The 288,358-nt window shown below is 41.5% G+C and overlaps 3 protein-coding genes across 4 annotated transcripts; 1 reads left to right on the top strand and 2 right to left on the bottom strand.

The window, feature by feature from the left end:
- Positions 1–17,605: 17,605 nt before the first annotated feature.
- ID2 (inhibitor of DNA binding 2) lies at positions 17,606–19,232 on the top strand (the record flags this gene model as incomplete). Its single annotated transcript, XM_079720984.1, has 3 exons — positions 17,606–17,953; positions 18,289–18,352; positions 19,125–19,232. The coding sequence occupies 2 exons, from the start codon at positions 17,606–17,608 to the stop codon at positions 18,343–18,345; spliced, it is 405 nt and encodes a 134-aa protein (XP_079577110.1). The 3' UTR covers positions 18,346–18,352; positions 19,125–19,232.
- A 26,894-nt stretch (positions 19,233–46,126) lies between these two features.
- Positions 46,127–142,378, bottom strand: KIDINS220 (kinase D interacting substrate 220; the record flags this gene model as incomplete). The annotated part of the gene is made up of 32 exons (XM_079720697.1): positions 142,289–142,378; positions 136,033–136,161; positions 129,921–130,019; positions 128,788–128,886; positions 121,133–121,231; positions 119,770–119,871; positions 117,164–117,262; positions 115,248–115,445; positions 113,445–113,543; positions 111,359–111,457; positions 109,971–110,069; positions 107,109–107,286; positions 104,017–104,181; positions 102,121–102,300; positions 101,168–101,333; positions 99,129–99,280; positions 98,677–98,966; positions 97,711–97,851; positions 96,747–96,990; positions 96,493–96,581; positions 94,870–95,014; positions 94,017–94,179; positions 68,737–68,915; positions 67,425–67,651; positions 65,216–65,329; positions 64,408–64,464; positions 60,089–60,124; positions 58,613–58,645; positions 54,121–54,249; positions 52,077–52,175; positions 50,297–50,527; positions 46,127–47,389 (listed from the first exon to the last, which is right to left on the bottom strand). Exons 2-32 carry the CDS (start codon positions 136,138–136,140, stop codon positions 46,127–46,129), a joined length of 5,382 nt encoding a protein of 1,793 aa, XP_079576823.1. The 5' UTR covers positions 136,141–136,161; positions 142,289–142,378.
- A 21,806-nt stretch (positions 142,379–164,184) lies between these two features.
- Positions 164,185–271,010, bottom strand: MBOAT2 (membrane bound glycerophospholipid O-acyltransferase 2; the record flags this gene model as incomplete). 2 transcript variants are annotated; one of them, XM_079721091.1, is made up of 13 exons in its annotated part: positions 164,185–164,410; positions 166,790–166,941; positions 169,522–169,654; positions 170,980–171,044; positions 173,691–173,794; positions 174,167–174,359; positions 178,387–178,570; positions 183,858–183,912; positions 185,149–185,204; positions 194,628–194,723; positions 227,130–227,207; positions 231,325–231,470; positions 270,936–271,010. In XM_079721091.1, 13 exons carry the CDS (start codon positions 271,008–271,010, stop codon positions 164,185–164,187), a joined length of 1,563 nt encoding a protein of 520 aa, XP_079577217.1. The 2 variants fall into 2 exon arrangements, with proteins under 2 accessions (XP_079577217.1, XP_079577218.1); XM_079721092.1 differs by lacking the exon at positions 194,628–194,723.
- Positions 271,011–288,358: the final 17,348 nt, after the last annotated feature.

Genomic DNA, 288,358 nt, shown 5'->3' with positions numbered 1-288,358 from the left:
TCTCGGTGGGGGGCACAAACATCCAGTCCATAGTGGGGCGGGCGGAGGTGAGAAATCAGAGCTGGCATTGACTTCAGTTTCCAAAGGGTTTCACGTGGGAAAAAAACAGTTCTGTTGAAGAAAAAGTGGGACATCTCTGAGAAGTCCCGTGCTATCTTCCCTATACTCTGGTAAACAGCAGGGCACCTCTAACTACAATTTTCTTTCCAGAAGCGAACAGAAAGGAGGTACTGTCAGTTAAAAATTAAACAACAAAACGAAACTCAGACCATGTGAGTGTCACGCTTTTTTAAAAAGCAATCAATTACTGGTTTGCTCTTGATCCCGACAGGATCACAAAGACACTTGGTAGCATTCCCTGACGGTCAAAATCCATTCGTGAATGGCTACGCAGCCTGTGCCTCGCTGTGGATGTCCCGTACTTCCGGGTCGGCCCTGTATTCTTCAGTTCTTCTCCTCCCTGGGCTTCTTGCTCAGCAAACAGTTTTCAGTGCAGACATGCGGGCCTTCTCATTGCTCCTTTCCCACCGATTTGGGGGCAACTGGAGACACTGATCTCTTGTTTTAACATAAGAATCAGTGAATGGACTTTGATGCAGAGAATTTGTCTTTTTTTTTCAATTGAAGTATACTTGATTTACAGTGTTGTGTTAGTTTCAGGTGCACAACAGAGTGATTCAGTTATACGATATGTATGTATGTGTGTATATATATGGATGTAGATATATACATATGTATGTATGTGTAGTGTACATTCTTTTTCAGATTCTTTTCCCTTGTACGTTATTACAAAATGTTGAGTGTAGTTCCCTGTGCTATACGGTAGGTCCTTGTTGGTTACCTATTTTCTATGTAGTAGTGGGTACCTGTTCATCTCACACTCCTGATTGATCCCTCCCCGCTTTCCCCTTAGAGAAGTTTTCATTGCAGCCAACGTTTCAAATGCATCTGAATCCATCCCTTCTCATGGCCTGTGCCACGCACTGTGGTAGGTATTGGGGTACAGGGGTGCAAAGGATGAACCAGGCCCTGCTCCCGGGGAGCTCATGCTCTGAGAACATTACAAGGGCATTAGGTGCCGTTCAAAGAACCAGAGCAGGTCGGCAGGAGAGGGGCTGCCTGCCTGAAAGTCACCTGACCCGTCTGACCAGGGCTTAACCCTGAGCCCAGGGCTGAGCCTTCAATGCCGCCCCCTTAGGACGAGCTGGACATCCGGCAAAACCTCTCCAGGCCAACCTCGGGCTCTCATCTCTTGGTCTCAGAAACTTCAAATATTCAACACAGAGTCAAGACATTAAAAGAAAACACACGCACACACACACAAAAACCCCTCTTCCAGTCTTCAAGCTCCACTTTATGACCTAAAAAGCAAAATCTTTCTAAAGCATAACAAGCTACTTCAGATGAAGAAAACAACGGGCTCTAAAAGGCGAGGAATCCAGTGTATGTTCTCTGTCACGTGAGCACCAAATACCGAGAAACCATCCCGGGATGAGGAGGCCGGCCCAAACCAGCTGCTTCAAAGAGGCTGTTCTGTAGCCGAAGGCTTAACACAATGACCCTAGAAATGCCGAGGGGTAACAGTCCGAGAGCTCGCACTGGCTTTCCAAGGAGGGATGCCAGAAGGTCCCTCTTGGCAGGATTCACAGCATCAAAATCCCATTTGTAGAGAATGCCAAGTGTCAGCGGCTACGATGGCCTTTTTAAAGAGCTGTGCTTTCACGCCACTAAGAAAGAAAAAGGAACGAAAAGAAGCTAAAGATTGACTAAGCTTAAAAATCTGGAATAAAGCGTACCTTCCCCCCCAGTAAATAAAGCTGATACCGCAATGGTGGCAGTTGCATCAAACCATTTGTGCTGCTTCCTTCGTGGCCGGCTGTTTTCTTTTTCAAGCCAGGAGGGGGCACTGCCATCGGACCCCTCGCCACACGGAAACTCAGGTGTTGCTGCTTCTCCCTCCCCCGCCCACCTTCAGGGCGACAGCTCTGCACTTGGGCCCCAGGGGGAAGATGCTTTCTCAGCTTGTCCTCTGCATCCTTGATCCCATCTCTCCAGTTTGGGTGTGAGGAAATCTGGGCCTTTTTCCTTTTCCCTGGTGTGTTTCCTTTACAATGATTTTGCTAAGCAGTGTGAATGTTTACCATATGCTGGCCGTGTGGCAGGATATTTTGGCTCCCCTAAAAAGCCAGGTTGCTGAGTCACGCTGAGTCACTTGCCCCGAGAAATCCCCGGAGGGAGGGCATCCAGAACAGCTGGGGCAAACACGGGGCCCTGGCTGGCCCTCCTCAGAGGGACGGGGGCGTGGACGGCGGAGCGGAAGGAGTCAGGCCAAGACTCCACAAGCAGCTGAAGCACCGTGGCTCTCACCAAACAGCAAAGGCCTGTAAATGTTGAATTTCTAGAACTTTGCCTACAGAGGAGAATAGCTGAGATGGAGCCAGAGCAATGAGCAGGACTAAAGACACTTGTAGACAGAAATAGTATTAAATAAAAGACTGAAAAGCAGAACTTGATCACTAGCAAAACACAAAAAGATTGCTTACATTTGTTTTTGTTTTTTTTTTAATTTGTCCTCTCCAATATTGTGCGGTGGACATTCAAAAGTCAATGAACTAATTGATTTCGACTCTGAATAATTGTGTTTTTAAATGGAACATGGGTCAATTTGGGTGGTTATTTCCTACAATTCCTTCAATGTCCCCAAAAGTCAGACCCTTCATGGGATGATACAATGGCCACTTCTAATCACCTTATGGCCATAAGAATCATCTTATCTAAAATGCAGGTTCCGTAGTCATCTTTCCACCTCTGCTAAGAAGCTGGGGGTCCCAGGAGTATATCGTAAAACATGATCCCAGGATTGCCCAGGAATCTTGTGAAAAAATGTAAAGGGCTCAGCCCTATTCCTCACCCTACCCTCAAATTCTTATGGGATAGGTAAAGGTGGGGTCTATAAACCCATATATTCCAGAAACCTCCAGATCATTCCAGTTGGGTTTTCCCTGGCTCTGCTTATAAGAACAAAACAGCAAAGCCCCACCACTGCCTAGATGACCCTCAATTTCTGAGCAGACATGAAAATGTTGCCTGTGGGTTTTTGTTACTCTCTTCCACCTGAGAAAAACTTTCCTCACTATTTCTCCCATACTTGGCTGAAAGATGCAGATACAGTGTGTCCATCATCCCTGTCTTTACTCCCTAATCCTGGCACTCAGTGGCTCTGCGACCTTAGACTTGTTACTTAGCCTCTCTAAGTCTCAGCTTCTGACTCAGGCTAAAATAGAGCCCCTAAAGCTCCTCTTGGGTTGTTGTTGGGATCAGGTACACACCCTTGTGCAGGCTTAACGAGTACCCGGCCTTCTCCTCCTTTACTGTACTCAGGTTCCAGCCATGTGAGCAGGGAGACTGCTTTCTTCAAGTCTCTGATCCAATGTCATCTTCTCCATGCAGCCTACCAGGACCACCCGATTCAAAACCATTACTCTGTACCCTGGCTGCTGGCACTGCTCATTTCCATCCCTGCTTTATTGCCAGCCTTCACCATCTTGTAATAACCTCTGTGATTTACTCACCAATTTCGTTTCTTTGTTTCTCCCCTCTAGAATGTAGCATCCTGGTAGTCAGAATTTTCGTCTGTTTTGTTCACTGATGATTTCTAATTTCCTAGAAGAGTGCCTGGTACACAGTAGGTGTTCAGTAAATACTGGACGGACGGATGGATGGATGGTTGGATGGAAGGGTGGATGGGTGGGTGGAAGGGTACCTGCCTTTGAGCTCTATGTCATCTGTGCCACCATTCACACTGGCTGCATGTCTGAGCTTGGAAAACCTGTCTCCTTTTCCAGCTGAGGTAAGATATGATTACTCACAAGCCAGCGACTTCCCTCTTTAAAACCAGCTTTGTTGTTTTACTACTGACATGTTTTTGCCAGATCTGTTTGCATGCTCCGTAACTCATGTAAACGTTAATAAAGAAAACTATGAAAACAGCTTCCTACATGTTTCCTGTTCCAGGCATAATCACGTGAAAATGCAGTGTGCCGTGCGTGTAATGGAGTAGCCCCCTTTACTGGGCTTCCAAATGACAATCCCTCCCGGGGAAGACACCAATCCTAGATTTTTACATCTCCCCTTCCAAGCCCAGTCTGTTCTGCACTTTCCCTGCATCACACACTTCCGGCCATGGCCTCGGTACTGGGGCCCAAGGCAGGCTCACTCCAAGGGCTCGGGCGCTCCCCACGGGGTATGCGGCTCTGAGGACCCCCGTCCCCCAGGGACGTTCCATCGTCAGCATCAGTCCTTCAAACCCCGCTGACAGTGGTGCGGGCTTTTGTTCCTATCGGCAATCATCAGCCCATAAGGGGACCCTAAGGCACGGTGAGGATGTTGAAGAATATTTTATTTCGAAATGTTATGTTTCGAACTCTTATAAAATACCCATTGTCAATGTTTCCTTTTTTAAAGCAAGCCTTTCTCCGGAAGATAATTAAATGGATTTGATACACTTTCAGAAAGCCTTAGGAAGTAGCTCAGGACAGAGATGAGACTTTGACGTCAGACAGGCCAGTGTCCAGATTCTGGCTCCCGCCTCCTGGCTGTTTTGACAGGATGGGTGACAGGGCAGTCTCCGGGCAGCTGAGGCAGGAGAGCGCTGCGGCCCAACCCGGAGGGTCTTGCAGGGTTTAAGGAGACCAGACCGTGAAAGGGCTTGTGCCAGGCTTGTGCTGGAGTGAGGGGGGCTGCGAGATGCCCCCCGCCACGCGGGCACGAGGGCCTGGAGTGTGGGAGTCCCAGCCCCGCAATTCCCAGGCTCTGCGGTCTCAGCCAGGGGACCTCCACCCCCTGCCCGCGCCCGGCCCGGCCCGGCGTCTGTGACGTGGGACTCACGGCCGCACCGCGGTGCCCAGCACATCCCAGGCCTGCTTCCACACACACAGGCCTGCTCCCTCCCCGTCCACAGGCACTCCCCTCCCCGTGGGACAGAGACTGGACGGGCGCCTTGGGGTTCAGGCCTGACCCCACCTGACACCTGGCCCTGCAGCCCGGCTCACCTCTGCACTCGTTGCTTCCTCTGCAAAACAGGAAGGACGGTGCCTGCCCTGCTGGTCAAGGTGAGAGTCAGAGAGGGCAGTGCTGTTAAGTCCGCCCTGTGATTCACATGCTAGGAGTCACTCTGCAAAGATGCTATTTTAAAGTCAAAAGCGGGAGAGCTCACACACCTGTGCTCCTGGCTCCTTGCAGAGCCCCGGGATGGTGGGGCAGGGGGGCTGTCACTGGCGCTGGCTGCAGGCCTTGCTGCGCAGAGTCACCAGCGGCTCTGGTTCCCTGCAAGTTCTGACTCAGTGGGTCTGGACCGGAGGCCGGCTCTGCCCCGCTGGCAGCACCCGGGCTGCGGCTCTCACGCCACACTCTGAGAAGTAAGGGTCGGAGTTGAAATGCTCCGTCCCAGCCCTCCACGTGATGCGAGCCTCTTCATGCAGGTGCAGGAGGCAGCGGGGCTCACGGTGACTCACCGAGGGCAGCGGCGACCAGGGAGAGATGCCCGCGGAGCAAAAGGAAGTGAAGGGCGAACGTGCAGCTCCCCTCAAGGCCAAGGGCTCCGGCTCAGGCGTGGTGGGTGGCGGGAGCCCGCAGCTGCCGCCTCCTTGGCCTCTCTGCGCCCCGCCAGCCCCTCTTCTGAACACAACGACGACGGCAGCAGCCACAGAACCTAAACACTTTCTTGTAAGCGTTTTGCTCTTCTGGGTTTCTTCCTCTCTGGGGAAGCGGGACTCAGGACTTCAAAGCAGGACTTCAGAACTGGAACTGCACCAGCACACTCCTGACCCCTGTCTCAGGACCAGGAACGGCGTCGTGGGAAGACAGACCTCGGCTTTCTAGCAGCTGCCAAGAGCCACAGCCTGGGGGCTCCCAGCCCCCTTCCCGGTACTCAAGCTTCGAGTCCTCACACCAGCAGGGTCTTCCTCAGGGAAAACGGTATCCCAGGGGTCTCTGGAAGTCAAATCAGAAAGACAATGGATAAAGAGCCTCCCCCCAACCAGAAAGCCTGATGGCTCCACACTCAAAATCATGACATGTAAAGAAAAATGCTAAAATCACCTTAAAATCTTGATACTGAGAAGTGAGGAGATGTTTCTAAGATGCGGTTTCTGGAACGTCCAGAGGCACCAGGTGCTCTTACGCCCTCACCAGGGGAGCTGAGGGGTCCACAGGTGGCCACTTCTTCCCCCGCTCAGCTTTCCCATCCTCTCCAGGGCCCGGAGCCAGTCAGGCCATTTATCCTACTTGGTTTGGGTTCATCACACATGGGTATAAATCCTATACCTTAGGGGAAAGTCAGTAGGGAGTCTGATTGGTTAAAAATAGACCCACGCTATATACCTGAGTATATACGAGACACCACGATGTCAAATAAAACCATGCATTTTTTAAAAAATTAAGGCATTTTTGTTGGACGTGGAGATAACGTTTATTTTGTGCACTATAAATCATTTGTTGTTGTAAAACTTTCAGGAAGAAAAAAGCTGAAGTAAGTTACCCGTGATTACAACTGCAATGCATGTGTAAGATTATACTTCGAAACTCTGATTCACCAATCATCCCCCCGCCATCTGTAATCTCTCTTTTGGTGGCCATTTAGTCATCAGTGTAACAAACTACATCAAAGTTTAGCGGCTCCAGACCATAGTTTCTTCTCACAATCTTATTACTTGGATTCAAAGGCTCTCAGGTGAATGTGGTCAGTTAGTGGTTGGAGTGAGGTCACCTTAAGGCCTTTCTAGGCTGGACATCCAAGTTGTCTCCTTAACTCACAGTCAAGTGCTTAACTGGGATGACTAGAGGCCTGGGGCTGGCCCCTCCCTCCCATAGCTCTTTCTGTGTGGCCTCTTCATGCAGTGAGCTTGCACTTCCTCATCACAGCATGGTGGAATCCAAGAGGCCTGGATTTCTTCCATGGTGATTGTAAGAGAAAAGCCAAGAAACCAAAATGGAAACTAAAAGGCTTCTTCGACCGTAACCTGGGAAATCACACAGCACCACGTCCACTGCAATCTGTTGGGTTCATGGGGCCTGCCCAGGTCCAGTCTGGGAAGGATGACATGCAGCATGAATTCTGGGAAGTATGGTTCATCAGGGGGCATCTTTTGAGAGTGACCTCAAAAGCTACCAGAAACCTGTAGGCCAAGGTGAAGGGCAAGATACATAAATTTCAGGGCCCCCCCCATTCAAAAAGCAGAAAATAGGGTTCTTCCTTTCTTCCACAGTCTCTCTCTCTACCTGTCATGGTGTTTTTTTAATTTGTGATTTAAAGGCATACGCTCTTGGTCACGAGGATACTTAGGCAAATAAAGACACAGGTGCCCAGAGCCCTGGTCTTCAACTCAGCATGCGGGGTGTGCTCACCCACTCTGACCTTTCCTGCCCCCAGTCCGAGGCCCTCATGGGGGACAGAAGAGCAGTGGTGGATCAGGAAGGGGCAGGAAGCAGGTGGAAGAACCCAGGGAAGCATGGATGTGGGACCACATATGGTCCAGGCTGCCAGCCTCCAGTACGTGCTCACTGTCCCAACAGATGTCACTCACAAAACACAACTGAAAGATTAAAATTATTAAGAATCTCGGGGACTTCCCTGGTGGCACAGTGGTTAAGAATCCACCTGCCAATGCAGGGGACACGGGTTTGAGCCCTGGTCTGGGAAGATCCCACGTGACGCAGAGCAACTAAGCCCGTGCGCCACAACTACTGAGCCTGCGTGCCACAACTGCTAAAGCCCCCATGCCTAAAGCCCGTGCTCTGCAACAAGAGAAGCCACCGCAATGAGAAGCCCATGCACCGCAGTGAAGAGTAGCCCCCGCTCACTGCAACTAGAGAAAGCCCACACGCAGCAACGAAGACCCAATGCAGCCAAAAATACATAAATAAATTTATTTAAAAAAAAAAAGAATCTCAGGATAACACCTGCAGAGCATTAAACCCCAAGCATGGGGTCCCTCTGAGCTAGATGTCCAGGTGACATGCCCACGGAGCTGGACCTGCCAAGGAGTAATGACAGAGGAGGAGCAGGCAGTAGCACTGGCTGTACGAGTAAGACCCCTGTGGTGGGAAGGGGAAAGATCCCTCTAGCTCCCCTAGCTAGCCAGGACGCAAACGGTGCTAGTGGAATGAATTGGACTCAGTCTAAAAGAATTCTAAGCAACCCTTGCAGCCAAGGGTGAGGACAATACTGGTCTAGGCCACGGATTCTACAACCATCAGGCTTAATGATGCCTCTACACACCTGCTGTCAGGGCCAGGCTGGGCCTGATAAAACAACAGTTAAATTGTATTTTTAAAATCCATGACTTGATGAAATAAGGTACATGGAAAAGTACTTTGCGAATGCAAACAATACAGAAATGTGAACAGTTTTCTTTAAACAGATACCACTCCCCCGTGTTTCCTATTTTTTTATGATCAACATATAGGAACTTCTAGCTCCAGATAAGGTGGAGTAGACGTACTTCTCCCTGTTCCTCCTGCCAAGGAGAGCTAAGAACTCTAGACACCAGCCGGGAAGCAGTCATCAGCCGACTCTGAGAGGTGGAGAGAAGAGCAGGCTGGCTGGTGACTGTGGAGCCCAAGGAAGGACATGGTGGTGTTTTCCCTGGGTTTCCTTTGTGCCTCTTATATCCTGGACCAGGTGCTGGGGAAGCAGGCACCCAGAAACACCAATGGACACCGACAAGAGAGAAAACAAGAAAAGCCTGCGCTCTCAAGCAACGGACCAGGAACGATGCAGCCTGGCAAGACAGAAAATGTCTAGACAATAACTATACTACTCTAAAAAAGCACCACAGATACAACTGGGGCACCAACTCCAGCCCCATCAGCAAAGGCCAAGTGGAGAGCCTACATTTCCACCCTCACCCTGCTGTCATGAGGCACCCCCATCTCAGCCTCCCTCTACAATAGGGTGGTGTTACAGATGGTGGGGTTGGGAGCAGAGGCAGCTGCCCTGCTAGTCAGCAATGAGCCCCCTCAACAGTGTTAAGAGAGATCACGTGCGAGCCTGGACTTTCACCCTCACCCAGCAGTAACCTGGCACTGTTTCCGCTCCCCACAGGGTGGTCTCAGAGCAGGCTGAGTGAAAAGCTGGGGCGTTCACTCCCTTCCAGAGGTAAGAGGTCTTCAGCCCCCAGAGTGTAGGTACAGGAGGAGGCATCTCTTCCCCTGCAGCCAGGGTAGTGTCAGCAGAGACCTGCTCTAACAGAAGGTGTAAGTAAGATCCAGAGTCTCATAACACCCAAAAAGTCTAGGGTTCAAGCAAAAATCAGTCTTCATACCAAGAACCAGGAAAAGCTCAACTTGAATGAGAAAAGACCACAGTTGCCAACACTGAGTTGACGTGATGCTGGCATTAACTAATAAGGGTTTTACAACAGCCGTCAAAGTCTTTCAAGAAGCAATTATGAATATGCACCAAAAAAGGAAAAAAATTGGAAATTTCAGTAAAGATGTGGAAGATACAGAGAAGAACCAAATGGAAATTCTAGAACTAAAAAATACAGTAGCCAAAGCAAAAAATGCTCTGGATGGGTTCAAAAGCAAAATGGAGAGGACAGAGCCAAGAATCACTGAACTTGAAGATAGAAAAATAGGAATTACCCAATTTGAACAACAGAGAGAGAGAGAGTAGACAAAAGAAAAAAACAAAAAAACAAAAAAAAAAATGGACATGGCCTCATAGACCTGTGAGACTATAGCAAAAAGATCTAACATTGTTGTCATCAGGGCCCCAGAAGGAGAGAAAGAGGGAGGGGTTGAAAAAGTATGTGAAGAAATAATGGCTGAAATTTTTCCTAATTTGGCAAAAGACTTAAACCTACAGAGTCAAGAAGCTGAGAGACCCTCAAACTGGAAAAAGAAAGAAAGCCATGCCACGATACATCATGGACAAATTTCTGAAAACCAAAGATAAAAAGAGCAAGGAGAAATAACACCTTATCTACAGAGGAAAAAGCAACTTGAAGAACAGCAGATTTCTCATCAGAAACCATGGAAGCCAGAAGGAAGTGGCACAACATGTCAAATGCTGAAAGAACTCTACCCCAGAAGTCTAGATCCAGCAAAAACGTTCTCCAGGAATCGAGAGGATTACAAGACCTTCTCAGATGTAGGAAAACTAAGACAGCTGGTCACCAGCAGACCTACCCTTAAAGAATGTCTAAAGGATGCCCTTGAAAAAGAAAGGAAATGACAAAAGAAAGAATACTGGAACATCAGGAAGGAAGAACGAACACGGGAGAAGGTAAAAGTGCGGGTAAATATAATAAATTTCCCTTGCCCTCTTGGGTTTTCTAAAAACAAATGTATGGGTCCTCAAGAGGTCTAAGATGGCTCATTCTCACCCGTAGGCAAACCGCACCAACTGCAGAATTGATTTAAGAGGCCAGTTGCTTACCTGAAGCTTCTCAGAGTGTGGTGCCTGCACCACCTGCATCAGTGTCTCCTCAGGCTGTTTCCTGGGCTACTCACCAAACCCAATTAATCAGAATTTCTTGAGATGGGCTGCAGGACTCTGCTTGTAAAGGTGATTGTTACATACACTAAGGTGTAAAGTCCTCAGGTCTGAGTTGAACTTTTGTTAATAAAGAATCAGGCTCAGTCACTCAGTGTTAACTTCTGAGGAAGGTGAGAACAAAGTGTTTTATAAATTCCCTGCAAGACTGGAACAAATTTTAAGGTAAAAAAGTAATCAATATCCCACCTGGGGTCAAGGTCACACACCTCTGGATCATCACAGGGTACTGTTCTAGGGAGTGTGGGCTCACAGACGGATCTGTTATTCTTCTGTGCTTCAGTTTCTTCCTCTGCAAAACGGGGACAGCATCTGCCTTTCCTAACTGGTGGGGTCAAGTTGAAGAGTAAAACAAGTGAGCTATGATGGGCTTGTAAATGACTATTCTTACCCAATGTGAATGATTAACCTCCCCTTCTTTATCTTTTTTTAAATTTTTTAAATTAAATTTGATTTCATCTGTGGTTTTCACCTTTCATTATTTTTTAAAATTTATTTACTTTCATTTTTGGCTGCATTGGGTCTTTGTTGCTGCGCACGGGCTTTCTCTAGTTGCAGCTACTCTTTGTTGCGGTGCGCGGGCTTCTTATTGTGGTGGCTTCTCTTGTTGCAGAGCACGGGGCTCTAGGCACACAGGCTTCAGTAGATGCGCCACACAGGTTCAGTAGCTGTGGCTCGCGGGCTCAGTAGTTGAGCTAGCTCAGTTACTCCGCAGCATGGGGGATCTTCCCGGACCAGGGCTCGAACCCATGTCCCCTGCATTGGTAGGCGGATTCTTAACCACTGCGCCACCAGGGAAGTCGCAACCTCCCCTTCGTTAAAGAGGGCCATCACGTTGCCCTTTTTTCTTTGAAATATGATGTCTCTATGCTCTTCACAAAGACTCCGGGAAAGGCAGAGACGGTTAAGATAAAATGTACCACTTAATCCAACCGGCCTTTCCTCCAGGGTCCAGCTGATGGGCAGCCCCAGCACTGAAACATATGAGGGCCCTGGCATCCGCGGCGCTGGGAAGACGGCTTGATCCTGGCTGAGCTGAGGATGGGTGCCCAGGGACTGCTCCAGCCCCAGCAGGTCCCCCCTGCTGGCTGGGTCCCCGGCACTCACCTCCCTGAAAACGCAGCCCTAGGTCCTGTCACCTCCCGCAGACAGGGGTAGCAGTGACATGTGACAGGCATCAAGGGGCTTGCAGGACCCTTGTGCTGTTTCCAGCTGGGGAGAAGGGATATTGTAAATTGTCATTTTTAGGCAAGTGGGAGGGTAGACTCTGGGAGTGAAAGCCTCAAAGACGTGGGGATGGTGAGGGTGCGGGCGTGGAGAGAAGTGTGTTACTACTTGAAAAACAAATTCTCTCCACCAGCCGACTTGAGCGGGCAGTGATCAGAAGTACCCGTACTGGCGCCTCCTGGGTGCCAGCAGTGCCCCATCGGCGGCCTCTCGGGTCGGGAAAGGGCAGTGGCCGAAGCACCGCGGGCGCAGGACGCGTGTCCGCCGAGCGCGCCCCGGCCCCGGCCTGAGCCCCTGACCTGTCTGCGGGACAGGGCGGCGGGGCGCGGCGAGGCGGCAGCCGGGGCCGGGCGCGCACGCGGTGCGGGGCGGGCGGGTTCCTCCCCTCTGAAGTCATGGACTTGGCGCTCGGCATCGCGGCCGGCGCGCAAATGTGGCTTCGGCCAAAAAGGGGAAAGAAGGGAAAAAAAAGCGCACAATGTGTTTCTTGTTAGGGACTCGCCAGCCGGGCCTCGAGTTTTACTTTTGGTGCCGCATTATAATATTGAGATGCAGCTTGATTCCGGACAAGCCCGCCCTCGTCGCTGGCCAGAGAGGGCTGCTGCGGATTCCCACGGACGCCGGTGGGCAGCGCCCGCGGCCCGGGCGCCGCGTCCCCTGCGGGGGGAGCACGGTGGGCGGAGGCCCGGGGTCCCCGCGGTGACCCGGGCTCCCCGCGGGGGCCGGACCCCGCGACGCGCGCCCCGGGGCGGCGCAGACTCGGCGACGCCAGCCCCGCGCCCGCCAGCTCGCGGGCGGCCCGGGATTGTTTTGCAAGACCTTATCTCTCGCTCAAGTTAATTTTCTTTTTTAATTTGGTGACCGGAACAAAAGCCACAGGAAAATCCTTTGTGAAAGCTAAACGCGCCCACAAATCGGGGCACTTCACAGCATTTGTAACTAAATATTTGCCGTGCTGGTAGTTAAATCGGCCCCTCTGCCAAACTTCCCAAACTTTGCTTTCTTTGAACGGGGCTGAAAGGTGATCTCCCTACAAGGAGATCAGACGGTTGAAAGCAATTGGCTTTAGAAAGGCGTTTTTCCTGGTGCTCTTGAGATCTCTGGGCAAACAGGACCGCGCGCGAATCCTAGAAGGAATTAGGGCCAGGATGGGGACGGCGGCGGCGCGGGGGAGGAACGACTGCTAAGCCATTGTAGTAGCTGAAGCGCTTTGTTAGTGCAATTTATTAGCTGTGTGCGACAAGAACGAGAAGAGGTTAGGCAGGTCTTCAAAACTACCCGAAGGGAGAAAAATAAACATCCCCTTGTTTGCTTTTTGTGGTTTTGCTCATTTTCTTCCCCTCGCTTTGCCCCCCATCTAAGGCTGTTTTAAACCCAAATTCGGTTATCTGGTTTCAGGGTAAGAGCTCCCTCTTGCCAAGGTATTAAATAAACAAGTAAAGCAAAAACTTGAATCCTTATGTAATCCAGATGCTGTTTCCTCGAAAACCACAACAAACTCCGCTAAACCAGATAACAGGATCGGGAACAGCAGTGGCCCACCCCCGCGGTGTCGGGGCCAGCAGAGGACATCCACGTTCAGGAGCTCCTCTCCAGGACAGACGATAAATAATTCCTGCTAGCACTCTAAACTGCAGATGCGCACCCTTGAGGGATCCGGATGCCATAAACTGTCCGGGAATGTTGGCATCTGGTTCTTAAACTGGAACTTTCCCTAGAGATAAAGCCGGGACCGAGGAGGCGTCTGCGTCCGCGGGCTGACTTGGAACTTTCTGGCCTCTTGATGTTCTCTGCTGAAAACGCAGCATTGGGAAGGGGCTAAGCCTGCCCGTCTTTGTAGTGGTAATGAGGGCGCAGACGCGGGTCCGCTGCGCTCAGAGGCTGGGAGCCGCGGAACCAGGCTGCACATCCTCCCGCCTCCCGGGGGGCGGGGTGGGGGGCTGTTCTGGAAAAATCTGAGGGTTTTTAGCGCAACCTCCGAGGGTTCCGAGGAGGAAGGCAGGGGACAGTAGGGGTGCGGGGGTGAGGGGTCCTTCAAAGGTATTTTGGGGAGTCCAGCATCAAAGTCATCCCCGTGAGGATCCAAAGGAGCAAATAAATCTCGACATCCACTAAGACAGGCACCTTCTCCCCATCCGCCCTAACCCTCGCGCCAGCCCCACCCTGAACGCCTCGGTTGCAAAAACAAATAAAATAAAGCAAAACCTTTTTTTTGCTTTGGCAACCTCTAAGCCACATTACGCCTCCTTCTGCACAAGGAAGATTTCTTTCTTCTCCCTCTCCCGGCTTTTTTTTTTTGTCTTCTCTCCCCAACCCCCCTTTTCTTTTCTTCTCGGTCGTCCTTCCTTCCCCCAAATCGCTCGAAACTTAAGACGTGCAGCGGCTGCAGGTGCTCGCGGGCCGGGCGGCCCGACCGGGGCGAGCCTGGGACGGCCGGGCCTCGCAGGCATTGATCAGCTGGGCGCGCGCGCTGAGTGACGGCGCGGTTGCCATGGCAGCCGCCTGAGCGGCGCCGCGAGGACAAGGCTGCAGGGCGGCGTGAATGGGCGGCGTCACGCGCCTGGCGCCAGAGAGTCTGCTCCGGGGCTCCGGCTCCGGCCCCGCCGCGGCCTGGCCCTCGCGCTGCCGCCGCCGCCGCCGCTGCCAATTCATCACCTGTCAGGGATCACTCGGGGGGTCACGGGCGGAATGGACACAGCTGTGAGAACAAAACCGGGGGAAAGAAAGGCGAGCGCTCCCAATCGTGCCAGATGTGCAGGGAGGACCTTGAGACCGCCCCCCCCGGCCCCCCGCAGGCTCCTCCCGCCCCCAGTTGCATCACGCGGGGATTGCAAAGGCGGCCCAGCCGGCCCGGTGCGCCCGGCCCGGAGCTGCTTCTGATCACAGCGAGGGCCTGGAGGCGCTGGGAGCCGGCGGCCGAGCCCGGGGTGGAGACCGAGGGAGTGAGCCCTGGAACCAGGTTAGGGGTACTTCCAGGGCAGGCGTGTGGCTTTAAGTGGGTGTGTGTGTAGGGGGGGGAATTGCATCTCCACCCACACACACACCGGAAGCCATTCACACCTTCCCACCAGCCACAGATCCAGCAAATCCAGGGCCCTTTCTGCAGCTTTAAGAGTCCTCAAATGCAAACCCACTGAGACACCAATTGACAGATTTTTCAATGCCTTGTAACCCACCCCGAAAATGCTCCAACACCGTTTTCCCGATGAAAGCCTAATTTTAAAGGTAATTTTGTATTGGGTTTGCTGAGATAGACATATTAGTAACTCAAGCCTTTTTTTTTTAATCATTGACTTATACAGCCTCATAATCCCCTTAAAATGATCTTTAAATGAATGCAGAACTGGGTAGCGTGCCAATCGAATCGAATTCAACACAATCAGGCTGACTGGACTCTGACATGGCCGCTAAAGAAAGAAACACCAGAAAACTTTAACCATATTTAGCCATTTTACTGCATCAGGGTACAAAAATGATCATGGGAGAAGGCAGTGCCTCGATCAGCTTTGCAAGTGTGTAAAGTAATCCTGCACAACGCACATTAGGAACCAGCCCAGAGCCTGACTGTAGGGATAATGAGGCTGGCACGGATGTTAACATACGGTGTCCTTGGAAAAAGCTAGGAACGCGTCAGTATCTCAGAGCTGCAATGTCCAAGAATCACAAGTAATAATTTGAGAATCCCAAAGATGTTTGTTTACGTTGGCTATTATTGTAAAATAGTCAAAGTATAACATCATGAACCAAAATAGTGTCAAAACAAAATCTGTTCCACTGTGGCACGTATGTGACAGAAACACATGCACACAAAGTACATCAAAAGGCTCGAACTGTCGGGGACTCGGGTATGAAATCATTTCCAGACTTAATATCAGAGAAGAGGTTGTTAATGGAATACTGTCAGGAACAGAGTCGCAGGCAGCCTTTACCCGGCCAGGTCCTGAGCAGATTTCTCTGCTGGTCAGGAAACCACCATCTCTGTCCTCCAAACTGAAGTGGCTGGATTTTCTGAAAGTGACATCCACCCTAGCGCCACCAACTCTCCCTCCCTAAAGAGAAGCCGTGGGGCAGGCACATGGCTGCAACTGGTGTCCGAGACCAGACCAGCTGGCTCACCGGCAAGGAATTAATCATTCACTGAAGGAGAAAATACTGTATCCGCATTATTAAGCTTTGCTTTTTCTCCAGTTCTGCCCTCTTCCTCTTTCTTAAATGCAGAGGAGGTGGATGGAGATTGAGACAAAAAAGTAAACTTACCAATATAATCTTATCTCAGATTTTCTAGCATATTCCAGAGAAATATGATTTTCAAAACACACAACTAATTTACTGTAGTCTTCAGTTAAGCTAGAATTATGTGTGAATTTACTGAAAAGGATTGGAGTAAATAACTGCAACCTTTTTTTTTTTTATTTAGACCGCAGGAATGAGGTCTTAAAATACGTCTAGAAAAAAAGGGGGCGGGGGAGACACAAACTGAAGCTGCCTCCAGTCCTAGTGCTGAAAAGATTCCCAACCTGGTACCTGACGGATTTTTTTTCTTAAATAGTGTGAAGATATCGACCAATGGCTGGGGCCACCTACCTATACAAAAATTTAAAAATACAGCAGGCGCTGGAATGTGACACAAGAAATCACGATTTGTGCATAATTAATCACCTTACTTTGCCACCTACATTGCAGGACACAGGTCAGCAGCCTCTCAAGGGCAGCGTATGTAAATACAGCTTCAGTATACAAGTTTTCCTAATGATTTCCGATTACTAGGATCATTATAATAGCCTTCCCAGTTCAAGAAAAGGAACCCAGAGTCTTGCCTCTCAGAGCTCCTTAGCGATCAGCATGGTTTCCAATAAGTACTCATTTTACAGAGTTTACAATAATGCCTCCTGCGTTACTCCGGGTTGCACGATCCCACACTAAACCTGTCGCTGAATGCGCGCGTGGGTGTTTTTGGTTTTGTTTTTTTACAAAGCTTTTCCTTATCTTAAGAGACCGAACTCACTCTACAAAAGTCACTTGTCGACGGCAAACTTATTTGCGTTTTCACTTTCTTCAGAAATGCTTTCTATCTTGACATTCCGTGAGGCGCAGGGAATGGTGGTGACTTTCCCTCTGCTGTGCAGACCTAGCCTGTGTCGCTGTGATTTTAGGGATGCTGAGAGCTCCGAGGTGTAGAGGCTTCGTCGGTGGACACCTTAAGGGGAGGGTCCTGCCTAGCCATTGGGAGTAGAATTAAGATGCACATTAAGATTCCCGGGGTCTCCGTCTCCCCCTCCCCCACCCTGTCCGCGACCGCCTTCTCCCTGTTCTCCGCTCCTCTCCTCCGCTGTCCTCCCCCTCCCTTGTGCTCCCCTGTGCTCCCCTGAGCTCCCCTGCGCTCCCCTGCGCTCCCCTCCGCTCCCCTCCGGCCCGGCGCTTACTGTACTCTATTTACCACCCGAGCTGGGCTCGCGCCCGCCCCGCGCTCGCGCCCGCCCCGCCCACCCCGCGGGGATTGGCTGCGAACGCGGAAGGACCGAGCGCTCGCCTCGCGCCTGCGCCCGCCAATGAGGGAGCCCGCCAGGCCTGATGGACACGCTGCCTTCCACCAATGGGGACGCAGGGAAGCCGGATCGTGTTGCCCCGGCGAGCCCTAATAAAAGCCGCCGGGCCGGGCTCTCAGCTTCATTCTGAGCCGAGCCCGGTGCCGAGGGCAGGTAGCTCCGCAGACGGCGGCGGCGGCGACGGCGGCGGCGGCGGCGGCGGCGGCGGCGGCGGCGGACTGAGCTCCGGGGCAGCCCGCTCCCTCCTCCCGGTCTCTCCTTCCCCGCGATCAGCATGAAAGCCTTCAGTCCAGTGAGGTCCGTTAGGAAAAACAGCCTTTCGGACCACAGTCTGGGCATCTCCCGGAGCAAAACCCCGGTGGACGACCCGATGAGCCTGCTGTATAACATGAACGACTGCTACTCCAAGCTCAAGGAGCTGGTGCCCAGCATCCCCCAGAACAAGAAGGTGAGCAAGATGGAAATCCTGCAGCACGTCATCGACTACATCTTGGACCTGCAGATCGCCCTGGACTCGCACCCCACTATTGTCAGCCTGCACCACCAGCGACCCGGGCAGAGCCAGGCGTCCAGGACGCCGCTGACCACCCTAAACACGGACATCAGCATCCTGTCCTTTCAGGTAAGACCTGCTCCCAATGCCCCGCTCGCTGCCGCGCACCCCCAGCGATGCCCGGGCTGCCCCTGGCAGAGCCATTGTCCAGACGGGCGGCCGTAGTCGGTGACTTACAGAGGAGCTAATAACTTTATTATTATTATTTACAAATATGGTGTAGATTGAGTCGTGCGTGAAATTCCTGGTAAGTTCTGACCTGTTAATGCATCTGTCTTTGAGTCTGAACGTAGCATTAACGTATTTAATGGAACTTGCTGTTTTAAAAAAAAAAAGCTGTTTTAAAAAAGGCCCTTTCTCCTTAAGATTGTCTAACGCTGTGCCTCTTATCTCCTTTCTCGCAGGCTTCTGAATTCCCTTCTGAGTTAATGTCAAATGACAGCAAAGCGCTCTGTGGCTGAATAAATGGTGAGTGTTCGCTTGTGCCTCGCGTTGAACTGGCGCTTGGAGTGTGTGTGCGCGCGCGCGCGTGTGTACTTGCGTATCTGTAAAATTTTTGGCTTGGTAAATGAATGTGTACTTCGTTGTATTACACGTAGTACATTGTTTACACGTACTCTAGACATGAAGGGGCCTCTAGCTCCTGTTACTCAAAATCCCACGACATTTTCCTTAAAAAAAAAAAAATGATGCCAGTAACTTACTCTGAAGGTGGTGGAGACAAATGTGTACTGGCTTCTGTGGGCATGTAACACACTCCGGCTGTTTTCTGCTATCGCTCTGGTGCTATGAGGTACTAACCTCCATATAATTAATCTTATCGCCGCAAATTCCATAGGGATCCTCCTTCCCAAAAACTGCAGCCCTCTGGGATTCAGCTAACCCGAGCATTACTGCCCTGTGCCTCAGACCCTGTGATGTGGGATTCCGACTTCCCTATCTGTTAACGAAAGGGCTGTTTTCAATCAAATAATTGTTACAAGAAGCAGACTGGCGCCTGTGAGCACTGCCGTTGGAGATCCAAATGAGAGATGGCGTTGGGAAGCTTTTCCCCCGAGTCTCTGCTATTATAATGTTGAATTTGCGCTGTCCAGGCCGAGTGTGTGTGTTGCATCTGGACGCCGGGGTTTGCCCAGCGTTTGAGTGTTTGGTTAAGTGTTCAGACTGCGGCTTCCTCCTGGCACCAGTCTGCCGCCTCTGCCCTTAGGTTAAAATCTCCTAACACCTCCTTCTCTCCCAGTCTTTTGCAGGCGCTGACTTTTTGTTTCCTTTGCACAATAACAACAACAACTCCACAGGCTCTTTTAAGGCGCTGAACTCACTTTTCAACCCTTTCCCAAGGAGGCCAACAAGTCAAAGGGACCTTTTTTAAAAATGGAAGGAAAACTAACAATGATCAACTTCCCCAGGGTGTTTTCTGACATGGACTGTGATATTAGTTATTTATGAAAAAGACTTTTAAATGCCCTTTCTGCAGTTGGAAGGTTTTCTTTATATACTATTCCCACCATGGGGAGCGAAAACGTTAAAATCACAAGGAATTGCCCAATTTAAGCAGACTTTGCCTTTTTTCAAAGGTGGAGCGTGAATACCAGAAGGATCCAGTATTCAGTTACTTAAATGAAGTCTTTCGGTCAGAAATTACCTTTTTGACGCAAGCCTACTGAATGCTGTGTATATATTTATATATAAATATATATATATTGAGTGAAGCCTTGTGAACTCTTTAATTAGAGTTTTCTTGTACAGTGGCAGAAATGTATATTTCTGCATACAAAGTGTAATGATGTACTTATTCATGCTAAACTTTTTATAAAAGTTTAGTTGTAAACTTAACCCTTTTATACAAAATAAATCAAGTGTGTTTATTGAATGGTGATTGCCTGCTTTATTTCAGAGGACCAGTGCTTTGATTTTTATTATGCTATGTTATATAACTGAACCCAAATAAATACAAGTTCAAATTTATGTAGACTGTATAAGATTATAATAAACATGTCTGAAGTCAATACCTGAATCTGAATGATTTTTAAGATTCTCTTTCTGTCTCTATCGCGCCATTTTATTTAACCCCTTCTCCTTCATCCCGTCTATCGCCCCCTGAGTGTTGGAAACCTGTGTGCTGAGAAATGCCTTATCGGATGTGTGGTCAGGGCTATCGCTTAGGGGCAAAGGGCCGTTGCTGCTTTTTAGGAGAGCTGACAGGGGCTGGGAAGTCTATAAACCCAGAAGTTTCTCTTAGTCTGTCAAGGAAAAATTAGTTCTCTGCTTTGGGGTTGGGTTTCAAACCAAGGAATTGCTGTGGTGGTGACTCCTGAGAGGTAGACCATTCAAATAAATGTGGACTCTGGAGGCCTACCTGTCTGTAGATGTCAAGACACTTCTGGAGTAAATGAAACTGCTGTGAATCAGAAGACAAAAGGCGCCATAGAATTCAGAACATGATTTTAAGATTTAGAGGAAGGGCAAAAAAAAACCCCTCAGTGCCCCTCTCTCTTTGTGACCCTTTGCCCTGGGAATTCCGCTGTAACCGGCCCTGAGCGCCAGCCTCTGCGCGCTGCCCCTGGGCCGAGAAGGACGGGGCCCACGTTCCAAGGCAGGTGGCTATTAAACCACCCTTCACCCTTGACTGCGCCGCCGGACTGCCCAGGCGAGGACACAGAGCGGAGTATCCGCCGGCTGTTCCACCGCAGCCCTCACGTGGCAACCTTTGGACCCGGCTTTAAAATATATAGTTAGTATAGATACGTGTTTAAAATTCATATGGGTACATATATTTATATTCTCAAATTGGAAGACACTTCCGCAGGGGTGTGAGGGGAGGGGTCAGGTTCTGGAAGCCCGGTCCGGGAGGACTGGGGCAGGAGAAGGAAGCTGGAGAACAGGCGGGCGAGGAGAGGTTCTCACCTGTGGCCACTTTCTCAGGCCCAGCCGAGCAGGTGCTGGGTGGCGCCACCGAGTCTGACCTGGCGGCTGCGGTGTTTCCGGCCCTGACACCGAATCCATCACCAGTGAGCGGTGAGCGCCGGGTAGGGGTGGAGGATGGGGGAGAGGCAGCCTGGGGATCTCAGCTCGAACCCTGCCACGTTCCCGCATCCTCGGCAGCGGTCCCCGGCCCTGGAGCCTCCTTCCTCCTGGGCTGGGGCCCTGCAGCCGGCCAGGGCAGCTCTGGACATCACCCGCGCCCTGCCCGTCATCCCCGTCCTGGACATCATCCTAGTCCGCAGGTGGGCCCGTCCTTTGATCCGGGCAGAGTACCAGGGCCGTCGTTGTTGTTGATAATCATACCCCAGGGAAGCGGGCTCTGGCTGTGGCACCTGGGGCAGCCGGTCACCCGACCCACGCCTCCCTTCAGGCCTGTCGCCTGACGTCCGTCCACCTGTCGTCAGCCCCCTCCGGCGCCCTGCACGACAGGCCACCCTGCGTGGGGATGGAGCCGGGTGGGGCAAGGGCGGAAGGAGGGAAGACAGGTCGCTGCCCAGCCCCGTCCTTTCCTCTGGGCGGGGAGGCGGGGGGACTGCGCAGACGCCAGCCCCGGGTCGCCCCCAGCCTCGGTGACCCTCGCGTGGTCGGCTCAGATGGCGAGGGGATCTGACCCCGGCGGAGGGTCTCGTGCACGGGCTCCCTGGCTTTGCGGGGGAAGCTGTGTGGCCGGGGAGGGGCCTTTCGACAGCTGCACTGTCACTGGGAGCGGGGGACCGTTTGCAAGTTTTGGACGACGACCTAGATAGAGTAGCAGCAGCGTCAAGGGAAAGAGGCACCCTTCGGAGGGGACTTTTCGCGGCGGAGCCCGGGCGGCCCTTCGGGGTCCGGCCGGTGGAGGCCGAGCGCCACCTGCTGGCCGGCGCGAGGAAGGCAGTTCGCGAGCGGGGTCTAAGGGGCCCGGGGCTTGGGGGCTTGGAACCCGAGTTAATCAGCTGGAGAGTTAAGGGAGAAATCACCGGGGAGACACAAGCTTTTGAAAATGAATGATGATGTCATGAAAGCCTATTTCTCTAGCATGTGTACAGTCGTTTCCACATGGGACTCTTATTTCATCTTTACTACTTCATAACTTGGATACGATCCCCTTTTGCAAACTAGTATCTACCACCAACTCTGCAGTAGGTGCTGTCCTGGATTTTAATAAAAGTATCAGACATGATCCCGGGCCTCAAAGAGATTATAACCAGATTGTGGAGAAAAAAGAAGTGTGAAGTCCAATGAAAGCCAGAACGTTTTCCCATCTCTTTCCTTAAGTTTTTGTTTAATTTTATTGTTTCTGAATTGTTTAATAACCTTAGCCAGGACCTCCAATGTTATGTTAAAGAAATAGGGGTGAGTGAGAGTGGGCATCCTTGTCTTATTCCAGACCTTAATGAGAACAGGTCAAACTCTGTCTGCTATGTGTGACCTGGCTCTAGGATTTCGCTGTAATATATGGTCTTTATCAGTTTTAGGAAGAACCCTTCAATTGTTACAGGGTTTTTTTGAGAATTTTAAATCATAATTTGGGGGTGATTTTGGTAAAATAGTTTTACTGTATTTATTGATATAATTTCTCTAATGTATGACACTAATTTTTCTGATGGTAACTACCTTTACATTTCTGCACTAAATCCTACCTGAACATGATGTATTATTACTTTTTATAGACACTGTTGGGTTCTGTTAGGCAATATTTTACTTGGAATTTTTGAGAATGAACTCGAGCTGTGGTATCTTATGCAGTCCTTACCTAATTTTGGAATCAAGGTCACTCTGAACTCAGACAATAAATGTGCGGGTCAGATTGCATTTACTTTTAGTCCTCAAAGCCATGCATAAATCCTCAGAGCTGGGCAGACACGTGGTCTCTCCATCCTACAGAAACTGGACTCAGATATGTGACCTGAGTGAACAGGGCACACAGCAGTCAGTGGACAGAGCAACTCAGCCCAGTGTTTTACTGGATTGGAGAAGGGGCTTCTGAATTTAATAGGAAATAGCATTCTCGTTAATAAAAAGCTGTACCGTGGAGCTTTTTAAAAAAAATTCAAGGATCATTATTTATGGGACTCGCTCTCCACAGTGTGGGCACACAGCTCCAGGACCACCCAAATAGTCAAATAGCCTGACTCACCGCCCACCCTTCCCTTTCTGTCGCTCTCTGCTGGTGGAGAAGCGCCTCCAGGCTCTGAGTGTCCTTCTGGAGATGGTTCTGACAAGGCTTTGAATGTCCTTCTATTTCATCATAAAGATAATTTGGGACAGAGGCAGCAAGATCTGCTGAGAAGCTTAGCAGCAGGTGTTGTGTTCAGTGCCAACTTCTGACATAGGCACTCTGAGGGGTACCAGCCTGAGGTCACAAGAACGTCAGGGAACCCTGCAGAGGACATGTGGAGCGAGCTGATTCAGAGTGAGGGGCGTGCACACATTTGTGGCCGTCCTGGGTGAGGGTGCCAGGCTCAGCAAGTTAGGGACATGGGCCCAATAGGAATGGAAAACCAGGTTTTGAACCAAGTGAAGCAGGACATTGCAACCGAGACCACCATGCAGAACCCTTGAAGGCCTGCAATCTCAGCTAAGGTATAGACTAAAATAAAATATTACTCACTAGCCCAGGAAGATCGTAAGAAAGTCTGTCTGTCAGCCTGAGCTCAGGCGGGGAAAGAAATATCTCCCTTGAAAATTCATAGCTGTAGATCTGCCCTCATGGGGAATGGGGGTTCAAATATATACTACCCAGTTAGTTTCAGATATTCTAATGCTGATAAATTAACATAAAAATGGGTCCTGGCTGTTGATGCTTCTGGGGTGTTTGGCAGTAGCAAATACAGAACTTCCCTGGAGAGAAAAACCCTCCATACCGACCGCACAAAATCCTCATATTTAATGGCTTGCTGAAAGTAAGTTTACAATTAAAAAAATTTTTAAACCACTGGAAAACAATTTACCATGTGAGAAAGAATCAGTAGATAGAATGAAGAGAAAGATTAGGAACAAGAGAACTATAAAGGATGAAAGTGACTAAAATGATTAAAGAAATCAAAGAACTAATTGAAGACATAAGACAATCCCAAGATATAGTTATTGAAATTGAAAACAATGCAAAAGTTAAAACCCAGATGAAAAACCACTGGAGCATTTCTATACACTAACAATGAACAATCTGAAAAGGTAATTAAGAAAACAATTCCATTTACAATAACATCAAAAAAGAATAAATACTTAGGAATTAACATAACCAAGGAGGCAAAAGACTAGTACAATTAAAAGTATAAAACATTGCTGAAGAAATTAAAGAAGACATTAAGAAATGGAAAGATATCCCATGCTCATGAATTGGAGAACTTAATATTGTTAAAATGACAATACCACCTAAAGCAATCTACAGATTTGAGGCAATCCCTGACAAATCACAATGGTGTTTTTTGCAGAAAAAGAAAAATCCATCCTAAAATTCATATGGAATCTTAAGGGACCCTTAAGCTAAAACAATCTTGAGAAAGAAGAACAGAGTTGGAGCACTTACAGTTCCTGATTTCAAAACTTACTATAAAGCTCCAGTCATCAAAACAGTGTGGTATTGGCATGAGCACAGGCATAATGATCAGTGGAATAGGCTAGAGAACCCAGAAATAAACTCTCACATATGTGGTCAAATGATCAACAAGGATGCCAAGACCATTCAATAGGGAAAGGACAGGCTTTACAACAGACGGTGCTGGGGAAATTGGATAGCCACATGCAAAAGAACGAAGTTGGACCCCTACCTAACACCATATACAAAAATTAACTCAAAATGCACTAAAGACGATAAACATAAGAGCTAAAACTCTAAAACTCTTAGAAGAAAACATATGGCATAAGCGTCACGAAACTGGATGTAGCAATGATTTCTTGGACATGACACCAAAGGCACAGGCAAAAATAAAATAAAATAAAAATAGACAGGGCTTCCCTGGTGGCGCAGTTGTTGAGAATCTGCCTGCTAATGCAGGGGACATGGGTTCGAGCCCTGGTCTGGGAGGATCCCACATGCCACGGAGCAACTGGGCCCGTGAGCCACAACTACTGAGCCTGCGCATCTGGAGCCTGTGCTCCGCAACGAGAGGCCGCGATAGTGAGAGGCCCGCGCACTGCGATGAAGAGTGGCCCCCACTTGCCACAACTAGAGAAAGCCCTCGCACAGAAACGAAGACCCAACACAGAAAAAATAAATTAATTAATTTAAAAAATAAAATAAAAATAGACAAATTGGACTTCATGAAAATTTAAAACTGTGTATCAACGGAGGCTGTCAACGGAGTGAAAAAGCAACCTATGGAATGGGAGAAAATATTTGCAAGTCATATATCCGCTAAGGGATTAATATCCAAAATATATAAAAGGGATTAATATCCAAAATATATAAAAGGCTCCGAGCTAAAACTCAACAACAGCAAAAACAGCCCAATTCAAAAATGGGCAAAGGACTTGGATAGACATTTGTCCAAAGAAAATATATGAATAGCCAATAAACCTTGAAAAGATGATCAATATCACTAATCATTAGGGAAATGCAAATCAGAATCACAGCGAGCTATCACTTCACATCCATTAGGATGGCTGCTATCAAAAGAAAAATGCACCAAACCCATCCCTGCCCCCCCAAAAAGAGCAAGTATTGGGGAAGATGTAGAGAAGTTGGAATTCTTATGCACTGTTGGTGAGAATATAAATGATACAGCTGCTGTGAAAAACAGTATGGCAGCTCCTCCAAAACTAAACAGTAGAATTACCGTACGTTCCGGCAATTCCACTTCTGGGTATACACCCAAAAAAATTGAAGCAAGGTCTCAAAAGAGATATTGCATGCCTGTATTCATAGCAGCATTATTTACAATAGCTAAAATGTGGAAGCAACCCACGTGTCCATCAACAGATGAATAGAAGGCAAAATGTGGTCTATACATACAAAGGAATGTTATTCAGCCTTAAGAAGGAAGAAAATTCTGACACATGCTACAACATGGGTGAATCTTGAGGACATCATGCTAAGTGAAATAAGTCAGTCACAGAAAGACAAATGCTGTATGATTACATTTACATGCGGTACTTAGAGTAGTCAAAATCATAGAGACAGAAAGTAAGGAGGGTGGGTGCCAGGGGCTTGGGGGAGGGGAAAAGAGGGAGTTATTGTTTAATGGGTATAAAATTTCCATTTTGCAAGATGAAAAGCGTTCTGAAGTGGATGGTGGTGATGGCTGCACAACAATATGAATGTACTTAGCACCACTGAACTATACACTTCAACATAGTTAAGATGGTAAATTTTATGTTATGTGGGAGATAGATCTGAGGAAATATCCCAGAACATAGCACAAAGAGATAAAGATATCACAAAAAGATCTGAGGACATATCCCAGAACATAGCACAAAGAGATAAAGATATCACAAATATGAAATCAAGGCCAGAGACACAGAGGATAGAATGAGAAGATCCAACACAGGACAGACTTTACTGAGGGTCGTGGCAATGGAGGGGAGTGAGCAAGCAACTTGAACTTGAACATTAGACATGTCTAAATAGTAGACAAGCCTTTAGTCAAGCTGGCAGGCAACACATATATCCGTCCTAAAACTTGAGAAGAAAAAGTTCAACAACACAAGACAAGGAGTTCACAGATGAAGTAACAGAGTGACCTGTAAGAAGATAGTCAACTTCATTCATAATAAGTGCACATGGATACGACATGAGATATCAGTTCTCACCTAGCAGATGGACAAAAGTCCAAAAGTGGCCACGTACTGTGTTGACAAATCCTGTACATTGTTGATAATAAAGTGGTACAACCCCTGTGCAGAGGAATTGGATGATATCTAGCAAAATTATATATGCATTTACACTTTGACCCTGCCATCCCACTCCTAGGAATCTATCCCAAAATCACAATGCAAAAGTATGAAATAATAGATGCTCCAAGTTAATAGATTTGGCATTATTTTTTTTTTAATTTTAGTTAGTTAGTTAGTTAGTTAGTTGTGCTGGGTCTTAGTTGCGGCATGTGGGCTCCTTGGTTGTGGCATGTGAACTCTTAGTTGCAGCATGCATACCCTGGGTCCAGTATGCAGATTTCCAAACACTCCCCTCCCTGGGACGCCAGCACAGCCAGCAGGACCCTGGGAACCCTCCCCTGCACCAGTGAGCAGCATCCCCTCCTAAAGGTTTCTGGGTCTTAACCATTCCAACAATTCCAGCCTTTCTCCCCGTGCCCTCAGCCCAGGGAGGGACATGCTTCCGGCAGTCACTACCTCCCTTGCTACCTCCTTAGAGTTCTTTTTTTGCTTTTTCGGTTACCTAGTTAACACTTGACACTGAGTTGACAATTGTATTCTCTCTATGGAAGTTCCTGCCTGGACTCTGGCTGGTCCACTGGGCCCAACCCCTCAACCTCCCTGTACAATGTGGAGCCCGTACTGCTCAGAGGAGAAACTCCAACGGCTCACCAACTCTTGGTTCGAAAGGGTACATGCACCCCGATGTTCACTGCAGTGCTGTTTACAATAGCCAAGACGTGGAAGCAACGTAAGTGTCCATCGACAGATGAAGGGATAAAGAAGACGTGAGATATATATATATATATATATATATATACACACACACACACACACACACACACATACACACAATAGAATATTATTCAGCCATAAAAAAATGAAATAATGCCATTTTCTGCAACATGGATAGACCTAGAGATGATCATACTAAGTGAAGTAAGCCAGACAAATATCATATGATATCAATTATATGTGGAATCTTAAAAAATGATACAAATGAACTTATTAACAAAACAGAAACAGACTCATAGACTTAGAGAACGAACGTATGGTTACCGCGGGGGAAGGATGGGGGGGAGGGATAGATTGGGAGTTTGAGATTCACATGTACACACTACTATATGTAAAATAGATAACCAACAAGGACCTACTGTATAGCACAGGGAACTCTACTCAATATTCTGTAATAACATAAATGGGAAAAGAATTTGAAAAAGAATAAATACATGTATATGTATAACTGAATCACTTTGCTGTACACCTGAAACTAACACAACATTGTTAATCAACTATGCTCCAATATGAAATAAAAATTTAAAAATAAATTAATAAACAGCAAAAAATAAATAAAATAGAATTTTAGTGATATATTTGTCCTATATTGCTGCATAAGTAAACACCCCAAAACTTAGCAGCTTAAGACAGCAAGTGTTTCTTACCTTGTACGGTTTCTGAGGGTCAGGAATCAGGAGTGGCTTTGTTCAGTGGCTCTGGACCAAGACTCTTGACTCAAGGCTGGCAGCGCTGGAGAATCAGCTTCCAGACTCCCTTGTGTGGTTGCCTCTGTTCCTCACCGGCTTTTGGCCAGAGACCCTGGGGCCTCTCCGTAGGGCTGCTCACAACAGGGCAGCTGGCTCCCCCCAGGGCGAGGCAGGGAGAGAATGTCCAAGACAGAAGCTGCAGCCTTGACTCACCAAATCTCGGAAGTGACAGACCACCTTCGGTCACACAGACCAACCCGGGTACAAAGAGGGGGGACCACCAGGGTGTGGGTGTGAACAGCAGAAGGTGGGGTCCCTAGGGCCATCTTGGAGGTTGGCTACAAGTTCTTTTTATTAAGAATGTTGGCTGAGGGGGTGGGGTAGGATCAGGGCCAGCCTGGGGGTCCTGATTCCTTTGCTGCCGCTGACAGTGGAGAGAACGCACAGTCTGGGCAGGAGCTGGAATCCAGAGGTCCCAAAAGGAGGAAATGGCCAACTTCCTACCACAGGCACCATTTTAGAAGTTCTTTGGAAACATTTGGTGGAAATGGCAGTGATAATTTTGGCCGTGTGACTCCTCCAGTCTATCTTGCTGTGTCACTAAAACTCTCAATTTAGGAACTATGCTGGCATTTCCTCCAGCTGATAAGATGTCTAGATGTCAATGGACTACATGTGTATTTTTTAGTTGCAGCCAATACATTTTAAACTTATTAACAAGGCCACAATTAACTTGGTTTTTTGAACTCGAAAAAAGAGTATATTAAGTAACCACACATTGTAGAGCATCATAACTCATTGGATCATTTTACTTTTTCCAAATATTATTCCCACCTGATTCAATACCTGGCTATAAGCAGAACCTTAAAGTGAGGTAAATAATATTTTCACTTCTACAACGGGAGGGATAATTTTGGCATATCTAAAAGACTAGATAGATAGATAGATAGATAGATAGATAGATAGATAGAGATAGGAAACCATACCATTAAATATTTTGGACTTGAGATGATTATTCTATTGATAAATGGAATGGCAAGGTATAACAGCCAAGGATAAAATTCAGTTCTTCCTTCCCCCTGCCCAGCTATCATATGTATTTTAATTACTGGAAACATAGTATACACAATTGCTAGTGTTCTTCAAACTCACCACTGAAAGTGACACCCTTCAAGTCCAAGTGATCGGTTGAAGTAGATAAAAGGACAAGGACCAAAGTTCTGGAAATGATGAAAATGGCCCTTGGGCCATTTCCACGCCTTTATACACAGGAAGGGGGTAGCTTTTGTGTGGCATCTAGATAAAGACAAGGGACCTGAATTCTAAGTCTTATGTTGATATGCAATCTAAAAATAATATATATTGATTCTTATACACTTCAACATTTTCTGTGTGAGGCCTTTACATTCTTAGTTATAGGCAAGAGCCCAAGTTTTCTGAGATTCCATAGCCAAATCATCAGTGAAATAGGAGGAAAAAAAGAGAAAAAAACCAACTCTTACTGGAAGCCATATGCAAGAGAGAGATAGTGACAATGTCTGAAAAGAAAGCCATTTCTATTTTTTACATCTTTTTCACTACAGTAAGGGTGTAAATTTTAACTGACATTTCCCAATGAAGAAAATCATTCTGGGGGGGAAAAGTGGGGGCAATTACACACCAAAAGTATGTTGAAGGCTTCAATGTTAAGGGAAAATATCTACTTGATTTCAAATATTTTCAACCAAGACATTTTCTTGCCCCAGACTAATCCTCACAGGCGCTGCATGGAACACAGAGCTTCTGGGCAGCCCATGGGAGAAGATGAGGCTGCAAGCATTCGACCCTTGGTGCTGGCACCCCCCAGCCCCAGGAGGTGCGGGCAAGCACGTGCACTAACTAGGTCTCAGTCTCACTAGAAGCAAAACGAGCGATCCTTTAAAGCTCCGTCATGCTCCCTGTAATTCTCCTGCCCTGGGAGATGAGCGGCTCCCTAAAATCAGGCTGGACGCATCCAGCGTGTGAAAGAGCTATTTTTCCATCAGTTTTTCGGCCGTGATGGAATCATAGGAGAGGATTTGTCTTCCTTATACCTGTGGTGATCCGTGACAGTCTGTATTTTCCAAAACTGACTGCAAAAACACTTCTGGACCCACGTGCTCTTCTAGAACTTTGTCACTCCTGCAACAAGAGGTGGAGTCTGTCTCCTGGCCCTGAACCTGGGCTGGACTTTGTGAATGCAATGGCAGAGGAGCTCTGTGAATTCCAGGGCTAGGTCATAAGAGGTGATATAACTTCTGCCTGATACCCTCTCTCTCTCAGTCTCAGGACATTCACCCTGGGTATGTAGCTGCCATTTTGTGAGGAAGCCCAAGCTGCAGAGAGAGAACCTGTGTAGGGGTTGCACCTACAGCTGCCACCCCAGCTGACACCATGTCACCCATCAGACCTGTGAGCAAGAAAGCCTTTGAGAGGCCTCCAGCCCTGCCTCCATCTGACCACAACTGCATGGGAGACCCTAAGTAGGAACACCTGGCTGAGCTAGTCAATCCCAGGACTGTGATAAAAATATTTATTAAAAAAAAAAAAATATATATATATATATATAATATATAATTGTTATGGTTTTTGCCAATCAGTTTGAGGTGATTCCTTACATAGCAATTGATAACACGAACATGATCTGAAGAGGTAAAATATCACACAGTTTAAGAATTATAATCTCCAAATTTTTTTTGGTATAACCTCCTTAAAAGATTTTGAAAAACCATCTATGTGCTCACACAGTTTTTAGTTGTCACTTAAATTTTTGTTATAAGTTTGCAAAATAAATTTTCACACAAATTCATTGCACTATTCTCTTAAGTGTGTCTCCTGGAGTATCGGTGCAATTTGATAGCTGTGATTAACCATATTTAAAATACAAGAACCATTTCTTCTTTAGAAGTCAAAAATTTCAGTTTCTTTTTCTCCCCGAATTAGTATTTCTATCTACTTTTCCCACAAAATTTTGTTCTAATGTAATATATGTTTGCATTTAAAAATCATTTATTACTCTATTATGCCTTTCTGCAAAAGAACATATATATATGCACATATATATATTGAAATTATAAACATTTTTGTTTCCAGTTATCACAAATCCTTCTTCATGTTTAAATCCTTTTAACATTTTTATAAACATTAAGCTAATATTTTACAGGAAATACATTTCTTAATGATATTTTCAATTATTTTAAGTATCCATGGATGAATGTTACTTTTGTATAGAACGAGCCAGAGTTCAGCATGAATTTTAATCCTGGTATTTTTGTTTGAATAGATTTAACTGCCAAGAAACCTCACTCACACAAAGAAGTAGATGGAATTGGAAGCTGTTTTGATAGAAAAACGTCATTGATTCTTTCAACTTCTTCCAAGTTATATGCTAGAAACTATGTAGCAATTCATTATCAAACTTTATTTTTAGTATTCTACCCCATGACAACTCGACTACATCTAGCTTCCATTTTATTGGCAGCAAAGAACTGGGAATCACTGGGCTTGAACATTTTCCCAAAGATGTTCCAGGGAACAAAAGGAGGAGGGGGTTTAGATGGCCTTGGAAGACTTTCAGCCAACCTTCCATTTTTCATCCCACTTTCACCTCTGCCTCTAGGGGGCATCCCTGGGCTCCCAGAGCCTTTCAGGGCGTTTGAGGGCCCCACACATCACGTCTCTTCTCTTTAGGGGCCCGTTGGCAGGCACCCAGGATAAAGATTGTTTCTCTGATAAGTCTCCTCACCTCCCTGGCCTTTCTGGATTACAATATTTGTTGAAACTTCTCCCCTGCTGTCATCTTCCTTCCTGAGCTCTTTGACCTTACAGGTTGATACGTCAGGATGGAGAAGAAAGTGATGCATGTGTTCATTCTCCCATTCCTGACTTGTAGTGAAGTAACTAGTAAACAGAAAGCGTGGGTACTCAGACTTAACCAAATGAGTGTCTTCGCTCTGAAGACCAGCCTCAGGTGGCTCTCCTCCTCTGGAATCATTTAAACAGGAACCCCATCTTTTTTTTAATGTGCTCAATGGTGGATTTGCTTTATTGATATTTCCAGAAGTCCTTTGGAGGAAAGGCCTTAATTAAGCAAGGCCCTTTACAGGATGGAATACTGTCCTACACATTGCTTGGTTAGGATTTGGGGTGGGATATATTTGGAAGAGATTGCACATCATTTTCTCTTCTTGGAGTTTCAAAATATACATTGAAAGCTCCAAGAAATTGTGTAACAAAAAAACCTAGAGACTGTCATACAGAATGAAGTAAGTCAGAAAAACAAATATCATATATTAACGCATATATGTGGAATCTAGAAAAATGGTACAGATGAACCCGTTTGCAAGGCAGAAATAGAGACACAGATGTAGAGAACAAACATATGGACACCAAGGGGGGAAAGCAGGGTGGAGGTGTGGGGGGGGATGAATTGGGAGATTGGGATTGACATGTAGACACTAATATGTATAAAATGGATAACTAATAAGAACCTGCTGTACAAAATTAAATTAAATTTTTTTAAAAAAACGATTTGATTGGACTTTCTAAACTTATTGGACCAAAAATCCAGTTTTTCGTGTAATACCTGCCAACATCCTCACCTAACCAGCCTTCCACAAACATCCCAAGGGAAAGGCTGAACTAAGTGATACATCTGGTAATCGATTTTGGCCAGAAACTGTTTCTCAGAAAGCCCCCTTTCAACTGGATCCTGGGTGTGGTGAGGCCACAGGCCCTGTGCGACCCTCTGCTTTGTGAGTATCCTATGGACCGTCAGCACGTGTGTGTGACAAGCTGGATTGACTCTTGACCTCTGGGTTTGAACGTTCCACAGACGGCAGAGGGACAAAGCAACGGGCCTTTTATTTGTGACTTTGACACGTGCGCTTTTGGGGATATTGGGAATGTTGTAATTTTCCAGTGCAAACTTTGACACTTTGTTTCTGGGTCACAGAGAAAACACCACCTTTCATCACCAATTACTGTTTTCCTCAAATCCATGCTATTTTTGTCCAGTTTCCTTTGAAAGACCAGAAGAAATGCTAAGCCTTTGATTTCTCCACTTGTCATTCGAATTCATGGTACATATTTTAAAGTCTCACCTTGGGGCTTCCCTGGTGGCACAGTGGTTGCGAGTCCGCCTGCCGATGCAGGGGACACGGGTTCGTGCCCCGGTCCGGGAAGATCCCACATGCCGCGGAGCGGCTGGGCCCGTGAGCCATGGCCGCTGAGCCTGCGCGTCCGGAGCCTGTGCTCCGCAACGGGAGAGGCCACAACAGTGAGAGGCCCGCATACCGCAAAAAATAAATAAATAAATAAAGGAAAAATAAAGTCTTACCTTGTGTTCAAGCTGTCCTTCAGAATACGTGACTGGCTCCCCGAAGTTACTTCTTTCCCCAGCCCTTGTCACACTGCTGTAGTCACAGCTCTTACCTTTTTCATGATCGTGTAAGTGACTGACACTTACTTGGATAGTCATCAATATCTTCTATACATTGTTTAATTTTCAAGGCCACACTCTCACGTGTGATGTCATTTCATTCCAATCAAATCGCTCTTTATCTATTTAAATTTTACATGAAAATCTGACTTCACATAATCTTTGATAGTCTTTGCTCCAAATAATGGTAATTCCTTTTAAGCCAGGGCATAATAATACATTCTTCTATTTTTTTCAAGGCTGCTAGAACAAGATTACTTTAGACAACGTTGAGATTAATGCTGCTGCAAGTCAAAACAAGTTGCAACATGCTGGAAAACACTCTGAGTCCCATTTTTAATTTACAAATTAAGGGTGTTAAGACTTGAATCTTTTAAGGTCTCTTTGGAGAGCTTTATACTTCTGTATGTTGCTAAAGCTCAAGACTCTTGGGCTTCCATAAGTTAGGCAATAACATTCTTAATCGCTTATCATTCATTAGATTTTTCTAAAATTCTCGAGATTCAATTATCTTTCAACTTATTGCAGCTCTTTCAGTAATAAATTCCGTTAACTTGCTAACCACCAAGTTCAAGTTTGACCTTTGGCCCAGTGCCTTGCATACGGCGGTACGGCGGTGGCTGCAGGCACGAAGGTACAAGTGGACGCTCCCTTGGGTTGTGATAAGCTTTAAAGGGTACCCCAGACAGTTATACTTCAATAGAAGATATTGTGCCAAGAAAGTGTAGCACGTGAGGAAGAAAAGAGCACGCACCTGAGCATGGGACGAAGTGGGGACAGACTCACAAAAATAAGGACCATCTGTGAATTTCGTTTCCTGAAGATCCTTGCAGTAGTCAGGAAAAACGAGGTAAGCGGACAACTTTAGCTTAGAGATCAATTTGCACAGGAATAACTTGGGACCGTACTTTGAAGGGCCTTGAATGTCCATCCAAGATTACTAGAATTGGATACTTTGAATGACAGGGGGGTCAGCGCCACTAATGAGCCAGAGGTGAACTCTGCGTTTCGGAGGCTCCACTGGCATTCGTGGGCAGGAATGAAGGGGGGAGAGGGGAGAGGCAGGTGACGGTGGTGGCTAGATTCAAGGTGGAGGGACCCTAAGGGGACGGTCTGGAGAGACGCTACAGAGGGGAGCTGAGAGCCTGGTGACTGATGGGCCGAGGGGCTGAGAGAGAGGGCAGAAGCGGAGGTTGACTCAGCTTCTGAGCCTGAGTAACGGAGATAATTATGGTGCCAGTGACAAGGAGGCGACCACAGCGGGAGAGCTGGTCTGGGGGACAGCTTTGAGCTCTGTTTTAGACAAGCTGTATGTGAGGCGACGGCCGACATCTGGGTGGGAACGTTCAGCTGGCGCCGGAGGAGAGGGCGGTCGGAATCTAGGGCTTGCTGGGCACGTGCACGTTCCCCCCATCACACCCATCAGGGTGGCAGGGCCTCCATCACAGCTGTTTCCTCCTTGCATCATCCCAAAATAAAAGGTCCCGATTTTAGTCTGTTTCCAAATGACAGTCTCTTGTGTTCACTCACTCCCAGCTCCCGATACCTTGGTTACAGTTTCACGATTGCTGCAGCAGTCCAGACACAGAGGTACCCCTGGGGAGGTTTAGAGATATGATAAACCAAAAGAGTCTTTTCTTTCTGCAGTTTTCTTCTGATCGCAGAAACACGTGTCTTTAAAAATAACTCAAATCCAGAAATTTGTACTAAAAACTCCAAACCCTTACACATGTACAACAGGAGACATGTAACGCATATTCATACAAACCTTGCAATAAAAATTGGAAACAACCCAGTATCCAATAAGGTAAATAGATACGTTATACATGTTTATATAATAGAATACTATTCTGCAGTGAAAAGTAATGAATGGCAACTATGTACATCACAAGGGATAAACCTCACAGATAGCGTTTAATGAAAGAAGCAAGTCAAGGATAAACACTAACAGTATGATTTTATTGATATGAGCTCAAAATCAGGTAAAATTGTTCAAGGATACATACATATATAAGTGGTAAAAACATAAAGGTAAGCAAAGAAATGATTATCACAAAGGCAAGAGAGTAGTATTTGAGGGGCACTTCCAGAAGAGACACACACGAGAGACTTCTAAGGTGAGGTCATGGGGGTGGAGCCCCCAGGGATTAATGCCCTGATAAAAGTCTCGGGAGAGCTCACTTCCTACCCTACCCCTGCTCTCGGCCACACCACGACACAAGGAGCAGTCAGCGGTCTGTAACGTGGAAGCGGATTCTCACCAGAACCCGGCCGTGCTGGCACCCTAATCTTGGACTTCCAACTCCAGAACAATGAGACACAAATTTCTGTTATTTATAAGCCTATGGTAAGTCTATGTTTGTTTGTTACAGAGGCCTGAGCTAAGACAAAGATAAAATGAAGCTAAAAGTGGGGTGAAAGCAAACCATCCTATGTAGCACCAAAATATTTGTAATAATACAACCACTTTATAATTTCCTCATCTGTAAACTTGAGGGGCTGGACTAAATGACCAGAAAGATTTCTTCTCACTCTATGTGCTCATGTTCATCCCTTCAATACCACCTAAATGGCTGCAAACTGAGTTCACATACATCATTGGAGGGGCAAAAAGGCATAGCTGGGGATACATTAACTCAGTGTTAGACCTGGCTTCAAATTTCTGCTCTAACCCAAAATGGCTGTGAGCCACTGGGCAAGGTTTTTCACTTCTCTCAGCTTTAGTTCCCCACTTGTAAGACAGGAAAAGTATCTGCTTCTCAATATTATTGCAAAGATTAGGGAGCTAGTGACTAACATAAAACAGGTAGTGGGGAAGTAGTACCCATTATCAAGGGAGGAAGCCCTCTTTCCTCCATCACATACTTTTTTTTTTTTTTTTTTTTTTTGTGGTACACGGGCCTCTCCCTGTTGTGGCCTCTCCTGTTGTGGAGCACAGGCTCCAGACGTGCAGGCTCAGCGGCCATGGCTCACGGGCCCAGCCGCTCCGTGGCATGTGGGATCTTCCTGGACCGGGGCATGAACCCGTGTCCCCTGCATCGGCAGGCGGACTCTCAACCACTGCGCCACCAGGGAAGCCCCGTCACATACTTTTAATAGATGAAGAAACTAGAGCCGACAAGTACATGGCCATCGGATAGACAGCAGAGCCAGGCCGTCCATAACTCCAGCCTTGTGACTCACTTCTGTGTTCTTTCACCTGTGACGTATTGACCAACCGACCCACCATTTCAGTGATGGGTCAAATCAGCTATCTGGCAAGGTCACATTTAAATACACACATGCACGGGCACACGTGCACACACACACCCCTTCCCCAGCACCAGTTTAAACATGCTGCGATGGTTATGTTTATACCAAATGGACAGAGTTCAGTTTAGGAGATCTGAGTAGTGAGGACAGCAGAGCCAGACAGAGGGTTCGTTTCAAGATACACAAGGATTTAAATAAAGGCCCAGATGGCCTGCAGATCTGGACTCCTTTACTGCCTGGCACTGCGGCTGCAGGGCTCACGGGGAGAGGACGGAAGGAGATAGAGCTTCCGTGGGAAAACCCAGGACACATCCAGAGCCTGAAGACTCAGATGTGTTTAATCCTCTGCACTAACATTGTCTACAACAATGGAACACGGAAAACAGAAGCACCACAGACCCATGTAGGACAGGGTGATGGGTGTACTGGTGGAAATGAAGTCAGCACCGTGGTGGAAAAATCATCAGATTTGGAGTCAGAAAACCAGGGTTGGTGTCTTTGTTCTGTTTACTAGCTGAGTGACCTTGGGGGTGGGAGGGAAAGAGGTCTCTCAAACTCCCAAATCTTCAGTTTTCTCAAAATTAAGATAATGGCAATAATACCAATAGTTTAGGGAACAGCTACAAAAACCTAATGCATTGTTGTCATGTAAAAGTTAAACGTCTGCATCTCAGTTTCCTTATCTGTAAACTAGGGACAATGATAGCACTTACTTTATAGGCTTGTTAGGATTTAATAAGTTAATCCATGTGAAGTGCTTATAACAGTGTCTGGCTCAAGTAAGCACGCAAATTATTAGGCAGATGATTATATTAAACTAAACTGTCACCTACCACCATCTCGATCCACTGTCTATCCACTATTCCAGATGTGTCTATTGGTTTCTTGCCTTTAGTGACTAGTTGTCATTATGAAAGACAAAGAGTTCCATTTTGCCTCTTTTCTTTTCTTTTCTTCTTAGGAGACAGTGACCAGAATCATTAAAAACAAACAAACAAACAAAAAAACCAAAAAACCTCTACTGCAATAATGATTTTTTAAATAGACATATATTACTTATCTATTAACATTATTAAGCATTAATACTATTTAATAATAGAATATAACAAAAAATACATATAGTGGTATTTAAGATTGTAATCTAACACAGAATACTGACAATAGAATAGACATATAGAAGGGCAAGTGTTTGTATACGAAAGCCATATAACAATAAGACTGCAAGTAAAAAATATATATCCAACACTATGTACAAACTTTAATGTAATGGTCTAATTCATGAATAATAATGGGATAAAGGATGTTAAACACGAAAAGTAGATTTTTAACCAAAAAATGAACATCATTCCAAAATAACTAGTAGGAACAAAGATGTTTGATGTTTAAAAAAATGATTTTTCTCTATAAATACAGTTTACATGGATATAGATTTTTAAAAAGACTTTTATCTTTCTTAAAGCCCAAACCCTGGTTTAAAACAAGTAAGACAATGGTGATGGTACAGCAAATAAAGCTATAATTAAAGTGCATCTTGGAAAACAATGTAAGAATTGACTTTCGCTAAAGTCCCCAATTAGCTAAAGAACAATGAAGATAACTGTAATATAAAGAGAGGGCATTTTGGAACCCCACTGCCTGGGCTTGAATCATGGCTCTGCCACTTAGTAGCTGTGTGACCATGGGAGATTACCTAATCTGTCTGTCTCTCAGTTTCTCATTTGTAAATTGAGGATAGTAGTAATTAAGTCATGACGTTGTTGTGAAGATTAATTTAACTAATTTAGTTAATACATGTAGAGATCTTGGGAAAATGTCAGGCACATTATGTGTTCAATAAATGTAAACTTTTAAATTATAACAAATGCATAACGATACTTTAAATATCCCAAATGAATATAGAATAATAACTGATAAAACAAATATTCAACACAAAATGTTGAATTTGGGGGGTCAATTGAACATAAATCATCACGAGTCCATTACTATTGCTAAAGATCACAACTCAACGTGACCATGGCATATATAATATTAAAGTAGTATCACGTTTCATCAATCCAAGCAAGACTCCATCAACTGCAGGATCTGTCGTTACTTTAGGAAACATTGAGGGGAAAATGCTGCCGTTGATGCTGTGGCTTATATTTCAGAAAAATCAAAGTGTGAAAAATGTGCACCTTGGAATTGATGAAATACCAGTCGGAAAAAAACTGGAAAGTGGTCAACAGCGTAAGACTGCAGACGGGTTTGTTTAAAAACAAAATGGTAGGCATTTTAGACATAGTCTAAAATTAGACACAGTCTAATTTTCCCGTTGCCTTCTAAGGGTGGGAGCTGTATTTCCTGGACAGGAGTGGCCCCTAACATAAGTTTAGCTTCTCTTCAACTACCAGTTCCTGCACTGGGGGCAGGAGCCTCCCAGGGACCACGTCCTGCCCCTTCTGCCAGGTACGAGGAGGAGGAACCCAGAGCCCCTGCGTTGCTCTAGGAGGCAGAAAGCTGAAAGAGTTGGTGGTGACGGAAGGTCTCTACTTACCACCAGATCCCAAGAGTCAGGGAGTCTGGGTGGCCTGAGTCTTTGGATTACAAAAAGGGTTCTAGAGAAGTTGTGAAACTTTATTTTCCCCATTCCCAACCTTGCTTAATTCTTCCTGCAACCTGCTCCATATTAGAAATTTGCGAAGTTTCTGGGGATGTAAAGAAAGAACTGGCTGCTTGAAAACTACCTTACCCTAAAACCCTAAAATCCTAAAACTCTGCCAGGTTAGGTGTTATTTTAACAGACTTCCCTACCAGAATGAAAAGCAAAATTTTAAAGAGATGTCTTCAAAAAACACTGCTACTACAGTTGAACACAAGATGAGTCGCAGTGTTGAGTCTGCCATGGATCATCCATGTCAAGTACCTAAGTGGCCAGATACCTATGAACTACAAAAATGTTTGCTCTTCCTCCAGGGCATGCAGTTCACCGAATTCCCCAGCCTCCCTCGCCCCTCAGCACGACCAGGGGGCTTAGGAAGGCCGATGGAATGGGCAGACACCACTTCCCATGCATGGTCCTCCACCCTCTCTCCTCCCCTGCATATCGACAGAACACAGAAGATGGGGCAGTGGACTCTGAAGCCTTGGAGGCTGGTGGAGCCACAGAATGAAGGAATCTGGGTCCCTGAATCTTTGCCAACTTAGGTAACACTGAACTGTTACAGGAACAAGAAGTAAACTTCAAATGTGTTAAGTCAACGAGATTTTGAGGTTGTTGTTACAGTGTTTAGTCTACCTTAATAAAGAAATTTTCAATGAACCCACAATGGCCCACTCACGTATAAAAGTCAGTATAGAATCCCAGTATAACACATGAATTCTAGTTCAAGTTTATCAGAGTGGTCAACCTCAGATAAGGAATGAGAGACAGCAATGAGAGCTGGTCAATGAAAATAATAACTAACTAAAAAAAAAAAGGTTGAAAAGCTGAGCTAGAGAAAGGGTAAACCTACATATCAGATTTGGGGGGATGGTCCTGATGTTAAATATCCTCACTATAATGTTTTATCCCAATTTGGGCTCAGAGAAAACATGCTCACCATAGCTAAGTTATACCTAAAAATATTTTCAATATTCTTAAGTTAAATGCAGGATTGAACCATTTTAATTTGATTCTATAACTATATTAATTTATAAGATGGGCATCTCCACAAAGGACTAAACAAAGGGCTTAAGGCACACAGGCGGTTTTAAAATACATCCATGTAGAACAGATAGCCTAGCACTTTAAAATGACAGCACTTAGCAAGATGGGCTGTGGATACTCTTCCCTGAGAGTTTTTAACAAAGCATGGTATTATGTCCTGAAAGATTCCCAGAGTCATAAGCTGAAAAGCTTATAGGGCCAGACAGGTAGCAGGTGGGTATAAAGTGATAGGGAAGGACGGGGCCTGTAAGGAATTACAGACACACACACAGTATGAAGGCATTCAAATTCAGCATTTTTACAATGTGTGGGCAGGCTCTCCTAGTTTAGGTATACCTTATTCACTCATCAAGTACTGACTGAATGTCCACTGGCTATCTGAAATCCAGGATTTGGCCTTCCTTGAGGTTTCTTTCCCATCCTAATGCTCTGAAGAATGTTTTATGGTAAAATGGATGAACACATGACAACCAATACAAAACTTAAGACACAAAAAGAGAGAAAAGAACCCAGGTAGAAGATAGAGGGAAAAAAACACAAAGAACTCAAAAAGCAAATAAATTCTTTAAAAATAAAAAGTTAAATTCACATTAAGTATAACAATATACAGTCTACAAATTCTCAGAAACACAGCTAAAAAGTGCAAGTGTCAGGAACTATGGTAACTTGAAAATAACAATCTAAATTTTTATTAGACATTTGATCAAGAAGATGCTATAAGATATGAAATGTCAGGTTATGTAGAGTTTGTTTACATGCATTTTGCTATACATTTGGGCTTCTATCTAAAATTTTATAAAAGGAACACTTCATTAAAACGAATTCAAATTTTACAACTACTTGGAACAAAGAAAACTGGCCGAGGTGAACGAGTCTCTCTTCTCCAATCGACTGGACAGCAGGCTTACTGAGTGGTAGACAGAATCTTCATTACCCCCTTGTGTCTGGTGAGGAAGCCAGCAACTGGGAGAAGGTAACCGAATTGTGAGGAGGAATGGTCTATGGGCAGAGTACTGAGGAGGAATGGTCTACGGGCAGGGTACTGAGGAGGAATGGTCTACGGGCAGGGTCCTGAGGAGGAATGGTCTACGGGCAGGGGGTACTAAGATCTAGAGCCCTTCTTGCCTTGAAAGGAAATGAGGTAAGTAAGTATGAAATATGTTAAAATTAGAAAATGATAGTGGGTAATCAAGACAATCTTAATTATTTCAAACAACTCAATTTGAATAATATGGAGCATGTAGTTCTATACTCTTTTTTAAAGTAAAGTTTTATTTATTCAAGTTCTAATAATTGTTTGATAGATTGTTTTGTGTTTTGTTAAATCCCGGCAAAACTAAGGGCTCGTAATATCTATCACTGGTGTAAATAACCCTACACCAAGCACATTAACCCCAGGAGATTAAGGACCTAAGCATACTCCTTGTAGACAGATGACTGCTGATCATCCTGTATAGGCACTGTCAGAATATTCTGTGGACTTTAAAACAGTCACACTGCCTTTCTTGTATAGTATTATTGTAATTCACATTTTTGGCCAATTTTGGTTGGTCCTCACTCCAGTTAGGTCAAATCACTGGCATTTTTATTGACGTTTAAGGAATCATCCTACTAATAGTCTGGAAATAATTGCTCTTCCTTCTTGACTGACCCTTTTATTCTCACAAATTCTTTGTTTTCTTAATGCCTCACTGTAACTGGAAACTCAGGATAAAGCTCACCACATAGCCAGCCAGGCCTATTCAAAGAGTTTTCTGCTCCAAGTGCTGGGAAACCCCTTTAGGAAACCTCTCACCCACAGACCTGGGCACAGCAGACTTGGTGTTAACCAAGGTGGTGCTTTACCAGTAATTTTACTTAAAAAGCTTTGACCATGTAGATGACAGTGGTTGATTTCTAGCAACTGTTTTAGATATTTCTTACTTAACTCTATTTCTTAAAGTGGTGAGAAGGTAAATTCTCTAATTGGTGAGAACTGTTTCAACGGCGGCTTAAAACTAATTACTTTGAAAACTAAATGTTTACATACCTTAGCTTAAACCGGGTCCCTCTGAAGATCTAGCTATCTCAAGGGCAGCATTTTCTTCCTAGGCATGAAAGGGTTTAAAATATGTAAGGTTTTCAATTCTCTTTCTAGTTACTCAGTCTCAACCAAGGATTCTCAACCTTTCTCAAGTGATGAGCCATTGAAAGACCATCCAAGGGCAGGATCTCCGTTATAGATCCATTTCTTTCTATTTTTCAATGCATCTGCATAATTACAGTCTCTGTTCCGAATTCTGAGGTAGGGAAGGGCAAGGAGCACCACAACCTGGAACTTACGAATGCAGGCGTTCCAGACAGCCCGCCCAGGCCGGTCCAGCCCCACCCCTGCCCCAAGCAACAAAGGCTCCCGGGCTGTCCGGCTGCGTCTTCCCTTCTGCCACGTGCCAGCACGGTTCCAGAAGGGCAGGCGGCGAAGGAGCCTAGAGGTTCAGTGTCAAGTGTTTGTCAAAGAAGTTAATTTCATTGCTCCTTCCCTTTTACCTGCTTCTTCCCTCAATGTCACTCGTCCGTAGAGGGCACAGTGCCCTCTGGTTCTCTTTTCCTGGTAGTTACGCTGATTTACTCAAGGGTTAGCCAGGAATTCAGGGATTTTTAAGCTCTAAATAGGCTGAGAATTCCTGGTACGGCCAAAATCTATGTAGTTTTAAAACCTTTTAAATTTAGTATTTTAGCCAGAAGGATAAAGGATGTAACTTCATTCAAAAGTATTTTCTAATGGTTAGTATTTGTAAGAAAAAAAATCATGATTACAAGTATATTTCACTCAGAACTATAACATGCAAGTGATCCAAAGAGTCCTCAATTTAAGATTAAGAATTTTATCAAGTAAGTTTCTAAAATTATTTGGCTAGGCAATTAAAATTATTCTGACTGCTATAGAAAACTCAAATAAATAAAAATATAAGACAAAAACAAGTTTTCCTGTTAATATTGAAAATGTTGGTTATTATGAATTTTACATTTCTCCAAATTTGAGAGCTGATCCTTAAACGCTCAGCATCCTGAAAGTTATATCAACTGAGAGAGAGCAACAGCTTCTTTTCTAGTCTCTCCTACTGAAAGGCTGTCCTCCTAGGTACCACTCCACACGTCCACGGTGAATGGATCTGGCTTAACGTTATGGTACATGAACAGAGCTATCGGTGGCTTAAAGTAAAGGCAAAACGGTTTATAAAACATGGCAAGACTCTGAGGCAGAATCTAAGGGACTAGCAAATTTAAGCACCACTTCTCTTTTCTATCATTTGTCACCCAGCTTAAAACAGAGTTTTGCATATGTGAGAGTTAGGCTGAGCTACGGATTATAAATAGATACAGATACACATGCACATAGACACACAGAATCAAAGGGATGATGGTGTGACTCAATAACCCATCTGGTTTGTCAATTTCTAAAACACTATGAAAAAGCAAACTTTTCCAGAATGTTCATACAACAATTAAATTGATACCCTCCCAGGATCTGGAAAACCTACTTCTTGTAGTTACAGAAATGCACGGTACAGAGCTGTGACGTGGGCACTAATGCTTCACAAAGGCACCATTCAGGCCCTGAGCCACGCTCTCCCGGAAAGACTAGAGACAGCAGCTCAGAACACTCCTGCCAGCTGCACGACTGCTACCTGCATCTGAACATCTTTAATGAACTTTAGACCTCTGACAAAACAAACACACAAATTACTTTTTTATTTTTAATTGAACTGTGAATCATCGCCACTACAGTGAATAAAAATTCATGACTCAGAATAGCATGCAACTTTTTTTTATTGTTTTCTAAATCTATCTGTACACTTAATACTCTGGTATTAACTTTACAAACAGAATAAAGAATACACTACAGTGATATTAAGCTGCACCTACTCACCTGAAAAGGAACAAAGTATCGCCCCCGAAATAATTACTAATTACACAATACTGCAGACTAATAAACACTGTAAGTACTAAAATGTTAACATTTCAACATACAATGTCAACAACATCCTGCCTTCTTTTTTAACTGGTTAAAACATTTGTTCAGGTCATGCAAAATAAACACTATATGAAAATGTTAGATTACACTCAAACATCAAGGCAATGAAACCCAAAAGAGCAACTTTTTAATGCAACGACTGGTCAAGTAGATAAACTATTCAGCATATTAAAAATCCAGTAAGTGAAAAACATCAAAAATGTAAACACTAAATTTAGGGAACTGCTCCTCTATGATCTCACCACCTACAATTTTATCTGTGACTGAAGATATACTACCAAAATTGTTCTACATAAGTAAGCTATGTTAAAATGACCAAAAAAATGTCAATGCATGATGCCAGGGTAAATTTCTAGTCCACACAATACTTAAATGTGATCATTCTCTTAACTCTGCTAACAGTAAACGAAAAGTCACACCCAGATTTATCTTCTTTTTACTCTTGTTACATGTCTTTAAACTTTTGTCTACAAGTATTCCTTATGATCCTCCCCAAGAATTAACATGCTGATTTAGGAATAGATGAAGCAGATAAGCCCTGCCCTGGTATAGAAGGCGATGATTTCGTTTTCCCTAACTGAATATTTCCTTGTCACTTGTCAGCGGTCACTGACCTTGCTGCTGTAGTTATGTCCTCAGTCTCCCATTCCATAAAGATTTTTAGTGCCTATTATTATCCATGTCTCCCTGATTCTCCCAGAGAAAGAATTCATTTTTTTCCTCTTATCGCTCGGCTCACTAAGGAAAGCTGAGCACACAATTTAAAGGAGCTACAGAGTAGACCAGGGCGGGTTCTCGGGCAGGTGGATGGTGCTTGAAGCCAGGTCTGGGACCTGGAGAGAAGAGCATCCAGGTCATAGGAAGGTGATCGGCCCCTCTCCACGGGCCACTCTCCTAGCAGCTCACAATGACCCAGTTACTGGGGCTCTACTTTGGGCACTGTTGACTCACATTCTTACCAATTTTTAAAGCCCTCTTTACATTTTCTACTTAAAATTTAAAAACTCTTTGATAAGCAATTTGTCTATTATACAGAACATCGGTTTGCAACTTACAGAGCATTAACCTTTAGTCTCTAGGCTATTCCATAAGCTGTAAGTTCTTATGTTTCACCCCTTAAGAGCAAAATGTGCTTCTGGTTCATTTAACATGTCTTCCCTCAAATATTTAATGAATGAATGTTCTACGAAAGGGGTCTCTAGCTTTTAATTTTTGTTGGCGAATTAAGCCCTTTATATTTAATAAACTATTTCTGACCTATCTTTATACTCAGATCTTGTCTTGCAGCTATATGCCAACGAAAGGTGCAATAACAATATTGGGTTTTTAAGCTTCTAAGTACAAAGACAACGGGGGCTGACAGATGAAGCAGGCTATCTTATACTTCCCTCTGTTGTATAGTGTATGTCTCTTTTACCAAAGACCTTCTCATCCGTTAATTATTTGTGAGTGAAATGTACAGGTGATGTGCGTGGATGGAGTCACCATAAAACTCAGGTCAGTCTTGTCACAGAGATTATAGTAACACTATTCTACTTTTGCTTGTTTTTCTTAAAGTTGCTTGTTTTTCTTAAAGAATGCTTTCTCTTTCTTCTCCAAAGCCTGCACTATCCGAAGAGGCTACTGCGTGCAGCTCTGAAGAATCTTTTGAGAGCCTCATATAACTTGAACGCTGGCTTCTCTTATGCGTCATGCTTTTTAGATTTTCATTCTGAATGGCAGTTGAGTGGGAACTGGAACCAGACCTCAGAATGACTTGGGGCATCTCCCTAAGCCCCTCCATTTCATCAGAATTCTGGTTGGCTCTATTAGCTGGAGCACTGTTGTTGTTCAGAGTCACAGTGCTGGGTGTGCGATTCAGATTGTAGGCTTTGTGGCACGCTGGCCAGTTTTCTTCAGGGCTGCTGGCTATCAAGCTGCATTCGGAAGGGCTTTTCTTGTCTTCTGAACAAATGGACATCCGAGCTACAAGCGGGTCTTGCAGGCCACTCAGGCTATGTGGTATTCCCCGTTTTCCACTGTGGCTGTCATCTTCGAGCTCTATGAGATTTGCCTTTTCAAGCTGGGAGTCGTCAGCTGCTTCGTTGTGAAGGGAGTGATTGGGAGAGCTCTCACTGGATCTCACTCCCGAGTCAGATGAGTCCTTTTTGTCAAGGAGGGCGTCTGATAAATACTCTTTTGCCTTAATGAAGGTTCTAATAGGCTCCGCGCTGTGTTCTGGAGACTTCAACACTCTCTCTACTTTCCCTTCAGCTTTTTTGTCTCTGTCTTCTTTGAGCAGTGGAGTATTGTCTGATTCTTCTGTCCCAGACTCATCTTCATCACTTGGAAGTTTCTGATAGCGCAGCCCACCTCCCTTCAGCTTCAAATCTGTCTGGAAAAGACCTGACCTTTCTGAGGACTTCTTGCTTGGGAGAAGCTTGCTGCCTGCCTGATCAGATTTTTCATCTTCTTCAGTGATAGGATCCAGGGGTGAGGCATCGTTAGTGGAAACTCCTGATGAGGAATAATCTATAACATCGCCCCTCTTCATTAAAAATGACTTCCTTCCATCATCTGGCTTTGGTTCACTATCCCTCCCTTTCTCCGGTTCTAGATTAGAGTGAATGGAGCCCCCGGATGAACTCTGACCCATATAATATGTGCTGTGTGGGGAAGACCTGCCACTCATTGTTGTGGAACCCGCGCCCCCTTCTAACTGAGACATCTGGGCAATATATTCTCGATAGGCATCTCTATACTCAGCCTGCACCTTATCAGTAAGCTTTGAAATTTCAATACTGGAATCCTGGGAAGTGAGACTCGATAGACTTGGGGTTCTGCGAGTTTGTGACTGTGAAGAAAAAAAAATAATAATAATTTAAGAATTCAAATAAACCCAAAAAAAGGCACAATAAATATCAGCTTAGGAAATTATATATATATATATATATATATATATATATATATATATATATATATGGACAATAAGAATTTTTAAAGTCCTTAAAATACCAAATTCTTTTAGAAGAATTCTGCATAACACAGTTTAACAAAAGCTGTGAACTTATGAATAATTTTACTGTTATTAGAAAGCTTTATACAAATTGTAATAAAATTAGTTTATTGTTAATATTTAAAAGTATTTAAGGTTATATTCACAAATAACCTTAGGACTTGTTTTTATCATTTCAAACTTTTAAACTTATCTACGGCAAAAGTCACCTTCGTTGATAAAATATAAAAGTTCCCCTTAGAAAAGAGAAAGAAGATGAGAGTTAAGATATATCTCAAAAACAAAATACTCAAGTCTTTAAATGTATGTTAAATAGAACCTTTCTCAACTTGCACGACATGAAGTTTCTGTCAAATTCCAATTCAGAGAAGAAAAATGTACTCAAAATGCAAAAAAGAAGAGAAAAAAAACATTTTAAAAGGAAAAGTATAAAGTGCAATGGAGGGCTTCCCTGGTGGTGCAGTGGTTGAGAGTCCGCCTGCCGATGCAGGGGATGTGGGTTCGTGCCCCAGTCCGGGAAGATCCCACATGCCGCGGAGCGGCTGGGCCCGTGAGCCATGGCCGCTGAGCCTGTGCGTCCGGAGCCTGTGCTCCGCAACGGGAGAGGCCACAACAGTGAGAGGTCCGCGTACCGCAAAAAAAAATAAATTAATTAGTTAAAAAAATAAAGTGCAATGGAAAAGATAAAAAGATAAATACAGGATCCAAATGAACAAAAATGGAAGCCTTGAGGGTCAACATTCAGGTCCAAGTAAACAGAAATAAAATATTTTTAAAAGTTTGATTTCCAATGAAGTTTTGGGATGAGAATTGCTTTAGACCCCAGAAAAGGTTAATAACATGAGGAATAAAAAGTAAAGATTAGGGCTTCCCTGGTGGCACAGTGGTTGAGAGTCCGCCTGCTGATGCAGGGGACACGGGTTCGTGCCCGGGTCCGGGAAGATCCCACATGCCGCGGAGCGGCTGGGCCCGTGAGCCATGGACGCTAAGCCTGCGTGTCCGGAGCCTGTGCTCCGCAACGGGAGAGGCCACAACAGTGAGAGGCCCACGTACCGCAAAAAAAAAAAAAAAAAAAGTAAAGATTAGGAAAAAGAGGAAGGAAATGGAAGAAAAAGAATCAAGGAAGTTTAAGAAAGGGCAAGAGCAAAGGTTGAAATGAAGCAGAAATAAGGCAGAGACTTTCTGCCACCAGGAGAAAATGACCCAGTTCCCTGAGAAGGTTCCCTGAGATCCAGTTCAGGACAGTGCTGCCCTCACTCTCAAATGCAGTATGTGGACCCCTTCTCAGGGGATCCACGAGGTCTAAACTATTTTCCTAAGAATATGAAGATGACCTTTGCCTTTCCACTCACTCTCATTCTCACAATAGTGTACAGTGGAGTCTCCAGAGGTTGGTTCATGTGTGACCTCCCAGGAGATTCAATGCAGAAGCAGATATGGGAATCTAGCTGTCTTCTACAAAGCCAGGCATTAAAGAGATTTGTAACACAATATCATTTTCAGTAAATATGTTTTGTTTTGGAAAACAGTCATTTTTCATAAAAATGTTATTTATGTTAACATATAGTTGGTTTAAGGTTCTCAGTTTTTATTTCTAATATAGTAAATACTGACAGATAAAACTTACATAAACAAAGGCTCTTTGGGGGTCTTCAAGAATTTTTAAGAGTGTAAAAGGATTCTGAGATTTAAAAAAAGTTTGAGAACTCCTGCATTGATAGGAAGGTTGTGAGACTTTCCAGGTCACGGTGGTAAATACCAAGTATGGAAAAGCAGAGGATGAGGATTTCTTAAGAAATGTTAAAAGGAATGCCAGGGAAAAGAAAGGAATTACTGTTGTTGAAACAGTGAGATAAAAGGGTCAAGTGCGGACTTATCGTAAAATAAGGAAATTTTTATCTTAGTTATTAACACACAATAAAATGGCTTCTCAACTTAAAGAAATAAGATTGATAGTACGTAGAAAAAGATAATAACAACCAAAAAATAATTTTACTACCAAATCAAACACAACACCCTTCAAAATGGTAGACCTAACAGGTACTCCTTTCTCTAAATACGGCTCCCTTTCAGTAGAGAGTTCTTGGTAGCTACTTACTATTTTTCCTCCCTTGCTTGTCTTTTCTCTGTTCTGTACCCTGCTCTAGGTTTTTTCCTAGTTTATTTTTCTTCTTGTCCAGCCCTTACTCCTTCTCATGTTCTGTCACTTTTGTTTTTATTCCTGATCCTCGCCTCTCTTCCCTCTTCTAAGAACATCCAAAGAAAGAACTCAGCCATATCGAACATCAGATAATAAAAAGAAAACGAATATCCACGAACAGTGTGCAACATACGTACTGAAAAACCAGGTTGTGGTGCTCAAAGGGATTACATGGCAGGTTATCCAATAAAGATGTGTTTTAGCCAATGATTACTGAATTTAACAAGGAAACAGCAAGTGAAAGATGAACTCAGCTAACCACCTAAGTAGGCCAGTTCCTGTTCACCCTCGACGCCATGACTCTATTTTACTATTTTCTCAATTCGTATCAATTTCTGAAATCACGTTATTTTCTTTTTGTTCTACTGACTGTCCTCTCCAGAAGAACACAGCTCCTGGAGAACAGGGACTCCTCCCTTCATCCTCTTCATTCAGGGACTCATTAAAGATTTTCTGAATGACTATATAAATGCACCGACATAATCTCGGAGAATTAAACACCACCCTCTTTGTCAGTAATATGAAAAATGGCATTTAATAAATACCTGCCAACTTAGGTTACTGTGACGTGGAGCCCCTTCATCCAGGCCGAGTGTGTTCAGCTCTTCGAAGCTGAAGTTCAGCGTGTAGGGGGTCTGACTGGAGAGCTCGGTGTGAGGCAACTCATGTGACGCGCGGTGCGCAGATTCACCGTGAGGAACTGAGCTGCTGTTTTCACTCAGTAAACGTGGGTCCTCAGGGACCACCTGGTTTTCTGCATTTCTCATTTCTAGTACCTTAAGAGAGAGGAAAAAAAAAAAGTCATCAGTATCCGCACTGACAAATCACATTTTAGAAGCTTTAGAAATTATCTTAAAAATTAAACATGAAGTTACTCTAATGGAAATGAGAAAGCATACTTTCTGTAAGTGAATTTCAAATACATTTGTTCTTATCTGCTTTTCTATATTAATAATACAATTGACCCTTGAACAACACAGGTTTGAACTGTGCAGATCTGCTTCCACACAGATATTTTTCACTAGTGAAGACGGCAATATTTTCTACATGGTCCAGGGTTAGGTTGAATCTGCAGATGCGGAGGAAACTTGGATACGGAGGGCTGACTCTGTTGTCAGTGGATTAATCTCCGAGTTGTTCAAGGATCATCCGTACTAAAAGAAGTACAGTTGGCCCTCAGAATCTAGTGGTTTAGCACCCGCAGAATCAACCAATCACAGATTGAAAATATTCGGAAAAAAAAATTCCAGAAAGTTCCAAAAATCAACACTTGAATTTGCCACACACTGGCAACTATTTACACAGCATTTACATTGTATGAGACATCATAAGTAATCTAGAGGTGATTTAAAGTATACAGGAGGATGTGTGTAATATGCAAATATTACTATGCCATTTTATATACAGGACTTAAGCATCTGAAGATTTTGGTACCCACAGGAGTCCTGGAACCACCCACCCACAGATACCAACAGATAACTGTAATGACAACAACCATCACATATATGCTATACTCTAATTTGACCACTGTGTTACTACTTTAATTTAAAATTTAACTTAAGAACAAGACAAAATGCAACTGGAGTGTGTCAAAGAGAACCAGAGCTGGACAGTAGCTAAAGCAGTAAAAACAGATTTTAACCAGGAACTATCGCAATGGGGAAAAACGGACCTCAGGATAGAACTGGGCTCAGTTCCAAAAGCAGCGCAGACACGTGGGCATTTACAGCCCAGGAACGAGGCGGGGGTGAGTGGGTGGAAAGTTGCTAAGAGGAAGCATCAGGGGTAAGGGGTGGGGGTGGGATTCTGGTTGAACTGACCTGACAGGATACCTTCTGGAGGCAGGCCTGGGGTCTAGGACCTCACGGGGAGCGGAGGAGGGGTGGAGGATGAGGAGTGTAATCGCATAGCGAGGGTGATCAGACACTGAGGGTGGGGTTCTTTCTCAACTGACTGAACAGGATTCTTCCTACAACGGGGCAATGCAGGCCCAACGAGGACAGACACCAAGGTCGAGGCCTACAGGCTCCGGGAAGCCTGACTGAGTGAGGCCAAGGAGAGTGTCCTGGTCAATGAAAGCGTGGAGGATTGGCAGGTGGCCTCTCTCCCAGATTTCCAAGTGAAATGCCCAAAAGGCAAATGTTGCTAAGTGCTGCTGTGTATATTCTACAAACAGGATATAAAAGAGTTGTACACATAAGTGTGAAATGTAATTTTTACATGTTTTTTTAAAAATATAGGAAAATATCAGTTTAGACCAGTACTTACTGGCACTTGTTTTATAAAATGTTGTAAATAATTCTACAAATACTAAAAATATCTTACTGTGCTCCTAAAAAGATGCCAGTCTCCAAAATTCATATTCATTTCCTTCTTCAGTTCATCAATGTTACACTGAGCTAACACACGGCCATTTATGTTTGCCTGAATAAAAACAAACACAAATACAAAGATAAACAAAATGTGAGAGATTCTGAACTTCTAGTGATTAAAAAGTACATTTATATTAGAGACCAGAAAATATTGACCTAAAGAAGGTTATCGCCCCATGTAATAATTAATAAACAAGTAGAATCTGAATAACATAAGCCACTCCATACTCTTCCAAGTGTCTTAGGCGCTCAAGTAAAATAAATCATTCTTCAGGGACCAACCCAAGAGCTAACCCTCCAACTATTTCCAAAACTACCTATTCTGCCATAAGCAATAACAAAACTGTTAGCTTTTTCCCTCTGATCATAAAACATGAACACGAAGGCAAGCTGCTGGGAGGGGACAAAGACATCTGTCAGCATGTTGGTCACTGATGAACTTCTAAATGAAGCGAAGCACTGACAAACTTGTTTGTCAACTATACTAGATAACTTCAGCCACCAAGAATGTCCACCCACAAATTTCCCAGTCTATTAAATTCACAGAAAATGATCTTGTCACTCTTGGGTCTCCGTAATTCTAGTCCCTCCAAGTAAGAAATGATAGAATTTTCTTTATTAATAACAGGTAGCTTACTTCTTTTACAAAAATACAAAACCTGACTTTACTAACTGTGGTAAAATTATGGAATACCTGGGTTTAAAACCAACAGAATGCTCAGTTTCCAAGTTAATTCTGAAGAAAAGAATGTACAGGGCAAGCCTACGGCAGACGTCCTGCTGTGGAAAGGCAAGGAGATTAGCAGCACTTAAGAAACCAGTTGCTGCGATGGGCTTCAAACAGCCAAGGCCTGAGAGTAAAGAGCTGAGTGGGGAGAGAACCACTGTCCTGCGGGAAATCAAATCCCCACAAAGGGTTCACGTGGAGACCTCCCTCTTCCCTGATGCTCGTCAAGCTGCCTTGAGGACAGTCAGGTTTGTACCTTGGAAAGGCAGTGCTCAACACTTTCGCATATGCGGATTAACACTAACTAGATCGGTGAGAAAACTAACATTATCCGAACCTTTCTGACCAAACACAGTTTAAGATCAGTGAAATGGTATATGTGCTCATAATTCTTTTAAAACCTTATTAGATGCCAGGCTTTAAAGTATGTAAATATTACAGGCTTGTTGTTCATGTTCTCCTTCACTGTATCTCTGATAGAAAAAGTATAACTTAGTGGAAGTATCTGTTAAAATGGGGACTGGGTTAGCCTTGTAGATGGGAAGCCTCCTCAAAATCCGAGGTTCGTGGTAGTTATCGGAATTGCAAGAAAAGATCTCGGAAGAAATAAACTTCCTCAAATGCATTAGCCTTGCAAACCCAAACCTCTGAGGTATTATCAAACAGGACATGATCAGAAGTCCTCTAAGACATGAAAGTGAGAATTGGAGGAAAATGAAGCAAGTACGGTTTACTTGGATAATTATTAAGTCACAAATAAATATTATAATTAAAGAAAATGTAACATAAAAGGCCTTCAAATATCCTATGTTGCATATTGGAAATATAAGTTATTGTTAATCTTAACGTGAAATCCTTTAGAGCTTTGTACTTCTCATCAAAGCATTTTTGACTTATATCAGATTTTTTTTTTTTTTTGGCCATGCCACGTGGCTTGTGGGACATTAGTTCCCTGACCAGGGATAGAACCCAGGCAGTGAAAGCACCACGGCCTAACCACTGGACCGCCAGGGAACTCCCCCTTATATTAGATCATTTTACAGGAACGTTGTCATACAACACTTTATTTTCTTTTATCCATCTCTAAACTAAGGGATAAAGGGGCAATTTTAGGATACAAATAGTAAGAAACCTGTTTCCACCTAGAGCTTTCCCATTTCCACAGAGAACTCGTCTTTGAGAAGCTAAATACAAAGCGCTCGCCGTGCACAAGGCCCGCCGCTGGCGCCCTCAGCCCTGTCTCGAGTCAGCGGGGAAACGTGCTGGTCACCTTCTTGATGGTCGCACAGTACTGAGGCAGCATGCTCTGCTCCAGCCCTTCTACTTGCTTCAGTTTCTCACAAACCGCATCCACATTCATTGAATTCAGGGATACTGTTCCTGAGGCTGGGCCTGATCCCTAGATAAGTTGTGGAAAAAACATGTATGAATAGCATTTAATGTCAGATATACGCAGTCATGTGACAGAGGAACTTGTGAAGTTACACTGTAAGTACTCTGATTAACAATATATTTTCAAACTAAAGTAAAGACAGCGAATGTGTGCCGTATGGGGAAATGCCATTAGGGAACAGATTTAGCTACCGTTACACCTTAAGAAGTATCTTTTATTATAGCAGATACAGCCTGATCAAAACCACTTTTCTAAGAAGACAGAACATTCCACGAGCCAAGCCGAGGCCAAATGCAAGAGAGCCTAACTTCAAACCTCAAGAGAGAAGGGTGTAGCCCTTAATAACAGAAGGACAGGGGGTTAAAAAAAGAAAAGGAATGGGGGGAATTACTGATGCCTATATTACAAAATACAAAAAGTAAATCTATGAAATTATTTTAAAAGTGCCTATACCAAACAGCTTTAAATGTCTTTACAGACTACCTTAACAGTCTACGACTATTAACTATCTGAAGTTTTCAGATCGTGACCATATTTTATACCCAAGGGATCTAAAACTTCCCCTTAAGAATCTATACAATAATCATGTAAATATGAAACAACAGTATTACTTCTTAACACATGTGGAAGTAAATATGATCCATTAAAATTTGGTCTCATTTAGTCCGCCTGCCGATGCAGGGGACACGGATTCGTGCCCCAGTCCGGGAAGATCCCACATGCCGCGGAGCGGCTAGGCTCATGAGCCACGGCCACTGAGCCTGCGCGTCCGGAGCCTGTGCTCCGCAACGGGAGAGGCCACAACAGTGAGAGGCCCGCATACCGCAAAAAAAAAAATTTGGTCTCATTTAAAAGGAAAGTCAAAATAATAAATCTAGTATTTACTTAGAAGAAAAATATTTTCCGAAAATGGTGACATACTAAAGAAGTATTTGCCTGTGGCCAACTGTATATGAAGCTCCTCAATTACAGATGTGGACATTGGCTTACAGAGAGGTAAGTTCTGGCTTCGAAGTCACAGAATAAATAGCTAGTTAGTGGCAGATTTGGATGGGAACCCTAACTTATCAGGTCTTATAACTTCCTATTTTCTTTGTTGCAACTGTCTATTTTTAAAGATTTTATAGAAACTATAAGCAAAATAAAGAGAAGACAAACCAACTAGTATAGAGGAAAACGCTCCAAATGACCTGTCTTGTTTACCAGTCAATCTAGTCTTAAAATAAATACAATTTATCCTATCCTCAAGTATGTGTAAATTTATATTTTCTACTGCCTCTTTTATCATTACCAAGGTAGACTATGACAGCCAAAAATGCCTGTTAGCTACTTGTTAAACATGATTTGTAACATGAAAGTGTAACATAATACTCCATTATGAACTGATAAATATACACACATAGTATATAAACAAAATATACCTATATTACATATAAATATAAATACAGCTAGGAGATGAGACCATATTGAACAGTGAGGCAGTAATTTTATGAGAGGGAGTCTTAGCAAGTTTACAAGTGTAAGACAGTCCCATAAAAATTTGTAAATTAATGCCTTGGAATATACTGCACAAAACACATTTATTTATAGTTTGTTTTCAATTAAATATAAATTTAAAACATGCCATATATTATATGGTCTGAGGTTCAATTACTTCAAAAATACTAACAGCAAAACACTAGTACTTCCAGAATTTAGTTTTCATATTTTTATACAAAGTTCTATTTTCTGCCTGGATGAGTATAGCCAATCAATATTCAAAGTGTTAATTATCCAGTATCTACTATGGAAACTTAAACTGCTTTCTATGAATTTTTAATAACCATATTTGTTTTGTTTTTCTTTCTTTCTTTTAAACAGGTTTATTTGAGATATAATTCACATACAATTCTCCCATTAAAAGTGTACAATTCAATGACTTTTAGTATATTCACACAGCTGTGAAACCATCACCACAATCAACTTCAGGACATTTTCGTATCCCTAAAAAGAAATCCTGTACCATTAGCAGTCATTCTTTATCCCTTCCAACACCTAGTCCCAATCCCCTAGCAACCACTAATCTACTGTCTCTGTGGATTTGCCTATTTTGGACATTTCATATAAATGGAACCATACAATATGTGACCTTTTATTACTAGCTTCTTTCACTTAGTATGTTTTCAAGGTTCATCCATGTTATAGCATGGATCAGTACTTCATTCTTTTTTATTGCTGAACAATATTTATCTTTTAAATGATCTTTAATACTGTCTTTCAAATGTTTTTATTCCTCAACCTAGCTCTTCCTTCTGGGTACATTTACACTTGTTTACATTTTCTTGATTAGAAAAATCACAAACAGTCTGATCACCAAAATAAATAATGATTATACTGGATTATAATTCATAGAATAAAATATCCATGAATCCATACTGATATAAATAAAAAGTTGAATAAGTAAATAAATGAGGAGGAAGAGACAGCTTTTACTTATAGAATTCCAATTAATAAATGCAGAAGAGGGAACAGAAAATTACCATCAGGAAAACACCACAAGAGTGGCTGTACACAAGATGCACTGGTGGACATTAAAGGTAATGGGCAAAAGTATAAGGAGAAACAGGATATTTGCAGAGTTTTAGAGTACCTCCCCCTAAATATTTACTCACTACAAAGGGAAAAATAAAACTTCACAGTGTTGAAGTCTGGCAGATGCCACCTTAACCACACAACTGAGGTTATTAGCATGACCAGTGGGAAGATTTAGGCCCTCACAGATGCTCAAATATGATGCACTGAGAAGGACACAGCATCACTTCTGTGGGTCTCTTGCTAAAGATGTATAATCTTCTAATCATTAGGAAACAGCAAACAAACCCAAATAGAAGGACCGTCTACAAAATACCTGATCAGTTCTCTTCAGAAGTTTTAAGGTCATAAGAGACAAGGAAAGACTGAGGAATTGTCACAGATTAGGGAACTCTAAGGAGAAATAACAAAATACAACTGGATTGAATCCTGGACCAGAAAAATGACATTAGTGGAAAAACTGGTAAGGTTCAAATAAAGTCTGTATTAAGAGTATTGTACAAATTTTCACTTCTGCTCTTGAGAAATATACTACAGTTAGGAAAGATGCTAACATTAAGGGAATGTTATTTTTGTACCTTTGAAGTCTAAAATTATTTTAAAGTGAAAAAAAATGTTTTTAATCACAAAAAAACTCTATTTCTGATTGTGCTAAAAAAGGCAAGTATAACAGACATGGAACAGATTAACTCTGTCTGCATGGCGGGGGAGGGATGTAAAATGTTGAAGAGTATCTTAAAGGAATCTGAGAATTCAGCAATGGAGACACATTAATAAAGATACTACCCTTTTCCTTTAAAACAAAAAACTCCACATTCTTTTACTTTCATGATCCTTCAAAACTTTTACATTTTATCACTTGAAAACATATTTTGTCCCTCATTGGGAATTATGTAGAAAATATATATTATCTCTGAATGGCTTTGAGAAGCTATAAGAAAAGACACAATGGATATCCCTATAATTCCATCAAAGCTATAGTCTGACTATTCATTATTTGTGAGTTGGGTTTTCTCAAGAAAAGGGGTAAATTATCAATAAATTACAATACTTTACAATATGCTTCTTTGAATAAAAGAGAAATAGTGATTACTTGCCAGGTCTTTTCTAAAATAATCATATATAATAAAATTATTTTGAAACCAAATGAATCTTAGTAGCCAAAATAATGATCTTTAGATGGAACTCTTATAAAAAGGAGAAAGAGTATAAAAGTGATAAGGGAAAAGCATATTCAGTAACTCAATATGTAAATTCTTAATAGGAAACAAATTACATTACTTTGGCAATACAAAGAATGGTAATACTTTAAAGCTTATCATGCATTCTTACTTCAAATTTAATTGTTACAAGTCAAGAAAAGATCACTTCAGTATACATCACAATTTATTAAAAATTTTTTTTTCTAATACAGAAGATTGAAAGCAGAAGATGTTAGTTTGTTTAAACTGTTAAATATAAACTTCAAAATACATACAAATCAGAATTCCTCCGGGTCAAAGTAAAGCTAACAACAAGACAGATTTAAATTACTTTGATATAACTATATGATTTTATATTATAAGTAGATTAAAGTTACACTCTGAAACATTACCATCTTTGGTAAATTTATTAAACAAGCTTAGAATTGATTAGCCAGAAATGAGAGCCATGCAAGGCTGAAAGCAGCTATTAAAATAAACCCAAGGCACCAAAATGAGCACAGATTTATAAACAGCCCAGCATGAAGCTGCCAATGATTGCTTCTAATAGTCTAAAACAAGAAAAGTGAGTAAGATTTCACTGAAAGTTTCTGTACCTGTCTCTGTTTGTTAAACCCAGAGTCACACGGCTTTAAGGAAGGAATAAAACAGAATGAAGGACACAAGCTTAAAGTAAAACATCAAATACACATATGTAATAAAAACAGGCAGCACTTTTGTCACTCCTCTTACTTTCCCATGACTTTGAACACACCACCTCTACAGCAACACAAAGCAAGGAACACTCGCATACACACACACACAGTAGTTTCATGTCATTAACATGTGCTTGGTAATTTTAAAATTGTACTCTCAAATTTTATATTCTTTCTCTTAAAAGAATAAATCATGGGCCATACATTCAACAAGAAAACCAAGTAAATAAAATTTGCTACAAAAAGTCAATATTCCTACTATGTACACGTTTAAAATTAATTTTTAAATATTCTGATAAAAAACTGCCACTATTAATTGCAGGCCAATTTAATAATAAGGTTTAAATACTTGGAATTCACATGCTCACTTCATAAAATAAAATATTATCTAGCCACACTATAGTTAACATTCAGAGATATACTTTTCAAATTTGGGGTTTGTTTCACTGGGCATGTGGCACGTAATAGATGCACTAAAATACCATTTGAAAAGAAAGGCCCTAAGAGCCTTGCAGCTCAAGAAATCGTAAATATAACAGTGAAAACTATTTGCATACTGTGAGTAACGTAACTATTTTACTGATGTAGTTCTTTAAAACTCTAATTCAAAGCAGACACACTGCTACTAATTATTCTTCTGTACAAATTAGGTTGGTGGTAAACATTCTTAAAATAGTTAAAATAATCTATAGATAATTGACAATATTGAGTCAAAGTTAATTTACAATGTTTTTCTTTTACTATGTCATTATCTGGAGTACCTTATGGGAACCTTGTTTTCTAGTTTACATATCAACGGTATTATAAGTAGGTTTTTTAGAAAGTTACTATGTATATCTGTGGAGACTTGAACTGCATGAGAAATTTTGGGTTGGCCAAAAAGTTCATAACATCTTATGGAAAAACCCGAACGAACATTTTGGCCAACCCAGTAATAATTAAGTCAAAGTTGACAGATGAGGTTTAACACCACATATAAAGGGCAATCTTTAAAAAAACAAGTTCAGGACACGATTTTGTTATTTTTTAACTTTTAACTGTACTCTAGGATTTCAATGATATCCTTACTGCAGTATCCCACTTCTTCGATAATATCTCAATCAATTTAGTTGCAGTTTATTGTTTAGGAAAAAAGCTTTCTTGAGCTGAAGTCTGGCACAAAGACTGAAGCTGGAAGTGAATATAATTTTTCACTACATTACTAGAGAAAAAATATGTTAAAACTTTTCCAAATTGAAACAGATCAATAAAAAAGTGCACTACTAAAATGCTTTAGAAAGTGTGAGTGAACCTCCTGAGAAAAGGTGCTGACTGCTGGCAAAGAGCACCCGCCCTAAGCCTGCATCTAAATGAAACCTGAAACGCACCCTGCCTTACCCACGGCATCTTTAGCTTTCTCATCCAAGTCTGCTCCTGAGCGATGAGAGACAGCTTGATTTGGACATATATTTGTTTAACACGTTATGAGTTCTAAACCAGTGGTGGAAATAAAAATGATCTACAGTTGAGTCCCATCTTTTTTTCCCTTTTAACTTGGTCACTCCACCAATTGGATCCGGTTTAATGAAAACCAAGACCTTCATTTTTAAGACTTTTATTAATTCAGTAAATTTCATCAATCTCTAAAAGTAAAAGTAACAGCACACTGTAAGGCAGGATACTGTTATTAACACTGCCTCTGCAACTCTGAAGTTCTCCGCAATTAAACGTTGTGCCAATTATTTTCATGACTTTTCAGTGAGGTAGCTGATCCAAATGAAGCTATCTAAAGGTATCTAGTAACCCCTGCGGCATAGGAGGTCGGGAAAGAATGACTTGGTAGCAACACTGATCGTTCCCGCCTGGCAGCCTCAAACCCATCCGCTCCAAGAAGGCAGGATTTCCATCAGTTTAGTTCACTGCCACATCCCAGTGTAACAGTGAACCAGTGGATGATCAAACAGGCATCTGAAGGACTCAATGCTAAATAATTCAAGGAAGGATAAAAGGATAAAGAAATGCTCTATCACTCCTTCCTTCGAAAAAATGCTTTTCAAGGAAACACAGTTACCACCATGAGCAACATAACCTAAATAAAAACAGACTGAATACAACACTCATAGGAACAACTCTTTGAAAGACCACAACAAAATGCCACTGAGGGGACCTGGCTCGAGGCAGGCGCTCCTTGGTGGGTCCTTCCCTTCATGGTCACAGAATGATCTGAATGCCACTACTTCCTAGTGGGACCTGGACTGAAAGAAGGTAAAGGCACCAAGTAAAATTCTCCTGGGAAGCTTTCGAAACTGTAAAATATTTGGAGCATTCAGATAAGCTGGAAATCCTCCTAAATTCTAGGAAAACAAACTGATTCTAGGGAAATCAAACCACCTTTTGGGCCAGAGAAGCATCAACAGATAAAAGGCTGAGTTAATCTACACTGACTGGAGTGTTTATACACTACTCCCACCACTGAGAAAAGGTTACTTAACACAAAACGGTTTTCGTTTCTGAGTCTTTTTAAAGCTCCATGGAATTTGGTCTTTGGGACAGTAGTAATAATAATGATTATTAAGTACTTAAAGTATGCGAAGCCTGAGTAATCCTTAAAGCAGACCTGTGAGGTAGGTCTCCTTTTTCCAGATGAGGAAGTTGAGTATCAGAGAGGTTAAGTAATTTCTCCGAGGCAAAGAGCTAATCACCAGGGCCTATTTAACTTCAATGACCAAGTACCTGACCAAGTCATGCTTAGTATTAACAGGGGCAAAGAGGGCAGCATGGTGATGAGGAACGGTCCATGGAAACAGCCACACGGATTCCAGTTCTGCACCTGGCGCTCCCCTCCTGTGAGCCTCAGGTAAGTCTGCACCGTGGTACTGGACTAGACCATGGGTCCTAGCGTTCTCTGAGGATCCCTCAGAGGGAAGGCAAGTCCCAGGTGGGGGGCCAGAGTTCTTTTTTCACTGGTTTTGTAAACTAGAATTCTCATTAAGATTTCATTTCTAAAAAAGGCTTCTCTGCTTTGAAAGTTTGAAAAACACTAGTCCTTTCTAGCTCTAATATCCTGGGGATCATATCCTGGGCCCAAAGTTAATATATTTTTTTCAGTTTTACAAGATTTGGCATATATTTTCTCTATTATAAAATCACAGTGGAAAAAAGCCAGCGCAGAGGCTTGTATTTTATGTCTTCGCCTTAGTGAGACACTCGGACATCTCTATAATTTATCTGTTAAGTCCTTGGCTGGTCTTCACAAGTCACAATCATTACAATGTTCCTTAATGTGAGAAAACTCAACTATTTTCATAAGGTTCTGCTTTATGAAGGTTTATGAGAAATTCCTTGAGGTAAAAAAAAGATGGGACCACCTATATTGAAAAGTCCACAGAGAGCTGGTTAACTCTCTATGATCTGGTTTTCTGGTGTTTTTTCTTTTTTTAAACTCATTATTCTGTGTCCATAATGACAAGACGATTTGTCCAAAAATGTTCGCGTAGCTCCTGACTTATCTATAAGCAGCTCTTATCATCAAGTGTTGCATACAGGAGACAGATGAATGAGCAGAGATGAGCTCACCTGCAGTCTTCTTATCTCAGAAATCATATCGTTTTCTACTACAGTACTGGAAAACTACAGGAGCCATGAAGGGCTAAAAAAACTTTTGTATTATATTAACTACTTCTTCGTTGGTTCAGCTATAAAAATCCCATACAGTGTTCTCATGTATAGATACTTCTCCACATTTCCACCGCTGTTTTTAACACGGCTTTGAACTAAGTGTCTACTTGAACTAGTCTACTTCTAAATAAATTTTACATGCTATTGTCATTGTTAATTTCTTAAAAGCAAAGAAGGCTTGGGAAGCAACTACTATTCACTAAGCAGATTACAAAACTACCTTTTAATATTAAAAAAACAGCAAATAGTATGGTTATTTTACTAAACAAAGGCACTAATATATTCAGAGCATTTTTACTCTTCGTTATTGCGCTTGCATAAACACTTCTTAAGAATTGCATTATTTCCCCTTCCCCAAAGACTCATTTTAAAATGTGCCTAATGCTCCTTCACTGGTCCCTTAAATTACAGACACCTTTTACTCACAAGTGTTTGTCCTTAAGCATGGGAACAGCTACTACTTCAGCATGTCTCTGTCATTAAGACCATCGAATTCTTCACAGGATCTAACTTTGATCAAAAGTTTGCGGAGGAATTTTAGCTTAGAGAATTGCATTGCATGCATGAAACTATGTATTAAAGGCTCTCCGACTAAACTAAAAGTCATTCTTGCATATAGTGGCAATGATCCATGGATTAAATATTCACCCAACACCCAAATAGAATTACTATGGTTTATTGTGTCTATCATTCGTGGATAATTGAAGTCTCTCAAACACTTCAGCTAAAATGTTAATGACTTAAAAAGAATCATCAGCTCCTCAATGAAAACACCAAAATGGTTCTCTTCCTATCTCACTAATATTAACTCAAAGAAAATTAAAGTTAAAAAAAACTACTGCCTATTCAAATGCATGTTTTAAGTTAAAAATTATGCATAAATTCAGGATGCAATATTTCACCAGAGTAATTCTAACTGCTATGCTACATTTCTTTAGATTAAATTGATCATGTTTACATGGGCATAACATTCTGCAAATAAATCAACAGAACTTAAGATACAAACTGGGTTCTTAAATTCCACACTGACTGAATGAATGAAGATTTTATGGCTCATCACATTAAATGTATTTCTTATTAAGTACAAAGCCTTGAATAATAAATAAACAAAGAGACTTCCTACAAACGTTGTTTTTTTAAAGATACCCATCCTAAAGTGTTGGAGGAAAATTTTTTTTAAATAATTCCCTTTGCATGCTGTACTAGCTCTGTTTATCTGGAAATTTTATTTTAATAAATACAGTTGACCCTTGAACAACACAGGTTTGAACTGTGCAGGTCCACTTATACGCAGATTTTTTTCAATGGTAAATACAACAGTTCTACACGACCTGCGGTTGGTTGAATCTGGAGGTGCAGAACCACGGATAAGGGGGAACTACTTCCGCAAGAGGGCTGACTATAAGTTACAGTCTCTATTTTAGACTGCTAGGATTTTAGGCTGGTAGGAGGCTTGGTGCTCCTAACCCCTGCATTGTTTAAGGATCAACTGTATACAGATAAAGAAAAGTAGCACTGTAGTAGTACTGAATTTACACTAAGCATGGGCACCTAGATTAAGCACAAGCCACTAAGGATCCATTCCTGGTCTATACCATCTAGCTCATAATGTCTTTTTTCAGTCTCAAGGTTGATTGGAGATATTTTCAAACCTATTCTACATGTGTGGTACCAACTGCAGGCCTCAGAAAAACAGGCAAGTGTGAGAATAAAGCCCAACATTAAGGAACACCATCAAATGAATGCTCCTGACGGCTGCTGGAAAAACCCCTTCCTTATTGGACGACAAAAAAAAAAAACAAAAACCATCCCATGTCATTGAAAAAGGGGAAAAGCAGGAGGAAATGAAGGGTAAAGTTAAACATTAGCTTTTTAATTAATCCGTGAACTATAATTATTAGTATTCAGCTACTCTACACCAGCTGCCCATCACACTGCAGATGCACAGTTAGTGAACTGCTGTCATGATTAAGACAGTCGTTTCTGCTGCAGAAGCGGGAGATGCTCGCGTTCCACACCACAAGACTACACTCCATTACCCTCGAGGAGCCTGTGGGTGAAGAAAGCCCCTCAGCAGCATCCTCCTTGATAACCTCCTAACAACACAAAACAAGAGTGTGGGTAAAAGGTGAAGGGGTGAGCCAAACAAGGATGATGAATGAACATGATGCTAAAATAATATATAACACTGACACCTGGACGTGATTAGATTTTTTTCCTTCAATCATAATATTTTAAAATTTAAGTAACAGTTTAAGTTCTATAGCTTTTGCCTCCTAATTTAAAAAATACATTAACAGGGAATTTCTTTTTTTTTAAATTGTTAACGCACATTTATCATCAGGAACACCTAAAATTTTAGGCACAAATGTATTTTGTTTCGGATTAGAGTTAATAGTATATTTGAATACTCCCCTGATTCTATTTAATTTCTGCTATTCAATCAAAATGTTCTTTCAATACGTCCTCTAATTTTTATACCATAGGGCTAGCATATATATAGATAGATAGACACAGATACCATATATGTATGTCCTTTAAAAAGAAATCAGAAATTAGAAGATGTAAAGGTTTAGTTTTAAAAGTTTGATAACAAACATTATTGGCCAGAAACTCTGGTTGTAAACAACTCATCATTTACTTCCTGACGCTGCAAGTCACTTTCCTTTCATAGATATTTACCAGAAATGAAAACAAAATACACTTTGTGTTAGTAACAGCTTATGTTTCTTAAAACTACTTATAAAATAAGTTGCACTTTTACTACAGAAAGGAAATAAGCAAACTTCTAATGCTGACTATGTTTCATGTTAGAGTTATACTTTAGTTATGCTTTTTTATACTTACTAGGCCATTGCTCTGATCTCTGGGCAAATTCGTTTTTACTGATGGACGTGAGATGAGATGTTGGGAGCCGCCAGGGTAGTACCTTGGCGTGTAAAGGTAAGGGGCAAAGAATGGCTATGGAGAAAACACGTAACAAAACAATTACCGAAATCAAAGCAAAATGAGATGTAGCAAATGAAACTAACCAATAAAATACAACTCCAAGTTTTTAATGCAAGTGACAAAACAAAAGAAAAAATGCCTCACTCATATTCTATAAGATACCAAGCCCAAACTTTAGACATATTATTTAAATTTTTATATTGTTGATTTAATAAAGCTTTTTAAAAAGCAACTAAAGTTTTGTACCTTACAACTTGACACCAGAGTTTCTCTTTACATTTAACATTTTTATGGGTTACCATGTGTCAGGTTCTAAGTGATTTACAAATATTAACTCACACTCTCATAAAAAAAAAAAAAGCAAAATAGAATCTCAATAGAATACTATTCTTTACCAAAAAAAGATTAGCCTTAAGTAAGACCAAAGAAAGTCTGAATTATATGAGAACCTCCTAAACATGGATTCCAGGAATATTGTTACTCTAGGTTCCTAGAGTTTACTTTATATTCTATATCCTGGACTTTACTCTGTCTCCTAAATAAGCAAGCATATTTTTTAAACGGGGAATTCATTGTTTAGAGGAGATCTATAACTATACCATTTATTTGTATCCAGCTTCATATAAACAGGAGCTATCAGATTATATGGGTTAAAAATAAAGATTAAAACATATTAACTTTCATTACACTGATGTAACATCTTCCCTTACCTTTTTCACTCCTGCCATTTTAAGAAAATTGTTCTGCTTTTAACTTTCAGACTAAAAACCTCAAATAACTAGAGCAAAAAATAACTAGATCTAAAAACATGAGAAATTTTTAAATGTTTTAAAAATAATAAAACGATATTAAAGCATCACATCATTGTTATTCATGTGAAATTAGTGAACACAAGGTCTCCACCTAGATGGTATGGTAATTTAATATTAAAAAAAAAAATTCTTGGTCTCAAAACTTCAACTGTCATCTAATTATCAATTGAACCATTTTATGAAAAATTATAGCAGCTTTTAAGACTGGCAAATAAAAACCTGCATTTCACACTGCCTACCACTCAGTTAAAGTTTACAAGGATAAAATACATTATAAAATGCTATTATTCCACCTTTTTCTCCTTATTTGAGTAAAAGAATGGAATAACACTCACAGGACCTCTATAAATGGTACACCTAATAACTTACATGGCTGGCAATTCTCAAAAACTGGAAAATTTAAATTTTAGAATTCCTGCTTTGCCACATTTATTCAAATTTCTCTATCTTCCTAGCTTATATGAAATTTATTTAGGCATGCACTTGGCTTCTATGAATAATAGCCCCTGTATTTTCTCAAATTAGACTAAAGAGGGAGACAACAAAAGTAAAGAAACTGCAAGGGATCTTAGAGTACAGTTCCAGAAAGTATAATACTAGAGCAGATGCTCCATTTTCCTATAGGAAATATTAGTGTTTAAGACCATTAAAATGAGGATAGCTTGGACCTACTAAACTTGATAGGGTCTGAATACTGCTGATAATTAATTGTGCTCTCATCTTTTGAAGTAGAAAATTATCATACTTATACTATGCAAATAATTATACATGACTGAAGATAACTTGAAATAAAACTCTAGAAACTGGCTATTATTTGGCAACAGCACCTGAGTCCTACCAGCAGTATTTCCCATTATTATCTCACATTTAAAAGCTGTAACACATATTAAATATAGGTTTACTGAACTACTATAAAAATTATCATTGTTTTAAACGCCAATATAAATTATTATACAAGATACAACAAATGGAATATTTGTTTATAAACAAATAGAAAAACAGATCCCTTTGAAGCATAGGATAGTCTCTGCTGACCCCATAGAGTTCACTTTCTTATTAAGATAATAAATAAAAGCAAAAAGCATCTCTAATATTCAGACTCAATTGAGATCTAGAACCGTTAAAATTCAAAATTCTTCTAATTTTTAAAAAATCATACTGCATTCAAACTTAACACTTTTTGTCTTTAAAGCTAAAGTACAGTTTTAAAATAATAACAGACTCCATTAGCAGAAAACTTCTAATACTTCCCTGGAAGAAATTCTTAAAATTTAAGATTCCTAGCACTTGCTTACCCTGTTGTAGAACGGATGCTGGGGTCCCGTCATACCACTGTAATAGCTGCTATGAGGCTGTGGTGACACAACCCCTCCTCCAAACGGGGCACTGAAGGAGGTGGAAGAAGAGCAGGCCGACGCAGGCTGACTGTAGCCCGACGGTGGTCTAGGGGTAGCTTCGTGCAGAGGTAGCGGGGGATACGCAAGTCCTCCAATATTAATCTGGTCTCTTGCAGCACGAACATCTAAAAGATTAAACAACACCCCAGAAGGCAAAAGAAAATAGAACATCACTATTTAGTCCAATTACCATTTCCTCCTTTAGGTACCACATAGAAACATGACTGTATCGCTCTTGCCAAGGATTTCAACTGGTTACAGAAGTAGACAGGAAATTTTGAATACTCCATAGACATTTTAGCAAGAGAAACTCAACTACTTTGCATAAAAGCTTTTTTTCACCATTTGAAAAGTCACCAACATCTGGATCCTTCTCCTCAGTTACCAGAACTATACATTTTTTTCTGACTTTTCAAGGTATTTGTGCTATTCTAACAGTTCTTGTGACTCATAAAGTCTTGTTAATTATTAATAATTCAAACTTGTGTAGTAAATATAACGTTAGCTAAGATTGTGGGTTTGCAAACTATATGTCTCATCCACCTCTGAACAATAACAATAAACAATTCCATAGTCACAAAATACCCCTCTGACAACAGCCTTGTAACAGGTATCTAAACAAAGAATGTTGGAGTATAAGGCTCTCTCTTCATAATTCCTGGAAAATGCAAAGGTGGGTCAGGAGCACCTGCAATCATACAAAAGATAGTATGTTTCAACAAAGGTTCTGTGTGTGTTCATGTGCATACAGTGGTGCCTCAAGAACTTAAATTTTTCCAAAATCCTCATGTCACTGTCCTCAAGTTCTAGTCCATAGATTTAAGCTAAAATTTTACAAGTGATATAGATTTTCTTACCCCTCTGGATAGAGATCCCTATTAAAGACAGAAGACTGGTGACAGAAAAATTACAATGGACTGACATCTTAAAGTGGTGATTATACTGTTAAAAGGAACCTGATTCCAAAGAAGTTTCAGCTGTGTAGGCTGGGAAACATAAAAAGGTCAATTTAACAAACAGCATTTTCCTAGCATTCCCAAAAGATATCAGACTGCCAATCTGCAGTTTCATTAATTCTCCTGTGTAGCGCTTGGTTCAATATTTCTTGGTGTTTCATGGAGCGCAGGAGAAACTTACACAGCTAAGTCAGAAACAGGAAAAGCCTTCAGTGCTGCAGAGAGGAAAAAGTAAATTTATTACTAACACCCACCTGCAATTATTTCCCGTAGTTTGGGGTCTAGATTTACAGTGCATGGCAAAAAGGTTTTTACATCTCGAGCCACAAGAACTGGGGTCCTTGAAGACAAAAACACTTCAAAATTTCTTATATCTCCATCTATTTCCAGGAGTGGCTCAACATCTTTAGTTGTTGGAATATTCTTTGATATTCTTCAAATAAGAAACAAACAAAAATGGTCATTAATGTCACTATTAGGCAAATTCTGCATGTAACTTAAAATTTGTTATTTATATAAATAACACATTATACACTTTACTCTCATAATTTTTTTAACGAAAAGAAAAAGGAACAAAACAAGCGGTATAGTTACAAAATTACTAAGGTAACAAGTGTGAGGTCAGAATTACATTGCCCTAATGAAAGGCAGGATTTGGGCTAGGAAAACAGAGAAAGGAAAGTAACATATTCTAGGTATGTCACATGTTAATGATTACCTCTCAGTGAAGACTAAATGAGTTACCATTTTACACATGTGGACAGTAGCCTCAGACAAATTAAACAGTCTGCCTAAGTCACACAACTAAGAGAATCTGACTGGCTCTAAAATCCATGCTTATTATAAAATACCATGGTTCTTGCCTTTGCAAAGAAAAGAAGAAATAAAGAATAATTTCTAAATAAATTACATGAACTAGAAAAAAGCACAGATTTTTCCTTTTTTAAAAAAGGTTTTATTTTCTATTATAAAAGTAATCTGTGCTTACTATATAAGCATATATATAAGGGAAAGAAATACAGAAAAACAGAAAGGGGAAAAAAACCACATCATTTTACCAACCAGACACGATAACTACCAATTACAGTGTCACTTAGCCTATTTTTCATTATGCATAACTTTTAACCTAGTTGAATTTATATATGTAAATACTTTTGTATCAGGCAGAGGTCTTAAATGTAAAAACAAGCGACATTCATTTAAAAATACTTAGCAAACACTTCTATGTTGAACTATACGAAACTGCCATTTTTATAGGTCAAAATGGTCAAATACTGACAATTCCATAGGGTTCAACCTACTACATGCCAGGCCATGTGCCAATCTGAGGCAGTAAGTAAAAATACATCACAGGGAGATAAAGGAATGGAAAATATGAAGGAGCTTAAAAGACAAGGAAGTAGGTGACAAATCTGGATATAACCCTAACGTCCACTAACAAGGAAAAGATAAATAACTTGTGGTATAGCCATATAATGGAATACTACTTAACAACAGAAAGGAATGGACTTATTTATATATGCAACATAGATAAACCTCATAGTAAATTATGTTGAGTGAAAGAATATAGCAAATGAAGAATACATAGTTGTATATTTTTTCATTTATATAAACTAGAAAATGTAAACCAACCTATAGTGACAGAAAAAGGATAAAGGTTCCCTGTGAAGTCAGCGATGTGGGGAAGAGAAATGACAGGGAGAGACTTCAAAGGAATGGGAGGGGACTTTACGAAGCGATATGTCTGCTCTCCTGACGGTGGCAACCATTTGGTGGGGATGCATGTTGTGTGTGTCTATATATTTAAACTTCAGGAATTGTACAATTGAAATATGGCAGGTTATTGTATGTCAATTATATCTTATAAAGCTGTTTTAGAATCACTGTAAATCTGAAGATGTCTTCAAAACACTCAATTCCCAATTAGTCAAGAATATTAACTGTGAGATTATACTGAGTCTAGTTTCAGAGAAGCAGTAAGATGTTCATGCCCTTCAAAAAAGTGAAATGGAATCTTACTCTAATACTAGTTATAGTTGCGTTATTTCTCTGGGACTAGCACTTTACTACTCAGGCCCGCTACTTGGCTAGTAGCCATTTATTAAAAGCCAACTAAAAGAAAATCCAGAGAACAAAATTAGCAAACAAGAAAAGAATAGGGTGCTGGTGAGAAAATAAGGATAGCAATTTTGTCTTAATGAATTTCAGGAAGTCCCTTTTATGGACTCATGCACACGTGCACAAAACAAAAAGCCCTCTGAAATGGGATTACTTCTTAATAAATTAAACTGGCTTTCAAACTGATTATTAAATATATTTAAAATGAAATGGAAAACTTGAAGAATGGTTTCACAGAATAATCTGCAGAAGTGGCCGAAATATCAGAGCTTAAACAGTTAAAAAGGTAGTTCATCTATTTCAGGAGTTTAACATAAAATACTAAGCAGAGAAGCTAGAAAGATTTAGATAAAAACACACAGCTGACAAGTCACATGAAACAAATTAACTGAATTTTAATGCCAGCTCTGCTTGAGCTTGAATGTGAACAGTGTTCTCAATACGATGAACAATACTGCTGTTCACAAGCCAACAGTCTGCTGCTGGTTTCCAGATTGAAGTCTCTATTCTAACCTTTTGAGCTCAATACATTAAACTCTTCTACTGAAAGAGATATTTATGTAAATGATAATCTTTTGGCAGTAGGCCACCAAAATCATATGTGCCTTTATTTTTCAGATATTTGTCCAAAGGTTAGTATTTAAAGAATTTAAGCAACTTCACTTTTCAATTAAGAGTGAATTTAAATTTCCAGTATTATGAATCATGTGAATTAAAGTTGCCAGCAGTTAAATGGCCCACAGAAGGCATTATAAAACCTCAGGCATCAGTGATCTCCCAGTAAGTTTAAATGCAATCTCCTTCTATGCTACCAATCTAGCAGTACTTGTTAATGCCAACATCAATGTAAGTTAAAAGCATTTTGATTATAAATGACAGTGGTTTATAGAAAGTCCATATTAATTCCTTGGCAGAAATTACATAAGCCATTCATATCACTTCCATTCAAAATAAGGTTTTAAATTACATAGAAAAAATTCCATTTTAAATCAAAATATAAATAGGTCCTAAGAGCATAATTTATGAAGAAGGCAGATTTACCTTACTTTGTCTAAAAGTAGCTGCCTAATAATGTCATTATTTAATCGTAAAAGCTGAAAAATTAAGATAAATTTTCTTTAAAAATTTAAAAAGGGAAAACTTTTAACTGCCTCAGAATTGAATTACTTTGAAACAATTTAACTTCCAGTAGACTCTCAAATACTTTCTATCGGTGAGTGTCCATTTGTTAAATACTCTCTATGCACAGAACACTTGGAGATTCTGGAAGATAGATGGAACACACAGAAAACAGCCACTCAGCATTGTAGCCAAAGGGTCAGAAACAAAAGATAAAATGAAATCCATTGTTAAGTCCATTACTGTCTGCAGACAAAAACCCTAGACAACTTTGGAGCTAACCACACTCTCCCCTTCCGTCTTAACCAGGTTAATTCCTACTCATCCTTTGTCTCTCAGTTCAGCTCCCCCTCTTCAGGGAAGTCTTCCATGAAACCACATTGCACTCCTCTATTACAAACCCTCATAATAGCACATATGCTTTCTTACATACACATATCACAATTAGAATGTTACATTATTCAGTAGTGGAATTATTTTATTAATGTCTATCTCCCCCCACCAGACGGTAAATTCCATTAAAGCGAAGAACAAGTTTGGTTTTGTTCACCACTGTATCTCCAGTGCTTAGCGCAGAATGCTGTTATATGACTTTTGCGTAATAAATATTTGTAGAGTGAACAAACTACACAAAAAAGTATTGTTCCCAAAGAACTCTAGTCTTTTAAAATAACTTTCACTTTAATTACCCTTTCTGATATTGAAAAAAAACCTTGTGCTTGGGAAAGAGTACATTGATCCATTTCAGTTAATTTTTGTACATGGTGTGAAATAAGGGTCCAACTTTATTCTTTTTCAAGATTGTTTCGGCTATTTGGATCTCTTGCAATTTCATATGAATTTGAGGATCAGGTTTCTGTTTCTGCAAAAAAAGGCTACTGGAATTTAGAAAGGGATTGCACTGAATCTGTAGATCCTTTGGGTAATACCGACAATATTCAGTCTTCCTATCCATGAACATAGGATATCTTTCCATTTATTTAGAACTTCTTTAATTTACCAGTGTTTTGTAGTTTTCAGCGTACAATTCTTTACCTCATTGGTTACATTTATTCCTGGATATTTTATTCTTTTAGGCACTATAGTAAATAGAAGTGCTTTCTTAATTTCCTTTCAGATTGTTCACTGGAGGTGTATAAAACTCAAGTGATTTTTGTGTTGATCTGTACCCTGAAACGATGAGTTTATCAGCACTAGTAGCTTTCTTGTGAAATTCTTTGGGATTTTCTATATACAGCATCATGTAATTTGCGATTAAAGATAGTTTCATTTCCTCATTTCCAAATGGATCCACTTATTTCTGTTTCTTGCCTAACTGTACTAGCTAGAACTTCCAGTATAATGTTGAAGAGCAGTGGTGAAAGCAGGTGACTTAGTCAACTCAGACTGCTATAACAGAATACCATAGACTGGTGGCTTAAACAACATTTATTTCTCACAGCTCTTAAGAGTCTGAAAGTCTGCAATCAGGGTGCCAGCATGGTCAGGTTCTGATGAGAACCCTCTCTCTGATCTGCAGTTAGCTCTCTGATTCTTTTTATAAGGACACCAATCCCATCATAAGGACTCAGCCCTCATGACCTCACTTAAACCTACTTCCCTCCCAAAGGTTCCACCTCTGAGTACCATCACATTGAGGGGTAGGTTTTCAACATATGAATTTTGCAGGGGACACATTCAGCCCATAGCAGCAGGCATCCTTATCTTGTTCCTGTCTTTAGGGGGGAAGTCTGCAATCTTTCACCATCGAGAATGTTAGCAGTGCGTTTTTCCATAAATGCCCTTTACCACGTTAAGTAAATTCCCTTCTACTCCTAGCTTTCTAACAGTTTTTTAATCACGAAAGGGTGTTGCATTTTGTCAGATGCCTTTTGTGTATCCATTGAGTAGTCTGCAATCCTTTTTATTTTTGTAAGGTGGGTGGTAACATCCATATTTTCTGATTTTAGTTAATTCTGTCTTTTATTTCTTCTGTCAATCTAGTGAAAGGTTTGTCAATTTTGTTGATCTTTGCAAAGAGCTTTGGTTTCATCAATTCTCACTACTGTCATTTTATTCTCTATTTATTTCCTATCTAATCGTTATTATTTCCTTCCTTTTGCTCGATTTGAAATTTGTAAAATTTGCTCCACTTTTTCTAGTTTCTCAAGGTTAAAGTTAGGCTATTAATACAAGATTTTTCTCCCTTTTAAATATAAGTATTTATAGCTATAAATTTTCCTGTGTGCTGCCTTTGCTGCATCCCATAAGTTTTAATCACCTCTAAAAAGTACCTTGAGGGAATTCTCTGGTGGCCCAGTGGTTAAGACTCTGTGCTTTCACTGCTAAGGGCATGGGTTCAATTACTGGTCAGGGGAACTAAGATCTACATGGCGCAGCCAAAAAAAGAAAAAAGTACCTTGAAAATGATTCCATGAGTCACCTTTCATATTGTGTTGGAGAGAACGTTAGCATAGGGGGTCAGAAAAATAGACACTTTCCTTGCTATAGCTGAAGTAACAGAATTACTTTATTACTTCTGTTACTAAAGTAATTAAAAGCTAAAACTCTCCATATGCAGAAGGCTGTGCTGAGTGCAAAGCAACATTCAATGGAGCAAAGAACTTGTTGCAGAGAAAACAAAGAGGCGTCTCCATGTGGTGGTCAGAGCTGATTTTCAAGACAACAGTGCGCACAGTGTCAGGTTTGCTCACTCTTTAAAGTCACAAAAGTAATGTTGCATTTTATAGGCATCCTATTCAGTAAGCACACTAGGAAACAACAAACAAAGCACTTGTACATGTGGCACACTGGGTATGTAATCATGCCAACCTTCAGGCTTGCTCGCTTGTTTCTGATGTCTGATATTTGATATGTGTGACTTGTATGCTCAAGGGTGATCTAATTAGGGTTGGTAGCTACTGCAAACCATAAAAATACTTGTCCAGGTTGCCACAGGGATCACTGGCAGAGCTAAACAATGTTACTCTTTTACTTACTAGAAGAGCTTACTCTACATTTTTAAAAAACTATTTCCCATTGAGGGTGTTCATTTCCAAGGAGATCTATTTGGCAAAAACATGAGGGCCCAAGATTACTTTTTTTTACACTAATGAGGAAACATGTAGGCCTGTAATTTAATGGATAAAAGAGTGTTCAATATGCAAACTCAGTAGACTACCATTAGACACACAATTTGCATATCTGCAGCTGGGCTTCAGCTGAGCTTCACCTGGGTAGCACAAAGTGTAACTTTGGTGGTAGAAGTAATAGGAGGAAAATTTTATGACCACAAAAATCTCATTCTTGTTAAAAAAAAAAAAAAAAAAAGGCGCTGAATCATTTTGACACAAAGGCATTTACACTCAAAGAGAAATGAGGTTGTTCAACTGACTAGGAAACAAATGTAGTATAATCAAAGTCTGAGGGAGACAAAAATCCCCCTCTGAGGCTGTTATATAAACTTACTGCGTATTTTACATGTTAGGTGCTTCCCATTAAATTCAGTTTTAATAAAGGCAGTGATTTCTAGGAATACAATGCCTGCATGAAATGCAACTTGGCTGTATTCTCAAACAAAAAGCAGAGTGTTTACTGCAATGACTTTCCTTAGATCCAGACTTGATGATCTCAGATTCCTTAGAATAAGGCTGTAATGTTTGACAATTAAAATTAAAAGCCATGAGACTTTTTTAAGGCATAAAAATGTATTTAAAGGCTGGGTCACTTGTTAACTGTGTGTGATCTGGGACAAGTCATTTAACTCTCTAGACCCCAGCTTCCTTATTTCAAAGGGGCTGAGGTAGATTTCTAAAACCCTATCTATGGCCCTCCAGATGCTTCCCGTGCCCCTGCCATGTGGGGAGATGCTCTTTCTCTCAAAGTGATGAACGAAAGCTCTGGCCTACGCACAGATGTCCCTTCCATGTCCGAGCTCCCTTGATTCGCGGTGTAAACACGAGACACGTAAGCATAATTTTACTGGCTGCAAGACTGTACTTTTGGTAACTGCAGGGATGAGAAAGGATCAACAGGGAAGGTAAGACACAAAAGCCCAGAGAAGTAACAAAGAAAGTATCCGCTGAGGCTCAACCGTGATACTGGTAAGGCACTGCCTTCATTCATGTGTATTATGTAAAATGCTCTGAGTGAGGTAGCCCTTTCTTATATAAAATCTAATAGAAAAGATATTTAAATATTGTCAAGAACTGAAAGGGAAAATTTTTTTAAAAAGCAGTATTTGCTGAATACCTACTGCTTGCCATTCTTTGAGCCAGATGTTTTATCTAGTTTATCTAATTTCCCAACGCTCCATGAGGTGTTATTTCAGTTTTTAAAATGAGGCACCTGAGGCTCAGAGAGGTTAAGCACCTGGCTGACGTGGCCTGGCGGTAAGGGGCAGAGCTGGAGCCTGTGTCGGCCAGATTCACAACCCTGTACCCTGCTCCCTGCGCTGGTTCAAACCGAGCACCACAGACATGGCTCACGATGCTTAAATTAATGATTTACCTGTTTTTAACTCCTTAAAATATAATAAAATAGAATGCTGTTACACATTAAATTTTAACACATTGAAGAAGACCAACATATAAGCCTGTGTTAGCAAGTTATCCTGGTTTTTTGTTTCAATTTTTTGCAGACTTGGAAATAAAGTTTCTCCTCCATCTTCATGTATATATTCAAATTCCTTCATTGTTTTAAAATCCAGACCAGCACTTTTCCGTTAACAAAGTTATGCAAGCAAGTACACTACTCCACCCTACATGCCTGAGCACAGAGTGCCAAAGCTAGTTAGAAAATCTCAGTAATAATAATTCCTGACATGACCCGGGTGACAGGACCTAGTCAGAGAAGCAGCACCCAACACTTTGACTATTAAAAAAAAAATGTGAGCAACTGTAAAATTATATTAGTGATTCACCTAAGAAACAAAATCCCCAATTAAACTTTCAAGTTTCTGAATCAGATTAATCGAAAATATCCCACCATTGCAAAGCAAGTTTAAAAGTTGGTTAACATTTGCAACGACTCATGATTTAGAATTTTCTTGATATTACATTACCAAAACTAAGTATAGAAACAAACAGATGTTTGATCCAGCATAGGACTGCAACAATCATCCACACGTTTTAATTTTAATATTCTTCAGAACAGCTCATTTTCCTAACTGAATTTAACAGGAAATGTTATAATTTGAATCAATTAATTTATATTCATTCTGCTTTATTTATTGGATTTCTACATAAGATTGAATTTGCAACAAGGTTTCCAACAGGGGGGAAAAAGCCTGAAAAACCATGTACTATAGCATGATGCCTACCCCATTATTCCCATGCAGGTGATCAGATGATAGCAATTCAGATGACAAAACAGTCATTTCAAGCTAAGGTAACAGAGAAAACTTCAGTAAAGAGGTTAAGAGAGGCAAAACATTTCACAACAGACAATATGAAAATAGTTCTCTCTCATTAAAAAAGCAAAGCCCTAGTTTTATATCAGGAGTTTATATGATGATATGAAATTTTAAAATATTCTGACAAAAGTAAATAAGATCCAATTTTCATAGCTGTTTAAAGAACACTAATAACATCGTGAGGTGCTAGCAAGCAATAACAGATGTTCATGTTATCGCTGCCTTTAAGAAATCTTAAGAAGTGTTACACTAATCATATGCAGGGCACAAATGTTTTGCAGTAAAATTCTGAATAACAATCAGGGAATGGAGGTTCTGAACTCAGAGTCTGCCTATAAATATGCCCAAGATTAAAGCAAAACTTTTATTATATGAGTTATCTTAAACGTTTAACGTTGAATCAGCATGGAACCCAAGATCTACCATGTTTAGGATTTAGTATTTTAATATATAAACATAAATTTGTAAGCAGATCAATTTAAAAAAACTCCTTGTTCTTCATATCCCTTTGCCCAACAGTAACTTTAAAAGAATTTTGGTCTTATAGTAGGGGACTTTAACACCCCACTTTCACCAATGGACAGATCATCCAAAATGAAAATAAATAAGTAAACACAAGCTTTAAATGATACATTAAACAAGATGGACTTAATTGATATTTATAGGATATTCCATCCAAAAACAACAGAATACACATTTTTCTCAAGTGCTCATGGAACATTCTCCAGGATAGATCATATCTTGGGTCACAAATCAAGCCTTGGTAAATTTAAGAAAATTGAAATTGTATCAAGTATCTTTTCCAACCACAATGCTATGAGACTAGACATCAATTACAGGAAAAGATCTGTAAAAAATACAAACACATGGAGGCTAAACAATACACTACTCAATAACGAAGTGATCACTGGAGAAATCAAAGAGGAAATAAAAAAATACCTAGAAACAAATGACAATGGAGACACGACGACCCAAAACCTATGGGATGCAGCAAAAGCAGTTCTAAGGGGGAAGTTTATAGCAATACAATCCCACCTTAAGAAACAGGAAACATCTCGAGTAAACAACCTGACCCTGCACCTAAAGCAATTAGAGAAAGAAGAACAAAAAACCCCCAAAGTTAGCAGAAGGAAAGAAATCATAAAGATCAGATCAGAAATAAATGAAAAAGAAATGAAGGAAACGATAGCAAAGATCAATAAAAGTAAAAGCTGGTTCTTTGAGAAGATAAACAAAATTGACAAACCATTAGCCAGACTCATCAAGAAAAAAAGGGAGAAGACTCAAATCAACAGAATTAGAACTGAAAAAGGAGAAGTAACAACAGACACTGCAGAAATACAAAAGATCATGAGAGATTACTACAAGCAATTCTATGCCAATAAAATGGACAACCTGGAAGAAATGGACAAATTCTTAGAAATGCACAACCTGCCAAGACTGAATCAGGAAGAAATAGAAAATATGAATAGGCCAATCACAAGCACTGAAATTGAAACTGTGATTAAAAATCTTCCTACAAACAAAAGCCCAGGACCAGATGGCTTCACAGGCGAATTCTATCAAACATTTAGAGAAGAGCTAACACCCATCCTTCTCAAACTCTTCCAAACAATTTCAGAGGAAGGAACACTCCCAAACTCATTCTACGAGGCCACCATCACCTTGATACCAAAACCAGGCAAGGATGTCACAAAGAAAGAAAACTACAGGCCAATATCACTGATGAACATAGATGCAAAAATCCTCAACAAAATACTAGCAAACAGAATCCAACAGCACATTAAAAGGATCATACACCATGATCAAGTGGGGTTTATTCCAGGAATGCAAGGATTCTTCAATATACGCAAATCAATCAATGTGATACACCATATTAACAAACTGAAGGAGAAAAACCATATGATCATCTCAATAGATGCAGAGAAAGCTTTTGACAAAATTCAACACCCATTTATGATAAAAACCCTGCAGAAAGTAGGCATAGAGGGAACTTTCCTCAACATAATAAAGGCCATATATGACAAACCCACAGCTAATATTGTCCTCAATGGTGAAAAACTGAAACCATTTCCACTAAGATCAGGAACAAGACAAGGCCGCTCACTCTCACCACTCTTATTCAACCTAGTTTTGGAAGTTTTAGCCACAGCAATCAGAGAAGAAAAGGAAATAAAAGGAATCCAAATTGGAAAAGAAGAAGTAAAGCTGTCACTGTTTGCAGATGACATGATACTATACATAGAGAATCCTAAAGATGCTACCAGAAAACTACTAGAGCTTATCAATGAATTTGGTAAAGTAGCAGGATACAAAATTAATGCACAGAAATCTCTGGCATTCCTGTACACTAATGATGAAAAATCTGAAAATGAAATCAAGAAAACACTCTCATTTACCATTGCAACAAAAAGAATAAAATATCTAGGAATAAACCTACCTAAGGAGACAAAAGATCTGTATGCAGAAAATTATAAGACACTGATGAAAGAAATTAAAGAGGATACAAATAGATGGAGAGATATACCATGCTCCTGGATTGGAAGAATCAATATTGTCAAAATGACTCTACTACCCAAAGCAATCTACAGATTCAATGCAATCCCTATCAAACTACCACTGGCATTTTTCACAGAACTAGAACAAAAAATTTCAAAATTTGTTTGGAAAAACAAAAGACCCCGAATAGCCAAAGCAATCTTGAGAACGAAAAACGGAGCTGGAGGAATCAGGCTCCCTGACTTCAGACTATACTACAAAGCTACAGTAATCAAGACAGTGTGGTACTGGCACAAAAACAGAAAGATAGATCAATGGAACAGGATAGAAAGCCCAGAGATAAACCCACACACATATGGTCAACTTATCTTTGATAAAGGAGGCAGGAATGTACAGTGGAGAAAGGACAGCCTCTTCAATAAGTGGTGTTGGGAAAACTGGACAGGGACATGTAAAAGTATGAGATTAGATCATTCCCTAACACCATACACAAAAATAAGCTCAAAATGGATTAAAGACCTAAATGTAAGGCCAGAAACTATCAAACTCTTAGAGGAAAACATAGGCAGAACACTCTATGACATAAATCACAGCAAGATCCTTTTGGACCCACCTCCTAGAGAAATGGAACTAAAAACAAAGATAAACAAATGGGACCTAATGAAACTTCAAAGCTTTTGCACAGCAAAGGAAACCATAAACAAGACCAAAAGACAACCCTCAGAATGGGAGAAAATATTTGCAAATGAAGCAACTGACAAAGGATTAATCTCCAAAATTTATAAGCAGCTCATGCAGCTCAATAGCAAAAAAACAAACAACCCAATCCAAAAATGGGCAGAAGACTTAAATAGGCATTTCTCCAAAGAAGATATACAGACTGCCAACAAACACATGAAAGAATGCTCAACATCATTAATCATTAGAGAAATGCAAATCAAAACTACAATGAGATATCATCTCACACCAGTCAGAATGGCCATCATCAAGAAATCTAGAAACAATAAATGCTGGAGAGGGTGTGGAGAAAAGGGAACACTCTTGCACTGCTGGTGGGAATGTGAATTGGTACAGCCACTATGGAGAACAGTATGGAGGTTCCTTAAAAAACTAAAAATAGAACTACCATATGACCCAGCAATCCCACTACTAGGCATATACCCTGAGAAAACCATAATTCAAAAAGAGACATGTACCAAAATGTTCATTGCAGCTCTATTCACAATAGCCCGGAGCTGGAAACAACCTAAGTGTCCATCATCGGATGAATGGATAAAGAAGATGTGGCACATATATACAATGGAATATTACTCAGCCATAAAAAGAAACGAAACTGAGCTATTTATAATGAGGTGGATAGACCTAGAGTCTGTCATACAGAGTGAAGTAAGTCAGAAAGAGAAAGACAAATACCGTATGCTAACACATATATATGGAATTTAAAAAAAAAAAATGTCATGAAGAACCTAGGGGTAAAACGGGAATAAAGACACAGACCTACTTGAGAATGGACTTGAGGATATGGGGAGGGGGAAGGGTAAGCTGTGACAAAGGGAAAGAGAGGCATGGACATATATACACTACCAAACGTAAGGTAGATAGATAGTGGGAAGCAGCCGCAGAGCACAGGGAGATCAGCTCGGTGCTTTGTGACCGCCTGGAGGGGTGGGAGGGGGAGGGTGGGAGGGAGGGAGATGCATGAGGGAAGGGATGTGGGAACAGACGTATATGTATGACTGATTCACTTTGTTATAAAGCAGAAACTAATAAAAAAAAATGTAAAAAAAAAAAAAAGAATTTTGGGAGAAAAAAGTACTACACTAAACTTAATAAAAACTATACCATACAATCAGATAACCATTCGTTTATGATCATGATTCTCAGTGCTTACAAAAGTCCTGTGCAGCCATTCTTTAAATAACAGGAATTAAAGTTGAACCTTAGACAGTTTAAAATGTTCATTAAATTCAGTGTTTTTCTTGTTCTTCTGCCATGGAAAAGGGAAAGCAAAACGCATTCACTCTTATTTCTTGGCCGATCGTGCTAACAATGTTTCTGGTGAAATACTACCCCCTCGTGGACTTTTTGGACATTGCAAACAGAGGTCATGTGCCTCGTGGTTTTACATAAGCATCTCACCACTACCTTAGCACTTCAATTAGATGGCATGTTTATTATACATTACTTTTGCTTATTCTCAAATTTTGAAGAGTCTTAAAAGTATTTTGATTTGAAATTCTGAAATCACAAACCTCTGTTGAAAAAAAATAATTTCAGGGAAAATACTGATCTCTACCTGATCTCTAATGGTATATTTAATTTTTTGGACAAATTTGAATCCTTCAATAATCATATTTGTTTTTTAATGTAAATATGCATAATATTCTTACTGTATTATAAAATAAACTATAAACCTACATAGGTAATGATATTTTTTATTTTACATATTGAAACATATTTTAGAAAAACTGGTTTTTTAATACTGTTTTCAAATAGTCTTCTTAGTTAATATATTTTAGTTTTTCATGTTAAAGTTAGAAACACACAACTTTGAAACATTTAAAATTCCTTCTTTGGGCTTCCCTAGTGGCTCAGTGGTTAAGAATCTGCCTGCCAATGCAGGGGACACAGGTTCGAGCCCTGGTCTGGGAACATCCCATATGATGTGGAGCAACTAAACTGGTGCGCTACAACTACTGAGCTTGCGCTCTAGAGCCTGTGAGCCACAATTACTGAAGCCTGTGCTCCCAGAGCCCGTGCTCCACAACAAGAGAAGCCACCACAATGAGAAGCCCGCGCACCGCAACAACGAGTAGTCCCCACTCACAGCAGTAAAGAAAGGCCATGCGCAGCAACGAAGACCCAACGCAGCCAAAAATAAATAAATTAATTAATTTTTTAAAAATTCCTTCTTTGTTCTGTATTAGTATAAAATACTGAAAATGGCATTATGAGTTTAAATGAGAAAATATTTTAAAAATCAATTTTACCCTATTGAAAACAAAAGAAAAGCTATTGAAAACGCTATCAAGAAAAAAAACAGACACTTAGCGTACATAAAAATGGTATAAAGGCTTAAACACACAGATGTACCAGCTGTTTAAGTGCTAAATATCACAACTGATTTTTTTTTTTTCAGTTTTCCGTACAAAACCTACTGCAGTTAGTAGACACAATCGGAACTGAATGAAGCACTGATTTGGGGTTTTACATAAGTTGGTAAGAAGTTTGCATTTTTTTAATGGAAAAGATAAATTCCATCCTTCCCTAAAAAAATGTGTATTTGCTATAACATTCCCACTGATACACAATAAATGATTCTAAACATTCACTTGAAAATGAATAAATTCTATCTGGAAATAATAAAATTAGTTTAGTTCTGCATTTCTAATATCTCAGACCCACTGCCTAGCTCTGTAGTCACAGACAGCCTCCTGGCTTCCAGAAATGGGGCTGGGGAAGCTCCAACAGTTACGGCCGTGTGACCTTAGGTAATTCCCACTCTCTCTGCCTCCCAGAGTTACGAGTATTAAATGAAATAATCTAGGCAAATCCAATGTGTGGCATATATTGAGTGCTCAAGCAATACTAGTTACTGCTTTTATTAGCATGTGCCGGCACGTAATAAACTCTATAAACATTCTATAAACTCTATAAACAATGAATGAACACAATCAAAATGTTTAGCATAACAAAAACGGAGTCCAGCTAAGTCAAAGGGCCTTTTTAAACAATACTGACAACAGCCTGTAAACAGAAACTAAAGTGGGAGGAACCTGTCTAAAAGTGTGCCCATAGGAAGCAGCTCCAAATCGGGGCATTCATAAAACCATTACAAATGTAAGAAACCTTCCAAATGCAGCTGAACTCACTGTTACAGGGAAATGCCTATGAAAACATTGCTTTGATTTTACTACCACCTGACAAAAGGCAGAATCTACTACGTGTCAGCTGAAATAGGTAGTCACCATTCAACCTTTGTGCTCTGAGAACGTTCTATGTGCCTTGCCCAGGGATCTACTGGTATTAACGACAAAGGAAAATGTTTACCCACGTTTAGAACCAAAGAAGGACACGTCTGTATGGACAGTTATTTTTTTCAAGATAAAATGTGGCTTCTCATTTACCACCTTCCCCAAATCCATGCCTTCCTCAATGCAAATGTCATCATCATATTTCTTTATTCTTTCAGAAATACCCACTACTGCCTACTCTATGCCAAGAATGTCTAGAAACAAGGAATTCAGAAAGGTTTAAGGAAGTTACATTTCGTGGAGTTAAGAGTCTAGTTCAGGAAACAAATATTAAAGAAACAGCAATGCAAATATTTACAAAAGGTAACTATGGGAAGTATCATGAAGTAACATACCAGTCTATAATGAACACGTCTAATAAAATCTTGGAGACTGGGATATGCCTGGATACAAAAGGCTTCCCGAGGTAGTGACATGTAAGGTGAGACCAGAATAAGCTGGGAGAGGGGAGGCTGGGCCAGAGAGAAATACAGGTGGAAAGGTACAAGGCAAGAGGAAGAAGGCATGAGAAGGGGCTGGAAATCCATGCTAAGATTGTTTGGAGCTCCAGATAAACCTGATTCCTGTATTTAGAATTTTGACCAACTATTTCTCATTATCCTTAGAACACAATTTGATACTGAAATGAGCACCATTTCCATCTTACACTACTCATACAGCAAATTCAATACTACTCTACAAGCAAGGCGCTCTGTACACCTATCAGTTCTCAATGCAACGGGAAGCACCTTTCACTTTCAAGCAGGGGTTTAGATGTGAGGGGTAGCGAGGCAGGACAGGACATGCAGTTGGCAATTCCAAAGGAAAGAGGCAGGTGAACACACTGACCCAAAGAGTAGGCTTCCAAATCCATCGTTTTATTAGAAAATAAAGAATAAAATGATCTTAAGAAACATGAAACTATTACAGCAGGAGAAACAGGCAGGGAAGTCATATAAATTCTTGCAGATGTTTAGAGGAACTAATGAGTTTTCTATCAGAACACTGCAACCAGACTAGAGATGATGTTATTCATTTCTCAGCTTTCTCATATTCATGGGAGTGCCACCATGGACCATTCTCTACCACTCATCTCATCTTTACTGTGTGACTGCCACCTACTTTCTCCACAACTTTCCATTTACCCTAATTTTTCTACCCAGTTTCACTGTTATCTTCTTCCCAGCACGGATTCTGAAAATACACTCCCTCAGGTCAACAGGGTTCCCTAAGTCTGTTCCAAGTTACACTGATATGACCAAATAACAGGCACCTTAGAGCATTCCGGGTATGTGTACAATTTTTTCAAGACCTTGCAGTGGATCTCCATTTTACTCAGAGTAAAAGCCAAAGTCCTTACAATGGTCCTCCTAAAAGCTGTCGGTGACTCGCACTCCCTGACCTCCCTGACCTCATCTCCCCCGCTTCCCCCTACAGAATTTCCTCCAGCCACACCAGACCCCTTGTTGTTGCTGTTCCCCAAACATCCCAGGCACTCTCTGGCCCTAGGCCCTTTGTCCAAACTGTTCCCTCTGCCTAGAAATGCGTTCCCTAGATACCTACTTGGCTAATTCTCTCTCTCCTCCTTCAAGTCTCTGGTCAATATTTCTCTCCTCAAGGAGGCCTACCCTGAGCCTCTTGAGCAGTGTGGACCCTGCACCACTCCTCCTCCCCCTAACTCTGCTTTTTATTTTTTCCATAGCACTTGTCACCTTTTAACATGCTGTAGAGGTGTGTGTTACAGAGACTGTTTACCACTCATACCTCCCTGATAGAGTAATAAGCTCCTCAGCTTAGGGATCTGTGTCTGCATTGGTCATGGACATATCCAGGCTCCTACAATGGTGCCTGGTCCATAATCGGTGCTCAATAACTATTTTCTGAATAAATGAATGAATTCTAAGCTTTCTCCCATTAATTTCTCTCATACCTTTGGATGTTGCTACGACTCTGGTAGCAACAATAAAACAAAGAAGTAGCAAAATATATAAATAGATAAACTCAAGAAACAGTCAAACGTGTCTAGTTTTCATGCTTCATTTTTTTTCTCTGAACAACAAAAGTAGGCATGATTTGCAGGTACATCGAAGTAAACTAAAACATCCTGCCCTTCACCTTTATTTATCTTTGGGAAACTGAATTTTTCAATCAATTTCCACAAAGACAATGAATAAAAATAAACAATGCATAATAAGAAATGCATGTTTAACTGTCAACATTACATCTGTTTATGGCATCTTTGTTCATGGTTTGAAGACTCAATCTTCACATTAAACCTGGCAAATATACTGTTATTTACTTTATCCAGTTAAAATATGATTTCTATTTTAGATTATATTTTATTTTTTTCAGCACAAACCTGTTTAGTTTCCTTTCCTATATGGAGAATTATTTCATGATTTTGCAAAGAATTCAATCAGGTTTTTTTTTTTTAAAGATAAAGATATTGATAAAGTATTGAACCCCTGAATAAAGTATTTACATTATATATACATTAAGGGCAAGAGTGTTTTGGGGGGAAAAATGGAAATAATAACTATACACAAGACAGTAATCTAATAATGGTGGAATGATGACAACACCAACACCTACAGAGAAGACACATCGTATCAAGAAGATAGAATTTCATTAAGATTCTCAACTATATATAAAAAACACTAAAAGAGCATACATAAAACAGTATTGGGAATAAATATTTATAGTATCTCAAAATCTAAATTAAGAAAAAATCATCAGTACAAAGAATGTACTTTGTGCTACAAAGGAGATAAGACTTCTTCGCAAATCTAAACTAAATACTGTCCAACTTTTTTATGCTATTCAAATTCATAACTTAAGTCCACATGCAAAAGAAACAAGCCTGCGCATAATCTGAGCCACATAATGGGGTAGGGAGGGGTACCAGTAATCACCCAGAACTTCAAGGAAAGAGGAAGGCGGTTAGTGAGAGCTAAACAGAGGCATGAGATAACTAGAAGTGATAAAACTAAGCTTATGAAAACTTCGGCTGAATATCAGGAAGGAATATCAGACGATATGATGTTTTATTATGAAAAACATCCTAAGTACAGAAATACTGCTACTTGAATAATTTAAAGATACTGAATTTAGGATAAATGTTACAAACTAGATGTCTGTAGTGTCTAGTCAGCAAGTAGTAGATATTTCCGCAAAAAGAAAATGGCTTTGATTCTGAGGTTCTCTCAAAACTTATTAAATTGTTTTTAAAAAATCAAAATAAAGGCCCAAAACAAAGTATTGTTTGGTAAGGCATTATCCTTATCACAAAACTAATTCTGACCACATCATCCTAAGTAAAAGCCTGGCTGAGAAGTGTCAAAACAGAAATTTGAAACATTATCTTCATGAAAACTATTTAAATTGATCTTTTAAAAACCTCTATCATTGCTTAAAATGCTTACTGAAAAATATCAGAAATAAAGTTTTATACTAAAATATCTCAATGGTGTCTAAAACTCTGTAATAAAAGTAGACAGAAAATCTTTATCTACAGTTTTTATTTTACTCCCTTTCTTCTTACTAAATGTATGTTAACAAAAAAAGCCCTCAAATGATCTAGACAAAAGCTTTTAGCTCAACACATAATTGCCAGAAAATTACAATAATTGTACCAATTAAAATAATCTTGAATGAACAGTATGTCATCTTAATGTTCCAATGGTTTACAGAGGGATCTACTTAATTAGCTGAAATTGCTTTCCAGTGTTAGTATCAAATGTCATTTGTTAAAAGTTGAACAATTTAGAAAATAATTTAACAAAGCAATTTTACCAAACACCAAGAACCAACATTTTCTTTTTCAGCTGAATAAATCAAGCAGATGTGTCATCAAATTGCTATAAAAATAAATGAGGCTTTTTATGGATTAAAAAAATTTTACTACTAGTGTTAAAAATACTATTTTCTGATTGTTTTCACCAAATCAGATTTCTTTAATAAAATAAATGAATATCAATTATATACTGCTGTTTTTTGTCTGTTGTAAATAACACTTTTTATTATTCAAATGACAAGCAATAGCATCAGAGAACTCAACTATGGTTAACTAGAAACAGTCATCTAAGTTATTCTAACATATTCCAATATATGATTTTTCAATGTTGATCAAATTGGCTTCCTATAGTTTTTCATTAAGAAATCATCTTAAATTACTTTGTCAATTCCTTAATGAATTCTCAGATTCTTACTACATTGTCTTTTTTCTCTTCCTTAGACTAGCTACAAAGCAGTCTTTGTAAGTATTTGCAGGCATATAGGACACAATTATTTCTTTAAAAAAAAAAAGGCATCTCAAAGTCACCCTGAATCCAACCCATTCATGGGTGGCAGGCCCACCAAGAGGTGAAGTCCAAAATAAGAGATTAACTTAATGGCAAAACAAAGTTCCCATTACCTCATTATACCTCCAATATATACCAGTCTATATTTATTTGAACAAAATAAAATATTCCCCCTATAAAAATTTACTCCAAGCTATTTTTATTATATGATTAAAAATACCCCCCCAAAAGCATTTCTTTGACAACTGTTCTACTGATATATTAATGAACAGGGTGAAAAATTACTATTATCTTTAAACTACAGGTGATACATTCTCTTTTGTAAGATATATATTAATTAATTAAAAATATAAATTTTTGAAAGTTTCCTTGAATATTAGGAAGTCATATAAGCTTGAGGCTCAAATGCTGGAAATTAGGGTGAAAGTTTTAAAAGGTCAAGTAATTGCCTATTAGCAAATAACAGCAGTTTTAGCCTGAAAAGTTTTCTATCATCCAGAAGGCAATGTTTTAGCCTGATATTGATAAAAACCTGTTAATTGGCTGTTTGAGCCATCGCATTTTTACTTTCCTCCAGTTGTTTCAAATATGTACGTTTTACCTTCAATCAGAACATAAGTTCCTCAACACTTGAGTATTTAGGGACAAAAGATATGTTGTATGTAATACACCCTCTAATGGCCTAAGGAAAAAAAAAGGGTGTGTGTGTGGGGCAAGTAGTGGTGTTTTGGGGAGATTCATGCTGTAGTATTTAGGTGTGAAATACACTTTTGGGTGGTTTGGCAAAAGGAAAGTGTATGTATGTGTGTGTAGATATGTGTGTAAGTTGCTCGAGGGCCTAAGATGCTTTGTATAGTTGTCTCTCTGTGTACCCCACGTGCTCAGCCAGCCCCTGGAATGCATGAAAGCACAAAGGACAACAATCTAAAGCCCTGACCCATAGTAAAAACTCACACTAAATACACAGTAAATGAAGAAAATTAACTAGAATGGATAAACAAAAATCAAGGGAAGCCATGAGGTCTCACACCTACTCATCTTGGTTTCTTTAAGAAAAGAGACAAGATTTCAGGAAGGCATGTTTTATTCAAATGATAATATCTAAAATGAGACTGAAATACTCTTCATCCTTTTTATATCTTTTGTCTTCCAACAACCATCCCAGCAAAAACGTAACTAGAAAACTACAAAACCATGACTTTCTAATTTAAACTACTGCCAATGATAAGTTAAAAGCTCACTTTCATAAAAACATGCTCAATATTTTCTATATAGTTTGACAACATGCAGAAGAAATAAGATAAATTTTCTGCAAAGAAATTAGACACTGTGCATTTAAAAAAATTTTTTAAACTATATATGATTTTTCACCTGAATAGTTCATTAACCCAAGAGTTTCAGATTCTAATCATACTTGACCTCATTGATGGACTGTCCATCTTACTTCCTACAGGATCAGAACTGGCTAACTTGGCTTCTTGGCATTTGTGGATTGCAGGTCTTAAAATACTAATGAACACTGCACCGTCTGCATCCACTTGCTCCATGCCTTTTAGAGGTACCAGCTGATTCTAACATTAGAATCAATCAATAAAGTGTGGTTTGTGATTCATCCTGCCACCATGAAACAAAATGGTAGTTTTTTTTTAAAGGTTTCAATAGAGCTATGTATATATACATAATGATTTTCAATTACACGTGGCATGTGTGTAAAGGTTACTAAAACCACATAAGTGCACTAAGGAATACAGTTCTTGGATTCATTTAATGTAAACTGTGTCCTTAAGTAAAATTCTTAACAAAGCAACAAATATTTACTGAACAATCACTATGGAGAAAAGGAATGGGAAGAGGAAACTTTCTTAATAAGAACCAGGTCCTTCATGTTTGTATCCCTCCTCTCTTTTTATTTGCTCAAATCAAAGCATTTATCGTCCTATATTTTAATTATTTACTGTGCTTTTCCACTGCGTTAAAATGTCTTTTTAAGTCAAAGAAAAGGTGAAAGAACAGGACAACCAACTCCCAAACACGCCTCACCTAGATTCACAAACTGTCAACATCATGTCGCGATACACCTGCTATCTCCCTCCTCCCCATATATATGTACATGTATACACATCCACATAATATATACACAGGTATACTTACAGACATATGCGTATCTACACACACATACACTTTCCTTTTGCCAAACCATCTGAAAGTGTATTTCACACTTCAATACTTCAGCATGAGCCTCCCCCAAATACCCTTACCATGCCTAAGGAAATTAACATTAATTCAAAAATTCTTCCTCCCCAATTGCCCACAAAATGCCCTTCAGTGCCCTGCTTTTCTTCTGATACAGATCCCTATCACAGCTCACACACTGCATTTTGGCTGTGGGAGCTATCTCTTCAGTCTCCCCCAGTCACCAATATGGAATTCAAGCCAGTTGTCTTGTAGAATGTTCCACATTCCGGATTCATCTGGCTGCTTCCTCAGAATTAGAATCATAGTACAACACGGCTGGCAACTATACCAGAAAGGTGATGTGGTACCTTCTACCGCATTTTATCTAGTGGCATATGATGCTATGCACCCCATTAATGATGCCAGGCTTGACTATTTGATTAAAAATGTGGTGACAGGGCTTCCCTGGTGGCGCAGTGGTTGGGAGTCCGCCTGCCGATGCAGGGGACACGGGTTCGTGCCCTGGTCTGGGAAGATCCCACATGCCGTGGAGCGGCTGGGCCCGTGAGCCATGGCCGCTGAGCCTGCGCGTCCAGAGCCCGTGCTCCACAACAGGAGAGGCCACAACACTGAGAGGCCCGCATATAGCAAAAAAAAAAAAAAAAAAAAAATGTGGTGACAGCCAGATCTCGCCACTGCAAGCACGTGTCTTCGTTGTGATTATATGCAACCTGGGGGTGATATTTTGAGACCATGTGCACCTCCTGTGCTCCCCAACAACCTTCCTCCAGTGGTTTCTGCAACCACCGATGATCCTTGCTTGGATCAATTATCATACTGGGGATTTTAAAAAACGATAATTTTTCTATTTCATTCATTCCTTCTACACTTATCTCATTCTCCTAAAACAAAGAATTATTCCTTTTTCCTCTCTTCTAAGTATTACTATGGACTCACTGGATTTCTTTTGTTGATATGTTATAATCCATTACCATCATTTTTCTTTGTGATTCTCAAATGGGCCCAAGTTTGAAAGGTGCTCCTTCAAGCTAAGTCCTGTGCCCTTCTGTGCAGACCTCACTGTCTTTGAACATTTCCTTCCTTGATTTCTGGCACAACAATGCAGGCTCCCCGAGCTTTCCCTGCCTTAGACCTGGAATTAGCCATTTCTCCAAGGAGTCCCAATCAGAAACCAAGATCTAGGCACCAGACGTGCTCACAATTTGGGGGTATTTTTGCTCCCTTTTGGTGGGCAAAACTAGAGGAAACCTCATTTTAAATTATGAGTTAATATTTAATATCTCCAAATCCAGTCTACTACCATAGTGCTCCTCCTAATTTCTTCCATTCAATATTTGTATATCCCTTCGCCCATAGGGAAAACACCGGCTTCCAAAAATACCTATTAATTCATTTTTTACTCTATCCTATGATACATTCAAAAGGATTTCAGGAGTATAATACCAATACTATTATCAGCAACAAACCTACTAAGCTCAAGATTTCTTTGCAGTTAATTTTGTCTTCAGTATATTATACTAGGAATAAAGAATCAGAGAACTGAGTTCAAAGGTGTTTGAATTAATTTTTTTCTGTGTGGTTGTATTTTCAATTTCATGTACCATTAGGATCATTTCTTTCTGTTTGTATTCAATATTAGGGTTTGCTTTTCCCATCCTTTTTGTTTCTCGATTATGATATGAAAGGCAAACTACATAAAAATGTACATTCAGAGACATCTCATTCCCCATCTAAGCATGCTCTTTAGGTAAACATTTTTATTAGTTTCTGGCTTACCCTTCCCATGGGTTTGTTTTATATTTTCATAAAAAATAATATATACCTACATATGTATATACAGATGTTCTTATTCCCCATTCTTTCTTATACAAACAGAAACATGTTATATACTCTTCTGCACTTTACATTTTTCACTTACTAATATATCCTGAAAATTCCTCCATATCAAATCATAGTTTTTTCTCATTTTCTACAGCTACAAGGTACTCTATTATGGTAGCTGTGCCATAATTTATCCAACCAATGTTCCTATAAATGTGCATTTAAATTATGCTGCTACAGATAAGGTCACAGTAAACAACCCTGTATAACCAGTTTTATAACTGTGGAGGTGTGTGTTTAAATTTCTACACGTGAGATGATAGGATCAAAAAGTAAACATCTATTTACCTGGTCGCCGTGGTACCTCCAGCATCAGGAGCAGGGCCCCCAGGTAGCAGACACTTAGTAGATTGTTTTCGAGTGAACTCAATTATGAATTTTTTTGAGAGCTTTAAAAACTCTTTATTTTCACATCTCTCCTGCTTCTATTTCCTGAGGACACAGACCTTCTTTCACCGATTACTCACCCTCTTCACAGAACATGCAGAGGGCCCGGTGCTGGGAACCCTAAGCACACGGTCCTTAACATGTGAGCAACTGATCAATGTTCCTGGACTCCTGAGACACAATAAACTTCTAAGCATTATATTCAATTAAAGGAAGGTGAAGAGACTGACTTGAGTCCTATGTGTATCAAACCAAAAACTGTGCTCATCTAGCGAACACTCATTATTATACAGCACCTATGCTATGATGCAAACGTTTATTCATGAAATAATATTTTACTGCACAACCAAGGGAAAAACCAGTCATGTATCTTATAATAAGAAGATGATTTCTAAAACATCAAAGAGCAGATGCAATCAGTGACAGTGCTCCACAGGCCCATGGTAGTTGTGTGTCGCTGCCATCTACGAGAGCACCTACTTGACACAGCTCACAGAATTCAATCTGTTTAATTTAGCACAAATTAAACAGCAAAACCTACAAGAGCTCAAGTGTGTAGACTAATACTACAACCAGCCTCTATATTCTAAAATCAGTTATTCACCTAGAAAATATTAGATAAAATATGTACATGAAAAATGGGGATTGGAAAATAATGAAAACCACGTGCTGACAATACTCTAAGAAAAATTACTTGGAATCTTAAAAGTTTTAATGTATAAACTCTACACTGAATGGTTCGTTAGATTTACTATTTCATTTACATGTTCAAAATAATAGTTTCAATTATACCAAGTTTTATACAATTGTATAGTTCCTTTGTATTGTATTTTTTCTAAGAGGTATTTTTATTTGGAGTTGTAATTGAAAACTTTGAAGGTATTAAGTATTCTGGTAAACAAAAGGGATTATAATTTTATTTGTTCATTTGACAAGAAAGTCAAACTCTTAAAACTTGACATGCTTGATATTTCACTGAGCATTAACTGTATGGCTTTCCAGAAAAAAGTAATCAATTTCTTTACCAGAAGTAGATTTAAAAAGTACTTCAAATGACTGACTATAAAAGAAAAATAGTTCTTTTTATTGTTTTATAGAACAATTTATTGTTCTGTAAAAGAACAATAAATTGTTCATATATTTTATAAATCCTTTATTGTTTAATGCAAAGAATGTTTTCCAGCCAGTATTCACAGTTCCCCAAATCCTCCAGATATAAAGCTGTGAATATACCGGCACTAATGATTTGGAAAATGTAACCTCCTTAATATTCTATAAAGACACTTAGAATAAAAAATAAAATAGAAATAAATAATAATGTTTTAAGGTTTGCATTTTGTATATATAAATAACAGAGCTAACAGGACTATGAAACATTTTTCATCATATAGGTTACATTGAGAAAGAAAGAATAGAGACAAATACAGCTGTAAATTTTACATAATGGGATATATACCTGTGCTAATACAACTCCAAATTATAACGGAATTAATGAGAATGATTAGTTGAACCCAGAACTCTACATTTTATACATTTTGTATTCATTTTGCTTTATATGCATTAACTTTCTTCTGAAAAGTCAACTCAGTCTAAGATAAATTTAAATATAAAGAGGTCAGATAAAGTACCTTTCATAGATGGTTTTTAATGTCATTTGATCTGGAATGCCTTCAGTCTCTTCCAAATACAATATGAGCCATGAAGTTCGGTATGGCCACTGCTCAGTAAGGTTGATCCAGCTAGCAAGCCTGTCCCAGTTGAAACTTATCTGATTGGCTCTCAGTAATCGCCCTTTAAGGAATACAAAAAATGTTTTATAAAATTGTGCTAAATGAAATAAGCCAGTCACAGAAAGACAAATATGGTATGATTCCAACTATATGAGGTATTTAGAGTAGCCAAAATCATAGAGACAAAGTATAATGGTGGCTGCCAGGGGCTGGGGGGAGAGGAGCAGGAGGATGAGTACAGAGTTTCAGTTTTACAAGATGAAGAGTGACGGAGATGGATGGTGGTGACGGCTACACAACTATGTGAACTGTACCCTTAAAAATGGTTAAGGTGATAAATTTTTATGTGTATTTCATTTAACACAACAAAAAAAGAAAAAATATATATCATTTGAAAACAGAAAGAGCAGCATGTAAAATCTGAATTTCAACATTTTAAATTATAAATTAATTTTACTCAGTTATACAAATTAGCATAAAATTATGTTTATACAAAGAGAAAAATTAAAGCTGAGATGAAATTTAAAAATTTTTAAATCATTGAGTTTTAAAATAACAATAGACAACTGGTAGTTGATTTTCACTGTCAAAGCTAATATGGGTTTTATTAGACACACTTAATGCAAATAAAACTGGTATTCAGCAGTGTAAACATATAAACCCAGTACATCCTTTTGTTTCTGAAATTGAATTGCTTTGTTAATGTTAAACCTTATTATCTACCATACAACAGTAAGAAAACAAAATTCACCTGTCACAGAAACAATATTAAGTAATCTTCTCATGGTCTGAGGACTTATGTCACTGAACCAGTCCTCTGTAACCAGCAGTTTTGTAAGATCAAAGGACATCTGCCGAGTAATCGTGCGCTGCATCTGTCTTCTTCGGTAAGTATCCTGAAACAGTGAACCCATACTTCGAGCCTGAGAACTTAAGGCTTTTTGAGAAGTTAATATATGTTTATGTCAACAATAAAAACAATCCAAAATTTTAGTCAAAGAGGAAGACTATATAGTAATAAAAAGTATTATTATTACTTCCTGAGGCAGAATATTTACAGAACAGTTATAAAGTAGTATTAGCAGCAACTGCATCAAATGCTATGGTTTAGCTTCAGATGTATTTTGATTTATAGTTGTACAGAGAAAGCTCGATGCCTTGAAGATCATAAATAAGCAGAATTGTGTAAGGAAAATTCGACTCAAACTCTTACAGGAGCTCAGTATTTATAGGAACCCTGAAATAATAAAGCAAATGACCCCTCGTCTAGATTTAAGGATTCAGCATCTTGATTTTTAGGTTATTTTTAAACGTGTGACACAGCTGCTCTAACTATCCTCACATCTGCATAAGAATTAAAGGCTCCCTCCTGGGTGGGGTGGGGAACCCCATCTAATCTGAGGAGGAACAGGCACAACAGAGGTGCGTTCTCACCTAAGGTCATGAGACAGGGGAGTGTGGATACAATTACAGGGAACCCAGGAATCCAGACTCACAGGAGAGAAAGTCAAAACTGAAAATCACACCCTGCTCTTAAGTTAGAGTTGCCAACTGTCATTCATAATATTATTTTCACATCCATACTTGTACATGGTAGAGGCATAAAGTCAAAATATCACTGAAGACACATTTTTTAAAATGTAAAATGTCCCAACTTAATGTTAGCAAACTCGGGGGGAAAATAAATGGCGCTAATGCTAGCCCAACCTAGCCATCCTTAAGCAGCACTATCACCATAACGTACCTGCAAGTGGACATCTTCCTGCCTTGTAATACTCCCTTATTCTTTACAAAAGAAGGCTCCTAAAGATAGGGTAGGACAGGGAAACTACCGTGTTCCAGGAGAAAACCAAGGGACTGGGAAGGGCACAAAATCACTATGTGGGGGAGAAAAAAAAAGAGTACACATCTCACAAACATCGGGGAAGGAGGAAGGCCAACAGGAAAACAAAGCAAGGAATTGTTCTCACACTACGCGCCTCTCTCTCCCTTACAGCTATGGTGACATGGGTCCCTGGAATGAACCCAACTTGACCTGGAATGAACCCAGTGGTTCTCTAACCCTCGATGAAATCATCTGGGGAGCTTTAAAATCTCACTCTCAGAGGTTCTGATTCAATTGGTCTGGAGTCTGGAGTGGCACCTGGGCTGAGAGCAGGCTGGGAGAGGACAGGCACTCCTAAATAATTTACAGTTATTATGGCTCTAGGTTCAGACATTCCTTGAAAAACCACCTGAAGCTGAAAGGAAATCCAATGATAAAATTTACTTGGTGAGCTCAATGCAGTATTTATAAAATATTACGTGGCATCACCTTGGTTTTATTTAAATAATAGCAATACAAACAAATGGCTCAAAACATAAGGTAACTTACCCGTCTATTAAGGGCCGTCTTACTACCAAGTTTTGTCATCTCTCCAAGGCTGTTTTGTGAAACTCTCCTGTCAGCATCTTCCTGCAACCCTTAAAGAATTTATCAAGAAAGCACCATTGTATTAAAACCCTGTTGTATGTGATATTTAAAGAGTAGTGAAATATGAACAATATTTTTCAAGGTAAAAGGAGATGCACCATAAAAAACTATAGAACTACTTCAAACCCAAAGTACCTGAGGAACTTGATCTTTACCTGTATTATCTGAGCATGGAATATCTCCATTAGTTGTTGAAGTTACAAGAAATTTTCTTGCACTGCTTAGTCCACGACTATTGAGGAAAACAGGTAGATGAACTATGTTGCGCATATAGTCATGTCCATTGATGTTTGAGTCACGAAGCACGCTGTTGAGGTTCTGGTTAATTGCCTTTATAATAATATGTGGATCACTTGCAAAAATAGCAATGAATGGGCCTTTTGAAAACAGAACTCGGACCTGTGGTAGAAGAAATGTATAGTTATGATAAGATAAAAATTTTAAATTATCCAAAGTAATAAAACACCTCTTCAAAATCTGTGTTGTCCTTTGGTGACTATATTTTTAAAATAACATTTCCTTTTCATTCAAGTATTATTCTATATGAAAACAAATTTTACCAAAGTCGCAATCTGGTTTGTCACCATCTGACAATTTTTCAACATTTGACAGTGATAAAATCTCCAAAGAAAACAATTAATCCTGTCGTATTTCGAGACACTTATGGTCTACATAAGAGGTAAGATCAACACACAAGAAATATTCATGAATATATATGACGTACTAGCCACACTGGTCTCCGACCACAGTTACATACTGCTGTTTATAACGTACCTTACAGAGAGCCACTGACGTGCCCTACTTTAACAGAACTCTACAAATTCTGTGGTTTCCCTACCCTTAACTCTATTCTAACCATAACTATCTGCAAAGAAAAGCTGGAGTCACACTATGGACTTTAGAGACCCTCTATTCACTTTTTTCCTCACACTGCCGTTAAGCTAGAATTGTTTAAATCTGCTTGTGATGAAACTTTTACTCTTGCTATGTTTCTGCATAAAATATGGTTGTTTTTACAAAAGTAGTAGTATTCAAACTCCACTTGAGATATTCATGAAGCGATTCCTCTCAGCTGCCACATGTGTGACAATGACAAGTATCAAGTTGGTTCAGACATACGGTGTCCAGCATCTGGAGCACTTTGTCCTGCTCACAGGCATCCAGCCCATCAATGATAACCACCAGCCTTGTCTGATTCTGAGTGAAGCTGTCAATAGTTTTTGCCATCCTGGCCATCAATTCCACTTCACACTTAAGAACCTGTGCAAAAGAAAGGATACAAAGCACTGGAATCTGAGAAAGTTAAGCACATTTCTTAGAAAGCCGGACAGAAAGTCAGCTAAAGGAAGAAAAGGAACCCAAAGTCCTCACTGTCAGCTGTGGTTCCACTTAAAACTGCAGCGAGTGCTTCACCTAAATTAGAGCATTTATTACAATAAGGTAGACGCTGTCACATCCATTTTAAAAGGACAAACTTGGTTGAGTGACTTACTTGCTGAGATCACATGCTCTGAATGTCAGAAGACATATTTGAATGCAAATCCAAATAATCTAAATACCACACTACATTTGACTCCCTGATGGCATGTGACCTTGATCAAAGTAAGGGGCTGCAGATAATTGTATAAAGCCCTTTTTTGCTCTAAAAGTATGTTCCTATCTTATATGTTTTGGTGGTTCAATCTGCTTACTCTACCAGGCTCTAGAGTAACCTGTGTTATTAGGTAGTAATTACCAACTGTGGAATAATCTGCAACCTTCTGAGTATCTTATAAAAGTCTGTTTTATAAAAATACATTATTTTTGTAACTTTTCCCACTTCACGTATGTATTTTCATAGGAAAAATCTAGAGTAAAACTAAAAACAAATGCAACGCTTTAACACTTAGCGAATACACTCCCTAAAGCCCCATGGTCATGGGGAGCATATTCACATTAGGATTATTTTCTGCACGGCTTGTGGGATCTTAGTTCCCCCCGACCAGGGATTGAACTCCGGCCCTCGGCAGTGAAAGCACGAAGTCCTAACTACTGGACCACCAGGAAACTCCCAGGATTATTTTCTAAGAAGCAGTGAGTGCTTACTTTCATGAATCCTTCACTTTTCAATTTGTGCAGTTTGGAGGCAGCATTATGGAGGCGTTTCCTTTGAGAATTCAGGAGAGAGTCCAGCACCTGCCACCATGTACGACAATTCAGCACAAAGGCCAATCCCACTATCGATGCAACTGATATGAGGACGGCATTCACTGTCAGATGCTTTGGGTCAACTCTGAATATAGCCAGAAGAGTAATTCCAGCAATAATGCAGCCAAAGATAAAAAGGAAGATGACAAAAGACGGGAGACAACACGTTTTTTTCCATTTATTTTTACCTGTAATACAACAAATGGTTTTAACATGTCAAGCATCCAGAAAATCTCAATCATTACGGTGACAGCATATGACAAATCTGATGTTCAACTCATGTTTTCATGCATTTCATCTATCCCATCCTCAAGCCCTACATACACACAAAGAAGAGAAGGAGGTCCTACCCTGCGTATCTTCAGTCTTGAATACTCGGAAAAGCCTGGTTGCCAAAAAGCCAAACTCTCTTTCACAAGCATCCGAGAGGGTGGCAATCATTTCAGCCATTGATGTTTCTCCACCTACACTGGACAACCTATTATAATCTGTAAACAAAAACCTTGGGGAAAGGGGAAAGAAAATGTTACTCAGCTATCTAAAGAAACGATTTCAACATATGTTATCTCTATCATTTAGCCTGTATTTCTTCATGTCTCTTTCAAAATGTTGTTTTTAAAATTCTAAGGAGGGAAAACAACTTGTAATTAGGTATCTTCCATTTCTAACGTCTTATATGCTTTTCTCAGGAAAAGGCAACAACAAAAGTTAAATGTGGTAGACTTATATGAAGTAATTCTGACTAAAGGCAGAAAGGGAAAAAGATTATAACAGCTTAGCCAAGGAATGAGACATCTCAACAGATCTCATGATACAACGATTAAAATGATGAAAAGGTGACACCCTAGGGCTTCCCTGGTGGCGCAGTGGTTGAGAGTCCGCCTGCCGATGCAGGGGACACGGGTTCGTGCCGCAGTCTGGGAGGATCCCACATGCTGCGGAGCGGCTGGGCCCGTGAGCCGTGGCCGCTAAGCCTGCGCATCCGGAGCCTGTGCTCCGCAACGGGAGAGGCCACAACAGTGAGAGGCCCGCGTACCGCAAAAAAAAAAGGTGACACCCCATATCAGCCAAAAAATGCTGCACAAAGAAAGTTTTCTAAGCACCAACTGAAGAGATTAAAACCTTGAGAAAATATTATAGTAATTAAGAATTGAATGCCATTTAAAAACTCAAGCTTTAGAATGTTTTATTTATAGCTTAAACATCTACCAGGGATTTAGAAAGAAGCTATAAAATATTCATTTCACAGTTGTTCTGCAAAGTAGCTGAATTATTTGTATTTTGAGTCTCTGAATGGATATTATTTCTGCATTAGTTCCTTTCCTCCCTTCTACCCCTAAACTAAACTCTCATCTCAATCCTGTAGATAGGCACTGCTTTCAAAATACAATCTAGGATCACATTGTACTATGTATATGCGAGCTATTTTAATTGTTCTCATTTTTAAAAAAAATACCATCTCATTAATTTAAAGTGTTTCTATTTTATGTAAAAATATCTTCTCCAATTCTTTTATTACACTTTGCATGTTTTCTTTTTACACTTTTCATTTTAACTTCTCATTTTAAATCCTTTTTTTAATACTCCTATATGCCAATTACTTGTAAGCTTTTATTTTTATCTTTCTCTCTTATATTATAGTTTTGATGTCTTATCTGGTTTGGCCTATTTACTTTCAGCATAACTTAAACATATTTTATCTTATAATAATTTTTAAATTCTTAATCTTTTAGTGCATATTTAACTAATTATTACTAATTATTTTACTAATTTCTATCAAATTCCTTTTGCTTTCAGTTCTCTAAACTTTTTTTTAATTTCATTTTACTTTCCTCTGGAGCCCTCTAGCTTTCCTTTACCCTTTGACTTACATGTTTCCCATCTTTTCTGAACTGTTTTCTCATACATTTCCTATTTGATATTAAAAATAATTTTAGAGGAGTGGGTAAATATATTTCCACAGGTGAGGAAAAAGCAGCTCGGAGCACAAGCTGAGTTGCCGAAGTTACACCCTGATGTAAAGAGATGCCAAGACTCCTTTCACTCTTTTCAAATAGACCAGCACTCTTTTCAAATTTGTCCAAAGGATGATAACAGGTGTCATAAGGGGGGAACATGGGTTTATGCTCAAATAAAATTTGGTAAATCAAAGTTAAATTGATTTCTTTATGAAAAGGTGTCTCTGATCCTTTAATGTACAAGAGGGAGCTATAATATGAAGTGTTTCCCACACAGATTTGACCAGGGAGTATTTGTTTGCTTTATTTCTCACATTAAAAAGTTTAAGGGACCAATGTTTTTTTGGAATATACACTGAGAAATGATGCATTATAAACTTTTACTTGCTTCATCTTATTAAAAGTTACTTCTGACAAGGGGACCAACTCACCTCACAGGTAAAGCTTTAGTGGTTTGCTCTGGCAATTCAGGCGGATTCACAAACATCAATTTGAGGAGGAGCTCCAAATACCCAATATGTCTTGCCAATCTAGTACTGAGGACCCAGGCCCAATTCCAATTCTCTCCTTCCCTTCGTCCACCAAAGTAAACGACAACTGAAATTCACGGTTTAAAACAAAATTATCCAGAACAATCATTAGTCAAGCAGCCTCTTTTCTCCAAACAGTCAAGTATCAAGTAGTAACGGGTAGACTTACATAATTTTCATGGTCCCATTCCATTTCCTAACTACTCCTCAAAGAATTCCTCAATTAATTAACCTCCCCCAACATACATCAGCTATGTGAAAAATGGAAAGTAAGCTGACTAAAATATGACATAAGAAACACAATCAGAAAGATAATGCCTTAAACAGAAACATAACCCTTAGTTCAGATTCAAACGTAAAAGACTGGTTTTATCACTACTTGCAAATGCTGAGGTTACCAGTAGTTCCTCCAAAGGTAAATCTATTTCCTTTCTTGCAACTGAAGACACTCCCAAGAACAGGGATTATATATATTTATTACTTTGCTTTTAGATAAAATAAAAATTACAGTCATGGTCAAAATGATCAAGAGCACGTCATGACAGCTATAAAAACTTATTTTCAAAAATGATTTAAATATAAATAATTAATTAACATATAAAGGGGAAAGTATAATAAATTAAAGTTCTGCTTCAATATTAACAAATAATGCACTAGTTTTTAAAGCTGTACCAGCCAGGCTGGGGACAATGTTCCTCTAGGCCAACTTACAAAATAGCAAAAAATCAATTTTCTCACCTAATTATGAAAACCTCTTACAGACTTTAGGAGAAAGATATAGATACAATTTTAAGTAAAACAATGAGTTTTGACATTCTCTACATTTTTGAAAAAGACAAAAGGCAAAGACTTACTAAAAAATATATATAAGAGAGCCAAGAAGCTCAGTGACACCGCTATTCCAAGATTTGGGTCAATCGTAAAAGCAAACAGTAAACCAAGCCCTCCACAAAGGAGCAGGGTCAGAAACACTATAAGCCATGAAAACTGAAAAAGAGGTTCAATCTGTTGTCCTGCAAAGGTTTTCATTTCATCTGAAAGAGACATTAATATGAAAACATTATTTCTGTTTTATTTAAGAAATACAACTTCAAACATTTTGAAAATTTCACATTTTCAATATAAACACTTACTGAGCATTTACCAAGTCCCTAGATAGAATGCTGCTACTTAACCATTTTAACCAATGTTCTCTTCTGATAAGAATCTCATTCCCTAGGGGTACCTCTACCCTTGACCCTTGACCTACCCACTCTCTTGCTTCCTACTGAAAATGCACAAAATCCTCTTTCATATATTCCCATCTGTCAAGATTTTGTTGATATTTATTCTTGTGGTTTGTATCACACAATCAACAAGGTACTGTTTCCAGATATAAAACTAAAAACTATTACTCTATTATGTGTCTTCAAACTATTATACCTAGCTAGCACCACCATTCCTCTCCGCTCCTCCTCACCCCTTCTCCCTCCAATTACATTTGAGGATCATTGCTCTTAAAGGTGTGTGCTCAGTCCAGATGAGCGCTAAACAAGGCATTCTTACTACAAAACTTAGCAAGAATTTTACGGGCAATACTGACACCTGTCCTTGAAGAACGAGTGAGATTTTGCCAAACAAAAGGAGTGGGGCTTAGCTGGGGGAGGTGGGGGACCTGTCCAGGAAGCTCCTAGTAGAGGAGGCCACTCAGGAAGGGTCTAGTGGGCTCGCGGGGGCGCAGAGAGCCCCTACGCCTACAGCCCTGAGCACACACAGGGGGCAGTCCCGGCAGGGGTGCTCACGCAAACTGACAGTCTGTGAAGGGCCTGGGTAGGACGGTTATAAACTGCACTCGCAGGGAATGTGCTACGAAGCGGTTTTAAGTATGCTATAACACAGCTGGATCTCTGTTTTAGAAAGAGAACTCAAATAACGGTGTGGAGGATCAACCACATACCCATACATAAAACTCTATTCTACCATACAACCCAGCAATCCCACTACTGGGCACATACCCTCAGAAAACCATAATTCAAGAAGAGTCATGTACCAAAATGTTCACTGCAGCTCTATTTACAATAGCCAGGACACGGAAGCAACCTAAGTGTCCATCAACAGATGAATGGATAAAGAAGATGTGGCACATATATACAATGGAATATTACTCAGCCATAGAAACGAAATTGAGTTATTTGTAGTGAGGTGGGTGGACCTAGACTCTGTAATACAGAGTGAAGTAAGTCAGAAAGAGAAAAACAAATACCGTATGCTAACACATATATATGGAATCTAAGAAAGAAAAAAAAAAAGGTCATGAAGAACCTAGGGGCAAGACGGGAATAAAGACACAGACCTACTAGAGAATGGACTTGAGGATATGGGGAGGGGTAAGGGTAAGCTGGGACGAAGTGAGAGAGTGGCATGGACATATATACACTACCAAACATAAAACAGATAGCTAGCGGGAAGCAGCCACATAGCACAGGGAGATCAGCTTGGTGCTTTGTGACCACCTAGAGGAGTGGGATAGGGACGGTGGGAGGGAGGGAGATGCAAGAGGGAAGAGATATGTATATGTATAACTGATATGTATACGTATAACATATGTATAACTGATTCACTTTGTTATAAAGCACAAACTAACACACCATTGTAAAGCAATTATACTCCAATAAAGATGTTTTAAAAAAACAAACTCTATTCTTCTTTACTTAAAAAAAAAATACACAAGAGAAAACTTTGTTATATATGCAGACTTTTTACAAACATACCTTCTAGTTTCTTGAGCAAGAAGGATTTCCCACTTCCCCACTGTGCATACAGCCCCACACAAATGGGCGGCTGCATGGTAGGTTCACTGAGAATATCTGCCAGGGCACTGCTATACAAATCATAACCAAGCATGTCACCATCTGTTTCCGTAGGAGACAAGTGTCCTGTAATTATAAACACATCATATCCTTGCATTAAAGACATTACTATTAAAAATGAGCATCAATTTTCATTTATTAATTGTTTACTTAATTGAGGAAAAACACTTATTTTAAATGGTTAGACCTGTGTAAAAATAGGTTCAGAGGTGCTTAAGTTAATACCATATTTCATAGAACTTAAGATACCTACTAATTATAAGATGCATCATTATTATGTACGACTAAGAAAGAAAAAGTGCTGCCAAGTATGACACGATGCTTTCTTACCCATCAATTATAAGACATATTCCAACTTCAGGGATGCTAAAATGTGGAGTAAAGTACATTTTAGAATTGATAAGATGATTAAAACAGTAACTAGTTCTTCAGAATCATTTTAATATGTATAATACCTATATAAAGGCTATGTTAGTGAAAATCATAATAGATAACCAGAGAAAAAGAGACATTCTATGGTTCCAGGCAGAAAGGTTCAATGACTTAAAAAGAGCAATTCTCCCCCAAATTAATCTACCACTTGAAGGCAATTCCAATAATAATATTCCACGAGAGTATTTTGAAAAGCTGAAAAGCAAGAAGAACATGTAAAAATAGCTAGGAAGAATAATTTAAAGACTACCAAAAAGTAGCTGTCTTTGGAGAAGAATCAAAATACATTCTAAAGCTACAATAATTACAACATCACAGAACTCACACAGGATATTGACATGTGGCATTTCAAATCAGTGGGGAAAGGATGAATTAGTAAGTGGTGTTGGGAGAAGCAAGCCATCCATTTTTTTAAATAAAATTAAAACTCTGCATCTCATATTTTAACAAAAATAAGTTTCTGAAACATTAAAAAATTAAATGTAAAGAGTAAAACTATAAAAGCACTAGAAGAAAATATAAGAGAAAAAACTATAAAAATCTTTGTGTGGAAAAGCCCTTTCTTTCTCAATATAATACTAAAGCCAGAACTGCAGGAAAAGACCAACAAGTAAACTACAAATTTATATAACTTTTGGATGGGGAATTAAAAAAACCCCATCACCATAAACAAAGAATAAGCACGGGAGAGAGATACAATATATAGGCTGGATCCAGGATCAATATCCTTAAAGACACAAAAATCAATTTTTAAATAATTTTAAAAACTCAAGAAAAAAGACAGCAAAGGATACAAAGAGGAAAATAGCAAAAATGCAAATAGCCTATGAACATATTAAAAGATCTCAATCTCACTAATAATTTTACAATGCAAATTAAAATGAAATGCTTTCTTATTGATCTAATTAGAAAGCTTAAGAAAGCTGGAAATATCCAGTTTTAGCAAGGTTGCAGGAAACTGCACTATCGTACACGGTCTAAGGAAGGAGAAATTGTTACAACCATTTTGGAAAGTCTATCAAAACTGAACATCCACTGACTTGCCAACTCTACTTCTGGGAGTTTATTCCAAGAAAATAATCCTAAAAATAAGAGTTAACGGATATACATACAAAAAAGATGTTCACTTCAGCACTAGCTTTTAACAGCAAAACAAGCCAAATATTCATCAATAAAGAACTGAATGTACTATTAGAACTTAGAATGAAAGATTATGCAACAATTAAAATATGGTATAGTTCATTATTTAAAACTTTTATATTATAGTATCTCAAGTTTTTTAAGGCTATATACATAGTATAAAACATTTTTAGAAATATAAAGAAAATCTTGGCCAGTCATTCAAACAATTACAAATTAGGAGATACAGGACAATGGGAAATTTGCACTTTCTACTGTATTCGTGTTTTAATCCTTAAAAGTTAATGTGTGATTATCAACAGAAAAAAATATATATATATATTTTTTTGCTGTATGTGGGCCTCTGTTGTGGCCTCTCCCGTTGTGGAGCACAGGCTCCAGAGGCACAGGCTCAGTGGCCATGGCTCACGGGCCCAGCCACTCCGCGGCATGTGGGATCTTCCCGGACTGGGGCTCGAACCCATGTCCCCTGCATCGGCAGGCAGACTCTCAACAACCGCGCCACCAGGGAAGCCCAGAAAAAAAATATTTTAAAATACAACTCATAATGTTGAACAGAATCATACTTGCTTATGCAAGTAAACAGCTAAACTGGAAGGTGGCAGGATTCTACTATCTCCTGTTGGTTTCTGGGACTAACATGTCTCTTTTTTAACTCTAGTAGAAAACTGTTCCGTATTTCAAAAGACCACATGTGAATGATTACATTCTCATGTGTGTCCTTTACAAGCAAAAACTATTTTAGTACAACATTCAAGGCATTATGTGCTAGATGTTATGGAGGAATACAAGATAAGAGGAAAGAATCCCTGCCCTGAATAACTTGGAATCTGGAAGGGAGAAAATTCTAAAAGAAATAAGGGAGAAAATTTTAAAAGAAACAAAATAAAAGGCCATATGTAATAAGTATTAAAAAAGGAAATATAAACACAAATGCTTAATTATTCAAATGAGACAAAAATTGTATCCGGTTAGGCAGATCAGTTAAAACGTCACTGAGAACGAGAAAACTGACTCCAGCCTTGGAGAGAGACGATTTTAACAGGAACATTCATGGGGATGGAGAGGACACAGCACAAGCAAAGGCAGAGAGCCACACTCTGAAAACAGTGCATTTTGATAGAAGCACAAAGTATACCTGAGAGAATAACAGGGGGGAGAGAGTTTTAGAAAAGCAGGCTAGATTTCTAGAAGTCTTAAAAGCTGATTGTTGACTCTGAATGTACTTAATGTGAATGCTACAATATAATGCAAAACAGCTTTAGACAGGGAAAAGTTATTTTTCTACAGTAAAGTAATAACTTTCTTAACTTTGATAATCTTCAGTTAAGTGAGAAATGCAGAACTGCTGGAAGTCTCTTAATTTTTTCATAGACATTCATTTCTTAAAAGCCCAGTTAGGTACAAAACCCAATACTTACTGGCTCCAAATATCTGAGTTAAAATACTTTTCTGATGGCTACAGTCAATGTTGTAGGGAGTCTCGCCTGCTTTGTTGGGCCTATAAAGTAACCGTCCATCTTTGGGATTTCTTAAAAGAAGTTCTGCCAGTTTCCGACTCCTCCCACGAATAGCAATATGCAAAGGAGTGTCTCCTTTCTGTAAAACAGTGGCAGGAAACTTGAACTTTCACATTTCTTACATACAGTATATTACAGAGTAACAATTTTCATGTTTCTATAAAATAACAGAAAATCCGAACTTTTCATATTTTTCATATAGAATGTATAAATAATATGAATTTTTATCTCCGTATCCTCCCCACAATTTCTTTCTCTAGTTCCTTCCCTAGCTTTTCTCAGGTATTATTTCTCCCACAGCCTTCTAGAACCAAAGAGGACAAGCAACAGGCTTTTTCCTTGTGGCTCCTCCCAGGCCCTGGATCCACCTCCATCACAGGTTAGTAACCATCTATCATCCAGATACTTACTGTCCACAGGTGTCAACCACCTTCCTCAACTAATTTATATTCTATTTATCAACGTGGTCTCCATTTGTCTAGAAAGCTTCCCAATCCGTGCTGATATTCCAATAGCACGGGCGACCTCGTCCTTCCCCACGCCCTCTGTCACCATTATGTTAGTTCCCTACATTCTCTTCCTCGGAGTCCTCTATGTTGAATCCACCCTTCTCTGGCTACTACAACTTCTTCCGTTCTCCTCAGCTTTCATGGCTCCCTAACATCAACCTGCCTTCTTCCCTTATTAGAATCTCCATCATATTAGTATTCGCATCCAACACTAAGGAAAGAAAACTAATATGTAAAAAAAAAACAAATTCAGTCCGCAAGGTGTTCTCCACGTTTTACTTCAAACATCTCTCTTAAAGACAATGACCCACAAGTTGACAAATGAAATTCTCAGTTCTCACCCACTCACTTCCTGTGGCTTCTATAGCACAACCTGATCGTGATTTTGAATCTCCTCTTCTGCCTCAGGTCCACTTCTTCCTTTTCTAGATTCCCTTCCTACATTCTAAATATGGCACAATAGCTACATATTGAGCTCACTATATAGTAAGGCACTGAGCTGGATACTTTGGGGGATATGGAGATGAGAGACAAAACAGTCCATGGCCTTAACTAAGTTACAATGTAACAGGAGGAGATTGGATAAACACGCACAATCATAAAACAAACTAGAATGTGACACACGCTGTAAGGAAAGTTTGACCTCAGCTTTCATCTTTCTTCCAAACTGATGATCTCAGTCACTCCCATGCAGCTCTCATCTCTTGGTAACTAACTGTGAAATTCCTATCACCAGCCTTGATTTCTTGCCCAAATTCAAGCCCTATCGGTCACGGCCTCCTGAACGTCTCAGCCTTCAAACTAAACACATCTAAACTGAATTTCATCATCTTATTTCTCCACCTGAACTCCATTTCTTATCCCCAAACATGTGAGAAGGAAGAAATATCATCAGTGGCATTTCAGCCAGACACAAAATTTCTGAAAATGCAGAGAAGACATCAACACACTCTGCCTGTTTATGCTAAAGATAAACAGAGATTGGTGATGGGCCAGGTAAAAATAACATTAATCTTTATTCTTAAATTTTTATTTATGTAATCCTTTATGAAGAGCCAGGTTCAAGACTTTTACAAGTTTGTATTCCAAATCTGAGCAGGACAGCACCTTATCCATCCTTTGTAAGTATGTGTGAATAAATGCACATTCACTCCAAGAACATCCCAGGTATCATGTGTGCTTCTCAGCAAGTATGTGCTGACTCAAGACAAAGCACACACAACAGGGTCCGAGACAGGGAACCTTAAAGGGCACGTAGTCCAGTGGTTCCCTTTTGCAAATTAGGGGACCAGTGCCAGAGAGTAGTCAACAGCAGAATGAGAAAAGTTAAGTATATTCAATTTCAACAACTTCTCTTTCACTTTATGCCCTAACTTTTAAGATTAAAATTTTTCTTTATATTTTCTTTCTTTTATATTAATATGGTACTAATATATATTAACATATATACCATATATAAATACATTAATATGGTAATAATAGGTGGGAGGCTTTTTTGTTTTTTTTTAATAAAGCTTCTTGATAAAATAAAAGGCAAATATATATAAATTCTGTGTTTTTTGTTTAATTGCCTCATGAAAAATAAAAAGATAAACTTCAATCTATTATGGATTAGGAGAGCCCAAATCATATTATATATTCAGAGGGAAAAATTTATATTTCTTAGTTCATACATAAATCAATTCACTTCTTTTTTGTGAGGAAATCAATTTGAAGTAGAGAAAGAAACCTGCTTAAAATGTAGACAAACTAAAACCAGGAATCAATTCTATATGAAGTATTAAGCAATTTAGAGTTAAATTTATTCTGGAAAATACGAACATTCCTCTAAAAGAATTAAGGCAAGGACACATGGCAGAACATCTCTCCTGCTGGTGAACATGAATGCTAGTCTCCTTTGAGAGTCTATCTTCTCCAGCCCCTTTTGGATTCTTTCCTCCTGTTTCTCTGAACAAGCTCCACACCTGATGACATCCTCCTTGCATGGTGGTCAATGCAGCTCCCCATAACTGATCTGAGCCATAGAGGGAACCTCTGAAGCAGGTGCTTTGCTGCATACTGAGCCCGCCCACTCCTCAGCATGCTCTCAGAACAGCCAAGAAGATCTCACAGCATCCAAATCCCACACAAATAGCCCCAGCAAGTAAGCTCTCCCTCCACAAAATAAAATTAGACCCCCATTAAACCCACCGGATATACAGTCAGTCCACCTACAGCCCTCAAAAAAAACTGCTCTCTACACGGATGTTTTTACCTTATCTATGGCAGATACTTTAGCTCCTTTATCCAGCAGCAGTTCTACTACTTCTATATTTCTCATCTTAGTAGCCTTTATAAGAGGTGTTTCACCATCCTGTGGGCACAGATAAGAAAGTTTGCCAGATTAATACCTTTACTCCTAAATCTTTAAAGTCACATAAACACACATGTCAAGAATTCAAATATCTGACCAGTCTATATTGAAAATGTTCTCAAGAAAACATAGTTGGAAAAACTAACAAGTGCTTTTCCTTTCACAACCAATCACTTGTATCAAAATACTTTTATATCACTCAGCAGAGCAAGAGATGTGCCCCACTCCTTACCAGCCGCTTCTGTCCCTCACCACTAACTGTCTTTCCCCAGGCCCACCGCTGACACCTGGGGCACCTCCTCCAGAGGCTGCTTCCCATTCTGACCACCTCACCCAAGCAACCCACTACCCAGCCTGTCAATGTCCAGGCAAGCCAGCATCTAGATTTGTCAGATGTTTTTACCAGCGCCTCTGTGCATCTAAGGACCTGTGTATAACAGGGAAACAATCTGATACAAGCAGTATGCCTTTGGGAAACCTCAAAGGAGTTAACAATTGCTTTCAAAATCAAATTAATAGAAATAAGAAGAGACCACAGTTCAGCACTGAATTAGGAAAAAGCAAAATCTGGTCAGAAGCCACGTGTGGTCACAGTAGCTGACACAAAGGTCTAAAAGAAAAAGAAACAAGATTCCAAGGAGCCACCACCTGCAAAGCAGAAGGTATCCCAGGAAAAGCTCTGCCCCAGGGCACTGAGGTTACCATCACTGGTTTAGAAGATGCTGCTCCAAATCTCTAACGGATGAAATAGGATTGTCTTACGGGTGATTCCGTAAGTTTGCTTTATTCATTCCTGCCATTTCAATCCAGAACTCCAAATATATTTTCCCCATGGACAACTATTACATGTAAAGCCAAATATAATCAGTGAAGTCTTATACAGTTTTATACTTTTCACATGATTTGAGTAAAATAGACTAAAAGTGGTTGGTTTGGGGAACCAATAACCACACACAATGATCTTTTAAAAGGAAATGTGTTCTGCATTCCAAACAACAGGAGCATAAAATAATTCTGGGGAAATGATCTGTCCACAATTTATGAAGAGCTGATACTGTATTTTCTGATTAAAATAAATTAAATAATAATTAAAATAAATTACACACTGCATTTTGCTGTGAACACACAACTCCTGAAAGGTTATAAACTTACTCCTTAATTTAAAACAGAACATTTCCAGTTAAATCAGTATAATTCTAATATCAAACAACTGTAAAAAATTGAAAAGAATAAGCAGTACTAACATTCAGCACTAGGCATTGCTAAGAGAATAGAAATGTCGTTCATACCTTTGTGCATATTTCAGTGTCAGGATTGCACTGTAAGATATCTCTCACCATTGTTGCATTTCCTTTCTCAACAGCCCAATATAAAGCAGTTTTATTGTCCTGCATAATAAAAAAATCAACAATCACTTCATATAAGATATAATATTAAAAACTTCTATTTGTAAATATAAAACATTATTAACATTTCTATTAAAACATTAATATATCTTACCAAGAAGCAGCATGGTGGAAAATAACATTAATCCTTATTCTATCTTGCATTTACCTGTGAGAAATTCTTTATGAAAGAAGCCTAAGAAAACTTAATATTTCTTGACTGAGAAAGCAGCAACCCCACGTAGTTCATAAGGGAAGCTATGCTTTTGGAAAGCGAACAGGTTTCAGGACCCTGCACTGTGTTGGAAGTCATCAGTACCTGAGCTCTGTATCCTGTGATAAGTCACATAAATATTCTGACTTTTGGCTCTTGGCTTTTCATCTGCCCAATCTTTTCAAAAGATAATGCATAAGAGTGTACTACATAAACATACTGTGAACTGTTTTTTTTTACCGTGTTTAGCTTTCTTAATCTCTACACTGCACCTATACACTGATCTTCATCAGATCCTTTAAAATCCTATCTAGTTCAAAAACCAAAAACAGATCCACGTGGACTTTGAATGCAGAGGTAGAGAACAGAAAAACTGACTAAAACATAGGAAAACAAAATTGACAGACACAAAGGAGATCGGTAAAAGTCTAAACAGGTGATCCAGTCACCAACTTTTAGTGAAAATATGATTTTGTCCCAAAAGACAGTGAATGACTCTCTGCCGCTGCCACGTTAATTTTCCTACACCAAGATTTCCCCAGTGCAGTTCCCTTCTCAACACTGTACACTAGTTTCCGGCCTCTCTGGCACTACATCCCACTACATTCTATTTCTCTATCTCCCATCCCACCCTCCCCGCCATCCCGCTGACAACCTGATTTATTCACCAACTAAGGAATACAGTCTTTCACTTTCCCTTCTTCCTAAATTTTCTCATCCCATTATTCCACTATCCTTGCCTGAACTACCGAGCCTACCTTTTCTCTCCCTATCTAACCCACCTTTTAACCTTAGCTCAAATTCTACCTTCCCTTAAAAGCTCTCCTTAATGCCCGCTTTCCCCACCTCAAGACTCTTACATTTGAACCTTTCACTAGGCAATCATATACTATCTTATACCAAAAGTGGCATCACTTTTTATGTTTACATAAAAACATAAGAATAAATATAAACAAAACAAACTAAAACCTTCCTAACTAAAACACATGTTTCTTCAGGCAAGGGACCCATGTTAAGACCCTCATGGCATTTGGCATAATATTTATCAGTTTGATTCAAAAGTGGATTTGGATACAAGCTAAATACAAGGTAAAAAACTGAGCAGAAATGTAGACTCTCCAACCACAAAACAGGCTGTTCAGTACAGATTTTTTTTAATCTAAAGCTCTTGACAGATTGGATAAATTCTCAACTTTAGGGAAGCTTTTCTCTAAAATAAATAACCTTTACAGCTCTGTGAGCTATGACTGCCTTAAGCCAAATCCACAGGCACTACCAAGTGGTCCTGGGAAAGGCTAGCAAATGGGGAAAAAGGAGAAGAAAGATGAAACAACAGGAATAGAAGGACAATATATGGATGAAGAAGACAAAACAGAGGAAGCATACTAAAGAAAATAAGTCACACACACTCAAAGTGCCACCAACTGTCTCAGTATCATAAACTACTCATGTCAGAACTGAATCTCTTTAGACATTAGTAAGGGAGGTGTATTTGAAAAAATGAACTTCTTTATGCTTTACTTCTATCTAAATCTAACTTGACATCAATACAGAAATTTCATAATAATGGCAGTGAAACTTAATAATACAGGCATCCATTAAACGTACTAGGATTTATATGTTTGTCTCCATAGGAAAACTGGAAGAATGACATTATGATCAGCCAACATATACAAACAATTATACTAAGATAACAACAGCCCTGTAATCACACACCCCTGTCCTCTAATGTCTACAATTATACTAAGATAACAACAGCCCTGTAATCACACACACCTGTCCTCTAATGTCTATATCAGCGTATTTTTGAAGAAGTGCTCGAACAATTTCCACATGACCACCTCTGACGGCGCCAATTAAAACAGTATCTCCACTCTAAAAAGACAAAAAAAAAAAAACAAGGTGAATTGATGATGGAACAAAAAAACACTGTTTTGAAGTTAAAATTAGCCATGTATTAATTTAACAGATTTTTTCTGAAAATTTCTTGGAAAAAATTATCTCTAAATAACGGAAAGTTAACTAATATTAATACCTGATACTAATAGCCTTCAGAATAAGGGACAGAAGACTTTATACCTCAAAATGAGAACATTCATACCTGAAATTCCAGGACAAAAGTTTAGAAAGATACGTCACCCAGAAGAATAAGCCATTCTATTTGAAGGTAACCTCCCATTACAGATGTATATTAAATAAAATGACACAGTGGCTGTCAATGAACCAGATGAATATTTGGAAATTACATAATACAAGTCCCTTGGAATAATGCTATATGACAAAAGCCATGGATTCTAAAAAGAAGGGAGTTATAAAGCTAGAGCCATCTGTGGGTTTATAACCACATTTACTTAAGGGCGAAGGTTGGTTCCCAGAACAGCATCTGTAGTCTATCAATTTGGCATTACAGGCCAACAGTGCACAAGACCGACTCACTCCCCAGTACAAGGCTTAGATGAAGTTCACTACCTCATAGGGACATCTCTGCCCTGAAATTATATCCACCAAGCAATAATCATTATTAATTATATCTTCCCCTAGTTCAAACACTGTAAATGGCCTTTTTTTTTAACTGCTAAATTACAAATCAGTTGTATGAGTTTGGGTTGGGTGATTCCATGAGCTACAGCTCATCTCAATCCTAAGTGGGCCCCAGTGGGCTCTATATCAAGATGCAGGTCCTCGAGGATTATTAAGTCTAGCACCATGATGTAGTACCTTAACTACTACATTAAAAGTGTAAATAAACCCATGGCAGACACATTTTAGTTGAGAATATTAGCATTAATGTGGGTTCAGACTAGTAAATTAATAAAAGGTTATAAATATTTCATTGCTTACGATGTGCCATGCACTGTTCTAGGCACTAGGAAATAAGACAGACAAGGTCCCAGCTCTGAGAGAATTTATAGCCTAGAGGAGACTAACAGACAACATACAATAAACACAAATAAGAAATCAGATAAATTTAATGCAAATAAAATATAGTGATGTGATAGAAAGTGACTGGGTAGCTACTTTGGCTTGGGTAGTCTTGAGAAATCAGGACTAACGTGTCGGATTTGGTGCTTTAACAACAGGATATATAGATGCTGGTACCACTTACTGAGAGAGAGAAGACTGAGGGAAAAGCAGGTGTGGGATGAAACAAACAAGACACCTGTTTTGCTGTAAGTTAAGAAGCCCATTAGACATTCAAGTGGACGGTTCAAGTGGAGTTGGACAGACAACTGTAGACTTCCGAGAAGAGGTGAGAGCAAGAGACACCAATCTGAAAATTCTAGGTGTGAGGGTGGGAGACCTGAAGCCTTGGAACAATGAATAACACCAGCCATGAACAACACCTATATAGTTAGGATGGTTTCAAGATCACATTTTCAATAACAGCATTATTTCTGAAAAATTTAAAAGAACACCCTTCACAAAGATTGGACAGGTTTTAACTTATTAGTTCTAAAGGCAGAAATAAAACATCTTAAATGTATGTCATACAGGAAGAATCTTGAAAGGTGGTGAGAAGTTAAGGTAGCCTTCCATCAAGGTCACCACTGAAAGACAAATTCTAAATAGATAACTTACCCTATCAGGTATGTTTACATACGTTCCAGCATCAAGTAGATCCTGTACAATTTCTGTATGTCCCTCCTTTGATGCAATCATCAAAGCTGTATTTCCATCCTTATCGGTTAAATTTACATTTGGATTCCTCTTCAAAATTTCTTTTACTGACTGTGTGTAGCCTCCTTTCACTGCCACAATAAGTGCAGTCATTGAATTCTACAAATCAAACAATGCCCAAGAAATTAGTACTTTCAGAAAACATATAATTTATTCTATAGTCAAAAAACTGATGTTTTCAAATAGGTGGCCTATTATTAACAGTTATTTCTGATAATAAAATGCCAATATAAATAACCAGAAACAGACCAAAAGTGGCCAGTAGCATATTTTCCATTTTTGAAGATGCATTAATTCTCTTTGGTCAATAGGACTGTTACAACATTCAATTCTTTAAATGATAATCCAAAATTGGAGTCATTTACAATGAACAAACCCTCTCACTAAAGTATTGACATATAAAATAGCTGACAGGATGATTCAAAATTAAACACATTCTAAGTTAAATAATCCAAAGTAAGAATCAATCAGACTTCAAAGAATTGTCTATAATAAAATCTGTATGAAAAACTGAAGTAAAACAATGAATTAATAAGCTATAGAATATTTCAATAAAAGTATAACATATTCCTCTGTTTTCCACAGTGATCTAGAAACCACATTTTCAAAACTGTCTCATTTTTAGTGGTTCTTTTAAAAACTGCACATTTAATTTATAACAAAATCACATAATAGAAGAATCTGACTCATTACAAAAGAAATACTAAAACTTATTCTTGAGATTTTGATCTAGTTTGAGATACCATGCAATTTCCTTATAGAAATAGTTCAGTTATTATATCAGCCCCCAGAGCTAAGCCATAATTCTCTCAATATTAAAATAACACAGCCTTTTCAGATTCCTCAGCAGTCAATAATCACAGAGACAAGCCACTCATCCACTTGATAAACTGTCCAGAAAGGAGGCAAGTGAAAGGTATGACTTCCATGGCTGGGTAAGAATCATGCTCTATCTCTGCACACCACTAAAATATTATATACCCCTTGAAGGTCATCAATTAGTAGCTTCTGTCAACATGGACAATAGGAGGAGCTGGTTGGTATTATGCCAGGAAGTCACTTTTGATGATTTAGAATTCACTTTTGTTACATTGCAGCCAGAGATTTGGTAGCAACTCTTCTCAGAATCCTTTATGATCCATCTCACATAATAACAATAATTATGTTAATAGAAGTCTGCATTGTTTCTTGTGCATAAATGTCATCTCCCTTACCTATATTCTTATAAGCTCAAGAGAAGAGCGATATGATAGGCTTCTCCAGTATCCCCAGCACGTCTGGCACAGGGCTGGGTGGATAGCGGGTACTCAATAAGGAATTCATAACTGCTAGACTGTAAGATATACTGAACCAATTTTTAAGCTATATAGGTTTTGACCACTGATTTTTGATATTTTTAAATCTATTAGAGAAAACAAGTCACAGATTAAAATATCAAAAAATTATAATATTATTTTAAAATTTTAAAGAAAAGGTATTTTAACAGAATAGAAACTCTTTCCACAATAGTAATTCAAACAATTTGATTTGGGGAGTATTTTAATTTATACTAAGATTACTAAAAGATATTCTATATAGTTTTAGCCTCCCAAAATTTATGTGCATTAGCAATAAATCCTTAAAAGCACGTATTTGTAATACATAATATCTATAATATAATATATTTACCAGGATAACAGAAGATGTTTGTTTTTCTAAGTATCGTTTAGAAACTATAGGGAAATTTTTCTAGGTATATACTAAGGAAAAAGTATTCTCTCTCTTAAAACTAAAAACATCTCTCTACTACCAGCAGTTAAAATAGAAAAGATACTTACAGCTCCTTCTTGATCAACATCAGCTCCCATAGCCAATAAATGTTTTACACATTCCAAATGACCCTTTCGTGCAGCCCAAACCAACGGGGTGGTTCCATACTATTAAAGAAATAATAAATTTAAAATTATTACCTAAGGTGTATTAAAAGAAACTAGCTCTCACCATGAATTTCGATAAAAATCATACTTTGAGTATTTTTAGATTATGGTTGATACCAATCATAATTTTAATCCTGGATAAATCATATTTTCCCCATATTATTTCTCCTGAATAGATGATTAACCACTGCATGAAATATATTTTAATTAACTTTTACAATCAGTGACAATTTTTCCATCATAATGTCATACAGCCCCTAATTCCCAACAAGCTTTCTTTGCTTCCCATATCTTGTGAAATATAAAGTCCAACAGTCTGAAATAGTAACAACCAAGTGCCAAATACAGTTCTAAATAGTTTACACGAGTTAACGTGTGTAATCCTTATCAGAAGAATAAGTACAAATCATAAGATCACATTTTAACAGATGAGCAAACAAGGCCCTGAGAAGTTAATTACAGGCTCGAAGTCACAAAGCTGCTAAGAGGTGGAGCAAGACCCATGAACCCAACAAGCCTGGCTTCAGTCTGTGCTCTTAACCACCACCCCAGATCGGCCTCTGTACCTGACAAAATAAATGTCCGCCTAGAAACTGCACTCAAAAGCACCTTCTGATGGAACGTGATTCAAAAGACATCAGAGAATGTAAATCGTCCATAAAAGCAATGCTTTATCTTTGGGGAGATTCATAAGGCAATGAAGACACACAAGAACACTCACAGCGACATTTAACTACATGGGAGACTGCAGGTTGAAATGAACATTTAATGAATACCTACTTTTTATAACAGCCTTGACCAACAGAACTTTTGTGCACTGATGGAGGTATGGACAGTGAATACTGACTACAGAAGAAGGGGCATCTAAGTTGACTGGGTAAGCTAAGGAGACTTAACAGAGAAGCTAACACCTCAACTAAGCCTTGAGAAAATAAATAGAAGTTCATCAGGCAGAGGAGGTCATAACATTCCTAGCAGAGGGAATAGGATAAACAAAGACACGCACTTCATAGAAATTCATACAAGTTCACAGAATGGGGCTTCCCTGGTGGTGCAGTGGCTATGAATCCGCCTGCCAATGCAGGGGACACGGGTTCGAGCCCTGGTCCAGGAAGATTCCACATGCCGCGGAGCAACTAAGCCCGTGCGCCACAACTAGTGAGCCTGCGCTCTAGAGTCCGCAAGCCACAACTACTGAGTAGTAGCGCCTGAACTACGGAGCCTGCGTACCACACTACTGAAGCCCGTGCGCCTAGAGCCCGTGCTCCGCAACAAGAGAAGCCACCACAATAAGAAGCCCACGCACCGCAACGAACAGTAGCCCCCGCTCGCCACCACTGGAGAAAGCCCGCGCGCAGCAACGAAGACCCAACGCAGCCAAAAATAAGTAAATAAAGAAATAAAAGAAAAAAGTTCACAGAATGATAGACAATCTTCTGTCTGTATCCAAAAGCTTAGTGTCTATGGAGACGAATGGCAAGAAGTGAACCTGGGAAGGAAGACTGCGGTCCAACTGAAAAGTCTCGGCTTTGCCCTGAAACCACAGAAGCTATCAAAGCTCTCCAAAAGCAAGCACGAATTAAATAATTAAATAAATATTTATCAAATATTTGGCGTATTAAGGATTTAAAAAAATGAATAGAACAAAATCCTGGGGAGCTTTCTGGAGCTGATGGCACATGATTTGAGTGTGAAGGATGAACAGAAGCTAAAGCAGACGAGGATGAGAGGGCACTCCACTCTGTGAAAGAGCACCTGCAAGATGTGGAGGGTTAAAAACAGATGGACTCAGGGCTTCCCTGGTGGTGCAGTGGTTGAGAGTCCGCCTGCCGATGCAGGGGACACGGGTTCGTGCCCCGGTCCGGGAAGATCCCACATGCCGCGGAGCGGCTGGGCCCGTGAGCCATGGCCGCTGAGCCTGCGCGTCCGGAGCCTGTGCTCCGCAGCGGGAGAGGCCACAGCAGTGAGAGGCCCGCGTACCGCAAAAAAAAAAAAAAAAAAAAAAACAGATGGACTCGGGAACCTGCACCATTTGATAGTTGAGCAAAGGTAGTTTGGGGTAGAGAGAGCAGGAGAAAGGGTAGAGACGGAGGCAAGGATTATCTTTATACATCATAACAGGGATTGATGTCTTTAGGATTTTAAATATGAGAGAGAAAGAACAAGACTTAAATTTTAAAAGATCATCTGGCAACAATACAGAGAAGGCAGACAGGATCCACAGTAGAAAGAAGAGCTACAACAGAAAATAATGAAGACAGGGAATCAACCCTATCTATTTTCCTGAGAATGATGAATGTGATATAAAAGACAATGGAAGGACACTTAGCACGTATTTAATACCTAGAAGGAACCCACCTATGAGATGTGTGTCTTTATAAAATATATAAATATAAACATAAGATACATCAGAGCCGCCGCATGAGATCATATGAAAATCCTTGTAAGTTAGACACACTGAGTGGACATAACATGGACTAGAACCTGGAAAGATCCTGCTGACCTACCTTATCGGAGCAATTGACTTTAGCACCATTTTGCAGTAAAAGTTGCACTATATCTGCATGGCCTCTCCCTGCTGCCCAGATGACTGGGTAAACACTGTACTGCTGGGAGGGAGGCAGGTGGGTGAGTAGGTACACAGGGAGGGAGGGAGGGGAGGGGGGAGGGGGAGGGAGGGAGGGGAGGGGGGAGGGGGAGGGCGGGGAGGGGGAGGGGGAGGGAGGAGGAGGGCGGGGAGGGGGAGGGGGAGGGAGGGGGAGGGAGGGGGGAGGGGGGAGGGAGGGGGAGGGAGGGGGAGGGGGAGGGAGGGGGAGGGCGGGGAGGGAGGGGGAAGGGGAGGGAGGAGGAGGGCGGGGAGGGGGAAGGGGAGGGAGGGGAAGACAAAGTCTTTTAGGTGGGTATTTACAGCACACACTTGCTAAGAAGAGGAAACAACAAAGGGAGCAATATAAAGGAGTATTTTACAAAATCAAGTTACAGACCATTCTCCACTTTAAAAACACATGGAATACTCATAATACATAACTGGGAACTGAGATGCACTCAACCTTAAATAAATATATATTATGAACACATCAATTTTTATAGATTCAACACACAATGTAATCATCTAACCAATAGGTAAGACTAATAAGAATATAAAACCTTTCTTTATAATCCATCCATTAACTTGAATAAAACCATTTCCTTTTTTTCAGCTGTACTGAGGTATAACTGACAAATAAAATTGTAAGACATTTAAAGTGCATGTAATGATTTGACATACATATACATCGTGAAAGGAATCCCCCCATTAATAAAAAAATTTCTTAATCTGCAGTCTGGGATCAAGTCTCAAGCAAAGTACAATAGTAATGCATGTATTACCACCTATAAGAATGTACAGTCTGCTATTTTTAGCCACCAAGTTTGTGGTGATGTTACAGCAACCACAGAAAACTAATACAGGTGACTTGGAGTAAGGTTTTAGCAGTGGAGAGGGCCAGAAAAAAAAAAAAAAGAATATAGAAAAGTGGCATGGTATTTGGTAAATGTCTCTTTTCTTTAAAAGAGTTTAGATTAAGAATACATACACACAGAAAACAGGTAAGATGACTTAAGGATTTCAGAATCTCCTTTTGAAATATTGTATAGTTGTAATTAACATTTAAACTCTAAGAGTTGCCTTTTTGTTGATAAAAACTGAGAAATAAGCTTAGCCTCAGAAAAAAATTCTCATTGTGTTTTGAAATCACATTCTGCATTATTATCTTTAGTAAGATCTAGGTCATTTTTATCCACTATGAAGTCCAAAGCATAACCAGCCTTAAGTATTCCCTAAAAGAACTTACCACTTACATTACAGATGGATTTTTTGTTAACGCTTACCAGACCAGTAACACTCGGATTGGCACCATGAGAAAGAAGCAACTCAACCACTTCAGTACGGCCTTTATAACATGCCCACATAAGAGCTGTCCATCCTCCCTAAAGAAAACAAAAAGGTGGGGCAGGGAAGGGAAACAAAACACTGGATTGTCTCTAAGCACAAAAATGGCATTAATGAAGTTCCTTTTGTGAGCTTTATTCTTTATAGAACCATTGTTTTAAGAAATCACTACTATGTAGTTTTAAATACCTAAGCTCCCCAGAGAAATACACAATAGTATCTGAAAAAAGTCAAATCCCTTAAATCCAGTAATGATTACTCCGAAGTTTGCATTATATTTTGGAAACTGACATAGGGAACATTCATGTTGGACTCTTTCCAAATTTCCAAGATTTATTTTGGTTTTATAAATATTTTCCTTCAGTAAACATTCTATGTCTCTAGATATTCTCCTCCTGGTATGAGTCTAGACTTTTTCAAGAGAGGGATTCCAGCAATCCTATTCAACTCCTGCATCTAAACCCATCCTATAAATTCCAGATCATTATCATACCTCTTGCTAAAAAAGAGAGGATGAGAAGGCAATGATCTGTAGACCATGATTTCCAGGGGTAGGCAAAGTCATTAAGTATGAGTTAACAGCATGATAACTTTCTATTTTTTAAGCTACAGGGGTAGTGTTCTTGTTTTGGCAATGTCCTCTTTAGCTATAATGCAATTCAATGAAAGAGACAAATGCAATCAAATTATACTAAGAAGTGAATGTTTTGTTTGCTTTTTTTTTTTAAATCAGTATTTGCACCAATCCAAATTTGGGTTCAAGAATATAAATCACTTAATCCTTCTGATTCTGTTTCATTGTCACTAAAAAAGAAATGTAAAAAAAATACTTGCCCTAATCCAAAAAAGGCAAAACTATAGAAAGGGAAAGCAGATCAGGGGTAGCCATGGGTTGGGGAGTGGGTGGAGGGGCTGGCTATGAAGAAGCAGCATGAGGGTACTGTTGAAATGATGGAACTGCTCTGTACAGAACTGTGGCGGTGGACATATGACATCATGCACTTGTCAAACCCACAGAACTGAACACCAGAGAGACGAATTTTATTGTAAGTAAAGTTTTTAAAAATCAACTAGAATATGGGGAAGAAAGACAGAATATAGACTGGGATGAATTAATTATATTACAAATGAATCACATAATTACTTAGAAGCTGATCTAGGTAACTCTGGAAAGCAATATTTTGACTGAATTCTGTAATAATGCTAAAGACGAAAAGAACTGTACACAAACAATGTATTTAGTAGCAAATCTGTTTCTCTCAGGGTATGGATTAGAAATTCTGAAACTATTTGTATACTAGAGGTGAACAAATAAGTAAATATATTGTGTAGATAGTGAGAGCCAGATTTCTCTCAGTTAGAGGAGAGTTACAAATTAAGAAAAGGGAGAAGGCTACAGTGGATTGGGTTCATGGTTATCGACCTAGTCTATTTTAAAAATAAATATATATAGATATATATATAGATATATACACACACACACAGATACAGAATAGATGTATGCGTATGCAGGAGTTAATATACAGACACGTATTTCCTACATCTATCCACTGAGAAGGACTACAAGCAGTGACATCCCAGTAACAATAAGCACACCTAACACCTAGATTACTGGTTTCTAAATACCATTTTCGAAAAACAGGAACTAGGGTTCCTTGGAAAACTGATTGATTCCAGGGCTGATAATCAGGGAAATAAGGCAGGGAAAATATAAGATGAACCTGAGCCTGAAGCATTTTATAATGCCAGAAAGTAAGGAAGTGCTGAAATGTATATCTACATATATCTATATATAGATATATATTTAGAGAGACAGAGAAAGACAGAGACAGAGTCAGAGAGAAAGAACTCTTCTTTACAGCAGAATTCTAATTAATAAATACAGATGGAATGATGACAATAGGAAAATCACCATTATAACACCACAGTCATAACTGCTGCATGCAAGATGCATCGATGGATGCTAAAATGAATGAATTAAAGTTTAATCAAAAACAAGATATTTGTATAGTCTCAAAGTATCTTCCCTCAAATATTTAGTAATTACAAAGGGAAATCTGGCAGACACTACCTTAGCCAAGATACATCACCAGTGATACATTCTGGTGATGTATGTACCTAGATGTGGTACACTAAGAAGGGCATATCACCTCCTTCCCAGTAAAGCACAACCTCAATCTAATCATGAGAAACATCAGACAAATCCAAATTGAGAGACATTCTAAGAATGACAGACAAGAAGTCTTCAAAAGTGTCAAGGTCATGAAAGACAAAGAAAGGCTGACATAATTTATTTAGGTCAAATTATAGAGCTGGGCATTTAGTCAAGTCTTACACACACCAATATTTTAATCTGTAAAATTCCTGCCCATCCCATAGGTTTTGGGTCGTCGTGTCTCCATTGTCATTTGTTTCTAGGTATTTTTAAATTTCCTCTTTGATTTCTTCAGTGATCACTTCGTTATTAAGTAGTGTATTGTTTAGCCTCCATGTGTTTGTATTTTTTACAGCTCTTTTCCTGTAATTGATATCTAGTCTCATAGCATTGTGGTCGGAAAAGATACTTGATACAATTTCAATTTTCTTAAATTTACCAAGGCTTGATTTGTGACCCAAGATATGATCTATCCTGGAGAATGTTCCATGAGCACTTGAGAAAAATGTGTATTCTGTTGTTTTTGGATGGAATGTCCTATAAATATCAATTAAGTCCATCTTGTTTAATGTATCATTTAAAGCTTGTGTTTCCTTATTTATTTTCATTTTGGATGATCTGTCCATTGGTGAAAGTGGGGTGTTAAAGTCCCCTACTATGATTGTGTTACTGTCGATTTCTCCTTTTATGGCTGTTAGTATTTGCCTTATGTATTGAGGTGCTCCTATGTTGGGTGCATAAATATTTACAATTGTTATATCTTCTTCTTGGATCGACCCCTTGATCATTATGTAGTGTCCTTCTTTGTCTCTTCTAGTAGTCTTTATTTTAAAGTCTATTTTGTCTGATATGAGAATTGCTACTCCAGCTTTCTTTTGGTTTCCATTTGCATGGAATATCTTTTTCCATCCCCTTACTTTCAGTCTGTATGTGTCTCTAGGTCTGAAGTGGGTCTCTTGTAGACAGCATATAGATGGGTCTTGTTTTTGTATCCATTCAGCCAATCTGTGTCTTTTGGTGGGAGCATTTAGTCCATTTACATTTAAGGTAATTATCGATATGTATGTTCCTATTCCCATTTTCTTAATTGTTTTGGGTTCGTTATTGTAGGTCTTTTCCTTCTGTTATGTTTCTTGCCTAGAGAAGTTCCTTTAGCATTTGTTGTAAAGCTGGTTTGGTGGTGCTGAACTCTTTCAGCTTTTGCTTGTCTGTAAACGTTTTAATTTCTCCATCAAATCTGAATGAGATCCTTGCTGGGTAGAGTAGTCTTGGTTGCAGGTTTTTCTCCTTCATCACTTTAATTATGTCCTGCCACTCCCTTCTGGCTTGTAGAGTTTCTGCTGAGAGATCAGCTGTTACCCTGATGGGGATTCCCTTGTGTGTTACTTGTTGTTTTTGCCTTGCTGCTTTTAATATGACTTCTTTGTGTTTAATTTTTGACAGTTTGATTAATATGTGTCTTGGCGTATTTCTCCTTGGATTTATTCTGTATGGGACTCTCTGTGCCTCCTGGACTTGATTAACTATTTCCTTTCCCATATTAGGGAAGTTTTCAACTATAATCTCTTCAAATATTTTCTCAGTCCCTTTCTTTTTCTCTTCTTCTTCTGGAACCCCTATAATTCGAATGTTGGTGCGTTTAATGTTGTCCCAGAGGTCTCTGAGACTGTCCTCTGTTCTTTTCATTCTTTTTTCTTTATTTTGCTCTGCAGCAGTTATTTCCACTATTTTATCTTCCACCTCACTTATCCGTTCTTCTGCCTCCGTTATTCTGCTATTGATCCCATCTAGAGTATTTTTTATTTCATTTATTGTGTTTTTCATCGATGCTTGATTCATCTTTAGTTCTTCTAGGTCCTTGCTAACTGTTTCTTGCATTTTGTCTATTCTATTTCCAAGATTTTGGATCTGGGAAATAGAATCTTGGATCATCTTTACCATCATTATTCTGAATTCTTTTTCAGGTAGACTGCCTATTACCTCTTCATTTGTTAGGTCTGGTGGGTTTTTATCTTGCTCCTTCTCCTGCTGTGTGTTTTTCTGTCTTCTCATTTTGCTTATGTTACTGTGTTTGGGGTCTCCTTTTTGCAGGCTGCAGGTTCGTAGTTCCCGTTGTTTTTGGTGTCTGTCCCCAGTGGCTAAGGTTGGTTTAGTGGGTTGTGTAGGCTTCCTGGTGGAGGGGACTAGTGCCTGTGTTCTGGTGGATGAGGCTGGATCTTGTCTTTCTGGTGGGCAGGTCCACGTCTGGTGGTGTGTTTTGGGGTGTCTGCGGACTTTTTATGATTTTAGGCCACCTCTCTGCTAATGGGTGGCGTTGTCTTCCTGTCTTGCTAGTTGTTTGGCATAGGGTGTCCAGCACTGTAGCTTGCTGGTCGTTGAGTGAAGCTGGGTGCTGGTGTTGAGATGGAGATCTCTGGAAGATTTTCGCCGTTTGATATTATGTGGAGCTGGGAGGTCTCTTGTGGACCAGTGTCCTGAGGTTGGCTCTCCCACCTCAGAGGCACAGCACTGACTCCTGGCTCCTCAATTTGGGATGATTTGTTGTCTATTCATGTATTCCACAGATGCAGGGTACATCAAGTTGATTGTGGAGCTTTAATCCGCTGCTTCTGAGGCTGCTGGGAGAGGTTTCCCTTTCTCTTCTTTGTTCTCACAGCTCCTGGGTCTCAGCTTTGGATCTGGGCCCGCCTCTGCGTGTAGGTCGCCGGAGGGCGTCTGTTCTTCGCTCAGACAGGACAGGGTTAAAGGAGCAGCCTCTTCGGGGACTCTGGCTCACTCAGGCCGGGCGGGAGGGAGGGGCACGGAGTGCGGGGCGAGCCTGCAGCGGCAGAGGTCGGCGTGACGTTGCACGAGCCCGAGGCGCGCCGTGCGTTCTCCCAGGGAAGCCGCCCCTGGATCCCGGGACCCCGGCAGTGGCGGGCTGCACAGGCTCCCGCAAGGGCGGTGTGGACAGTGACCTGCGCTCGCACACAGGCTTCTTGGCGGCGGCGGCAGCAGCAGCCCCAGAGTCCCACGCCCGTCTCTGGGCTCCACGCTTTCAGTCGTGACTCCCGCCCGTCTGTGGAGCCCCTTTAAGCAGCGCTCTTAATCCCCTCTTCTCGCGCACCAGGAAACCAAGAGGGAAGAAAAAGTCTCTGGCTTCTTCGGCAGCTCCAGAGTTTTCCCGGACTCCCTTCCGGCTAGCTGTGGCACATTAGCCCCCTTCAGGCTGAGTTCTCACCGCCAGCCCCAGTCCTCTCCCTGCGCTCTGACTTGTGAATTGTGTTAATATCATTCCCTCATTTTAATTTGTATAGTATCACCCTATGCAAGAATCTCTGAGATAAAAATTTAATCTTGAGAAACCTATGCCCAAATTTGCAAAATGAAAACATTGAACTGACTGCCTATAGCAGTGCTGTAGTTTGGTGTCCATTAAAGGTCTTCTCAAGGAAGAATCCTCACTAGACTTCCTGACACTGTATCCTGGAATTATTCCTGAATCCCAGACAAGCCCTGGTACACTCTCCTCTCCTCTCACAAGTCCCAGGGACTCTGCCTTCCCTCACAGTTCAGCAGCTGCCACCACCCACCCAATTCTCTGAGGTTAGGGTCTCTCAATACTAACTACTAAGGGAGACATAGTCCTCAGTTTCCCTAATTTGGGGTGTTTAAAAGCCAAACACAGGGCTTCCCTGGTGGCGCAGTGGTTGAGAGTCTGCCTGCCGATGCACGGGACACGGGTTCATGCCCCGGTCTGGGAAGATCCCACATGCCGCGGAGCGACTGGGCCCGTGAGCAATGGCCGCTGAGCCTGCGCATCCGGAGCCTGTGCTCCGCAGCGGGAGAGGCCACAACAGTAAGAGGCCCGCGTACAATCAATCAATCAATCAATCAATAAATCAATCAATAAATCAATCAATAAATCAATAAATACATACATACATACATACATACATACATACATACATACATACATAATAAATAAGTAAGCAAGCCAAACACAGAGGCCCTTTAAATGTTAAAATGTGCTGTGATTTGATAAGTCCTTCAGGGAAATGAGAAACATGGAAAACTAAGAAAGTTTAAGAAACCATTTTCTACAAATCTTGCCAAGTTTTTACACATTCATAACGTATACTTTACAGTTCCTAACTCCCTTGCTGATATATATGGAAGAATGATGAAGGAGAAAGCCTTTGGAGTAAGCAGTCCTGGGTTCAAAACTCAGTCTGACTGCCTAAGAGCTAAGTGACTTTGGGCAAAGAGTGTTTCTTCCAGTCTCAATTTCCTGAACTATATACGCTGAGAACAAAATTAACCCTAAGCCCATAGGATTCTCCTGAGAAGTCAATTAATGATAGAGAGGCTAAAAAGCACCTAAAGGGATTAGGCATACAAAAGCTACCTAATATTAATTCATCTGATAAAATGGTATGGTGCTTTTAATAAAATATTGAGGACTAGGTAATTCCGTGAATTTCTCTTCTGCTTTATTATATGCCAGTTAAGATAAGAACACTGCATTTTACTGCTACCTGCCATACCCATCCTTTGCCTAGGTTACTGACATCATTACCTTCTCTCCCTAAATTTTTATAGCAATGTATTTCAATTTTTTTTCAAAAATAGGGAGGATACAAATGGTTCTGTATCCTTCTGTAAAAATAAGTATACCAGCCACTTCACTAAGTTTTAAGAATAAATATAGCACTGTAGAAGAACACTGTGTAAATTACATCGTACAATATTAAGTGCAAGATGGTGGAGTGCTGCAGTTTCTTAAAAATTCAGACCACCTGTACTTCATAAAGCATCATCAGCAAGGTAATACATGTTTTCTATATCAAGGCAGTTCAATTTCTTCTTTTTCTCCCCTGTTAAAATTAATCTTTGAAAAGGCTGAACATTTTGCAGAATAAATAAGCCAGAAATGATCCCTTTCTTCACCTTTATGCTTTAAGCAGACGCCAAGATCAAATAAGAGCTGAGATAATTAAGAATCATATCTTGTCAAACTTGTAATGTGTACAGATGGCATTAGGAACACAATCACATTTTGAAAATAAGTTTATAAATATTATTCTGAAAATCATGACTTTAAACAACTGAAAATATTTTTAAAACTATACTATGTCTCTCTTAAAGTTCTCCTTAAAGGGAACAACTCTCTCTTGAGTTCTAAAACTGATACATTATAAAGGGTAATAAGTTGTTTTAACAACATTTCAGAATTAAAATTCTGAAATAAACAGGAAATAATGACTAAGAATATTCTAAAGGAGGTGCATTATATCACCGGGTTTTAAAACATTCTTGAGGGTCATTTCAATGCCCAATCCCAAATCCTAAAAACATTATTATAGTATCACCTCACACATAAAAATACAAGACTTAACACATATCCATTACTGCTGATAAGATTCCAGCTGATTAACAATGGATAAAGAATGTCCATACCATGTCACGGTGCTCCAGGTTAGCCCCACATTTAAGCAGTTCTTCCACAATGTGCAGGTGCCCTTCTTTTGACGCTGATATAAGTGCTGTCCAGTTATCCTTGACACACAGACACAAATGTTATCATTTCAAAACCAAAAATAACATTCAAAAGTGAGGAAAAATAGATGTGAATTTACATACCAGATGATCATACCAAATTGACATGATCCGACCCACTCTAAACTACTCTGAAATTACACTGAAGCATAAGCTCTGTTAAGAATTTATCTGTCTACCTGTATGACTACAGTGGTGTAAAAATGGTTTCACAACTGCTTGTTCAGTCTTTTCACTGGACTTCTAATCACATACTGTGTTTTTTAAAAAGGAGAAAAGATGACTATCAAAACCTCAAAGCTAACCCTTGTGGTTAGCAACCATTGCTATAAATTGAAATTAAAGAGCCTGCAATCAGATTTAAGAGCACATTTACCAACTATTAAAGAGATCCCATATGATGAGTTTAGAAACTGTATGATAAAGAACTATTCTTTATTTTTTTTAAATAAAGCCTACAAGTATCCTATCCTAACTTTTATCCATGAGTGTACTATAATTTAATTCAAATGATCACTCAATTAAAATCACCAATTTAATATCATCAATTTGAATCATAAAAACAAACAGAAAAACAGAAGTAGCTGTGTGACCCTGAAAAATAATTCCTGGGAAACAGAGAAAGTAAGCCTCTTGGAATAGTGATTTATCCCTCATAAATGATATCAGAAGGGCCCACATCTTTCTGGCTTATCATATGTGATATTTATAATAATAAGATACCATTATGGGGAGTTACTTCACAATATGACTCATACATATCTTCTAGGCAGGCATTTAATTTTAAGTATATGTTCTCCCTATTCAACCAGTGCCATCTATACATAAAAAAACCTGAAGAGCTGAGAACTTTCACTGAAAGTAAAAATTTCTCTCCTGTTATTACCCCTTTTAAAGAATTGAGTTAGCATATTACTAGGCAAAGTTGAGATACAGAAGAAGTACAATCTATAATCTATTATTTTTGAATCATTTCTTAAAAGCAAAGTTAAGGAAAAGAAAAAGACAAATGAGTAAATTATTTCAATATATACCAAATCTTCCAGATTGCAATTAGCTCCATTCTTAATTAATTCTTTCACTATTTCCAGATTGCCTTGTTCAGCAGCTATCATCAATGGAGTCTGGCCACACTGGAAATATAAAAGACACAGAGAACTTGTCAAGATGCTGTACTTTAGTTGAAATACCAGTTAATTATAGCACACTTACTTTTTCCTGATGTTATGTTAAGCGCTATTTACAGTATTTCATTAATTTAGAAACACCTCTGAATTCTTAAGTTTTCAGATTACTAATAATGTAAAAGTCAAAGAGAAAATGAGACTTTTTTATGACAGCATTAGCAATCTGTTTTTGGCACTGCAATTTTATTCAAAATAAGTAAGCATGAATAATACTAGGCACTGAAACGTAATTACCACAATGTATATAAAAATCTTAGGATATCTGTGGTAACCAAATTCTCTACCAATACAGTTAGAATATGATATAGAAGGTGGTTTTATTGTATGTATAAGATGTTTTATCAGGACTAGAGGGAAGAAAGTAAAGCAATAAATAAAAACAATACAGGTGCTGTATATATTACGTAGTTTTTTTAAGCCTTCCCTTATAACCTTAATTCATTAAACTAAAGTCCCTACTAGCTACATCAGAGCTGCCCAGCCTGTGCCTAGAATGAGTCACAGCATAAGACACAGTGCTCCCCAGCCCTGAGACAGCAGAGCAGGGCCTGGGCAGCGAGATCCTGGGACAGGTTCCCTCCAGCAGCAAGCCTCGGCTATTGCAAGTGCAGCACACACATTATCATTTTCTGTACTTGCCGTGATAGCAAACAGGTTAGAAGCACTGGGTTAAAGGTGCTGAAACATACTAAGGTACACGAAAATTACACCAAAAACTAAATTCAATTAGAGAAATATTTATCTAAGCACCTACTTACTGAATGTGTATCAGTGGGGGGAGAAACATCAGTGATTTTTTTTTAAATGCTAATCTGACAACATTCCACTGCTTAAAACCCTCAATGGTTTCCTACTGCTCTTTTGGATGAGAACCAAAATCCTTCCATGGCCTGTGGTCTAACGATGGAGAGACAACAGCAGGCCTACCTCGAAACCTGTGCCAGGCCATTCCCTCCTCACCAATGTGCCCTCAAGCTCTTTCCCACCTCGGGACCCTCAGACAAAGTCTTCCCTCTACCCCACCCAGTTAACCACCACCCACCGGGCAGCTCTTGGGTCAAACATCAACTCCTTAGGGAAGCCTTGCTAACCCCCTCTAATTTCATTTACTATACTAATCCTTGTTTGTAATTACACATTTATTTGTGTGATTAACAACTGATTATTGTGTTTCCTCTAAAGGCCCTAAACTCCCAGAGGGTGGGAAGCATGTCTGTTTTGTTTGTTTAGTACTGTACACCCCCAGCGTGAGAGAAAGTGACTGCCACACAGGTACTCAAATATTTATTGAGTAAATGAGTGAGCGAAGTCTGAAAGAATTTAAAAATCCACTACTGGCAACATACAAACATGGAAATAATTATAGTAACAGGCAATATACAACAGATGCTGCTATAAGAATACAAGTAAAGAGAAACACAAATACTGAGTTAAAGTACAAAAGTAAATCGAATTAAATACAGACATTCGTATAATGATGGATACTAAATTATATGTGTTAGTCACCTGTCATTCAACCAGGGTCATTAGGGAATGAGATATTATGCATAAATAGATTTTCCAGGTGAAAAAGTTTATCCTTTAAATATTAAATTTGATTATAACTTTTATGATTACCACTTTTCTAAAAAGTAATACACACACTGCTACTTGTTAAACAGATTAACTTAAACACTATGTTTATGATTCTGAGTCATACCTACAGACATCAATTATTACACCAGGCTTGCCTCTGTGAGCTCTAATGTCTTTGAGTTACTTTCTACAGCATGTTTCTCCCTTCTGATTAGATTAACTGGGATAAAAAGTGAAATATCAAAATCAATGGTATAATATATAAATTAAAGCCAACTAATTGAATCTATGGCCCTAAGGATATATGACTTGTACATCAGTTTTCAAAATTGTAATTCCAAAGACTCAGGAGCTTTCTGTTTACTTTCTGGGGTCACAGTCACATTTCAGATAATTCACAAAGACAGGTGCTCTTAGAGTATGAGGGAAAAAATAAGATAGATGTGTATTAAAATCCATAACACAAATAAGACAGATGGTATAAACGTGATTAACTAGAAACAAGACAAATGAAAGACTTGAATAGTCATAACTTTCTCTTGCAGAAACTATTAGTTGTCTACCCAGTATCTAGAGCAACAGGATTTTGTTGGGGGTGGCAGCATGCTCAGCTAAAAACACCTACATTGTTCAGCCTTACTTGCAGTTGGAAATAATCCATGGCACCACTCTGGCTAGGTCTCCCAGGAAGGCTCAGTAATTAGACTAACTCGGCTGGCCCGTTCCCTTTTCCTTCTTGTCTGATATGTGGACACAATGCTGCAGTTGTATCAAGACAGCTGATGTGAAGTAACAAGCACACAGAGAGGCGTGGCCAGAAGGGCAGAGGAGCCTGGGAAGAGATCCTGACGCCATCATATCAGCCTTGGAATGGCTCCTCCAGCTTGTCATTACATGAGAAAAATAAGATCTTCATTTGATTAAGCCACTATTTTGGGAGCTGTTACATGCAGTCCAAAGCAATCTTTAACCTTTTGTAGCTACACTATCCAAATAGATAAGTGATTTTCAGGAAAGACTGCCATTAAGTTTTATTAAGTCCCTTAAGGTAGAAGGATATTTGCCTTATAAGTTGCACCTTATCACAAAACATATTTATTCTACTAGTTCTTGCTTAGCCAATCTAGTAACTACAGTTGTGGAGACAGAGTGACTTAGAAACGGTCACGACGACTTTACTCTTTCACTTCAATATGAATCACTAAAGGGCCCTTCCCTACCTAACCCCACATACACATCCCAGCAAATCCCAAACCCATTTCTTTCCAAAAAGTACAGGATCACATAACTCATATAATACTCTATTGATAATGACCTCAAACCAAAACACCAAAACAGAACACTGCGGGCCAACTAAGGTTCTGCACAACAGCTACCATATTTTATCTCAGCTTCCCGGAAGCTACAATGCAAAAACACCTCCTATTCAGCATCTTTCTGCTCTTCCCAATTCCTAGGTAGTCCCACTTCTATTTATTCAGGTGTACTGGACCTAGATAACCATTGCCCTTTAAAGCAGTCACCTTTGCAGGATCAATACATCTTCCAATAATTGTAGTGAAACTAGAACATTTTTTAATTCTCCTTTGAAGCTTCCTTCAGGGTCTACATTTGTAAGCACGTAACAAAATTCCCCTCCTGAACTTAGAGCCCTGTTTCATTTTCTTAGGGAATAGTGTCCAACCTCAACACTATATCCTTGTATCAAGGAGAGCTGAGAGTGCTCTTTTCATAAATAAAGTTAAATTAAAGCCCTTCACTGATCTACAAAGGGCAAAGAATTGCCATCATTGAGAACATTCAGAGGCCAAGAGATTTATCTAGTTTACAAATTAAGTAGAAAGAAAAAAAGGAAGGAAATTAGCATTTATTTATTTTATTTATTTATTTATTTATTTATTTATTGCGGTACGCGGGCCTCTCACTGTTGTGGCCTCTCCCGTTGCGGAGCACAGGCTCCGGACGCGCAGGCTCAGCGGCCATGGCTCACGGGCCCAGCCGCTCCGCGGTATGTGGGATCTTTCCGGACCGGGGCACGAACCCGTGCCCCCTGCATCGGCAGGCGGACTCTCAACCACTGCACCACCAGGGAAGCCCAGAAATTAGCATTTATTAATTGCAGCCCATCATATGCTAAGCACAGCATCAGGCAATTTTCCCCACATTATTTTATTTTATTGATGTAACATTTAAGAAACTTTTTGAAAACTGATAACCAAACATATTAACATGAGATAATTAAGTACTTCACTTTTTAAAGGCAAGAAAGAGGGAAGAAGGTCTAAGCAACTTTTTAGAATTCTCTAAAAATTAAATTTAATCAGAAGCTGTAGAAGCAAAATGCTAACAAAGGCCTTGAGAAAGCTACTGTCTCCACAACCTTCACATTAAGCCATAATGTAAAAATCCCAGGTTGCTTCAAAGTATTATTTTAAAAATCCAATTTTAATTTATAGAATACTAAACTAGATGTAAATATCACTAATAACCATTAAATGCTACTGCATGCATGATGACAAGTTAAGCTCTATACCAAATACACTTCATTCTTTGTAAGATTAATTTAAGTTTATGCTTATTATGTGCTATTTTTCTCCTTCCAAGTGAAGCTATTTTCTCAATATTCCTAAAGAAACTGTCGATGAAGTAAAACTTAATCTTTTTAAACTATCATTTTATTATTCCAAATATGCTAATATATGCTAATAAAATGACTACTTCCATAAGCAGTTCTTTTATAACAATAAACAATCTCCATTTATTAATTTTATCTCATTTATGCATAACAATTATTGACTATTCATGAGCTAAATATACAGAACCATTACCATATCTGCATAGTCAATAAAAACATTAGCTATCATCACTGTATTGCAATAACAAAAATTTTATATCACGATTTCTTTAACAAGAGCTAACATTTAATAAAATTAGGTACCCCATGTCAAAAATAATAATAATAATAAAGTAATAACTGTTGATTCAGCAGCTTTCAAAACATTTATAATATTTGCATACCCATGTTCATAGCAGCAGGATCCACAACAGCAAAGAGGAGGAAACAACCCAACTGTCTATCAATGGATAAGTGGATAAACACACCGTGGTGCATACATATAATGGAATATTATTCAGCTTTAATAAGGAAGGAAATCTTGTCACATGCTACGACATGGATGAACCTAGAGGATATTACACTAAATGAAATAAGCCAAGTCACAAAAAGACAAACACTGTACAGTTCCACTTCTATGAAGTACCTAGAGTAGTCAAACTCATAAAGACAGAAAGTATAATGGTGGTTACCAGGGGCTGGGGTCGGGGTAGGGGGAATAGGGAGTTGTATAATAGATATGGAGTTTCAGATTTGAAAAAGTTCGGGAAATATTTCAAAACATGTGAATTACTTAACACTACTGAACACCACTGAACTGTACACTTAAAAATGGTTAAGATGGTAAATTTTATGTTTTTTTCCCACTGTAAAAAAAAATCATAAATACAACTCTGCATGTCTACACATACAGATACATATATGTGCACACATATACACATATACATATATATATATATATTTGTGTATAACTAAAATCAGTCCATGTTCATCTTATTCACTGGCCAAAAAAAAAAAAAAAATTACACTGTATTGAAATACAGTCCTAAGAAAAAGGATTATTTTTCTTAAGTTTTATAAAACATACATATTTTGCCACTTAAAAAATTCATACAATAAGTTTATTAGTCCCTAAAATGTTGCAGCTTGGCTGTTCACAATAAAATAATCAACATTTTATTTGCTTGTATTGTTGAATAGAAATATCTAATACGAGTTAATGAAAATGATCAATATATACTTCCCTGTCTTATTAAACATAACATACGACCTATTTAACTGTCTCTTAAAGATGTAAGTCTTTAAAATTCCAAGACGTGTGGAATGAACAACTCAGGAAGAGGGCTGAGGCTCCAGGAAAGAAAATATTTCAGAAAGTCCTAATTTTGTCTCGTTAATCTTTTTTTTTTCTTTTTTTTTTTGGTTAATCTACTTATAAGAAGATTGGGTTTAGAAGTTCTTCTAAAGTTTCCTAGAAACACTTTTGATTTCAGTAATTAAACTTCTTGAAGGGTGACTGTTCTATCTGGAAAAAAGCCAAACATAAGTCTCAATCATAAAGCATAAATTCAATATTCAATCATTTATATAAGTTCAAATGTATTCCAACAATACAGAATTCAAAGCACTTTTAACTATAAGAAATTATATCATTACTGAGGGTGAGAACTACAAATTTCTTACTTACCTTTATCCTTAGCACAGTGCCTCGTACATAGTGGGTAGTCAACAAATATTTGTAAGAATGTAATTTTAGAAACTTGGTCTTACCTCATTTCTCTCATCTACATCCTTGCATTTTTCAAGAAGAGCTTTCAAAGCAGGAATGTTTTCTTCTTCTACGTAATTTATTACGCTCTGTGATATGAGAACCGACATTTTCACAGAAAGCTACAATACCTGTTAAATCAGATCATAATTTGGGATTAGGAAAAAAAAGTTACTACTAACTATATTACTTTCTTAACCTTAAACTTGTACAAACATACCTCCATGGGCGGGAGTAAAAACAAGGCCCCATAGCTCAGCTCTCAAAGTGCCCACCCCTCTCTTCCCAAGACTCACACTCATCTCTCTCTTAACTCATCCAAACCCCAAACTCCAGACCCAACCCCCAAACCCTCCTCCTCACCACCACCCACAAATAAAAGAAAGCGCTCCACTGCCTCTCCTGCCACGTTCTCCATCTCAGTCAACGGCCACTCCAGCTCCATTCTTCCAAGGTCAAAACCTTGGAATTATCCATGACTTATCTCGTCCCTTTACACTCTACATTCAATCTATTAGCAAATCCTTTGGTTCCACCTATAAAATGTATTTCACATCTGGTCACCACTCACCACCTCCATCACAACCACCCTGGTCCAGCCACCGTGACCTCTCACCTAGATCCCAACTGCTCTCCCTTCCTCCATTTTGCCTTCCCCACAGTCTATCCTCCACAAGGCAACCAGGTCATCTTTTGAAAATGTAAGTTGGACCAGAGCTTCTTAAATCATAATATACATCAGAATCACCCAGAGCTTGTAAAACACAGATGCCTGGGCCCTTCCCTCAGAGGTTCCGACAAGTAGGTCCTGGTGCAGCCCCTGTACCTGCATCTCTAACATGCTCCACACACCTGCCTTTGCTCAGTTTGCTCCCTGCATTTGCAACACCACTCCTAAATCACTGAGCTGCATCTTGGCCATCCTGTGCTCAAAACTCCCCAACAGTTGTCCTCTCACTCGAAATAAAAACCCCAATTCCTTATCACAGCCCCAAAGGCCCTGCTTGACCTATTCCAGCCCCTCTCCATGTCCCTGAGCTTATCTACCACTCTCTTTCGCCTTCATTTTGCTCGGGCTAGCCAGGGTTTCTGTTCAAATGTCACCTGATCAGAGCGTCCCTGACCACTGTGTACGAAACAGCCATCACCCCCACTATCGCTCCTCATTACACCACCCTGCCTTACTTTTCCACGCGGCACTGAGCATCACTCAAGAAACCTTTGTGGTTTGGTTTTTGGGTTTTTCGTCTGCCTCCTCATTGTCCACCCCACCTCCAAAATGCAGCTCAACGAGAGTAGAGTCTATTCCTGTTTTGTTTGATGTTGAATCCCCAACATGTAGAACAGTGCCTGGCACACAGCAGACACCAATATCTAAGAATGAATGAGCATGCCTACACTGATCCACCCACCTGGAATTCTTCACCCATCTTTAACCTTCTAACAAACGGAAACATTCCTTCAAATCCCACCTCAGGGGGATCCTCCTCTGGGACCTCCTGCCTCGCCCTGGTCAGTTTCACCCAGTACACCTATATGTCATGCATATCTTCAGTATTACACTTATAATAACATATCACAATTATTAATTTACTTTGAAATCCTTGAAAACAAGATCATGTCTTACCTTTTCGTCCTCAGCAACTAAGGAAAGGCTTGGTATATCGTCATTAAATGGTTACGGAATTAACAGGAATATTTTATAATTACAGAGGATATGTGCACCCTAAATTTTAATATTACACCTGGCGAATCTGGTTAAGGTGTAAAATAGAGTTCTTTGTACTACTCTTACAAGTCTTCTGTAAGTTTGCAGTTACTTTAAAATAAAAATTTTAAACACACATGCAGATGTCTGACAAAGCCCTTATTTAGATCAAATATTTTTCCTCACTGTAATATCACACAAGACTGGAATGAGCATAGTAAAGAAAAGTAGTTATAGACATTGACCTCAGTTGTTAAAAAGAAAAAAAAAATTGAAACTCTTAAGATTTTCAAATCTTGTTACCTCTCTCCAATCTGTTATGTGGATGGTATGTGTATCACCTTGAGATACATAAAACTTTAAAAGTTATCACTCATAGATTGTGACTAATATTAAAAGACTTCAGACTTAGATCCCTTTAGACTAAGATTAAGCAGAAAATGGTAATAGTAAAAAAAAAAAAAAAATTGAAGCTGCCTTGCCTTAAGCCACCTGATATTCTTTAAACGAATCTATTAAGGAAAGGTGATCTACGTTTGTCATACATTTCTGAGAAAATGCAATTCTACACAGCCATAATTGAATAACAGTTCGATCTAACAGCAGTCTGTTGGAAGTCTGTAATTTACAATGCTTCAGGTTGTCACTGACAAGTTGAATAATACACTGTTTCTGCCCTATGGAGACTTAGGGCTCTTTAAAGTACTGGAGGAGAAAAGAGGTGACTGGGGGAAGAGAGAAATGGCTGAAATAAAATTGGTTGGCTGAAGTTGGGGGATGGGCACACGAGGGTTCATTACGATCCTCTACTTTGTGTACTTAGGGGGAAATATTAGAGCAGGCTTTGCTGATCGTTCAGCATTACACGCCTGGAATTCTGGTAATCTCTGCATTCATCCACCCATCCCTTCTTTACTGTTAAGTTTCTTTTTTTTTTAAGATCTTTATTGGAGTACAATTGCTTTACAATGGTGTGTTAGTTTCTGCTTTATAACAAAGTGAATCAGTTATACATATACATCTGTTCCCATATCTCTTCCCTCTTGCGTCTCCCTCCCTCCCACCCTCCCTATCCCACTCCTCTAGGTGGTCACAAAGCACCGAGCTGATCTCCCTGTGCTATGCGGCTGCTTCCTTAACTGGAGGAACTTCACAAGTCTTACCTTCACAAATTCAGAAGCGCCTAATAGTTTCTTGTGCATATTAAAGAATTGTTAAATGTTTCCTGAATTGAATTTGATCATCAAATCACATTTATTAATTTAACAGAAAAGTCTACCACAGCTGACAGTTATAAAATGATTCCCATGAGCCAGGCTTCTAACAAATCAAGAATTTGATCTCAAGTGTGCCCAGTAAATCAGATTATGTTCTTCAACGGCCAGGTCTCCCAATCCCTCCCTCAGAGGTTTCACTTTTGATTAGCCGTGCTCCCCCTCTTAAATGAATCCTTTCAACAGGTTCCATCATCCCGACATCCCGACAGACACGTATGCCCAACCCACCGACAGACAGCCTAGAGGTCTCAATTTAAAAGTCACTTCCCCCAGGGAGGTTTCCCTGACCGCCCACTCCCCTCCCAGACCAGCTTAGGGCCTCCTCTCTCCCTCCTCCTTTCTCAGTCTTCCTTAAAGATACCCTGCACTTCGTTGCAGTGACTGTGTTCCCAGGCAGGAAGCATGTCTGGTTTGGTCACCACTGTTTCCCCCATGCCTGACACGTTTCCAGGAACAAAGGACAGGCTCAATAGGCATCAGGTGAATGAAGGCAGCCCAGGGGGCCAGACCTCATCTGTTCTGCAGATATTTCCGGGGCACCATCATGTGCAAGGCCCATGACAGCCTTTAGTGGATTCCTATCAAGCCTTCAACAAGCTTACCGTTCACCAGGAGACATAAAAGAACTTATCACGAAAAGAGCATTTACACGTCACCTTATAGTTTATGAGATGCTTTTATATCTATGATCTATTTGATTTTCCAATAATCTTAAGTATTATCTCTCATTTTACAGATGAGAAAACAGGTTTCATACACAAGTAATTTGCCCAACATAATTCAAAAAGCAAATGTGTAGTATCCAGATAAATCCAAGTCATAATTTAAGGTAGAACAGTGCTGGAGAAACCCTAAGTCCTATGAGAGTTCTGAAGAGAAGTTCCTACTCTTACTGGAATATCATGGACGTATCACTTTGTGCTGATCCTTGAAGACTGGGTCCACTGGTGGGAAATGAAAGAAGGGCATACCAGGCAAAAGGAACAGAATGAACACAGAGAGTGCTGAGTGGCTATGTAGTGTATGTCCAGGAAACAATGAACAGCGTGGATAGGGAATGTAAGTAAAAAGTTAGAGCTAAGATTGGAAAGTGAGGGTGGTTAGATCTGTAATCTCTGCAAGATAAGGGCTGTCTCTCTTTTGTTCTTATGTCCCCAGAACCTATTACAGGTCCAGAGCAAGTAGAAACATCAAAGACAACTGCCAAACTGAGTAACTGTTTAGGTACACTAAACATGCCTCTTCTGTAGGACTCTGCCTGCCCGTAGCTCCCACTACCCTCAACAGCCATGTTCTCTACCATCAGCCACAACCAGTGATGAGCATATGAGGACACGTGACTGCTCAAAAAGATAAGCTGGGCCAATCAGATTCCTCTCTCTAGAACTGGAAATTAGAAACCAGAGACCCAGTCGTTACAGACCATGAACAAAACGATACAGTTTTGAGGCAGCCAGTCAGCAGACAGAGGATCCAACGATGTGAACAGAGAAGACTCCTCGTAAGTGAGAAAACAAGTGTGGCCCCTGAGAGATCTACAGAAGGTGGAACTGCCTTAGATCCCGATTTCTTTCCGATTCTCAGTCAGTCCTGAAAATCTCCTTTTCCCTGAGGTAAAAGAGTAAATCTCTGTCCCTTGCCTTCTAAGCAGCCCTGACTAATATGGTAGCAGAGAAACTTAGCAAAAGCAGGAAGAGGGTGATGGCACACTCACATGATCCTAGGAAAAATTTCCCCCAGCAGTGTATGCGGCCCAGAATCGGAACCCTGGATACCAGTCAGACAACCACCAGAAGAGCCCACAGGAGAGGGGACGGGGGTAGGGATGCAGAAGAAATGAGCGATATGAACTTGAACAGTATAAAATCCCCCATATTGGACCCTTTGACCTACCAAAATATCCAGAAGAGAGATTCTGAATGTCGAAATTTTAAAAATTATGTGACCAGAAATGAAAGAACTGGCAAAGATGACTAGATACCAAGCATAGGTGATGAGAGGATGATGGTGCCGCTAACAAAAAAAAAAGTGAAGTCCGGAGAAGGTCAGGACTTTCCTGTTTGGTTAGTATCCCCTCCTTCCCCACCACTCCAGCATGCTGAATGTGAGGTGCTCGAAAAAACCTGGGCTGGAGAATCCACCCAGTTTTTGGAAAAACAGACCTGGAAATCACTCGCACAGAGCGTAAAACAAAGATCCTCAAACTTGTGCATCAAAGTTACTCAGGAAGCTTGTCAATACACAAATTCCTTGGACTTCTCCCCCAGAGAATCCTATTCAGTAGATGTGGGGCGCAGAAACTGACATTTTAACAAGCACCCCAAAATGATTCTGATGAAAGTTTCCACGCTGGTAAAGCTAGAGAACAAAGAACACAACCTTGACGCTGCATTTCTCACCCTTGGCTCTGCATCAGGTCTCTTAAGGTGCTTTAAAAAAATTTAGATGTCTGATCCTCAGTGTTGTCAAAGTGGGGACAGTGACAGAACGTATCACAGTCACCTATCTGAAGGGGTGATTCCTGAGCCACACCCCAGGCCGGCTGAATGGGAATTCTGAGGGTAAGGCTAAGAAGGCTACATTTTTAACCAGTGCCCCCTAGCGGCTAGCAAAGATAGCTCCATAAATAGTTATTAATAAGAAAATATTCTTCATTGGTTTAAACGTTACTATGTGTCAAAACAATTTTAAAGAAAAATAATCCAACGTTACTGGCTGACAAATCGCTTCCCTATAAATAAATCAAGGAAGCGTCGTAATCAATCGCTTGCTGATATTCTGCTGATATAACGGCCTGCACAGGACAATGGAGTAATGGAGCCCAATATGAAAGCAAAGGGAGAAAAACCAACCACCTCCTCCGTGGAAGCCCAGGGAAAGAAACCTCGAACGCCTGCCCTAGCGGTACCAGCTAAGGGGTTCTCGAGGTGGTGGGTGTGCCTGCGGCTGCTCCGAAAAAATAACCAAAAGACACTTGTTTCACTAGCATCCCCCATCTCACCCCCTCAAAAGGCTGACCAACTGCGACAGCAAGTCCAAGACCTTCCCGGCGCCCCAGCAAGCGCGGACCGGCCCGGAAAGCCAGACACCGGCGCCCCCCGCCCGCTCCCTCCCCTCCCTCGACCCCGCACACGCGCTCGGCCTCGCGCCCCCCTCACCCGGCCACGGCCCCTTCCCCACACCCGGCCTCACCCTTCCTCCGCTCCCTCCTCGCTCGGCCTCGTCCCCCTACACACCCCACCACGGCCCCTCCCTGCCGACCACCACACTGACCGTCTCAGAACCTGGTCCCAGGACGGCTTCCACAGCTCGGGCGGAAAGGGCCCGCTTTGCCGCACGCAGGCGCTGTCAGAAGACTAGAAAGGGAGAGACCTCGGCTTTCAGCACGTCGCCCTCACCACAGCCGGCGGCCATTTTCCCCCACGTCTCCGCAAACTGACAGATCACGTGACCCGGGCTGAGGGGCGGGGCGGCGGGTAGCCACGCCCCGTGTCTGCCTGGGGAGCCCGAAGGAGGCGGGCTGGGTGGGGCTGCCGGCGCCAGCGGGAGCAATGGCGGGTAGGCGGGCTGGGGAGAGGAAAGCGAGTCACCCAGCCCTGCCTCCCTCGGCACCTTCTCTCTGGCCTCCAAATTTTGGCGTATTTTGGCAAGCGCCCCAGGCAATATTTTCTTCATCTTCAGTGTCACTCTTCATATTATGGCGAGTTTCTTATCCCAGTTCACCATTATCATCAAAGCTTATGCAGAGAAATAAACCGCAATTATAACTTCAAACGACTCTGCAAACATACTGCGAATGGAGGCTAGCTGAAATCCCGTCCTCCTGAACCCAGAATACCTGTGGGATCTAATCTCCCGGCCCAGAGAGCCCACCGCCTCCCCCGCTTCCTCACCCCCGCCTCTGTAGCCCGGCAGCCCGGCCTTACCCGGGTCTCTGCAGAAGGAACCTCTGACCTGCCGGCGGCCAAATGTGATTGACCACGTTTCCACTCACAGTTTCCCTCGCGACTCCCTCCTGGAAATGTTCCCTTCCCTCGGCTTCTGTGACTCTGATTCTCCTCGTTTTCCTCCCATTTCTCTAGCTGCTCCTCTCAGATTTCACCTCCCTTCAAACTGGTTAATGTTTCCAGAGTTCAGCTCAAAGCTGGACTCGTCACCCGCCCCCGCAACCTGGTGTGATCCTCCTGTCCTGACACTGTCGGGGGACCTGCCTCCTGCCCCATCCGCCGAGGCAGGAATTGGGAAGTCACGCACCTCCTCCTCCGCCCCTGCCTAATGTCCAGTCAGCCCACACCGCCTGATTGCAGCCACTTTCATCACCCATGAGCTGCTTAAAGGCTTCAGAAGCTCCCCAGCAGGACTACATATCAAAAGCCCCCAACTCCCCCTCCTGCCTCTGCTGGCGCCCCACTAACCGTCTCCCCAGGAGACTGGGGATCATGTCCCTTCTTTGATTAAATTCCTCCTCAGCCTTCCATTTCCACAGAAGAGATTCCCAAATAGTACTTAAGAGGCAAGGCTCCTCTGGAGCTGGCCCCTGCCAGACTTCGTGCCATTGTCCTGTCCACCACTCTCCTCCCGTCCTGCCCCCACCCGAGGCTGGCAAGTTCGGTTCCTGGAACATTGGGCCATGCTCTCTCTCATCTCCATTTTGTTTCCAAAGCGTTGTTCCCTCTCCCCTGGATATTCTTTCCTGCCTCTTGTCCAGCTGAGTCCAACAGGTGAATTCTATTTGTCTTTTAAGAGGCAGCCTAAGCAGTCCCCTCTTGTGTAGCTTTCTGCATGACCTCAACCAGAGTTAATCATCCATCGTCTGTATTCACCTTCTTACTCCACAGTCCTGGGGCACAGTAGGTATTCCAAAAGTATGTGTTAAAGCATATTTAACCTGTTTCCATGTCTCTCCCCCACTATAAGGTTCACTCCATTCTTATTCCACACCAGCTTCCCTCACCCTGTTTAGAGCAGTGTGTGGCCTTGGAAAGCCTTGAAGGAAGAAAGTGCACCATGTATGACTTCGTCACACGCTTTGGGGAGTCCTCTCATTGTCCATGCATGCCACACCAGCATCTGATGGAGCCACATGTTGACTCCTTGTTGGCTTTTTCCGTGAGTTGCCAGAGTGATCCATTTCAGACACTTTTCAATGGTTCCCAAAGTTGGCACATCAAAATCATCTGTAGATCTTTTTAAAAATCAAAACTCGACTCTTGTTGGGGATTTTTAAAATATCTTCCCAGCTGATTCCAATGAAACATCATTCTCAGACGTGGTTTTTGTCCCATTGTGTCCAAATCGGTGATAGCAGATATGAATATCCCTTTTCAGTGTCGAGCAGGTTTTTGAGGACCTACACAGTATAGCAGGTGGCCTTTTAGTAGCCACTGATTGTGAAAGCAACATGGGAATTGGAATCTGTGGTTTCACGGGGACCTATGGCCCCAGCGTGGGAGCCAGTGCTTTCATCATAAGGAGCCATCTGAATCGTCAGCAAGGCATTTGAAAGGCTTTCTTTTTTGTTCTTGTTATTTTGGGAGTGGGGGGTTGTTTTTAAAATATTTTAATGAGTGTATTTCAATATTATTGGTGTCTTTTTTAATCATATTGATTTTATTTGTATCTATTTAAACACATTCTGAGAAGGCAGTCGTAGGTCTTACCTGTCTGCCAAAAACGACTATAACACAAAAGTGGTTAAGAATCCCTGGGCAAAAATATTAAAAATGAGATGAGACTTCCAACACTTCCTGACACCTCTGGGTGACCATGTGTGAAAAAGCTGCACTCATCCCACAATGGTTAAATTTGTTTACAGGATTCCTAGTACTGGGGAAAATCTGGGTTGCTCTTCTTCCAAGAAAGTTGTCTGTACATTAAACCTTGTCTTTGAGTTTCTTGACCTTCTGAGCTACTCTCCAAGAGATTTACTCTTCCCCTGGGATGTTGACAGCCTTTCTGGATGAGCTTGGGGACACAAAGGGAAAATGTGGATTACATATCAGAGACTGGGCCCTGCAAGATCTCACTGAGGTGTGTCGGCTATGAAACGGTGGCTCAGGGAGAAGGGGTCTTGATTCCCTAAGTGCTTCCCCTATGGAAGAGAAGAGAGTCCCTAAGTGCTTCCCCTATTTTGAGAAGAGAGCTGACCCCGTGACAGTCCTCACCGTTCCAGCCCGCCTCACCGTGACCACCCCCAGCCGCTTCACCCGGTAATTTCTGTAACTCCAGGAAGCAACGCCTGGTCGGTGAGCTAGCCTCTCCACAGCAAGTCCAGGAGGCTTTAGGTCGGCTCATGCCCACCAGGGGTGAGCCACACTGAGCAGCAGTGAACCAGCACGACCAGAACGCCTCTCTTGGGGACAATTGGAATATAACAGAAAGCAGGGGCGGGGGGGCGGTGGGGACAGGAAGCAGTGGTCCTCCAGCTTAGGTGGTCCCAAGCACCGCTGCGCCGCAGATGGGGTCTTCTCCGTCAAGGACTTTGCAAATCCCCATCTAGAAGTGGGACATTGAGTCCCAGACACTAAGACCATCAGCCACACTACCTGAATCCCCTCCCCACTTCTTCCCCGATAAAAACTCTGAAGATATTCGGTGTACAATTTGTCCTTTCAGGCTGGAAAGGAGCTACTAGAAACAGGCTTTCCTTTGGCAAAGGTTTGAATGGAAGATGAGAGAAGGATCAGGTTCAAGGATGGCAGGAAAGGGGAGAAGCCCTGGAGCAGGGAATAGGGTTATCAGCTAGGGTCCCCCCAACATTGCAGGTCTGAACTGGGGACGGGAGAAATCTTACGTTCGGGGTTTTATTAGTAGTCCAGGCCAGGCATTTCATTACTAAAATGAGAATGTTTAATGACCAAACGTGACTAGGTGATATTCAATGATCCAAGAGTAATGAGAAAAATTACAAAAATTATGAGACCTATTAGAAATTTTGTCTGGGAAACAAGAAAGAGATAGAGCATTTACAGACAGGAGCTGTCCTGAGGAAAAATAAAGTTGCTTTTTTTTAATTACTTTTTTTAAAAGTATCGTTGATTTACAATGTTGTGTTAATTTCTGTTGTACAGCAAAGTGATTCAGTTATACATACATATACATTCTTTTTTCATATTGTTTTCCATTATGGTTTATCATAGGATACTCAGTATAATTCTCTGTGCTATACAGTAGGACCTTGTTTAAAGTAGCTTTTTGATCCCACTGTAGCCCATTCTTCTTTATCTACATTATGGTTACATTTAATAAATTAAATATTTTCCAACTTCTGCCAAATACTGTTGACTCCTTTCATATTTATGGACTCAGACTCTCATCTTGTGATGATATGACTGCTGTAAAATAGAACTGAGATGCTTTCTCCTCAGTCTTGTTTCAAATGTATCACTCTCTCCACTTTCATTGGTCTTTTTATGGTTTATGCAGCTCGCCTAAATCTTTCTGGCAGAGGCATCGTAAGGGTTTCTTGCTTCAGCAGAATCACTCAAATCACTTCAAGAGTCTGTCTTTTTACTTGTCATGTATTATGGAGGAGGAAAAATATGAGTTATCTTTCCATTCCTCACCACTCTCCCCACGAAAACTGTAATTTTAATCACGCTTTCATCTTTTTCAACAGTATCAGCATATTGGGATGATGATTTCAGCAGTCCAATCTTTTTTTTTTTTTTTTTTTTTTTTTTTTTTTTTTTTTTTTTTGTGGTATGTGGGCCTCTCACTGTTGTGGCCTCTCCCGTTGCGGAGCACAGGCTCCGGACGCACAGGCCCAGCGGCCATGGCTCACGGGCCCAGCCGCTCCGCGGCATGTGGGATCTTCCCAGACCGGGGCACGAACCCGTTTCCCCTGCATCGGCAGGCGGACTCTCAACCACTGCGCCACCAGGGAAGCCCGCAGTCCAATCTTTTTACATGGTTTCAGTTTCATTGTACATCAGATTTTCCACGGAAATCTTAAGATGTTTCACATACCATCTTGCTTTAAAAAATGTTTTTCTCTGACTCTGAAAGGAGTATGTGTTCATTATAAAGTATTTGGAAAACACAAATATTTGAAGAAGAGAGATCTCCCCTAATTTACCACTCAGAGTTCCCTGACATCTTAAACAGAGATTTGAAACAAACACTTTATGGACGAAAGTCATTATTTTAAACATTTCTTATTGAGAAGGGGAGGGGTAACAGGGAGGGTCCTAAGATGTCATTTTTTGCCTTGAAGAGTGAGGGCTGTCGCTATCATTTCTCTTGATAGCTTTGCCAATCTCCTCCCTGACTCATTTAATCAGCATGTTCCTGCTACATAAAAAACAGGTGGGGCTTCCCTGGTGGCGCAGTGGTTGGGGGTCCGCCTGCCGATGCGGGGGGCGCGGGTTCGTGCCCCGGTCTGGGAGGATCCCGCGTGCCGCGGAGCGGCTGGGCCCGTGGGCCGTGGCCGTTGGGCCTGCGCGTCCGGAGCCTGTGCTCCGCGGCGGGAGGGGCCGCGGCAGTGAGAGGCCCGCGTACCGCAGAAAAAGAAAAAAAAAAAAAAAAAAAACAGGTGGAAGGACATTTCCTCAACCCTGGGATGGTGTCAGAAAGAAAAGGAACACACTCCCGGACAGAGTTAAGAACAGATTTGAGAGGCAACAGAAGAGGGGCAAATATAAAACCCTGCCTTCAAGTGGGGGGCGGGCAGGGAGTGGTGGAAAAAGAGTCAGACAAAGAGTTGGAAGAAAGAGAAAGAGTTATAACTGAATCAATATAAAAACGACCTTGGGTTTTAGAGGTTAACAAGCTCAACGTAAGTCAAACGAAACTACCAGCAGGGCAGACACGTGTTGGTGTTGCCAACCCATTGCCTTGCCGTGGCCGTTTTAGTCTCTCTAAAAGCGCTTTTCGATCATCAAATTCTTGGGAATTCCCTGGCGGTCCAGTGGTTAGGAATCGGCTCTTTCACTGCCGTGGGCCCACATTCAGTCCCTGGTGGGGGAACTAAGATCCCGCAGGCCGCGTGGCATGGCCAGTAAATAAATAAATAAATAAATAAATAAATAAATAAATAAATAAATAAATAAATAAATAAAAGTAAAATACTAATTTACAAAAAATTGCCAAATTCTTACTCACTAACAGAGATTGAAGATTCGGGGCCCCGCGATGAGAGTTCAATCCAATTAGGGAGATGGGTAATATGCTAACAGACAATATTATCAGCTCCAGATGGCATAGGCTAAGCCCCAAGGACATGGTAGCTCAGAAGAGGGAGCGGTGTCTGGGGATTGGTGGGAGGAGAGCAAAGCCCTCCAAGCAACGAGGAGAGTAAGCAGGGGTCAGGGGAACTATATCGACCAGGAGGTGGGAACGGGCGTTACATGGTCAGGAAATCCTACTCAAGGTGGACACCCAACCGTACTCGTTTTGAGTTTTATATCAAAAGCATTTTTAGGGCAACCTTAAGTTAGGAAGAGGTCTAGCGCTTTGTTCCCTTCTTGAAAATGTGGAACTCTTTCTGTTTCCAGGATCTCAGCATCTCGTTCTAGCTAAGTTGGAACCTTGAACCCCTCCTAGCCTCTGAAGCCAAAGTTCACTCATCAGCACGGATTCCCGTAAAAGGGAACAAGAGCTGGAAAAGAAAGGGATAGTTAATATTGCATTCGGTGCACTGGTTGATTTTTTAAACCCCTTCAGTTGGATGAGACTATGAATTAATGTTTAATTTTATTGTGCCATAAAAACTATGTAATTCAGATCTGCTAGTTGGTATATGTTTTGGAATTACACCTGTCTCTTACCTTAATCATGAACTGTAGTGTTATTTTTTCATATTTTAAATTATCAAGCAGTTTTTCTTGCTAAAGATACATTAGAAATTTAGGATAGCACATCACTTAACAGAGCATTAAATTCAACTCCTCTGTTACTAATGATTCTAATCATATAACCTATAGCTTTCTTTAAAACCAACATTTGGGGGGAGGGGTCAATTAGGAGTTTGGGATTAACATATACACACTACTATATATAAAATAGATAACCAACAAAGACCCACTGTATAGCACAGGGCTATACTCAATATCTTGTAATAACCTGTAAGGGAAAAGAATCTGAAAAATAATAAATATATACTTATATATATATATATATTTATATATATACACACATATATATGTATAACTGAAAGACTTTGCTGTATACCTGAAACTGATACAACATTAAATTAACTGTACTTCAATTAAAATATTTATCCTAAAGATAGCTGCTTTTCCATGTGTTTCTTATGAAGTATTAAATCTTTTCTCCTCTACTTCCAAATTGCCTACCAAGTGGTTCTTTATTAAGTTAAATTGACTTCAGCTTGATTGATCGATGCATTTGGGTATCCTTGAGCCAATACAACACTGTCTGAATTACTATCACTTTACAATAAATTGTAATATTTTCTGGGATTACCCTTCCTGGCCCTTTGAGTTTCCACTGTTTATCCGTAAAGTTCACAGTAACTGACACTTTTCATCAACATCAGACATTTCTCTAACATTCTCTCTTCTCCCCTTCTGGGACTCCAATCACTCATAGGCTAGACCTTTTCACCATATCTTCTACAGCTCTGACTCTCTTCTCTGTGTTTTCTTTTTTTTCTCTTCATGCTTCACTCTGTATATTTTGATGTATGCTGTGAAAAGGAAGAGAGTAACTACAGTTTGGAGGAAGCTGGGAAGACTTCTCAGTCAAGATAAGATTTGAGCTGGTTCTTCCAGCAGGTAGAAGCATTATTAAGCAAGAATGTGAGTGAGGTATAGTCAAAAAATGACAAATATAGTTATATAACCAGAGTATGGGAGGGGTGTAAAGAAAAGTAGATAATACCAGCCAAATAGCAGTGTATCAAGATATCTGAAAACTAAGCCTGAAGCTATGTGCAGTCAGTATAAAACTTTGGTAACCCCAGCTAACAGAACCCCCTGGAGACCTACTAGGAGATTACTCACAAGAAAATAATGAAAAAGCTACAGGATGTCTACTTAGGGATATACCAGGAATATCAGTAGTGGCTTTCAATTGTAGGATCAGGCTCCATTCACTCACTCATTCATTTTACTCACCCAAATTCATGAACCCCTGTTATGTGCCAGATGCGTCTTGAATAAGTGAATGAGCCACTATAAGCTTCACTCAGCACCCTTCTAGATGCCAGGGATACAGCAGTGAGGATAAAATCCCTACCATCTCCCCTCATGGACCTTATATGCCAATGCGGAAGACAGACAACAAGCCAACGAGTCAGCTCTAGTCATCAAACAGAGGTAGGTGCCATGGAGAAAGGGAACGTGCAGAAGATGGTTAGGTGCGCAGGCGCAGAAGCCAGGCGCTGTCTGGAGGAGCAGCGGTTCAAGTGCGCCACCTGGAGGAAGAACAGTGCAAGCAAAAGGGACAGTAGGTACGCAGCCGCAGAGGTGGCGATGTGCGTGGCGTGTTCAAAGAACAGCAAGGGCAGGGTGGCTGGAGCAGCATGAGAGAGACGGGAAAGGAGGAGGTGAGACCCCAGAGGGCAGGGCCTCTTCTGCGACAACAAAGATGAATTTTACTGCAGGTGAAAATAGGGTTTTGACAGAGAAGGAACACAACTGAGCTGTTTTAGAAAACTCATTCTACCTACTGTGTGCGAAATGGACCTTCAGGGGTAACAAGGGAGGGACATAGGAGACCCTTTAGGAGGCTTTTGTAGTAACACAAGTGAAAGGTGACAGCTTGCACAGGGGCACCTAGTAGTGGAAGGAAAGAAAGTCAGGTTCTGGGTGCATTTGGAACAAGATGTCCTGGGATACCCAGCACTGAAGCATCTGGAAGATGGAAGACAAGGTCTGTAACAGATGGAGCCAGAAGCTGGTCTCTAAACGTGACTTCTAACACTAGGCAGGTAAAATTGTAAGCAGAAGATCTACACCGTCTCAAAAAGGAAGTTCTCTCCTGTCAGAATATGTTTCGGAGAAAAACTTCAGGCAAATTCCCAATGGAGAGACATTCTGCAAAATACCTGACCACTAGTCCTCAGAGCTGTCAAGGTCACCAAAAACAAGAACAGTCTGAGAAATTGTCACAGTCAAGAGGAGCCTAAGGAGACATGACCACTAATGTGTCCTGCAAGACATCTGGGGAGAGAAAAGGGCGTTAGGAAAAAACTAAGGCTAAGGAAATCTGAATAAAGTGTGGCCCTTGTTCAGCACTGGTTTATTAGCTGTGGCGAACTTACACACTAACGTAAGATGCTAACGACTGGGAAACACTGTGGGGATATGTGGGAACTCTGTGCTATCTTCACCACATTTTCTGTAAATCTAAGACTATCCTAAAATTAAGTTTATTATGTATCTAAACTATTTTATATACATATATAAAATAAACTTTTTATTTCAGAATATATGTAATTTTTTTACAGTGATTCGGCACTTACTTCATTCTTATTTTTTGCTGAATTACACAATATAGAATTCATCAGAATCCCCGTGCTTTTAGGACAGAAGCCTGTAGCAGTCTACAGGGCTGTAGCAGTAGCATTACCACAAACTGACTACAGAGCAGAGAGCTTAAGCAGGGCAGGGAGGACTAAGGACACGGGCTAAGATCACCAGAATATAAGCATGAGTGGTGGCGTCAAAGACTTGATGGAGTCTGTCTACTAGAGGAAGTGAGAAGGCAAGTTGGAGGGAGTTGGGAGTGGAGTGCTAGAAATGGAGACCGTTGGTGATAACAAGGTCGGGGGGCAGGCCAGGGAGCTGGGAGGCCGGTGTTGGCAGGCTCTTCTCTGAGGATATTGACATCATCAAGGGCCTTGTGTTGGAGAGAGACAGCAATCAGGCTCTAATCTTTTCTAGTGGGGAGTTACCCAGGGAAGTCTGGAGATGGAGGCAGGAAAGAGCGATGATACGCGCTTCTGAACTCCAGTATTTTAGGAGGAAAGCAGGGACCACTGTCTGCATGTGACAGTGAGCAGGAGGGAGGGCACCTGCCCTACCTCCAGGCCCGGTGATGAGCGAGGGAAACCAGCTACTACTTGGGAGGTCAGCAAGGGATGTCACGTCCTGGGAGAGACGTGGGTTTTCTTTAGAGCACAAGGTAGAGGAAGGAGCTAGAGGAGATAGGAGAGATTTTACCAACAACGTGCCATGTGTCCCAGGAGAGTGGCAGGTTTGGGGGAGTTGGGGAGGGGAGTGCAAGATGGGTGTCCAGAGCTGCAGGGGGATAGCAAGCTTTCTATTTTCAATAGTGATGAAAACGGAGATGACTTGGCAAACGTAAACATGTTGAAATGCTATGACTCCAGACATAAACGACACTTCGATGTACCCACGGTGGCGGCATGAAGTTCAAATTGTTTAGCCATTCACACAGGAAGTTGCACCATCATATGCTAAAAATATTTACTCACGTTGTGGTTTATGGGTCCGTATTTCTAATGGAATAAAACGTCAGGAGCGCATGATTATTGGCATAAAATTCCTTAGTTCTTCATTATTAGTCAGTCTCTCCCCGAGCAAACTGATTCAGGAAGTCAGATGACAGTCATCTGGGCTGTTTCCTTATATTGGATCTATCTTGAACCATTCCATTATCCACTTTTCTGTTCTTGATGAAAGTTTATAAGAGTTTTAAATGATTTTATCTGTATATGGCCTAATGTGCCCCTGAAAGAAAAGTACTTTCAGGAAAATACTATGAACCAGTATAAAGGGAGAGAAGCAGATGTGACTTATTCTCTTCCTGCTTCAAATTCATTGATAAATGAACCAGACAACTGATTTTCTGTTTTTATGGGCTGGAGTAGGCTTCAATGAACATGTGGTTTATTTAATCTGCGTATTAACTACATCCTTCATTTCTCTCTTTTCTTCTTGCTGTTGCCCCTCTAAGTAAACTTAATAGGCGAAATAAGGAAAGAGGTACAAAATATCAGTGAAAAATGAAGGTTACAAAATTATTTTGCAAATACACACGTTTATCTAGCAACAGGAAAAAAGACTAGAAATACCCCAGAATATTAAAATCGGTTATCAGTGACAGAATGATGGGTGTTTGTTTGACTTATTTGAATACATTTACGAGCTACGATGTGCCTCATATAAAGGCGGGGGGACGATCAGTTAGTGTGGGTGTGGAGGAACCGATGAAATAATCCCTAATCTGAAGGTCTGGATAGAAACTATTTAATCTTGCCTACAAAACACCTTCGGTCTTAGTGTTAAGGTTTTTATTTTTGGCCACACTGAAGATTTTCTAAAATTAATCAAATTCCACAAAACCTTGTTGCTTTGTGTGAAAGGCAATTTATTAGTATCAAGTAGTATAAGTTGCTTCAGTTTAGCAAATGCATAACGATGACTGATTTTCTAAATGATTCTGTTTATACCCATACCTGGGATGTACATGGTCCTCGTGCCTTCAATGTGGCCTCAAGGACTTGAGCATCTTAGTTTGTGTCTCTACCACACAATGTGGAGACTTTGGGGATCTATTCCTACATCAACCACAAGTTGATGGTAATGACGGCCCTTGGCAATGGAGGTCCTGCAGCTAAAGGAATTAGTTTATGAGTCTGGGGTAAATATCAGATAATTATGAATTTGCATATTGTTCTGCATTCATCACTCTACTTCCTTCTTTGATTGTGCAACTCTGAACAAATATATATTATATATTAACAATTACAGCACTGTGCGGTGAGCGTAAGGTACATATGAGAATAGAGAACCTGTGACGGGAGGGCTCAGGAAGAGCTGCCTAGAGAAAAGCATCTGTTTGATGCTTAGCATTCATCTTAGTACCTGGCATATAGCGCAAGCTCACTGAACATTTCTGGCTGTGACAATCAGGCTGCATCCCAATGATGAAGCAGGAGTTAGCTGGAGGGGAGAGGTGGGGAGGATGTGGTGTAGATGGTAATTCTGGGTAAAAGGAGCAGCAGGTAGGAGGCAAGGGAGAGGGACTGGAGGAAGTATGATTACCCAGCGTGGCTTGAGGTGTATTTGGAACAATAAGCTGCCTTAGTCTGTTCAGACGCTGCAACAAAGTACCAGAGACCGCGCAGCTTCTGAGCAGCAGAAACTTATCCCTCACAGTTCTGGAGGCTTGGAGTTGGAGACCAAGGTGCCAGCATAGTCAAATTCTGGTGAGAGACCTCTTCCAGGGTGCAGACTGCAAACATTTTGCTGTATCTTCACATGGTAGAAGGGACAAGGGAGCTCTCAGGGGTCTTTTTCATTTTTTTTAAAATAACTTTATTTATTTTATTTATTTATTTTTGGCTGCGCTGGGTCTTCATTGTTGCACGCAGGCTTTCTCTAGTTGCGGCGAGCGGGGGCTACTCTTCATTGCAGTGCGCAGGCTTCTCATTGCAGTGGCTTCTCTTGTTGCAGAGCACGGGCTCTAGGCGCGCGGGCTTTGGTAGTTGTGGTTCGTGGGCTCAGTAGTTGTAGCTTGCGGGTTCTAGAGCACAGGCTCAGTAGTTGTGGTGCTCGGGCCTAGTTGCTCCATGGCATGTGGGATCTTCCCGGATCAGGGCTTGATCCCGTCCATGTCCCCTGCATTGGCAGGCTGATTCTTAACGACTGCGCCAGCAGGGAAGCCCTCAGGGGTCTTTTTTTAATTGAATTTTATTTTTGATTGAAGTATAGTTGATTTATAATGTTGTGTTAGTTTCAGGTATACAGCAAAGTGATATATAGATATATATCTATATATCTATATATCTTCTTTTTCAGATCGTTTTGGAGTCTTTTATAAGGGCACTAAATCCCATTGATGAGGGCCTCCCCTCATGATCTATCACATCCACAAAACCCCACCTCCAAATACCATCACCTTGGAGTTAGGATTTCAACATGAATTATAGGGGGACAGATTCAATCTACGGCAGCATGTGTGTACTGGGAGGGGTGTAAATCAGGAGAGAGAAGCATGATGAAGGGTAAGCAGGGGTTAGATCAGGGCAAGTTTTTCTCCACCATACTTACGAGTTTGAATTTATCACAAAGGCTTTGGTTAACAGTTTCATTTTTGAAGCAGGAAAATAAAAACCCGATTTGTTGACTTTAGAGAGATGACTCGAGGCTTCACGTCACAGAATGACATGCCTGGAGGATGCAGGACCAGTTGGGAGGTCCCTGCCATGAACTAGGTGAGGAATGGGGAGGGAAGGCCGGCGAGATGGAGTCAGTTGTCTGGGAGACGGGACACACCGGGGCTGGCGACACGTGATGGTGGGTAAGGAAGAAAGAGTGAGAAGAGTGAGGGTGTTGCACAGGCTTCCGACTTGGGTAACGAGGGAAACATTCAGGACATTTAATGGCATGAGCACTATGAGAGGAATCACACGTTTCGCACAGCTTTGGATGTTCTGAGTTTGCTTGTGATTTCCGGGTGCAGATATTTAGCTGGAGTTGGTGGGGGGGGAAGTTAGGAGACAGAAGTCAGTGTTGAAGGTAGGGTCAGCACAGAGGACCTATGAGAACAGACAAGTGTGTGAACTGGGGCCAGGACGAGGGGTCTCGGCTGACTTAGGTCATCCAGAGGCAGGAAGGAGGAGAAGCAAGGAAGGACAGTTTCACAGACACTGAGAAAAGAATCTCCAGAAGGGAGTGGTCAACATAGCCAAATGCTGCAGAGATTGAGCGATGCAAAGAAGGAAAACTAAGCATCACATTCAGCAACAGGCAAAAAATGACCCTTGCAGAGTGTAGGAGACAATTAAGGAAGCGGGGTGCTGTGCTGACTACTCTTTTCAGAAGATTTATAGTAAAGGTTCAGGACCGTGGGATGGACTTCCAGTACTTGCGAATTTCTTCTTTAGCCTCTTCTTGAGGCTGATGATTCGTGCATTAAAAAAGCGTGGAGAGAGAAACAGGAACTCAGCTTTCCATGGGACTGGTGGCCCCCCTGCAGGGCCTCCTTTTCTCACGGGGCCCGGGGTCTCCAGGTGCCAGGCAGCCAACTTCCCCACTGATGGCTGTAAGCAGCTGGCGGCTAAGCTCAGATCCTAAGCCTGTTTTTATAGGGCTGTGCTCGTGCTCACCCTGCAAAAAGGGACGGCAACCAGTGAGCGGCATCCCTCTCCTGGGCACAGTGCATCCAGCTCTGCCCTGGCTGGCGGATCCGGACCCACCCTTCTGCTGGCGGGAGTCTCAGGCTGTGCTAACGGACACCATGGGTATCACTTGGGATGATGTGACAAAAAAAGAAGACACAAGCACAAAACAAAACGTACCTGAAAAATAAAAATCCATCGTAGTAGAAAGGATTTTACCAGTAAAGAGAAATGCCATCTTTTAATGACATTAAGAATCTGAGCTGACGTCTGATTCCAGCAACCAGCAGACTGAGCTAACATGACCCATCTTGCTATAAACACCTAGAAAACTATAGTAAATAGAGCACACAATTATTTTTAAAATCACATAGCTAAGCTTATAAGAAAGGTGACCAAATGAAAAGCTTACCAAAAAAGGCTCATATTGATGTAGTTGTGACTTCTAAGGAGGGAGGGGGAAGGCAGAGGTTGGGGCAGGTGTACTGGCCTCACGTGTAACGTTCTTTCTATGAACAAAAGACAAACTTTAAACCTAATGTGGCAAAGCAGAAAGAGCTGTTCCATCTGAGCGGAGGGCACTAGAGTCTGTTTTATTCTGTACTGAACCGTACGCTTGAAACAGTTTGTAAAGTCTCATTTTTTAAACATTGGCTAAATTCAATGTTTTCCTATTATTCCTTTTTCTACTTGGGGGAAGATAAGTTATTGTTAAACAGGTAGTTGGCACACAGTAGATCAAAACTTGCATAACTCCTATTGCTTTTTTTTTTTTTTCTGTTGGATGTTCATTTTTCTTTTTTTTTTTACAACTTTATTGGAGTATAATTGCTTCACAGTGGTGTTAGTTTCTGCTTTATAACAAAGTGAATCAGCTATACATATACAGGAATAAAGACACAGACTCCTGTTGCTTTTATTCTACTTGTGTAAACGCTATAAAATCGTTGATGTATGCTTTTCTTTCTTCCTCTAATTAGCTCACCTCCCAGCTCTTTGTCGGTGCAGTAAAATGCTTTCTCACAAACCCAAGGGCCAACTGCTCTGTGCAGCTACCCGAGCCTCTTCCTGAGCTCCCCACCCCTCTAATTGCCCCAAGACCCTTGTACTTGCCTCTAATAAAGCACTTACCACATTATATGGTGACTATTAGCTCCTCAAAGGCAAGAGCCGTGATTTGTTCTTTAGTTGCCCAGCACGTTCGGTTGGAAGTCATTTAATGACTTTCGTAAAATACGAAACACCTTACAGTGTTCATCTATGTACAGCAGGAGTCCTGTTATCACCTGGCCTCCTGGCCTTCCTTACCGTGGGGCGAATCACGCTCCCTTCGCGGTCACGCCTGTTGGGACAAGCACACGGAAGTGCTGTGCTGCCAGGCGGCTCCTGGGCCCGTGCTTCTCCCGGGCGTGGCTCACTATCATGAATCTCAATATGGGGTCATTTAAATCTGCCATCAAGTCTAAGGCCTTCCAGTGAGAAAGCACCACAACTGGACTTGCTCATACGTGTTCATCTAGCATCTTTGTACAACAGTACAAGTTAATAGAAGATGTTTTCCCCACAGCTGTTCACGACAGCATCGAGAAGAGCCTGGAAGTGCAGCCCAAAGGTCCCTTAAGCCTGTAATCATGGTACAGAAACCGAGCGGCTGTCCCAGTGCTCAGCTTCTCAACAGCAAAGACCAGATCCATAAACAAGGCCAGTGAAAGCGCCAACAGCAGGACTGGGAAAGCCAACTTGTTTTCTTTGTAACAGGACAGTCAGCACCCTCTTCACTTTACAAGTCTGTTTTAAGAGAGAATACAAGATACTATATACTAAGCTAAGGTTCTTCTAATTGCCTCCCAAAATGTTTATAATGTGACAACAGTTTCTTTTAAATAATTTTTTTTTTTTTTTTTTTTTGCGGTACGCGGGCCTCTCACTGCTGTGGCCTCTCCTGTTGCGGAGCACAGGCTCCGGACGCGCAGGCTCAGCGGCCATGGCTCACGGGCCCAGCCGCTCTGCGGCATGTGGGATCTTCCCAGACCGGGGCACGAACCCGCGTCCCCTGCATCGGCAGGCGGACTCCCAACCACTGCGCCACCAGGGAAGCCCCTTTTAAATAATTTTTAACCAGTTAAAAAGTCAATGACTCCTGAGAGTATTACTATTGAACTGAAGAATCCTTCAATGAAAAAAGACCATTGCTTCTCAAGACAGGCCTGATATTCAGTTCTAGAGATGGAATTTAAAGCCTCTGAAATCAGCAAACACACACATATATTTTTAAACTACTGTTTAATCAGTTTTAAAGACACACAAATTAGAAAAAAAACATTTATATGTTCAGTTAAAAACATCTTTAAAACCCAGCAGTAAGCCACCAGTGCAGCTCTGAGGACACAGACTAGAAACAAGTGGTTATGAAATTATCACATCACAGTGTAACTGACATAGTGGTAATCTTAATTTACCATACAACAGGAACTACTTTATGGATCTGTCGAAAAATAACACATCTTTAAAAAAATATTTTGGAATCATAAAAACAAAAAGCACAGACACCACGTTCTATTCTCCCCCAGCGAAGGCAAATGAAGGGCTGTGAATACTGGCTGCTGGAGCTGGGCCCGCCTCGTGTTGGGGTAAGTGTTCAACTACTCCTACGCAGAGATCAAGATGCAAGCTTTAAAGGAGGGCAGGAATGAAATCCCACGTTTTCACTCTGCATGGAGGAGGGTTTCTCTTGTTCCGCGGGAATTATTTTTACTCTCATTCCTACTGCTTTCCATCGTGCCCCTTGGGCCTTGGGGAGGCAGGTGCGGACGAGTGACAGAAGACGGAGCATGTGTGCTGGTTTGATTCCTCTCTCCTGCGATTAAAAAGTCAGGAGCAAACGTACTTTGTTGACGAATCCATAGATACAGAACCAAAAATACTTAACATCGGAAAAGAAGCATATTTGAAAGGTCTATCGAACTCTTTACACGTGTTTGCCCTTTAATAGGAAAAACAAAGAGGAATATTGACAAGTCAACTTCTCAAAGTTAACCCAAAATAGAGACTGGGCAGGATACAGTCACTTACGACTCCAGTAAAAGGCAGCCAGTCACTTTTTCCATTTCAAACATGTTATTAAGAAAATGGTTAGTCCTTCTACTGATGTTGCTCTGTAACTTCTGGTTTTTCATTACATTTCCATTTCTTTTTATAGTAGCAAAATTTGATAAAATGTGACTGGAGAGATGGCTACCGTCACTGAGGAAGTTAGACAGGGGTTTTGCATGGATCTTTGTATCTTATCTATAGATCATACAGTCCTGGGGTTTCTTTTGTTTTGTTTTGTTGCTTTATAAAAGGTGTACTGAAAGAAGACAGTTATAATCAGCGTTAAAGGCAAGACAAATTAGTTGGCATAAAAATGTGTCTTTAGGCTCCATTTCAGAAAGTCTTCCCAATCAATGACCTCTAGAGCTTGTCAGTTCTTTACTGGGGTTTGCATAATATTAAAAAGCTATTAAAATAAATATTATTTGAAAACATATATAAAACTTTATTAAGCAGCCCACCAAGTAAAATGTAATTGGCTGCATCCTCTGTACAAGAGCTCAAAAAGCAGCTTAGTTGTTGATTCTAAGAGCAGTCCTACAAAATGCCAACATGGAAAATTTCATTTAAAATTTTCTTCTGTAATGAGTTACTAGAAATAGATTTGACTAAGTGGTGCTGCAGGAAAACACGGTAGAGACCCTCTGCATCCTAACAGACCCTCTGCATCGTAGTCTTTCAAATCCATATTTCAGAGTGAAATTTCTTTTTTTAAAGCAAATCTTTTTCTTTAGCATAAGGAGTGTGCACTGATACAAACACTTTTACAAGGAAGGGCTGTAGAAAGCAGAACTTTCAGCATCTAATTTAAGTGTCTAAACGATCAGCTACTCGTTAAATGTACACCGGGTTACCTGTAATTTTTTAAAGTCCTGGAGGGCAGTTAAGATTACATTTCACAGTGTTACTCAGAATTCTGCACCTCTGTTAAATATGATGTATTCAGTGTCAGCCAGGATGGACTATTAGTGGCTGAATAAAACTCTTAAGAAATACTGGATCATATCTAAAACTCTGGACAAATGCTTCACTGACACAGCAATAATAGGCACCATTCTGAAACAATTATTCTCTCAAGTAATTTTTTCTTTCAACTAAAATGCAGAACTCTTCAAATCAATAAACTAATAATTTTGGACAATTTAAAATAAGGAAACAAAAAAAAAGCACAAATGTCCAGAGTTGTTCATGAACTTACAAATGAAAATTTACAAGGTATACATTTTAAATAGGAAAGATTTTTGTCCTAAGTGTAATCTAGTCCTCGAATAAAAGTATAAATTTTATAATTATTTTAATGTCAACATTTTAAAGTAATTTTTTCTGTAGTTTAAAATAAGGTATAACTAAATTAAATATTCTTTAAATATCTTTGAATGAAATAATATTTGAGAAGTTATATGGTGGTAAACCCTGTCCAGTAAAATTGATAATTCATATAACATAGTTTTTAGCATATATATTCCTCAGTTTTACATAGCACAAACAGAAACCAAAAAAGCAGAGAAATCAAAAAGAGAAAATATTTTCCTTCAGTGGAGACTATTTCGTTATGAAAGAGTCATTTCAAGGGCTGTGTTCAGTAGAAACGGTATGCTGCATGCCTTCTGGTTGCCTCAGAAAACTTTTGAAAAGTCAGGGCTTTGAGCTCAAGTAGTAAAAATAAGTGACCACGAAGATAATCTTGATGGTGAATCTGCCCCGGTTCGTGACTCTTACAGACCTTGCTAATGGTTTCCATTCATTACAAACACAACTGGTCACAAACTTTTGGAACTATAACCCTTTGGGCTTATTAAGGAACTTTCGGCTGGAGGACAGGTCACTCGTCCAAGTCACAAGGCTCACTAATGACTGAGCCAGATGAATATCCAGGTCTCCTCCCAGGACAATTAGTGCTTCAATGTGGGTTACCTCTACTTTTTAAAACCATTCTTCTTACTGAAAAATTTTTCTCAAAACTGGCAGCTGTGGAAATCTTGTATGTGAACATCACACATGGTGGGAATCAGTAACAAAAATACTTTTTAAGCAAAAGTATGGTGGAGGCATAAGTGGTGGCTGGACATTTTGGAAGCCAAATAAACCTTCTCTATTATGCTGGGTATTTTAGAAGCTAAATAAATTTCTTCAGTTACCCTGAGTTCCAATTATAAATGCTTATTTTAAAAACCAAGAATAAGCGGGTTGTAAAATGGTGACAGCTGAGATACATCAAAATAAATTAACTGCTATTGTTTCAAAAAAATAAAATTGTGGGAAAAATAAGTATTTTGTTCATTTTTTCCCTGAGCAGTATAACAATAACCAAAAATATTGATATAAATATGATGCTGATTGATCATCTCTGGAGTGGTTTCATGGCAACTGAAGAGTGGAGAAATAATATAAATATGCACTGAATCCTATTCTGTTGATTAAAAAAGAAGCAAGTACATATTACAATGAATCCCTTTAAGTTTAACATAGTAGAGATATACCAGTCTTCAATTCTTCTATTATAATTAGAAGTAAAGTATTAATCCTTACAACACTCCAAGCAGATATATTCAGTTTATAGAGCACAAAAAGTCTCTTCTTGAGGAGGAAGGTCAAGCTGAGAATTAGAATTATTTCTTTAGGTTTTCTCCTAGATTGTATACCTGTGATTATAATTTCTCCAAAATTAAATAAAAGCTATTCAAAACCCATTTCATACAAAAACAAAAAAACAAAAAACCTAGATAATCCAGGGGGATGGAAATCAGTCAAATTGTATATATAAGGTATTATCTCCCAAGTAATTGGAAAATTCATCAATCATCTTGCTTTCTAGATGGTAGTGCTATGATTACCTTCATTGAGCGAAAAACAGATAACAGTGATATTAGGTTTATAGGCTGAGAAATCAAAAATAGTCAGGTAATAGAACTAAATCATGATTATTTGTTAATGGCTATGTAGGCTGAACAAAAAGGAAGTTTTTAATGCACTTTCTTGTTTTCACTTATGACATGCCTAGACTTGTCTTTTAACCTCTAAATTTGTTTACTTTTTCTTAATAGTGATCAGATTCTCTGCAGCATTAATTAAATGGAGGAGACATTGTGGGGGGCAGATACTTTCCATGATTATTCTTTTCTAGCCTCTCACATTCCACAGTTTGCTTAAATTCAATGCATGGGAAAACAGAAAATTTATTTAGCAATCCGTCTTTTCCCAGGAGGTAACAGGGCATGGCTAACATCATCAGGTTGAGAAAAAAAAAATTACCTTTAGAAAAATAAAAACATTTCATATAAACAAAGAGGAGGCTATTTCTAAAGTTCTGGGAAGGTACACTGATATTTTTGCTGATTAGACCTCAAAAGTTCCAAGTACATTTGCTTTTCCTTTCGTCTTTAACTGAACTACTACACAGCTTAAGCCAGAGAGCTGTTCTGTCCTTAACTTCATTTGCAAATTTATTAATGACAAAAAAAAAGAGAGACTCATCATAGACAATTTGCATTTCATTTAAAAATTTAAGGCAAAAAAGAAAATAAATTCCACAAAAGATGGGTCACAGGAAAGTGAAGTCAGAAGGCCCTGCCCACCCTTCTCCCTTTCCGCCCGTGATTCATCATCTCCGGCCGTGGCCCTGATGCCAGGCTGGCATCACATGCCACTCCTCTGCTTTCAGCTACTACAGCATCAAAAGACTGTGGGGTTAAAGGAGATACCCAGCAAGTCAGGCGAAATTAATTATGGTGAAAACAGCCCATAAGAAAAAAGCACATTTTTCTACTTAAATAATCTGAAACTCATTAACAAGAGTTAGTGGCAAAACTTTTATGTGAGAAGTTAAGAGTTTGGAAGCTAATTCATATTATTCTCTACAGAGGTGGTCCAGATCCAATGACTTTAAGTTTTCATTTTCCTAAAACTTTCCCAAATGCAAACTGTCAAGGATAAAAAAGTGATTAGTTAGAGAGTAATTTCACTCAGTGATTTCTCTTTCAAAACCTTCAAGCAATCTCCCGCTATTATTTTCACAATCCTTTTATCATTCTATATAATTTATGCTTGATACATTTCTTTTAAAAGTCCAACGTAATAAAAAGTTATTAAACTTTTATGTCTTACAGAATCACAAAGAACTCAGATAAATAGGGATGAAGCGCACTTCTGCAGAGCATCGGTCACCTGCCCTGCACACCTGTGTGCGCTGGTCACAGCTGCCACTGGCTCAGGCTCCGGCCCCCGCAGTGCTTTCTTCACTCACGTCTTCCTTCTTTCCTTTGTCATCTTCTCTCTCTCTCCCTTTTTTTTTTTTTTAAAGAAAAATAGCTTAAAATATCACATTACCAACCTTTAATTATGTTGAAGAAATCCTTCCTTGAAGGGCTCTCTGCCTGACACAGGGTAATTAAACTCTCCAGGAAATTAGCATCCATCACTTTACAGTTTCACAACATACTGTAGTCATTTGAGATACTTTAAGAAAACCCTTCAAATACTGAGATGTTTATTGCATTTTAAAGTATCCACAGTCTTAAATATCCTGTTCAAATTCCTCCGGAATTCCTGTGCAGCGTACAACATCTAATATTGAAATAGTGTTCTCACAATACTACACTTGAAAATACCATTTAGGAAACAATATTTTAGGAAATAGACAGTTTAAGGCAAGACATTCATTTGGAAAAGTTAATTTTTCTCAGTCATCTAGATTGACGCAATTATTTTTCCATCTCTTCAGTGCCTTGGGATACACAACATACATTCAGCAGCAGGGCACACCTATGACCCTATGGACATATGCTGAGGTCCTGAGTGCCCATTGAAATAATGGAAACATTTTTGATAAGGCATGGCCCACAGGGACATGGCATGGGAGGGGTCTTTCACTCCATTTTCAAGCTGGTATACAGGGCATTCCCTACCTAAAACTGTCCGATTTCCCCCCACGTGATCTCTTTCCCAACAGACACAAACCCCTTGAAAGGTGCTAAGATTGGTTTCTGTTAACATACAAAAAATAGCCATCAGAGTGCTTTCCCCATCATTGCTTTAATGATGAATGTCTAGAGGCTATTTCTTGATTCTGATTGCAAACATTGTTTGTTGTGGAAAAACTATTCTGTCCCAAAGAATTTTCTCTTTCATCAAACTTTTTGGATCGTGACAGCTGAACGTTTTCATGTGTATTCTTTCGTCTTTGAGTTTTTTTCACCGGCAACAACAATAATACTAAGATACCAGCAAAGTGAAGGCTGTAATACCAGGAGCTAAAAGAAAAAAGGAAAACTTTACTTTATTAAATTTTGATAATTAACATGACTTAACTTGACATTTGTCAAAATGTCACAAGCCCCACCTCGGATGTGTATATTTACTACACTATTCTTTTTTTTTTCTTTTATTTATCTATTTAATTCATTTATTTTTGGCTGCACTGGGTCTTCGCTGCTGCGCGCGGGCTTTCTCCAGTTGTGTCGACTGGCTGCTCGTTGCGGTGGCTTCTCTTGTTGTGGAGCACGGGCTCTAGGCATGCGGGCTTCAGCAGTTGTGGCGTGTGGGCTCAGTAGTTGTGGCTCGTGGGCTCTAGAGAGCAGGCTCAGTAGTTGTGGTGTGTGGGCTTAGTTGCTCCGCGGCATGTGGGGTCTTCCTGGACCAGGGCTCGAACCCATGTCCTCTGCATTGGCAGGTGGATTCCCAACCACTGCGCCACCAGGGAAGCCCTACACTATTCTTTTACCCATCCCCCTTAGATGAAACTCTAACCATGTATGCCAGTGGGTATTTATAAAGTGCTCATACTAGATATCATATTGCATTCCTTTGTAAAGGTCATAAGGCCAGGACTAAGCAGAGCAAGAACAAAAATGTACTTATTAATAGCTGCAGAGATCTGAAAAAAAACCTCTCAAATCCACAGAATCAAATAGTGAGCAAACTGTGGAGGTAGTAAAGGGATAGTACTAGCCTTGCCTGCTATTTACTGTCCGTAATTAAGTTACAAATATTCCAATGATGTGAGTGATAAGCAATATTGCTTCTTGATGGTTACTGTCACAAAATAAAGGTCACATTAGTAAAGATATTATTAGAAGTATCATGCCTCAAATTAAATATAAACCAAATGTGACCTCCTGGTTCTATAGCTGTAAGTGCCAGTGCCTGTGAACAAGGTACCTGAGACCGAAAATCCAACCAATAGCTCAGTCACATTTAGACATATGTAAGAATTCTGTTCACATGGACACTTTAGCAGGAGTTACTTATGTCTTCCTGTATTGTTATTATGACTCTGTGCTGTCATTCTAAATGCTAGGGTAATGGAAAATAGTTTTTGATCTCAAGGATATCACTATCTACTATGGGGGGAATGGAATTTGGTGGGGGAGGGAGAGAAGATAAACAGATAAACGAAATATGGAATTCAAAACAATAATTTCTATCATGTAGAGATGACAAAGTACCAATGAAATATAAAAGAGTGGAAAGGGAACCAATAAATGAAATACAAGTAATTTATTATCTTTTGACTGAAGAAATTAAGAGAATTAATAATTCGTTATAAAGGACAAGCTATGCTGTTTTTTAACTGCGTCATCATATTCTTTATTGTTCATCTTTTTTAAGTTTCCCTTTCCTTTTGGAGTTAGCAGTCTTATAGCTGAACTCTTGTTCCACAGACTTTACCAACCGTTACTGGTGACTGTCAGAGGATATATTTTACTTCCGTCCCTAAAACATCCCTAGTGACTCTTAAGCCTCCGCTTTAACAGTTAAACTCTTAAACCTTGGCTCTCAAGCAGGGGTGAGCAAACTACGGCTTGTGGGCCAAAGCTAGTCTGATGTCTCTCTCTTTTTTAAACTGAGATATAACTGACATATAACATTATTAGTTTCAGGTGTACAACATGATGATTCGATATATGTATATACCATGGAATGATCACCACAATGATCTAGTTCACATCCAAGTGTAGGAAGAAGAGCTCTGCTCTCCAGTGTAACCTTTGAGAGATCTGAAGCAGTGGTTACCCAGCTGACATTCCTCACTGTAAATCACACTCTCATCGGAGGTCTGAGTGGTGTTAATCATTCCATAAATAAACTTGTGACTGCTTGGTTTAAGATTTAAAAGTAACTGACAATGCACTTAACTGCAGGAAACAAGCTAGGGTACTATTTTTCTATTCTACCCAATAGCAAGAAGCTTTCTTTTAAAAATAAATTAAAATGAAAAATAAATAAAATAAAATAAAATGATACAAAGGAACTTATTCACAAAACAGAAATAGACTCACAGACACAGAAAACAAACCTATGGTTACCTAAGGAGAAAGGGTGGGAGAGGGATAAATTAGGAGTTTGGGATTAAAATATATACACTACTATGTATAAAATAGATAACCAACAAGGACCTACTGTACAGCACAGGGAACTATACTCAATATCTTGTAATAACCTACAATGGAAAAGAATCTTAAAAAGAATATACACACACACACACACACACACACACATACATACAAATGTAAATAACTGAATCACTTTGCTATACACCTGAAACTAACACAACATTGTAAATCAACTATATTTCAATAAAAAACTTTGTTTTAAATTTCCGATGGCTTATTTTTAAGAGTAACACTTACCTGTAAAACATGAATGATGGCTTCACAGAAAGAAGAACGAAGGGCACAACTGTGTAACTTATCGCTATCTGAGTCACTATCCACGTCATGACATCGTACAATAGCTTAAGTTGGGGAGGTTCGAGGAAATGATGTCTAAAGTTATTTCTCACCTGAAATAAACAAAAATATTTACCTTTAACATTGCTTATAAAATCACACTGACTATATCAACTGTTTCAAGGATGTGGAATAAGCAAAACTCTCGTACGTTGCTGGTGGGCATCTAAAATGGTACTGTTACTATGGGAAAGGCTGGATCTGGTTCAGAAAAAACGAATACACGTATGTACAAAAAATATGGAGAGTGCAATGGGGAAGCACGGGAGCAAAGTGTGTGAATCTGGGTAAAGGGCGTAGAGGAGGTCTTGGCAATTTTTCTGTAGATTTGAAGTGGTATTAAAATTAAAAGTTCCCCCCCAAAGTTAAAAATGACACTTCCTAGAGCTCCTTAAATCATATTTTGTAAACTCTAGTACAGGCACACCGCGTTTTACCGTGCTTCACTTTATCCTGCTTCGCAGATACCGCGTTTTTTACAAACTGAAGGTGCGTGGCAGCCCTGTATGGAGCGAGTCTACTGGAGCCATTCTCCCAACAGCATTTGCTCGCTTCTTGTCTCTGTGTCACATTTTGGTAATTATTGTAATACTTCAAACTTTTTCATTATTATTATATTTGTAATGGTGTTGTGTGATCAACGACCTCTGATGTTATTACTATGACTTGCTGAAGGCTTAGATGATGCTTAGCACGTTTTAGCAATACGTATTTTTTCATTAAGGTATGTATACTTAGACATAATGTTATTGCACCCTTAGACTACACAATAGTGTAAACATAACTTTTACGTGAACTGGGAAACCAGAAAAATTCGTGGGACTCCCTTTACTGCAATATTCACTTTATTGCCGTGGTCTGGAACCGAATCCGCAATGTCTGCCTATACGTAAATAAGGTTCATTCCCTGATCAGTTTTTCTACTGTGATGAAGGGAGACATCCTTCCTCTTCTTTAACCTCTGCATTTGTGAAAGACAGCTATTATACACGGAGCTTAGGTCAAAGAGCACTTATTAAAATGAATGGCAATTACACACATCATTCACTAGGGGAAATTGGGAAGGGCTTCTCAGGAAAAAAAGTGCTTTCTAATAACCACTATTTTAATACTTTTTAGCTTCTAAAACAGTCAACACATTTCAATTTTGATATGTGCCAACTTAACGAAACACTATTTTTTTTCTCTTGTGTCCCCGCTTTTTTCGTCTAATATGGTTATAGGTGAAGCGCGGCCCTGCTCTGAGATGTCATGCGAGTTCTTCAGAGGGGATGCAGTGTGAGGTAAGTGGCTTTTCCGCACACAGACCAGCACGCTTAGTGGCAGGGCCCTACCCAGGCTTCCTGCGTTGTTCAAGGAGGCAAAAGCTCCCTGCACTCTCTCCCCTGCTGTCCACCAGGGGCAAGTCCATTGCCCAAGGCGTGGCTCTCAGCATGCCATCCCCACCCTTACCCACCTTCCCTGACTCCCTGACGTGGGACAGACAGAATGAGGATGAGGCTCTTCCCCAGTTTGCTGTTCAAGTTCTTCTATTACTGGCCTCTTCCCCTCTCTCCAGCCCACCCCGCCCCTGCCCTTTGCCTTTGCTCGTCATTCCCAAATACACCACACACTTTCTAACTTGGTTTTGCTAATGTCATTTCTACACCTAGGAAGGCATTTTCTCCCCCCATTACGCTTCAGTCACTACTGCAATAACTTTCATCATTCAAAGCCCAAATCCAAGCACACTTTCCTACTGGGGCCACCTCTAGTCAACCCAACCAAAAGGGATTTCCTTCCCTCTAAACAGCTAGGGTACTTACTATCCATAAAAGCGATGGAATCTATCATATATGCCTTGTGGTATATGTACCCACCCCACCCCCATATACAGACAGATACCTACACACATACATACAGACACCCTATGCCCCTAGACTACAAACCACAGAAGAATAGCCTTTAGTTAATACTTCTTGACATTTTACCTCATATATCTCCAAGGTACCTTAAAACTGAATACAATAAACATCTGCTAGTTTGTTAAATGAAGCCACCTCACCTGTAAGTGACCTAAGAAGCTTGTTCACACACTGTTTTTGTCACTTTCCTCCGATTGACTTCCAAGGACTTACACTAAACTGCCCCCTTCTTTCCCAGGTCACCAACCTAATTCCTCAACTGTTTCCCAGATAATACACCAGGTCTCAAATACCCTACAGACCTGCGGCCTGCTTCCCACGTGGTGTCCGCCATGGGGCATGGCCCGTCCATGTTATCTAGGCCTGGCCACGGTCCCCTCTTCATCTAAAAGAGGACTCAAAGGCTGTAGTTTTCAGGAAACTTCTCTAAAATAAACCTACTCGTCTAGTCGTCTCTATTTCACCCAGTTTTCAGCAATCCTTCCGAAGATTCTGTGACCACGAGGAACACGGTGTGGGGGCCTCTGTGGGCCAGGCCTTCCTCTCAGATGAGCCAAGCGCGCAGCCCGCGAGGCACACTCAGCACACTTGCCAGGCACACCTCCCAGCCAGCCTGCAGCACTGACCCGGCCAAAGGAGCATGGCTGCCCAGTAGGTAAGAGGCTTACTGGGCCTTTGACACCAGGTCACATGGCCAGCACTGCAGGACTAGAAGGAACTCATACTCACAGCTCGTGCCGCCAGCGTCATCACCACTCCCGTGAGAAAAGTCAGGTAATAGCCCGGGTACACCCCGTGCCAAATGGCAGAGAGGATGAACGTCTGGATGGTTGGACTCCAGGAGGTGCGCTCATAACACACCCTGGAAACAATGGAAAACATGAGTGATTAGAGCTTATCAAGTCCACAACGATCACTCTTATTCCTGGTCAGGATCTAGGGAAACAGCCACAACTTATTCTGAGCATCAGCTTGATCTGTGACTTCACAGAGGTCACGGCTATTAGGGACCAGATTTATGAAAAGAAATTTCTTTTCCATCTTTCTGCTGGTCCACGTAATGGCCAAAATGATCATTTCTAGTGTTTGGGAGTCTATACTATGTACAGAAGAACTTTAACAAATATAAAAGTTATTTTTACTTTACATTATTCTATTATTTTCTTTAGTAACATTTAGAACTTTCAACTGATCTAACGATAGTCTTCTGGGAAGTAGGCTGTGCTTAGTGTAAAGTTTTCCTGTCACAGGTAGAGAACTCAGATGAAAATAAGATTTTCCTAAGGTATCAAATTTAAAATATAACAACAACAAAAAATAACACAACAGATTAGCTCGGAAAATCTGCACCCATTGGGGAGACTGCAAGGCACCATGAAGCGATGATAATGTGTTTTGGATATTTCAAGAGGTAAAGGGATTGAACGTGTCATGAGTAAAGGACATGACAAAAGAAGGCTTCTTTACACAGAACGGTGCTTAGAGCCCACCCATCACAGGAGCAGTCTTTTATGAAATAAACTCAAGATCGGGCAGGGTGTCCCATCAAGAACAAGGAGAAAGGACCACTGGGAGTTTCGGCGCGGTGTCCTAACTCCGGCTTTTGTGATCGGTCCTCTGCCTCCCCCGTGTGCACGTGACAAGCCCTCATGACTCTCAGCACAGGCGCCTCTCTGCCCCTCGTTCTCGCATGCTTCCCACTCACTCTCATCGTCCTCACAACAGGGGGCAGCACATGGAGATGACTGCCGAGTTTGTACCAAGACGGTGACCTCCCACTGCGGAGGCGGGGTCTCTGCATCCTGTGCCCAACATATAGAGGTCTGTTGTCCTGAAATATTTTAAAACTGGAAGTGCTGTGCAAAATCTAGGGCATACGTATGGTGGCTGTGTAGGCATTTTTGTTTGGCCAAATCTCCCATGAATGAGGGACATACTGGTGATCTCAAACCTTGGTGGGCACCTTTCAAGGCAGGCTACGAGGTCAGTGGTGGCCACATTCATGACTCACGCCAAAATAGTTCTCTGACTTGGTAGCACCCTGCTTCGGAGGACACTAACTCTGTTTCGCGGTTAACACAAGGTCACAGCGTTAAGTTAATTTAGTTAAGAATGTGAACCAGTGAAGGTCAGCCTCAAGAACTAGAGGCCAACGCTCAGCGGATGACGGTTCTTGAGGGAGCTTACCTTTTGAGCCAAAGAGCTGTCTGAATATTCCAATGATCGAGAAACATCTTGAAACTTGTTGACATCTGAAAAACAAAGGAACTTTCTTCTTTGGCCGACAAAATAATGAAGCTTTAAATGTAAGTTAACATCTTACTGGGCTAAGAGTACATTACTTGACAATGATGGTAGTGGACGATCTCTTTCCTTAACACCCTTTTTTCTAACAGAGTAACATCATTCTATAAAAGGAGTTACTGGGGGGAACATCTGTGAGGTAAATGGATTCTCACCATTTTCTCCTGTGTGTTAACACTTACAGGGGGTGCCATGAAATTATCCCACAGACACTCCTGATGGAGCAGGTGAATGACCTTTCAGTGGCCGTTCACTGGGGGCTGGACTGGACGCCCCATCAGGTGCAGCCTCACTTCCTTCAGTGCCTCCCTCCCCGGCTACTGGGAGTCCTGGCCTCCCGGGACCTGCTCCCCCTGGAGGAGTGGCTTGCACATCTTCCTACCTTTCCAGTGTGTCACTCAAGCTCCCCCCACTAATGCCGCCCTCCGATCTCAGAGGGAAGCTCTGGGCTCCTGGCTGCTCCTCTTTCCCTGTGTAACCATCCCTCCTCAGTTCTGCACGTCTCACCACTTTAGATTCTCTGGTCCGTTATCTACTGCTCTCGTCAAACTCCGAGGATGAAAACTTCTTACGAGGCAAAAACATCTTACTCTTTTATGAATAAGGTACATATATACATAGAGGATATAAAGAGATATACAATGTATCTGTGATATTAAAATTTCATGGGGCCTGATTAGGAAAAAAAAAAGTCTCAAAAGCTCCTTAGTTGGCAATAATGAACAAAACGTTAAAACACGGCCACATATTCATCACCCAATTTCCACAATTATCCATTTTCGCCTGTCCTTCGCCATTTTATTACTAACACCGTTAAGAGTATTTCAAAGCAAATACCAGACATCTTATTTCACCTGTAAATAGTTCAGAATTTATGTCCAATAAGTAGGGACCTTTAAAAAAAAACTATGATCAGGGACTTCCCTGGTGGTCCAGTGGTTGAGACTCCGTGCTCCCACCGCAGGGGGCTCAGGTTCAATCCCTGGTCAGGTAACTGCTGCAACTGCTGCACTTGCTGCAACTAAGAGTTCGCATGCCGCAACTAAGGAGCCCACAGGCCACGACTAACACCCGGCACAGCCAAATAAATAAATTTTTTTTTAAAAAGAATAAGAATAATTTTAAAAAATAATGTTACAAAAAAATAAAAATAAAAAAATAAATTTAAAAAACTATGACCAAAAAAAAAAAAACTATGACCAGATCTAACCAAATTAACAATAATTCCTTAATATTATCCAATATCCATTTTGTATTCAAATACCCCTGACGGTTTAAAAACATGGTTTTCCAGTTGGCAGGGTCAATCAGGATCCAAACATATGGCACGTCTGGCTGATGTCTCTTTTAATGTGTAACAGCCCCTCTCTGCCCCCCACTTTTCCCATGCCATGCATTTGTGCGGGAAATCGGGTCACTGGTCCTGTGACACTCCCCGCTTCTGGCCCTGGTGTCTAACTTACTTCTCTATCTTCTGGGTCCCTTCTAACGGCAGAAGGATCTAGAGATCTGATCAGGCCTGTATTTCCTGTGGTCCCACAACTGCAGGTGCCAAGGTCCAGCAGTGGGTCCAGCTGCTCCGCTCACTATTCGTTCCCAGTCAGCCTCTCACCCAAAGTTCTGGTAACTTCTCGCATCGGGAACAGCCCGTTACACAGGCTTGCAGAGCAATGCCTGCTCTTGGTTTTCCTCTCTTCTCTCCAGCTACCCCCTCCCGCATGCCTTCCTTTGCCTGGCCTGTAAGATGGGGGCTCCTTTGGGGGCTCTCGTCTCTTCCCACCCCCTCAGTGTCCCTCATGGCTACTCTCATGGTTCCTCCCAAAACCTGAAGTGCGATAGTTCCCAAATTACAATCTCAGCCCATGCCTCAGCATTCACTGGCCTGCGGACCACTCGGGTAAGACTGACATTTGAACACACCACCTTTCCCTTCAAATCTGAGCCTTCTCCTTGCTCCTTACCCCAGTGACAGGTACCACGGTGAACACAGGGGTCTAAACCAGACCTCTGGGCATGATTCATAACTCGTTCTCTCTTGGTGATTCCAGTGTATCACCAAGTTCTGCTGAGTCTCTTAAACAGTGTCCAGTGTGTTTACGTCTTTCCAGCCCCACTGCCACTACCCTGGTTGAGGTCACCATCATGCTGGACCTACACAGCACCCTCCTCATAGGTCACTGTCTCAGGAAGGCGACGCCTTCTGCCTGACATAGTCCCATCCTCCTAACACACACACACATATACACACACACACACACACACACACACACACACAAGACCTCACTAGTCTAAGCTGGCCTTCTATCTTAGAAACACCCTATACCTCTCTGATCACAGCCAATCTTTCTGTATCCCTGTAACCCCCACTATATTAAAGTTCCAGGAGGGTCCAGATTGTACTGATCTTATTCACCGGCTCCCCAGGGCCTAGGGCACATGGTTGATGACCAATAAATATTGGCTGATTGAAAGAATGAGTATTATTATTACAAATCTTTCAGTACCACTCTTGGGACATCACATCATAACCTATGAAGGCAAATTATGCTACTTAAAGTGTCACATGGTAACCAACTTCCTAATGATTTACTAACCTCTATTTGCTGAATTCTCAGGTTGGAAATTAAGTCCCAACGAGCTGCTCCATTTTTGTCGTATCCTCTGAATCCAAAGCCCGCCGCATTATTGATAGCATCAGCTGTAACAAACAAAGGAAAAGAAACTATTACAAACCTATGTAACAAACTACTGTGTTCTCCCGGAAGATGTACGTTATCATATACTATCATCTTTAATTCTTAAACAGTCAAAGTAGATTCATTCTCATTTTTATATGATATTATAATAAAATGGGCCTTGATCCAGTTTTTAGGCTCTCCTAACAGTTTTTGGGATCTATCCTTATATGTAGGACATGAACCGTAAGGTTTGTTTCTCCTGCATAGATGACCCTAGTTTTTCTCATTGGTCTTGAACTATATATTCTCAAGAGGGTACTCTCCCAGCTGTCACCAGGGTAAGATTTATACTTCCACACATTGACACGAAGGTTTATTCACGTGTTACTTACCTAACGTCCATGCAAAATAGTATTTGGGTCTGGCAGCCAAAAGAGAGACGTATAGATAGATAACCTTGGTTGGCCATGAAGCTGTAGCTTGAAAATGCTCGTCAATGTTATATTCCACAGGTAACGTCTTAGAGACGGTCAAGTGAAATAACAAGGAAAGTCCACAGACTAAGAGCTTCTGAATGACTGCAATCTGAAAGCAAGACAAGACTTCATAAACTTAATCGATACATATTTACGTATTATTGCCACATAACTCTTCCTGAAGGTAGTATTAACCCTGTAACTCCATCCAAAATCCTGAACTCAGGCGTGCTCAGCATTTAAAGCCGCCACTGTCTCAGTATGAACACATGAAGCCTTATGTCTAATGACTGCCTCTAGGTTATGGCTCAAATCACACTAGAAACCCCAATGTGTATTTTCAGGACTTTCAGTAAACTTAGAAAAACTAAAAGCAAACACAGGTGTATAGGTCGACTACGTAAAAATGTTAACATTAATAAGTTTTGGTAGTGGATTTTACGTGACTACACACACACAGAGACACACACACACACACACACACACACACACGGCTTATTTTTTCCATTGTGCTTTTTCCCTACTTTCCAAATTCTAGGTATTTCATGGAAAACTATTTTTACAATAAACAACTTTCACGTTTCTTTAAACCTGAAAGTTCTTGAAAGCAATTTTGTTCAAATGATAAAACCAAAAGAACCACACCCAAGAAACAAAAAGATCTGCATAAAGATTCTGACGGAAAGAAAAGGATAATCTTTACTTTATCTGGTAAGGTTCAGTTACCTGGAAAAACACCAACTCATGGTGTTTTTAGGTTTTCAGTAGGCTAGACTATTTCAATCTGGTTCAATATAAAGGAGATTATACAGGCTACAGAGGTAAAGAAACAAACAGAGGAAAGAAAAGGCTGGATCCAGATGAAAGAATGTAACAAAATACTTGGATTTAGTGTCCTGCACAGTCATCAAATAATATTCAAATTAACTACAGTAATTTGCAGATGAACACCCGTCTTTAACACTTTCTGTAACGGGGCCGAAAAGAAAGGCTCAAAGGCGAGAGTCAGAACACATGCCTGATTTCCTGCACTTTCGAAAAACCTTTATTTATTCTCAGGAGACGCTGGAAGGTCAAGGGCTCTCTGCTGCACCTGTTCTTATTCTCATTTTCCTGGTCGTCTTTCAAAGCTTCTTCCAGTAAAGTAAGGCTACCTTTTCTTCACTCCTACCTCCAGAATTTCTAACCTACACATCTGAATTTACAACAGGTAATTAGGGGGAAATTATAACCATAAATGAAGTGAGATGAACCGAATGACCTCATATGTGGACCTAAAAATCGGATACATCACTTTAGTAACATAATGAGAAGTACTGTGGCCATTAGACTGTACACACTAGTTTCCAGGTCTCAGTTTAAAACAAGTTAAAGTAACATATACCTGATCTCAACTACCAGCTGGCACACACACCACCGAGAGTCCCAAAAAAAGTTCAGTCAAGGCGGGATCAGGAACTCTGAAAGGCAGGGGGGAGGGGGGCCTGAGGCTGGGAAGCCAGGTGTAACCCCCGGTTCCCTCAGCCTCCTCTCCCCCATGCTGGCAGGACGCCACAAGTTACCTCTCGGGGAAGCCTAACGAGAAAAGAGCCAGGCTTCAGGACACGGGTCCAGAGTGGGGCTGGAATGAATGTGGAGCCTGTGGTGGATGCATCCCGAGAGGCCATGTCCGCAGCCCCTCCCTCCCAGCTCCAGAGACCAGCAGGCAAGTCTGAACACCCTGGGCAGAAGACGGGAGAAGCCCACACTCAAGAAACCAAACAGCCTCAGACAAAAGACCTACCGGCATCACAGCAGAGACTGACAGGTGTTCCCCAGGAGACGTGCCCCCCTTCTCACATAGCAATGGATTTTCTATTTGGGCACGGTGAAGTCTAGCTAAAGACCACACGTCACAGCCTCCTTTGCAGTTGAGTGTAGCTATGCGGTCACAAGTAACATGGACAACTTCTGTGGCGAACCATCTTAGACCATGAGGATGAGGGAAACGCCCTAAGGATGGCCAGAATGGGAGCCTGGATCCCCCGCCCGTGGAGCTGCCATATTACCCATGGACTGCTGACACTTGAGCTGTCCTGTAAGAGAAGAATAAACTTCCACCTTGTTTAACCTCCTGTTACTTTGGTCCTTGGTTCAGCAGCCAGACCTGTATTTTAACTAACGCAGATAAAGACAATTGGGAGGCCCCCAACAAATGGGCCGCTGGGTACCTGACTGACCCACTTTGGATTCAAAGAATCTTTGAATCCCACTCATAACCCAAAGAGCTTCTAAGTGCCCTTGAGTGATCTGTAAATAACTACCACTATTTGACTGTGTGAACTATGTACATACGGAATTTAAATTTAAAATATATTAACACAGTGAGATAATATATGAAGAGTATTTGCTATTGTCAACAGTCTCTTATTCATGATGTCCATGACCTGAAGGAGGAAAGTGATGCTTTCTAAGAGCAAATCCCATAAAAATTCAGAGTGAGGTGACAGAATATATAAAGTTGCACTGTTTTTTGTTGGGTTTGATTTACCACTACTTATATGTTTGTTGCACTTGATATTTTTCCGGCATTTTACAAAATTAAGTCTAGCATCTTAATTCCTAATTTCCTAGTTAGGGATTTCTAAATTCCTAAATTCCTTACTCAGAATTTCCTAAATTCCTAATTTCATTCTCTTCCCAGTATTCTAGAATAAACCTCTGGGATATCGAAGCTGTTGGTAACTACCTTGAGTTCCTCCTACAGCAGTGAGGCCTCTAAAGGGTTAAGTGGTCAGCCTGACACAAAACAGTCAGCGAAGAGATCTGAATATACCCAGTTTCTCGTCCCAGTTTGAGCTGGCATTTATCAATTAACACTTGGCCAGTTAACGGAAACTGTGAAGACGAGAGCATCTTTTTGGTGTAAAACACAATGAGTCGCGCGGCACGAAAGAGAAAATACGAGGGATTTTGCACATGAGCGCACGTCTTCACTCACTCTTCGTTTCACAATAACTTAGACAGGGGCTGGCCCTCTGCTCCAAACCCCACGTTCAGAGAAAGCACACGAGCCCCACCTTTTGTTTTCTTTTAATTTATTTATTTATTTATTTATGGCTGTGTTGGGTCTTTGTTTCTGTGCGAGGGCTTTCTCTAGTTGGGGCCACTCTTCATCGCGGTGCGTGGGCCTCTCACTATCGCGGCCTCTCTTGTTGCGGAGCACAGGCTCCAGACGCGCAGGCTCAGTCATTGTGGCTCACGGGCCCAGCCGCTCCGTGGCATGTGGGATCTTCCCAGACCAGGGCTCGAACCCGTGTCCCCTGCATTGGCAGGCAGATTCTCAACCACTGCGCCACCAGGGAAGCCCTAGCCCCACCTTTCTGTCTCACAGACTTGTTGATTGGCCTATTTCTCATGGATCTTTAGATTCTACCAGATCAAATCCAGCAGAACTTGGTCTGCACAGAGCTGCACAGGCTCCCTGGACAAGGAGCATCAGTTGTTCCAAGGAATAAAGATTACATTCGGGTGTGAGGCTCAGACCACCTGCGCTTGAATTCCGGTTCTCCCACTGCCACCCTGGGAAACCCTGGTCAAATTACTTAGCCTCTGAGTCTCAGCCTCCTCATCTGTGAAGTCGTGAGAAGAAAGCACCTGCCTCGTAAGACCCTCCTAAGGGCTGAAAGTGCTGTGAAAGTGTTCACTATTATTATCTTTTTTTATTGTGAAAACTGGACAAGGTTTTATGGAAAAGGTGATATCTGAAGTAGGCCTTTAAAGAGGCATAAGATTTCAACTGGCAATGGTCCGCATGAGGAGAGACGTAAGGTACAGCTGAGGAAAAAGCCTGGAAAATGAGGCTCGGCCAGATCCACGAGATGGGCTTTTCTGTAAAACACTCCATGACAACAAAACACTATCCTCACTAAGGAATGCAGCACAGCTTTTAAAGTAACCTTATTTGTGTTCTTCAATCATGATTGTACTTCTACCAGGCATCACCACTAGGTACTGTGTGAAGTGTCATTTACCTCGAAAAATGTTTTTAAAGAAAAAGATAGGTAAACTCAAAACTCGAAAACATTAGTATCTTGAAATAAACAAGGCTAATCAATACATGTTAGAGAGGATGCAGATGAATCTCATGATCTTACATTTGGAGATGGCTCTGTCTTTTCATACTGTATCTCTTCTTTTCCGTGTTCCCCTGATTGTGTCATATGGTACGATCTGCCTTCAATGAAAGTGATGTAGTCTTTGTAAGAGCAGAGTGGGCCTGCCAGGATACCCATGAAGTTACAGTTGTAACTTAAATACTCCAGAAGGCTCGGCATGCGTCTGCAACGAAAAGACATGCAACATGTGAGATGGAACGTTTGCTTCCAGAAAATGTGACAGGAATGATCTTCTCCAATCTCACTTCTCTTACCATTTCCAAAATAAAACTAGCTTTGATTTTCATTTGTATCCATACAATGAGAATTTAAAGGTTCAGGATGAAGGAATGCACAGCAGTATTTCTGGATGAAAGAGTTTCCATACAGGTCTTTATGAGCAACTACGAAGGGTTTCCACCTAACTCCTCACGATGAAACAAACCCGAGGAGGACAAGATATGGCAGGAAGAATCATCTCTTACTAGTCAATCATTCACTCATTTAACAAATCTACATGTGCACCGACTACTACACACACGCTCCAGGGTCTAGAGTTACCGCAGTAAATAAAACAGAGGAATTCTGCATTCATAGAGCTTACAGAACAGCTGCAGAAAATAAACAATAAAAAAAAATACATAAAGTAACTTCAGAGATGCTACGTGCAAGGAGAAGGGGGCATTTTGTTATATGAATAAGTCAGAGGAGGCCTCTCTGATCAGGAGACGTGTGAGTCGTGTGACGGTCCCGGACAAGGGCTCCAGGCAGAGGGAACGAGGAGGGCAAAAGCCCTGAGCCGGGCGCAGGCCCAGCAGCAGGGAGCCCGGTGTGGCTGGGCGGGCTGAGCCAGGCAGAGAGGCGGGAGGGGAGTCAGCGAGCCGAGGTGAGCCAACACAGGGCCTGCCTTGCAAGGCGTGGCGGGAACCTTGGATTTTATTCTGAATGTGCTGAAAAACTACGGTCGGCTTTTAAAATACCTATGTTTTGAAAGAATCCTCTAGCCCCTGGGTGTGGACAGAGAAGGGTGGACAGGGAAGACCAGTCAGGAGGCCGCTGACCTCCAGGGGGAGGTGACGGGCTGCGGCCGCGGAGCAGCAGCGTCTGCCTGCATTCTGGCAGGACAGCCCTGGGGTCTGCTGATGGACCGGATGTGCGGCGTCAGGGAGAAAGGAATCAAGGATGTCGTGCAACTTTTTTTTTTTAATTAATTTTTGGCTGCGTCGGGTCTTCGTTGCTGCGCACGGGCTTTCTCTAGTTGCGGTGAGCTGGGGCTGCTCTTTGTTGCGGTGCGCAGGCTTCTCATTGTGGTGGCTTCTCTTGTTGCGGAGCACGGGCTCTAGGTGCGCAGGCTTCAGTAGTTGTGGCACGTGGGCTCAGTAGTTGCGGCGCACGGGCTTAGTTGCTCCGCGGCACGTGGGATCTTCCCGGACCAGAGCTCGAACCCACGTCCCCTGCACTGGCAGGCGGACTCCCAACCACTGCACCACCAGGGAAGCCCTACCGCAACATTTTGAATTCAACTGCTCTCAGGTCAGTCCAAATGGCACACAGTATCTAAAGTGTACGAAGCATTCCAGTTCTCAATGCAGGTAACCGGGAGAAAACCAGTTAATAACACAGGAGATTATGCAGACCATGTATATTATCATGTAAATGCATCAGAAGTGTATTTTTTTTATTTTTTAAAACCAGCTCCATCTGTGAAGTCTGCCATCCACTGACAGCTATAAACTACCACAAATAAAAGCACAACTACACCGGGGGAGAGCTAAGTAGGCTCTTGAACGTGTTACAGCCCCGTCTTCCTCTCTAATACGACAGGCAATCTCCTAAAAAAGCACAGTCTCTATGGCCAAGAGGAGTCGACAGAACCCCCTCACGTATATTTTTATTAAATAAAACAAAGAGAAAACAGTGCTTCTGGCCCAACTGACACTCAGCTAGGTCACCCCATAGCCAAAACTCCTTAAAAAATTTTTCCTGAATTACTTTTCTACATTTAAAAGTTTTTGGAACATTAAGTAATTTTTCTTGAGGGCTCACAAGTGACAGGGAGCAAAATGTTTCTGGCAGATTTTCTCTCGTAGTTCTTTCCACGTAACAGAGGGCCTGCTCACCACCTCGGACACCTGGACGAGTGCCCCGTCATCACAAGGCTGCCAAAGAGCCCCTTGTGCTCAGGCAACAGAGCCCCATTTTCAACACCACTTATTTCAAGACCAAAACAATGCCAGGTTGTCAAGGCACATCTCAATCTTACCATGTCCAAATATGTATCATAATTTTCAAGGACAGATGATTCTGAACCATGAAACTTGCTGATGTACAAATGACAAGTCATGTTAGGAAAGAGGCAGATAACTATGATATGTGCTATGGAATGAGAACTAAGTATAACCGTAATACTCTATTTATGACATCAAGTGGAAGATTCGTTCTTCATTCCATAAATACTTATTTGATATCAACCGTGTGTCATCCCAGGTTAGGGCTTCTCAGTCTCAGTGTTACTGACATTTGGGGACAACATTTCTTTGTTGCAGGGGACCGTCCTGTGCACTGTAGGACGTTAGCAACATCCCTGGCCTTGACCCGGCAGAAGTCAGTAGCACCACCCGTCTCCTTCAGTGACAACCAAAAATGTCCCTGGCATTGGCAAGTGTCTCCTGGGGGCCACAAGCACCCCCAGGGCAAACTGCCCTTGAGGAGATGGGAATGTAATGATAAGGAAGAGGAAGGTCTGTGCTCCTGGAGCTGACAAGTGGGGGCCAGGGAGGGGGACAATCCCAATAAATGTATTATAAAACATCAGACAGTGACACATATGATGAAGGAAAGTAAAGCAGGGCCAAGGGCTCCAGGGTGCCGGAGGGGAGGGCTGTGTGGTGACGGGTGGGCTGAGTAGGGAGGAAAGGAGGCTCCAGCTCCTGTGGGACCTGCCAGGCGGCCGTCGGACCTCTGCTAGTTTATTCTCGATGGCATGAGGAGCCACGGGAGGGTTTTCACCAGGAGACGGTGAGAATATAATCCAATACGGAGTAAAAGAATCTCTGGCTGCCGGATGGGCAGGAGAGAAAATGGAGAGCGGCCAGGAAAGCTCTGACAGTGGACCAGGTAGACAGCGAGGTTAGGCTGGGGTGACATCAGCGGGAACGGTGGCAAGAGGCCAGCCCGATGAGAGATGGCCAGATGTCACGGTCAGGCGGGAGGCAGGTTTCGGAGGAAGAGTTCAGTTGACTTGAGGGTGAGATGGATTTGCAGTAAGAGAAAGGAAGTTTGCCCAAGTTTTTGCAGCTGGAGGGGAAGTAACGGTGGAAGAACAGATGGGGATGGGGAGCGGGACAAGGGACACAGAAATCAGAAGTTCTGTTCCAAACAGGTTCTGTCTGAGACACTGTTTACCCTCCACGCCTGGACGCTGCGACGGCAGGTGGACATACGAGGCCAGGGCCCAGGACAGAGGCTGGATGGGGATATAAACGTAGGAGACTTCAAATGTGTGGATGGTATTAAAGCCAATGGAAGGCAAGCGATCGCCCGGAGAAGATGAGAAAGTCCAAGGATGTTCCCAGCAGCACAGGAACACTTCGCAGTGAGGCACAGGAGGAGGAGTCAGCAGAGAAGACCAAGAGAAGCAGCCGGTGAGGCACGAGGACAGTGAGAAGCACGTGGTGGCCCAGATGGTAAGCGGCAAAGGTGTTTCACGGACTGAGCGAGCCAACGGGTCACGTGGTGCTGAGAGGTCGAGTGGCCTGCAGACCGAGGCGGCCCATTACATCTGCCAAGGTGAAGAACAACCTTGAAAGAATGGAGGCAGACAAGCATCGAGGACGGAAACCTGACTGCAGTGGGTTGGGGAGAGAAAAGGAGATGAGGAAGTAAGAAGAGAGAAATCCTTCAAGGAGTCTTGCTCTAAAGGAGCGGAGAGTCATGGGGTGGACGCTGGAAGGGGCTGTGAGGTCAGGAAGCGGTCTTTTCCCTTTAAGTTGGTGGGAATGAGTCCACAGAGGGGGAAAAACTGATGAGCGATGATGCACAAGATGGGATAACTGAAGAAGCAAAAGCCTTGAGTTTTGTACTCAAGAAGCAACTGGACTCGGCGCTGACGTGAAAAGTTGGCCTGGGGCTGGACTGCGGACGGTGTATACGTGGCACCGGGAAGGAAAGGAGAGTATTCTGCTACAGACACAGGCAGCCTGGTAGGTTTGGCGGCTGCAGAATGAAGTAGAGTTGCCTTATTTTCTCCAAAAAGCAAACACCATCCCACGTGCGTGTCGGGGACGGGGTGCTGGGAGTGGGGGAGAAAGGAGGACGCTGCTCCCAGTCCTGCAGCAGGTGGGAAGTGAGTGGACGGCGGGGAGGAGGCAGGGCAACTGTGGTTAATACTGAGCGCCGTAGATTTAAATCCGAGGTGACAAACCCGAAACACTCCAATCAGCAAGACGACGTTTTTCCACTCTGGCTTCTTCCTCTGTTCGGGCAGGCGGAGAGTTGATTTTAACAGAGTTTGGGGTCTCGCCAGGTGGCCGTGTGGGAGGGAAAAGGGGGACTAGGGCTGAGGGGCTCCTGACAAGAGGTTCCTGGGATGGACCAAGGACTCATACAGATCACAGAGCCCAGGTCAAACTAAGCTCTTAGCAACTAAATAAATTCAAGCGCATATTCGCTGATATACAAAGACTGGCTATAGTGAATATCAGAATAGAATCATTTTAAAGATGGGGAAAATATAAGAAGATCCTCAAGACATACTACCTGGGATCAAAGGTGAGCACTTAGGGTAGGGCCTTCCTACTACACAAACAATTTCATTCTTCTGACAGCCAAGAATATATTATTAGTTCCAGATTTACAGGAAACAAGGTGCTTGTGGGAAGTTTTTCTTTAGGTAAATTGAGGATCTGACCTCTGATTATATTAGATTAAGATAGGCCCTGCCAAGCAATTAAGCTATTCCTCAGATGAGTCCACAGAGGATGCACAATAAACCATGTAGCAGCCTATCCCAACATGAATTCCTCATGTGCCAATGAGAATATCTGGCTGGTTCTTCAGTATTTCAAAACGTGGCATCTCTGTGCTATATTAACACATCTAAGCCCAGCACCTGCCATCAGGTCTATAAATGGCAGCTGTGATTATGACTCATAATTACTACGTGAAGACCAAACGATCTTCCTGTCTTCAGGGAACTCAGAGCCTCGCAGGAGAGACAGAAGATTTCGTAGATGCCTTGTGGTGCATGGGAGGTGCGTGCCGTATGATGAAATACTCAAGGTGCTACGGGAGTCTTAGAAGGGAGGCCCGGCCCAGCCAGATATTGTGGCAGGAGGCGTGCAGACGGAGGAACGTCTGGTTTTCATGAACTAAGAGCTTCCAGGAGGACAGGTTAGCCTTGGCCATGAGTAAGTGTGTGTCCCCAGCAGGGACAGCGTGGACCTCGGCAGGAGACGATTAAAGGCACATACCTCACGGCTAAGCCTCTCTGTGACGGGGTCAGCTCTTCTTCCTTTCGAAACATCCCTGAGAAATAAAAATAGGCAACGTATCAACTATGATTTCTCCCAAGAAAAGAATGGTATTTCTTCCCATTCACACTTGCATTACTTCCCTCGTTCGAAATTCATGTTATAATCCCAATTTCGGTCTAACTATTTGGTATAACTAGTCCCTTTCTTTCTCTTTACAACACAGGCTCAATCATGTGCAAGGACCATCATGTAACCAAACGCATCTGGCTCTGGGCAAGATAAATAACACAGGTCAGGGAACTAATTTGACTCTTTTCTAAAGGAAAGTATTATTACATTGAAAAATTCCCCAATGCTAGCATATTTAATAGTAAACGCAATGACTTTTCAAAAGGAGGCATGAAAATGTTTCTATTATTGGACGATTCCAATGACTAACCTCAGTGGTATGGACAGTATAAAGCAAGGAAGGATTTCCTCACTCCTACGTGACTCTAGTGGATGAAACTGAACTCAGTATACCAGCTTCATCCACTTCTTTACCTTTCCTCCAGACAGGAGAACGTTACCTATGATTACACATCAACTTACTAAATCTTAAACCCAGTTTAAAGGCCAGAGGAGGTCTAAGAAGCAACAACACACTTCGAAAATTCTTGTGGGTCTTCCCGAGCAGGTGGCACAGGATGGGTGATGGATACTACGAGGCTGCAAATCCATCCAGGCTACATATAAATGATTGTCCTATACAGAATCCTCCTTCAGTCTCTGAAGAGACCAGAGTCTAACTCTTAGGACTCAGAGTCCTGACTGCCAGCATTTGCCATGGCAAGGTGTCCACTCACTGAGGATACAGAATATGGATACGTAAGTATTTGTACTAAAAGGATACGTAAATGTGTGTGTGTTCATGTGTATAAGGGAGCGGGGCAGGGGGGAAACATGCAAATTTTAATAAAAATGTAACACAGAGATGAAGCAGGGATTAATAAAACTTGATTTAGTTTTATTATGTCTATTTCCTTCATATTTTAAATTGCCACTGATGTGGGTCACGTGCCTGACTCACACTATCTTACTTTGTTTTTGTCACTGAACCGAATGCAAAATTAAGAATAAACAGTGAAAGAAAACAAGCACACTTTAGTAACCTTAAGCAGTGTTCAATATTTTCCCTATCTTACCGTCATCCCTTTCTTTCCTCTAAGAGAAAGTTATAATCTCTCAAACAAATGATGGTTGGAATATAACCTTTTCAGCGATGAAAAATTAATTTCCAAATTCTTACCATCATGAATTTCGTAAGCCAAACTAGTGATCTTCTGGGTAATTATCATCATTGGGCTATGACAAAACAGAAAATAAAAATTTTATAAGAAGAAATTTAAAATAATACTTATGATAGATGAAAGAGTTTTTATTCTGCTTATGACTACAAAACCCTGAAACTTTTTAATAAAAACAAGACCCCAAGGAATTTCAAAGAGAGAACTCCGGGGCTGCTATGTTTGGGGAAGCGACGGAAGACAGGGGATCTGGGCTTTCTCCCTTGCTTTCAGAAAAGGCTCATCCTCTCAAGGAAACCCGTGTGAGCAGAGATGCAGCCCCAGCTCCTCACTTCCTGCCTGTAACCTGAGGCCAGAGCTGAGGACCACACAGCCACCAGATGGGACCCTATCACCCCACGCTCACTCAGTACTTTTCAATACTCTGCGCTGCCTTTTGCCTCAGGGTTGAATTTAAAGATGGAAAGGAAGTCGCCTGGGAAAAGGGGAATAGGTAGAAAATTAAAGGAGTTTGGGTAAGAAACGTGGAGCAAAACAGAAAGAGGGAAATGGGCAAAAAGAGAAAGGACGACATCTATGTCCCTATTCCAGGAACCAGGCAAGGCGGGGGAGCAGCTGGTAAAACGCCCTGGAGCAGCACCGAGCGCACATAAACCAGGTTACGCTCCACAGAAAGAGGACTTTAAATGTGTGTCACAAGTGAGAAAATGGCAACCGTTTTCCCATATTCCATAATCTCTAATTGAATGGATAACTTGCGAAGAAAAAAAAATCCACAGAAGAAAACCCACCAGGCTACATTTTTATCCTTTACGTTAGCTTACAGACATTAGTATTAAAGAACAATTAACCCTAAGTTACTTGTTTATATTTTTGGAATCTCCATAAAACCAGGAGGAAATCATGGAAGGCCCATCGCAGCCGGGGAGCGGCAGGGGGGCTCAGACCCACCACGAAGACCCTGAGCTTCCCCCCCACCCCCACCTCTCCCCGTGCCCACTGCTCAAAGCACAGACTGCCACCTTCACCAAAACAACCAGCATCTTTTTTTTAGTTTTTTGCGGTACGCGGACCTCTCACTGCTGTGGCCTCTCCCGTTGCGGAGCACAGGCTCCGGACGCGCAGGCTCAGCGGCCATGGCTCACGGGCCCAGCCGCTCCGCGGCATGTGGGATCTTCCCGGACCGGGGCATGAACCTGCGTCCCCTGCATCGGCAGGCGGACTCTCAACCACTGCGCCACCAGGGAAGCCCCGACCAGCATCTTTAAACATGTAAAGAAAGGAGGTGATTTCTCACCGCGTCAGCAACGCCATCAAGGGTTTGTTTTAATCGGTCTGACCACTGGCATGACATGCACAGACCTGGGCCCCCCGAGAACTTACAGCTCACTGTCTTCACATAACAGGCAAGATCTCATAACAAACCTGTCAGGTGACGATCGCTCTTAAACTCAAGGCACTAACGGAGAGGATTCCTCTTGAGTTCCCTTAAAGGTCAGTTCCTACATATACATCACTCACTCTCAGGAAATTATCCCTCGGCTAACCTATCCCCCAGGCTGCTTGCTTTCAACACCCAGTTGCCATTTTTTTAGCTTTGCAAGATATTTTACATGCCTTTGAGGATTATAAAAATACCCTGTAACTCCCATTTCCCTGGGGGAAAAGAATCATTCTCCTCACCAGCCTAATTCTCTTCATAGTTTAGTTAAAAAATGGATGAGAAAATACTCTTCGGTTCTAAATTTTAATTCTCACATCACCTTAAGACATCATAAAAACACCTGATAAAATAATTATTAAATTTATACTATCAACTCAGGGACGTACTAAATTGCTAGGTCCATATACATCTGATGTTCCCCAAAGGCAAATATGTGCTTCTCGAGTGCGTGCCCTTACTGCGCCTCCTGGCAGCCCCATGCAACTTCTACTCTATCAGGTGTGCAGGACGCAGGCTCTCAGGCAAGTGAGCTGGGTCGGGGGACAGAGTGGTTCCAAGGAGCATGCTCCCTAACAGAGGCGGGAAGAAGGCGGGGCGCAGACCCACGTGCTCCAGAATCTCCCCGGATGCTGCTTCCTCCTGGAGCTGCTTTGCAAGGAGATCCCCGTCCCCTGCTTCAGGTCTCAGCTTAACGGTCACTTCGTACAAGAGGCCCGTGCGCAGCTCTTCCCCAGCAGCCACCTCTGCCCAAATGCAACACACGCCCTTCACTTCATCTCAGCGTCTTGTTTATTTCCTTCAAAGGATTGTTCACAGCCACGGGTGTTTCATTTATCCAGTGACGGCTGTGCTTTAAAATCTGTCTTCCCTCTTTAGAAGGTCCCTGTTATAAGGAGCTAACAGTCTTTTTCCCCAAGGACCCTCCAGTGCCGGGCCCAGTGCCTCGCATAGGATGTGTGCTGAATAAATATTTCTAAAATACCACATAAACTGAATCTTCTGAGCGTCAAGATCCAGCACTCCTTCCGTAGGTTGATTATATTCCCTCCCTCCTGTCCGCTCTCCTCTGTGCTTGAAAACAGGGATCAGACTGTTCTGTGATTATTGGTTTATTCTCCTGTCACCACAAGACCCATGGACTGCTTCACAGCAGGAACGCTGCCCTGTTCACCTCTGCGCCCTTGGCACCTGCTACATACTCAGGCTCCAAGTTCTGACTGGCTTGTAAAACTGTCTCACACCCTTTTCTGTTTCCTTAGCTGATGATCGTTATCCTTGAGCATTTCCTTTGGTTTTAAAGGGGTGGCCATTCCACAGCCTCTGGTCCAACCTGTCACAGGCAGGGGTCAGGGGGTGGCTAACGTGACAGTAAAATGACAGAAGACAAAATCATTACAGAGTGACTATGAAGGAGCACTTTATGAATGAAAGCAAACAAGCACCAGGGGGAAGCTCGGCACGGGAGGAACAGAGTAACAAGAGCTCGGAAGAGTAAACCGAGGGTCAGGCAGGCCGGTGAGTCCCACACGGGCAGGAGCCTGGCCGGGAGACAGAGCGGAGTGACGGAGGGAGGGGTGGCGTGCGTGCACAGAGGACGCTCCTAGGTGGACACACTCCCAGGGCTGACAAGGAGATGAACTGCAGTGGTTTTCCGAGCAGTGCACTTTGCTCACAAATACCTGAATGGCGACAATTAGAGTGACTCACGCAATTTTCACTTACATCTTTATTGACATTTTAACTACCTGTTTGCCTCCAATATCTAATCGCTTCCCAGGTCCTTGGAAGTCTGAGATAACGCTGCGCCGTGAGTCAGACTCTCCTGTTTCCCTGGGGTGGAGGCTGCGAGGTGGAGTGGGGAGGGCAGGCAGTTGGCTTCCGGGCCTCCACTGAGCGAGGTCCGGGCCTGGATGGAGCCACCTGCACGTCCTGTACCACGACATCGCTAGATTTAGGTGGAACTACACATACTTTCTCCCCCGGCACTCTACTAGGAACGTGGAAAAATGTGCCATGGCTCAAATGTGCCATTCAAAATAAATACCTCAACGGATGAAAGAGCTTCAGGTAATATAAAATAAGATGTAAAGAACTAAAAAACTCTAGACTTCTTATAATTTTTTTAAAAGGGTACAAATTAACTTTGCTTTTTAACTAAAACATTTACATGCATTTTGTTTTCCTCTACAAAGAAGGAGAATAATGGGATTAACTTCTATCACACAGTGAAACTCAAACTGTAGTTAAACATTATCAGAGAATGAATACTCAAGAAGAACAACCACTTTCTGGATTGTTCCATTATCTCTAGGAGACTGCTGAACTCTAACAACGCTGCTACAAAGCAACTACGAGCACCTACTAGGTAAAGGTCAGTTTGTCACCAGGGTACAAGCAACCTAACAACAGAACCAAACTTACTTCTCCACTCTCAGGCATGTCTAATACACAGGTGTTCTCTCCTCCCAAACAGCAAAACCCACTGAAACCAACAAACCCCACGGACCTAACACCAAAGGAATGTGCATGAGAGAGGATGGAAAAGGCTGCTGAGCCACATCCACCCCCTTTACTCCCTCATTCGGAAAACAAGTATCTAATGAGCACCTACAAGGCACCAGGTGCTGGAGACACAGCGGTGAATGAGACAGCGTTCTCGTTCTCGTACTGCGGAGGGATGGATAACAGATGAACTTACAGGGAAATATATCGTGCGCCAGCTGTTGTTCTGCTCATCAGGGTGGGGGAGAGGGAGTGCCAGGATGCAGGTGAGCACTGGCCTCACCCGGGGGTGACGGTTCACAGAGAACTTGAGTCAGGGAGCAAGCCCTGGTGAGGCAAGTTCACCAGCCCCCAGATGGGTGTGACTGGCCTGCTGGAAGGCTGGTAAGGACGCTGATGTGACTGGAGGGGGCAAGTAAGGACAGGAACAGACCGTGAAGACAGACAGGGGGCAGGGGCCAGATCTAGGAGGCTTCTGCAGGGCGCTGTGAGGACACAGGCTGTGACCCAAGAAACACTGGGAACTGTGGAGGGTGACAGGAGAGAACTAACTTGGTTCTAAGTGGGTATATTCCAGCTCTGGGTGGGAAGGACTTTGGGGTGCTGGGATGGGGCTAAGAGACAGGCGAGAATGGCAGCCCAGATCAGGGTGACAGCACAGGCCTTGTGAAATGGATTCCAGCCACCTTCTGATGGTAAAGACAGTGAGATTTGATGAAGATTTGAGGATGGATCAGATACAGGGTTTGAGACCTGAAGCCACCAAGGTTTTTGACCACAGCAAGAAACAGAAGGATGGGGCTGGCTGCGAAGGAGTGCAGGAGGAAGAGGGAAGGGAAATTGGGAATTCTGTGTTAGGCAAGTTCAGTGTGAGATGCTGATTGGACAACCGGGCGGAGACGTGGGGGACAGACAGGTGGACCCACGAGTCAGAAAACAGCTCATGTCCCGACTCCAGTACTTAATCCATTGTGGAGACAGGGGAGCTATTTAACTGCCCCCCCAAAATTATTATCTATAAAATGGGGATAATAAAGCCACTGTGTGGATTAAATAAAACAGCAATAGGACAAATACCATGAACAGTATCTGAGGCACAGCAGATGTCTGATAAAACCTTCGTTCAATAAATAGCGGAACTGCTACTCAGCAGAAGGCACTGGAGGGCTGCAATACTTAACTGTAAAGTGCTGTCTCTGAAGGAGCTTTCTCACTCAATTAGGAGCTAAACCGGTACATGAAGAGCTGCATTAAAAAGTGTTAAGTGCTAAATGAGATATCTGAAGAAATGTGCAGAGAAATGAGAGATAACTTCAGACTAAGCAAACTGAGGGGGAAACACCTCGAACAGGAGTCACTTCATCTGGGCCTTTAAGAGCAGGGAGGTCTGGATACGCAGGTAGGGTTGGGAAGGGTGTTCCCGGCAGAAAGCATCTGATGGGCAGTAAAGCGTGAGGACATGAAAGTGGCTGCAGCATCAGACAAGACAGGCTGAGAGGTGAGGCTGAGCACGCGCAGTGGGGGCTTTGAAGGCCAGTGATCAACTTTTTAGAGTCTTAAGAGAACACTGCAGATTTCTGACAAATACCGTGATACCACACTGCTCTGTGAACAAACATAAACTCGGGGAAAAGGCTCAGGTAGGGCGGGGAACAGACATACCAAACCATAGAACAGACCCGTGCCTGTTTACTCCTGGTAACCTGAACTACATCCGTGGCAGCTGGGCGGAATGCTTCCCCTAACCAAATGTAGGTCAAGGTGTCGGGAGACGCTCCCACAGGATGAAACAGGATAAATGGAACACTGCGGTTTACGGGCTGAATAATTTACAGCAACCCTATTTACAACACAGGTGCGGGGCACAGCAGAGCGGAGGATGGTGAGAGCAGCAGGAACCTTCCAGGACCCAGCTCAGTGAGTACAGAGGGGCGGAATGGAGCTTTTAGACCGCATGGTCTCTCCCTTCTTCTGCTTGACACGACTGCCACCTGCAAAAGTGCTTAGCACCCAGTGAAACGTATAGCGCATGCTCAATAAATCTTAGCTGAATGAACACACAGGGGCAGCTGGTAATAAGACACTTACTGAGCATCTGGTACTATCTGGTTAGCTCTAAAATATATTCTTGATTTCAACGGAAAACATGTCACGTATATCTTTTTTTTGGTGGATGCTTAACCAACCCTTAAGCTCCACAAAAATCGACATATTCCAGTCAGAACTCATTATCTTCCTGCCCCAAAAATATCTTTTTCTGCTTCCATCTACAAGGATGCAAGTATTTACGTTTCTTTTTCTGTCTCAATACCATTTACTGAATATCGAGAGGGGCTTTCCTCATTGACCTATAATCCCAGCATTTTCATTCTGTACATTTATTTCCCAGATACACGGGTCTGTTTCTCTATGCTGGCTTCTTGGATTTGGCTATTCCTATGTCAGTCCTACAATATTTAAATGGTAGCTGCTTTACAAGCAGTGTATGTTTTTATATTGAATTTGCTACTCTCAAACACTTCCAGAGAAACTTTTCAATGTGTCTAATTTCCCTCAAAACCTCAACTTAAATTGCATAACATTTACAGATTAACTAGAGAAAAAGGACCATCTTTACAATACTGACTGTTACTCTCTGAATAAACAAGATGTTTCTCCAGTCAGTCTTCTTTTATATCCTATAGTAAAGTTTCACAGTTTTCTATACAGAGGTCCCTGCATTTCTTTTTACATGTATTCTTAAATATTTCATAGTTTTTACTGCTTTTGAAACTAGGATCTTTTTTCCATTATATTTTCTAACTGGTTATTGCTGATATAAAGGAAAGCCATTTCATTGTTTTATACTTCTCTTGTATCTATTTTCTGAGGCCAACGTGAAAGCTAACATCCTAGCTTTTCAACCTTTCTGCAAAAAGAAGCTTCTATTAAGAGGTGAGTCCCTTTAATCTAATCAACATTTTAAATGTATATTGAACCTATTTCTCTCTCTCTCATTGCACACACATACACACGTGTGCCACACACACACAAAATCAGTGTTCCACACCTCTGCAAGTAACACTGCCCTGTACAAAACAGTTCCCATGCTATTTCTCAGCAAGAGCTTGGCTTCCCTTTTCTAACTTCAGGGCAACGGGACAGCTTAGCACAAAGAATGGTTCCCTTTATTCAGTTCTACCTTCTTCAGACAGCCAGCATTTTGGATGGCTACCATATCTATCCTTATTAGGATCAAGTCAGGATCTTTTCTGCTCATGTGTTGTCACACACTCAAGGCTTCTAAATGCTTCTTTTCTCTTCTGTGCCCATTAAAAAAAGAGAGAGTCCTTTAACTTAGTTCAGCCTCGATGGTCTCCTTGAGCTGATGTGTCTCTGTCTAATCTTTGTCAGTTCACTGATAATGGTCATATGTTTTCTCCTAATGGATAAAAATCACACATTAAACTGGGAGTTTTATATCAGGTTGTCCACCTTTAAAACGCTATGTTATTTCTCTTTGACATATTTCAATATTTTAAATTATACTTAAACATTTAAGTGAATATTTTAATTTCATTAAAATACTTAAAGCCATGTCACACGCATTTTGTTCTTAACGTAAACTATCCTCTAAATTGTGGGGTCATGGAACTAGCCTTTTCCAACAGAATGAGAGAAAGCATGGCATGTTCTCTCTTTGCTCAACTCACTGCTGGACACACCCCCGCCATCTACTTAATCAAGAGGATTCCAGAGACCCTGAAGGAGGCAGGGCCACAAGAAAGCAGGAGCCTGGTTCCCTGAATGACTGTGCAGAGCAGAGGCCCCCTCCTCACTGGACTGGACTGTGAGTGGAAAATAAACCTTCATTATGTAAAGCCACCAAAATGATGTCATTGTTTTGACAGGTTAGCCTACCCCTAGCTAGAGAGTGACATGAGTTTAGAACAGCAGATAAAGTAAATAAAAAAGGTAAGGACTAAGATTGAAACGAAGGGGGGGTTACAAGGATCCAGCAAATACTGGGTCTCACAAATTTGTACTTGCACCAATCCATACTAATAAACTCAAGTCAGCTACATTAAATTACTTATTAAATCTGGCGGTTTAAAAATATAAGCAGCTAGTTCCTACTTTCGTTATACTAGGATGACAACACGTGACCTGGGTTACCTCTTCAAGTTCACCAAGGTTTTCATGGTGGCCCAATACATTTATTGATTCTGCTCAATAGCTCTTTTCTTCAAGAATTCCTATTATTTATAAGCTAGATCACCAGCATCTATTCACTTCTTCTGAATGGCAGGTGTATTTCTCAATTCTATTCAATACATTGCTAATTTGACTAACTAGTGTTTTAGTGTATTTAATCAATGTTGTTTTGTCTTGGTTTTGTTTGTTCTTTTGGATGCAGTCTCCTTTCATCCAAGCCTGTTTTAAAAATCTGTTTAATAAAAGTAAAATCCACTTTGATCTCATTAAGGAGAAAAAGATATTTCATCTTCTGAAGTTCTCTTGTTTTACAACAGTGATTTTTCTCTAAGCTTATACAACTTGGGGCCTTTTCTATTGTTGAACAATTTTTTTCATAGATGTCATGATTTGTTTTATTTTTCCCACTTACTATCCTTAAGTTGGATTTACTGGTCATTTTTTATCCTGTCCAGATGACTCAAGACTGACTTAAGAGCAGGTCTTCTGTATCTTGTTCAACAGAGCTGTCAGGCTTGACATAAAGACTATAGAGTTTTATCTTCAACTTCCCCACCTGGTACCTAGGTGTTAGCAGGTGTCCCTTTATAAAGATGGTGAGCAAGTTCTTTCGTAAGGACTTGGACTGCATTTATCTCATCATAGACATTCCATCGGTTTTGTTACAGGGAAAAGACCTCTCCAGTACCAAGGAGGGACTCAATCTCCTTTGAAGGAATAAAAGCCAGAAGTTATTTCTACCACTCAGTAGAATACTGAATATAAAAGAATGTAAAACATTCCATAGAAGTGAAATGCATAGAAGTAAAATACATGCTCAAGTGCCCTCTCTTGGAAATTCAGAATGACAAAGCCAGTCCGAGGACCTCCAGTCCGAAGAAAGTCCCACAGTGTGCTAAGAAGCAAGAACAAGCAATCAGATGTTCCACAGAAGCTGGTGGAATGATTGTATAAAAGGGACTCCAGAGAAAGGAAGAAGGAAGGAAAGGAGGGAGGGAAGGGGGGGAGGAGGGAAGGTAGCAAGGATGCAGGCTCAAAGGGGCTGGTTTGCATTAGTGACAAGTGATTGCAGAAATTCCTAACAGAATTAGAAACTGCTTTCAAGAGCAGAATGCTGTACAACAAATTTAATTGCCATGTATTTAGAAATTTTGTATAAATCAATTTTAAAAACCAGGTTATTTTTGTGACTTATGTAGTACTATAAAAGACCACTTTACAAGAAGAAAAATGCTAAATTCATAAAAGAATTTTCAACTAACAGAGCTTTTCATTTGAACTACTAAATGCAACCATATTTTGTCCTTTAACCAACATGTTAGAATAGATAAACAGGCTTACCCTGAAAAATCCGCAGAATATTGTCCATAATCAAAGATATAGACTCTAGTAATTTGGCATACTGTGAGGTAACCCAAAGCAAACACAAAACAATATCTGGAAAACAAAAATAAGCTAGATTAGTGAAATAAAAAGATTCATTTTGTTAAAGTTTAAACTAATTTATTAACTATATGATACGGTTCAAAAAATTAAATATTACTAGATCTACTCCACAAATAGCTTTCTTCAATAAGTTTTAAAAATCTTTACTAGTGTCTGCTTCAGTTTACTCGAACTTTGTACCATCTTCAATGGTAAGTGCATTTAGTTCCTACCTTTATTCATTTTCTCCTTCTGAAAAAACTCCATACACCAAATTATGTATCTGAAAGTCATGCTCACAGCATGAAACTGAATATGTTGAGTATTGATATCTGTTCTATTTATTCCTCCTTCTTTCTAGAAAACAAAATCTAGTATGAAAATATTTGGCTGAAATATACATTTAAAAAGTTCTTAATAGGATTTTTAAAACTTGTCCTCAACTGTCTAAAATCATAAACACTTAGTGTGGGTCAAGTGGTCTTTACTCACATTTTAAAACATGAACGTTTAGTAATTTTCAGTCTTAAGATGTATGGGAGAGAGTTACAATAATTAAACACACAGTATGGGAAAAAGAATTTACATATCAATAGAACAGAAATCCACAGACTCTAGAATCCATAACATTGCATAAAATGAAGGCTGCAATGCAAATTAGCAGGAATGGATTGATTATCACCTAATTCGCTAACGATGTGGCTGGGGGAAGGGAGTTGTATCTTCATCTAAACAATTCTAGATGGATTAAAGAATTATGAATACAACACAAAACCAAAACACAAAGGGGCTGTGGATAAATATTCAAACATTCTCAAATTGGCGAAGGACTTTCTAAACATATATAATGAAGAAATCAATGGAAAGAGACCAACATATTTGGCTAAATTGAAACCTTAAACTTCTCAGGTAGGCAACTGAGGAGGTATTATGAAAAGGTCCTTTCAAACTTTATACCAGTAGGTAATTCTGATCTACTTGGATTATTCCTGAGCAAAGAAAAAGGGAGGAAAGCTTCCTAATTCAAATGATTTACAGAGTTAATATATTCCTGATAGCTATATCTGATAAAATGGCACACGTGCATACCCATACACAAAACGCTGAGAAATCAAACCTAACATAACTTCTAATATCATGCGGCAGACTGCATTTTCCAGAGAGGGCCCCACTTCACATGCTCTTCTACAACCTGCCCCTCGGTCCCCTCTTCAGGAGCAGGAGTCTCTTTCTCTACCCGCTTTGAATCTCCGTTGGCCCTCTAACGGCACTGACCAGTAGACTATGGTAGAAGTAACACTTTGCTAGTTCAGGTGCAGCCCATAATTAGCCTGGCAGTTTCTCCTTCCTGCCTTTTGGAAGTTGTTTGTCAGGAAAAAAGTAAGACTGTCCCAAGACCAACACATGTACAGGTTCTGGAGGAAGGGAGTGTCAGAGAGTGAGGTGCCAGGGAGCACTAAGTCTCTATACATGTTACGTGAAGAAGCTGATGTCAGGTGAAAAAGAGGGCTCTATTCAGTTGACCCTTTCCTGAATTCCTGACTCACAGAACAATAAGCACTTTATTTTAAGCCACTGCATTTTGATGTAGTGACATAATCAGAACAGAAATTGGTAAGTGAAAACAGGGTGCTACCATAGGAAAAACCTAACACACACTGGCTGTAGGACAGGGAGCAGGTGGCAGCAGGAAAGGTCTCAAGGAGATTGCTACCGAAGACCTAAAGAGCAGGAGGGAAATTAGAACTGGAAGCAGAGAAAAGGCACCCCAGGTTATACCGGGGAACACTGCTGCCTGCTGTAACATGGAATATACGAAAAATACCCAATAAAAGTGCTGAAAGGTTTCTCTTAGATGCATACAACAAGGTACGGGTAGAGAGAGATGAACTAAAAAACAAAATGTGTAGGGTTTGAGCAGAATTTAGGAAAAGTAGAAAGGGCTCAGGATAGTCTTTCTTGTCAGCAAAATATTCTTAAAGTAATCAGAGTAAAGATGAAGTCAGGGGTGCTCTTGATGACACCTCAGAAAGATTTAAGGACACAACTTTATGGAACCTCTTAGATTTAAAAAAAGAGTTTCTAAGAATCTTAAGGGTATATACCTCTTAGACTCTCTACAAGGCAAGAACATTTTTAGGAACCTTAAGGATGTTGTCCCACAGCACTTTCAGACCAAATTAAAAAGGAGACTATCAAAAAGAGATCTGTGGGTGCAGCTTTTGTCTAATGCAGGGGGTTATAATTAGATACACAGGAAGCCCACATCATTTTTAAGGGAGTTACATGAGACTGGACTGAAAGGGAGAGACAGCTCAAAATGAAAACAGACCTTTGGGTGCCCAACTATCTACCGTTGGGTCGTAGGCTAAGAAAACTATTCAACTGCAAAATCTGGCTATTTCTTATGAAAAAGGAAGGAGAGCTCAGGGTGTGGAGTCAAGAGTTTAGGGGTGAAGCCAAGAGCCACAGAGAACCACTTGCAGGGACTAGGTCTGGGCCCTAATCAAGGAAGTGATAACAGGTGTCTGTCTGGAGGTCACAATTGTTACGGACTGGGGATTGCTAAGTGACCTGCATTCCCCTCCTATTTGAACAGAAAGGTCTACTACAGCTATCCTATCACTGTTCACCACTGTATACTGGGTCCACCAGGGGCCTCTTTAGTCCGTGGGCCGTGGCCTCTGGGCCTGCACATCCAGAGCCTGTGCTCCGCGGCGGGAGGGGCCGCAGGGGTGGGAGGCCCGCGTGCCACAAAAAGAAAAAAAAGAAAAAAAAATTCAGTACTTTGCTGGCCCTGAAACACTAGTAACTCATGGGGGAAAGCATATGAAAGTTTTTGAAGTGGGAAAGAAGAGGTATATGTGTTAGTGTAAAATAACTTACTTTTAGACTTATTTTGAAAATTCAAATAACATTAGAGTCCACTCCCCTCAAATCTCTAAATTTAGCATCATAATCCCAAGCAAAATCCCAACAAAACTTTTAGTGGAACCTGATTAGTTGACTTGCAGGGTCTTCTGGAAAACTAAACAAACATATGATGAGGAGGACTTGCCCTCTCCTACCAGATAAAAGAATATGTCACGGTGATTTATAACGCAGTATTGATGCAGAAACAGGCCAAAAGATTAACCTTACAGAGAAGAAAGTTCAAAAAAAGACTCACTGTACAACTGAAAGTTTTGGTAATTATAAAGCTGGCATATGAAATTAGTGGGAAGAAGATGAATGAGGCAAATGAAGTGTAAAAAGTTAGCTCTCCTTTCAGAAATAAAAATAGTTTTCGAGTTCACACTACACACACATACAAAAATCCAGTCAGACTGTGAAAAAAAAATAAGACAGTAAAAAGTCTAGAATAAAACACAAAAGAATATCCTCAAATTTCTGGAACTGGAGAAACCTTCATAAGCATGACAAAAATCATAAATGCCACAAAGACAAAATGTGACAATATTTATTATATAGAGATTATTGGAAATTTCTGTATGAGAGATGACAGAAAATTAAATAAGTAACAGAAATTATCTACTACACGTAGGTTAATATCCCTAATGATGAAATTCTACAAGTCAACAAAGAAAGAAATTAAGAATTCAAGTGAAAAAATGGATGAGAATGTGAATGAGCAACTTATAGAATAAAAAAATTATAACGGCCAGTCCATTTAGAAAAATAAATTAGATTCATGATAAAGAATGACCAGGAAATAATAATAATAATCCAGAAATGCTTATTAGAATTATAATATTTATCCAATATAAAAAGTTTAAAAGTAGATACTACTTTAAGACTGGCAAAAGTTTAAAAGTAGGGGCTTCCCTGGCAGTCTAGTGGTTAAGCCTCCGTGCTTCCATGCAGGGAGCACGGGTTTGATCCCTGGCTGGGGAACTAAGATCCCACATGCCATGCACAGAGCAGCCAAAAAAAAAAAAAAGACTAGTAAGACTGGCAAAAGTTTAAAAGTAGATAATATCCAGTTTGGGAGGGAAAAACAGGCATTCGCAAACATAGCTGGCAGGGATGAAATTTTAAACATCTTTTTTTGGTAGGTGATTTTGCAGCATACCTCAGAATTTGTACATACTCTTTGAACCGCCAATTTCACTGCAAGAAGTCTATCCTAAAAAATAAAAATACTTATATATATGCACAAGGATACATACAAAGATATTCACTAAAGCACTGTATTTAATGATAAAAATGGGAAACCAACTAAATGTCTCCAATGATATTAGCTATAATAAATGTAAATAATAAAATAAATAGAAAGCCACATTATAGCATTCAGTAACAGTGAATAAAGAGATATTTGTATGTACACACAATGAAAGTCAGAGTCAAGTGGAAAAAGTAAGCTAAAGAACAGTGTGCTTAAAATGCAATCCCATTTTAGGTTCTCTATATATGTACACATATGTAGGTGTATATATAAACATATACAGATACATCATGGAAAAAGCTCTAGAACAGAACTGTAGCAGACACTCTAGGCTGACTCACTCCATGTGCATTTCCATCTCTGTTCACCCTTGCTTTCCTTGCCTATAGAGGCCAAAGGCTAAATATTCCATTTCCCAGCCTCTCATGCCATTAGAGGTGGCAAGAGACACAGTTCTACCTATGAGGTGTATGCAGGCGTCTGCTGAGGCTCCTGGGAAGGTACACGTCTGTGTGGCCCATGGTGGTGGCCATCTGCAGGAGTGTTCCAGATCCGGCTCATACCAGCTTATGAAAGCTGCTAATTTTTCAAGAGTTTTTGTAAAGTGGTTGTTAAACACAGCCATTACTAAAAACTAAATGATATAAACATACGATTAAAGAAATTATCTTTCAAAGGTATTAAATGTTCAAACTCATCACTTCTCAATTACTTCCTGACTTTTGCTATTTTCTGTGCTCTTGAGGTGATTTACATCTCCTGTATCTGTGCGGTAGAAATAGTATGTAATTGTGAGCTACTGAGCATTTCTTCCCGATCCCACATTCAGGGGCATCAAGTTAGTAGCTTTAAATCCACCGTGGTGGAAGTATTTACACATCTTGAAAACTGGCAAACACTACAGAATGTTTAAAGCAGGGATCATCACACTGAAGCCTGTAGGACAAATCTCGCCCCCTCCTTGTTGTTACATAAATGAAATTTATTTGACCACACCTATGCCCGTTTACATACATATTGTCTATGCCTGCTTTTGCCTTAGAAGAGCTAAGCTGAATAGTTGCACCAGCAACTGCATGGCCCTCAAAGCCTAAAATATTTACGATCTGGCCCTTTACGGAAGAAGAAGTTTGCTGAGCTGAATTAGAAGTAATGAAGAGAATGCCAATAATGCATGTTAAACTTTTAAAAGTATGTCATGACCTGTAGCCACTACATTGTGAATAGCCAAAAAAAAAAAAAAAAAAAAAAAAAGAGGAAATCTTATTCTTCCAGTATTTAAAAACTGTTATTCAATTCAGCAAAGAAGTTGCTCTTACCCACATTATGGACAAGAAGAGTGAAGTGCCAACATATATCTTTATCGTTTCACTTTCAATTTACTCATTAATGTAAACAAAAATATCAACCGACATTCAAAATGGAACCACATTTGTTTGCCCATGATGTGAGGAACTTCTTTACTGAACTGGAAAAAAATCTGTAGTCTAATGCTGTCAAATCATGGTTGAATTGCAACCATAGATTAGCTATGAGTTTGTCAAAAGTCAATGAAAGCATTCTGTGAGAATCAAAGAAAAAGAGGGGATACACGCAGCTGGTGTGGTGTGAATTCCTTCTGCCCAGACTATGGATCTGACTGCTGCTGCAGCAACCATCTTGCACCCATGAAGTAGCGATCTAACAGGCGAAGTCAGCACCGCAGAACAAGAAACCTGCTCCTTTGATAAACACTGCTGAGCAGCTACACTGGCTCTGAAAAACCTAAGTCCAGAAAAAAATCTCAGGTGGTGGTTTTTTTCTGCAACTGAAATGTATTCCTAACTGATACCAAAGCACACCAAACTTCTGTTGTTATCTTTTCTTTTGAGATAGGCTGCAGGAAAGGGTGATGGGGAAAGCCCCTGATTTTTCAAGTTCACACAACAGCAGAGGAAAGCAGACATATAAGTCAATACATACGTGCACGATATTCTTATAAGTGCTATGGTCACTGCATGGGTTTCACTGAATGTCTTCAAACAGAAAAATATGCATGCAAATAAAATCCAGACAGACGTGATCTAGATTTAAGTAACGGCCCCATCACTTTTTACTCTTCCTATCTGTGTGATCTTAAGAAAGTTTCTTTACTTCTGAACCATAGTTCTCTTCCTTATAAAAGGCAGACACACAGGGAGGGAGCCTGACTCTGCTAACTGAATCACTGTGGTCTCGTCCTCCTCGCAACTGACCAGTTTACATGTGGGCATAAAACTTAAGCACGGTCAATGAAACATGACACAGAGCTTTTGGAAAGGCTTTCTCCTTGAAGTAGGACACTTGCTACTGTCATGTTGATAAGCCCAGCTTATAAAAGGAGCTAGCCTACAGACAATATGCTGACATAGCAAAGCAGAAAAGCTATATAGAGCAAAAAATAGAACTTTTTGATGCCCTCATTAAAACTGAGTTGCTGAGTTAACCAACAAGAACTGCCTTGCCTCAGGACTTCTTGCTTCAGGAGGTAAATCTTCCTGTACTGTTATACCATTATACCTCTATGAGCTGGGATTTCTGCTCTTTGCAGTTTTTCAAAGCATCCTGATATTATCATCACTCATAACAAAATTAAATCAACAAGATTTGAAGAGCTCCAGAAAGAACCTTTTATTATTCATTAAAATATAAATGTTGAATTACCGCCCCATTTTAAAAAGAGAAACCACATCTAAAATACCCATTCTCTAGATATTAGATACAAATTGGAAATTGTTCAGGGAAAAACAAAGTGCTCAGGGACTATGGAAACTAATGGGCTAGCAATGATGTGAACTGGGAAAGAATTTCTCCCCTAATGAGGAAAACAGGCAACATCAACAAAAGGTTCAAAATCTTGATGGGAATAAAGACAAAAACTAATAAATGAGTAGCTGTTTGAATGTGCTGAAATCAAATTAAACTGTTCGCTTTCCAAGGTGCCTGAGCTCAGATGGCTTTGGGTGCAGCCCAAATTCAGGAAAGGCCTGCATATCTGAGTGCTAACTGCATTTCCTCCTTATTTTGCCTTCCCCACTGTCTATACTCTCCAAGGCTCTCTTTGAAATCTTGGAATCAGGTAGCCTAACTCCTCAAACTCTACTCTTCTCTTTCAAAACATTCTGTAGTCTTTGAATTTCTAAGTAATTTCTGAAGCCACTTTAAATACAAGGGACACTGTAAAACAAAAAGTATGTAAGCAAACAGAGAAAAAAAATTAAGGAGACGGGCCTCCCTGGTGGCGCAGTGGTTAAGAATCCGCCTGCCAGGGGCTTCCCTGGTGGCGCAGTGGTTGAGAGTCCGCCTGCCGATGCAGGGGACACGGGTTCGTGCCCCGATCCCGGAAGATCCCACATGCCGCGGAGCGGCTGGGCCCGCGAGCCATGGCCGCGGAGCCTGTGTGTCCGGAGCCTGTGCTCCGCAACGGGAGAGGCCACAGCAGTGAGAGGCCCGCGTACAGCAAAAAAAAAAAAAAAAAAAAAAAAAAAAAAAAAAAAAAAAAAAAAAGAATCCGCCTGCCAGTGCAGGGGACCCGGGTTCAAGCCCTGGTCCGGGAAGATCTCACATGCCGCAGAGCAACTAAGCTCGTGTGCCACAGCTGCTGAGCCTGCGCTCTAGAGCCCGCGAGCCACAACTACAGTGCTCTGAGCCCTCGCGCCTAGAGCCCGTGCTCTGCAACAAGAGACGCCACCGCAATGAGAGGCCCTTGCACCGCAGTGAGGAGTGGCCCCCACTCACTGCAACTGGAGGGGGCCTGCGCGCAGCAACAAAGACCCAACACAGCCAAAAATAAATAAATAAAATAAGTACATTAAAAAAAATTATACAATGGAACTTTAAAATAATTAAGGAGAAAGTAAAGTTAGTATTCAGATGTTACAAGTGCTGTGCACGTTAGACACGTGGATCAATGAACAGAATAAAGAGTCTAGAAATAAAGTCACACATATATGGTGAATTGCAATTCAAAACAGAAAAGACGGTATGTGGACAAATAGTGCTGGGACAAATGGATACATACACGGAAAAAAACTAATTTCAACCCTTGCCTCATAGCACACAAAAAAATTAACTCAGAATGGATCACTGACATAAGCATAAAAACTAAAACCATAAATCTTCTAGAAGAAGATATTTATAACCTTAGGCAGGCAAAGACATCTTAGAAAAGACACAGAAAGCTCTAAAGTATCAAATAAAAAATTGTTAAATTGACTTCATCAAAACTTAAAAGTTCTGTTTGTCAAAAGTCACCACCAAGAAGATGAAAAGGCAAGTCACAGGCTGGGAGAATATATCCACATACCTGTAAAAGACTTACAACCAGAAAACAGAAAGAATGAATTATAAGATAGTAATAAAATTCAAGTCAGAAGGTTCGAATAAACGTGTCCCAAAAGAAGATGTACAATTGGTCAAAAGGGCAAGAAAAGATGCTTGACATCATCAGTCATGAGAAATCTGAATTAAAATCATAGTGAAATTCCACTGTACACATATTAGAATGACTAACATTGAAAAGACAGATAAAACCAAGTGTTGATGAGAATGTAAACAACTGGTACTCTCACACATTGCTTGTAGGAGTGTAAAATGGTATAACCACTTTGGGAAAGTTTGGCAGTTTGTTATACGATTAAACATACTTTTACCCTACGTCCCAGCAAATCCTCTCTAGGTATTTATTACATAAGAGAAATGAAGACGTATATCCATAAAAAGACTTGTACAAGAATGTTTTAGAAGTTTTATTCCTAATAACCCAAATTTGGGTTTTTTTTAAATACATACAATTTTTTTAAAGATTTTTTTTGATGTGGACGGTTTTTTTTTTTTTAAGTTTTTATTGAATTTGTTACAGTATTGCTTCTGGTTTTTATGTTTTGGTTTTTTGGCTGCGAGGCATGTGGGATCTTAGCTACCTGACCAGGGGTTGAACCCACACCCCCTGCACTGGAAGGCAAAGTCCTAACCACTGGACCGCCAGGGAAGTCCCCCAAATTTTGAAATAATCCAAATGACCATTAATAAACAGGTGAAAGGATATGTAAATGGTGGTATATTTACACAATGGAAGGGTACTCAGCAATAAAAGGAACATACTGTTGATCAACACAATGACATGAATGAATTTTAAAGCATTAAGTTGAGTTTAAAAAGCCAGACACAGAAGATTACTTACTACATACTTCAACTTATATGAAATTCTAAAACAGGCAAACTAATCTATGGTGATAGAAAGCAGACAGCTGGTTGCAGGGGACTGGGCTAGAATGATTACAAGGGGAATGAAGGAACTTCGGGGGATGAGTGAGGTGTCCTGTATCTGGATTTGGGGGGTACTTACACAGGTCTATACATTTGTCCAAACTCACAGAACTGGTGGTTCTATTTTGTTTTAGGTAAATTTTACCTAAATAAAGTTGATTTAAAAATTACTTGGAAACAAATTTTACCATCTCCATTGCAGATTCCTTCTCCACCTGGGGCCCCAGGGTTCAGGCCTCTTCTCCATTTCCACCTATTTCCAAAAGGATTTCATCCAGCTCCATGATTTTAAACTATGTAGGTGTTTACCTACTGCTGCATACCGACAGCACCCAGATTTTATATCTCTAGATTAGACGTGTCTCCTAACCTCCAAACTCAAACAATCAACAAGCTACTTAACATCTCTATTTGGTTGCCTAACAAGCATCTCAAATTTATCATGTTCAAAATAGAAATTCTGACCTCACCAAAACAATTCCTCTTCCTAGTCTTCTCTGTCTTGATTAATGGCATCATCTTTCACCCAGTTGCTTTGCCCAAAAAACTAAAGTCATTTTTGATGTATCTCTATACTCACATCCCATATCCGAGTCTTCAAATCCATCTTCATATTTCACATCATGTATGACCCACATCCATATCAAAATATACCCTGGACTGAGTAGTTCCCACTGGAAGCAGGTCCAGGCCTGGACCACTGTAAGAGCATCCTGACTAGCTCCCTGCTCCCACTCCCTCCCAAGTCTGTTATACTCACAGCATCCAGAATGTTCAGGACTTGCCAGCAGCTACCCACCACACTTAGAACAAAATCCAAATTTCTTCATGAACTTTTGTTGCCCCAGAATCCAACTTAAAAAAAAACAAAACTGAGTTCTTTCTTTGGTTCTACTGGATGAATGAAACACATTTACATAGGCTTCTATTTTGATAACTTAAGAAATAAGAATTATTTAAGATAGATGAAACTAGAATATTACTGAAGCTTAGAGAAGCCTGGCAACACTGAGCTCACCCATCACACATGCACACAGGTGATCAATGGAATTCCAGCAATTTGGGGGAGGATAAGTTAGTCACCATCAGTGTTGTCTCAGGTTGGTCATGATTTGCTGAAACAAGGCTCCATTTCACTTTAAAGATAACTGTGTTCTTTTATAATCGTTTCTTGCTAAACCGTCCTGAGTCTTATTTGATTCCCCTCCTTCTGTCTCAATGGCCCTGCTAAGTGAAAACTGTAAAGCTGACAGAAGGTAAGCTCAGGTTACAACTGCTAGGGGGTCACAACAGCCTTTAAGTCAGGGGTCAAGTTTTCCTCCAATTGGTATCTCCAAACCTTACCTCTACTTCCTGGCATATAACCCTGCATATCATAGGTTATTATGTAATTTTGAAGAGAGACTCCACTCAATTTAAAAAGCAAACACCTCTAAGTAAATACTTCTCCAAACCTACACTCCGTTCCTTTTAAAATCTATTCCAAAATTACTTTCCACAATTACACATTTCCATTTCTAGAATACACCATTTCAAATTAAATAATCAAAACTATAATTCACTTAATCTAGTGATTTCTACATTTTAATCTATTTAAATAGCAATAAATGTAAGCCAAGAACTGTTGATACAAAAAAGCAGTAAATATTGGCAGGGGGTGGACACTAGATTTAACTCCAAAGATGGCACTAGTGAGAAACAGAGTTTGCAAAGTACTTAATAAATGATTTACAGGATCTTAAAAATAGACTTTGGTAACAAGTAACCAGAAAACTGTACAATACTCACATTAACTAACCAGAGAGACAACCGGCTAAGATGCTAAATATGTACACAGGTAAAAATTTTTGCACTAAAAATACACCAGTCATGTGAATACAAACACAATTATTAGACAATAATGAGAGTTTGCTGACCTACGGGCGAATGAAGTAAAGCAAAGGTGAATGTTCTATTTCTGGGTATATTTCAAAACAGGATCTTAAGCCTGATAAAGTCAGCAGAGACCTGGAAAGATGACTGCTTAAAAACTGTTCAAGTTTCCTATGTAAAAATTTATGATTAATCAAGTCTGTTCGTTTTCATTTAGTGGCTATTATGTGCAAGGCAACCTGAAGAGTTATTTGTCTATGGGGTGGCATTCGGAGGTGGCCTAAATACGAGGCTGTTATTCTAAAACCAGCATCCGGGAGTGAGCTCGGCTTTTCCTTCACCTCTACTTTTATGAAAGTAACACATGCACCATTTCAAAGTCAAAGGGTCCGACACCGGTCACCAAGACAGAGCCTTCTACAGCCCTACACCCCACATGCAGGCTCTGCTCTCCAGAGGCTGCCAGGCCAGTTCCCGGATCCAGCCCTGGACTTGGCAGGACAGACTAGCTGGTCCTCAACAGCACCATCCTCGCAGGCACTTAGGTTTCGGCTTCTTATGCCATCTCCAGCCCCCGTCTTGTAGTTTACACCTCTTTGACGTTTCACTACCATTTAAGTGGAGTTTCAGATAAATGTGTGTGTTTAATCTGCTACAATTAACTGGAAGTCTCAAAACTTAGTTTTATAACCATCATCAAAACATCAGTTTTCTAAAATCTTTTTGATAGTATCTGCATTTTATTCTAATAGGCCAGTCATAAATTTAATGGAATTTTAATAAATGTGATCCTTAATGTTTCTTGTTATTTTTACTTTGTGTACAATAACACATTCTAAGATACATCATTTCTGGGACTTCCTGGTGGCACAGTGGGTGAGACTCTGTGCTCCCAATGCAGGGGGTCTGGGTTCGATGCCTGGTCAGGGAACTAGATCCCACGTGCATGCCACAACTAAGAGTTCACATGCCACAACTAAGGAGCCGGTGAGCTGCAACTAAGGAGCCCGCCTGCCACAACTAAGACCTGGTGCAACCAAATAAATAAATATTTTTTTAAAAAGATACATTATTTCTGCTAAAAAGGTTGTTTATTTAAGTTTGGTTATGAACCAAAGGTTAAGTTTATCCTCAGGTAACCAATAGGTGACTATCAACTATCTAACCACACAATGTCTTTAAGAACCAAGTTGAAAGGCTCCTTCCACTATCACCACATTTATAAACACACCCTCTTAAAGATACACGGTAGCCATTCTTCACATTTTTAGATCACGTGTCTCATCTCTTCGCAGAGTTGGTTTGTTAAAGATGTCACTTTGACTCCACACATTTGCCTTTTATAGAAGGAACAGTAAGATATGGCTTCTCCATCTCAAGAAGCTGACATCGAGCCAGGAACAAAGGTCACCATGTCTGGCAGCCGACCGTGACTGCAGTGCTGGGTTTCCCAGGCTCAGCCATCAAAATACCAGTCACCCATCTCACTAGGTCTATTTAGAGCGTCTTAATCACATTTTGTGAAAACTGCTCTCTTAGAGGTCCGTATCCTTCACTAGACCGCACTCCTTGAAGACTTCAGACATCTGCGTATCTGAGCCTGGCGTGCTGCCTGACAAAGAGAAGGCGTTCTGCGAAGAGGCAGAACAGAAGCAGCACGAAGAGATCATCGCAGGCCGGGGACGTAAGTGAGGCTCCCCTCAGGAGCACAGCAACAACGTCGACGTAGCTGCAGACACGGAGCGGGACAGACACAGAAAAGATGACGCCGCCCCGTCAGGCTGAGTGCCCAGGGCCAAGACTGGTCAGCCTGATGCCTACCTAGTGAAAACTGGGAGAAACAACAGGAAATAAGCTTAGTGGGTAAGATGGATTCAGAGTGTTCTGAAGGGCCGTGAGTTTCTTGACTGAGTATTGCGGCTATTCTCCCAGAGGCATTCAAAGATTTCTGAACAAAGAGCAATACGATGAAATCGTTTCTAGGCAAATAATAAAGACTAACCCATATATATGAGGGATGGTGAGAGAGAAGGCTGGGAGTCAGAAGAGTACTTACACAGCAGGAGGAAAGACGTTCCGAGCTAAGACAGGGGATGGGACGGCAAATGCTCAGGATTTCCAAGGAGGAACTAAAAAACATCTCGTAACATACCGGCTATAGAAACTAAGAAGAAAAAGTCAGGTTTGTAAATCAGGGTGTATCAGGAGAACATAGAAGTCGACTCTGGAGTGAAGACTGGCCCGGCTGGAAAGCTGGCTTGATCGCTTCCCAGCTGGTGACTCCAGCCAGGCTGTTAAAGGAAGCCTCAGTCCTCTCCTCTTTTCCATGTACATTTTTTCTTAGATGATTTCATTGAATTCTAAGCCTTGAAAGCCTAACACCAGGCTTGTCTGCCTGCCGTCCCGACACGAGTATCTAATGAGGCCTCTCCGGCTTAGCCTGGCAGAGAAAAGCCCGCCTGCCCAGTAAGCGGCTTCTCCCCCCAGCCCCCCATTCCCACCTAACACAGTCCACCCAGCCGCTGAGGCCAGAAAAAGTCGATTCCTCCCTGGTCGTCACACCCCACAACCAGTCTGCAAGCCAGTCCCACTAGTTCTACCTCTGGAAGCGAGCCCGTATCTACCCACCCCTCCCCATCTCTACGGTGATCCTCCTGTCTCCCAACTGACTCGCCCGCTCTCTCTGACTGGTGGTCCTTCCACCACGCCCCCCCTCTAACAATCCTATCACACAGAGCAGTGGGAACAAGGTCGTGACATTACTTAGAATTCCCTGGTGGGCTCCCACTGCACTTAAAACTACAATCTGGGCTTCCCTGGTGGCGCAGTGGTTGGGAGTCCACCTGCCGATGCAGGGGACACGGGTTCGTGCCCCGGTCCGGGAAGATCCCCCATGAGCCATGGCTGCTGAGCCTGCGCATCTGGAGCCTGTGCTCCACAACGGGAGAGGCCACAACAGTGAGAGGCCCGCGTACAGCCAAAAAAAAACAAAAAACAAAAAAAACTACAATCTGTTACAAAACAGAAACAGAGTTACAGATGTAGAAAACAAATTTATGGTTACCAAGGGGGAAAGTCGGGGGAGGGATAAATTGGGAGATTGGGACTGACATATACACGCTACTTAGATAACTAATAAGGACCTACTGTATAGCACAGGGAACTCTACTCAGTACTCTGTAATGACCTATATGGGAAAGGAATCTAAAAGAGACTGGATATATGTATATGTATAACTGATTCGCTTTGCTGTACAGCAGAAACTAATGCAACATTGTAAATCAACTATACGCCAATAAAAATTGATTTTAAAAAAACAAGCTAATTAACTGCAATCCGGCTCCGCCCACCTCTCTGACCTCATTTTACACCACTGGAGACCTTGGCCCACCAGGGACCAGCAAGGCTGGAGCTCTTGCTGGGCTCTGAATACGCCCAACACCAGACTCCTGAGAGCCTGGCCCAGGCTCCTCCATCTGCCTCGAGGGGTCTCCCTCTGGTTCCATGAATAACTGGCTCGTTTGCATCATTTAATTCTCAACTCATCTAAAGTAGCAGCCATGTCCCTTCATTCATCTCAGTCTTGGAAATAACATTGATTGAATGTTGTGTTTACCTGCTTATTGTCTGTCTGGTCCCATGTGAACAGTAACTCCAGCAAGGCAGTCCTGCTCGCGGCCACCACTCCCACACCTAGAACCAACCATGGCACACAGAAGGTACTTGGGTACCTAACGCGGACTTGCTGACGACAGCCCCAAGTTCCCCACTTTTAAACTGGGTTGTCTGGCTTCTTATTATTAAGTTGTAAACGTTCTTTATGTATTCTGGACATAAGTCCTGTATCAAATATATGTTTTGCAAATATTTTCCCCCCGAGGCTTGCCTTTTCGTTTTCTTAATTTTTTTTTTGGCCATGCAGCTTGTGGGATTTTAGTTCCCTGACCAGGGATCAAACCCAGGCCCTCAGCAGTAAGAGCACAGTGTGAAATCCTAACCTCTGGACCACCAGGGAATTTCCTTTAATGGTGTCTTTTGAAGAACAAAAGTTTTAACTTCTGATGAAGTACAACTAATCAGTTTTTTCTTTATGGACCATCCTTCGGGTGTCATATCTAAGAAGTCTTTGCCTAATCCAAAGACATAAAGAGTTCCTTCTATATTTTCTTCTAAAGTTTTATAGTTTTAGCTGTTATATTTAGTAGGGCTATGATACATTTTCAGTTAGTTGTGTGAGGTAAGGCCCAGCCAGGCTCATTTCTTCACATATCCAACTGTCCCAGCACCACATGTTGAAAAGACCATGCTTCCAAATGAATGGCTTTGGAGCTTTTGTCAAAAATCAAGTGATCACAAATCTAAGGGCTTATTTCTAGACTCTCAATTTTGTTTAAACGATTAACATATCCATCCTTATATCATTATCACAGCATCTTTATTACTGTAGCATTACCGGAAGTTTTAAAACCGGAGAGTGTAAATCCAACTTTGTTGTTTTTTTTCAAAACTGTTTTGGTTATTCAAGTTTCTTTGTATTTCCATATAAATTTTATGACTGGCTTGTCAATTTCTACCAAAGAAGCCTTCTGGAATTTCTGTTAGGGATTACAGTGAATCTGTAGATCAGTTTGGGGAGAACTGCCATCTTATCAATATAAAGTCTTCCAATCCACGAATATGAAGTACCTCTCCATTTACTCTTCTTTAATTTCTCTCAGGGATGTTTTATAGTTTTCAAGTGTACTTGCATTTATTAAACTTATTCCTAAGTATTTTATTCCTTTTGATGCTCTTGTGAGTGGAACTGGTTTTGTACTTTCACTTTTGGAATATTTGTAATATATAGAAATATAGTTGATTTTGTATACCCATCTTGTATCCTACAACTTTGCCAAACTCATTTATTAGATCTGGTGGTCTCTTCTGTTGCCACTCCAGCACTCCCTTGACGACTGTTTGTGAGATATATCTTTTCCACTCTTTTACTTTCAAGCTGTGTCTTTTCATCTAAAGAGTGCCTCTTATAGAAAGCATATGGTTAGATCTTTTATTATCCAGTCTGCCTTTTGATTCACATTTAATGTAATTATTGATACGGTTAGGTGTACACCTGCCATTTTGCTATTTGTCTTAGGTTTGTCTTGGGTCTTTTTTGTTCCTCCTTTACTGCCTACTTTTGTATTAAAAATATTTGGGGGCTTCCCCGGTGGCGCAGTAGTTGAGAGTCCGCCTGCCGATGCAGGGGACACGGGTTCGTGCCCCGGTCCGGGAGGATCCCACATGCCGCGGAGTGGCTGGGCCCGTGAGCCATGGCCGCTGAGCCTGCACGTCTAGAGCCTGTGCTCCACAATGGGAGAGACCACGACAGTGAGAGGCCCGCGTACCGCCAAAAAAAAAAAAAAAAAAGGGACACGTTAAAATAATATAGTAACTCAACTTTGTCTTTTTTCTTGAGCATTGCTGTGCTATTTTGTGTTGAATCTCTCTCACCCATGGTACACAGCGGCTGACATCTCCACTCAGTTTTTTTAATTCTTGGTTTTATTTTTCAGCCTCACTCAAGGAGTCACCCCTGTGTCTGTAATCTCAGTGGTCAGCCAAGGGTTGTTCAGGGCTTGTGTTCAAACACCTGCAGCCAGTAAGGCTTCTGTCCTTCAACGAGGGATCTACATGTGGTTTTGAGAGCTCATGCTATGGTCCAGCAGTTCTCAAGTCCACCCCAACTTTCCCTGTCCCTCAGGCCTTCCCAGACCTCCCCTGGTGTGGATGCAGGCTCCAGTCAGCCAGGGGTGCGCTGAGGTCTTCCCTAGTCCCTTTAGAGCTCTCTCGCTGCCAGGATCTCTCTGCTGAACGTATGGACCACATCCTCAGGACAGGAGAGCTGAAGGCATATTCTCTGTGAACCACTGCATGGGTTTTCTGCCTTCCACTTTAAATCAAGTCAATCAAAGCTGCTGTTTTTGTGGCCATCCCTGCCCCAGGAGAACTACTCTGCCAGGGAATGAAGGATGGAGGTAAGCCCAGGCAAGAACACCACAATTCCCACTGTTCTCACTCAAAGGTCACCTGTTTTCTTTTAAATAAATGCGTCTCAAATTGTTGTTTACTTTTGGTCAATTTCCAGAGCCTTAAAATGGTTTTGACCAGTTGATCCAGTTTTATCGCTGTTTTGGAGGGAGAAAATGTGCAGACCTTCTCATTCCTCAACAGCTAGAACTTCTGTCAATTAAAATAGGATTTGGTAGGCTAGCATGGAAATATTATTTCTGTGGGGGGTAAATTCAAGTTCTAAAATAGATCCAGAAAATCAGAAACATATCCACACCTAGAAAAGTCCTGGTGGCAGGAAGAGCTTGCCAGCCCTCAATGGGAGAGTCAGCTGAGCTCTGTTACTGGGAAATCGGCTCTGTATTTGTGACTCTAACAGAAGAATTTTAAAACACTTTAAAAAACCAGCTGCTCTACCAGCAAAAGCCAGCTATGCCGTCCTCATAAAGATTCAGAGCCCCCCACCTTTTGTTCCCAGTCACTAATGTGCCACTGTCCTCTGTGGGGTCAGTAACCACCTCCTCAGGATCCCCATTTTAGGCTTTTCCCTGGATATAGAGACACCAGATTCTGGAGTCCAGGGACCAGCACACACTCTTGATTTCTTCCTAGAGACCTGCAGGTAATCTCTGTTCCACAATAAAACTGCTGTGGCTCGGAAGGCAGGGCCTGCTGTGTTCCCTGCCTTGGCGCTCTGCCCAGGTGCCCTCTCACCTGGAACCATGAGGTCTCCACAGGTTACAAATACAATACAAGTCGTGAGGGACTGTGTTTGTTCCTTTACAAAGCCTTATTCATGAAAAAAAGGAAAGGAGCTTAGCTGTATTCACTACACCAGACACAAACAGTGACATGGATACATGAAGCCACTCGATTCTTTCCTGTCCTCACTTTGTTTATGGATGACAGAAATGACCCAAACCGCCTGGCTACTGTTCAGCTCTTTTAAGAAATCTAACTCTGTTCCCACACCTGACTCTGTAACATAATGAAGTCACTTAATTGTGTTTTATAAAGAAAATTTCCAAAGTTGATTCAGATACACAAATAAAATTGGGTATTGGCTGTTGGTATTCAGCAAGATTATTTTATCGTTCAAAATGCAAAGACTTCTATGGGACTTCCCTGCAGTCCAGTGGTTAGTACTCAGTGCTTCCACTGCCGTGGCTCGGGTTCAATCCCTGGTTGGGGAACTAAGATTCCACAAGCAGCGCGGCATGGCCGGGAAAAAAAAAAAAAAAAAAAAAAAAAAGCAAAGACTTCTGTAGTTAACATCAAGATTTAAGACCTCTGAATTGCAGTTCAAAATATCATCTGATTAAATAGTCCTTAAGTCAATAAATACACAGAAATGATGGGCTTCCCTGGTGGCGCAGTGGTTGAGAGTCCGCCTGCCGATGCAGGGGACACGGGTTCATGCCCCGGTCTGGGAAGATCCCACATGCCGCGGAGCGGTTGGGCCCGTGAGCCATGGCCGTTGAGCCTGGCGTCCGGAGCCTGTGCTCCGCAATGGGAGAGGCCACAACAGTGAGAGGCCCACGTACAGCAAAAAAAAAAAAAAAAAAAAAAAAAAAAAAAAAAAAAAAAAAAAAAAAAAAATAAATACACAGAAATGAAAATTTAAAGTTTTTTAAAACATCGAAAACTATGTCTGGCAGACAATGTAATGACAGAATCTTGAACTGAGAAAGACAATTACCCACAAAAATGCATCCAGATTTCAGCCTATTCTAGTTGCTACTAAAACCAGGACTATGAAAAAAAAAGTTTGGAAAAGGCTTCATGTCATCCCTACCACCCCCAAGTCAGAGATCCTGGGCCCCTCCCAACTGGAAGGCCAGGAACCTGTCACTCTCCGTTCTTCAGGGCTGCACTGTAACAAAGGGTCCTGAGCTCCCTCCCCATGTGCATGAAAGGTCACTCATCTTTCTTCTCTTATACTTCGGGGTGAAAAATACTTAGGTGGAAAAGGAGAAAAAGGAAAAGGGTGATTCAGTTAATTCTGTAAAGATCTTCAAAGCAAGGACAGCAAGGAAGACGATGCAAGTTCAGCTGTGTGATGTGATCTAATGAAGCGGCTGGAGCTGCAGAGCAACAGCAGACTGGGGGGGTCAGGAGGGAAAGAATCACAGCTGACGAGCACCACCACCGACTGCAGGCTGACCACGCCAGGCGTGGTTTTCAGACGTCTAAGCCTCAAAACAACCCAAGAGGAAACTGAAGCAAGGTTGTTCTCAGTGTTGGCTAACACGCGGGAGAAGAAGGGAGAAGTAAGGATTTATCCCAATGGCCTGGCTTCGCTGCTCAGCTGCCCAAGGAGGGTGTAAGCGAGGAAGGAGAGAGCTGGGGCCCAAGATGCTCTGGGTGTTCATCACTCGGGCCGCAGTGGAGACGGGCAGGACCAGAGAGCGGGCAGCACCATCTCTGCAGGGAAGGAACACCTGAAGGCCACTGACTCACGTCTCCTCCTGCCAGGGACACTTCCCCTCCTCCTTTGTCTCCGTTTCTGTTACTTCTAAACGCCTTACCTTGCATCTTTAAGGATTATCTCCCAAGAAGTATCTTCATCTTCAACTTTTACTTATGCATTTATGTTATCTGCTAAGCATGAGTGGATAAGGTGAGTAGATTTAAAGATGGCTAAGATTTACACTAATTTTTGAAAAGAATGGGAAAGGGAACTGAAAAATGTCAATTCAACTAATTTTCAAGAGAACTGAAGGCTAAGTGAAGGAATAAATCATGAATCTGTAGCAGCCCAGAACCATCACGTGGGTCTCTCTCCAACACTCTGCTGCCCAAATACGATAGGGATCTGTGTCCACCCCAGACTGGACATCTGCCTCGTGTACAGAGTGACACGGGAGCAAGAGTGGCAGAGACAATGTATAGCAGGAAGGTGAGGTCAGGAGGACACCAACCAGGAGAACACATGGAACCAGCATCCCCTCTAGCACAGTGTGTAGGCTCTCAACCCGTCTCTGTCGTTTCACTGCACCTCCAGGAGCACGTCCAATCGTGGAGGAAGGGAGGAAGGAAGCTCGGGTACGGGATCTGTGGTCTCAGCTGGCAGATTTCAGAGGCAGAGCAGCAGCAGGCAAAGAAGTGGACGGCGAGGGCATGAACACAAGGAAGTGTAAGAGCCCAGATGGCTCTGATGACAGGGCCAGGTTACAAAAGGCATGAGAGAATTCTAGACCAGCTGTCCTCAAGCTTTATGGCCCCAGGGTCCTCTACACTCTTCAAAATTACTGACAAAACCAAAGAAGCATAACGCACTTAAATAATGGCCACTGATATTTACCACAGGAGAACAAAACTGAGAATTTAAAAAATATTTGTTAATTCAAGAATAACAACAATAAACCTACGATGCTAGGTTTTCATGAAACAATGTTTTTATGAGAAATAAGTATGTTTCCCAAAACCCCCCAAAAAAATTACTGAGAAGGACAGCACTATATTTATGCTTTTGCAAATCTTTTTAATAGCTGACTTAATAAGAAGACAGCTGAATTCGCAAATGTTTCTGCTGCGGTATCACACATCATGTAGCCTCGGGAAAGCCCCACTGTACATGCAGGCGGGAAAGAAAGTGAAAAAAGCAAATCATATCTAAATATTATTATGAAAACAGTTTTGACTTGACAGCCTCCTAAAAGGATTGCATGGACTCCTGGGGTCTCTGGACCATACTTTGCAAACTGCTAACCTAGAGAAGGGTAGATGACAGCACTCTGGAGGGACAAACACCAGAGCGGCCAGATAAGCCCCAAGATTGGGAAAGAAGCCGTGGGGAGGCAAGAGAACTTCCATCTGATATGTTAGCAGGCACAAACATTAAATCAGATACCAAATTTGGCTAGCACCTTTTGTTTTTGTTTGTCTGGGGGAGGGGTGGATGGAGTGGGTCATATATCAGAATCACTATCCCATTCTTTATCCCAAAGAGGTGAGAATTACTGCTATAGAAAATACTATTCCTGATAAAAGTCTGTTCTGTTGGGTGTGCTGGGGGTGAGAAAAAATGGTTAAGAATCACTGATTAACTTATGGCTCTTAGATTTAACAGGAGTCGTCAAATGAAGGCTAGATAAGTTAAGAGACTAACCCAAGAAATAGAATTAAGAACTTTAGCTCCCCAACTCAGCATTCACACTAAGAGTAATTTATACTACCTGCATACACACCAATTGACAGTGAGGGAAAACACCCCCAAAATAAAATGGGTGGGACACTGAACATTTCCCATGGAAAACCCACACGTTGAGAATGTTGGGGAAGAACCGATCTTAGTGGCTGCGTGGGGCTTTTTTTTTTTTTTTAACATCTTTATGGGAGTATAATTGCTTTACAATGGTGCGTTAGTTTCTGCTGTATAACAAAGTGAATCGGCTATATGTATACATATATCCCCATATCTCCTCCCTCTTGCGTCTCCCTCCCACCCTCCCTATCCCACCCCTCTAGGTGGACACAAAGCACGGAGCTGATCTCCCTGTGCTATGCGGCTGCTTCCCACTAGCTATCTGTTTTACGTTTGGTAGTGTATATATGTCCATGCCACTCTCTCACTTCGTCCCAGCTTACCCTTTCCCCTCCCCGTGTCCTCAAGTCGTTCTTTACGTCTGTGTCTTTATTCCTGTCCTGCCCCTAGGTTCTTCAAAACCATTTTTTTTTTAGATTCCATATATATGTGTTAGCATACGGTTTTTGTTTTTCTCTTTCTCACTTACTTCACTCTGTATGACTGACTATAAAGCTGAGATACAATTATTACAGTACAGGCAGCTGTAAGGATTGCATGGGAATGCACCTCAGCATTTAACATGTATCTGACATAGGATTTGTGTTTAATAAACGTTAGCTATTACTGGCAGTTTAGCTATTACGAGTAACTTATTTGCGGGCTTCCCTGGTGGCACAGTGGTTGAGAGTCTGCCTGTCGATGTAGGGGACACGGGTTCATGCCCCGGTCCAGGAAGATCCCACATGCCGCAGAGCAGCTGGGCCCGTGAGCCATGGCTGCTGAGCCTGCGCATCTGGAGCCTGTGCTCCGCAACGGGAGAGGCCACAACAGTGAGAGGCCCGCGTATCGCAAAAAAAAAAATAAGAGTAACTTATTTGCAATTAAAGTTGTCTATTGTCCTTTAGGGGTTTCATCTTATTCATTTCTTAACTTTTATCATTTTCCTCATTGGATTTTATTTTCAAGTCTTTAAGTCCACTCTCTATACATTTTAAAGCTCTCGTGTCTAAGGAAAAATGCTTTGCATACTATTCTAAATAATAGCTCTGAATTCACTCATGTTTTGAAATGAAACTATGCTCCAACAAAATGAGTTCTATACAAGATTTTTTAAAACTTTGAAAGGCAAATAGTGCCAAGCCCATCCTGAAACCGTTATCTTCTTCCCAAGGCAAGTCTTGGCAAGGCACATACTCTGTACTACCCCAAGGTTAATTTCCAGGCCAGGAAAAGATGAGCAATCCCATCTCTTTTCTGGGCCTCGCTAAGTTTAAGCCACAGCTCAGTTTTCACTGTGAGAAATAGATGCCCAGGCTCACTTGCTGTAACATCCTTTCACTAAAATGCCCAGCCATGTTTCAGGTCATCAGATATTTCCCCTATTACTCTTTGTCTCTCTCTCCATAACTACTCTAAATAAGGACTCTGTTTAATAAGCCAGCAGCAGCAGGTAGGACAAGGTCAGTATCTTTCCTCTACACAAATTAATTTATCAGAAAGAATTTTAAAATTCTCTTTTTAGTCAACTGACATTAAAATAGTATTTTAAAGTACTATTTTTTTAATATTTATTTATTTATTTGGTTGCACTTGGGTCTTAGTTGAGGCAGGCGTGCTCCTCAGTTGCGAGAGGTGGGCTCCTTACGTGTGGCTCGCCAGCTCCTTAGTTGTAGCAGGTGAACTCTTAGTTGCAGCATGCATGTGGGATCTAGTTCCCTGACCAGGAATTGAACCCAGGCCTCCTGCACTGGGAGCACAAAGTCTTAACCACTGAGCCACCAGGGAAGTCACTAAAGCACTATTTTATAGTAGTATTTACAACATCATAAATCAACTCTAATAAGAATTTTTTTAAAGTCTATATTTATTATGTATTTGAAATAATATCAACTTCAAGCATGGAGCTTGTAAAAATCTGAACAATTTTAAATAAAGGAAGATTATTTAGAGAATAAAATCACAATTATTCAAATATTTCTCTAAAGGGTAAAGGCTTTTAAAAAGATTCCAACACCACATTCTAATGAAGACTAAGGAAAAGCCAGTCACAATACAATGTCTCCATTCTTGATATTTTTCAAAAAATAAACCAGGCTGTTTATGTTATCTGGTAAGCAGGTGAGAATTTCTTTTTGTTTCTCCAATTTAAAAAAAAAACAAAGAAACAAAAAAAACTTTAAAAGAATCTCAGTAAATCAATAATCTAACAACAGAAATTAATTTCACAGACTTCCAGGGCTGACCGTTACCGGTTTTGTTACTGGTTCTAGTGACCTCACATTTTGGAACTACAGTTTCTTCTCTGTACAGTAGGGGATAATGACACCCCCACATGGGACTGTAGGCACAGTTAAATGGAATATTTATAAAGAGCACTCAACAAGGTGGCTGAACATGGAAGTCACTCCACCATTCAAGCTCCAAAGTCCAAGTCCAAACACCCTATTAAATCACACTGTTTCTAATACAGTGAAGACAAAACCTGCCCATGTCAAGTCTATAAATGTACCATAACAATACACCACAAGCAGACTCAGCATTCAGCAAGCCCTAGTTTTCCAAAACAATTTCCTCATTTCTTACCTAAAAGTAAAAAAAAAAAGACCATTCATGCAAGCTTTTTCTCTCACAAAACTTCAACATGGACCACATATTTTAGGTAAATAGCATGGTGTTACGACACACATAACTGAATGATTCTGTTCATCATTTTTTTTTTTGCGGTAGGCGGGCCTCTCACTGTTGTGGCCTCTCCCCTTGCGGAGCACAGGCTCTGGAGCACAGGCTCAGTGGCCATGGCTCACGGGCCCAACCGCTCTGCGGCATGTGGGATCTTCCCAGACCGGGGCACGAACCCATGTCCCCTGCATCGGCAGGCGGGCTCTCAACCACTGCGCCACCAGGGAAGCCCCTGTTCATCATTTTAACAGATGGTTACATGGGTTTTCATTTTTCCTTCAACATCCCATCAAGGATTAGGATCTTGTTGTAAAAGATCAGTTTCCAGAGGTACCCAAGATGAAAAGGTGAGTCCTTGTACTTTGCCAGTGAGAAGTACATATTCTTATTTTTAATTATTACAACTATCTGGTTATGTTTATTAATATATGAATTGTTATTTTCAAAATAAGAAAGATATGTCATCTAATTGGATAATATCTTCAAAACTCCCTTTTGTTTTTTAATTGATTAATTTGGAGAATGAGCTATCAGTATCAAACTGGCATTTTAGACAGACCTGACCTGGCAGGGCCCCATTACATGAGTCACCTGTGCAAACCTCTTCCTATGCTAACACATTCAGATATAAGAGCAACACCCAAAGTAACAGCGCTATTTACCAAGGGATGGGTGGTCGTGTTGTCAGCAACCCCACATTAACGTAATCCTACTACTTCATAGAGAAACCCTTAATCCAAGGAGAAAAAGCTTCCCTTCCTGGCTCAAGAATGACTGGATGCTTAACAGAGATCCAGTTTACAACTGGAAACACAACTTAGAGTTCAAATACCTCCCAAAGAGATACTGTTGTGCCTTAATGGTGTAAAGGAATCTGAATCAGACCCTTTCCCGAGTGCAGGATTTGATGGTATGACGGTATGTCCTAAAGATTCTTCAGAATCCAACACGGTCTGGACATCCTACTACCTCTCACCAAGTAACGGGTTTTCCTTCCCATGGGAATTGAGAATATTGAAAAACCTCAGATCCTAAGCACAATATGCCAAAAGGCCACTGCATCCTTTTGGATAAAAATATCTGCATCTTTGCTCTAAGGAAGTGTAACCAACACATACAAATCCCTGCCTTTGTTCAGGACCCTGCTGGCTCCCATCACCGCTCCTCAATCAATTCAGGGTATTTCTATTTAACGACCCATTCTCCTAATCATAAGGCTTAAAAAAAAAAAAAAAAAAAGCTTAATGCTTAGAAGTAATAAAGTGCAGAAGCAAAAAGCTTGGGTGCTGGGTGCAATCAGACACACCCAGCTCTAATCCCAGATTTACCTCCTACTAACCTGCTTCTGGGGAAACAGATCTACTGCGCCCACCTCCAGGGCTGCTGCTAGGATTAGGTGACAATCCATGTGCTCTGCACAGTGATGGATACGAATAATTACTGAAACATCAACTGTTGTAAGGATAAGATAATGTAAAAAATCAAGTTTAGAATTACTTACGGTTTTCCAGTTGCAATCCAGCTCTTAGCTCAGGATAGCACAGCAATACCCAAAGGGCCTGTACCTTCTTTCCAAGCCACTGAAAGGCTTTTCAGTACGGCCCACAGAGAGTGGAAAAGGAAAAGTCTAAGAGCCCAGTTTCCTTCCTGCCACATTTTATTCCCTCTCGTGGGATTATGGGGTTGTCCTTGGTGAAGTTAATATTCTCCCCACAGAGCTCCTGCCGTGCCACTAACTACTGCTCATTAACTTCATGAGGACAAATCTTCAAGTGACTTGAGGCTTCTGCCCGCCAGACGGCATTTCCGAGATCTTCATTCCTTCCTAGTAGACCTCAAGCAGTTCTTCACGATATTTCTATCCAGATATCCATATTGCAGGAGTCTCGGTGGTACTGGCAGATGACAGGTGAAAATGGATCCCTGTCCTACCTGCTCTTCAGGGTCACGGACGACTGAGACAAAAGCACATCAGCTAAAACTGCCTGGTCCTTCCCTAACCTCACCCCCATGCCCAGGGCCACTGCTCTACAGCCAGCGTCAGGGGGAGAAGATCAGGTAGGGAGCAGGGAACACCACCGACTGCCAGTCAACCCATCAAGCTTGCCATTCGAGGCCTGCTGCACGGATGAATATAATCTGCTCGGAAATACCCAACCAAAAAGAGGTGCAAAAAAAGCCTACAAATACTCATTCAACGGAACAGAACAGAGAACCTCTCTTCCTGAGCTTCTATCACCCATACGCTCAACAATGGTATTATAAAATGAGGAAAGCATCCCTGCTGAGGAGTTCATAGTCTGGGAGGAGAAAAAATGAATTACAGCGACTGCGTGAATACTGACAGCAAAAGCTCTGACGTGACAGCGGCAGGAGCAGCAAAACCCAGCAAAACGCTCGGTGACCAGGAATGGCCTCTGAAGGCATTTCCCCCAGAATGTGAACCCTCTTCTTGGCAGCCGATCCCTGTATGCAGACAAAAGCTTACCTGGGCTCACCTGGGCACCCACATGCTCCTCAGCTGAGTCACTGGTTTAATGCAATTTAGACTCAGAAAGGTAAAGTGAGTTGGCTAAGGTCCCAGAGCTAATGAAATGTAGCAGAACCGAATTCAAACCCATACATATCTGCCCCTATTACTCATCCAATGAATCACTAAGGCCACCTGGGGGGAAGTCGGAGTTTGAAGTTGATCTTCTCTCATGTCCTAGGCCTGCTGTTCAATTTTATACCAATACAAGAGGATCCTGAGGAACATGGTGTTTAATATTTCCCAATATTTAAAAATATATTTTAGCATAAGTCTATTAAACACCAAACATTTGTATTCTGCTGAGCACATAGTAAATGGCTGATGAAGATACACTTTCTTCTTTTTACTGCTTTCCAAGCTAGTCGCTCCTTTATGCTTCCTCAGCCCTGAGGGCATCATCTTTTATAACAGTAATCACAGTGTGATCCATAGTTTGACAGTAAGTGTCTTGCAGAGACGGAGCATGTCTTTTTATCCATCACTGGGTCCCAGCATCACATAACAAATACTTGTTGCATGACTGACTGTCTTAACATCTCCAACTCAGCGGTGCCTATCAGAGGGTAAGGACCACATCTCCACCGTCTCTGAGTTTCTGGAAACACTGTGGCACACAAGGTGTTTGTTCAAACTGGTGGGTAGCTGAGCCATGGGACGGTGGGGTTAAAATCACCTTCTTACAGCTTTTACAATATCATCCCATACAAAGCTTGGCAACCCATTCGCAGATGCAGTTTTACTCTATGTATCTACCTCTTTTTCATGTTTTCTTTAGGTCATTTGTTTTGGTGAAAATTACTTGCCAGGTTATAAAGAAAATACTTCTGCTTAACTTCTCAAGGTTATCAGGCTCTCCTGTGCTTCCCATGTTAACTATCCCACATTTCTGTTGTTTATATTTAAACAAGGGCAGTTGCCTTGTGCCGTGTTCCAAAATCTGCGACTGTTTCTTGGAACTCGAAACAAGCTTCCCCACAGAAAAGTTAAAAAACAAAAACGCAAAACTAACATGAAGGGCACTTAGGTTCTCACGCCCATCCACAAAAGCTTACTGAGCCCATCAGAACACCATGGGACCCAGCCACACTGCGCTACCTTCTCCAGGGAAAATGCCTTCCAGCCCCAGCTGGGAGCACCTGAAACGCATCGCTATCCTCCTTCCTCTTCTAACCAAGTGAGAAAGGCTCTCCCTCCACCCGTTCCCCCATTCCCATCCCTTCTGTCTCTCCCCTACAGTCCACTCTCCCCGGGAACAGAGATCCAAGCAAAGCCCAGGAGATGCTCAGTTCTGAGAATCAGGGCTGCTACAATGCTTGTTCACAAAATTCTCATGGGGCAGCCCTGAGATGGTGCACAGGGATTCTGAAGGAGGCAGAGACCGTGGCCCAGAAGCAAGAGCTCTAGGAGGCTACTTGGAAAGGGCTTGCTGTCACACAGAAGTCAGGGCTTGCTGTCACACAGAAGTCAGGTTATGATTCACTCATTCATTCAGCAGACACCTAGTGGGAGCACACAACCTCCAAGGCGGTGTACCACATTCAGAAAACCAAACAGGTAAGACGTGACTGCCGTCACTGAATTTGTGGCGTATGAAGGCAAAAGACATTACTCCCCCAAGCCTCTCACTGTAACTGAGGCCATCCTTCCTTGGGTCAAAAATGTGCATCTTCATACTTCACCTAGCAGGTACCAATTCCATCTCAGGATTCCTAAGAACAGCATATATACTCCCTTTAAGCATCTGAAGACAGCTTCAAGTCCCCCTTCAACACCTACATTTCCTTCCTTCGAGGGCACTGCAGGTTTTCAACGTTCCTTTCGACCCTTCATTCTTATAACTAAACTCAAGAAAACGTGGACGCTTCTGAACATCTATAAATTTGCCTAAATGAGAAAATATACAAAACTCTTGAACCAACGTTCAGAAAGCACGCTACTTTAAGACTGATCTGCCTTCTTGCACCTCCCTTTATAGTGTTTTTTATCTTTTTAATAGCTTTATTGAAGTAAAATGTACGTGCCAACAACTCACCTAATTTAAGTGTACAATTCAATGAATTTTAGTGAATTTATATAGGCAGTTTTGCAACCAAAAGCCTGCTGGAATTTTGACAGGCATTGCATTGATCCTATGGATCAACTGTGAGAGAACTGCCGTCTTAACGATACTGAGTCTGCCGATCCATGAATGTGGTGTCTCTCTCCATGCTTTAGGTCTTCCTTCATTTCTGTCAGCAAAGATTTTTATTTTCAGTTTAGTGGTCTTGCACTTCTTTCAATAAATTTATTCCTAAGCATATTATCCTTTTCGATGCTCCTGGGAATGAACTTTTAACAAATTTCACTTTTGGACTATTTCAATATGTAGAAATAAAAAGAATTTTTGTGTATCGCTCTTATATACTGTGATTTTACTATTCCCTTTATAATTTTTTTGAATAAGATGTTTTTCATTATCACTCTAAGTGTTAAACATCAAGTCCTGAGTCCTGCATTAGTTCACTTCCCTTTCAAGCAAAAGCTATGCCAAGAAGGTGAACATTTCAACCAGCTTTTTAGAAACCATCTGCTTCAGAACAATAATCCAAAGTAAATCATTAATAAACAAAGTTCATTATTCCATTTTTTGTGCTATAGCAAGTTTAAAATTACCACTTGGCAAACTTTATTTCATATTTTTGAAACTAGCAGGAAGAGTGTGTGTCTGCCTTCCTCTCTTTTTTCAAATCCCTGTGGCAGGAGTGTGCTTAGTATATGGTCCACCCGCTTTTTAGGTAAAGGAAGTCTGATGTAAGCACAGGTCAAGGTCGTTGTTCACATACTGTCTATGTGCACAACGACAGAACTGAGAAAAGCCATGACAGAGGCTGTGTGTCCTGCAGAGTCTAAAATACTTGCTATCTGGTCCTTTACAGTTTGCCAACCCCTGCTCTCAGAAACGCTGTTCAAATCTGTGAAAGTTAAATTCTCCCCATACTAATTAAGGAGAATCAATATCCTAAGATATAGGACCTTCTATCCCTAAATACTCTTTTTCTTCTTGCCTCTAACACTTAAGGTTTTCAATTTTTTTCCTCAAAAACTTCAAAGCTTATATGAAAATAAGCTTCGAATTCTAGAATAAATTAAATTTTAATAGTAAATTAAAAAGCACTGAATTCTAGAATAAATTAAATTTTAATGGTAAGTTATCTAATTATGGATCAGAATAAAACAGCATACATACAAGTGTGAAATAAAGGGAGCTACAAAAATAAAGTTTATATTAAAATATTTTAATTTACAAATGGATTTGTTACAGAGAGTGCAAAAACTACACTATGAACAGCTTACAAAGTATATAAAACAAAGAGATCCAAGAATTTTTAAACTGTTAAATACTCAGGGAGTCCAAATCCTTCACTTAAAAAGATTTAAACCCTTGTTGTTCAAAGAAATATATTACACCTACCATGTAAAACTAGACTGAAAGAAATAAACAGAACTGTATTATACATAAACAATAACTTTAGATAATAGAGTAATGCTATAAGCCCCATCTAGTATATTTGAATGAAATTCTGAAGTCTGGACCCATTAAACATTTTAAATTAATGTAAAGGCCTAAGTGAAAAGGGAGGAAAAAGCATGTACGGATAACAAGAAAAAAAACAAAAAGGGAAAAGTAAAGTCAAACAGAAAAACACATAGGTATAAACTGAAATTGAAGGGAGCTAAAAGAGAGTAAAATACACACTTTCTAACTTAATTACTCACCCACTCTTTATTGCCAACACTAGCAACTAACATGGCAAACCCATTTATAATAGCCTGCTCCAAGGATGGTGTCAAATTCTAAACACAGCGTATATGCAAGTAGCACTTTCCTCCTGATCACTTACTGTAAAAGAGCAACAAAATCAATTGTATCCAACTGTGTCTCTAAGGCTGCACCTTCCAACAGACTTTTCTATGATCACAGAAATCTTCTCTGTCTGCACTGCCCAGTACAGTAGCCACCAGCCACCTGTGGCTATTGAGCACGTGCCGTGTGGCCAGTGTGGCTGAACAACTGAGCTTTAGATGTCAATTAATTTCAATCTACAGGCCACATGTGGCTAAGGGCGCCATACTGGACAGAGTCTGAAGTGTTAAAAGTTAACTTCACAGACTGCCGTTGCCTTTCAGAAAAAGAAACAATTTCCTTTGACCAAATATGAATCTACTAGCCTTTCGATTTAAAAGACTTTTGTTTACGCAGGGATACACAAGTTACCTGTTTTCAGTAATCTAACCAGATTTTCCTTCTTTTTCCAGATTCAAAACATACAGCTCTTTTGTTCAGATATTAAAGACAGTATCGCTTCGAACCTGTCATCTGTATGAGATTTTATTAAAAGGGTCATGATGGTATAAAAATTGCTTTTTTTGATACACCATCAAAATATTTTACTCCTCTTATAAAAATTAAAATCAAAACACCAAGAACCTGGAGTACTACAGTACAGGAGGGAGGGGGAAATCAACGCAGGTGGCACCAGTGGAAATTGAGGGAAGGCACTGGGCCAAAACAGACCGGGTGACCCATGAGTCAAACACTGAAGATGCAAAATAGAATGAGATTTGGAAAAAAGCTAATTGCTTAGTTACAAGTCCATCATTTCTTGTACAGAACTCTTGGAGCCACATGTACATCAGAATTCAGAGACACAGTGCACCAGATATCACGGAACACCCCCAGCAGGATTGGCCAGCAAGATCTGCGGGTACCAGGCCCCTGGGTGTTCAACCAAGTAAGTGCTGCACACCTCTACTTTCCTGTGTACATCTCTGGCCCAGACCTCCACACCAGCTCCCCAGCATCGGAGAACTGCCTCACAGACACCCTGAAGTCAACAGGCACTTATTCAGCAAATACCCAGAGTGTTTACTACATATGAAGCACTGTTTTAGGTGACTATATACCTGTTTGAAATGCTTATCCCCTAGACATGCTCCCCACCTCCAGGGGTCTCTACGCTCAGAAAACAGTGCTTCCATCTACCTGACTGTTCACACCAGGAACCTGGAGGCCTCCTGACACCCTTCTTCCCCGTCAATCACTAAATCCTTCCACACGTACCTTCTAAATCTCTCTCCAATGTGTCAGACTCACTCCAACTCTCCACAGCTGCCCCTCCTAGACTAAGCCAAGAGTCCTTACCTGGAGGTGGTTATGCCCCCCAAGGGACCTGTGAAAATATCTAGAAACATCCATGGTTGTCACAACTTGGGGAGGAGGTACTACTGGCATCTAGTGGGCGGGGGCCAGGAAAGCCGCTAAACATCCTACAGTGCACAGGCCAGTCCTGCACATCCAAGAATGATGCAGCCTAAACTGTCAATAGCGCTGAGGTTGAGAAACCCTGCTCTAAGTAAATAGAAGAGTGCTGCATACCAAGGGTTTTATTTTTGTATTTATGACAGTTCTTGAAAAAGTGATCACAACTTACAATAATTTTTAACAATTATTATTAAAAATAATAATTTTTAATGTAATAAAATTCTACTTGACCCAATTCTATTATGTTGGAATACGTATTATATGTGAATAAAGCGAACACTTACTTGTGCATGTTCTCCACTCCTATTATGATCATGATACAGTAGGAGATTCCACTTTGTACAAGAAAATGTAAGGCATACCTGTGAAAAGTAAGAACACTGTTAGTAGAGCCCACGCACAAACATCAAATTGAAATAATTTAGGCTAAAAAGTGCTTATATATAACACATGACACTGCCAGATTAAAAAAAGGAAGCAAACCTCCAAAGCCTAAAATTCTGTGGATACCCTAGAGAGGGAGTCCCATCCCGCAAGCCCCACAAGAGCTGGAAAAATAAGACAAAACCCCATAAAGCCACACTTGGGGTCCCAGCATTCCACGTTCACCAGCTACATGAAAGCCCTATGGGGTCCTGAGGCTCAAGGTTTACAGCTTTTTCTATAACTCAGGAACAGGGATGAAAAGGAGTAAGAAACCTGGATTTCAGAATAGTCCTGCCAGAACATCAGTTTTGGGCTTTTACCCAAACTACCTTCGCCAATACAGCTTTGTATGTGCAGTTATCTTTTCAAGTATTACTTACAAAATAGCAAGAAATACTAAATATTAGAATTCACTTAAAAGCAGGTACACCCTAATTTATTTATTCTGAAAACATGACGGCTCAAGTCAAATAAGCTTCCTTATACAAATCCAGTCAACCCTTAATTTGCAGTAATCTATCTACAAAACGTTCTCACTGAGATGACACAGTTTCTTCTAACGTTCTAGTGTAGAAATCTACCATTAACTGAGAGAACTAACTTATCCATTCATGTCACAAAATTCAGGCAAAACATGACTCAGATCTCTGGTTTTAAAATCCATCCAAATTATCCCTAAGATTATGCATACATGTGCACACACACACACAAACACAGAATTTCCATTTTCTTTCCCCTTTGATGGCATGAATAATGTATGAAAACATTTTCAAATCATTGTATACAATTTAAAGTATCAATAAGTATCTTAAGCTATGATTAAAATTACTTTCTAACCCAATCATCATAGAATAACAGGCACCTCCAATGTGGAAAAGCTACTTAATTTTTTTTAATTTTCCATAGAAATATTACAAATAAGAAGTAGGCTCCAAGGCAGGCCCATAGAAGAAACTTATTTTACTCATTGTACAAAGAATGTCTGTCAGTCTGTCTACTTGTCTCTTCCTCTGCCTAACACACACACACACACACACACACACACACACACACGGAAACAATGTTGGCCTGGAATGCTACTATACAACCAAAGGACCAGGAGGCAGCAGAAAAACATATTTGTGTATAAACTGAAACAGAAAGAAGCTAAGAAAACATGATTAAAACACACACTTTGCAAATTAATTACCAGCTCCTATTTATTGCCAGCACTAATGGAGTTCGTGTGAAAATGCTGAAGTGGCCTGCTGGACACCTGCAAGGGCTTTATTCATTAGAATAGAACTCATTAACGATAAGTGTCTTAAATGAAAAAAGATTTTGAAGACTCTTGGGGAAATATCTTTCCTTTCCTATTGAATAAATTTCCTTGGAACATGAGGGATATATGACAACTTAGAAGCTAAAAGGTCTATGTTTCAAATAGCAAAGTGGTGCCTTCTGTCACTTTGAGACGCCCACTCCCCCGGCATCGCCATTCAGATGACAAGCTTGGCGACCTTCTGGAGTGCCATATGACACTCTGCCAGTAGTACAAGCCTTTGTTCCTGGGATAATATAAGTCTATCTGTACAGAGTGGACCTGCATTGCCCTCTATTTCACTGGCCTCCACAACAAGCATCAAGTTGCCTGTACACTCAACCACAGCACTGGTGACTTTCCTCGTAATTTCCCATCCGCAGCTACTCTACTTGCCCTTATTAGAAAAATGAGCATAATAAGTACACAGTAGCTACCTAGTACTTTTCAGGATTAAAAGATAACACATGAAAAGTGTTGACTGGGTTATCTGGCACACAGTACGCTTTCAAATATTAAGTATTATTAGGGAGGTAAAAATGCAACCAAGAAGGTATCTTAGAAGTTTATTATAATCCAGCCCTCATCATTTTAGAGTTGAGAAAATGAAGTCCTAACATATACCCAGTTAGTACCCTAAGTGACATTGAGACTCAAGTTGTTTCCTCCTGGGCAACTTATCCACTGGCTGATTCTTCACAGGGTGAGCTGAAGTGGAACCCCATGGACTGTGTATCATAATCTTTCAAACAAAACAATCCTTTATCCCCAAACTTCAGTTTTTTTTAGATATCACATTTTACATATGTTGAATTTCAAATCACACTAAAGGCAGGTAAAAAATTTATGTTTAGCAAAAAAAGAGTTTTAAAAAGGTTGAGAAACACCTCTTCGATTGTTCCACTGATCTTTACTGAACGTCCATTTTCCGAAAGGCACAGTACTGGCCACTGGGAATAAAGAGTCAGGGGATACAGTTTCTGTCCTCAGAGTCTAGTCTCAGACTGTCCAGTCTAGAGAGAAAGGCATACTTTAATACTGTATGATAAACTGAGGAAGAGATTGGATAAGCATAAACATTTCTAATCTGGACCACCGACTGGACAATGGGACCAACAGACCATAGTCACAATAACAGTCTTGACCCTGAGTAACTTTCCCTACTCACGAGGAGCTGGCTACTGTGCGGAGCCCCCTTCTGAAGTATTACATCTTTTAGTCATCACAACCATCCCTGGTTCCATTTTACAAATGAGAAAAGTGACGCTAAAGAGGCTAAATAACATGTTCAGTCACACGGCTACCGCCGAGGCACCCAGTGTGGAATCCAGGTCTGTCTGGATTCAGAGTCTAAGCTCCAGTCTGTTACTCTACACCGCTGTCAAATAGCTAAATAAGTAAATAAAAGTATAAAGTAATTCTCAGTTAATAGAAACTTATAGATGATGGTTGATATAGGAGGGTTCATTATATTATTTTCTGTACTTTTGTATTCGAAAGGCTCCATAACAGAAAGCTAAATACACACACACACATACACACTACCCCCATGACATGATTTACAAGAAGTTTAAATAGAATCACCTGAGAAACCTAAGAAAACTTTGATGACAGAAATTCGATGTTATCAAGGAAGTGGAGAAACCATGCCTCGATCTGAGGTAAGAGATCCCGCTGAGACCCCGAGGACTCCGCACACACCCACCACTGGCCGGGCCTATCAGAGGACTGGTCACAGGGCAACATGGCCGAGACTGAAAAAAATTATCTCTGATTCTTCGTGAGTTTCTAGGACACACGTGCAATTGCCAGAGGCAAAAACTAGATTAAGAAATACCAGTACGTTTCAACCCTTCCAAGAATCAAAAACAACCTCCTAGAACAAATGCAGAGGCATTGTCAAACTCCAACAGTCTACACGCCACAACAGAAGCTATGAAACCACAGATCGAGTGACCGCATTTCCATCCTCTCAGGGAATTTCCATGTCCAACAACAGTCTGCCAAACAGCAGACCTAGAAAGCCTTCTCTGGGACTGTGTAAACATAGCAAATGAGCAAGCAGCAAAAGCTCTCACTTAAGAAGGAAAATTCGGGAGAAATCATAGAGCAGAGGGTCCTTCCACTGAGCGTCTCTGCTGTTTCGTGGAGACACCGTGCGCTTCTCCAGATTCCCTCTGTCACATACAACCACCATCACCTGGGACGAACAGGAAGTGACAGTGGTTCTGTATTGTTTCACAGCCCTGACAATTAAGAAGGGAGCTAAGTGAAGGAAACACCCATACACACAGCCTCTGAAGGGCCATAAATAAAAGCTTTCCATGCTAAATAATTCTCCCCCACCTAAAGCAACCAAACAAAAAACCTCTTTTGGCTAATGGCAGAATCTAAAAAATGGTAATAGAGTTCTATCAATGGGCTTTACCAGACTCTTAAAAGCCACTTGCACAGAAAGAAAAAAGCTATTTTAAATGGTTCATTTGTCTTGGCATAAAAGACCTGCAAAACAGGTGAAAGAGCTACTCATGACAGAATAAAACGTCTTTATATCCTTTTTCTTCATCTGTCCTTTTTCCTAAGTTATAAATAATAAGTTGCCCTCTGAACCCCAACTGAAGAGCCCACTCTCCACTCTTTTTTTATATTAAAAATAAAAATAGAACAAAACTCTACATAACGTATCCTTCTACACACTCAAGTCACAAAGACGTCCAAAGTCTTCATTAAATATGATCAAAATAATTACTTACCATCCAAAGCAAAAAAGTGCAAGATAAAGGCCCAAAAGGGTAGCAACGACATGTCTTATAAAAGAGCTAGTTTTGCTTGAATGTAGGTAAGTTCGAAACCAAATGGCTGCTAGCAAGGCAAAGAGTTGGCACACTACAAAGTTGACCTGTAAAGAAAAATTAAAATTTCATATTAGCAACACAGACTTGAATTTTTCATTTGATGTTACATTTAAATTCTCAGGACAAAAACACCAAGGTTACAGAAAATTAAGATCTCCCAGTTTACTAAAGAAACAACAAAACTCGGGGCGTCTTCCCAGGGATGACAGCCTCAAGTTCAAAGTGAAGGGCTGATGCACACCTGGGTGCTACACTTGGCAGGGACGCTGGCGCCCAGCGTGGGGGGAGGCCTGGGGGGGGCCCTGGAAGAATCTGGAAGGCACAGGGATACAGACGCAGAAATGGAAAGCACAGGGTACCCTACGGTTTGAGAGAAAGAGAAATTTATTTTAATGACTTGGGCGACGCTGTAACTGGTGGAAAAGAAGAGCTCTGAGTTTCTCCAAAACTCCTCTGATCAAGATCTGGTCAAGATCCCCGAGAGTCTGTAGAATGCGCCCTCTTCCATTTGGAGTTCCATTCCATCCCTGGCGAGGGAGTCAAGGGGATGCTGCTGGTCTGAAACTACCACTGAAAGGAACCACATGTCTCAGCTCTGGGGGCCTCAAGCACTGGTCAAGGAGGCAAGTAGGTGAATAAGAGAAAGGAGCCTCCAGAAAGCCATGAGGGATAGCGTTCTCCCCCAAGCCCGCCAAGGCAAGTTCTTAAACGTCCTCATAACGCACCAGGAGCGACACCGTTCTCAATTTTCAGGAACGCATACAGGCTGGTAATAGTGCTGTGGCTCTTTTCTCTCCCTTAACATTACTTTTGCCCTTGCAAAATGATAAAATAAAAACTACAAATAAGACTCTCCTGTGGTGCTTAAAGACTCAAGAAAAACCTGCATTTCTATCTCTTATGAAGTAGATTCTCATAGAATGTTAAGGAACACATGCCTTAGAATCTACAAATACAAGAAAAATACATTTGTTAGGGACTTGTAAGAAACACATTTAACAACAACAAAATCACTGTTGCAGGGACCTAAATTAGGAACAAATCACACCATCTACATGTCGATGCTGCCACAGATCTACAGAGACATCTCTGCCTAAAGACACAGACAACTACGTGCTTTTTCTTGCATTACAAGGAGAAAAACAGTTGAACATTGTTGTACATTGTCTGAGAGACCATTGTTCTTTGAAACAGCTACACTTAATACAAGCAAACTGTCATTCCAACAGGTTCTAAGCACTTTTTCTCTCCTAAAGGGTTCCAACAATATTTTTTTAGTTAAGCAAAAAGTAGATATACCAGAAAAATGAATATTGACATTAACAACTACTCACATCTACAAAACTTCTTACAGTTTAAAAACTTTCAAATATCTCATAACTAAACAAAAATGTATGGAGCATCTACTCTGGGCAAAGCATGGGAAATCAAAAAATGCATAAGCCCCGTGCTAGCCCTGGATGGCTTTAGAATCTAATGAAAAAAGCAGGGAGGCGCCAGAGGGAAGAGATATGGGGACATATGTGTATGTATAACTGATTCACTTTGTTATAAAGCAGAAACTAACACACCATTGTAAAGCAATTATACTCCAATAAAGATGTTAAAATAAATAAATAAATAAAAATACAAAATAAAACCAAACACGTGCACCAGGAACTTCAACTTCAACTTATTAAAGACTATACAGAAAGTGCTTTGAGGACACCCCAAAGGAAACAGCATGAAGGGGTGACTGTCACAAAGTTGGGGACATAAGACCTAACAACAGCTGATCTCCACAAACATCCGAGGAGTCGCTCCCTCCCTCTCCCTCCTCCTCTCTCTCTCTTTTCATATTTGTCTAACATAAAACAAAGTGTGAACTAATTAATACAGAAGCATTCTAGAACCACTGACATGCAGAATTTTGTATCTTTGTAAACATCCATTTCAACGTTGTCGTCTTACAGAAAATGAGACCAGATCTCACTCCAGACACTGAATCAAAATCTTTGGGGGCAGGCGCAGAAGCCGATAACTCAAAAAGAACAACACAGGTCCCAATAATCCTCCAGGTATGAGGACCACGGTGTTGGAAAATTAGAGAAAGGGCATTTTCAGCAAAAACAAAAAACCCCAATGTGAAGGAAGCACTGAGGCTTGAAAATGCAAAGCAGCAGGGTGTGGTGGGGACGGCAGGAGATGACATCAGGATGGGGGTGGGTTCAGAGAAAGAGGGGCTTTGCATGTCGTGCGGAGGTGTTTATAGTTGATCCCATAAGTGATGAAAAAACACTGACAAGGACTTCCCTGGTAGTGCAGTGGTTAAGAATCCACCTGCCAAATTCAGGGGACATGGGTTCCAGCCCTGGTCCAGGAAGATCCCACATGCCGCGGAGCAGCTAAGCCCGTGTGCCGCAACTACTGAGCCTGCGCTCTAGAGCCCGCGAGTCACAACTACTGAGCCCATGCGCCACAACTACTGAAGCCCGTGCGCCTAGAGCCCGTGCTCTGCAACAAGAGAAGCCACCACAGTGAGAAGCCCAAGCACCGCAACAAGAGTAGCCCCAGCTCGCTGCAACTAGAGAAAGCCCGCGTCCAGCAATGAAGACCCAATGCAGCCAAAAATAAAATTAATTAATTAATTTAAAAAACAAAACCAAAAAACACCAACAACTTAACATGTGACCCAAGCTCTGCTTCTGCAAAAGAAGGACCAGAATAAGGAGTGTGTAGCAACAGGGTGCAGGCCGCTGCTGTTCCAGCCTCCTTGAGAAAGGAGGGCCTGAAGTGGCAAGGAGACAGAGAGGAAAGAGCCAGTTCGAAGGACACTCAGGCCACAGAGCCACTGGGACTGGCCACTGGACCAGGGCCTGAAGGAAGAGGAAAGGCCGCGAGTCATCAGTGGAGGATGACATGAACCAACGCGGGGATGCGTGGGTCCTAGGGGAGAAAGACCCACCCCCTCGAGCACGCTCAGTTTGAGAGTGTGCAGGGGGCAAGCATGCTCGCTCAGACAACATCTACGAGGCGGGTCTGGAGCCAGCAGAGCAGATGCGAGTCTGGGAGTGAGGGACACGGCGGAAGGAGAGCTGTGGACAGACAAGGGGGCCCCGGGCAGAATCCCACAGCAGGCAAGTCACAGCCGGGCCAAGTCACAGCAGCAAGAACGGGCACGCTGTGTGTGGGCGGGGCAAGAGGAGGCTCAAGAGGCCATGGTCACAGTCAGGTCACGGGGCACAAGATCGAAGACAAGCCACCTACCTTGGCAACTGCACCTTTATCAGTGAGCTGGGTGAGAGCATGTCCAGAGCAGAAAGCCACATGTCACAGATGAGGAAGCTAAGTCCCAGTGTTTAGGGAACCCATCCAAATTAATACGGCCTACGAATGATTCATACATTATCCACTAGTGGCCAGGACAGCTGTGCAGGAGGCACAAGATGCATGAAGCGGGACCCTGCTCTGAAAGCATGCAGAACCAGGGTACAACTGCAGTGCCAGGGAGAGAGCCCCGGGAGCAGGTGCAATTAAGTACCCTGACCTGGGGGAGCATCCAGAGGCACAGCTGGTATCCGGGCCGTGTAACTGGGCTGCAAAGGAGAAGACGGATTCGGCCGGTCAGACAATGGTGGCAACTCGAGGAGGAGGGGGCTGCAATTCATATTGAGAAAAAACCCTGTAGGATATGCGGGGGGCAGGGGGGGAATCCAGTCACTTTACATAGGAAACACCCGAACGGGCACACACCCAGATGTTCAAAGAGCTGCTGTGAAAGGTCTGAAAGGTCAAACGTTCCCATATCTTAGTCATTCTTTCATGGGTGGGGAAGGGCTGGGGAGGCAAGTGCACACTGTAGACGGACACAGAGCAAGAAAGAACTAACAGACCTACAGGGCGTGGACATCCATCACTGGCACTTTCCACTACTTCCCGCCTTTAATCCTTGAAGCAAGGTGCTACTTCCCCGAGTTTACTCAGCCAACTCAAGGTCACTTACAACACAGGCGAGTACCCCAGGCGCTAACCCATGTCTGAGTCTAGGCTGTTCAATGGCTGCCTCTCTATTTGTAGAGAAGGTCTGAAGGTCCAACTTGATTGCTACAGACAAGACCATAGAGAGAATTTGCGACCCGCAGAGTATGTCCATCGTAGCTAACAAAATGCCACCAAATGGCTACTTCCCACACCTAATACACACAATGAAAGAGAAGCCACGTTGAGTTTGCGTACATTTGTTTTGGTTTGTTACAGGTCAACCCTTCGTACAAGCTTTCTTCCAAACGGAAAGAAATATAGACCCAAAAGACTTTATGTTCTTTTTTTCAACACCATTTTGTTGAAAATATACCTAGGCAAATGACCTGATATAGCTTCAAAGAAGTGCCCCCAGAAATTTGGGAGAGGGGGGTGGGAGGGAAGGCAGGGCACAGGAAGGGGAAAGAAGCAAGGGTGGAAAATCCAGCTAATTTAAGATTTTTTTAATTAAAAATTTAACTTTTGTGAGAAGTTGCACATAGAAGTACCTATGAAAGCAACTGTTGTAGACAAACCAGAGGACGCTCTCTGAGGAGCGTGTTCCACGTGAGGTGGCGAGAGAAGAATTTTCTTCGACACCAAATGACGTGGTTCAGTCTCACAATTAAGTCAGTGCCCAGGCGTGCAGGGTGAAACCCTGCTGCTCAGTCATTTATGCCACTCCAAAGAAATAGCAACAAGATTCACTTTTTTTTTTTTTTTTTTTTTGCGGTACGCAGGCCTCTCACTGTCGTGGCCTCTCCGGTTGCGGAGCACAAGCTCTGGACACGCAGGCCTAGCGGCCATGGCTCACGGGCCCAGCCGTTCCGCAGCATGTGGGATCTTCCCGGGCCGGGGCACGAACCCGTGTCCCCTGCATCGGCAGGCGAACTCTCAACCACTGTGCCACCAGGGAAGCCCTAGATTCACTTATTTTTAAGGATATTCAAAGAAATGATTAATAATACCCCCAAACAAATTTGCAAAAGCATTCAGGGAGGGAAGGGTCCAAGACAGGGACATTGGAGGCTCGTCAGCTCACCTCTTTCCACGTACATACCAAACCAACAGCTACACCTCTTATGAAAAAATGTATAAATTGCCACACATGCCATACGACAGTTAATTACCGCCACATCAGAACTAAGCATTCTATAATAAGCCAACAACTGACTTATAATAAGTTGAGAGTGAAAAAACTTAAATTTCAAGGCAGCTCAAGACTAACAAATACCATATGATATCACTTCTATGAGGAATCTAAAATATGACAAGTGAACTTATCTATGAAACAGACATGTGGTTGCCAAGGGGGCGAGGGAAGTGTGGGATGAGCAGATGCAAACTATTATCTATAGGATAGATAAACAACAAGGTCCTACTGCACAGCACAGGAACTATATTCAATCCCTTGTGTTAAAACCACAATGGAAAAGAATATTAAAAAGAATGTATATATATGTATAACTGAATCACTTTGCTGTACAGCAGAAATGAACACAACACTGTAAATCAACTATACTTCAATAAAATTTTTAAAAGATGAAGTGTAATACTCAACAAATTAACAGAAGTACCCCCAAATCGACTGCTGCCTCCATATCTCTATCAATGGAACATAAATTACATCTAAGGTTACTTTTCTATTAGTATAAATAGCTGTTGGGTAGCATACTTACATTCTTAGCCAGTGGCTCCCAAGGTAAACAGGCAGTCTCTGGGAGACCCTGTATGGGCGGAGCTGGGGGACTGAGGCACACAGCCCGTGGCCAAGGATCATAGGGGTTCTCAAGGCCCCACAGATACAACCTTTAGCATCCTCAGCCCTGTGCTTGCATCTACCGGTGTAAGTCCAGCTGTGTAATAACCACCTGCACAGCTGATTAGAAATAGATTCTTGAATACTAGACCCAGACGTTTTATTCCCCTGGTCTGAAGCAGAATCTTGAATTTTTTTTTTTAACTCCGCAGGCAAAACTCGTGTGCTCTGTGTTTGAGAAACGTGTCCTCATCAACCAACCTCAAAGTCAAGTAGATACAAGGGGGCCCAAAGGCAAGGCAAAGAACCACTCGTATCTTTAGGAAATAATATAAAGTAAATCCATATAAGATACCATTATGTATCGACCAGACTGACAAACTTTTTAGGTCTGACAATACCAAGTAGACCACGGTGTGGAGCAACGGGATCTCACACACGCTAACACAACCACTTGGGGAAACAGCTCAGCATCTTCTTACAGGACTAAAGATACTTACACCCTAGGACTCCACTACTCAGAGGTATAACATGGGGACCAGGAGACATGTTCAAGAATGTTCAGAACTGTGGTGTTCATAATAGCCATATGCTAGAAAACACCCAATGCCCATTAACAGTAAAACGGCTAAATATATTGTGGTGTATTCATACAACAGGCAACACACAGAACAATGAAAATGAAACATTACAGCTTCTTACGGCATACGGACTAAACTCAACACACAGCGCTGCATGAAAGGAGCCATACATCTCTTGAATTTAACTCAGAGGAACACATACAACATAAAAACATATGTTTATAAAAAGTTCCCCCAAACAAGCCATAAAGCATACTGTTTGGGGATGCCCACATGAGTGGTGAAACCCTAAACAGCATGAAATGAATATCACTGAAGTCAGCAAAGTGATAATCTATGGAGGAAGGGAAGAGGTCACAATGAGAGGCACACAGGGCGCTTTTGTGTGCTGGTGAGCATCTGTTTCTTGCCCAGGGTGGTTACAGAGATATTGGCTTTTTAATTTTTTGTTAAACTTTATGTAACAGCTGTGGTAACATTAGGTGCTGTAAAAAACAGACACACACAAAAATATGCAGTGGCTCCAATAAAACTGAGGTTCAGGTAACAGTCTAGAGCAGATATTCCTGGTCAGTGGGCAGCCCTCCTGGGCAGATGATTTCGGGGTCCTGGCTCCGTTTTGTGATGCCATCACCCAGAACCTCATCACTGCTGCATCTGGCCTTCGGAAGGGAAATGTGAGAGGATGGAAAAGGAACACTTGTTTCTAAAGAGCCCTCGCCTGAAAATGGGACGTGGGTCATTGTCACTCATACTCACGCACAGAGCTAGTCACAGAGCCCACCCCCCTGCAAGGCTGACCAGGAAACGTGCCAGGACAGGAAAAAAAGTGACTTCTGGGGAAGAGCTAGCAGTCTCTACCACACCATTCTCTGGAAGGAAACCCCAGTAACTGGTAACAGTGGTCACCCTTCAGGGTACAGGACAGAGGTAAAGGGAGACTTATTTGTCATTGTACAGCCCTGTCCAACTTTTTATTTTGCACCATGGACATGTATTATCTACCCCCAAATAAATGTTTTAAAAGTAATTCATGCTGGGACTTCCCTGGTGGTGCAGTGGTTGGGAATCCGCCTGCCAAAGCAGGGGACACGGGTTCGATCCCTGGTCTGGAAAGATCCCACATGCCGCAGAGCAACTAAGCCTGTGTGCCGCAACTACTGAGCCTGCGCTCTAGAGCCCCGAGCCCCAACTACTGAGCCCACGTGCCACAACTACTGAGCCCACGTGCCACAGCTACTGAAGCCCACACGCTTAGAGCCCGTGCTCCGCAACAAGAGAAGCCACCGCAATGAGAAGCCTGCGCACTGCAATGAAGAGTAGCCCCCGCTCGCCGCAACTAGAGAAAGCCCGCGCTCAGCAACGAAGACCCAACGCAGCCAAAAATAAATAAATAAAATTGATTCTTTAAGTAAATAAAGTAATTCATGCTTCTTTTCAAATTTCCAAACCAAAAATTGAGCACCAGGATTTAAGATTGTAATGATCTCATCTGCCTACACTGAGTCTGCATTGCTAGCTTCATCCTACTAAATTGAATACAGTGGCAGCCAGGTCTTACAGCACATAAGCATTTTCAAACATGATTAGGCCACTGCCACAGAAAAAATGACTCTTTCAAGCATAGGGTAAATTAAACTCCACTCCTACTAGAAGCAACTTTGGTAAATTAAACTCATTTAATTCAACAACCACAACCTCCCCATAAATAGTAAAAATGAATCCCAACCAAAACTTTGGGAAACAAGTCTTTATAAACTGCCATAAAAATCCACAGATTCACCAAAAGAATAACATTCTGCATAAAATTCAAATTGGACACATGAACAGAATTCTTCACTGCATCCTCGACTATCTTATCATTCTACCCAATTGGCTTGTTTCCTCCAAGGACCCATATCTCAGTTAACGGGATCATCCCGCTCCTCGAATAGAAACTATGGAACCTGTACTCATACTTTTGGGCTTCCAGAACACTTTTTAAATCAGTTCTATACAGCACTTGTCACTTACTGGCTTATTAGTCTGACTTTCCCTCTAGACTGTGAACTTCTCAGGGCTTAGGAACAAATTTTATTCATGTATGAATCCCTACCCATCCCAGACTGCAGTGCCTGGCTCCATCTGTGCTTTTAATTTACTGGAAGAGTGGAGGGAAAAAATATACTTCAAGAGTTTGCCTAAATAGTATAGAGTATTACGAATATAACAGCTCATATTTTATCTTCTTCCTTAGAGACTTCAAGCCTTAATAATAATTGCTCCAATTAGAAACTCCATAACAAGAAATAAAAAATAAAGATGTAAGCATAAGTATGCATTCTACTCAGCATTCTGTAAACGCTATTTAGGTAGAAGAAAGCACAGATGTGGCAGATTCTGCATTCATAAAACTTAGAGGTGGGCAAGAAGACACACAAATGAACTATAACAACGGTGGCTGCCAGGCAGGTTAGGAGGCAGAGGGTATGCCTTTGGGGGCTCCATCCTGCCTCTTGAATTACATGGCAACTGCCTACCCGAATCCGACATAAACAAAACACACTGGGTTTAGCCAGCAAAGCCCCGTGTCCACCAGGACAGGGCCGGCCCTTAGATACAACTTTCCCTCCTCTTCCTTCCCAGACAACAGCACAGAGAGCTGCAAAGTGAGAGCCCAGACATCCCCTAACTTCCTACTCTGTGCTAAATTTGACGATGTTAAAAAGAGCCAGACTCCCGGGGGTTCATTAACTGACAGATCCTGAAGTATATTCTCAGATCATCCACAGAAACCAAAAAGTAGTAAGCTTTTTCAAAGGCACCCAAACAGAAGCAGAAAGCAAGTGATTCAATCAAGACACCAGAGATTAAAAGGACACACCTCTTACCTACGAGGTTAATGAGAGTTTATTTAATTTCAGTCTTGCCATCTATATAAGATTCCTATGAACTAAGAAGGAATTTATTTCTATCTGCTTGTAAAATTAAAAGGTGCTAGATTAATTGCATCCACAACTGCTAAATTATGAAACTCAAGTTAAGGCAATCTACGGAAATAAGCTGAATCCAGATAAAATAAACTCACTATACACACATCCCAAAATATCACACAGAGCACAGACATAAAAAAAGGGTTGATCTGCTTCGCATCAACACCACTTGTCAAACGTACTCTGACAAATGACTGAGCAGCTCATTCCTAAAAAGGATAAAGGGGAAATAAATATAAGAACAAGGAACCAGCTCCCCTTTTATTAGGAGCATTTGTGGTGAAAGAGAGAGACTCAATATTTATCTCTTAGGTGGTTACAAATAATATTAGCAAATCAGAAGACTTACTAAAGGGAAAAAGGAAGAGGAGTCTAAATTCACAATGATGCAATAAACAAATCCTAGTACATCCACACAAGAGGATATTACTTAGCAAGAAAAAGGAATGAACTATTGTGACACTCACGACATAGATGAATCTCAAAATAATTAAACCGAGTAAAAGAATTTAGAAAAATGAAGAGTGCAATTCTAGTTATACAAATTTCTAGAAAATGCAAACTACTCCATAATGACAAAAAGTAGATCAGTGGTTGCCTGCGGATGCCAGGCAGGGAGAAGCAAGAGAGAGGTATTACTAGGGAACACAGGGAAACTCTGGGGTGATGGAGACGTGCATTATCTTTATTACAGTGGTGGTTTTATGGATGGATGCATATGTCAAAACCTTCAATTTTACAATCTAAAAAGGCACACTTTATTGTACGTCAATTATACCTCAATAAAGCTGTTTAAATTTTTTTAATAAAAATAAATTCACACTGACCATCATTGGGGTTTAACTGAAAACCTTAACAATGTGATTGAGATTACCTTTGCTTTTGGAAAGATATTTCATTTCAGTTATATATCCTGCTTTGTGGACAAGCAACTGACAAGCAATTTTGGAAGGAATACAGATGCGGAATACTTAAATGCCTGTATTTCCTTCCCATTCGTCACTTTCACGGTTTAAAAAGCTAAAAGAATTTTAGTGAAAATTCCCATCACTTCAAGTTTCTCACAGACAGCTTCTGTGACTCAATAAATGTCTGATTTTCAGAAAGAAGGAAAGACCATCCAGTCCGACTTCCTCAACTTGAAGGAGGAAACTGAAGATTCCATCCTCTCCCAGGAATTCATGTCTACACTGCTGACACCTAACTTTGTAATTTTAATCTTGACCTCTCCACGGAGCTTCAGACTCGCCACCTCCTTGAACAATAGTAAGTATCCTAAACTCGCTGCAGTCAAAAGGGTACTTAGTCATCCAGGCAACTTCTCCCCCAAGTCTACCCATCTCAGCCAGGGCACCTGCACAAATTCAGTGGCTCAACCGAACACCCAGCAGGCACACACTCCTTAACACCTTCCACGTCAAATCCGTCCCTAAGTCCTTTTAGCTCTGTCTCCATACTGCATGTGCCATGCATGCCCTGTCTCCATCCCCACTGCTGCCATCTCTGCTTGCCTGGACAAGCAAGCCCACAGGGGTTCCCTATGTCCCCTCTTGCCTCTCCAAGTCGGGCACCACACTACACTCATGTGACCATGTCAGTCCTCCTCTTTAAAACACTCCACCCAGCAGACTGCCCATCATGGTCAACATAACATCTTAACTCCTTACTGTGCCCTCAAAGAGCCGGGCCCCCTTTCTAGCCTCACCTACCACTGTTTCTCTCGCTGGCTACCTTTCAACGCGGGATCTTCCCTAACACACCAAACGCACCTCCGCCTCAAGGCCAAAGCCTCCCCAGCCCCCCATACCTGGAATGCACAAAATGCAGACACTTCACCCTTCACATCAGAACTCAAACATCATGTCTTCAAAAGGTCCATGTATTTTGCAAGCTAAAGCGGCATCCCAATACTTTAACATATACTATATCTCATTTTACTGACTTTACAGTACTCATCACTATCTCAAAGTATCTTGTAAATCTGTTTACTTATTTACTATATTTCTAATACCCATTCGTTCATTCATTTCAATATGACTATTAGAAGCTTTAGTCCAAATAAGAATAGTGACTTAACTTGAAAGCATTCATATCCAGGGGCCTAGGTGCTACTGGGTAAAAAGCACCCACCCTAAAAATAAAAATAAAAAAGTCAATTTTAGCTATCCTATTAATTACACAAGGCTTCAAATGATGCAGAAGACTCACTTTTCTCCTGGGCTACCTCATTATCATCAGATTTCAGTTCAATGCAATACCAACTTACAAATATGTTGACTTGATTGTGAAATTACATTGCCTCCCATCAAAAATAGTACACTTTTCAATAACAATCATGTCAACATAAAAAGTATTAACTTTTAATGATTAGCTTGGGATCTGAACACCTTGCCTTTGGAATATTTAGCCATTAAGCATTTAAACAACACATTATCTGAATGAGCCAATGTAAGCATGTTTAATTTCTTTTTTTTTTTTTTTTTTTTTTTTTTTTGCGGTACGCGGGCCTCTCCCTGTTGTGGCCTCTCCCGTTGCGGAGCACAGGCTCTGGATGTGCAGGCTCAGTGGCCATGGCTCATGGGCCCAGCCGCTCCGCGGCATGTGGGATCTTCCCAGACCGGGGCACGAACCCGTGTCCCCTGCATTGGCAGGTGGACTCTCAACCACTGCGCCACCAGGGAAGCCTTCACAATGTTTCAATTTTTAAAATTACTTTTTAAAATAAATAAATAATCGAGAATGTCTTCATTGAAAGACACCGTAAGGAAAATGGAAAATTAAGCTACAAACTGGGAAAAGATATTTTACAACACATATAATGTAGAAATAATTCAAATCCAAAACAGAGAGAACCTGTAAAGATCAAGATGAGAAAGACAAACTACCCAATTTAAAAACAGGCAAAAGACAGGACTAAGCATTTCACAGAAGAGGAAATACAAATGGCCAGGAGCTATATGAAAACACACTAACCTCATTCATTGAGGAAAAATGAAAATGAAAATCACAAAAGATCTTTTCATACCCACAAGACTGGCCAAAATTTATTAACCTGGTAACAATAGGAGGCAGGTGCTGGTGTGGATGAGGAAGAAAAGAATGTTTAATACACGGTCGGTGGGAGTGTATTCTGGTATAACCACTCTGGAAAACAGTTTGCCATTATTTAGTAAAGTTAAAGATACAATCTCCATGACCATAAGGCCACCAGTAGGGAGATAAACTTAGAGAAACTCTTGCACATGTGACAAGGACACATGAACAAGAACGTTCCGTGCAGCACTGTTTATACGGTAAGAAACCATAAACCATGCAAATGTCCTCGGACAGGAGAACACAAACAAGTGAGGGTATATTCACACTAGTCCAGAGTGAAAATGTACAAAGCACAGCTACAGCCACCAATGTAAATAAACATAACCTGATGCAAAAAGCAAGACTCAGAAGAAAACACACAGTACATGAATCATTTACATAAAGATCAAAATCAAAACTGAGCAAAACTAAACGTGATGCTGTTACAGATACACACGTTTGTGGTCAACACTATGAAGAAAAGCAAGGAAATGATAAACCCCAAACTCTGGAAATCACTCCTCTCCTGGATGGGCCCTAAGAGGGGCACCCAGGGAGGTTGGAAAGGTTCTCCTGAAGCTGGAAGCGTGAGGGAGGGTTTCACCATCCTCTAAGAGCGTGTGGTGCTGGTACACAATCTCCTGCAAATCTGATTTTTATAAAAACTCCCCAGAAAAGGGAAGACGTACTGGTACAAGAAGGATCTAAAAACAAGTAAAGAGCTTTGGGGGAGAAAAGGAAACAAGAAAGAACTATAAATTCCCCCGAAGTCTTCACTTACTCCATTTTCTAAGTGATAATGGAACAACTTCTATGTATATAGCAACTTAACATTTAAGCCATCAGTACCGCTGGTCAAATGTTACGTAATCTGAGGTGTAACTGTCAAAGACCTTTAGGAAGTCCTGTTACGGCGCCAAATAATATAAATCCCTCAGTCTCCTCTCTTCATCATCACCGGGAGAGGAACCAAGAAAGGAAAGCCGGTCACCCGCACTGGTCACGGGAGAGGGAGCGCAAGCAGGAGGGATCCAGAAGGGGCCACAGGGCCGGCGTTCTGCCTGAGAGAAGACAAAAGCCACAGCCGCGGCCGCGTCAAAATCCAGCTTGTGGGAGGCCTCCCGCTCCTGCCTGGCTTCCCTCTAAGAGGGAGGAAATGTAATGCACTGCACACTGGCTGTCTCCGAGGCCCCCAAAATATATGTACACAGTTCCTCGGGGAAAAAACTAAGACATCCAAATCAAATTCTGAATCTTCCACTGCTCAACTGGCCGTAAAAGCTGGGACACAGGGCTACTGATGCTGACCAAAATCAGCATTTCTTCTTTTTGTTCATGACGCTCTCAGAAAGGACATTTGTTTGATTTTAATTTTTCTCATCATTCTGATCAAACTACCACAGGCTCTTTATTCTACCAAACCAAAGTCTTAGTCTGAAAGCACAATGGAATTATTGAATTGCGTCCTGAGCCCTGCCCTCCACCCTGAACTCCACACTCACAGTCAATGGTCTACTCAGCAGTCCTTCTTCAAGTCCAACAGGCTCCCGAAGCTTAACACGGCCAAAGGAGACTCTCTATCCTTCCCTTCCCACGCTCCAAAAGCCACATCGCCCCCGGAGCCCCCATCGTTGACCGGCTGCTTAGGCCAACCGCGCAGGTCAGGCGTCGCCCCCGACTCCTCTCCCTCACATACATCCCTCACCAGGAAGTCACGGCAGCGCCTCCCGCCAGGAGCCCCCGAGCAAAGCCGCTGCTGGCATGCCACACCCTGCTCCTCCCGGCTCTCCTCTAGCGCTCCACACACTAACAAGATCTTCCTAAAGGAAACCAGACGAGCTCGTTCCTCTGTTCAGCTCGGCGGGTGGCCTACCCCCACGTGCGGGCTGCCCAGATGCCCTCTTCCAGAGGACAATGTGGAGAGTCAGGGTAGAAAAGAGAAGCGTCCGTGGAGGGCCCTGACGAGCATCCTCTCAGCCAGGTGACAAGGCTGACATCAACAGCGCTAAGTCAGGCTGAAAGGCGTGCCCTGCTTAGGACGCAACGGAAGTGACGCTGCACCTCTGTGCCCTGCTTCCCAGACATCCACCAGCCAGACTCGTCGTGAGGAAAACTTGGGACACACCCCACCTGAGGAGCTTCCTACAAGATCCCTGAGGACTCTCAAAGCTATCAGGTCACCTAAAACAAGGGAAGTCTGAGAAACTCTCAGTCCGGAGGAACCCAAGAAACGTCGACGACGAAATGTAAGTGGGAATATCCCGCACAGGGTCCTGGGTCACAGGAAGGACCTGGTTGTGGACTGAATATTTGTATCCCCCCAATCCATACACTGAAGCCCTAAGCCCCAATGTGATGGAATTTGGAGATGGAACCTTTGAGATGTAATTAGGTCATGAGGGCAGGGCCCTCATGATGGGATTAGTGCCCTTGTAAGAACAGACACCAGACAGGGAGCTCCTACCCTTCTCCCTCCCCAGACACCAGACACACACACACATACACACCAAAAAAAGTCCACATGAACACACAGCAAAAAGGCAGCCATCCGCAAGCCTTGGAGAGAGGCCTCACCAGAACTTGACCACACTGGCACCCTGATTAGGACAATTGTGATAAAAGACCATTCTAATGTAACACATTAACAACAGGAAAAAGTGAATGTGGGTTATATGGGAACTTTGGTCTATCTTCACAACTCTCTGTAAATTAAAAGTTAATTATAAAGGGCTTCCCTGGTGGCGCAGTGGTTGAGAGTCCACCTGCCAATGCAGGGGACATGGGTCCAATCCCTGGTCCAGGAAGATCCCACGTGCCGTGGAGCAACTAGGCCTGTGCACCACAACTACTGAGCCCACACGCCACAGCAACTGGGGCCCGCACACCTAGAGCCCATGCTCCGCAGCAGGAGAAGTCACCGCAGTGAGAGGCCCGCACACCGCAGCGAGGAGTAGCCCCTGCTTGCCACAACTAGAGAGAGCCCGCGTGCAGCAGCGATGACCCAATGCAGCCAAAAATAAATAAAAATTTTTTAAATTATTTTTTAAAAGTTCATTTAAAAAAATCCAGGGCTTCCCTGGTGGCACAGTGGTTGAGAGTCCGCCTGCCAATGCAGGGGACACGGGTTCGTGCCCCGGTCCGGGAAGATCCCACATACTGCGGAGCGGCTGGGACCGTGAGCCATGGCCACTGAGCCTGCACGTCCAGAGGCTGTGCTCCGCAACGGGAGAGGCCACAACAGTGAGAGGCCCGTGTACCGAGAAAAAAAAAAAAATCCAATGGCTTCCTATCCTATTTATATTCTAACCAAATTCTTGCCAATCTCTTTCAACTCAATACCTAATAGTCTGGTCTACCAAGATCACCTTCACAAGGGTTAGTCACACAAGAAAATACATATGCATTTGTCAAAACTGACCGAACTGTACACTTCAGATCTGGGTATATATGTTATACTTCAATAAACGTTTTAAAAAAACAGGATTGCCAAAATGAGAAATTTGATGGCGTGAAAATTACCCTTGAACTTGGTAGCTTAAAACAATAATATACCTTTTGCTCTTGAATCTGCAATTTGAGCATGACTAGGAAGGGAGAACTCATCTCCGCTCTCCCTGGCATCAGCCAGGGACTGTAATTATCTAAAGGCTCATTCACTCTCAAGTCAGCTTCACATGGCCTGTGTGCCCTGGGCTTCCTCACAATACGGCAGGTGGGTTCAAGGACCAGCATTCTGAGAGAGAGAGACAGACAGAAAGAGAGTGACACACACCCACAGCAACGGAAGCTGTAGCCTTTTAGTGACCTAACCCTCAATGTCACACAGCATCCACTGTACTCTCTCAACTGAAACAGTCACAAACCTTGCCAGGTTCAAGGGGAAAGGAAATAAATCTCATCTTTTGATAGGGAGTGACAAGTACCAGAAATACTGCTGTCACCGCTTGTGGAAAATAAAATCTATCACAGGTTGGAATATAAAGTTGAGGGAAGTCTCCAAAAGACACAGGTAGCAAGAGAGACAGAATTCATCCAAGAAATCAATATCTAATAGATAAGAGTTCCAGAAAGAAAACAATGACAACAACAAAGAAAACATAAGGAAGAAGTTATCTAAGAAGTAATTCCAGAGGATTTCCCAGAGATAAGAACATGAGTCTTCGATTTGAACAAACTTACCAAGTATCCACACAGACACAATGTGAATTTAAGAACATCAAGGAAAACGGAAGATCCTACTACTCTTCAAGAAAGAAAATCAGGTCAACTACTCGTTAAGAGAATTAGACGAGCATCAGACTTCTCATCAACAATACTACATGCTGAAAGATAATGGCACGATATCTTGAAAGTTATAAGGGAAAGATATTTTCAACCTAAAGTTGCATGAAGATAATTTCAAATATATAAAGAGGCAGAAAACTTACTTTCCATGTAGTCTTTCTTGGGAAGTTACTTGGAGATGCCCTTCAGCAAAACTAAAAGTCTAAACCAAGAATGAAGGCAAGGATTCAGGAAATAATGAGTTTGGCTCATAGGTGCCGTAAAAGGAAGCTGCAGAATGCAAACTGTGCAGTAGGCCAGGGGAGCAGTCACCCCACATTTGAGATGGAAAGTGAAAGGCTCCAGAAGACCATTATCCAAGGAGAGAAAGATAAATTCTCCAAGTGCAGATGGTATCCCTAAGGGTGTGGAATTCAAGTTTTATGTTAATAATATACTTTCCAAATTTCTACAACGGGCAAGTATTGTTAATTTTAATAACAAAAAAATTTTTATGTAAAGAAAATTTTTAAATAGCAAATTTAAATGACAGAAAACTATCTTTAAAGAGTTTTAAAATTTGCCTGCTTCTCTGTCTAAAACTAAGTCTTTGGAAGTTTTTTTCCTCCCAAAAGAGAAACAATGACCATTAAAATCTTAGGCTCCCCAGCCCACAAAACAAAGAAAATAGTTTTCTTTCCCATTTAACTGCCAACAAAAATGATCAGTTTTTAAGGGTCCCATTCTGTGTCCTACTAGAAGTGATTTACCAAACAAACCCATAATTCTAAAAAAGTTATCCACTAAATAGTAAATCCACAAAAAAAAAAGTTTCCATGATATACTGTTTTTCTACTTTATTGAAGTATAGTTGATTTACAATGTCATGTTAGTTTCAGGTGTACAGCACAGTGATTCAGTTTTATATAGATATATAGATAGATATTCTCTGTCAGATTCTTTTCCCTCATAGGTTATTACAGAATGTGGAGTATAGTTCCCTGTGTTACACATTAGGTCCTTGCTGGTTATCTGTTTTATATATAGGAGTGTGTACGTGTTGATCCCAACCTCCTAATTTATCCTCCCTCCCCCATTTCAGAAGTAACTGACTACCAAAAGCACTTACTGGCACGTGTGCACATAGCAGTGGGAGCCACACTGCACAAGTGTCACCAGCTCTGGGTTCTAGTCCAAGTCCTGCCAACTCACCAGCCAGGAGGCCGGGAAGTCACCAGGCAGCTGTGCCCTTGCCGTCTGTCTGTCTGCAGCCAGAGCATCGGGGCGCGGTCATGAGGAGCAGTGGAGTGGATGGAGCGATGAGAGTGAACAGCACGTGCAGCACAGGTGGGCGCTCACCACATACAGGCGATGTCACACCACCTGCCCGTATTCCGAAATGTCGTTTGTTGAGCAGTTAGAACGTGAGCAGCATCTGACATCCTCCAGTAACTGAATAACACTCCCAATAACCTGGAAAATAGTCACTACCCTCCCCCATTTTAAAAACAGGAGCTCAGAAAAGTACTATTTTCCAATACACAAGTGCTAATTCTGGACTACGGGACTGAAAGTGCCTGGCGTGTCCAGGACCCGTGCAGGCGGTGTGCTGCAGGGACCCCGCCAGGGCCACGTGCTCCAGGGACACCCCTCCCAGGGAGGCAGGGGGACTTCTGGGCTGGCACCCATCCCCCCTGCAGCCATGGGGAGGCACGCTTGCCCGGATGTTGAAGACCAAACCTGATCTTGTGAATGTGCCATATGACATTTTAATCTGCAAGTGAAATCATGACTGGAGAAGCCCAGGGAAGCCCCAGGGTAAAGAAAGAGAAAGGCTGTCTCTGTCAGAGTTAATGCAGGTAATATTCACCACAGTGAAAAAGGAGCACCAACATCATTACAGCCTTCACCGTGTCACCACGCGCCATCGGAAGAGTATGTGACAACGCTGTCAGGGCACAGAAACGGCTAAAACTAAAGCATCGCTAAGGACGACAAGGAGCTTGGATTCAAGGACACCTAATGGGGGAGGCAGACAGGAAAGGGCTAACAACTGTCTACTAGTGATATCTGCCCTCTTCTTAAACTCTCTGAACATATGCACACCTCCCCATAAAACATTCACTTACTGTTCATATTGGGATATATCAAAAAAGACCTCACTGTGTATTTCAATAATAATTTCTCCTACTTTGTCCTTACTTTTTTTATATAAATTTATTTATTAATTTATTTTTGGCTGCATTGGGTCTTCGTTGCTGCGCGGGCTTTCTCTAGTTGCGGCAAGCGGGGGCTACTCTTTGTTGCGGTGCGCGGGCTTCTCATTGCAGTGGATTCTCTTGTTTTAGAGCACGGGCTCTAGGGCGCAGGCTCAGTAGTTGTGGCTCACGGGCTCAGTAGTTGTGGCTCACGGGCTCAGTAGTTGTGGCACATGGGCTCAGTAGTTGTGGCACATGGGCTCAGTAGTTGTGGCTCACAGGCTTAGTTGCTCCGCGGCATGTGAGATCCTCCCAGACCAGGGCTCGCACCCGTGTCCCCTGCATTGGCAGGAGGATTCTTAACCACTACGCCACCAGGGAAGTCCCTGTCCTTACTTTTTAATTAGAAACACATCCTAACATGTGTACACTATCCGTCACTCTGCAGGAGCCTAACTTCTTTACCACTACCTATGAACGTGAAGAAAAGAAACCTAGCGAAACCTAGATAGACTGAAACATTTTGGGTGTGTGCTATTTTGTTTAGCTACTTTCTTTGATGAAGCAGAAATTGTTTCAACTATTGTTAAACATCTTAAATATATATATATTAGTCCACGTTCCTCTCTTGGTATTCACTCTTTCTTATCTCCTCCCTGGTCTAAAAAGAATTTAAAGCAGATTCCCTTTTTCTGACTCCAAAACCCACGTTCTTTCCAGTAAGCCATTCTTCTTCTCAAACAAATATCCATTCACTGACTGCTACAAGCCAACACTAGCTAGTCTAGCATTGGAGATTCAAGAGATAATGAAGAGTTCCTTCCCCCAAGAGCTTCCAGTCTACCCTAGTGACTAAATATTAAAAAAAAAAAGCAAACACCTATTATAGTCCAGTACGATAACTGCTATAAGTAATGACATGCACAGATGTTATAATAATAATGGCTAATAGGTATTCAGCATTTGCTATGTTCCAAACTCTTTACAGAGAAAATATCTTACAGAAGTCCTCCCCACAATAGGTACTACCTGCTTGGGGGACCCTCCGCTCCCAGGGCCTCCTCTTTCTTCTGGTGCAATGCTGCCGCCTCCCCATCCTCCCCATCAGAGGAAAGACTGCACTAAACCTTTGGGGCTTTCTTTAGACCTGCCAGCCTCAGCCTGCTTCACTGTGTGGGAAGTTAACTGGGGAAGTTGCTCCTTCTGGGGAACCTGCAGGCGCCCAGCTCTGCCTGTGTTGGAGGAGTTTAACTCAGGAGTAAAGTACTGGGAACTCCACATGACAGGACCTCTAAGCCACACCCTCCAATTCAGCTTTCATCAGTAAGGCTGACAACTTGATCCACGTCTGACTCTTGTATCTATCTCTCTCTCAGCCAGGGCTAAATTTGACAAGAAAGGGCTATTAATTACTAGAACCTGAAAACGCCAACATGATCATTAACTCTATTTTATATATGAGGGAATGGAGGCTTCTACAGGTTACAGAGGTTAAGTTTCCTTCCTAAAAAGCGGCAATATCACCATTCGAAACCGCTGCCTCACAATAAGAGAAAAATAAGTTCCAAAACTGGTATTGCATTAAGCTTAAGCTGAAATTCCAAAAAGTAAAGAGCAGTTAATGCTAAAACAGGTCATTTGTTCTATCATTTGCTGCTGTAAATTATATTCAGTTAGCATTAAGAAATTAAAATCTAAAAAACACATATAATCATCAGATTGATAGTTCTCTAATATAATAGACAAATCCGTATTGAGCACCTGCTATGTGCCAGGCACTACTCCAGGCACTAGACAGTGGAAAAAAGAAAAAAAAAAACAAAGTCCCTGCTCTCATGGAGATTACACTTTAGTGTGAGAGAAACAGACAATAAACAAATAAATGTATAATGTCAAAATGTACAAAAGAATGTAAGGTGGATATTTTAAAAAAATAAGACTGACGAAGAGCAAAATGATAGGAGGCTCTATTTGGGGGATGGGGAGACCAGAGCAGGCCTCCTTCAGAAGGCCTTGAGCAGAGAGCTACAGCAAGTGAGGGGGTGAGCTGGACAGACATCTGGGGAGCAGGGACATCAGGGCAAAGGCCCCGGGTGGGAACGTGCTCACAGTATTCAAGCAATTGTGAGAAGGCCAGTGGAGACAAAGTAGAGGAGAAAAAAATGGTAGGAAATGAGGTTAGAGAGGTCGGCAGGGCCGAATCATGGCGGGACCTGGGGGTCCATTCCAAGTGACAAGAGGATTCCCCACAGCGGTCTGAGCAGGGCCAGGGCATACGATTTACACTAAATGCCTACCATCACTTCCTTTACAAGATTAAAGTTATGTGATAATTTTTTGTTTCTTCTTCACCTACAAGCAGAGAAATCAAGGAAGAGTGGAGTTTTCCCTGTTATTCTCAGGAACATGAAGTAGGGCTTCTAAAAGGAGGAAGGAAAAAGGGGAGTGTCTGCTCTATTAACCATGACCCTCGCTGGCAGGGGCTCAGGACCTCTGAGCACGAGGCAGGCAGATGGCACCAGCAAGGTGTGCAGGCAGCAGACACCCGTCTCCAGCATCCCTAACAGCACCAGCCGACCCGCCAGTGGTCTGGTTCCTCTTCACGGTGAGTCTAACTCTCTCAACGCTAAACCAATTGGAATGGGAACCAAGCCCGCAAGGAGAACTGGTGAGCAAATGCTCTGAATAGGCTGAGCATAAATCCTGCTGGTAGACTTCCAGATGGTTCGGAGTCTTAAAATGAATGTAATGTCATTTTTCTAAAAATTAGAAATATAATCATCATGAACTTGTATGCAATGCAAACATCTGACAAATGCCTGCAGAGAGAGGGCACCAGCATTGCAGAGAAGGAAGATCCGTCTAGTGGGGGAAATAACCTAGTAAACAGACACAGAAACAGAGCAGAAGACGCCCAGAGGCAAGGGATAAAAGGAGGCCACGCCTCTAAGGCATAATCTCAATCCTTTCAGCACTTGGTAAAGGCAGTGGGGAAAGCACAGCCACTGGACCAGAGCTGACACCACCCAAGCTGGGGAGTTCCGGTAACTTTCTGACTCATAAAACATTCAAGTACTGAAGAACAAGGCAGTGTAACTTCTAAAGGGTGCAAGTATGAAGAAATAAAAAGTGAAAACAACTTAAAATATTAAAGGAGAAAACAAACTGTAATAAATTAAAAACAAAAGCAAAAGTTCTAATAATTGTTTCAAAACCAGTGATTCTGCATATTGTTTCAGACTCAGGAAACTTCTTTTCCTAAGGAAATAAACAGGTATATGCACCAAACAAATATATAAAGAAATTTACGGCAATATCATGATAGCAAAAAATTGTACACAACAGAGGAATAATTAACGATGATATATCCAAATGATGGAACATTATATTGGTTTTGAAAATCAATTTAATTAAATTGGAAGTGACTCTCAAAGTGTTACGTAAAAACAAAAGGTTACAAAGATCTTACATTCAGTATGCAGGCAATTTTGTTTAAATATACACACACTAAAAAGAAAGGTAGCAAAAGTTGAAGAACAATGAGTGATTTTTAAATTTTCATCTTATACATTTCTGTGTTTTATAAATTTGATACAATGAATATATATTACTTTTAAAATCAGATAGAAAACACACAAACTATATTCAGTTCCCTATTAGGATACAAAATACATTAGTGAAAACACATGAAATTGGAAATGCACAAATGTAAAACGCATCTACATGTTATAAGAATCAGCTCCTAATGAGCAAAAAACAAAACAAAACAAAAAACCCTAATTTCGCCAACTTTTCAAGTTATAGATGAACTAAAGTTTGGTTTCACCCTGTTATTCAGCCCAAATCCATGATTTTGCTTTGCTCTGGATCTTGGTCTGTAAAAGGACAAAAAGGCCTAATGCCTTTTTCCTGGTCATTTCTAGCATCCTTGAATTTCACACTTATCTCAATTTTATCACTTGAGATAGACTAATCTATCATTTCTTTTTTTTTTTAATTGAAGTACAGTTGACTTACAATATTACATTACTTTCAGGTATACAACATAGTGATTCAATATTTTTATAGATTATACTCCATCTAAAGTTATTATAAAATATTGGCTCTATTTCCTATGCTGTACAATATATCCTTGTAGATTATTCATTTTATACATAGTAGTTTGTACCTCTTAATCCCCTATCCCTATCTTGCCCCTCCCTGCTTCCCTCTCCAGACTGGTAACTACTAGTCTGTTCCCTAGATCTGTAAATTTCTTTATATTCATTCCTTTCATTTTTCAGATTCCACATACAGGTGATAACATACAGCATTTGTCATTCTCTGTTAGACTTATTCCAACAAGCATAATGCCCTCCAGGTCTATCCATATTGTTGCAAATGGCAAAATTTCATTCCTGTATACACACACAAACACACACACAAACACACACACACATATATATCCTCTTCTTTATTCATTCACCTGGTGATGGACACTTAGGTTGCTTCCATATCGTCACTGCTGTAAAAAAAATGCTGCTATGAACGTTGGGGTGCACATATCTTTTTGAATTAGTGTTTCTGTTTTCTTCAGATATATACCCAGGAGTGCAAGTGCTGAGTCATATGGTAGTTCTATTTTTATTTTTTTGAGGAACCACCATACTGTTCTCCACAGTGGCTGCACCAATTTACATTCCCACTAACAGTGTAGGAGGGTTCCCTTTTCTCCACATCCTCACCAACATTTGTTATTTGTGGTCTTTTTGATGATGGCCATTCTGACAGGTGTGAGGTGATAACACTGTGGTTTTGACTTGCAATTCTCTGGTGATTAGCGATCTTGAGCATCTTTTCATGTGCCTGTTGGCCATCTGTATGTTGTCTTCGGAAAAATGTCTATTCAGGTCTTCTGCTCATTTTTTAATTGGGTTGTTTGGTTTTTTAATATTGAGCTATATGAGCTGTTTATATATTTTGGATACTAATCCCGTATTTGTCATATCACTTGCAAATATCTTCTCCCATTCAGTACGTTATCTTTTTGTTTTGTCAATAGTTTCCTTTGCTGTGCAAAAGATTTTAAGTTTAATTAGGTGTCATTTGTTTATTTTTGCATTTGTTTACTTTGTCTTCAGAGACAGATCCAAAAAAAGATTATGACGATTTATGTCAAAGAGTGTTCTGCTTATGTTTTCATCTAGGATTTTAATGGTTTCCAGTCTTACATTTAGGTCTTTAATCCTACTGTCATTTCTGATCAGCAAAATAAAACCAGTAATATAAACAGTGCATGTCATTCATATCTATTGTTCATAAATGAATATTAACTTTCAAATATATGTATATAGATAAGAATTCTACATTTAAATTGGTGTGAAATCACCTTGTGTGCCTATATATTAATATTCTATCAGTTAAAATATGAATATGTGCTTGTTATCATGAGAATAAAATGCTGTTATAACTGATGAGTATGAAACTATTAACAGGAAAGCAAATGAGTTAACGTGAGAGTTGAGAAAGGGTTCATTTATATGACAGCTTTAGGAAGAACATTATATTCACTGAGGAAAATTTTTATAAAATTTTTTGGAAGTCAATAAGAGATTATATGATTTTATCATTCTATTATACTTATAAAATTGTTTAGTGTACTAACATAAAACAAAATAACCTTTAAGTACCATATTTGATTTTTAGTTATTTAGTTTTAAATCATGAAAAAATGACCTTTTTTAATGAAAAAGCTCTATTTGGGAATTCTATACATCTTATGCAAATGAATTAAAAGTAGAATAATTAGCTCTGCCATCTCAATTTCACAAGGAGAAAGAATGCTAAACTCACAAACAATAATATCCATAATGAATCATACATACGTAATAAAAATATATAAGAAGTATGGAAAAAAAGGAAAGTGTTAAAGAGAATTGGGGTTCCCAAAACATGTTTTATTCTCACTAATTAAACCTGAGATCAATAGTCTTCATAAGAATATTTTAAGGAGAAAAACAAATACCATATGCTAACACATATATATGGAATCTAAGAAAAAAATGATTCTGAAGAACTTAGGGGCAGGACAGGAATAAAGACGCAGACATAGAGAATGGACTTGAGGACATGGGGAGGGGGAAGGGTAAGCTGGGATGAAGTGAGAGAGTGGCATGGACATATATACACTACCAAATGTAAAACAGATAGCTAGTGGGAAGCAGCTGCATAGCACAGGGAGATCAGCTCGGTGATTTGTGACCACCTAGAGGGGTGGGATAGGGAGGGTGGGAGGGAGATGCAAGAGGGAGGAGATATGGGGATATATGTATATGTATAGCTGATTCACTTTGTTATAAAGCAAACACCATTGTAAACACACCATTGTAAAGCAATTATACTCCAATAAAGATGTTTAAAAAAAAAAGAATGTTTTAAGAAGAGAATTCCTATTGTTTTGAATCTACAAAGAAACAACTGTTTGCAGAATGATTACAGGACACCATCAACCATTTTCAGGAGTTGAAGACAAAGAAATTTCTGAGATTTGTCTGGATAATATTCAGCTTTAACTCACTATTGATTTTAACACTCAGCCATCAGACATTTGACCAAAATTGTGATTTGATGGACCCCTATTTAAAGGCAACCTCAGATAACACATTTCCAGCATTTCATCCACGTTCTTCAGTGATGCTCTTTTTCTCACGCCTGAACACAATAAACCATGAGTACCAGGAGTCCACTGAGCCTAAAGAAGTGGTATTCGGGGTATGCCTAGTGGTTTCTATCAGTGTCTCAAATATCATTGTCTCAAAGAACATGCCTATTACCAAATCAGCAATTTTATTTTTATTTTTAGTACATGCTAGCAAATTATATAGAGGCAAAAAGCAATAAATCTTCAAACAAGTATGCAATGCTCTAAAGAGGGCAACCCTTGGAAACCAGACTTTCAGGCGCAGGGCTACCCATCCCAGGACAGCTAGAAACGTTCACTCATGAGTCCCTGCATTCCAAAGTAGAAGATTTAGGGGTAGCGATACCTAATTTACTAAAGTGCACTTGTTCATAAGCCAACCATGTAAAAACAGACGGAATGTCTCCAACAATCCAAAAGGTGACCACGAAGAAGTGGGCTTATTCAGACCACTTCCGGATTGTTCCAGAAAGTCTGTAAGCACCAAGATGACAAACCTTCTAACCATGACAGCTACCCAGAAATGGCCTTGGCTGCCCTAGAGAAGGGAGCAAGCTCTCCAGCACAGATGTGTTCACACAGAAGCCAGAAGGCCATTCACCAGAGACTCCCATGAGGATTTCGTTTCACACAAGCAGTTCACACCAAAGGTGCGATGACCATGATCGCTGACATTTACAGAGTGCTTCCTACCCACAAGGCTCAGCAATGCAGATAAAGCAAGGTTCAGGCCACTCACACAGAACCACAGCTCAAATCTAAGCTCATTCCTGAACCCCGGTCTTAACTGCTAGACTCTTAACACACGAAACCTGTTTGCTTTTTAATCAGCTGCATCAGACCCTGCCCATCTCCCCTCTAGTCTCTGCAGCTCCAGGGCTCACGAAAAGCCTGGCTGTCAATCAATACTTATTCAAAGGGCGAGCCTGCCCTGCTTTCCATTTTCCTTGCTTCCTTAACTACAAGTCGCACTTCTGCTCTGGGATGCCAGGAAATTTTATCCTTCAAGATTCTGGCTCAGACGTTACCTTGCCCTGACCAATCCAAGCCTGAGTTACGGCTGTTTTTCCCTAGATGATGCCAGCATGGTGGGGCCTGCCCTGCCCTCCCACAGACGAGCTACATTTACTAGCCCTCACCCCACCCATATCCTTGCTGTGACCTGTGGCCATGTGACAGAGCTCTGGCAAAAGGAAGCACGGTCAAAGTAACGCGTATGTGCCACTTCTGGCCCACACCTGCAGCTGCAAGGGTTCTTTCCCCCCTTGTCTGCTGGAGGACTGGAACCCTCTAAGTTCTCAAGGTCTGGCTGCCAGACCAGCAGCAGTAACATCACCTGGGAACCTGTCACACTTGCAAACTCGGACTTAACTGAATCAGAAACTCTGGTCATAGGGCCCAGCAACCTGTGTTTTAACCAGTGTTACAGGGGATTCTCATGAAAACTCACGCTTAAGGACCACTGCCCTCAACAAACCAGCCTCAACTGCAATCAGGCGATAAGGCCCCAGGTAGCAGAACAATGTGTTGGAAGGAACACTGGTCTCTGTAGGACCAGGCGAAGTGGAACTATCCACCAATCTGGACCATTTGCATCAAAACTTATGTGAGAAAACAAGTAGTCTATTACCTTTAAAGGCCCTGACTGGGCTTCCCTGGTGGCGCAGTGGTTGAGAGTCCACCTGCCGATGCAGGGGACACGGGTTCGTGCCCCGGTCCGGGAGGCTCCCACACGCCGCGGAGCAGCTGGGCCCGTGAGCCATGGCCGCTGAGCCTGCGCGTCCGGAGCCTGTGCTCCGCAACGGGAGAGGCCACAACAGTGAGAGGCCCGCGTACCGCAAAAAAAAAAGAAAAAGGCCCTGACTTATTGTTGGGACTCCCTGCAGCAGCTTTATCCAAGCTAGGTCCAGCATCTCTCTTCTGACACAGCTTTACATGCTGTGCAGATGTATCAGTCTTTCTCTTCCCTCTAGACTAGAAGCTCAGGAGCCAGACGAGCTCTCACTCACCTTTGCATCTCTCCAGGGCCTAGAAAACCCCTGGCCTATACCAGGTGCTCAACGAACAACAATACCTACTTACCCTTTTCCGTCTTTACTGCCAAAGTGGTATTTCGTAATCTCTAAAATGATACCAATAAGCCAGCAACTTCCTTTTATAAAAATGTTCTAAAAGCAACCACACTCACTATAGACTAAAACTTTCCTACTCTGCAATTCTCAGAATGAGGTCAATTTGTCAAAGGTCTCACTTCGGCACTGCTACTGCCTCATTTCCTTGGGTCCCAGTGTGAGAGAAGGCTCTTGATTTTGATCCAGTCCATCTTCCCTGATATATAACTTATACAAATACACATTGGTTTTCCCTTGCCGTACCTTGCCCTCCTGCTCACTGTTTACTGTCCGACATAAAGATACCTAATCTCCTTGCTACCCACGGTACTAGCCTAGCCAGGGCGCTGGTCTGTACTGACATTCGCCTTCATTTTACAAGAGCTGAAAGGTGCATTTACCAAATCTGGAGTTAGGGACAAAATGGGCAAAAGCAATTTAATATTTTCATTATTTTCCAGAGGTTCCTGCTTTCAATAAAATCAATATAAAAAGGAAAACAATCCAAGACCAGCCTTCTGGCACTATTCTAATCTATTTTTTCTTTGCTGAAATGGTCCCAACATCCTTTTGTCTTTAATATTCCGAGCAGGATTTTTTTTCTAAATCGACTCACACGTTTCCTACCAAATGCCACATTCCTAACAAAGTTACTGCATCAATCATTTCATAGTCCTATGTGCTAAAACTGAGCCTGTGCCAAAAACCTACTTGGAACAGCATATTTATTTCCCCATTAATTTATATTCCCTATACCTTAAAAAAGAACTCTAGCTCTTTAGAAATGAATCCTTCCAATTCATATGGAAAAGTGTAACAAATACCCAACGATACCGACAATACCCAAAAATTCTGTTCTTTGATTTTGACTAGTTTATCAGAATTTCCATTCAAATCTAACGGAAGGCTGAAGCTCAGTGTTGTGATGCCAAATATACCAAGACTTTCCTTTACTATGTGGCTTTTAAAATATTTTCCAAGAACAAAAGGAGAAGACGTAACTAGCCTCATACTACAGGAAAGCTACAGGGACCGCATAGAAGGATGATAATCTTAGACTGAGGACACGTAGCCATCCCCAAAGATACTAAGCACCAGCCAAAGGGTACTTCTACCTTGTCCTCTCGGCTCTACTCAGACACCAAAAATCTTCGTCACTTCTATCCTTGGTAAGCAGCTAACGTGAACAGCTGTGCCAGTCCCAGTATTAGAAAAGGCACCCTAACACTTGCAGTGAAACGCACTGTAGATTAAACTTAAACTCCAAAGCCTGAATAGTTATCACAAGATAAAATATGCTGGCCAAAATTCAATGTACACTTTAAAAACCTGAAAAATTGGTAGGGGCTTATTGGGCAATCAAGACCTTTCCAAGAGACTTTATTCTCTACTAGCTAGACATTTTTTTTTAACATCACACCCATAAGATAGCCTTGACCACTTAGGCCAGTTAATAACTGAAATGCTGGATCTGCAAAAAGAACAAAATGATAGCGGTGTGAAAGTCCAACCTTCCCACTTTAATGGGATACTAACTTTCAAGATTATTTCTAAGGTGTGACCCTCTCCAAATGACTAGAACTAGTCAGACAAAATTTAACCTGAAATCCTGCTGGCCAGTTTAAGGACGAAATTACTAAGTGATGAAATACAAGAATTACATCTTCAACAATCCCGTGACATGGTTCCCAAGCCTTCTGCAGCCCTGACTGCCCTGCTATGGTTATAATTGGGTCTGTCAAGGTTCCTCTGACATCTCAGAAGAGCACAGTGTTCTTCAGATTGGATCGACCACCACCAACTATAATAGAAACTGCTACCTACTTCCTGATGGCCAATAAGCTAAATCTGGCCTAGCTATGTTGTTTGGGCTCAAAAAACAGAAGACTTAAGAAAACTTCAGCCAAAATTTTAAAAATCACAAATTTTCACCAAAAAATCCAGAATTCTAGCTTCCTTTGAAAAATCAGCTTTGGTAACCATCAGCAAATGTGAGGGGGGTGGCTTTCCTTTTAGCCTGGGCATGGGATTTCCGTATGGTCATGCTGTCTATATCTCAAAAAATGGCTGCATCTACATTCATATCCATTCATGTTCCTTGCCCGGCAACCTCTAGACATGTGAATTTGGAATTTATGTTGGCATTAACTACTTCACCTAAGCCACGACCTCATCAAGTAACAACACCTTACAGTAAACAGAAACTCCCACGGTTTATTCTTAAAATTTAATCCTGGTCTCAGGCAAGTCTCCTTCTATACAGTTAACTTTGAGAACTTCACTGCAAGTGTTTACATTTATCTTTGAAATTTGATGTTGTTAAATTAGATACATTCAACTCAATCACTATTTATTGTGCACCCAGAGGACGAGCGGTTTTGAAACTAGTGGTTTTGCAAAAGGCAGAGCCTCTCTCTCCAGTTTTAACAAGGTAAGGATCACCTGAATGTCTTTCATATGCTTAGTTTTACCTATAATCTACCTTCAAAAAGAAACTGAAAGGATTCAGAATTTTTTGTTTGTATAAGCTGGGAGTTATTTATTTTAAAATAACATGTAACCGAGTAACTTAAATATGTCTAAAAGTATATATTGTCTACAACTCTGACCTTCTACAGATATCTAGTTTGGCACAGAAAACCTCTAAAAACTAAAAAAGTTTCTATGGGATTATGGATTAAAACAGAAAGTATGTGGCATCTCTGTCCGATGCCGAGACAGGAGCAAGGCAAGCTGGTCAGAGGCCCAGAAGTTCACGGAAGAGGGAGGTCCATCTAGTTGGCAACTGGGCTGCCCCTGGCTTCCTCACTCCACAAGGACACAGGCCGCCCGGGGAGGATCCCCTGATTACACCTGCTGCCGGCCAAAAGCCAGGCTTCCCCGGACTGGCCGGCTGGGGGACAAGGGGGTGGAGGGGTAATATGGGCAAGGAGCCCCCTTGCAGGGCCCCGCCCACAGGGCTGTAAGGACAGCCCTTTGTTCTTTCCGGAGAAAGACAGTTCTGCACTCTGAAGGCTTTTTTTCTCAATAGCTTGATAACAATGCTGATAGAGCTTCTCTTTCCAGTCACCCCTTATCACCCAACAGTGTAATGACAGTATAATCGTCTAGCTGGGGATACTGGTACCTCTCACAGTTATCTTCATTTCCCTTTGAATCATCAGTCAGATTCCTCCAAAATTCTTCAATGCTTTGCACATCTCCTTTTAAGTAACCCTCCTGAGGAAAATAAAAGTCAGCCAGAAAGGTTTGCACAGCTTCCTTCTAACCCACGGAGATGTCCTGTGCAGCCCTTTACGTAAACACTCACATCAGAGGCCCCCCGTAACTCTCGCGGCTGTGCAGCTAGGAGGAAGCACAGCAGTGCCCACACGGAGGGACCGAGTCACAGTGACCCGACCCCGATCTGCGGAGCTCGGCCAGCTGGGGAGCCGAAGGAGCTGCAGAGATAAGGCAGCACCCCATCCAGGGAGGGGACGCCACTGCTGTCCTGACCCCACGACCAGCCTTCCAGCCGGGGAGGGTGTGGGTGTCAACGAAAGACGCTGGAAAAGTGAAGTGTACCCGGGAAAAGGATCCCTGAGAGCCCCTGGCGCAGGGCTGCTCAGAAGCTGGGCACGGGTACCACCCCGGCCGGGAGCCTCTGCCTGGCCGCCCGGCCAACTCCTCTGGTAGCTGCTGCCTTGAAAAGTGTGAGAACCACTGCTTAAAGTGGTTTAACCACTGCAGCAGCCACCTTCTCCTCTGCATCCCGCACGGCCAGCACGCTGTCCGGCACACGCCCGACACTCCAATGCCTGCAAAATGCATCACGGCAAACGGGCACTGCACACCCGGATGCCCCCGAGGGCCGTACACACAGTGTCCTCCACAAGCCCTGGAAAAGCAGCTCGGCAGCTGCAACACCCAGCACGGCCTGAGCTCTGCGTGCTCGGCCCTCTGCCGGCAGGGCCCCTGATGCCAACCTCAGCCGTGTGGGAGGGGCCCTCACTCGCCCCAGGATACAGACCGGGAACCTGCCACTTAGGAGAGCGCAGTCAGCGCCTGGACCGCCCCGCTCATCAGTGACGAGCGAACTTTAGCCGGTCTGTGCTCCCCCCGCGCGAGCCACCCACTCCAGACGCGCTCTGTGCCCACGGCGGTCCTGAGCACGAGAGAGGCAAACCTGCGAGCGAGGCCCTGTGCCTGCGGAGTTTACACCCTGGCAGGGAGGCGCGCGAAGTAAGCAAAAGAAATGAAGAGCCGCAGGTGCCATCAGAGCAGGGAAAGCCGAGGCAACTCCCCCGAGGCCCCGACTGACAAGGGCAAGGGTGGCCAAATCACCGCCAATCAGCGGGGGTTCTCGGACCACCACCTCCGAGAGCGAGGAGAATGCACACCCTTGACAGGCAGCTGTGGAAAGGGGCAAAGACCCCCAGCATGTGCCCCTAACCCCCCTCCTGAAAAAGCCAGACCGAGGCGATGCTGGGCTTTTGCTTGGAAGACACAGGAGAGGCTGGGGGAGCCCAGAGCCAAGGGTAGAGGTTGAGCAGGACGGCTGTCTGTCTGTCTCCTCTTCGAGCTGCTTCTGCAGCGCCAGCCTCCCTACAGAACCGCGGCATAGGTTCGAGGAACAGCTCCTCGAAGGGGCTCCGCCGGGGATGCCCACAGCCTCAGGCAGCAGCATGTACTTACCTACCGCTTGTGCCCGCGTTAGACGCGCACAAGTGGCCCCATGGGGAATGACGCGCCCCTGGAAAGGATGGGGCGGATCTTTAAAAGCTTCATCCAGGAGGCGTGAGCTTTAGCGGAGTGTTGCCAAAGATGGGTTTGCTGACCCAAAGGAGTGTGGAGGGGATTCCAGGCAGAGGAAATCGTTTGATCAAAGGCATGGAGTTAAAAGATAAGAAAAGGAACTTAACTGGTTCTGCAGGTCCTTCGGGCAGCAGACCAGGACTGCACTTCCAGCCCAGCCACTGCCACGTGCATGGGGGCTTCCGGCAATTTCCTGCTCCTCCGGGGAGAGAGTGTGGGTGTGTGAGGGGTGGCCAAAGTAGGGGCAGGGCCTGAATAACAGAAAAGGAGCTGGCAGCCATATTCGGGAGGTTCTAGGCCTCCCCTGTGGGCCAGGGGTTCCCAGAGGTAAAGCAGGCCTGAGAGTGGGTGGGGCAGGGCCTCTCACAGGGCAGGCCTCTCAGCCCAGGAGGACCCCAAAGTTAGACTTCTGACACTTTCTACACATGAGGTTACACAGGCAGTCACTAGAGATACAGTGACAGGACTGGAAGGGGACATGGACATCATTCGACTGAAAACTGGGGGCCACACTGCCTAGTGTGCACTTACGAATTTTATTCTTCCCGTATATTGTGACTATATTGTCAACAGCACAATTACACTGCGTGACCTTTTGGAGATTACAAGTTAATCGGTTAAACGCAAACATTTAAAAAATGCATCACACTTTGATAACCTTTTAGTAATATGAAGAACCTTAAAAAAATGTGGCCAGGTAGCTCTCTACCGCTGATGGTAGGAGAAGGTGGGTAAGAGTGAGCCTGCTTAAAAATGTAGGTTCCCTGGCCCTCACTGGGTAGCTCTGGGTAGAGCCCGGGAATATATAACAACAATCCCACATGATTTTTGATACAAGTGGTCTCACAGCCATACTTGGAAAAGCACTGCAAAGGGCAGCAGGGAAGCTGGGAAGAGGTTTAAGCAAGAAGTAACTAATCAGTATTACACAGTCTGCGCTGGATGTGGCTATTAGTGTTGCAGGCAGAAGCCTGATTATAATGGTTGTAAGAGTGAGCAGCGATTAGCAAGATTCAACTGTTCTTTCAAAACGTGTGACTGAGAAGAAAGAGACAGAATAAGGATGTGCCTTAAGGGCCTGACAAAAGGTTTTTTATTTGTATTCATCACGGAGAGAGATGAGTAACACTGTAAAGGACATATCAGTAATCACAGTGTCCTGCACAGGATTTCCACGCCCTCCAGACCCACTCTCCACTTTACTCTGGGCCCCCAAAGTATCAACTTGCCCTCTGAAGGAGGCACCAGCAGGAAAGAGAGGATGGGAGGGAGTGGGGTATTCATCATCCCTCACCCCCTCCCTCAAGGCCACCACGGGCTGGATGGGTCCCTCGCTGGGGGCCACAGCTGCTCCTGGCGGGAGCCCCTACAGCTCCCCTCGTGGGGTTCTGATCCCCCTAGGGCTCTACCCTTCCTTCCTGTGGCCCCTCCAGGCCTAGAGGAGCTGGTCCTGGGAGACCACCCTATTCCTTGCTGATTTCCCTAAACCTGCCCGTATCTTAGTAAATGGTTCTTAAAGTCTCCTTGGTTACCTAGTTCAATCTGTCTCCTACCAGAACCCTGCCAGATACATACAACATTAAGCACAGTATAAATGCCAGAACAGTGCCAAATCCAAAGTGCTACTGTGGTTCAAATACAACAGCAGTCACATCAGATGGGATTCAGGAAAAGATTCATCTGCAGGGTGCACTGGATGCGGGCTTGGAGGAACGGTGAGGATTCTGATAAGCAAAGGAGGGGGGCACATCCTTGCCGCCTATTCAGATCTCCTGAATCCGAATTCTATCTTTCCACACATCAGCTATCCCTCCCCTTTTCCAAACCCTACACATTTACCAAAGCAGGACCCATGTCATTCGTAAAATCATTAAATGATCACTCTGCTGGGGGCCCCGTTTACAGCTTGTTTTATTTTAAAGAAGTCTTGCCAAGTTCTATCATCGTAGACTCCCACCTGTTAAATCGACTGCAGGCCAAAGCTGTGTGTGAGCTGTTTTGATTACTTCCCTGGAAAGTCAGCCCTGATGGGCCACAGTAAACAGAGACTCGGGTTATTTGTACCTATCGAGGCAGTAATAACACAGGAAGCATTTTTAAAGCAGGGGACAAAGAACTCTTGAACAGTGAGGAAGCAGAAAAACCACTTTTGACTCCAAATTCAAAACGAGATTTTAATCCTAGTTTAATCACTGTGTGGGGAACAGGACTGAACCTGAGCCTGATATCTCCCTTCCTAAAAAGGAAGTCCTAGAGATTTAAAATGGAATATATGTGAACAGATGTTAACTTCCCAAAGAAAAATAGAAGACAAGTTCCAAATATCTCATAATTTGTAAAGAAGAAAGGAACGTGCAGCAGATGTATACCAGGAGCCAGGTACTCTACATAGATTATGTATTTTAATCTCCACAATAATCTACAAATAGCTACTATTTATTATCTTTATTTTATAGGTGAGGAAACTGGGCCTTAAAGAAATATACAGTAATTTGCCAACGAGCACAAGGCTGGCAGAATCTGGTTCCAAGCCAGTCATCACCACGGCATGACTACTTCCTACCGATGAAGGGAAACAGACACAGGGAAACCGACATGAACTACAATTTAGGGCACGCGGTCCTTTGCCTCACTGCCTCAGATTAACCACAGAGGCGGTTTCGACTTCAAAATTTATTAGTCCATTTTCCTCCCCTGAGTTCATATTTATATTCCCTCCAACTCAGTCCAAAAAGTATTTGAGGCAGCTTGATGAAACAAACACAGAATCATGGAATTTTAAAACTAAGTGCAACACACATTTTACACAGGGGGAAACTCATTTATGTAAAGTGACATTTCTAAAATTAGTTAACTGACAGGGCCCAAAATACAGATTCAAGATTCTCAGGCCCATATGCCTTCCTGATGAAAAGGAATCTTCCACAGCAGATTGCCTCAGTATGGCAGGGCTCTCAGGATGAAGGCTGAGGCTCAATAACGGCTGTAAAAGTAGACAGGTGCGACAAATGAGTTAAATATTTATGTCCAAAACCTAAAGCGTTCAAATGGCAACTTGAAGATAAAATGGGCCTTTGATTTTCTTGTTTGGTTGCCATTCACCTTCTTCTCCTAAAGTCATCATCTTCAAAAGGCTCAAAACTGAGAACGTCATTTATTTCTTCATCTATAAAACGGGGTTCATCACAGCACAGAATTGTAAGAGGATTAAAGCAGTTAATGTTCTAAACTATTCTTTTCCCTAATATATTATTTCACTTCATTGGTTGTTTACATGGCATGGGGTGGGGGAGAATACACAGTGACCCGTCAATCGACGAAATGACCAAAAAGAAGGAAACAAGGATTCTCCCTCTGTACACACATGGCTTTCCCCACTCCAACCATCACCACCAGCACTTCAGTGTTGGGAAAGCTCTTCCTCTCCACCCTGCCCTCCAAAAATACACTGGCAACCTGCATCTAAAACACGGATCTGTCAAAATGATTTGCCACGTGTTCAGAATAGAAATCAAAATGGACCTTTTACTCAAATGCTTAATACCATACGTACATACGTACCTGAAGCTAAAACACTTCAGGACTTGAATTTTATCTGACTTCATAAGGTGTTGTGAGGACGCAGGAAAATAATATGACGCATGTGAAAGAGATTTGAAAACTGTAAGATGGGACCCGTGATGATTATTACCTGACCTGGCAGGATTGCTTACAACAGCTGGTCCTCCTCCTCCTCCTCCTCCTCCAAACCTTTCCGAATATCTCGAGTCTCCCTCTTGCCCCCTCTCCCCACCCCAAAAAGTTCAGCACGTCATCTCTAAAACAAGGACCCTGTCCCCAAACAGGACTGTTCCATGAGGTCAGTCTCATTCCTCACACTGGCTGTCGGCCAAGTATGCCATCCTGGACATCACGTCACCAGGGAATCTTACTCCAATTTCATAGTACTTACAGCATCAAGGGAAATAAGGAAAGAAACATGGCTTAAGAGGAAAGGAAAGGAAGGGTAAAGAGAGGGAGGAAGACGAGGGCTGGAGAGCCCCTCAGTCTGATAACTCAGAAGTGAGGGAAGTCAAATGCCATAGAACATATACGTTCAGGTTAAAAAACAAAAACAAAAAACCTCTTAAGAAAATTGGTTGATCTGGACACAATTATTCTGCCTTGTTTGGTATTCATGTTGGGGTTTTTAAAAAATTCACCACATAGCCAACTAATAAAGAATACGATTCTGTTCAATGACATCTGATGTCCTCTCGACAGCACATTTGGCCGTTGTCTCTCCCTCAGCCCAAATCCCCACAGGTATTCCTTTAACGATAACTAACCACCCTAGAAATAAAGTCGCCTGGAATGCAAGGCCTAGAAAGGGGAAACATCAGATGCTAAATATTTCCCATCTTAAAGCATCATCGAACCTCACTCAATACCAGATTTTATATTTTTATTTAAATGTAAGACCTACTGAACAAATACTACGGTTACCTCAAGGTCCCTCTGGAATTCTCAGAAAAGATGAGAGAATCCAGGAGCCTAAGGCAGGCAAGATCTTTTGTCCCTGTTGCTTGCCTGGTCTTTACCGCAACATACTTCCGCCTTTCTCTCCTACCTGACCCTGCAACCTGCATTCTTCTACTCCATACATACCAGTACTTTCTATCATTTCATAAATTCCACACTCACTCTAGTAAAAAAGTTTAACTGTTTTCTGGCTCTAAGGTCCTTCTCTTCCTCTGACATCAAATAACTGCTTTTGTAATTTCCTAAATTTTCAAAACACTGTTAATTAGCGTATACCAAGTTAACACACTAAAAAGTTATATTTTTACACTTTTCATCTCCTGATTTGTCTTTTTCCTGTTGAATCACACTATTTGATTACAACTAATTCTTAGGCTTTCTCTCAACTGGGACCCAGTTATTTACATGTTACCAAAATTATTTTCTATTTTGCTCAACTTCAAAATAATGGCTCAGTGACTACTTATTCATCCAATTTTACTAAATGAGTTTTCAGTTATTCCAAGTGCCTTATCGGCAAAAAAGTCGATTCTTCGGTGCTTCAGAGAAAGTTTATTATTACCATAAAAAGTTAAGGCTGGTGTGGTATTAATCCAATATTCTTAAGACTTGCTAAGAGAAAACAACCCAAAATACAAGTGGCTATGCAAATTCAGAATGGTCTCAAGAGAACAAAGGTGTCCAAGGTACCAAATCAAAACCTGTAGATAATAAAGGAGGAAAGTCAAAATTTTAAGTCCTGTCCCCTTCCCTGATTCTCCTGCTTATGTCAGCACTAAAAAGAACTTGCTCCGGATTGCTGAGATTTTTAAATGAGTTTATTATATTAAATCACTTTTAAAGTCACAGGCATTATATAAATTAGAAGGCATGAGCACAGTAGAGAAAATATTTCATCGTGATAGGGAGAGAGAAAATGAAACAGAGAGGAAGAGGGAGAAAGAGAGCATAATCCTGTTCCCTAAAATAAGTGAAAAGCTATAGGCCTATCTCTCTTGCTGTCATTGGCAAAACAATTTTTAAACAGATACCTACCCTGCATTTGCTGATACCCTGGCAGCAACCTACTTAAGTCAAGGAGGGTTGTAATACACTAAAAGGCCATACACTGTGCTTCACTTCAGAAAAGTGAGAATTCTCCACAGGGCTGAGAAGACGAAAAACCATAAGTTCTGATCAGTTTATTAATAAACAGAGAAGACTACTTTCTTATAGTATGCGATTAATTTCACTAGTGGCACTTGAATCTATTAGCAAGATTCACATTATAACTGTAGTTCAAGATGTATGGGGGATAGGTGTTTACTAAGAACCAACAGCTATTACTGAACTATAAGTAAGGAATTCAGATCTGAACAGAGGTAGAATTTTTTTATACTCATTGAACATACTTCTATTTTACTTTTTAAAACACTGAAGCGCAAAGCACTTAGTGTCATAACGTTAGACACAGGGGTCGTTTCCCATCTTGCTGCTATGAAACGGAGTCTGGACACAGAGGAATCCAGTATTATAAATGAAATCCCTGATGACATCAATGACAGCAACACATTCGGGCGGGCAGTGAACCCGGATCCCTTGGAAAGTGAAAACACTTCTACATCAAGTCCACCTGAAATAATTTTAAGCAAAATTTTCAGTGAACTACCTCTAGCCTGGGGCTAAAGCAATGATCTCTGCACCACCAACTACTCTAAATGTCACTCTGACAAATACTCCCAAACTTTCTTTTCTGAATAAAAATGGCGCTGCTTTTCCCACACAATCCTGTTTATATCTCAGTAACCCTTAGGCCCTTCATGCAAACTCAAAGTGAGGACTTAAATGTCACTCTTCCCTATACTGTGTCAAATGCTTTTTTGGGGGGGCGGGGCGGAGGCGTTTCCATCTACAAGGTTGCCACTTTCTCCGCTAGACACCCTGGGATCATTAACTCAGTTTGCCTTTTCTTCCTAACCCCTGCCTGCCTTGCCCCAAACTGCTGCCTCTCTCTCTTGCATACGCCGCACTTCCACGCAAACTGTCCCAAAGAGCCAGTCGCCGACCCCTGAGCTGGCCTCCTCCATGCCACACACGTCGTGTCCAGCGCACCCTCCACCTAGGCACGTCCATCCTTTCCCCGTGGAGTATCGGGTGCCACGCGCGCAGGGCACAGACACCCCGGCTCCCCCAAAGCACAGCCTTTCCACGCACTGTCTACACCCGTGCCCACACGCACTGGAAGCGGCTTCGGGACTCCGATCGCCGACTACGCGGTGCACGCACGCCCCGGGTCGGGCGCTGCTGTGGCAGGGAGCAGGGCCAAGCATGCACGCGCGCACGTCGGTGCCCGGAGCCCCCCCGGGCTGCCCGAGCGGGGTGGGGGCTGGGTGGGCAGCTGCGGGCGGGGGGACAGCGGGCGCCAGGCAGCGGGCGGACAATAACAAGCGGGTCGCCTCCTCCCTTCGCCCCCGCCCCAGCCCGCGCCCCGGGTCCCGGGTCCCGGCTTCCGCGCGGATGGCACACGGCCGCGGAGGGGGCGGCGAGGGCGCGGTGCCAGCGGGGCAGCCTCGGGTACCTGGTCGATGGGCAGCTGCACGGCGTTGCTGAGGGGCTGCAGCAGGGTGGAGCCCGTAGTGCTGGTGGTGGCCATGGCCTGCCTGGCGCTCCGGCCGCCCGCGCCGCTCGCCCGCGACTGAGCCGGGCGACGCCGAGGACGGGGAAGCGACCGGCGCGCCTGCCCCCTGGCCGCCCGCGGTCTGAGCGCGCGGGGCGGGGCCGGGGAGGGGCCGGGGGCGGTGACCCGCTCGGCCCTCCTTCCGCGCCCCCACGCCCCCGCCGCGCCCCCGCGTCCCCGCGTCCCCGCCCGCGCCCCCGACCGCCCGCGCCCGCCCCGCCCCCTGACTTCCAGCAGCTTCCAACAGCCCCCTCCCCACCTCGCGCGCCCTCGCACCAGACAGCCCCGCGGCCCAATCGCGGAGCGGCGCCCCGACGCCCTCAGCCAATCAGAGGGCGCCGGCCGCGCCCCGCCCCCATCCCAGGCCCAGGCCCGGGGGACGAGGGGCTGTCTGGCCACAGTGGGCGGGCGGGTCGCGGGTACCGCTCTTCGGTGGCAGCGGGGAGATCTCCGCCTCCTCATCCCCTTATTCCTCCTCCCTGCCCGAAGTCGGCGGCCAGCCCACCCCTCTCTAGGAGGAGCGGTGGACGACAAAGGGGAACGGGTTGGCTGCCAGACGAACGGGCGACGTGCGGGGCGCCGTCGAGCCAACGCTGGGGGAAATTGGGAACAAAGCTGGGGGCCGGGAGGAGGAGGGCAACGAACCAAAAAAGTGACCTAGATAAGAAGTCCCTTTGTCTTCAGGATTGCTATGGAAAAGCGCAAACTTGAGTCCAGTTCCGGTTGTGTGTGCCTTTCGGTCACCCTCAAGCCCACCTGGGCCTGGCGGGCTGCGACCGGTCCAGTTCGACGCCGCGATGGCGCCCCGCCCCAGGGAGGGAGGCAGTTCTCACCTGTGCCTGCGGCGTGTGTGCGTGTGTGTGTGTGTGTGTGTGTGTGTGTGTGTGTCCTTAACTGCCCGGCCTCTGCCGTCTTCCTCAGAACGAAAGCTCTTTCTCAGCAACTCGTCACCCCTGAGTCGCCAGCTCCCCCAGACTCTTCCATTGTGCTGTTTCCACGTACCTTCGGTGTATGGTGGTGTGTGTGTTATGTGTATGTCACATCTATTTGTCGAAACTCCGTGAAAATGAGCCATTTGAGTTCCTTGAAAATGCAAGCGTCGACTTTGTGGAGATTTCAGACGAGGAGGAATGCTGGAGGAGAGCATCAGGAGAGCTCAAAATCCAAGGAGTTAAGCGTGTGAAATTTTTGGTAGAAATAACTAATGGTTAATGAGAGTTCAGCCGCATGCTTTAATTGCTGCGTTAAAAGTGTAATAAATCATTTAATCCCCACACCAACCACATGAGGGTGGTACTGCCACCACCCTCAACCAAAGAAACTGAGTCACAGAGAAGTAACCTGCCCAAGAGAGCACAGCTAATAAATAGAGACAGGACTGGGATCCAAGGTATGTGCCTTCAGAGTTTTTCTTAATTGCCAGGCCCTCTTCTTCCTCACACTTAAACCCAGTCCAGAAATTTTCGTCAGCTGTCAGGTGTGCCATTTACTTGATAACTACTGTAGAGTCTTGGATGATGAGACAGAACAGATTTATATACATGAACTTCAGTAAATCACTCTCCTGGAACTTAGTTGTCTCTCTGAAAAGGAGGTGGTTGAACTAATTGGTTCAATTCCTTTCTGCCCAACTTTCTTTGCTTGGTTAACTTAATCCTAACAAGCAAACTGAATGAGGGATAGAAGGAAGAATCAAAAAGCTAGGAACTTGGGCTCACCTGGTGGCACAGTGGTTGAGAGTCTGCCTGCTGATGCAGGGGACACGGGTTCACGCCCTGGTCCGGGAAGATCCCACATGCCGCGGAGCGGCTGGGCCCGTGAGCCATGGCCGCTGAGACTGCACGTCCGGAGCCTGTGCTCTGCAACAGGAGAGGCCACAGCAGTGAGAGGCCCGCGTACCGCAAAAAAAAAAAAAAAAAAAAAAGCCAGGACCTTCATTCTCCTTGGGGTAGTGATTCAGAGGGAGTTGTAATCAATTAGAGGCCAAACCTGCTCAATGGGCTGCTGATTCAATCAAACATATTATCCCCCAAATCTGGAGCCCTCTATTAATCTCAGAAAAAATTTTTTTCCTTTCCTCCACTTTGGAGAATTGTAGAGAAAGCATACAGGTGGCTGAGCATACAAACTGAGGGAAAACTTGAAATACCATTTTAAAAACTTAAAAGGTGTTGGGAACATACTGCAACCTAAAGTAGCATAAAGATACAATCTCAGGTCTAGAACAAGGAATGTCTATGAAAAGGAGTTTCCTTAGACTGAATTTTTCTTTTAGTAGGACTTGACAGAACACAGTTCCCTATTTGGGGTGACTACATGAAATTACTTTAATGTCTACAATGGGGAGGATATTAGCCATCTGGAAAATTTAGCTCTGTCAGAGTTGTAAAGGTATAGGTAAAATATAGTGAGGTATTAATAACTTAGATTTTGGAGTCACACAGACCTAGATTTTCAGCTGTCTCTGCCTTTTATTAGCTACCAGATCTTGGGCAAGTTACCTAACCTTGCTAAGCCTCAGTTTCCTCATGTGTAAAAATGAGCATAATAATAGCACCAACTCTGAGTTATGAGGTTATAAAAGCTTACCTAAGTGAAAAACTCAGAACTGTGCTTTGTATACGGGAAGACTGAAGAAATATTCATTACCATCCAAGAAATATAATGTGATTCTGAAAGTGGAAACTATTTTTCTCATATTAAAAGTACTACATCTAAAAAAATAAAAAATAAAAAATAAATAAATAAAAAATAAAAAATAATTTTAAAATAAATAAATAAAAATTTAAAAAATTTAAAAAAGTACTACATCTTCATGTTTTTAATGAAAAAAATGAGGCCCATGTTTTAAGCTAATAGCTCAGTGATGATAGCATAAATTTAATGCAGGCCTTCTGACCAGTATCTGCTAATTAGACCTGAAGCTCTTAAACTGTGATGAAGGGTGAAAGAATTGAATTAATTATATACGATGCCTCACTGTCCTACCACAGATAACATTCATCCTATAAAAATGATTCCCACGTACTTGATTCTTAAAAACAAACATTTACTGAGTGCTTGCTATATTCAAGAACTGTGGGGCAGGGCGTGCTGTAACGAGTAAATGATGCTTATAATCAAAAAAAGAAACAGTCATATGTATACACAAAACAGAGAGTGAGGTGTTCCAAGTACCAAGTAAAATCCCTTTCTTAATGTTAAAATCAAAAGAAAGCATCCAGAAGAAAAAAACTTGGCTGGAAGTCAAAAGACCTGAACTTTAGTCCTGACTTTTTTTTTTTTAATTGACATATAGTTGATTTACAATGTTGTGTTAGTCTCAGGTGTACAGCAAAATGACTCAGTTACACATGTGTATTTATGAATATATATATTCTTTTTTTTACATTCTCTTCCATTATAGGTTATTACAAGATACTGGGTATAGTTCCCTGTGCTATATAGTAGGTCCTTGCTGGTTATCTACTGTATATATATTAGTGTGTATATTTTAATCCCAAACTTTTAATCCTGACTTTTCCACCAAATAGCTGTGAACTTGAGAAATCTGCTTAACTTTTCTGTGCCTTAAATTTCTCATTGTTATTATTATTATTATTTTGGCTGTGCTGGGTCTTAGTTGCGGCATGCAGGATCTTTAGTTGCAGCATGCGGGGTCTTAGTTGTGGCATGAGGGATCTAGTTTCCTGACCAGGGATCGAACCTGGGCCCCCTGCATGGGGAGCATGGAGTCTTAACCACTGGACCACCAGGGAAGTCCCCTCACTGGTAAATATGGATAATGATAGCTTTTCATTCTGCCTCACAGAAGTATCATGACTATGAGCATGAAATTAATAATAGGCTAAATTATCTTTAAAGATATTAGCAATATTAGTATTAGAAATAATAATGAGCAGGAAAAAGCTTCCAAAATAGCAACCACATTTGAACAAGAGTTACTAACTTAGACCAAATGGTAAGAGCACTAAGCAGAGTTCACATGTAATTAAATGACTAGCTACCAGTGTTCCCATCCTGCCTACATAGCTCTGCCCCCTGAATTGGCTATGGTAATTAAAGATTGCTAAAATGAAGATTTCCCTTCCCAACTTATTTTAATTTTGAATAAACCACTCAGAAGAAATGAATAATCTACCAAGCTGCTTTTGTTTCATAAAAATGGTATGTGTCATGAAATGAGTCCCCAAGACAATTATCTTGCCTATTCTATGCCCTCATATAATATCTTGGGAAAACTTTGATGAGGGGCATTGGACCATTCACATAAAAAAAGCCCCAGGTAACTGGCTGACATCTTTAAGCACTTACAAGCTAACCCTAGCCTGAGACCAAAAAATGAAATTCAGAAAGCACCCTTGGGACTTCCCTGGTGGCGCAGTGGTTAAGAATCCACCTGCCAATGCAGGGGACATGGGTTCTATCTCTGGTCCGGGAAGATCCCACATGCCACGGAGCAACTAAGCCCGTGTGCCACAACTGAGCCTGTGCTCTAGGGCCCGTGTGCCACAACTACTGAAGCCCACGTGCCGCAACTACTGAAGCCCGCGCACCTAGAGACCGTGCTCCGCAGCAAGAGAAGCCCGCGCACCGCAATGAAGAGTAGCCCCCGCTTGCCGCAACTAGAGAAAGCCTGCACACAGCAACGAAGACTCAGTGCAAACACCCTTTAAGACAGGGGTCCCCAACCCCTGGGCCACGGACCGCTACCAGTCCGCGGCCTATTAGGAGCCAGGCCACACAGTAGGAGTTGAGCGGCTGGCAAGCAAGAGAAGCTTCATCTGCTGCTCCCCATCACTGTGTTTCCGCCTGTACCATCCCCCCACCCCACCCCCTGGTCTGTGGAAAAATTATCTTCCACAAAACCGGTCCCTGGTGCCAAAAAGTTTGGGGACGGCTGCTTTAAGACATAATGTGCTTCAGTTAGGACATCAAGCGTAACAAACACAGGAAACAGTAGAGATAGGAGACCTGCCTGGAGCCATCGAAGTCCTGGCTCTGCTGTTTTCTGGCTCTAAGGCTGACCTGTAACGACAAACAAACCACGTATCTTCAGTTTCATTGTCTATACATTAGGAGATTAAAAAACTAAATAATTTCAATGGTTCCTTCTTCCTCTAAAATTATGATTCCCAAGAATTTCTAGAATTTTTTCTGTCTCTCTGAGTCATTCAGTCTAGGTTTATTTGACTAAGAGATACAAACAAAACTAATTATTATTAATTAATTTGAGACTTGCATTGCTTTCCAGTTGCTCCACTGGTTTCAGAACTACCTGTAATGTATACATCTCTAATCAACTTTCTTCTTGAAAATATCTATTATTCTCAGTGATCTGTGATGATTTCTGTGTTGTATCTGTGCATCTTGGGGAAATATTTCATTTTCCTCATAGATTTATTTAGCTTTTCCACCTTTGTATAAATGAGTCAAGTCTCAAAAAAAAAATCCCCTTAGCACTTATTTATTGTAAGTACACCATCTGAAACCCTCTGATCCTTGGGCATAGAAAAACAAAGTACAAACTCTCATGCTTCCCCATGCTAGCATAATGGCATTTGTGTCCAAAGTATGAAACATCTTAAATGTAAATCAAAATACCCACCGCAGATTTCATCATAATCACCATCACCACTAGTCACGCTATTGTGTCTACTTAGGTGACCACAATGGGTAAGAAGATCTCATTTTCTTGGTTCTGCCTAATAGTTCAGGTTATTTCGATTTATCTATAATTATAAGAAGTTTATCTAGAATTATTAAATATATTGACATCTCACTGCTCTTCCAAATAGTCTAGTCTGGCTGCTAGGGGAGGAGCTAGGCCCTCACCTCTTCTGTTGCCGGCTCGGGAACAAAGAGAAAGCCTTCAGTGAGTCTCCAGCCCACCGAAGAATTCTGCGTTGTCGCTCAGAAGCCCATCACTTTCAGCAAATTTCCCTCTTCATTAGTAAATGTGTCAAAAAACATATTTTGTTGTAGATATTTTCTGCTTAGACCCTTCCCATATTACTGTCATTTTTCAGATGCTGGGTTTTGCTCCACAAATTGCAATACCAATGCTAGAGCCCTAAGCAGTGAGGAATGAGAATCGTCTCTACACGTAAAGTCTGTGGTTGCCACAGCTAACCCACTTCCCTTGCCAAAGGACTTGCTGTCCTGGACAGGTTACTCTTTTGGTTAAACATGAGGTACCTGCTAAGGAAGATCCTTATAAACAGATCATGGTTTCAATTTCATCAAATATCTTATTTTCCATTTGAAAGCCAATAGTTATTCTCTCTTATTTGGGTTTTTGTATGTAAATTCTGACCCAGGTTTAAAATACTGTATATAACAGACAGTTCTTATGAAAATCACAACACATTAAAATTAAGGGGAAGGGCTTCCCTGGTGGCGCAGTGGTTAAGAATCTGCCTGCCAACGCAGGGGACCCGGGTTCGAGCCCTGGTCCGGGAAGATCCCACATGCCATGGAGCAACTAAGCCCGAGCACCACAACTACTGAGCCTGCGCTCTAGAGCCCGCCAGCCACAACTACTGAAGCCCACGCGCCTAGAGCCCGTGCTCTGCGATAAGAGAAGCCACCGCAATGAGAAGCCAGCACACCACTACGAAGAGTAGCCCCCGCACGCTGCAACTAGCGAAAGCCCGTGCACAGCAACGAAGATCCAATGCAGCCAAAAATAAATAAATAAAAATTAAATTTTTTTAAATAAATAAAATTAAATTAAGGAGAAAACTGTAATGAAAGAGGTACCAAATGTTCCCAAGTTAGTTTAAACCAATTGTATTACTAAATTTATAAATAATGTGTTGCCACTTCCAGAATGAGAATGCAGATCGGGTGGAAATAACCTCCAGTGGAAACCCCTTTCTTAGATTCTTCATTTGAAATATTATCCCAAATTTTGTTGAGGCATTGGGAAGTTAGGATTATAGAAAGTACCAGGTAAAGAAGTTGGGCCCTGGAACCAGATTGCCTGAGTTTGAAGCCTACTTATGACTTAATTGATTTGGGGCAAGTTTTTTAACCTCCTTGAGCCTCAATCTTCTCATCTATAAAATGGGAATAATAATAATTTGTGCCATTCAAATAAGTTAATACACATAAAGTACTTAATGCTTGTAACATTGTAAGCTCTCAATAAATATTAGCCATCATCACCTCCATCATCATGATCATCATCCTCACCATTATTATTACAGGAATTGCTGGTCTTACAGTATATGGTCACATTTACCATGGGTACTATATACAAAGTAGAAGTGTAGTTTAGCAGCAAAGGCTGGTTTAGCTTCTTCCTCCAAATTGAGGGTGGGGGGTGGGGGGACACCAAGGGCTAAGATTTGGAGTATAAAGAGTACATTAACTTAAATGATTTATGACAGTCCTGGCCTATCTCACCTGAAAGCATTAACAGAGCTTTATATTTACAAAAATAAATGACAGCTAGGTTTAAACTTTTACATCTTAGATGATGGAATATATTATGGTAAGTTATATTATTTTGTTTTTTAACTGTCAGTATCTATTCTGAGCCTTTACAACCTACACAGTAGGAAAAGGATGAAAAAAAAAGACAAATGGTAATTTATATAAGAATTTCACGGGTAAGAACTAAGCAAATGAATGCATAATTTATAATTTGGCATATTACTTTGTGACACATTTAAAAATTATTACTCTGATTGATGATTTTGAAAATTCCAAGTAGCATTAGACTTCATCCTTCCATACAGTATTTCTTTGAATACCATCTCTGAATCCACAAATATTTATCTTTTTCTGGTTGATGTCCAGCTGGTAACCAATGAAATGATCTTACATTATTCTAGGATAGGAGCCAGGAACTTGATCTTATTGCATAAAGCTATTCCATTCCTCTTTGTATAAAATATATTCACCTACTGGTCACTAGATATTTAGCTGAGAGAGCACTTAAAATTGTTCCCTTTGGAGTTGCTTGGGTGTCACTGAGAAATAAACAAATAATAAAATCAACCCCAGTATGTCTGACACAACCCAACAAGTCAGTGTGTCTCCGTGCCTTCCACAGGACCACCTTAATCAGAATCACCCAGGACATTTGTTTCAAATCCAGATTCCTGTACCATACCAAACACATAAAGAATCAGAATTTTTTTTAAAAAAATAAGACGAAGAACCATAATTTCTAGGTCAAGGCGCTCGAGTCTGCATTTTACCAATGTGTAATTCTTACTCATGTACTAAAGTATAAGAAGTGTTTCCCTATTAACATACCTCTGAGCTTGTTCACTGTATCTAATCAGTTTCCCCCAACGTGGATTAACTGGGCAAATATAAAAGAGGCCTAGCACTGAGGGACATGATCTACACCCAGGGCAAGCAGCTGAATCACCCCAGCATCAAGGGACAGATATTTTGATCATTGATGTTTTCTATTGAAATACTTATAAGGAAGAGGGGAAATGATGGGAAAATCTGCACATAATGAGGTATGGGGAAGTCATTCCGGCTTATACATGGTTTAACTTACACTTTACTGACCAAAGTGGCCTGTTTTGTGGCCTTTCAGACATGCGCTGTACATCTGCTTTGGTCATTGAGGAGGAGAATGCTTTTGAAAGTCAAAATGAAATGCTGAGTACATTCTAGTTAATTGCATATGTGCAATAAAGATAAAGATATCAATATTCTTCTGTATTTCTGTGTTTTCTTACAAATATCAAAAATCTGCCAACTATGAGATTCTGTGTTTGAGAGCCAGCATTGGCCAATGCACCAGTCATATGATAGAGAACTAGGACCAGGAAGAGAATTTGGAAATCAAATGGAATTCATTTACCACAGTGTTCAGTTTTTAAGAGCCTCATCTACATCAAGACCTATAAGCAATATGCATATGTAAAGTCTTTGCCAAGGAATAGTATATCTAAGGTCTTCTATGGAAAAAAAAAGTAATTATAGACAAATATTAACAAGACCATCCAGGGAGAAAATGAAAAAAGGAGCAGTTAAGACGTCTTAGAACAATGCAGACTTTTTTTTCCTCGGGCTTCTATTTTTTGAATTTCATTTTTATTTTTTGTATTTCATTTTTACTTTTTGTAAAGTAATATATGTACAAGTTTTTAAAAAATCAAATAGCACTGTGGTCAACAAAAAAGGAAAGTCCCCTGTCCCCACTCTCCCCACTCCTGTTTCGCTTCCCATAGCCAACCTTTTCAACTCTTATAACTGTTTCTATTTGTATTGTCTGCTACATTTTCTTTAAAAAAAAGTTTATACTGCTATTTCAAGGCTTTCTCATTTTAAACATTATACATTGACTACTTTACTATGCCTGGTGAGAATACAGCTCTTTTCCCATCCTCCCTCCAACCCTATCCTCCCAATATAATTGTATCACTCCTTTGGGTTAAGTAAATAGTCAGAGTTTCCATTATTATGACCTCATAAATATTGTTCAAAGATAAGTCACATATATACTATGATTATGTTTCCATTTCTCTACTACATTGTATTTTTCCTAGAGTTAACATTTGGCTTTTCATTTTCTTCAGTTTTCCATGTACCTATCACTAAGTCATCTCTAGATCCTACCACACAACTCTAAAACTCTTTTATCACCGCGATCACATGCATTGTATAATCTATCAGTTCTATGCTTTTGCAGGTGTCTTGGAACCCTACTTCCTTCTGATCTGTTCTGGATTGTCTGCTCGCTAAACTCTAAACCAAGCCTTCAGTGTAGGATTCATTTTTTGAGGGGGGTGGTTAGGGTTAGGGTGTCATGGAAGGACCCCTTTCAGTTCTCTCCTACATTGGAGCACATGGATGTTGCACAGCCAGGAGCAACACTCAGTCACACCACTGGGCTGTTCTAACAGTAACCACTCCCTGCCCAACTACCCCCTGCTATTTGATACTTAGGATTTTAGGGACCAGATGGTACATGCATTCGCAACAGGGGCAATTGCCTCAACAGAGGGCAAAAATTGTTTTGGAGGAAGGGGGAGGCCAAGAAAACTTACTCTTTAAAATACAAAGCACATACATCTAGTACATAAGCAGATATATAATATATCTGTAGTATTTAAATTTCATGAGTGGGACTAATTGGGGGGGCAGTCTAAAAAGACTCCTCAGGGGAGCAATAATAAAAGGAAAAAAGATTGAGGAACGCTGAGATGGTACAGCCTTTGCCACAGGTGCCCCAGAATGTCAGATACCCCAGGTAGCTGTCACTTCTCACATCTCAGCCCTGCAAGTCTCTCATGGGTGAGTTTGCATGATGGGTCGTTGGTAACATGCAGAACTGTGACTGCCAGGGAGCCTGGCAAATATGGTTTTAGCTTTCTAGAGTCTAAAGCAGAGGGAGGCTGTCAGAAAGGGAGAGGGAGGGTGGGTGTTGAGTTCACCAATCTGTAACATCTGCCAAAGCTGGGTCTAGAATAGATTGAGACCATTTTGCACTTAGAATTGTGAAGCCATTGCTCCATCTTCTTATAAGTTCCAGTGATGCTGCTAAGAAATGCCACGTTAATTCCTGATTCTTTGTGTGTGACCTGTTATGGGTTTTGGTGGGGGGGGTTTCTCCTTCCTCCTCTGGAAGCTTTTTGGATATTCTTTTTATCATTGATGTTCTGAAATTTTAGTGATGTGTCTTGAGGTGGGTCTTTTCTATTCATTGTTGGGTATTTCTGTGAGCTCTTTCATTCTAGAAACACATGATCTTCAATTCAGGGAAATTTTCTTCTTTGTTTGATATTTTTCTCCCATTCATTATGTCTGCTCTCTCTTTATGGCTTCTTATTTGTAAAATACTGGACTTCCTGGATTGATCCTCTAATTTATTTTTTTCCCTATTTCCAGCTCTTTGTTTTTTCTTATATAAGACTGCCTCAATTTTATCTTCTGACTTTTTCCTAATTAATTTTTTCCTTTAAATATTTTTCATTAAATCAATGACAAAAATTATATTCATTTCCCTCATCAAAAATTCTTATAATGAATAAAAGTAACAAAATGAGATAACAGTGACATATGTTTCATACATTAAAAAATTTCCTGTTAGAAGAAAAGGAATTTGTACAGCAAAAGAAAACAAGCACTCAGAACACACCCAAATGTATGTGCAAAGACATATCCATCAACTAGCTGACTGTGTTTTATTTTTTGCATAATTACTAGACCAAACACTTATGAAATATAAGTGAGAACATTAAGAAATATGAGATCCACTTCATGTTTCTAATTTTCACAATGCCAGTGCTAGACTCATAATAGTATCTTTATTGACTCTAAATGTTAAATGTTTCCAAAGTAAAAAGCAGACAATTCTTAGAGCCTGCTGAGCAGGTTTTGCTGAAATAGTGGATTTCACTATACTTTCAAGGAAAATCTGACTCAACTTCTAGTAAAATAGTATGAGTAACAAAGAACACCAAATAAATATCACTAAGAGTAATACCTACACATATTAAAGTATTGATTTGAACCATGTTCTAATTGAATTACATGCTCGTCCAATCAGCCAACTTTACCTAAGACATAACACCATATCAAAGAATCTGAATTCACCCATCAATAGTTTCCAAATACCTAACCCCAAATTCATATTTGTATACTCATTAAGAATTAGTTTATTTAGAAAAGAAAACCAAACACACATGCATCTTTATAATTTAAAATATTTCATATTATGCATAAACAATATTCAGATTTAAGCTTTGGACCATGTTTACTTTTTCCTAAGTTATATTTATGTCATCAAGATTTTTTTATAAAGGTAATTATTAAGTGTATTAATTAAACAAACTTACAGTAGTATTTCCAATGCCAAATTTCCACTTATTAGATATGAAAGTATAAACTTCTTCTGAATGAAGATATTTGTCCAGATTTGGGGTCTAAACATTTTCTCAGGCAAACAATTTAGCGAAAAAAAATTCACCTTCATCTTAAAATGTATGCAATCTCATAATAAGCCCCTGGATTTCCAAGTTGAAACAAATCTTGGATTGCTAGAAAAGATAAACCCTTTATTTAAAAGGAGAATGGTGGGTTACAAACTCACCAACGTACTGAAAATCCTTTCGTTTCAGAAAAACCAATACTCCTGCTAAAGATGTGGGCAGTCGGTTATAACATGGATATAAATTTCACACAGTATTACTTCTCCTTAATGGTATTGCTGTAGATGCATCTTTGACCTTGGGCAGTGGTCTCATTTGATGGCCTGTGTAATATATTTGATTCTCTATATACAAATCAGACATTTACTCCCCAAGATATCATATTCACAAAGTCAAAAATTATACTTTTATTTAGAGAAGTAACAGTGACAGAGTCAAACGAGCCATCACTGTTTGCTGCTAACAAGATAGAAATTCTGAACAATATTTTCACTCGTGGCCATTTTGATGTCTGTAAGAGCTTATAGCACAAGATAATATTCTCATCAACCTTAAAGAAAGTAGCAATGAAAACAACAAGTTCAATCCTGGAAAATTTTCCACTATCCCTAATATAAGTTAAATTAACCAATATAAAGCACAAACACAGTGATGCGGTAGAGGAAAACTAGGGCTCAAAGGTGCGAAAGAATATTCCTTCTGACGTCATAACTATTCTAATTGACTACACATGTTCCCATCTGAAAAATTAAATAACTCTGATTCAACCTGAATGGATTAGCAAAATTAGCATGAGTGATACCAATATTAGAAATTTTAGAAACTGCCCTGGTGGTCCAGTGGTAAAGAATCTGCCTTCCAATGCAGGGGATGCAGTTTCGATCCCTGGTCGGGGAACTAAGGTCCCACTTGCCGCGGGGAAACTAATCCCGTGCGCCTCACCTAGAGAGAAGCCCACGTACTACAACGAAAAATCACGCATGCTTCAACGAAGATCCTGCGTGCCTCAACTAAGACCCCACGCAGCCATAAAAAATAATTAGCTAATTAATTAATTTTTTTAAAAAAGAAATTTTAGAAACTTCCACAGATGACAAGATCAAGAGGAAACCAGCTCACTGATAACTGAACAGCTCACTGAGTTTTTAGAGAACGTTAAAAAATTCATATGAAGTGCATTAAGTTAATATGTTCTTAAGTGTTAGCTATTACACACATTCATTTACTCTGAAACTATTTTTGTTTATTGAAGAGATAACAGAAATATATCTAACAGTCTTTCCAAGAACTGCAAACCTCCTTAACTATATGTCTAATCTTAGTGCACCTACCACCTTTAAGTTAATTCTCATACACATTATAGGAGCTTCGACAATTGTAAAGCACGGTGCTCAAATAACTTTTTATTAGCTGAAATTTTGTTTGTAGATATAAATAAAACTTGGAGCATATTTTGTTATTACATCAATGGATCAAATTTTTTCAAAAACGGCTGACACCTTTTAAAATTCTAATATCATGGTGGATTAGATAGGTATGAAATAGGCAAAGATCAAATTAAAAGAAAGCATTTATTTCAATCAATAAAAGAGAGGGACTCCTTTTATGTCCATTACTTTAACCTTTCAGTAACAAAATATGTATTTGAATGAGCTTCAATCTGAAAACTGAGCAATTGTCAGCCCTGAGAGGGAGCGAGAAAGACTGAAACTCTTCTTTGGTGCTTTTGCTCAAAATCATCAGCGTCAATAATAAAGTCAGAAAGGAAGAATTATTAAGTGAACATCAAACTGCCAAGGACCTCGGGCATATTTAATCACCTCAGCCAAGTATCTTACACATGTGTTTCATTAGCCACAGGGAAGCTGGGTAGAGTGTGGATGGATTGCTGTAAAATCAACAACAGCTGAAAAAGACAACGCAAGCGTGTAGGGTGAGGGGCATCAGCTTTCTCAGTCCACAATTATCAGGTGCTCATGGTAGAGAAAACATGCTTCCAAAATGAAACAAGCAGAAGGATCTAAGTGTGGTGCAACAGATTTGCTCAACATGTCACTTCTAAGATTTTTGGACTCCCCAGAATTGTTGAATTACTTTTAATAGCTGCAGCTGCTATGCTAATAAACATTTTTTAATATAGAGAAACTCATATTCTAATTCCTAATTTTTTACAAGATATTTCTAGAATATAAAATTGCTCCCATGTAACCAAATATTTAGCCCCTGGTTTTAGAACAGGAAAAGCCCTTAGAGCCCGCCAATTTAACAAATGGAGAAACCGAGGCACGGGGACATGTATTAATTTGCCCAATTTCATAGAGCAATCGAGTGGCAGGGGAGGGACCTCATGCCACATCTCCCGCTCAGAGCTCTTTCCAGACGGTGCAGAGCCTCCTCTGTGTCAGCCTTCTACAGGGGACACGAGAGAGTCACAAAGAGCGTGCTGAGGACTTAACGTGCAGTTAAGAAGATGAGGTACAGCCTTCCACACCCAAAACAACCCGAAACAGCTAAATAACAAGACAAGGCTGTATGTGATAAATTAAAAACCAAAAACAAGACAGTGAAGTGCTATAGGTGTTCAGAGAAGGGAAATAATGTAGGTGTGAGTAGCGGTCCCCAATCTTTTTGGCACCAGGGACCGTTTCATGGAAGGCAGTTTTTCCACCGGTGGTGAGGGCGATGGTTCAGGCAGTAATGCCAGCGATGGGGAGCGACGGGGAGTGACAGGGAGCCATGGGGAGCCACGGGGAGTGACGGGGAGTGACGGGGAGCAGTGGGGAGCCATGGGGAGTGATGGGGAGTGACGGGGAGCAGTGGGGAGCCACGGGGAGTGACGGGGAGCGACGGAGAGCCACGGAGAGTGACGGAGTGACGGGGAGAGGTGGGGAGCCATGGGGAGCCACAGGGAGCCACGGGGAGAGACGGGGAGCGACGGGGAGCGATGGGGAACAACGGGGAGCCATGGGGAGCGACGGGGAGCCACGGGGAGTGACGGGGAGCCACGGGGAGCGACGGGGAACGACGGGGAGCCATGGGGAGCAGCAGATGAAGCCTCGCTGGCTCCTCGCTGGCTTGCCTGCTGCTCACCTCCTGCTGTGTGGCAGGGGTTGGGGAACCCTGGGTTTGAGGACCGAAAAATAATTTCATGAACTATATCTTAGAACAGTAGAACTTTTCTTCTAACTTGTTATTAAGAAATAATTTTAGCCTTAAAATAATTACAAAAATAAAAATAGTTCAAGAAACCCTTGTATACCCTTCATCCAGATTCAGATCCACTTACTGTTAACATTTATCCCATTTGCTTTGTCATCTGCACTATTTATTTATTCCTTCACTCATTCATTTATTTTTCACACACTTTTTTCCAAATCACTTAAGGTAAGTTACATACATGATGACTTTTTTACCCCTGAATACTTCAGTGTGTATTTTTTAAGATTAGGAATTTTCTCTTAAATAACCACAACACAGTTATCAACTTTATAAACTGTTGCTAGATAATGCATTTATCTAAGCTAACAATCTACAATCCATATTTCAATTCTGTCAGTCTATCTAACAGCATTTTTAAATCTTAGGACATGTTCCCAGTATAGGATCCAGTCTATGGTTAGGTATTGCCTTGAGGTATCAGGTCTCTTTAGCCTCAATCAGTCTGGAACATTGATCAACCTGGGATATAGCCACAGCCTATCCCTGTCTTTCGTGACATGGACAGTTTCGAAGACAATAGTTCTAGCTCCCACTATCTTTTCTGCTTTTAATATAACAGCCCTCATTTTGTGCCTATCTGCTGTTTCTTCATGATTGCATTGGGGTAATGTATTCTTTGCCCGTGATAGCCATCTGACCTTCAGAGGTGATGTTCATTTTGATCACTTGGTCAAGGTGTTGTCCAATCTCCCCACTCTACAATTTTGTTTCTTTTTCTCCCTTGCAACCAATAAATAGTTTTATTAGGAAATGATATATTAAGATCTTTCAAATATCCTGCTCCTCATCAATACTTCTCTTAAACTTAGTAGCCATTGATTTCCAGAGTCAATCTTTACAACGATGGTTGCAAAGTGGGGATTTTCCAACTCCAGCACTCCCACTTCATTTAATGTTTGGCTTCAGCATTCTGGTGTAAAACAGAGCCCCTCTTCTCACCCGTCTATCTGTTGATCGACTTATCTTTTTCTTTCCTTCTTCTTTCCTTTCTTTCTTGTCTATTGTAATTTGATAATAATGATTTCCCTTTGTGTGTGTGTGTGTGCTGCACCACACGGCTTGTGGGATATTAGTTCCCCAACCAGGGATGGAATCTGCACCCTCAGCAGTGAAAGCGTGGAGTCCTAACCACTGGACCACCAAGGAATTGCTGAGTTCCTATTTTTAAATGCTTTACAATTCATTCTTGTATTTAATTATTTTGAGACAAATTTCCCAGATTTGGTCATTGGGAGCCTTCAAGCTGGTGCCTATGTCCTTAGGGTATGCCCTATAGTTTTTTTTTTTTATCACTTCCTCACTTCCTGGCATATGGAAGAATTTATGGAACAGTATGTTCCAGACCCATCTCACACCTACTCTGTCCCAGCCCTAGGGAGGAAACTACCTGGAAACAGCCAGTCTCTTATACTTGAACCTTCGGGTAGCTTCTCAAGATGGGTAGAATTTTGATAGGCAGAGAGAATGAACACTAGTATTTCAGGTTCAAACAAGAAATATGCTGAACACAGAGAAAGGATTTCACTTACCCTCTTTAAGTTTTCTACAGCTATGTAACAAATTACACCTAAAAGTAATCACTTAAAACAGTCATTCTGTGGATCTTCAGTTGAGGCAAAACTCAGTGGGAATAGCTTGTCTCTGATCCACTTTGTGTCAGCTGGACTCAATTAAGGCTAGAGGATCCAAGATGGCCCCACATCTGGGACCTTGGTGCTGCCTGTTGACTGGGCACTGATGCTCCTCCATGTGGCCTCTGTCTCCATCAGGAGAGCTTGACTTCCTCACATTGCAGCCCAGGGCTCCAAGGGGGTGAGAGCAGAAGCTGCCAGACCTTTTAAGGCCTTGGCCTGGAACTGGCATAGGGTCATTTTCCTTGCACTCAATTGATGAAAGCAAGTCATAAGGTCAGCCCAGTTTCAGAAAGGGGGAAATACACTCCACCTCTTGATGGAAGGAGCAGCATGCATGTATAGGATGGGAAGATCTTTGAACACAATCAACCACATCCTTTTTTACCCTTTCAATTTCTTGAAGTTAAGTTAGTAGTTTTTGAATTCCAACATGGAAAGGAAGAAATGGAGAGTTTCAGATAGCTGAATAGGAAAGCATTATGTGACTTTTATTTGAACAATGTGATCATTAAAGGATCAATAAATTCTTGTTCCCTACATCGAGTGAGAGTTCTGTTCATGAAAG

The sequence above is a fragment of the Hyperoodon ampullatus genome (assembly GCF_949752795.1).
Source record: "Hyperoodon ampullatus genome assembly, chromosome: 15".
Classification (NCBI taxonomy): Eukaryota; Metazoa; Chordata; class Mammalia; order Artiodactyla; family Ziphiidae; genus Hyperoodon; species Hyperoodon ampullatus.
The sequence above is the reverse complement of the archived record's forward strand: the minus strand, read 5'-3'. Positions and strand labels throughout refer to the sequence as shown.